General features: G+C 39.3%; 3 protein-coding genes across 5 annotated transcripts; 1 reads left to right on the forward strand and 2 right to left on the reverse strand.

Moving 5' to 3' along the window:
- The first annotated feature begins 3,935 nt into the window (after positions 1 to 3,935).
- LOC131563590 (neural-cadherin-like) lies at positions 3,936 to 62,478 on the forward strand. The gene is made up of 33 exons (XM_058813695.1): positions 3,936 to 4,944; positions 18,607 to 18,804; positions 19,885 to 20,110; positions 22,554 to 22,758; positions 24,487 to 24,598; positions 25,773 to 26,022; positions 28,763 to 28,905; positions 31,218 to 31,390; positions 32,401 to 32,569; positions 33,334 to 33,504; positions 34,036 to 34,208; positions 35,219 to 35,386; positions 35,581 to 35,830; positions 35,928 to 36,055; positions 36,918 to 37,104; positions 37,838 to 37,981; positions 39,078 to 39,361; positions 39,869 to 41,483; positions 42,554 to 42,647; positions 43,791 to 43,975; positions 44,189 to 44,418; positions 47,276 to 47,547; positions 48,338 to 48,552; positions 49,558 to 49,685; positions 50,193 to 50,320; positions 51,620 to 51,743; positions 52,300 to 52,480; positions 53,357 to 53,523; positions 54,333 to 54,597; positions 56,206 to 56,386; positions 57,319 to 57,563; positions 59,063 to 59,217; positions 62,113 to 62,478. The coding sequence occupies exons 1-33, from the start codon at positions 3,936 to 3,938 to the stop codon at positions 62,476 to 62,478; spliced, it is 8,541 nt and encodes a 2,846-aa protein (XP_058669678.1).
- A 3,904-nt stretch (positions 62,479 to 66,382) lies between these two features.
- On the reverse strand, positions 66,383 to 102,326 carry DPY19L3 (dpy-19 like C-mannosyltransferase 3). 2 transcript variants are annotated; one of them, XM_058813320.1, is made up of 19 exons: positions 102,266 to 102,326; positions 101,032 to 101,174; positions 99,559 to 99,692; positions 93,654 to 93,744; positions 92,666 to 92,787; positions 92,321 to 92,466; positions 90,501 to 90,624; positions 89,935 to 90,069; positions 88,134 to 88,265; positions 87,058 to 87,159; positions 86,530 to 86,603; positions 86,129 to 86,287; positions 84,434 to 84,556; positions 83,973 to 84,084; positions 83,397 to 83,453; positions 79,115 to 79,197; positions 72,470 to 72,602; positions 69,729 to 69,887; positions 66,383 to 69,144 (listed from the first exon to the last, which is right to left on the reverse strand). In XM_058813320.1, the coding sequence occupies exons 2-19, from the start codon at positions 101,132 to 101,134 to the stop codon at positions 68,983 to 68,985; spliced, it is 2,151 nt and encodes a 716-aa protein (XP_058669303.1). In that variant the 5' UTR covers positions 101,135 to 101,174; positions 102,266 to 102,326; the 3' UTR covers positions 66,383 to 68,982. The 2 variants fall into 2 exon arrangements, with proteins under 2 accessions (XP_058669303.1, XP_058669304.1); XM_058813321.1 differs by lacking the exon at positions 102,266 to 102,326 and having other exon boundaries at positions 101,032 to 101,230.
- Positions 102,327 to 105,602: 3,276 nt separating this feature from the next.
- Positions 105,603 to 125,912, reverse strand: ZNF507 (zinc finger protein 507). Of its 2 annotated transcripts, XM_058813636.1 has the most exons (7): positions 125,674 to 125,912; positions 121,795 to 123,926; positions 120,070 to 120,175; positions 115,132 to 115,246; positions 112,779 to 112,883; positions 109,696 to 109,830; positions 105,603 to 109,568 (listed from the first exon to the last, which is right to left on the reverse strand). In XM_058813636.1, exons 2-7 carry the CDS (start codon positions 123,919 to 123,921, stop codon positions 109,205 to 109,207), a joined length of 2,952 nt encoding a protein of 983 aa, XP_058669619.1. In that variant the 5' UTR covers positions 123,922 to 123,926; positions 125,674 to 125,912; the 3' UTR covers positions 105,603 to 109,204. The 2 variants fall into 2 exon arrangements, with proteins under 2 accessions (XP_058669619.1, XP_058669620.1); XM_058813637.1 differs by lacking the exon at positions 112,779 to 112,883.
- Between the last annotated feature and the right edge of the window lie 162,446 nt (positions 125,913 to 288,358).

Here is a 288,358-nt window from a genome sequence, read left to right on the forward strand (position 1 = left end):
TGAATGTGAAAACAGCAGTCTGCTTCTCACAGACATTTTGTTAAGGCAGTATGGGGATGGAACAGAGTCTTGAGAAAAATGAGCATTTAGAGAATAGGATAAAGTCATGCAAAAATCATTATTTTTAAAAATGTTTTAAAATATTTTTTCTGTGTTAGTCACAAGTCAAAAAAACTTTATCATGTGCAGACTTAGGGGCTTAAGAAAAGCTTTTCTGTAAAGGTTTTCAAACTGTTTAGGGACATTATTAATGATGTCCTTCTACTGGTAAGCAGAAAGGCACCAGCCAGGGAAAGCAGAGAATACCTTTAGAGTGTGATTAGAGTGACAATTGATTGTGGCTGTCTTGTCAGATTTCAACACACCTCAGGTTTCCCTTCTTGCTGTGGTGGTGCAGCTGATTTAATGTCATTATAAGTCATGTAGGAGGTGTTTCCAGCTGTATATGTATGCTATTGTAATTAAAACATTTGCTCTAACCTTGGACTTGTACATAGCACACCATGCTAACAGCAGAAAGGGTCTTCCAGCTGGTTGAAATAAACTGGAAAGTAATTGTTATAAAATAATGAAAGATACTGAAAAAGTCACTAGCTTTTCCCTTTTGGAGGAAGAATTCTGCTTTTAGCATGACAGAAGGTGTTTCTTGCACTTATTTCAGCACTAGATTGCAAGAAAAATTCGTGACTTATAGACAGAAAGCTGCATAAAGAACTAGCAAGTATTACACAACAACAGCTGCACTTCTGAATAATTTAGGTTTAATTTGCAAAATTATATAGGAAAGGATTAGGGCTTGTACTTGCATTTGGGAAAATGGAGCTACAAGTGTTGCTATGAAAAGTGGCAATGTACAAAGCATCTCAAATTGCACAGGGGCTGTTGTGTCACTCTGGGCTGGCTCCTGCAGACCTGCTTGCCAGGACACTTGTGGAATCCTGCCTGGGGAGTAAATAGTGCAGGAAGAGCTTCCTTTGGCTGCTATGCAGCAGAGCAGAGCCCTTCCTGAGGGTTTAAACTTGTGCTTGAGAGGAATGTATGGCAGGTGCACCTGGTGCCACACACAACATCTTGCTCCAGAGGGGTCAATTAATTCTGTTAGGATTATATATTTACAGTTATTTATAGTAAAAGATCTTAGGGGACTTCCAGCCCCTTTCTTCTCCAGGAAAGCCAGCTATTGAGTATGTGGCAGTCAAGAGCACTCACTGCTTCAGGCATATTCTCCTTTTGATCAAAAGCAAAGTTGATTGTCCCACTTTTCCCAAAGCCATCCAGCTCTTCAGCTACAAGGTATATGTAACCCAGGGAGAATGTCTTGTTCTTCTCTCCTGCCTCAATATTGACACTGCAGTCCCAGAAGGTTAAGGCAAGGTTTTCCTCAGAATGTTTCCTGCTCATATTTCAGAGGAATTTTGATTTGTAAACTGCAAATTCTCCATCAAATGCTTGTCATGATGTTTCTGTAAAAAAATTATGTTTATATATAAATCACTAACACGAATTCATAACATTGACAGAGTTTATGACTTTGTCTTGGCTTTGCCATCACCTGGTCACATAGATGAACCTCAGTAAGCAGCAGGTTGGTTTTGCCTGATGCTTTGTGTGACCAGGAGAGATCTGTGGTCATGTGAAATCTCTGGAAATGATGCTCACCTGCACTCCAGGCTTGCAAGAATCTGCAGCCCCTGAGCCTGGGCAGGAGGTTTACTCTCAGGTATGTAGGTGTACCCTGAGGGTTGTAAATCCTGAATTTTACAGAGAGAAAAGAGGGAAACTTCAAGTTACTGTAATAAAAGATGCACACAGGTAATTCAAGGCAGGACCAAAACATTTCTTGCTTTAATGCAAAAACTGGTGCATTTTGACAAATCCAAATTTAGAAATAACAGAAATAAAAGATTTTGTAAATGGGAGGATGGTCTGGAACATTGAGAGAACCTGATGGGACTGCAGAGAGTGCTGTTCAGCAGTCAGGGAAAGGAAGCAAATGATATGTGAATGATGTATTCTAGATCTCAACAGACTTGTGAAGTAGAAGACCTGAGGAGCTTGTGCTGTAAAGGCACCGTGGTCAGGAGTTCTGGAGGTGGGCTGAAGTCAGAAGGACTCTGACTATTCAACATCCAGGGCACCAATTCACATTCCCACTGATTTGCAGAGTTGGTAATAGGATTAGAGAGTCTCAAGTATTTCTCTATGATTACCATAGGGCAGTGAACTATAAAACAACATACTTTTATTTTTTAATAAACAATGGTAAACATGCTGATTAGGATAACATAGTTTGAGTTCTGCATTTGAAATCACGAATGAGGCTCATCTTTAGTCTGTTGAAACCACATATGTGTTTAAATTACTTCTCTGTGGAACTTCTGATGCAGAAGTGAAAGACCTTGCAAAATATAGCACTGTTCCTGTATGTTTTTACAGAGGTAAATCCTAGTGGATGTAGAAAACAGAACTCACTAAAATGCTCTCACAAAATGTTTTGATCAAAATTTGATGAAATAGTAATTGTAGATTCCTTGTAGTATCCTACTACCAAGGAAACTCTTGGGAAAATCCTTTCATCTTGAAGCCACATAAATCTTTGTCACCAAATTATGGGTTCTTCCTATCCCATTCCATTCTTTATTGCCCTTTTCTCTGTACACATCCACAAGTGTAAAATTTTCTATTTTAAGGCCAAAAAATAGCCCCCACAAAAGCACTGAAGATAACATCCCATATAGGAGGTGCTTTTATAGAGACATTTCAATGTGAGGCATAAATGGAGAGATTGTGTGAAGCTGATGATTTGTTTCTCCCTAATTGCTTGCAGGACGAAATGGAGAAGGTCACTCCCTGTTGAGCACTTGGATTTTTCATTCTGAGTCTCCCATAGGTTCCTACTTGATCCTGGACTGCCAATTCCCCAAAAAGACAACCAGTTTCTCCAAAAGGCTTACAGGAAAGCACAATTTTGTGTCCGTGAACTTTTTCACAGTCTTGAGTGGTATACATAAGGGAAATGCACTGTTTTATGAGAAATGTAAACATTATTCATACTCATGAAATTTGAGTGATGTGACCAATACAGAGTATCTTTTATTATTTTGCTGTTCTTTAATCTCAGAATGATTCTTAATCTTAAATGATTCATGTAGTACATAAACACAGCCAATACCCATTTTGTATTGTTTTGGACTTTATTCTTGAAAGCACTGATCTGTTTTGAAGAGGAATTGCATAATCTAGTGACTTTTTCTACAACATCCCTGATTTATGTAGTCATAACATGGCGAAATTTACTTTTATTGCGTTTTTAGTTTTACTCTAAAAATCCAAACAGGCAAATAAATGTTGGGTTATATTTCTCTCTGGTTATCACCAGTATCATTCTTTAGTCAAGCTACATTTCATCAAGAATTTGTTTACCTTCACAAATCCGGAGATATAAGGGAGCTGATTAATTGTGACCAAAGATGTGACTTCAGGTCAGTGACAGCCCTCAAGTACAAGCTGAAAGCAAAACTGGCATACCTACAATAGGTAGCTGTCTAGAAATCAGCAATTAAATGTTTTCAGGGGGCACCGGGGTGCTAGGAGGGCTTGCTTGACATGTGAGAGACTGCAGGACATCACCTGTGCGCTGCTGCCCGCGGCGCATGGAGGGAGAGCCCGGCCGCCGGAGGAGGAGAAGCGAGCGGCGGCGCGTTCCATCAGCGGCGTCGTTCGAGCAGTGCCCGGCGGGGACATCCTGCGGCCGGCGCACGGGACGCTGCGCTCCGAGCGCTCCCGGAGCGGGGGAAGGCAGGGCGGGGGCGGGAGCGGCCCCGTGTGCCCCGGCCCCTCCCCGCCCGCCCACTGCGGGGAGCGGCAGCGGGGCCGGGCAGCGCGGGGAGCGCCGCGCACCCGCCCGCCCGCAGCCGCCGCCGCTCGCAGCCGGCATGGGCCCCCGCGGAGCGCGGCGCGCCGCCGGCTGCCTGCTGCTCTGCTGGGCTCTGGCCGCCGCCCGCGCCGCCCCGCGCAGGACACCCTCGTTCGACGGGCACGTCGCGGAGAACCGGCCGGCGGGCACGCGGGTGCGCGGGCTCAGCATCCCCCTGACGCGGCTGGGGCCCGAGCCCTGGTGCGCCAAGGTGCAGGGGCGCCGCTGGCACCTGCAGCTGCTGGGCGAGGGACACTCGCACTTCCAGGTGTCGCTGGACGCGCGCACGGCCCGCGTGTGGCTGCGCACCCGCCGCCCGCTGGACCGCGAGGCGCGGGCGCTCTACTCGCTCCGCCTGGGGCTGTGCTGCAAGCGCTGCGCGCCCCAGGGCGCCGCGCCCGCCGAGCTGGCCGCGCTCACCGTGCGCGTCCTGGACGACAACGACAACGCGCCGCGCTTCGTGGGGCCCGGCTCCGCGCAGCTCCGCGTGGAGGAGACGCTGGCGCTTAAGTCCCAGGTGTGGCAGGCGCGGGCCGAGGACGCGGACGCGGGCGTCAACGCGGAGCTGCGCTACTTCGCCCTCCCGCGCAGCGCGCACTTCTTCGTGGTGCCGCGCAGCGGCCGCGTGGTGCTGGTGAGCTCCCTGCTCCACCTGCGCGCTCCTATCCCGCTGCGCGTCTACGCGCGGGACCGCGGCCGGCCCGCGCTGCTCAGCGAGCCCCTGGAGCTGGAGGTGCTGCCGCAGCCCAAGCGCCTCCCGCCGCCGCCGCCCCGCCGCCGCCGGGCCGCGCTGCCGCCCGCCGCGCCCCTGGCCCTTGCCCTGCCCGAGGACGCCCGGCCGGGCACCCGCTTGGCCACCCTGGCCCCGGCGCGCTTCGCCTCCGCCTGGTTCGAGCTGCTGTCGCCGCCCGTCGAGGAGTCGCCGGTGAGCGTGGAGCGAGAGAGCGGCGAGGTGACGCTGCGCGCCGCCCTGGACAGGGAGGCGGTGGCCGCCTGGGAACTCGTCGTCCGCGTCCAGGAGCGCCGAGGTGCGTGTTAGGCAAAGTCTTAGACGGAGTAGTGGTCTGGTCCCATCGGGGAGGCTGAGGACAGCTTGTCTGCAGGTGACAACAGTTTGTCTCCAGGTGACTGCAGACTAAGCACCTAACGGTGGTTTAGCATCAGGTGTCATATGCAGTGTTGGGGAATGTACTTTTGGTCTTTTAAATCTGTAAACTATTATCATTAAAAACACTAGAAGTGACAAGAGGCACTGTGTAGCTTAGGAAAAGTGGACTGTACAGCTGTGTGAAAATGCTTGGAGCAGTAAGGTATTTAGCAGAATTTAAGTGTTTCACGGGTTAGAATTCTTAGTTGTTAGTTAGTGGTCAAGACACAGTACAGGGGTTTGTTATTAAAATATTCTCTATAGCGCTCATCCTGTAAGTGCCTAATTTGCAGCATGCAGCTGAAGCCATTGAGTTTTGAGTCATTATTAAAGTTGAGCGTGTTTGACTCACAAGCATGGTGTGGGGTTTTGCAGGACTGGAGTCCTTGTGTTTAGGTAGCTGTTCTTTTAAAAAATACCTCAGGAGTTCAATGTACACCATTAAAATGGCATGTCTGTGACTTATACTGTCATTTTTCACAAGCCCTTACTCAAATTAAATGGTATAGCTAATTTCATTTGCTGATTACATATATTGCTTTTTAAAATTCTCTTTTCCTTTTAAATTGTGATGTTGGCTAATATTTTTCACCTATGAAAATACCGATTAGTTTAAGCATATTTTTAATTTATGAATGGTGGATATCTCTGCCCATTCACCATGTCGCTTTTTTAATTTTTATGTTTCTTGCGATTGTAACAATATTGCAGAGATTGCCCAGAACGAGTATTCTGGAGAAAATCTTATCAGAAGACATGAGTTGGTTGGCCTGATTTTATCTTGGAGGGGTCCAGGAAGGGTTTGGCTCGATGGGACTTTTAGTGCTTGTGAGAACGATGAAGTGCTCGGCAGTGCAGCTGCTCAGGGTGATTTCCCTCAGCCACAGAGCAGCGCGGGCGGGAGAGATGAAAAGCTTCCCACGCGATTGCTGTCCCTTATCTCGCTGCCTTTGGCTGAGGGGCAGCCCATAGGAGTGAGGCAGTTTATTCCTCGGTGCCTGGCAATCCCTGAGGATGCCTGCAGGGCTCTAATTAGCGCCGGCAGTTTCGGTGACACGGATCCTTCCCCCTGTGAAGCGAGGCTACCCCGGCAGCTCCTTTCGCTCGGGTCTGAGGAGCAGCTCTCAGATCCTCCTCGCCTCCTCCCTGGGGTTTTGTGGCGCCTGTCGCTGTCGCGTGTTGGTGTCAGTCACTCGCACCGGCTTTGTGCTGTGTTCCAGCCTGAGCTTTGGCTGCAGACCAAGAGCTTGACAGACCAATTTCCAAACCGCAGCACTTTGTGTGTCCTACCCCTGCTAGTCACTCTTGAGCAAGGCCGCCTGCCGAGGGGAATGTCATTGCTCCGAGGCAGTGACAGAACCCATCGGGTCAATCCGAGCCTGCTGCTGGGCTGTTCACCACTCTGTCATGGAGCTCAAGTTCCAGCCCTTTGCTGGTGTCAGTTCCCTCTGTCAGGATCAAGAAGATGTTGTTGGAGCCGTGGTAGCTAACCTTGCCCCGGGTTACTGCTGGTCTCACCTTTGTGATCGGTTTTTCCCCTACCTAGTCTGAATATAGAAGTCTGAGATTGCCTGGAACAGAGCTTGTCATTCTGTCATGCCTGAGATTTCACTTCCAGGGCAAGGCTTGCTAATGGAGTTTAAAAAAGTCTGAAGCAAGTTTTAACTTAATTTCAGGGACTTTTTTTTTTAACCATCATGTACTTTCACTAAGTACTTTGGAGCATTTTCCACTAGCCTAATGTATTAGTGCTGGTAGTATGTAGTAGTAAGAGAATAAATCTCTAAGAAATATGTAGGACTAAGTTCTGACTCAGATTAGTTAGACAGCAATTAATTGTGGACAGACAAATGCCATACTTTAGGTAGTGATGATTTTAAGTTTCTTGGTTTAAAGGAGACCAAATTCAAAATACATTTAATACTACTGTTTTAATCAGTTAAAGGTTAATAAAAACTTGGTACTTTCAAAATTCTTTCAAGTTGCAGAATGCTTTCATACTCCTTTCATACTACGTTAAAGCACATTTAACGTAATCTTTGAAACAGATTTAGAAAGTTCTGTCTCTCTGCTTGCTCACAGTCCAAACTGCAGTAATCTGTAGAAAGAAAACCAAAAGGAAGGAATAGGAGAAAAGATGCCTACCATAACTATGTGTTTTTCTTAGTCTAAAACAGGTGCAAAATATTGCAAAAGCTCCAGGAGAAAACACAAGTTTTTAAGTATTTATAGAAGTGAACTTTCAGGATGAATTAAAGTGTGGAGATGGCTACACTGAATTTTGTTGTGAATAAAAGTGCATGTTCAGGTTCTTTCTCCAGTTTATTTACTTCGCTTTTAGCATTTGTGCTAAAATACCATAAAGTACACATAACCATAAACATTTCAGTAGCTGTGGGTTTCTAGCATTAGAGTTTATGATATCAGGTGTCTATTTATTGTCAAGTGGTATAAAGTTGTATTAATTTCTTCAAATTTTTTTTTACTTTCCACTCTTCTTGCTGCCTGGTAACTGTGAACTGAAATGAACCAATAATTAATTCTGTCATTACTCTCTTCTTTAACCCAGGCAATGATGTTGGGGATAAGACAAGATGTTTAAATACTTTAGCATATAAAGTCTACCCTCTTTTGCTTTATCTTTTCAGTGTAGTTTATTGAGATTCATATGTAATGTGCACTTCATGACTTACAGCAGTAAAAAGTGCTTAAAAGCATTGTGCCACAAGTGATCCTAATGTATCTCTGGGCACAACTGTGGTTTTGGTTTGTTTTTTTCTTTTTTGGCTGATGGACCATTCTCAAATTAGTAGCAAGAAGATGGGTATATGGTAATAAAGCAACATTGAGCAGTTTATTCCTAGTTTGTGACAGCCCCCACTCTTTAGCTCATAAATGGGACTGTGTAGATGTCCTTTGCCTGAATTCAGTTTTCTTCAAGTGGCATGTAACAGGCTGTATGTTTGTTTATTTTCCCCCTTTAGCTAAAAGAGAATTTGGAATGTTTTTCTGTTTACTTCCTCTCAATTCTGTCCTGGATAATCAGCACAGCAGTGTGTGCAGGGCTGGGGTTCCAGATGCAGCCAGACCTTTAGTATCTCAATATCCAGATTTCTCCCACATGTTGATGACAAGGAGGGGTTTTCTTTCCCTGAGTTGCATTTTGTTGAAGGTATGAGCTAAGGGAGCTCACTGTACTTGGCCTGGCAGATAGCTACCAGGGTAACACACTCACTCATCACTGCCTGGGTATCTCTTGGTAGACCACAGGCTTTGTGCTGGTGTATGTTCACCCATGTCAGGGGTAGATTTAAGGGGGTTTTGCAGTCTGAAGAACTTTTCAGCATCCAGGGTAGAGGTTTTTTGGCAAAGCTGCAGTTGAGCTCTAAGGTTTTTGTTAGTGATGTGCACAAATCACTACCATAATTATTATCATTACCAGTGCATTACATGCTGAGGTTGCTTTGTGACCAGACATATTTTGTTTATCAATGTAATGGTTTTATTTTAATGTAGATGCCTGAAAACAATCCTTTGTTTATTCTTTGAAATAACAATTTAGTCTGTTTTACTGCTACAGTAAAATTAACTGCAATCTGTAGAGGAAATACTATGTTACTAGTTCTGCTTATTCATTGTGTGATTAATTCTCTCTTTTTTTGATACATTGTAGATTTAGTTTTATCATACTTTTTGTTTTCTGAAGGCAGCAATTAGTCACTAAAAGTAGCAACAGAAAAATCTGGACTTTTTAATGGATGGGTTTTGTTTGGTTTCTGTTTTTTGTTTGAGGTTTTTTTGTTTGTTGTGGGTTTGTTTTGTTTTGGTTTTTTTTAATGGAATGGGTTCTCCTGTGCCTGTGGAGGAGTTTCAGGGCCTGGACAAGAGAGGACATAGTGCCTTGGTTGGTATTTCAGCTTCAGGTGAGCTCTTACCCAACCTAAACTTGAACAGAGCCAGGCTGGGATCACCCACAACCTCCCTGAGACACCTCTTCAAGTCTCTCACCAGTCTCACAGTAAAAGATTTCTTCCTAACATCCTAACCTAAATTTCCTCTCTTCCAATTTGTACCCATGACTCCTTTTTTTGTCACTGCACTTCCTGACAAAGGGTGTCCCTCTGGCTTCCCTGCAGAGTCCTTAAGATACTGGAAGGTGCTGTGAGGTTCTGCCTTGGCATCAGACAGAAAAATCAATCTCAAGAGCTGAAAACACTTGAAATTAAAGAATGGCCTGGCAATATTTATGGTTTTTTTTGTAATTAGCAAACATTTCATCCAAAAGAAAATAAACCAAAACACAAACTTTACAATCTCAAACCAAAGGGAAACACCAGGAACACCCAATGCATTAGTTTGTGCCATGAAATGCTAAAGAGAACGGCAGAATTTCAGGGCTTAAAGTGTTTTTTGGCACATGGTCCTTGAGGAGGAGGAGTTTCCTCTGGTGACCCCACTGATCACTCAGCCCTGGGTTAAATTCTTCAGTTAACCTTGCCTGGAAGGACTGATGGTTATGCTCATGGTTTTTTGGTGGTATTTCAGGATTTTATGCCGTTCAGTTTATTGGGACATGATTTACTCTTTGCAAATGCATAATGCTATTTTAAGTTTCTACCCAGTGAGCAGAAGGTAAAATTTCTTAGACTGTCATACACATTAATATTTCAACATGGGGTAGCATTTAATTTGAGAAGGAGCCATTATTATTCCATTAGTGCTTGGGGGAAGTGCATTAAAGATCCCACCTCTCTAATCCTGCTGTCTCAAGCTCCCTTGACCTTACTTGATCCATGAGCTTTAGCTTTGTAATCTCCTGTCATTCATTTTTTCTCATCAGGGGATTCACTGAGGGTGATGTTTGACATGCCTTCCAACAGTTCACAGCATCTCTTGTATGTTAAATATATTTATCCTGTTTAAATCAACATAGAGAGTGGAGATCCCAATTTTGGTAATATTTCCACCTTGAAGGATTTTGTGCTTGGAAGTCAAGGATCATCTGTTTTAATTTTATCTGAGGCCTTATTCCCCTACTAGCTGTATTGATTCTGGGGGGATCATCCCTAAGAATTAAGTAGCTTCTGGGTGATGTTTTTTTTTACATTTCTTATTACCTGTTTCATGAATTACAGCTGTCAACAGTTACACTTCAAGCTGAGCTTAAGTTGAAATCATCATCTATTATCCAGCAGATGGGTTTCATTAAACAGCAGTGGGTTTCATGCACTTAAGCTAAAAAGAACTGTGTTCTGTGAGCATTCAGGACAGCTCTGGGTGTTTACAGACTTGGAGTGTTACTGATCTGTGGCAGAAAGGAATGTCTGAGGAAGCTGTGGAGCACCATCTTGGTGTTTGATCAGTCTGAATATTTTGAAATTTCCTGCTTTTTATTCCAAGCAGTCAGATTAAAAATATCTTTCTGAGACTGCTGTGACTTGAACACCAAAGCTGTTTAGATCTTCTGGCTGTTTATCATCTCAAACATTCAGTTTCTACAAAGGAAATGAACTTCCTTTTTTCTCAAAATCCAACTAAATTTCAGCACAAATTTGACAATTTGATAGAACAAATAAATTATAGAACATCCAGGCCAGGCTGGATGGGGCCTGGAGCAGCTTGGTTTAGGGTGAGGTGTCCCTGCCCATGGCAGGAGGTTGGAAGGAGATGAGCTCTAAGGTCCTTTCCAACCCAAATCATTCTGGGATTCCACAGTGATCCAAGGAGGTACAGCAGGCTCTGTTGGTGAAGCTACTGATTGTGGTGGCATTTTTACCATTTTTTTTCCCTTTTTCAAACTTTTTTCTCCTTGCCCATGAAAGACTATGGAAAAACAAGCTGGATTTTCCCCAAGAAACTCTTAGGAAGATTTCATCAGAACTTGCCATCTCACAGTGGCACAGAGGCTGCTCCTGCTTTAGCCAAGTCCTCTGTTTATGATAATGCTTTTTGCAATCAATAGTAATTCATTAAGACACATGTTTTGTTATTTAAGGATGTCTCTTGTGATTATTAATTTGCAGTCATTATTTCACATCTGGGCACGCTTGGTTTCCCCGACTGCCACCCTCAGAAGATTGATGCCACACTGGCAGTCCCTGATAACATGGTCATCACCTTAATGTCTTTTAATTGATTATTTATGCTAATATCCTTTCTGCCTGATCATTGAGCTCCTCTGGTGCTTTCTTTACTTTTGTTTTCTGGTTTGCTTTAACTTCTATTTTAAAAGCTGTATGATGGTAAGGAGCAGAGACATGCCAGGCTGTCATTATTCTGTCTGCAAAAAAGATGAGGCATATTAGGAGAGAACATGGGCTGTCCCCAGCTTGAGCCCATCAAAGTTATCTCTTTAGAAGGTTTATGTTTTATGAATGAGCAAACTACTGTACTTAAAAGTAGCCCATCATATACCTCAGGAATTTTCAGAAATGACAGTAGAGAAATGTTTGTGCATAATTGTCCTATTTTTTGAAGGATATACAGTAGGACTGGTAAAATAACCAGTAGCTTTTATCTCATGTTATGGTATGAAAATGGGAAAAGAGATTTCTCCTGATTGCAGCTAGAGGCTTAGGGCATTAAGATTTTTTTCTGAAGATGTGTCTTCCCAAACTCTATACTCAGTAGGTATTTTAAATGAAGACATATTATAGAGTAAGGTTTTAAAATAACACAATATGATATTTGCTGAGGGTCTTCAAAACCTCAGTATCCCTCAACCAACTCCAAACATTTAACTTGGAGTAACCCAAATAAAACCCCAAAGTTTTTAAAAAACATTTGCCTATTTAGGGTAAAAAGTGGGAGCAACCTAAAAAAACCCACAAGCCATAAAGAAAAATACCAGCTTGAATACTTAATTTGCTGATGGATTTAGGGTAGTATGTAATAGCAGTAGTAACCTCAAGGCTTGCAAGACTTTTAACACTCTCATAATCTTCTTTTAAAAGTAAATTGTAATGACCTGAAAATGCCAGGAGCAGCCTAGCTTCTCACCCATTGTGGTTTAATCATGATAATATAATACCTCTTCCCTCAGAACATTCAAGGAATGTATAATGTTTGTCCACAATTGCAGAGACATGTTCAGTCAACTACATATTCTCTATTGTCAGATTTTTAGAAATCAGAATGTCTGGCATTGTCAGTTTTATCAATTACACTGATGCAGAGAAGCCTACATTTTGCATGAATATAAGGATTTTATTTCCAAGTCTCATCTTGTAGAATTATCCATTGGATTTTTGAGAGAAAAGACAGTCATATAATCCTAATGCAATCAGAAGTCTGAGAATACATAGGATTTCACAGATTGACAGCATCTTTTAAAATGACACGGTGAAAAGAGATGGGTTTAGAGGCAACTCTGACCCACAGTGTTTGAAATGCAGTCAGCTTCAGCAGGCTTGATTTTCAGGGCTTGGTTTAACCAGAAAAGCCCAGAGAAGTTGCTGTTAACTGAATGATTAAGTATTAAATCCTTTGCCTTCTTCCTGCCACCTTTGGTGTAACTTCATTGGTAGGTGGGGGAATATTTTTTCCAGTTGCTGTCTGAAATGACAGGATGTATCAGTTTGCAATATCTCTCTGCAATCCAAGGAGCCTTTATAACCAGCTGCAACAGCAGGTTGGAGCAACTGGTTTGTGTTACTTTATGTTAAAATCCCCTCCCAGAAAACTAATGGTGAACATCACAGAAGAGATTTTTTAAATAAGCCTGGATTCAGTAAAGCTGTAAAAACCTAAAGCAGAAGAGAACCATTATCCCATCAAGATACCCGTTTGGTTTTTGTAATTTTCAGTATGTGCTTCCATTCTGACAAGTCTTTAAGTTGAACTGTCCCAAAAAGTTCATGATTTTGAGAGGGCTTTCCCTTCCTTAGTTCCTCTGTATGTCTTAAATTTGATGTGGGAAGTGTAACCCAGTCTTCATAGTGTATGAGTATTAAGGCTTTTCCCTGTTTTGTTTGGTTGTTGTTATTGCAGTTTAAATATTTTAGAGACTTTCCCTGTTTTTTACTGACTCATCACCATTTATTTCCATTTTTACTATGATTAAACTTCCCAGCAAGTTATTTAATTTTTTGTTTGTTTTTCTTTTTTCTCCAAGGGATGAAAATGATGACTGATGATCTATAATATATTTCCTGTGAGCAGAAAGGTGGCCAGCTATAGTGTATTACCTCACCTAATGTGGTTGGATTTCAGAGCAAGGCAGTATAATAAATCCTTCTGTTTATCAGTTTTCAACCACAGATAGGCATGAAAAATAAGCAATTACAGATAGATACCTATGATGAAGTTTCAGCAGTGGATTATGAAGATTGATTTTGGTGATAGGGAATGAATTTCAGTGCTACAGCTTTTGTCTGTAATATGAAGTTAAAAGGAAGTAATTCCAACTGGAGGGAATATCAGAGAGGAAAAAAGCAGACTTCAGGATGAGCTGCCCTAAGAAGGATTTTTGATGATACACGAATTGACTCTAATAGGGAATTAAGCAGCTAAAGTAGGAAAAACCTCTGGACTAGAGTTTATAATTTTAGTTTTAGTTTCCTGTATAAATTGAAAAGAGAGCTGTGGAGGGGGCTTAGATTTGATACTGCAAAGGGCAAATAAATGGTGTTTGCAAATATGTGGGAAAAGCAATCTGCTTATAGAACCTGTTTTTGCTATTTTCCATGCTGAAGAAAAATAAGAGGAAATATACTTTCTGATTAAATAAAAAGATGATTTTACCCTTTTGAATAGGAAGCATTATTTTCTCTATGACTTTTAAAAATACTCATTTTTGACATAAGATATTCCAGTGTTATGTTCCTGTCATGTTCATGAGCAGCAAGGGCCATTTTGTGTTTTATCTCCTCTTGCTCAGTATCTGTGAGAAAGCAATTTAAATTTTTCTGTTGTTTGAAGCTAGGGAAGAAAATCTGTCAAATGCAAAATCTGTGTATGCCAACAGTCTAATTAGCAGAACCATTCTTTGAGAAGGATTTCTTTTGAATGGATGACATTGTGTAAGTATCTATGGTGTGCCTGGCTTGAAAGTCAAACATCTAGCATTTAATATTGAGACAGCTGTAATTGCTATTGTGTTACACAAGAGTTTGAAAATTCTTTTTGGGAAAATGAAGCCTGGGTCAGATTTCTGACTTAGGATCTCAGTAGTGGCTGACTTGCACTGCTGGATGTAGTGGCAGATATCTCCACTGCTTGTCAGGGCCTGGTATTGGGAACAGATAATTTCAGTAGAACCTCTCTGTGTGTTTGTAGGACTTAACCCAAATCCACAGAGGATTATCAGTTTTAAGCTGTTTCTGCTAAGATTTGAGTGGAATTGTAACATATTATATTCTTCTATAATGTAGCAATATTGCTGCACATATAGTACTAATAAACTACATTAACCATAGTATATGGATGCAGATTCATGTTCATGTACTGTTACTTTTATGTACTGATGTACATATTTAATTAATGTATCTGTAAGGTACATATGGGGATGTTTTGATGGACAGAGGCATTGAGACACCTGAACTATAAGGAGGTATGTATTTCTAAAATTTCTATCCATCCACTGTCTTAAAGCACGAAAAATTTTCATAAGTAAGGGAGAAAATTAATTTTATCTACCTTATTCAAAATAAGTTGAAAATCTGGTTTAAGGCCTGTTCTGCCGGCAAGCAGCTGTGTCAGTTACAAAACACAAGAGACTGCCTTTTGTGTGTGCCATGGTAATTACAGTCAAGCAAAAACCTGGAAATACTTGCTGTGCTAATTAGAATGTGGAGTTATGCTTAAAAAAATAATGTACTTTGAAAATAAATCCTTAATGCATTGTCCTGCTGGACATCCACATGTTACCCAGACATTATTGTTGCTGCCAGTCTCTTCATCACATTGGCTGTGCCCTGGCAAGCCCTTGTCCCATCATGCTTCGCTGGGCACCCTGATGTTGTTTCCACAAGTTGTCAGGTCACATTTGGAGGTCTCTGCAGAGAGGTCCAGTCCTGGTCGGTGTTTCTGCTGCAGTTTTTCCTTTGATATATAGTATGCAGTCAAGGGAAAACTCACTTGCAGTCATTTTCCCCCAGACTGCCTTTATTTGGGAAATCATGATGATTTATTCAGCATTTTTTCTTATGAATCAGATTGTCTGGGGTTGATGGAGGAGGATAATATACCAGTAAGAACTGTGGAGGCATATGCAGTGGAAATGGATGCTGGTCAAGAGAGGCACTTAAATGTCTCTTCCTTTACCTGCACTGCAGTTCCTGCTGACTGTCCTGATTGTCCCAACAACATTCTTTAGGTTATTCACATGTTTCAGAAGTAACCAACATATTGCTGAAAGCTTTGGTCTTGCCAAGATGTCAGAACAACACTAAGGTCTCCTAAATGCTAAAATACAAGTAGCTGGAGGAATGTGCCCAAGTCCTTTGAGTTTTTGAATAATAAAGTTTGCTAGAGCATGTGAGGATTAAGCTTGGTGCTTATGCACTTCTGCACAGTTTTCTTACAACTGTTTCTCAGTTATAAATATGTTCTAAGTATCAGCATATTGATTTTCAGTGAATTGGCATTGGTTAAGTGATGAAAGTGGGATTTGTAACCAAATTTATTACTGCTTCTTCAATAAAAATGAATTGTTCTTAAATTGGGACTTGCTTTTGGACAGAGGAATACATAATACATGCATGTTAGGAACTCTAGCAGGACTTGAACCCGAGTGAGTTCAGGGGCTGATTAGGAGAATGATTTCCAGACAGCAGAGAGACAAACATCAGTAACCTTTCTACTCCTAGCAGGGTTACCAAGGTAGCATTCAAATCCTCAGTAGGTCTTGCTATTATAGGGGCAGATTTTCAGAGGTTCTTAACCCAGCTTCTAATTTAGTGCTGCTACTTTAAGCCCACAGTGTGCCCAGGCAAACGAGGCTAATGTGGGTATTTACAAACTTGGGGCAGCTTCCACCAGAGCTGTTCTTTGGAGAAGAGACAGGCAACTTTGACATTAACTTCTCTCTTTTGCAGCTTCTCTGTTTGGACACCTTTTAATTAAAATATTAGGAGTTCAAGCAGTCACTGATTGCATTTGGCACTTCTCATGTAGAGCTCACCCTGCTGCGTGCTGCTGTGGTGTATTTTAGCTTTGGATCAATGTCTAGCATGTTCCCTCCTCTGCATTTTCTTCAGGTGTCTTGGACTGGCTGACCTGGGACTTTTGGGGCACACAATCTGACATGAGAACACAAATATTTAAAACCCATCTGGTACTATTTAGTATGGTAGTGAGAAGTAATATACATGCTGCTGCTTTTGACATATTTGAGGGTTTTTAAAGGTTTTTCAGCTTCTTGTGGCTTTTTTTGTGCTACACCCAGGAGAAAGCAAAGCAGCAGCTTTCAGAGTCTGTCTGAATGCTGAAGGGAATTACACCTGGGTGACTGCAAGGGAAGTGCAACACCAGAGTGGGCAACTGTGCTCTCACCTCAGTGCCAGCTGTGTTTTGTGGTGAGGCAGTTTGAGTTTGTCTTTGGAAACTTTGGTTCACAGGCACTGTTTTAAAGAACATCTTCCTACAGAAGCTGAATTGAGCATCCTCTCACTGGGCCTCCCAACACTTCTGTCTGCAGAGGTACAGATACCTAACACACAGGGGGTCCCACAGTCAGGAAGGCTTTGTAAGACTTGGATGTACATGGAAACTGGGAATTTTGCCATGAAAATGTCAGAACACATGTTGCATGTATCCATGTTCTACAGTGGTGCATGTTTAATGGGCAAACCCAATAGAGCTTCTCTTTCAGGAAACTGTTCACTTTGTAATTTGCTGTTTGATAAATTAGATATTGGGTTTTGCTGTAGGCACTGTTTTTTATATGTGCTACTGTAAAACTTATATTATATTCCCTAGAACATTAGATTCTGGGTACAGGATATAATTCTATAGGAATTAATTTGGCTTTAACAAGTTACTGTCAATATACATTTTGTTGCTCTTAAGAGAAACAAAAAAAGGCCATGTACTCACTCACAGGTTTGAAATACAGATGAATTAATACAATTTTACAAGGTGAACTCAAGACAGCCTCAGTGATTATCCTGGGTGACTGCTGATTTTTTCTGTTAAGAGAATTTTCTGGGTAAAAATAGATGTACTCAAAGGTCATGATGGATTAAGTCTCAGGAATCTAAACTAAGAAACTTCTGTCTGACTTTGCCAGTCACAACACCAAGGAGTTTTCTTTACAACAGCCCATGAGCTGCTTGTTCACAGATGGCAGGCCCTGGTGTGCTGTGCTGAACTTGCCACGTGCCAGCAGACAGGAACTCCTGAGTGTGGAAAGCTGAGGCTGCAGGAGGTGCTTCTGGGGGAGTGAAGGGAGAATGTCTGTACCTCACACAAAGGGACAGAATTTAGTTGGAATAGGGATGGTTTTCGTAGAAGGATGTCACACTGCAGTAGAGAGGGAGAATGAGTACAGCAGTTCAGCCTAAGTGAACTTCCTGGGAGAACAGGCTTCCTTAGCCTGTCTGCAATATTAGATATTTTGGCAGCACCTTCTACTTCAATATATACTTAAATACTAAGGTCTTTGTATTATTAATCAGCTTTAAATTAAAACTGGTAGTTTTAGATGTTCCTTTTAGCACGTTGTTTCAATTCCCTTAGAGCTGTTTTGAAAATAAATGCTTGTCTGTATGTTTTCATGTATGTATAAATAATAAATCAACACTGAAATCAAGTATTAACACCATCAACTTTAGAAACTCTTCACATCCATTATTAAGCTTGTGGCTAAATGATGCTGTCAGTGTAGATGGCAGCTTTGGCCTGGGCCATGTTCAAGGCTGGAGCACACTGCAGTGCCAGTGCAGTTCTGTTAGGAGCTTTGCTATTTCATTATTTAATTTAATAATGGTAAAAGTATAATAAATATTTTTTCCAAATTTTTAAGGATCTTATGGTGTTGATTTTTGGAAAATTTTAAATTTCCATTTTGTGGTGATTTGTTCTTCTGGATTTTGATTGGTATTTAATAATATTTCAACTTAAATAAGAGTGAAAACTATATTAGGATTTCAGTGAACTTTGCAGAAGGGCAAATCATTGGTTAGAGTAGATTAGAATTTTTTGGCAACAAGTATTTAACTTTCAAAATTCATAGTTGCTGTAACTTTGCATGAACAAAACACTTGATGCTTTTTTTTCCTTCTTCAGAAAGAGAAAACACTTTTTAGAAAAAAGGTATTTAAAGTTTGAAAATGTAAGAATGTATGACGTTTCCTAGGAAGGGATCTCAGAAGAATGTGATATGGGTGGCTCCAGTCTTGCAGTGCTTGTGCTGGTTATTTCTTCCCCACATTGTTCCTGCCTGGGTGCTGTTCATTCCAGAAGAACTTCAGACTGCAGGTGTTTCTGGACTGTGTGCCAGCAGCATTGCAGGAGCTGCACACTCGGGTCCTGAGAGGTTCCTGTTACTCTCAGTGCCATGAAGGAGCTGTCTAATGATTTCTCCTTTTGCTGTGCCCTTTAGGGAAGGACTGGTACCTGGTGCACGTGTCACTTACTGTGACAGACGTGAATGACAACGTCCCTGAGTGGGCCATGGAGCCTTTCCCCTTCCTGGCTGTGGTTTCCCCCGAGGCTGCAGGAGGCACTGAGGTGTACAAGCTGCTTGCTGTGGATGCAGATGAAGGGATCCATGGAACTGTGGAATATTTTCTCTTGGAAGGTAAATTTTAACCCTCCCATTGCCTGAGTATTATGTCTCACTATTATGACTTTTTTAGCTTCAGTTTTATTTTCCCTTCCTCCTGCAAAAAGTTCATAAACCTTCACCTCTGTGTGTGAGAAAAATAAACTTTTTGGATGGATATATTTCTTTGTATGGATATATTTCTTTGCAAAGTTGAATTCTTGCCCATATATATCCCTGGGTATAATGGGGACAGGAGCAGCCAGTTTATGCCAAGGCTTTGGCAAGGGGTAACAATGGGGACTGTATTTATGAGACAGTCTGTGGAGAAGTAGTTTGTTGGGTAGAGAGGAGGGTTAATGTTCCTATCCCTTGTAGGAGTCATGCTTCTGGTTCATTTGTAAAGAACTTGTAAAGGTCTGGGTTGTGCAAATCTTGTACAAACTCAGTGATAGTATTTTGTGTGTCTCCTTTTAAGAAACTTCAGTAATAATTCAAAAATGTCTGAGCAGATGAGGAGCAACAATACCTCTCCAGTGGAGTATTTTCTGGTAAGGGATACTTGGGGTCAAGCAACAGCAAAGTTTTGGAGGATAAAAGATGGAGAGAGACTATTCAGAAGAGCCTGGAGTGACAGGACAAGGAGGAATGGCTTAAACTGACAGAGAATAGGTTTGGGTGGAGTACTGGGAAGAAATTCCTCCCTGTGAGGGTGGGGATGCCCAGCCACAGAAGCTGTGGCTGCCCCTGGATCCCTGGAAGTGTCCAAGGCCAGGTTGGACAGGGCTTGGAGCAGGCTGGTCTTGCAGGAGGTGCCCCTGCCCATGGTGGGGGGTAGAATGAGATGGACTTTCAGGTCCCTCCCAATCCAGACTATTTTATAGTTCAGTGATAAAGAAGAGTGATAATTGTCCAGAGAGTGAAATAGAATTTTGAAATGCAGTCATGAATGATGAATGTAATGACTGATTTGTAAGTTCCAAACAAACTTTTCAAGGTTAGTGTGAATGCTGATCCTAAGCCAAAGTCAACTTGGGAATTAGCACTGTATTCTCCTAATTTTAATCAAATAAAAATATTCTAATAGATGACAATTTGTGGACATGTTCCTTTCAGGGGGTGAAGACAGATTTGAAGTTGAGAAGGACACTGGCTGGATTAAAACCACAGGTTTGCCACTGGTGAGGGACAAGGAGTATTTGCTGACTGTGCTAGCAGCAGACAAGCTTGGCAGCAGAGGGTCCCCAGCCTCTGTGTCTGTGATTGCTGGGTTCCGGCCGCCACAGTTCACCAACATCTCGTACTGTGTGTACGTTCCTGAGAGCACCCTGCCAGGAGAAGCGTAAGTAACAGCTCACAGCAGGGCAGGGAGGTTCTGCCCTGCTTTGGACTTCTCTCTGATCTCCCCAGAGCCTTGGTATTGTTTGTGAGTCATAAATAAATACTGTGAGAAGCAATTCAGGTCTCTTAATAGAAGTGATCCCAGCACAGTTTGGTGTTGTATTGTTTTAGTCACCCTTTTACAGGGACAGGTGCTATTGAATAGTTGTGCTTTCTTACTTTTTGAAATGATATGGAAAGGATTAGAAGTTGATTGTTTCTTAACTTTCAAACAAAATGCAGAATAGAAATTAGTACTGTTACATCATGAAGAAAGATATCCTGTGTGAAAGAATACATTAACTTTACATGTCAAATTTGGAGAAGTGCCTTCACTCCCAAGAGAAAATTGGAAAAACCAAGATTCTTTTTCCTGTCTTCATCACAATGACAAACTGAGCTAAAATGAAGATGCCACAGAACCTCCTATTTTATTTCTCCATCCTTTGTATCTCCATGTCAATTGAAATATCACAGAAAATGTTAGTAACATAAGTCCATCTGAATGCTCAGTCCCTTCTTTTCCAAACTGGTTTTTTTTTCTTACAACAAACATTTTCTCTTCCACTTGAATAGAGAATACTTTTGTCCACTCAATGTGTTTCCTCTGTGGCAGTTCAAATATTATTAATATTATATTATCTGTGGTGCTAATGTTCAGTCTGGAGCATTCAGTTTTACAGTGTCCAAATAACCAAGGACTGTTAAGATTTAAAACAAAATCTTAGTAGATAACAAGGTTTTTTTTTTTTTTAAAGCTGCAATAAAATTAAATTGCACAGGCATAAAAGAAATGGAATAACTGCAAAATACTATAATGTCCAACTGGTACCTGTTGTATTGGGTTCAATAATGTTTAGAATTAACAATAAAATTATTCATAACTTTTTTATCACTATTACAAATAGGTTTGCACACCTTAGATGATAGTAGATTAGTCAGCCAATCAAATGACTTGGCAATATCCAAAAAGAATGAAGTATTTTGTGTGGTTATTGCATCTACAAAGGTTTGAATATATACAATGAAAGTGTGAAAGTTGTTTCTGTAATATGTTGTCCAGAAATAGCCATGAAAATCCATCTGGAATCCTAAAATTCTCTTATTTAAATTGGGCCAATTACTCAAGTATGAAGGTGTAGTGGTTTTAGTTTGCCAAACCAGAGCAGAGTTGCTGTTGTGTACTGAACTTCTGGGTTTAGGATTTCCTAATTAGAGCCTGATTTAAGGCTGCTGCTGAGCAGAGGATCATTACCAAATCTTTCCCTTCCTTTGGTCTGCCTGTCGCACCAATGAGTTACAGCTGCACAGGCAGCCTGAGATGAGCAGGTACAAAGATAAAAAAGTTTTCAGTTGGGTTGTTAAATGTGCTCCCAGCATGGCCTTGAGATTTTCAGTGCTGGCAGGAGAGGAGAGGTGGCTTGAACATGCAGCCAGGGCAGGGAGCTGGAAGGAGAGCAAAATAATTCCTGTGGGCAGGAATGCAGTCATGCACCAGCTGAAACTGCCTGTGAGACCTCAGCACAGGAAAATAGGGGAGAAAACTGAAGAGAGATGATGACCCACAGCAGTGCTGTCCATTGGTTCAGTAGTGCACCAGAGGGAAGTGAGGCACAGCAGCATGGCAGTGCAGGGGGGGGAAAGGAGTTTACACAAAATGAGTTTGTGTGTTTTTGACTGTAATTACCACAGGATCATGTTGGTGTGTGTGTTCTCCTGGGAGATGGAATTGTTTTTCCTAAGAAACTTTCATGTTAAAGCAAAAGAACTTGAGGAGTTAATTTTCTGGTTTAAATATTTTAAAAATATTTAGTTTTAAATTTCTTCTTTTAGTTCTTATTGTGGGTGTTTCCACTTGAAGGCTTTAAATTCATTGCACTTCAGTGGAAAAAAGATAGTGTCAGATGAGCTAAAAATATATGTCCAGTGTAAGCTGTAACACACACTGCTGTTAGGGCCTGGCTTTTATCCTTTTGCTGTTATCTATTGGAACTTTAGGATGGTATGACTGCAGCAAACTTACTGTGCTGTTATTAAAACAAATCTTTTTCATCTTGCTTTATCTTTTAGTTTCCTGACTGAAAACCATCACTACCACAGAAGGAAGTTGAAGTAGGCAAATTCAGTTGCAGCAAAATTTAAATCCTCTGTTCCTGCATTTTTAATCCTTACTGTGTTCTGCTTCCAAGAATCTTTATCTGTTTAACCCCAAGGTGATAGAAGCTCTGTGTAACAAAATGCTTGAATTTGGTGTTTAGATACAGCTGTCACTGCCTTCATTGATGAAACCTCTGAGCAAACCTGCAGGGTTGCACCATCACTACTGATATGCATTGCTTTTGTCATATTTTTCAGAATGTCATGTTATGTCCTTGAGTCCTCTCTTTTTATTTCTTTTAATGCAGCTTTCTTACAGTCACTGCTGTGTCCTATCAAAAGAAATCTCTGAGCTACAGTTTGCTCACTAATCCTGGGGGTCTGTTCAGCATTGATGGGGCCACAGGAGAGCTCAGTCTAACTCGGAGTGTGGATTATGAAGGAGACCCCCACCAGTTCCTCCTTTTGGTCAGGGCAGAGGAGAGTGAGGAGGAGTTCAGCACTGCTGCTGAGGTAGGTGTTCCCCTCCAGCAGCCTCGCTGCAGTTCCACTTTCCTTCATCCTTTGGAATCTGGGCAGATTCACCAGGAGCTCCCATTTCCCCATGCTGGCTGTTCTGCTGTCCATTTCAAAAGTCTTTCTGTCTCTGGGGAGATGTTGAGGAGTGGTTTAGATGCTGTTGGATTTCACTCTTGCAGATGCTCTAAAGGCTGTTTCTGAGGGATCAGTATGCCATCCCATCATAGACCTCAAGTTTTATCTGGTAACACATGGAGATGGGTGTGGCCAAGCCAGACATGAGGTTTTGTCTTACTCTACTTTCATCAAGTATGAGGTACATTTGAGATTATTCCACTCTGAAACAAAGGCAAATCAAAGAATTACTTGTTTTGTATCAAGAACACAAAGTGAACTCGTAAAACAAGAAAGTAATAGCAATTCACAGATACTAAAAGCTGAGCGTTTGTGGTATTTTAGAAAGCTGTTTGACAGCAAAAATATTTCTTAATATAGTTATTACAGTTATTGTAATAATTCAGAGATTCACTGAGCTAGGAAAGGCATACTGTATGAGTTTGTTCCTGCTTCAGGAAATAAGAGAGGGAGCTGGAGACAGAATTATTAGGATCAAGTGTGAGGACACAGAGAGGCAGGAAGCAGTGTGCCAGTGTAACAAACACTGGTTCTAGCACACCAGAGCCTGATAGTTTCAGTTGACCCTTGTGTACTACAAGATGAAGAATGGTAAAATATGACTCAAAAGAGCATTATGAGATGATTTTACAATATGTTTAGCCTAGAGGTACTTTAACTTGTACCTGCTTTACACTGATACAACCTCAATAGTTGAGAAAGCAGCTCTAGTTCATGCATAGCTCTGCAAGGCTCATGGAATACAGCTCTGCTTGATGCTCTTTCGTGCAGAATGCCTCCAATGACTGCATAAAGTGCAGCATGAGCCACTAGAAAAGCTCCTTTACACACCCCTTACTGTTGGGAGTGTAAACTGTGGACTAATATTTGACCCAGGAATAAGAAAGCATTTGTAAAGATGTTAGAGGCAAAATTGTATATCTTACTTGGTTTTCCAGAACCATAGAATATCCAGAGATGGAAGGGACCCACAAGGATTGAGTCCAGCTCCTGGCCCTGCACAGACACCCCAACAATCCCACCCTGTGCCTCAGAGCATTGTCCAAGCACTCCTTGAGCCCTGTCAGGCTTGGGGCTGTGATCACTTCCCTGGAGATCAGTTCCACTTATATCTGATTTGTGCTGCTGTAATTAAATTCAGAACTTGGCCTTAGAGATTTATAATGCTAAAATGTAATATGCTTGGCAGTAGAGTTTTTAGTGTTACAAATCACAGAAGTGTTACAAGATAAGATAATGGAAAAAGGGTGCTTGGCAAGCAGATGGTGCATTTTCCTTTAAACTAGTAATAAGGAATAATCAATGGAGATGAAGGGTGAGTGGAAAACACTGCTGCAGGGTCAGGGACTTGGCAATTGCTAGTATCTTGGAATGTAATATTTCAGTGGCACTCAGCAGAAAAAGAGCAATCTAAGAAAAATGTCTCATCCTATAGCTGCTGAAGACTTCAAGGATGTTTTGGGGAAATTCTTCCATGTGGTATTTCAAGGATGTTTTTGGGAAATCCTTCCCTGTGGTATTTCCAGAGCAGTGAGGTTGTTCCCTTGATTCACTTTGCTGTTTAACATTCCCCTCTTCCCCATTTAGGTTTTGGTTGTAATCACAGATGTGAATGACTGTGCCCCCGAATTTCATCAGTCGATTTACAGCAAAGTTGGTGTTCCTGAAACAGTTCCTATGACAACTGCCCTTCTCCAAGGTTAGTGCTCCTGGAGCCATTTATTATGTTCACTGTGTTTTTCTCCCTTGCACCACTTAGAATTCAGTTCAGAAAGCAAAATTACTTGTCCCAGCGTGGGTTGTTGCAGCTCTCTGAAGGCAAATGACACCTTGTAGATTCATGTCAGAGTTATTTACTGGTGCCACAGCCCAAACAATTCTGGGGGACAGGAATGCAAAGGAAACGGATTTTTTTTGTGGAATTTTGAAGTATCAGAACTTTGTTGTGGCTGGTATTACAGCAGCAGGCTCATAGTAGCAGTCTTGCCACATTTCTTGAAGGAAGAGAGTGATCCTGGATCAGAATTTATGGACACCTCAGCTCTCCTTCTCTGCCTGTCTCTGAGAGTCCTGTGTGAGCTTGCTGTAGGAGTTCTGCTCTCCTGCACTAACAGCTTCTTGCACACTTTAACTGTTCTGTGTGAGCTTGTGTTTGGATGCTTGACAAGAAGACTTTGCTTCTTCCCAGGGAGACCAAGAACTTGAGCTTCAAGTAGTGGTGCTCTGTAAAGTGTGGCAAGGAAACAAATTTGTGTCTGTTAAGATGTACAAAGGCCTTGTATTAGTTTTTAACCCTTACATAAAGTTTCTCTAAATCTTGAGGGGGGGGGGAAAGGAAATTAAACTGCTGGAAAACTGCTTTTCCCTAGTAAACAGGCTTTTATAACCTCCTATTGTTCTGCTTAGTGATTTATCCTGTACTAATGGTATTTTATTTGTTACTGGTCTGGTAAATGTGTTTTTAGGTTATAAATAGGATCTGACAAACACATAATGGGCATCAGTTGAATAATATATGTAAATATCCCATCTTTAATTTCCCAGTGTATGATCTGAGTGATTTTGAGTCAGCAGTGAAGGTCAGGTGGACATGAGAATATACTTCTCTATGTCAGAATGCATTCTTGATGGCACAGGACTCTTCAACAAAGTCAAGATCTAGCATCTAAATTCTCCCAGGGACTTAACTTTTGGTTTTTTAAATTACCTATTTTTCAGTAAGGGTTAGTTCACTAAAAAGGGACAGCAGAGTTCTTCACTGATTTCAGACACCACATGCCAAGGCAAATCCTGTCACAGTAGCAGTAAATGCAATTACCATTCCAATTCACTAACTTGGATGTACACAATGTCTTTCTCTCCTCTTCTGCCAGTGACAGCCACTGACTGTGACTCCAAGGAGAATGCCCAGCTGCTGTATTACACTCTGAGCCAAGATTTCAGCATTACCTCTCATGGCACTGTTTTCCCAGCCACAAGGTTGGACTATGAGCGCCCCAACCACCTCTATGAGTTCATCATTATGGCTGTGGATCAGGGGGAAGAGCCCAGGACTGGCACAGCAACTGTTAGGATCCATGTCTCCAATGTGAATGATGAAGCACCTGAGTTTTCTCAGACTATGTAAATACATATTCCTCAGACTCTGTTATCTTTTACTGTTGCTTTTTGTGTTTTTTGGTTGCATGGCTGACCACAGAATGGCAATTGGCTTTGGTTCAATCCAAGCTGAGAGCTGGTCTCACAATTGTGGGGTGATATTATGACTCTGAAACTTTGCAACAAAAAAAAGGCAGTATATAAACAATATATCTTATTACATTTTATTTATTTATTATTATTTATTATATCTCTTTAATGCACTTTTATTTTTTCCAGTGTGTACTGAAAGATATGGTGCAATAATTTCAGATTATACAGTTCAGGAGCACCCCTCCACCACCAAAGGAAATCAGGCAGAAAAAACAGGCAACAGAGTTGTTGCCATCAGCCCTCATCTAGAGGCATGGGGGAATTCTGCCCTTTAATTAGGCAGTTTAAACTTAGAGTCAGCAGTCTGCATCCTTGGTTTATAGCTGTCAAAGAAAAATGCTAAGATGACACAATCCTAAATGGCAACTGAATTACAAAACCCACAAGATAAGTGCCATTAAGTGGAGTTCACTTAATTTCACTTTCCATCCCCTACAAATTGTATGTTTATATTTTTTCTTCTAAATACATGTGAGCACTTTTCTTCCATAGCTGGGACTCAGCAGCATCCAAAGCAATGCCAGAAGTGCTAAAGACTTGCACTGAGGCTTAGTAATGGAATTTCCAGTCAGTTTCTGCACCAACTTCTACTCTTAAAAGTAGAAGTTGCCCAGAACAAAACCAAAGCAAAGATTTCAGTGATGTTAAGCTTGGGGTTTAGCTGAACAAAACATCAAAGCTTTCTGACAGGCCTTGTTTTACGTGCAGATAACCTCTGGCTTCAAAATCTTGCTCCTTTCTTTCCTTTCTAAACATTGCTGAAGAGATATGACTTGGAAAATTTGATCTTCTGGAATTTATTTTTGGATTTATCTATATTTTCAAATAAACCAGGTTATGTTTCTCACTCTTCCTATTTTTCATTTAATTTATTTTACTTTTCAGAGATATTGAATATTTATCTGCATCTGTTCCCAATATTTTAATCAGAAGCCAGTGATACTGTTTAAAATGCTGTAAACATCTCTAACAAACTGGAAACAGAAAACAAAGTTTAAAAAAAATCCCTGCCAGCTCTTGTACTTAAAGTTTACTGAAGAATATGATTAAAATTAATATTATTTGAAATTACCAAACCTTCACAAGAAGCTTTTTTGTTCTCTGTGCAATAGCAGGGAAACTACTGTTGTGTGTATGTGTAGATAGGCATTGGAATTGAATTCATCTCCTGGAATACAAATTATCTCAAGGTTTTGGTTAACTGGGCTTTGATTTTGCTTTATCTTTCCTGTTATGAAAAAAATCCTCAACCCAGAGGTAAATTTCAAACAGAATTTAGTTGAAATTTTCCATGAATTGGAATCATTGTGAACAAATGTAAATTGGGGCCTGTTGAGAGACTGTTTGCAGTTAATGCTGTGCTCTGTGGCAGACTAATACAAATCTAGGTGATGATGTTGTCCTTCTAGCCCTTTGTTCAAACAGATTTACAGCCCAGTATAAACCCATGATTCCTTGCCATGGGCTCTCTTTCATCACAGTTATTCTTTAGCTCACTTAGGAAATGCTTAAGGCTACCACTCTCTTTCATGGTGTCAGTTTTTACTTTCTCTTTTTTAAGAGATCTCTTCTGAACTCCACTCTCCCTGTATTTCATGTAAAAAATTATCAGTATTATTGTTCATTTGCTATTGAGATGCACAGTTAAGACAGTGTCTTGAGGTTTGTGACTGAGCTACACCAGAATGATTTACTTCTCTTACTCCATTGCATATAAAACTGGGGGAAGAAAAGAAGCTGTTTCTATGGAGGTTTCATAGAAAACACACAAATCTCTACAACAAAAGTGAAGGAAAAGGTTTTCTGTGCATCCATTTCCTTTGCCTTTCAATTTTTTCTGTGCTCAGCATCTGGCCAGTGTGTCCATGAGCACTAACCCAGTGGTGAATCTGTGTTCTGGTGGATCCAGTCAGCTGCAGTTCCTCTTACAGCTGAGCTGTGGGATATCTCCTGTGGACAGCCCTGGTGGCTGCTTAGTCTGCCACTGCTCAATGCAGGCAGATAAAATAATAAATATTTGGGACTTTGCTAAAGCAGGGGCTTTTCTACCCCAGGGAGCATTAAGCTTAGGCTGATAATGCCTCTTAAGAGCTTACAATGTCAGTGATGTGTCTGGACTTGAGCAGAGATTTTTGTAAAACTGACATTATGCACATATCCTCTACATCTCACTCTCATCTTAGTCCTGCTGGGGCAAGGACAGCACTGAGAGTCTTTTGAGGGCTTCTGTCAGAAAGTGCTGTGATGGGAACTGCTTTAACTTAGCAAATATTAGCTTGGAGTCTGTGCATCAGGAAGCTCATTTTTTAAAATTAATAAAACCCAAGTGAATTCTTCATTTAGCACAAGTCTTGTTGCACAGCTCATCTTCAAGGCTGTTGCAAGTTTGGAGGGAAATATGGGGGTAACAACAGAAGGATGTGGATGGCTGGATAGATCATCAATGCTATCATTTCACTGCTTAACAAAAAAGCATCATGTCAGTATAATTGTATTAGAAAGTTACAAATTCCTTTGAACAGCTAGTTAGTAGGTGTTGTAAAGCTTAGTTCTGTACATATTATATCCTGGTTAAATTCATGAATGTGCTGTTGTCTGGGTTTTTTAACAGCTACAGGAGCTTTGTTTCTGAAGATGCAGGCCCAAACACACTGATTGCCACAGTTAATGCTGTTGATCCTGATGGAGATGGTGTGACATATGATATTCTGTCTGGGAATGAGAGAGGGAACTTTGTTATTGACCCTAAGAAAGGTAATTGTGTGTTAGCTCTTTGCTGCTGTGGTCATAATGTTGGTTCTGTTGTGATGCACCTTGAATTTGGTCTTATTATCTGAATAAATTGAATACCATATGCTATCTTTGAAGCTTAATTTTAAAAAGGGCAAGGGAAGAATGCATATACTCTCTTATAATGATAAAAAATTGTATAATTTCTTCAAATCTGTGTATAATTGGCCTCTCTTACCTGTTCAGTGTTTGCTTTCAGTCAGTAACTTAATAGAGGGCATTATTATAGATAACAGGTCACTTAAGAAACAGTAAATTAATAGAGAATGTTATTATTGATAACAGGATGACATTCCAAAATGCCAGACAAGTATCTGAATAGAATTTAATATAAGAAACTGGTCATCTGGGATTTTAAATGAGGCTTTTCCCACCCCATGCTTGTGTCAATGTCCTGATTATGCTGGTGAGAGCAAACATTTCTTGGCTGAACTTATCTACGTTGTGCTGACACAAAATGAAGTGTTTGTAGGTGGAATGAAGTGTCTGTAGGTGGAATGAGATTACCACTGTTTTATTTATATAAAATCTGAACTAACCAAGTATATTTTTCATTTAACATTAATCATTCACATGACCAGTGTTGTTTAGCCAAGAACACTGCATGCATGAGAAAAAAAGATGTGTGGAGAAATACTTTGCAGTTTAAGGCCCTTGTTCTGAAATGCCAATATTTACCTCTTTTTACTTCTTTTCAATAGTCACATATTTTCAAAACAAGAGAAGAAAAAAGGTTCCCACCACATTGGTGTCCTCATTAGAAAAAAAAAAGTAAATAAGTGCACAAACACCAACATCTGAGTAGGTTGGCATATCCCTTTAAATTAATAGGATTTATTTACTGTTGATTGCTTGAAAAAACAGAAGAGGATGTTTTGAGATTGAAACAGGCAAACAAATTGAAATCCCATTGAAGGATTGAAGTAACTTAATTAACTTCAGTTAAACTACTTTGTATTTTGAACTGCAATCAAAATCTGAACTTAGATTTTCTAAAGCAGAAGCATTGAATACATAGGAAGGAGCAAGCTGCCCTTAGTTATTCCTTCACTTTACTTCATAGAGTTCACTTAACATGAAATTTTAATTTCAATGCAATCATGGTTTTTGCAATATTAATGTTAGATTCTGAAACATTCCCAAAAATACAATCTGCAGATAACTTGCAAACATTGAATCATGACTCTTGAGTTTACTATGAGCTCCTTCACTTCCTTTCTGACTTAAAAATAGAGTTGCAGGTTCCAAGAGTTAAATTTCTACAGATGCTTTGGCATCTGTAGAGGAACAAAGGTTTTGAAAATGTCTAAAAGCTACAGCATTAATATACATGACACTTCTGAAGACCCTTTTTTGTGAGAAATAGATTTTTTTGGTCAAAGCATTTCAATATTTGATTGATAGCATCTCTTGGGATTAGCTCCACAGTTTTAATATAGAAAATCATGTATAAGTACTTTTTTGCCAATTAATTCTATAGTATTTGAAACTTAACTTTAGGAACATTAGCATTTTTTCCAAAACACTTTTAGGCTGTTGTTGCTGAATAAACCAGTAAAGGTTTATAGAGTGGCTTACAGCAGTTTCTTTTCAGGAATGATGTCAGGGGAATAGTCTGTACCCTCTTGTAGAAATATGGAGGTACAGTGGAGAAGTGTCAAAGATAAGTGCTGCAACTAAAACAATACATTTTCAAGCAAATTTAGTGACATTGATGCTGTGAAAATACTCTGCTGTGATGACAATTGTGATTATTCCTGATGAATAACAGATGTGATGGATGGTGGAGCAAAAGAATGGCAGCCCCTCTCTGCAGGATCTCAGGCTGCTGTGGTCCCTTCTGCAATGTAGCACCTCTTTGTGGCAGTGCCTGTGTGTCCCACCCAGCAGGCTGTGTCCTGGGGGAATTCAGAGGTTTCTCAGCCTGTGCCTCTGTAGCTCAGTGCTGCTGTGACTGAGCTGCAGGAAGGTAAACTTGAAGGAGTCTCAGCTGAGCTGTCCATGGCAGCTGCAGATTGATGAAAGCCATTATGTGCAGGGCAGCTGAGCTGTGGGCTCAGTTTGCTCTGTAGGCAAACCTGCAGACAAACCCTTTGTGATGTCTTTATTTTGTTTTAATGTGGGACTGCAGTAAAAACACTGTAGTTAAATTAAACAGCACAGCCTTATGCTTTATTGGTGAATAGGAAATTCAGAATGCTTTGTTGTCATGTTCACTAGTGAGGATAATGGGAATGGGTTAATGCAGCAAAACCCACAACCTGTTGTTTTTACAGGGCTGGTTAGACTTCGTGCAAGCCCATTTCCTGAGCTGCAGGGGACAGAATATGTGCTGAATGTCACAGCTACTGATGATAATGCCTCTGGAGGGCCCCATCCTCTCACAAGTACTGCCCAGGTTGTTGTGAAAATTGATGATGTCAACAACAACAAACCTGTCTTTCAGAAGGTAAATATATGAGCCTCTGGCATTTGAACTGGACTGTGCTAAATGTTTTAGCACTGTTGGCACTGCAGGTGTGCAGCTGATGAGCTGCTCAGGAGGTGCTCTCCTTCCCTCTGGGCCCTGTCTTCTTCTTTTCCATCCCCCCCTAAGGCTTTCAGGGTCTGTTCTGCTCTTGTGGCAGAACAGCTTCTATGAGCTCCTGTCTGTTCCCTGAGCCAAAGCTCATCCCTGGCATTTCAGAGGGTGAGGCCAGGTGAAACATTTCTGGAGATCCCATGTGAGCAGGAGTCCACAGGGATAGCTGTCTGTGCAGTGGGCTTGTTCCACAATACTCCAGAACAGCTCTCTAAATTACACAGGCTTCCTTTGCTGATTGTGTGTCTGCAACTAAAGAAAGAGAGAAGAATGAGAATTTTAGCTTAAAGAGTGAAAAATCAATTAGCTTAATTGTGCAAAATCAATGCTTGAATTTGGTTTAATATGAATGTTAATTCATATTAAAGATCTGTTTTCTATATTCAGGTGTGGTACTGATGGCTCAGATGTTGATGAGCAATGTTGCATATTTTGAAAAGTCAGCAACTATTCATGTCAGTCTTAGAAATTCTCAGTAGCCTCTCCTTGACAAAATTAATTTGTGTAGAAATCCCTTTTTGAGCAAAACAATTCTGTGGTTTGGGCAAGTGTATGCCCTCTTTTTAAATTAGACCTTTGCTAATATAGAAAAATATTTGCATTTGGAAGCAACTTTAACTTTTTCTCCAAATATTTGCATTAGCTGGAGATGCTCAGTGGTCTCATGTTTTGTGTTGTTTTTATAACTACAAAATAGCAAGAGAAATTTAAATTAGTTGTGGTAAGATAAAGCTTTAACAGCTGAGCATGGCAGTGCAAGTGTAGCTAAATAATTATTTTTTCCTCTGCTAGTATACCTTTGAATCAAATGGCAAGGGAAGTCCTGGATTTTTCTCTTTTAAAAATTGTTCTTTCTTTCTTTTCCCCCCCTCTCTTAGTGCCAGTATTATCGGGAACATGCTTCTGTCCTGGAAAATCAGCCTGCAGGGACTGTTGTTCTGCAGGTTGAAGCCACTGATGCTGATGAAGGGGTCAATGGAATAGTGAAATATGGCTTGATGCACAGAGATGGTGTCCTACCAGCATTTAGCATCCACCCTGACACAGGTAAAGCAAATGTCAGTGCTGATAATGGCACAGAGAAACCAGCTGGTGACACTGTTGGGGAAAAGCCTTAGATAAAATTAGACTTCATGTTTTTCATTTAGTGTTTTGACTGCAGACCAAATACAAACTGTATTAACTGCATGAACAAGTCTTCCATGAAACTAAGTTTCATAGATGTCCAGTACTGAACTAAAGCTGATGTTTTCCTTGAAATGTGGCAGTTCTGCTTTGTGAAGTTACTTGTGTGCTTTTGTAACTGGATTTAAAAACTCAAACAAACCTATTTTATGTTACATTATCTTGCAACATTGCTAATGGCATATAAGTGATTTATCCAAATGACAGCAGTCTTACAAACAGGAAAGGAATTAAATCTTAGAAGGCCAAAACTAAGTTCAGGCTGAATTTCTGGAGGATAAAAGATATGAAACATTCCTTTACCCTGTACTTACTAATTTTTTGAGAAACTCATTCTCTTAGTTTGTACTTACCTCCATTTTCTAAACTTAAATTACACTTCCATTCTAATTCAAATTCCCTTCATGTGTGGATGCAAATGTAACTAAAGTTTGAGTTTGTCTGAGCAGTAAAATGTCAGCTGTTGCAATTGTTAAATCTCAGGGTTGGATCCTTGCACCTGATGTTATAGGTGTACATAACCTACTGCATTGTATCCCAATGTATTGACAGAAATAAAACATCTGCTTGAAGAATGTTGCCAGAAGCACAGAATTTTAACTCTTTGATATTTAATTTGTTTTCAGGAGTTCTGACAACTGTTCAGGTATTTGATCGAGAAAAGCAGAGGGAATATCCCATCACTGTGACAGCAACAGATCAGGCAGCGGAGCCACTCATTGGGATATGTCAGATCAATATTGTCATCCTGGACCAAAATGACAATGACCCCAGATTTGAAAACACCCACTATGAATGTAATTGAGAGTCATTGGATAGAGTTTCAGTGCCCTGAGTGTGAGCGTACCCCATGTCTCTGATTTTTGGGTTTTTGCCTGTCCTGGCAGTAGAACATGTGACAAATTTGATGCATCCAGAGATGCACTTTGCTTATTTATTGCAGAGCTGCTACTCACTGTAATATGTGTTATGTAACATATAGAGCCTTGGCTCATAGGCCTGCATTATGGGAAAGTTCCTTGAAACAACAGCCATGTCATTCATACAGAGCAATTATTCTCTGGGTTAAAATACAGTTAAAAGAAGTATCTGATAAGAAATAAGAATTCCAGGTTATGAATGGGGTAATATGAAGTTTAGATATGATCTGTAGCTCTGGAGTGATAGCAGCTCTTTAAAATACTCAGTATATGTGGCTATTGTTACAAGGAAGAGAAAATTATACTAGACTAATAATGTATGGCATTTATTTCTTAATGACTTACTAAAATGTCCATGGTAGTTTAGCAAATTGATGATCAATTTGAAATATCCTTCCCTTCCATCAGATTTCCTTAGAGAGGACACAAGAGTTGGGACCAGCTTCCTGCGTGTTGCAGCCCGTGATGATGACTACAGCTCAAATGCTGCTATCACGTATTCCATAGCAAGTGATGAACCAAATTATTTACAGATTAACCCTACCACAGGCTGGGTGTTTGTGAACCAACCCATATCTCAGGTATGATGCTTTCTTTCCTTTTTAAGCTGAATATTTCAATATATCATAGGAGGGACTGAGGTCATGAGTTTGGGTTACCCCTCAGGTTAAAGGATCAATATATCTGTTTAAATTAAACATGAGCCTAAGGCTTTTAGCTGCTGAGTTCATGGGCTGTGAATTGGATATGAGCAAGCCCTGCTTTCATCTGGGAAGCAGCAGCCCCAGCACTGCCTCTGAGACTTGCTCTTCCCATTTCCCTGGCTCTGGCATGCTGATTCCAAGGGCTGGAGGGCTGAGGTCAGAAGCAGAGGAGCAAGGACCCAGGTGTAGCACTTTGTTGTGTTTACAGGCATTAAGTCTAGACACAAACCTGAATGGGAAGAAGTGTGAAATGTTGGTCCTGATATAGATTCCCAAATTGACATATGTCAATTGTGGTGCATTAAGCATAGCTGTCCCTCAGGAAGGTGAAAGCATCATTCATGTAGTTATCTAAAACTGATCAGTTTCAGCTATTTCTAAATACATACACAAGCAGTTTGAAATTTTCAGGTTTTAAAGTAATTTGTTTTGAAACTGAACTGTTGTTGTAGATGTCAGTGTTTAAATAGATACTTTTACTACTGAAATTGAACTTCTAAATAACTGACACACAAAAGTTTGGTGAAGGTGTATCCTTTTTATTGTATTTTCTTTAATGAATCTAAGAACCCTACAGACCTAATAACAAGAACTGTTAATAGGCAAGTTTAACAGTTTGCAACAGGTCCTTCACAAGGAGATTTTTGGGTTTTGTTTGGTTTTAAATTTTGTGTCACATTTGCTTCGTTTCATTGAGGCACATAGCAAAATCTTCCAACCCTCCTAAGTAAAGTAAATAGAATTTTTCATCAAATTTACACCTAGTCCATCTTCAGATCTTTTTCTTCTGTGAAGGTTATTTTTAAGTGTACCTTTAATTGTGTGTATTAATTTATTTTGGAGGCCTGCTGAAAACCTTCTGTAATGAAACCTTTTTTACTGTTCAGAAGTCATCTATAATTCGAGAGATTACTGCTACAGATGGAGGCAACAGGAGCAGTAAAGTTGAACTTGCTGTAACTGTAACCAGTGCAAAAAACCAACCTCCACAGTGGGAAAGAGACAACTATGAAGTTGTTATTCCAGAGAACACAACACGGGATGCCTCAATTTTGGTAAGGTTGTTTGTCTGTCTGTAGCTCTCAGGATGCAGAGTAACTGAACATTGTTTATTTGCTTAAATAGTGAGCTTTTATAGGAATTTTGTGTTTTGTAGCTGAATATCTGGGAGAATGAAAGCACAAAAGCTTTTAGAAATGTTGCTGTACTTGCAGAAGGGTTGATTACCCACACTTTTTGAACTGTGCAGACAATCAAAGCAACTTCTCCCCTTGGAGATCCCCGTGTCACTTACAACCTGGAAGAGGGGCTTGTCCCAGAGACCAACATGCCAGTGCGTTTCTACCTGACTCCAAACAGACACGATGGCTCTGCTTCCATCCTGGTAGCTGAGCCCCTGGATTATGAAACAACAAAGAGCTTCCAGCTGCGGGTGCGAGCTCAGAACGTGGCTGCAGTTCCTCTGGCAGCATTCACCACGGTCCATGTCAATGTCACAGGTGTGTGAGCTGCTCAGTGGTGCCACAGTATAATCCTGCACTGTTTGCCTTTAAAGTTTTATAGTTTTCTCTCTGTGTGCTCTTTTTGATATTCTAGATGTCAATGACAATGTCCCATTCTTCACTTCATCCATTTATGAAGCCTCAGTAACAGAGGGAGCTGAGGTGGGGACGTTTGTCACTCAGGTGTCTGCCACCGACCTCGACCTTGGTCAGCATGGGGAGGTAAGAAAGTGGGCACCTTTCTCTCCCCTGATGAAAGCTGTGGAATGACTTCAGCAGGAGCAATGGCTAAATACTCTAGAAATCTTCAGCCTAGAAAAGGGATGACTAATAGGGAAATGTAGAATGAAATAAAGTAGATAATTACATACTTCTCTGTGTTGCCAGGTGAAAAATGCAACTAAAACTAGTAGGTGTGAGGCAGAAAACAAAGAGGAAATATTTACACAGCCTGTAGCTTAGTTGAAATGCTTGCTGTAGAATTCCCTTGTGTGGAAAATTCTACACAGACCTACAATGAGATTGGATAAATGGATGGAAGAAAAGCTGTGTTAAAAGCTTTTGTGAGCTGGAAATCATTGGCAATACTGCAAACTGAGTCCTTACAAAATATGGGAAGTTAACACCCAAAGAGGATGTATTCCTTGGTGAATAAACAAATTGAAAATAGATACATCCTCAGAACAAGAGTGCAAACTGAAGTCAAGTCACAAAACCATGCAGATAATAGAGGGTAGAACGTGGTCTGTGATCCTGTGCAGGTTCAAATGCAGCTCACCTGTGGGTGTTGTAGAAATACTTGGGATCTTTAGCTGAGTTTGAGTGCTGCAGCACAAGCACTGTACAAACACATGCTGGTGAAATCAGGAGCTGGTTAGACAAATTATTTTCCTTTGCAGATCAGCAGTCAAGGAAGTTAATTGGCTTTAGACCAGATTGCTGAAGCTGCAATTTTACCCAGCTTCCTTGGCCTGATCAAATACTTGGACATGGGACAGTTCTTCCTCTCTTTAAGTACTGTTCTAGTTGTGACCTATTCATCAACAGGAAAGTATATATTAACAACTTCTTTTCAATCCTGTAGATAACTTACTCCCTGTTACATGACAGTGGCAGAGACTACACCTGTTTTCGCTTGGACCCCCAGACAGGCTCCATTTACACCACCTCAGTGTTTGACAGAGAGGAGAAGGGCTCCTACCTCCTGGAAGTCAAGTCAGTGGATGGCTCTGAATCAGCTCGACCTGGAAAGCATGGGAAGCCAAACTCTGGTAAGGGACAGATGGCTGTGGTAAGTGTGATATTACTTGGATTGTGTCTGAAAACAGAAGCTCTGGAATACAAGATTAAATGGTAATTTCCTTTTTTTTCATGTCTTGTGGAAGAGTGCCTGTTCTGATTTCGTGGTGGCTTTTTTACTGTTTAGCTGTGCAACAGTTGTGTCAGAGGTGGAAGATAAGCTTTGCATGATGGTCAAGCAAGCTTTTTTGTTCTGAAATTAAAAAAACAAAACCCTATAGACCTTCATATTTAGAGTTTAGAGAGTGTTTTCTAGCTGGCAAAGGTGTGCCATTATCTGTAGGATGCAAATCTTTGGGCAGGGCAAGTGTTTCTCAAAGCACTGCATATGTATGGTACTTAGTTAAAAGTAATTATGGAGCAGGAATATGCAAGATAGAAAATCCTTTTTTCAACTGATCGCCCTGCTTAAATAAAAAGTTAAAATTTTGTGGCTTCAGGACAAAAAAAATTATGACTAAACACTGTACAACTGTCATATTAGGCATCAATGACTCAATTATTCATGTAGCATGTGTTTGAACAAATTGGATGTGACATTTATTTGATACCCCGTGCTTTTGAGTACTGTTGGTATACAGGCAGCCCACAGCCCTAAGGGATTGTTTCTGTGCTGCCTGCACATTTGTCCCATTGAAGGTGAAGGGATTGCAGGTGACAGCAGTGGCACAGCTGGGGTTGTGTGTGTGGCTCTTGTCCCTGCAGACACGGCGTACGTGCGTGTGTCCGTCAGCGACGTCAACGACAACCAGCCCGTGTTCGCGCAGAGCGTCTACGAGCTGAGCGTGGACGAGGACCAGGATGTGGGCTCCACCATCCTCACAGTCACTGCCAACGATGAGGATGAAGGTAAAGCACTGCAATCCCCCACAGCTCTCTCCAAAATATGGATCAGTTTCATTCATCTCAGCACTCCAAGGCGTAGTTGGTGGTGTGAGAAAAGGCATTGTCCTTCTGTCCCCAGATTTTAAAACTTCTTTAAGTGTGCCCTGCTCAGGCATGAACATTAGTTCATAACTGTGAGCTGTGAGGCACGATCTCTTATTTCAGGAGACATGCACTAATGTGAGATGATAGGAGATAATTTCTGTGCCCACAGATACAAATTTTTTATAGATCAGATAATTTTCTTACAAATAAGTGCCAATAAAAATGTCCTGGTTAGCTACAATAAGTCAGACTTCATTTCAGTGAGATTCATTTGCTTCCTCAATGATGGACAGTATAGTTTGTGTTTGCTTTGTTTGTTTGTTGTATTTTAATCTAGACTTCCTAAATGCATATGATGAATTTTAGCTACACTATTTTATCCACAAATCAGCCAGAAATTCAGCCACTAATCATGTAAAAGTACATAGCCAGTGCTTATAAAAGAGAGACAGATCAGTAAATGCCTCCATCTTTTGACCCTGGAGCACTGCTAATTCAGCTTCACTGTATGGAGAAACACTGCTTTTTTTTTGTTGTTGCACAAGTCCCAAGGACTGTTCTCTGTGTGTCTGTAAAATGCAAGGAAATCCTGACTGCATTGGATTCCTCCCACTCTGTAGGAGGCTGAGGCAAATGTGGTGAAGATGTGCTGCAGAAGGATTTACTACTCAAGGAACTTTTAGTTTGGGACTTAGGCTGCCTGTGAATCTGCTCTGTAGTGTTGGACAGGGGGCCTGATGTGATGGATATATGGCACTTAATTTCTGCCCTCTAAATAAAGTTAAAACAGAATTATTACTTCATTGCATAGACACATTTTGTAGAGACAAACTCCAGTTAGACACACCAGAACTGAAAATGCTGCTTAGTAATCTGACATCTGCATGTTTTAAAAGACCACAAAAATGATAAAATAAAAATAATACCACTAATCAGTTATTGTGTGATTTGTACTTCATCTCACCATCAGCCTACTTCAAGACGTGTGTTTTCTGACACTGTTGGTAATTGACAGGAACAAATGCTAAACTACGGTATCAGATCACAGCTGGAAACACAGGAGGGGTGCTGGATGTAGATCGAGAAACAGGAGCCATTGTCATTGCCCAGCCACTGGACTATGAAGAAACAAAAATGTATGAGATCCACTTGTTGGCCTCTGATGGGAAATGGGAGGATTATGCAGTTATCATCATCAACATCATGAATAAGAATGATGAGGCTCCAGTTTTTTCTATCAATGAATACTATGGAAGTATAATTGAGGAACTGGATTCGCTGCCTGTCTTCGTTCTTCAGGTAGTGTATGCAGTTCCACAGATTATAATATTTCAATGAGAAAGCACAGATTACTATGGTACAATTATGTTAAAAATAACTCAGCACATAGATATTAATGAAGTTTATTTTGACTAAGTTTTTGTCACTGAAGAGAAGAAATGGACTTTTGTGGGAGGAAAAAAAATGGGGATTATAAGTGGGATAAACAGGATAGATCATTTGTTAATCCTGAAAAGCAAATAATGGACAACTTAAAGTAGCTATCAGAATGTAATATTTAAATTACATATATGAGTATGAAGAATATAATATTATTTTAGTACTAAACTTGTTAACATTGTTAAAAATGCATATTTCCCTGCCCTGAATTGTCCCTGGATTTGCTATTTCCTGGCATGCACATGTTATTACCAAGTCATATGCTTTTGCTTGAACTCCTTTAGACTGGAGCAGCATATAGGATGTGATGCAGTCACTGCATATTTCACACTTTCTATGTTTGTTTCTTTTTCAAAACTATTGTAGGTTATGGCCAGTGATCCTGATAGTGGTGTTGATGGAGGAGATTTGAGATATTCCTTGCATGGGTATGGTGCAGGTGACATTTTCACAATAGATGAGAAAACAGGCAGCATTTACTCCCACAAGAGGCTGGACCGGGAAGAGAGAGCCCTGTGGAGGTTCATTGTGCTGGCCACTGATGAAGGTGGAGGAGGACTCACAGGCTTTGCTGATGTGATCATCAACGTGTGGGATATAAATGACAATGCACCCACGTTCTCGTGCATGCCTGATGACTGCAATGGGAATGTCTTTGAAAACTCTCCTGCAGACACCTTGGTCATGGAGATGGCTGCAGTGGATCGTGATGACCCAAATGTTGGTGTGAACGCTGTCCTGACCTACAGGATAACAGAGAATGTGAAGAACGAGTTTGGTACTGACATGTTTAACATCAATCCCAGTACTGGGACCATCCACGTGGCAGGGGGGCTGCTAGACAGGGAGAGGACTGAAAGTTACTTCCTTACTGTTGAAGCAAGAGATGGGGGAGGGCTAACAGGAACTGGCACTGCCACTGTCTGGGTTGCAGATGTCAATGATAATGTCCCCAAATTCACAAAGAAACTGTGGCAGGCAGCAATTCCTGAGAACAGTGCCATTGACTCAGAAGTCCTGCAGGTGTGTGCTACAGATGCAGACATTGGGGAAAATGCAGATTTAATGTTCAGTATCATCGGGGGAGACCCAGATGAGAAGTTCTACATTGAGAATGACAAAGAATGGCAATGTGGCACTATTCGACTGAAAAAAAAGTTGGATTTTGAGAATCCCCGTGAAAGACAGTTTAATCTTACTGTTACTGTGGAAGATCTGGATTTTTCTAATGTTGCAGTGTGCCTGATTGAAGTTGAAGACTCAAATGACCACAGCCCAGCTTTCCCTTCTCAGTTTATTCAGACAAACCCTGTGTTTGAAGATGTGCCTGTAGGTACTACAGTAACCACAGTGAGGGCTACAGACAAGGACTCTGATTTGAATGGGAAGATTATCTATTCTATAAAGTCAGACTCAGACCCTTTGAGACAGTTTGTGGTCGACCAGTTTGGTCACGTGGTTGTGGCAAGCGCACTTGATCGTGAGGCCATTCAGAAATACGCTTTGATTGTCCAAGCTGCAGATCAGGGGACGCCTGCCCGCACTGGAAGTGTCACAGTGTTAATTAACTTGCTTGACATTAATGACAATGGACCAAGGTTTGAAGCACCATACATGCCTGTAGTTTGGGAAAATACACTGAAGCCTGAGGTAGTGCATATGAACCACACCTCAAAGCTGCTTCATGCCTTTGATCCGGATGCTGAGGAAAATGGGCCACCATTTACCTTTTCATTGCCACCAGAATATCAGAATTCATTGGACTTTTCTCTTACTGACAACAGAAATAACACAGCAACTATAACAGCTTTGAGGTCCTTTGACAGAGAAAAGCAGAAGGTGTTTCACCTGCCAATAATTATAACAGATAGTGGGATTCCAGCCATGAGCTCCACAACCACCCTGACTATAACAATTGGTGATGAGAATGACAACTGCCATGAGTCTGGCCACAAGGAGGTCTATGTGTACAGCTACAAAGGTAAGGGCTAGCTGGATGTGATTCTGGATATTAGATTAGATTCATGAAATAGTGGAGTTTTACACTAAATTTCTTTCTTACAGTCTGTTAATTTGTTTCTTTAATGGTTTGCATACTTCATAACTGCAGCTGCTGTTCTGTAAACTACTAAGTAAGGTGGAGTAAATGAACTGTATTTCACTTAGTCCACTTGTTAAACTTAGACCTTAGTGTGCAGAAGATTATCTACCAAAGAACTGTTAGCTGCAAACAGGTATATATTGAGCTTGCAGTAAAAGCAGTGTTTTTATAAACCCATAAGATCTATTTTCCATTAGTGAGTGTTCACCTCCAGAAGGTATTTTGCAGTTACATTTTCTGAGTTTAGTATGCCTAAATTACAAAAAAGATGTGACCAGATCATACTGTAGAAATGAGAGAAGGAAGCATCCAGGTTGGCTTGGCTCCAGATTTGAACCTTAAAAATCTCCCATGTTGCTGAACATGGATTATGGATTTCAAAAGTCTCTTTCCCTGGATTTGTTCCTCTTGCTGTTTTAGAAAAAATAGTTGTAAATTCCACTTCTGTGCCAGCCTCCAAGGGCCTGGAAAAATCACCAAGACCTGGCCCAGCTTGGTGTCTTCCTGCCCTTTTCCTTTACCCAATCATGTCCTTCTCTCCCAGCTGTACCCCCATAAGATGCTCTCCCTTTTTTGCTGGGTTCCACTTGTGTGCTCTTCAAAATAAGAGAGTAGCATGAAACATTTGGAATTAACTCCTTATGTGGTGATTTTTAATTTTTCTTTTGTCTGAGAGTTTTTAGAGAGTTGTATTTATGTATGATTCTAGTGCTGTTTTGTGCTGTTTCCAGCTTTTCTTCTTTCATGTGGCATCTCCAGTGTGCTCACATTGCCAGAACTGGCAGAAATCATATGACAGGCTATGCATTGTTTTAAGAATCTTGGATCATAACCATCACTAAATCGAGCAGGAGTCTGAAAATAATAAATGCAGTAATGAATGTCACAGAATATAAAGTGCACTGAAAAGCAAAAATTAAATGCAGATTTATTATAATTTATCTCAACAGGAAAATGGTCAACAACAGTGCTTGGGGAAGTGTTTGCACCAGATCAGGATGACTGGGACAATAAAACATTTCTCTCTGAAGGAAAACTGCTCAAGTGAGGATTGTATTTCTGTCAAAATGAGTAATATTTATGCTTCTGTAATTATTTTCTCACCATGTATTTCTCTGTGTTCAGGATGTGCATGAAGCCAGGGTTATTGAGTGTAGTAAGGGATGTACCTTTTGAATATTCTTTTTCTTTTTCACTTGAGTTACTAGGTATTGAGAAATTTTTGCATTAAATATTTTTTCCAAGACAATGCAAGATCACACCATGATGTTGATTTTTAGTCAGATGTCATAGTTAATTTACTTTAAAATGCATGTTCTGTAAGCTCCAATTTAAAAATAGACAGAGTCCTAATGCTTGCTTTCAGATGTTAGGGTTGTTGGAATACAAATCCTGAATTTAAAAGCAAAGAATGGAGTAATTTCATCAAAAGTGGAAGGGAATTTGGTGCTCTCCTTTGATGGCTAAATTTACAATTGCATGTGAAAACCATGACTCAGATTAGTGGAGGTTTTTTTCTGTTAATTGAAATGTTGAATTGGACCCTTAATTCCTACTTAGATATTATTTGTTCATATCATAAAGTGAGATGGTTTATGGTATAACTGTATGTTGTCTGAAAGGGAAAAAATGGATGTGAAGTGAATTTTAGTCTGTGCTGTGACTAAAAGTTTAAAGCTTTATGCAGCCCAGAATTAAAGACTTTCTGTCCATCAGCAGCCCCTGGCCTGTTTCCATGCTAAGAGGTCACTGTTCCATAATAATGGTCATGGAATATTTCCATAACTGCTGGTTACTGGTCCTTTGAGGTGTCCAGTGAAGATGCTGTGAGAGATTTTATACAGACTTACCCTGTTCCAGATAGAGATGTGAGAACATGGAATGATCAGAGTGACCTCAGAGGCTTGCCCATGATGACTGTGCTGAACCACCTGGTTCAACTGCACACTGCTTGTGTTCAAATCTGGGAAAGCTGAGTGGCAGGAACATCTCTTTATAAGATCTGCAGATTGTCATTTCTCAGTTAAGGTGGCTGAGCTGCCTTTCTGAGGTTGTTGGCTAATTCCCATAAGTTTTGGCCCTATAACCTTCACAGTAACATTTAAGGCCTTCTGAATGGTGTTAATGAATAAAGTGAGTTCTCAACTTTGATTTGTTAAGATTTCCTAACTGAAGGTTTCTGTCTAGATCTTTCAGATTAAATCAGAGGACTGGGTCTTTGCTGATGGTGGATAACACTCCTCAGGGAATATACAACTTAAAAGTTAGAGTTTCTGATGGAATTTGCCCTGATGTTATATCTACAGTACAAATCCATGTCAGAGACCTGGAAAATGAAGCCATACAAAACTCAGCCACTGTGCGTTTCTCAGGTTGGTTTTATTTTCTGGTGAGGCTTTAGATCAGCTGCTTCTCTAACTGAATGTTTATGTGGTGTAGGCATTATTACATCAATACTTGATTTGCTTATCACTGTAGGCTACTTTCTGGTATGTTTCCATATTGTTAAGTAAGAAATAAATTGAGAAATTAACCCATGAGCTCCCAGGTGTTCAGGTTTGTCTATTTTTGAATCCCCTGACCAGGTGTCACAGCAGAGGAGTTCATAAGGAGAGATGAACATGGCAAAACGAGACATGGAGAGTTCAAGGAGTTCCTTGCAAAGCTGTTGCCTGCCAAGCTGAGTGATGTGATTGTGTTCAGTGTGATGGGCAGGGATGGACAACAGACAGATGTGAGGTTTGCAGTCCGTGCTGGCTCAGCCTATTACACACCTGAGAAGCTGCATGCGGAGATGGCAGCGTTCAGAACTGAGGTTGGTTCTCACCTGTGCAACTCGGCCAAACGCTGAGATTGCAGGGTGTACATCCCAAACCTCAGTGAAAACTACACTGCATCTGCAGATAAGGGTTTTATTGCTTCACTCAGGACAAAAACAAGTGTTTAATTCAGGATTTCTCCCTTTTTAGTGCCATACATACCGGTATGGTGTGGTTGTACTAACTTCTGGTTCAATGAATAGTCACTGGGTCTGCAATGCTGCCATGGGGCAGATAGTGTGTTTTCTCCAGTCAGTGTTCCATTGTGTCATCCCCAAATCCCCACATCAACTTGTGTTTGGACACTTAGAATGGAGGCTTGATGTCACCCTAACAGAAATTCTGCAGTACAAAGAGGTGACACTTCAGAGGAAAAGTCCTGCTGGAAGGAATGTGTGCCTTAGGAAACACTTGCAACAGGTAAGTGAGATGGAGACAACCAATCCTGTGGTTGCATCTATCTCACCAAAGGACAGCTTCAAATACAAAGTGACACTGTCCCCCAACTTCTTTTACTGTTTTCAAGGAAAATATTTTTGAATGGAAGATGTTTTCCTCCCCTTCTTGGTGTTCTCCAGCTGTCCTGCTCTCTGACTCAGTTACAGACACAGTCTGTCTTGGCCATGGCTGGATTTTTCTGTAGCCCTGCACAAAGGCAAAGTGACTCTGCTCAGCTTTTCATTTGCCCTGGCCATATTTGGGTTTTATACATGGTACATCATATGGATGATTTTTCCAAAGAGAAAACAGCACTTTCCATCTGTGTGAGTATGGTGGGGTCTGCCTGAGTCTGAAAACCAAACAGGGCTGTCTTAACTTACTACCTGCCTCCTCCTTGGTGTATCTTGAATGGCTCTGTGGATTATGAGAGTCTTCAGAGTGACCAAATAGGAAATGCCAGAGACAGAGAGTATTCATTAAGGGTAATGACTGCTTCTTTTGCATATTTATTGAATTACTGCTACAATAAGACAGAAAATCCTATAGATTTCAAATATTATCTGCCATAATACATGACACCTGAATTCATCAAAGTGGTAACAAGGGGATTGCTTCACGTATTTTAATGAAAAAATATGTTTTTGTTAATTATATACCACCTTTCAATATTTAATGAATAGTTCTAGTGAGTAATCACCAATAGTTTACAGAAAACCAATCATAACTGGAGAATTCATCCAGTAGTTTTTCTGTGTGTATAACTATAAATATAGAAAATAAGTAATTAGCACTGGAATTATTCATTGAATTTCTACATAAATAATATGTTTGCATTACCTCCTGGGGGTATACTTTTACAACAGCAATTTTTATTTAGCAAAAAAATAATCCATCCTAATACTTTAAAGGAGCCAAAGTTGTTTTTATACAGTTTTTTAATAACAGTATTACATAGATGTCTAAATGTGCATTACAGACTCTCCAGTGATGGTGATAAGCGTGGGCAGCAGACACAGACCTGCATTGACAGGATGCATCATGTCATTACAAAGTATACTCTGTGCCTTTGGGGCAGGGCATCAACACATGTTATGATATTTGAGAATATAGAGACAAAGCATTATAAAGATCAAAGTTCTTGCAGTGGTGAACTGAGATGTCTACACAAATGAGAAAAAAATAGAAGCACTTGCGTATTTATGTATTTGTTTTGATCTTTTCAAAGCTTATTTTTAAGATATTTGTCATATGTTTTACCATTTGAGAAAAAAACCCTCCACATTCCAGCTCCAGTGTTGTTAGTTTTACATTTTTATACCTTGTTCATTTGTGTACCACTGTCAGAGTAGTGAGGTCTTTTACCTCACTAACCCAAACTCAGGTTTTGGGTACACATTTCAGTGTATTTGAATCATCAAATACAGATGAAATTCTGAAGCTTTATAACAGACACCTGTGCAAAATTCCCAAATAAGTGGAAGGAACAAACTGTGATAATTTAGGGGTGCAGGCTGAAGGACAAAAAGCCAGGACTGATGACAGCTCTGTTCTGGCCTCACACTGTGAGCTCCCTTCCCTCCCTCCCTGGCAGTGCTTCCTTGCTCCATTTAGAATGGAAGTTGTGCTCTCAGTCACTATTCCTACATTACCAGAGCTGTAGTTACACAGAGGCTCTTTTTATTTGGTACTTGGGCTTTCAGGTGCAAGCCAAATGAACAATAAAAACAGTGAACCAACAAAGGTGAATGTAGCATAGAATACGGTATCCAGTATGCTGAACTGTGTTTTGTTGCAGACAGCTTGACATGAAATGTAAATTTATGGGACACAAATCATTAGACTAAATCCAAGTTGCTACACAGTTGTCTTGTCAGGTCACTGTTTGTGGACATGATTATTGAAAGCAGCTCAGCTGTTTGCTGTGTCTGTATCCTTTTGTGTGAGGGAATGTTAGGAATGATATCTGAGTGTTACAGCTGAGGAAGGATTTATCCTGGCTTGAGCTGAAACACTCCTGTTGCTGCTGTTGAAGTGCAGAGAGGTGTGATGCAGATGCTGCAGCTCAGAAGGTGGACTTTCACTGCTCTCAGAGCTTTGGAAATAATGTTATTAGACCAGTACAGATGGTCTAATAATGTCTAATAATGGTCTTGGAAATAATGTTGTTAGACCAGTACATGTTCACACTTAATCATATCAGTGATCAAGTTTTTAGGAAATGCCACTGCTCTAATTTTTTAATGAAATGTTTCCTGAATTTTTCAAATTATTTTTCTTCCCTGTATAATCAGGGATGTTAGTAAGTAATGCTCAAGAAACTTAACACTGCATTAAGTCTCTGGTGGCTCCCATTTTTCAGAATTGAGGCAAAAGCCTTCATTAGGATAACAGTGGTGCTGTCTTTTCTCTCAGATGCAGTCAGCTCTGCAACTGAACATTTCCCAGATCGACGTTGACGAGTGCAGGAGCGCCAACTGCAGTGAGGGCTGTACAAACCACCTGAGTGTGAGTGACATTCCCACAGTGCTGGACACCGGGAGTGTGTCCTTTGTGTCCCTGAGCACCTCCAGCCACGGGCTGTGCTCCTGCTCCGCCCGCGAGCGCCTGCACCAGCCCTGCTCCTCGTACCCCCGCAGCCCCTGCCTCAACGGGGGCCTTTGTGTCGACACTCTGAACGGCTACAGGTGAGCCAGCCTGCTCTGCACATCATTTCTGCCCACTGGTTTTAAGGTGTTGAGTGGTACCTGCCTCAAATAACCATAAAGATATGTCTGACTGGAGAAGAAAGAGAAAAACCCCACACATGCATTGGGGTGTAAACCTAACAGCAGCAGGGGCTTCATGATGGCCCCCATGGGGCTGTGGTCCCAAAAAGTGCATGAGGAACAAAAAAAACCCTGGGGAACACAGAATTAACACTTGTCATTTGTTAAGAGCACCTAATTCAGGATGAAGGCATGTGTGCCCTGTTTTTTTTCTCTTTTCCAGCAGAGTAATAATAGAAGTGAGTATCAATGGCAACAGCAGGGATGTAGGAGTGAAATATAGTTCAAACAATGGGTAATAAGGAGCCTAAAAAGCATTAGATTGGAAATTTGCTTTATTATAGCATCACCTGGCATGCAGCAGTATTCCCTTAGTGAAATGAATTCCAGCTAGGAATTAACCTCCCCAAGGTTACTCTGTAATAAATTGATGTTTGATGTTCTGTGTTATTTAGGAAAAAAAGTTTGTTGTTCTCAAAAACTTGGCCTCAAAAATACTTTTTGTTTGAGGGGGTTAGTATAAGGAACAAAAATACTTTGTACTCTTAGAGCATTTTAATAATTGCCAAACAAACCTAATATTCCGCTAAAATCTTTGTTTTGCTGATTTTTTAAATGTGATTTAAGTTCTGCATTTGCTGCATGTAAAACCCAAAAAAAGCTGAACACGGGGGAATTTTGACTATTTCTTTTCTTTATGGTCTTTCAGATGTCTTTGTCCTGCTTCCTTTCATGGACCAGACTGCCAGCAGACAAAGCACAGTTTCCATGGAAATGGTTATGCATGGTTTCGTCCCATCAGACCTTGTTTTGAAAGCTCACTCGCTCTAGAGTTTATTACTGTGGTTCCAGATGGACTTTTACTATATAGTGGCCCTTTATCAAATCCAGAACCTGGGAGCACAGAAAACTTCATTGCAATAGGTACTTCTGCAAAAGGATGTGGGAAAATTAAATGTCTTTTGGGAATGGATTGTTTGTAACCAGTGTAACAATTAGACTATGGATTCTGTCTTTCCACTTAATGAGGTAATTTATTTTGTGGTGTAAAAATATTTTGAAGCATTTCCTAACAAGTCTTTCTCCTTTGATGTCTATTTTTGTAGCCTGCACCTCTGGCTTTGGGCTCATCACAGAGTTGTAGAAATGAAGGGAAAAGCAAAACAGATTGATATATATATAAAAAAAAAGAACCTGCCTAGAAAACCTGTAGTGCTGTAAAGGAATTTAGGTGCTTTGAAGATAGGTATTACATGAGTAGTGCAGTCTTAGCTGCATGTCATTCTTATCTAGTTTGGTGAGAAAAGAAATCCACTTAAACTCCCTTTGGTCTTGGGGCAATTTTGCAGATTTTTTTAAACTGGCAATGATGTGATGGGTGAATCCAGCCCCACCTGCCATTGTGGGAAGATTCATCTACAAGTAGAACTAAGTGCTTTATGTTGACACATTTAAAAGGTTACTGCTGCTTATTTTTTGTGAATTAACACCCAAGATGAACAGTATGGCTGGCATTTTATATTCTCCTGATTAATTGAAGGTAATGTGGTTGAATAGTTAATAATTTACCCCCCCCTTTTTTTTTTTGCCTTGCTTTGCAGTTACTTGTAAATTTGAGTGGAAGATGGGAAAGAAGAAACCTGCATATATTAATTGCTTTAGAGCATCATAAAATTGCAGATTGCTTCTCAGGAATTAGTTTCAGTGTTTTGACAGAGAAGTGGAATAATCTGAAGTGTATAAGTAAACAATATACTGAATGAGTACTTCTGCTTAATAGAAGACATAGGGTGTAATTCTAGTTATTTCTGTAGTGACCCCCCTGTATGTGACTAGCAATAACCAGTAAATCAGTACAGTCACTAACTGCTGAGATACCAGAAGTGACATTTTGTAGCTGAATTTAATTTCTTGTTCATGTTGTATTAGAACTCTCTAGTGGTGTTCCTGTGCTGAAGATGAGCTATGGCTCAGGTTCTGTGGTGCTGCAGTTTCCAAGTCATCTGAATGTAGCAGACAAGAAGTGGCATCGACTGGAAGTCAGAACTAATGGTCAGGTCAGTTATTGGATTGTTTATTTTCACATATATTAACATTTCTAAAAATATTTCCCTGTGCAGATGCAGGAGGGCATATTGTCTGTTCAATAAAGAACAGAAAATAGATATTGTCCTAACTGCTTGTAGGTTTGATGAGTAATAGAAATTTTGGGACAACCTCATTTTTCCTCATCCATTGATGTTGTAATCCATATTCTGGATTTTTACCTTTTCTAAGCTCTGCTGCAGCACATGTGGAATGTGGCCACTTGAATCCATTACTTAGGAACAAAAAGCAGATATTTTTTTACTTGCAAATGCAGTTACAGGTCTTGTGTAAGTGGTTAAAATACTCAGAAGCACAAATAAAGTTGAGAAGTTCCTACTTTGCTAAATGGTTCCATTTTGGCTTTACTGGTTATTGCAAGATGAACAGAACAGGGAACCCCCCAGCCCTTTTTGGATGACAGTGTGCAGGAAGCTGAGGCTGGGTGCAGCAGGGCCAGCTCAGTGTGTGTTGTGCAGGCTGTCAGGTTCACTCTGGATCGCTGCAGCGCCGCCGTGCTCTCCGAGATCGAAGGCGTTGGCCGCTGGCTCTCCACCGAGGATCGCACGGACTGTGAAATCCTGGGCTCTGTTCCACGGACAGCAAGGTACATTCCTGCAGCTTCCCTGGCAGGCACTTTGTTCTAAGGCCTGTGAACATTTGACCTGTTAGACTGAAGCTGAATTATTGATGGCTAGGAGCACAAAAAGCATTTCCTCTTTTCTCAGGCCTTCTAGACCAAGCCTGGACCTCAAAGAACTAAACAAATTTTAAGTTTCCACTGAGTAGTGTTGCAGGACTACGTGACAGCCCCAAAACTCTGTGGCTGTTAGTGGAACTTTCGTGGGTCCTGTGCACCACCCTCCACCCACAGGATTTCTGTCTGTTTATCAAGTCACTGTGAGCCTGCTCTTCAAAACCTCACAAATTTAGGCCAGTTGACATCAGAGTCCTGGGTGCAGTTGGTGTCCCACAGTGCAGGGTGGACAAGTAGCAGGGGGTACAGTCCAGAGAAGAACAATGACTGATCAGCTCACCCTGAGAGTAAGAATCAAGAATGAAGGAATTGAGGTCAGTTAACAGAAAGAAGGGAGAACTAAGGAGAGATATGATAAGTCTCAGTGTGTATAAAAGAATGGTACAAAGAGGATTTAGACAATCTCTTCTGTGCAGGGCCTAAAGTTACAGTCAGGAATATTCAGGTTATATTTTAGGGAAACCTTTGTACTAACAAAGTCATTTCAGCTGTGGAATAGATAGTCCAAGCAAGCATTCTGATGAGCATTGGGATTAAGCATTGTCCACAGCTGCATGGAGCTCTCCTGGCCATGAAAGGAGCACAAAGAAAGGGAGAAATATAAGGATAAATGAAAACAAAAGAAATGACTTGATAACTCTGGGAAAAAGAAAGTATGTGGACTAAAATGCATGGAGTTGTTTGGCTTGGAGAGATGACTGGGAGACAGTGCAGAGCTTGGACATGTTCACCATGCCTTTTAGACCACATGGACCCAACTTTTAGACTTCTGAGTTTTGTCATACACAGAACAGCCTTTGTTGTAGGATTCCTACAGCATAGGATATCTGTGTACACACAGAGCACTTGAAGGAGAATATGGTGTCTAGAATATCACAGCTGTTTCTGACTTGAATGCAAACATACCCAAAATGTAATAGTGTCCCACAGTTAAACTTCCAGCAGGTTTCACTGTCATGTTTAAAAAAATACCCTTTATTTTAAAGGGCTTTATTTCAGAGAGACAAGATAAAGTATTTGCAAGATATGCATTCTACTGTTATGTTATAGAGCCTTTGTTATTTGGAAAAGCCATGTATTTATTTATTTATCTGCCTATGTTTGAAGGTAGATGCACATCTATTTTCATTATTGATATGATTTTTAAAGGTATTTGAATGTGAACCATGTTCTCCAGCTGGGTGGTGTGAAGGAGTCCATCCCATACTCCTACCCACAACTGCTACACAAACATTTTTCTGGTTGCTTGCGCAATTTCATCTTGGATACTCAGGTAAGAGCAGAGTAATGTTTGCTTTAGCGGAGAAGAAAATTTTATTCAACTTTTGGGAGATTCATATTTCACATGAAACTTCTGCTTCCATCAATGTATTCGATGCCCACATGCATCAGTGTAAAATACAAGAAAATTCTGTTTTTTTCTGTGATAATTAGAATAAGTACCTTGAAAAGTTATTTCTCAATAGAAGGAGATGTATTAGTGAGGCAGGAACTGTGTTTGTTTATCCCCTGTTTCATGCAGCTGTTTTCCAAGCTTCTTTGTGCATTCAGGGAACTTCTGAATGGCAATTGTATAATGGTATATTTATGCCAGCTGTCTGCTTTGTTAGGAAGTATTAGGGATTTTTTGTTTTTGTAGTCAGTTGAGTTTGTTCAAAGGCAAAATATGTTCCTGATAAAATCAGCTGAAGTCTGAATGTCAAAAAGCAAACTTAGCAACTTAAGCAATGCAGATGAGGAGCACACAGTGAAGTGGTGCAGCTATTTCTGTTTAAAAATGAAATATGTTTCTCAAATAATAATTTTGTGTCATGAATTGTCTCTTGAAGGTATACGACCTTCAGTCTCCTGCAGAGTCCCTGAACAGCTTCCCTGGCTGCTCCCTGACGGATAGGAGCTGTGAGACCATGGGATCTTCCTCCTGTGGTGCCCATGGGAGGTGCCTTGGGGACTGGGGCTCCTTTGCGTGTCACTGTTTGCCAGGCTACCACGGCTATCGCTGTGATAAAGGTGAACCTGCTTTTCTGCTTCATTAGTGTAGGCTGCTAAATCTTACAGTACAGGAAACTTCAAATATTTGCAGGTAATGATTGTTGAGGTGGCTTTACATTACATGCTGTAAAGCCATGTTGCAGTGTAGTTGCCTGTGATTGTTGATAATTTCTTTTCTAATTCCTTTTGAGAAATTGCTTTCTCAGTACAGAATCATTTCTTTAAACCTGAGGGTGTTTGTGCAATGACTGTATAATGACATGGCTGCATGACAAAAAAATTGTGAAAAAAGTATTTTATTTTGCTACAATTGTTTGATTTGCATCTGTTTACACTTTCAGAAATATCTAATAACCTAAAAAATATGAGTGTGCCAGTACCACTTTCTGTGCAGAATAAGAACCATGCAACTGGAATTAGAAATCACTGCTCCTTTGCTGTCAGGAAGAGACTCTGCTGGCCCAAGGATCTATGCTTTGGGAATAGTAGGATTTTTAGCTCTCATAGAGCCAAAGTTTGCAGCAGAAAGACAATTATAAAATAGCAGGTTGTGAAATTTGATTGTGGTACTTGGTCTGTAGGCTCTTCTCTTGGTCAGAGGTGCTGCTTCCCTGCTGTCACCCCATGTGAGCATTGTAAGGAGGAGCATTAGCAGGATCTAGTTGGGTGGGAGAACACCTCTTTGCAGAGGAAAATGAAGTGTGAGAGTGACTGGAGAAGCTGTGGAAATAAATACAGGAGCGTGTCTCAGAGGACAAATGTCTCACACATCCACACTGTGCATTGCAATTGTGCATGGCAATTGTTTCTTTCAACTCTCATTATGACATTAAAGGGCAACAGCAATGTTTCCCTCTCCCCAGGAGCTGGTTTAAAGGTTTCTCTCCCTTGCAGTGGCCCAGGAGTACAGGTTTGAGGCGGGCAGCCACATCCGCTACCAGCTGCCTGTCAGCGTGTCTGCGCGCAGGACGCTGCTGCAGGCCCTGGTGCGCACGCGGCAGCGCGACGGCGTCATCGCCTCCGTGCTGTCCCGCGCCAGGGACGAGCACATCACCCTGCAGGTGAGGCCACCACCCACACAGTGACAGTGACAGTGGCACCAGAGCCTCACACAGCTCGGAGATACACTCGCTCAACAGGTGGAAACAGGACAAAGGCCTTATGCTGAGCACCAGAGTCTGGGATGGGTTTTATGGATCCTTTACTCGAGATACTGACCACTCAGCTGTGGTGTCCCGTTGGGTTTCAATGCCCACATCAATACAGGTTCTGTACAGAACAGGATGAATGGGGTGTGTACCTGCTGTCCTTGTGAACCATGTGACCACTTCTGCATAGTTCAGACTCTGCCAAGTAAGGTGCCTGTGGCAGTGTTAATGATGTCAGGCTCTCAGAGGGACAGCCTTCTCATTTTATACACACCACTGAACAAGTCACCTCTTCAGCCGTGTTGGTTTGAGCTGTCACTGTAACTGTGATACACCAGACTCTCAACTATTAGAAGAACCCCACAAATTTGTGCAAGAGAGATCAGGGTAAAATTACTCCTAAGGTGACTTAGATACAACTGTGAGTATATTGCTACCACATTTAGGTTGTCTAATTCAGTAGTATTGGTATTTCTGTATTACACCTAAATGTGTAGTGGTATTGGTATTTCTGTATTACACCTAAATGTGTAGTGGTATTGGTATTTCTGTATTACACCTAAATGTGTAGTGGTATTGGTATTTCTGTATTACACCTAAATGTGCAGTGTAAACATACCCTAAATTTAAGCAAATACTTTAAGATTGAAGTTACAGGTCAATACAAAATGCCAGGCAATGACTTGACTTTTCTTTCTTGCTATTTGTGAATTATCCACAAGGTTGTTCAGGGACTCTTAGTGGTCTCATACAATCTGGGTGATGGAAACTATTCTGTAAGCCTTCCCTCCTACCACATTGATAATGGTGAATGGCATCACATCACGCTGGAGAGAAATGAAAATGAATTTACTCTTCGCCTTTATGAAGGAGGTGGCAAGAGAGAGATTACTAAAGCAGCAGGAATATACAAAGAGATTGTCATTGACCCCAGCAGCTTGGTCCTTGGAAACACGTACCCATTCAGTCAAAACAGGAGTTTTCAAGGTAGGAATTCTCAATCTCACTGTTCATAATATGGACTTGTAAAAATAAAAAAATAGTGCAGGAAACTTTCTTGTTTATGGAGAGCCCAAAGTACACAGATTTCCTGCATGTCACTTTGGAACAGGGATGCATAAGCTCTTCTGACCAGAAGGTACAGCAGGGAATTGCCTGCAAATACACCTGGCTACTGGACCTGGAACAATGATGGTCACCTCCTGCCTTGGCTGCAGAGTTGGTACCCGGAGATGCAGAAGCTTCTCCCAGACAGACTGTGCATGGCTCCCTGCCTTGGATAGGCAGAGCTGGTTCAGTGCATGGTTCTGTCTGGTCCATTTGCCAACTCTCCTTCCCTCCCAAACACATTGGTTCCTATGCTAAAAGGAATTTTTCCATCTTATATGTGCATTGCATAGCACCCACCAAACCCTGGTTTATTACCTCGGTATTACTGGATTTTACACTCAGTCAAACCATTAACTAAAATTAGAAATAGTTTATTGAATTAGAGCTAAAAATCTGAATTTTTAGCAACTGAGTGGATAAGGTCACAGTGTGTGTTAAAAGCAAATCAGTTTCTGGCCTGGAAACTGAGTAATTCCACAAAGGAGAAATATAAAGAACTGGAAGTTTGGGATATCCATGGCAGCTCTTGCTCTGAGCTCAGCTGGAAGTTTGGCCTTTGCTTAAACCCACAGTGCAAGTGAAGCAAATCAGCTTTTATTGCCAAGGAACACATATCACTGCTGGTTAAACCTGTCTGGTGTCTATAGGTCACCTCTCTCCCATGCCCTTCACCTCTTTAACCTAGTAAATCCATTCAAAGCAAGCTGGTCATCTTTTCACCACACAAAAGTACTTCAATGAGTAATACAAAAGTGCCTGGAGAGAAATTAAATAGAGTAATAATTGACAACTTAAAAGTATCACAAATTATTTAGAAAAAGATTGTTTTCTATTGCTTTACTAGAAGTATTCCAATAAATAAAGTTTATGATATGAAGTAGGGAGCATATTTTGAATTTTTTATTTATGGGAGTAATAGTGTTTGTTTTGAAGTAAATAAAGAAGTCAAATGGTTGCGGGAAGATAATTTTAATTAGGATTATTAATGTTGCTGTTAAGTAGCTGAAACTTTAAGGACTTCAAAGTCATAAAATGTACTTAATTAATCAAAGTGTATGTTTTCATGCTGAGGCATCTCGTGCATACAAAGTGAATGTCACACAGCTTCAGTACAAATTTTCTATCCCTGATTGAAGACTCTCTCACCATTATTTGTCAACCCTGTGTTCAGCACAGTCCCAAACACAGCCCCACACCAGCCCCTGTAAGGAGAATTAAGCCTGTCACAGCCAAAACCAGCACAGACCTGCAGCAGCACTTGATTCTCATGGAAAACACTGGGAATCTTGATCTAAAACTTCAGCAAATTCAGTCCAAAATTGAAGGACAGTGCTATGAGAGTTTAAGTGAATTCAGTCCTGGATTTAAACTTGGATAGCCGGTGTCCTTTGTTAAGCATAAACTGCCAAATCTTACAGCTGCTTCAAATGGTTCTTACAGCCTGCTGAATGGTTTTTAAAACTGTCTCTTTGTGCCTTGCTGTAGGATGTATGAAGGATGTCAGATTTAACAACTACAGAATCCCTCTGGACACTCATGGGAAGGAGCTGGTGTCAGTACTGAGTGCCCAAGGCATCAAAGAAGGCTGTTCTTCAGAGGCCTGTAGGAATAACCCTTGCAACCAAGAATTTATTTGTATTGATTTGTGGATGATGCATGAATGCAGGTAATTGGTGGAAATAGAAGTACAAAACCCTTCAGAATGAGGTGGGAAAGGGTGGATGTTGAAGTGTACAGCTTGAAGGCTGGCACTGGCAATCTCATCAAATCCCTGAAACCACAGTGGCACACAAGGCTAGACACCAGCACAGCGAGCAGGATACTGTGTCCTTAGAGACACCAGCACAGCTGATGTAATCAGCCTGGCTCCAGGGATTGTGGAGCAAGTTCAGCTGCCTATCTAATGGAAAACATTTAAAGAACAGCAGCAAATCCAGAATGCCTGTAAACCCTGGAACTAGGACAGCAGGGTGTGTGAGCTGGAGTGGCACAGCTCCCTGGCTGTGCTGTGAAGCTTGTGCTGTGCAGTGTCAATGCTTTCTCTTGTCAGGGTCTGATTTCTTGCCCTGCCCCAGGCTGCTGCCTCTGTTCCCTCCCAGGCTCCTCCAGCTGCTTTGGGAACACCACACTATTGAGCTCAGATTCCTTTGCTTGTGCCTGGGGTCAGGACAACACTAATTCCTGTGGTGTGCAAATGAACACTTTACTTAAACACACCTTAATGTTTGCACACTCTCCTGACTGCCACTGTCCACACAAATGGAGTTCTCTAACTCTGGAGACTCAAAGAACATAGCACAGCTTGTCCTGCCTAGCCAGAACTGCAGAGGCCAACCCAGCTGGCTGTAACAAGAATAATGTTTCAGAAAGGAGTGGAAATACCTGAGTTCTGAAAGCCCAGATATAAGGGTCTGAAGTTGTGGAGCTCATGCTTACGGCTGCCTCAGGACAGGCTATGACCTGTCATGATTTCACACAACTTACTCCCAGTAGTGCTTTGGAAACTGTGCAAAAGTGTGTTTTAAACCCTCAGTGCTGCCTGTCACGGCTGTTCCCTCTCACAATTACCATTCTGCCATTGTGCCCCGGTGTGTGCAGCTGCCCTGCAGGACACATGATCCTGGAGAACGCCTCGGGCCGGCAGTGCGTGTACACGGCGTGCGCCGAGCGGCCCTGCAACGATGGCACCTGCGTGTCCCTGTCCCCCAGCACCTTCCAGTGCCACTGCCCCGACGGCTACAGCGGGCGCCACTGCGAGGTCACGCTGGCCATCTTCCACAAGGACACCGGCCTCAGCTTCACCTCCCTCTTCGCCATCTGCGTCTGCTTCCTGGCACTCCTAGGTAGCTACGGCAACTACGTCCTGTACTACCTGTGGTGAGACACGTGTCCACCTGTCCTGAGCAGCCATCACCTCATCTCCTGCTGAAACTCCTCAAGGAGACCCAACTCTGCCTTCGTTCCCTTGCCCTCATCCCATCACTGATTTCTCATCCCTCTGTGCATCCATCGCTAGGTGGATCAACACTTGTGAGCTATGGAAGGTCTCTGCAGTTTTGTTTTCTTCACATTTTCATGTCATTGCTGAGGAACTGTTCAGATGCATAATTAGAAGCAAATGCAATTGAGCAGCAAGAGTGGAAATTGCGACCAGATAAGCATTGTTTAAAATACTGCTGAGTATGAAAAAGATTGTTCAGTCTAGGAGAAACTTCTTGTCTGATAGAAATATACTGGTCAGGAAGGAGCAGACTTTGCATCTTGCCAGTTGTGTCCCAGCTCCTAAACAGCTGATTTTGTCTTCCTCAGCCATTTTCAGGCTTAGGTATGGGATCTAAAGAGGAAAACCAGAAGGATGTTACTCGTGAGAAAGGATCACATCTTGGAGTCTTTCTTGTTTATTCAAATGTTATGGAAGTTTGCCTGAGTAAAGACAGAGGATTTTTCTCCTGGCTGTTAGCATTGAGGCAGTTTTGTTCAAAAGTTGTAGTAAGAGTACGGAAATACCATAGTTTTCCCCAGCTCTGCTAGATACTATGTTTGCCATGCAAACATGAGCAGCAAATTTGTGGGAAGCTAAGTGGTATTGCAGCTCTTGGAATCCCAGATAGCTGAGGCTGATAATAAATCTCTATTTTACAGGAGAGCAGGGCATGATCTCTGTGTACCCCAGTTTCAGTCCCAAGGTCTTTTAGATGCTGCTCCACAGAACTGCTGCCATGTAGATATTCTATAAGAGATTCTAGTTTCTTTAGTTCACTGCACTGCTAATTTATGGTACTCAATGCTTTGAGGTCTTACTCTGAGCTTTTATTGATTTTTACAGAGTTGGTAGCACAGTGATACACAATTTCTATTTACAGAATGTTCAGTATCTGATGTTGAATCTTGTCAGTTGTGTAAATGCACTTCAGCATTTAAGGAAAATGTTTAAATTAATGAATGCTAAGGCAAAATGTGCCTGGTTCTTGTTTTCCAGTAAAACATCTAAAAGTAATCTCCTCTTCTGTCTTGTGTCTTCTTGTGTTTCATTTGTGTATAATTGTGTCTGTTTCTGTCAACATGTTATTTTTAGTTTGTCTCCCTCTGTAATGCATTTTCTGTGACAGAGTTCAACTCCACACAGGACAGAGACAGGTCAGAGACACCACTTGGTCTTTAACCAACTTCGAGTTGGGCTTTAAAGGGTGCTGCAAAATGCTCTTTAAAGGCTTTTCTCCTTCAGTGTTTGATATTCACCACACTGGACAGTGCAAAGCCCAGGCATTTGGTGGGAAGCCCCTGCTGTGCACGGGGGTTCTGGTGCCTGCATCACCTGTGCTCTGCTCCTGTGTCCCCACAGCTCTGCTCAGTGCTGCCTTCCTCTGGGCTCACTGGAGGACGCGCAAGGCTCTGCACGGAGGCGTTTACCACGGATCTGCTCATCCCGAGGATCTGGAGGACATCAGGGAAAACATCCTCAACTACAACGAAGAAGGGGGTGGGGAGCAAGATGAAGTAAGGATCACTGTTATGTTACAATTAAGAGGGGACCAGTGGCTCACTGTGCTAAGGAAAATGCATTTTGTGCTCTGTCCTCAGTCTTTGTTCTGCTGATTCAGCCCTGCAAGGGGCACATGAATTATTTGGATGAGGGTGCATGTTTCCTAAGCAGAGATAAGTGCCTATCCATTTTTAATTTGTCTTAGAGCCAGTGATCCTGAGTGCACATTGATGGGAGCCTGTAGGGTGAGTTTAGCAGCAGGGAACAGCTGCTGGGTTTGGTTTTGGGGCTCAGGAGACACTGAAGTTCTCAGGGCTCATTTCTGCTGGAGCTGCAAGGGCTTGGAAGAGCCTGTTGTCAGTGTTGCTCATGGCCAGGCTTTTCCAGACCCTGCTCCCAACAGCAGGTGTTCACACCTCCCTTGTTGGGAAGGGGAGGTGCTGCATTGGCTCCTCTGAGGCCCTGGAGCATGTGGTGGTTGTGGAAGAACCTCTCTGCATTTTTGTGTTTTGAGATAAATACACCACTGAACACAAGCTGTTTATACTTAGAGCAGAACAGATTATGCCCAAAGCAGGTATTATTAACATTCCTGCTGGCTGTTCTAAGGTTTTCATGTGTCAGTGAAGGCAGAGCTTGGAAGGAAAACAGTGAATATTATAAACAAGTACTCTTAATAGATTATTTATTGACCTATAGGTGAGTTCTATATTTATAAAAGGTAGGAAATGTCATTGCCAACTGATCATTTCATGGATTCAGGGGGTGGTGTGAATCTGCAGAGGTAATAATAGTCATGGTACCAGTGTGAAAGCCAAAAAAAGTCAGTGATTTAAAAATATTCTCACTTGCAGAGTATCCTTATTTTCCTGGTGAATTAGTGGGAACGTAATAAACACAGACATTTCCCATGTGATAACATAGACAGCTCTAAAGCCTGTTTTCTTTAATCAGATTAACTTCCTCTGCAATATTTTGCAATTTTACACCCAGAAGGTCTCTTTGAGGAAATCTACAGTTACTGTATGACATGTTTAATTACTTTTGGGGAGTTCTTAAAATGCACTTCTTATTTTAAGCATTGGAACCAAATTAGTGACTTGATGATCTCCATCTGAGGTTATTACTCTGCATGAAGAAACAGTGCTTGGAGTGAAGCCTCTCTGGGTTCTGTGTACTCTTCCTAAATTATTCAGATTTAACAGTTGCTGGGACTGCAGCTGAAACTTTTTAAGGTAAAACCTAGTTGCTTGTCTAGATTTAAAAAACCCAAGCAAACTAGCCCCAAAATACCTAGAATTACACCACCTTAGTTGTGTTCTAATGCTACCTCAACAAAAGGATCCTGCTTGGATAAGAGAGTTCCATTTTTGTAATGTTTGTGGATGGTAGGGCTATGAGGACAAGGGGTTGTCATATGAAGGAGTTTCTGCATCTGAAATAAATAAAGTTTTCCCCCAGAGAAATTAGGAGCTCATAAAAATCGCAGGAGGTCAGTGCATTGTTGATTACAGACTGAACTCAGCTGACCACCAGATGTTGTTAAAAGCCAGCTCTGGACCCAGAGACAGGGCTTGAGTTGGGTTTGTAAGCCAAGAAGGGTTTATTATCAGAAGAAATGTGTCATTTTAATGAACAATTAGTAGCAGTGAAGGATGCTTTTATTATCACCCAGTTCAGTGAGGGGAGGATCCTCAAGTCTGTATTGGAACAACTCCTACTTGTGCATGATGCAAAGCTGCTCCATGTCACGGGTTCTCCTGGTACCCCTGCTCAGAGTGGGGCTGGACTGGGGCTTGCACTAAGTCAGGACATGCCTAAGGCAGGGATCTGGGCTGCAGGTCTTGGTGTTCATCACCAGCTCTCCTAAGTCTCTGGAGGAATGGGAACAAGCAGCTCCTGTCCCAAACCCCATCCTGCCACTTAGGCAGCTTCTTGATTGCAGATGAGGGGAATTTAAGTTGTTCTCAGCCTCCAGGGGAAATTCAGCAAAGCTCACTGAGATTACCTCGGTTAATCTCATGATTATGCACAATGCCACATGCTGGACAGCTAAAGAAATCTTTGGGGAAGTGCTGATTCCACACCTCTGTCACTGATGGCTCCTGTTACCATGAACAGTATTAGCAACAGAAATAATTTTTTGTTTGCTCTAATGAATTCTGTCTCCCTCCACCTGTCTGCATTCTGCTTTGGCCTGTAAATCAGTCCAGGGATGCAACCTTTGGTTGTAGTGAGGCAAAGGATGCTGGGGACAAGACTTGTTCATTGCAGGTGGCACAAAGATTCTGATCACTGAATGCCATTAACTGCTGGCATTGGCAGCTTTGTGCCAGAGGCTGTGGCACAATTCCCAGACAGCATTTACTGCACTGAACTGGGAGGGAATTAGTGACTTTTTTGGGAGTAAGTAGTTTTTGGCTTTCACACTTGTGCCACTGTCATGCCACATAATTAGGCATTATTCCAGAGACTGGTAAAATTTTATCAGAAATCACAGTACATTTTTGAACTACTACTGCAGAAAGATTTCTTCAACATGCTGTTTGTGAATAACATGCTGTTTCTTATGTCTTCTGCCACGCTTGTGGGATCAGTGTCCAGTCACGATTAGACACTTTGGATGTGAATTTCAGAACAAAAGCTGGGTTGTTTCTGTCACGTTTATTTAGCTTTAGGATGAAATCAGACTCTATTCTGAGCGTGCCCGCAGCAGTGCAGGGTGCACAGGTGTTCCTCAGGCTGCCTCAGGTGCACTGCAGGAGGCCGAGCTGGCAGAACCCCCAGCCCTTCAGGTGCTCACAGCGGACAGACTGAGTCGCCATCATTCCTTCTCTATTCCCACCGGAACACGAACCTGTGGGACCTACAGATAGTATTAACTCGCTGTGCCCCGTCTCTCCCCGCAGGACGCCTACAACATGGCAGAGCTGCAGGTGTCCATGCAAGGCAGCCCAGCGTACTCCGCGCACAGGAGGAAGGAGCCGCCGGCCGCCGTGAGGGCGCGGCGCGGGCCCGCGGGGGGCGCGGCGCTGGGCCGGGCGCTGCCCGCGCTGCTGAGGGAGGCCGAGAGCCGCGCCCCGGGCCCGCCGCAGGATTCCCTGCGCGTCTTCTGCACCGAGGGCGCCGGCTCCAGCGCCGGCAGCCTCAGCTCCCTCAGCTCCCTCAGCTCCGCGGGGCTGGGCGGCGGCGCCGGCGAGGACATCCACGAGTGGGGACCCAAGTTCGAGAAACTGAGGGAGCTGTACTCGCACAGAGAGGCGGGAGACCTGTAGCTCCCCAAGGCTGCTCTTTGCAGGTCTGGAGGCACAGGTGAGGCACGGTTTTCTATATTCCTGCTCTGTATTACCCCCACACCGCCTTTTTAACTTGTTACAACGGATTCAGATTCCCACTGAGGAGGCACATTGGTTTTTTTATACTCCTGCTCTGTATTTCCCACACCTGGCCTTTTTTCCTTGTTACAACAGGGATTCAGATTCCCACTAAGGAGGCACATTGGCCAGCAAAGGTGGGCAGGAGCTCACTTTGGCACATGCTGGACATCTGCATTTTGGTGTATAAGCCTACTGGGAGGAATAAAGAGAGACTCTACGATATGCAGTTATTCACATACTGTGGTTAAAAAGTACAGATTTTTTTTTATCACTGAAGTAATGCAGGACTCTTGAGGGATCCAGTGCACACGGCCTGAGGTGAGCTGGAGCTGAGGGAAGCATGCTGGATGTGCTGCTTCTGGTGCTTTGAAAGTTATTTGAAGAAACAAACACCTTGTCTTTTTCTCATATAATGAAGTCCATGGTGTATTATATCCCTCTTTGTTTCCCACAGTGCCCAGTGACAGCCCTGCTCACTGATCACAGTGCAGGTGCCAGTCCAGGGGTACAGGAAAGGGAAAGAAGCAGAAGGATAACTGGAACTTCATTATACTGTGCTGAAATCCCTTTATGCTGCCATACAAAGGCAGAAACTGGATTTAGGCATAACACATGAACCCAGCTGCTTACAACTACATAATTTTCCTAAGGAAAAGGCCAGGTGTGCTGGCTACATGCCTCAAACGGGCTGGTCAGGAATTTAGTAGCAAACACCACAGTACATAACAATCTCTCATTCCTAGTGAGCTGCTAAACTGAGCCTAAACCAGCCTGAACTGTGCCATTTACATCTACAACTGTGTCCCTCATGTTTCCTTAAATTTCCTTTGATAGGATCATTGCAGGACATATCTGGGGACAGAGAAACACAGGGAAAAACTAGCAGCAGTAGCAGGGGGTGGAATTTTATGCTCTAAATTAATCAGTCCCTTTTGGAAACCATTTAATGTCCAGCTGCTATGCCTGACTTTTCTTAAACTTGACAATATTTGGAAAAGGTGCCACTAAATTAATTTTGATTATTATTTTTTTAATTGAGACCACTTGTACAGATAAATGGAGTACAATGCAGCAAACCCTAAATCTTAAGCTGTGCTGTTTCTTCTATGTATCATATGTGTGTTATATCTATTATAATATGTAAACTATATGTAATATGTACATTATATATTATGAGCTAATAATAGGAATATATCCTAGTTTCTAATAATGTTTCATTAAAACAAAGCATGAAACAATGTACTGTAACAGACACTGAAACTGCTTTGCTCAGTAGCTTGTTTTGGGAGGTCTGGCTTTTATTTTTATACATCTATTAAAACCCCTAAGTAGGTGAATGCTGTGTGCAGGCCAGCTCAGTTTGCATGTTTCCCAAATGAGAAATGTTCACACAGTACCTTGTTCTCATGTGCACTTGTGCCACTCTCTGGAAAAGCCTGAGTGCACCATCAAGCACTGTTACACACTGCAGGTGCTGGGCATTGTCCTCTGGAAAACCTAAATCCAGTTTTTACTCACACCCAATGGTTTTGGTTCACAGACAGCACAGTCTCTGTGATTTTGTGGTTTTACTGACACATTTATTTACCTGGGAGGAAACCTTGGCTGAAACATCTTGCAGTGTTCACCAGGCCAGTCTGCCAGCTCCTGTATTCCATCATCTCAGCAGTCACAAACAGGGTATGCAAAATGAACTAAATATATATAATATGCACAAAAATCTGTTCTTTCCTAAAGCAGCAATAAGTTTGTCTTCATACCTTGTGTTCTTCCCATACCTATGGACATGCTGGTGCTTTGGCTGGTTTTAATTCAATTTAGCCTGTAAGCTGCTTGGGGCCAACACTGTCTTTGCCTGTGGAGTGTCCTGCCTCTCTCAGGCACCATATAAATAATAAACCAGCCTTCTGTCCTGGGTGTCTGAGCCTTGTTTGTGTTTAAGGATCACTGAAGGGTGGACTCTGCTGAATTATTTCTCTCTCAGTTGTGATCAGATGTGAGTCATGGGTGCTGTGCTGCCTGAAAAGCTTCTGCTGGTGGGCTCAGGATGCAGTTACCCACCCAAAAACCACTCTGGGTTTCCCCAGGGGAAGGAGACCTCACCAAAGCTCTTCCTCCTCCCCTGAGGAACTGATCCCTGGGTGAGAGTGACAACAAGCACAAGTGGTGCCCAGGAACCCTAAAGGTGACAAACATGGGGCACACAGAGCACAGAGATGTTCAGGTGTCTCAGTGCTGTTCCAGATGTTGCTGCCCTGCTCTGTAACCAAACATGGAAACACCCCCAGAGCCCCGGAGCTGCCTGTGCACTGTGAGCCCCACCTTGCACAGAACATGAGAGACTGAAACAAAGGGCAGGAAACATTTCCAAACTCCTCCAGGAGCTCGTGTCGATGCAATCTCAGTAATAGGACACACTCATTTGCAGCTGTCATGCCCTATTAAAGCCTACTCTTCCTCTTTCCAGAGATAACTAATTAGTTCACTTAATTTATCTGTTTTAATTTGCATGCTGCTCTTTTAATTACTGTGCAATTGCTGAAATCATATCCTCGTTTGTTCTGCATTTGCACAGGCAGACACAAATATTTCAGTGCCTCTGCAGGAAGGCTTATCCCAGCACTGCCCTGGCTCCCAGGGAGAACAGCTGGCTTTCACAGAAAGCTCTGGGTCAGGGGGGAAGGAAAAATATTGAATAAAAAACCCCATTGGGTCCCTAGGTAGTGGGATTTGCAGTAATCTAGTACTTTTATTAATCTTCTTCCATGTTCTTTACAGACTTTAAACATATAGTAAGAACATTTTATTTAGCATAAAATGTTTGTAAAGGTCTGAAATTTAAATAATCATGTGGATATTAGTATTTAATCTGGCTGCCTGTCAGCTACATTAATCTTGGTGTTCTTCCCCTGTTAAAATAACATTCCAAGTACATAACATGGACCAAGGAAAGCTGATTGCCCTGAGGTCTGACCTACTGACCAGCAGGTTTAGGAGGGAAACAGGGCTGTAAAGAAGCAGGATTAGGTGGGCAGAAGAAAGTTGAGCATTTTCTTAATTACAAGAATGCTAAAACCCATGGCCATCTCCTGGGGATTTACAGGAGGAGGTTCCCTGGAGCACAGAATCCCCTCTTGTGTGACTCACATCCCATCAATTACATTAATCTCTAATTAATGCTGGTGACAAACTCCCCCAGCCCCCTTTAGACCAGTCCTGTACATGGGCAGTTTTATCTCCAGCTCTGCATTTCCTGCCACAAGAGTCACATCAGGACATCCTCCTGCACATACAGAACTTGAAATGTGCTCTGCACCCCCAAAGAATGCACCTTTCTGCTCATTAAAAATACTAAACCTGAGCTACAGTGTGCAAACAAGCAGGTCCCTGGTGGTCAAAGCATTTCATATATGATTTTATAGTGATATAATACACATAATAAAGAAAGAAATAATATTTATTTACATGGATATACTGCCTCAGTCTACTGACCTTACTGGAGGTGACATGCATGGGGTGATGACTGATAAAAATCATGGTTGTACTTTAGCTTCTAACAAAGGAAGCCCAGCAAGTTGTTAAAACGCAAAGGTGATTCCAGAAGTCAGTGCTATACACAATATAATGAGCTTGAGAAACCAAAACTTGCTTGGGAAAAATATTTTGCTTTCCTCCATATGGACTGAAACAAAGCTGATTCCCAAACCAGGTCTTACTCAGCCCATCCCAACATATAAACAAGCAAAAAAAGTGACTTTCAAATTACACAATTTTATTTAGTATACAATAATCATTACATCTCTTTACAACAACATATTATAAAATAACTATGTTAGATCCCACCAGCAGAACACTGAAACAAGAAATTAAAATACACTTCCGGATCTCAAAGGCTTTTCTCTCCTAAAAAAGTCCTGGCTCCTTGATAGCATTTTGTCTCTGCAATCTAAAACCAGTAATTGGTACCACAATGGCACTGACCACACGCAGCACAGAGTCCTTGTGGCCACCAAGGAGCAGCCAGGAGCAGCCTGGGGAACCTCAGGAATGGAGGTGCAGCTTCTGCCCAGGCCTGGCTCAAACAGGGCAGGGAGGAGCTGGGACCTGCCCTCTTGGATTTACTGTCTCAATGCTGCACCACAGTCCCTGGAGTAACCCTCAGTGTCAAACCTTTCTGATTATCTCTCATAATGCATCTTTCTGTATAAAAAACCCCAAACAAACCAGATTGCACTTGGTAGTGTCCATGAAAAGGTTAAATTTCTCCTTTGGCAATATTAGAAACTGCATTTTTGAAATAGTTTAAAAATAATGACTGTTCTAGTCAGGATTTCTTAGTCTCAGCTGTTACTAGAAGTACATTGTGAAGACACCAGGCTATCCCTGGGCCTGGGAATCCCTCCCTCCACCAAAGGGAAGTCCCTGCACCTCTGCAGAGATCCAACTGCATTCCAGAACAAGCCTTACAGCCCAGACATCCTTCACCTTCTGTGGGCTTGTTTTCAGTCACTGAAGGCACTCACTGAGGGATTCACTGACCCAGGCTTGCAGCAAGAACCATGCATCATTACAGGCCTAATTAAAGTTTTAATACTGATTAAAATGTTTTATTATTGTATTATGTTAAACTGCAGTGGTCTCTAACCTCATTAAAGGATACAGGCTAGGAATTAGTCAGGAGTTTCAGCTGCTCAGTGTAACAACCCAGCTCCTGTCAGCATGTGATTTAACACAGCCTCCTGTGCCACAGAGAAAGGCAGAAGGATGTTGAACATTGTTTAATGAGTATTTACTGAATATAAAATTGTTTGAGCATCTGACATAAGCATCTCCATCTCTTTGGTAATTTACCTTGCTACAGCTGAAAGGGAAAACACTTAAATCATCTGGAATTGGAGCCCAGCTCAGTTGTGACAGCTAATCTCATTACACATCTTGATTAAATGGGGAGTGTGCTATCTGTAGCACTTTAAGTTTCCCATCATTAGAAATTAATTGCAGTGGTAATTACTATAACTGAGTTATTTGCACAGGCCACAAACAGTCTTATAGGTGTTCAAATGTTAATTCAACCTGGGCCTAGAGGCACTTCATTATTACAATTCTGTTTTTCTTAACAAACAAATGAGCCTAGTGGATGTCTAATTCAAGATGGAGAGTACTGTGAGGCTTCCAAATTTGATTTTTGATTTCAATCTAAAACCAAAGCAGTGCTAAAAATACAGCAAAAGTTATATGGTACCTTCAGAACATTTAGAAATCCGATACAAAGCACAAAGTTCAGGCTGGTAAAAAGACAAAGAGTACAAACAAACCACAAAATTCTCAGCATTGAGGTTTGGCTTCACTTAATCTCCCACATAATTTTAAAATACTGGTAGTCTCTGTTTTAGGCTAAAGAAAAAGGACACAGTGATTTTGTGCTAAAATATAGAGCTTTGTGTCTGAAATAATACAAAACAAAGCTCTACTATCTGAATGTATTTGAAATACTGGTTTCCTGCTGCTTTAGAGATGAGTTTTTCTTTTGTCCAATTTTGTTATCCTGGTGGGATTCATACAAGGAGAAAAAGGATCCCCTGTAGCTCAGAAAGTATATACAGGAAAGTGTTCTGAGAATCCAAACTGAGAAATTTGGATTTTTGTTTGTTCTGAGTATTTTACAAGGATACAAACATGCAACATGTATCAAGCATGCTCCAGCCTTTTTTCTCACTAAAAATACATAACACTCTCATCATTAAACACTTAATGTTATAAACCAGTTTGTTTCTGATCACTAAAAATGCTGGACCAAAGATTATTTTTCTTCAAAATTGTTTCCTTAATCCACACTCACTGATTCTGCAATCACACTCACAAAATTGGAAATTCATATCCACATACATTCCCAAAGAATTCAAAAAAGAGGCACTGAAAGAGCACAGGGATCTGTCAAAAAGGATCAGACTGTAAGACAAAATTTCATTTTGTGACTATGTTTAGGATTCACAAAGGCAATGCTTACTCAGGGCAGGAGCAGCATGTGCTGCTTTCACTGAATTTCTGCCATTTGAGAGGAAAATCTGAACTGCTGAGCAGATTGACAGGCTGGCACTCAGCAGTGCTCCTACTGCTGCCCTTGTCTTCCAATCAGTTAAACTGGGGAACAGTTACAACCTAAATATTCTGAGGGTCAGAATTTAAATCAAAATGGTCCCTGCTAGCATTTATTTATGAAAATGTTTGCAACATCAGTAATGTTATCAAAATTAAACTGTCTTAAAAAAGAATCACAGTAATTAAACAAAAAACCATTGGTGAAAAATGTCTTACAAATGTAACCTGTTTGTAAACTTCATCTGCATTTCCTAATGTGGTCCTAGCAGTCAAATACTGAACTTGAAGTCATGGTTGGAAATGTTATTTATGCTTGGCAAGTTTGTAGACGTGGAATGTTTTGTTCTGAAACACTCTGGTGAAGTGCATGGTGTAAGAAGGAAGGTTTTTTCTAATTTCCTCACAGAAGCGAGGATACAACGAAGGTTTCAAATCAGGTTCATTCTCCCCCAAGCCATCCATGATCTGCAATGAAATGGAACAGATGGGTGAAATTTCTTCAGCCAACTCACAGTTCCAGGCAATAACAAGTTCATAAAAACCTTCACAATATATTCACTGGGTCAGGCTGGCCAGGTTTGTTCACAGTATGAAACAAGTGGGAGGAAGAAAACAGCTTTAAAGCAGTAAGACTTATTGTCTTTAAATGGATGAAGCTGCTTTGTCAGAGGTCCAGGTCTGCTTGGGATTGTGCAGCCTGCTCTGGCTCCAGCTGAGCCCAGAAATGCCTGAGAACTCCCCTGACACAGAGTGGTAACAGAACCACACCTCGGGGAACTGAAGCTCTGAAGTGATTTACTGAAGGGAGCCTACTCTGCTGTGTGCTCCTAACCTGCAGCTCGTCAGGAAGTGACTTCTTACCCTGCCCAGGCTGAGATTCCCCCTTTTATTCCCAAGTACCCTTAAGAGCAAGCAGTATTAATCTGACCATTTTGAGAATGTCTAAAGGCCCCAGCAGGTTTTCCTTCCCACAGTGCACACTCTCAGGAGCTGTGTTTCAGAGCCACGCCAAGCTCTGGTGTGTCCCTCGCTCTGAGTGTCACACTCACGTGGCCGTTGGCGACGTCGAGCAGGTCGCGCAGGCGGCAGCCGCGGCTGTGGCGCCTCTCGTAGCAGATGCTGTCCTCCAGGATCACGTAGTCCGTGCCAAAGGAGCGCAGGATGCCGTGCACCTCCCCCGGAGAGCGCTTGGCATAGATCTGGTAGATCTGCACAACAGGGGAACCCAGCTCCAGCACACAGAGCACAGCACACAGAGCACACAGAGCACACACAGCACAGCACACACAGCACAGCACACACAGCACAGCACAGCACAGCACAGCACACACAGCACACACAGCACAGCACACACAGCACAGCACACACAGCACAGCACACACAGCACAGCACACACAGCACAGCACAGCACACACAGCACAGCACACAGAGCACACACAGCACACACAGCACAGCACACACAGCACAGCACAGCACACACAGCACACACAGCACAGCACACACAGCACACACAGCACAGCACACACAGCACAGCACACACAGCACAGCACACACAGCACAGCACAGCACACACAGCACAGCACACAGAGCACACACAGCACACACAGCACAGCACACACAGCACAGCACAGCACACACAGCACACACAGCACAGCACACACAGCACAGCACACACAGCACAGCACAGCACAGCACACACAGCACAGCACAGCACAGCACACACAGCACAGCACACACAGCACAGCACACACAGCACAGCACACACAGCACACACAGCACAGCACACACAGCACAGCACAGCACAGCACAGCACAGCACAGCACAGCACACACAGCACAGCACAGCACACACAGCACAGCACACACAGCACAGCACACACAGCACAGCACACAGAGCACAGCACAGCACACACAGCACAGCACAGCACAGCACACACAGCACAGCACGCACAGCACAGCACGCACAGCACAGCACGCACAGCACAGCACACACAGCACAGCACAGCACACACAGCACACACAGCACAGCACACACAGCACAGCACACAGCACACACAGCACACACAGCACACACAGCACACACAGCACAGCACGCACAGCACACACAGCACAGCACACACAGCACAGCACACACAGCACAGCACACACAGCACAGCACACACAGCACACACAGCACACACAGCACACACAGCACACACAGCACAGCACGCACAGCACAGCACACAGCACACACAGCACAGCACAGCACGCACAGCACACAGAGCACACACAGCACAGCACACACAGCACAGCACAGCACAGCACACACAGCACAGCACACACAGCACAGCACACACAGCACAGCACAGCACACACAGCACACACAACACAGCACACACAACACAGCACACACAACACAGCACACACAACACGCACAGCACAGCACACACAGCACAGCACACACAGCACAGCACACACAGCACAGCACGCACAGCACAGCACGCACAGCACAGCACACACAGCACAGCACACACAGCACAGCACACACAGCACAGCACACACAGCACAGCACGCACAGCACAGCACGCACAGCACAGCACACACAGCACAGCACACACAGCACAGCACACACAGCACAGCACACACAGCACAGCACGCACAGCACAGCACGCACAGCACAGCACGCACAGCACAGCACGCACAGCACAGCACACACAGCACAGCACACACAGCACAGCACACACAGCACAGCACACACAGCACACACAACACAGCACAGCACACACAACACAGCACACACAACACAGCACCCCTCACTGCTGCTCTGTTTGCTCTGAGCTCTGTCTTGAGCCACACAAAGAACTGGCACTGACAAACTGTGATGGTGGTCACAGGGGTCTTAGGATGAGGGAAGAGATGAGGATTTGACTCCATATTTCAGAAGGCTTGATTTATTATTTTATGATATATATAACACTAAAACTATACTAAAAGAATAGAGAAAAGGTTTCATCTCAGAAGGCTAGCTAAGCTTAGAAAGAGAAAGAATGATAAAAAGGCAGCTGTCTCAAACTCTCTATCCGAGCCAGCTGACTGTGATTGGCCATTAATTAGAAACAACCACATGAGACCAATCACAGATGCACCTGTTGCATTCCACAGCAGCAGATAACCATTGTTTACATTTGTTCCTGAGGCTTCTCAGCTTCTCAGGAGGAAAAAATCCTTAAGAAAGGATTTTCATGAAAAGATGTCTGCAACAAGAAACCATGTGAATTAAATATTATAGAAACAACCTATGAATGCTTTATTCAGTAAAATCTCCGTGTGGAGATGTGTGTTATGGTGAGGATGCTGCTGGCTACACATCATAGGATGGTGCTGTCAGGCTTTGAGAATGTCTCAAGTCCAGAGAGGGTAGGTGAAAACAGTCTCCCATCTCCATGTGCAGTTTCTCAGGGTGATTTCTGTATCAAATGCTGTGTGCTGCTCTGGGAACTGAAGGGAGTATCAGGGAATGCTCCATGTGGGTTTAACAGCCCAAGTGGGCACCAGGATCTACAGATGCCACAGTAGCCAAAGCAGTGCCCTTGGGGCTAGCTGGGCACAGAGCTGCTCAGACACTCAGCAGCTGCCAGAAGTGACTCAGGAGATCCCAAAGCAGGTAAATCCTGGGCCTGTGCCTGACAGTGAGTTATCCATGAGTAAAGCACACAATGCCTTTTGCAGTGTGCCATGAGGACATTACTGTGTTCTGGAGTGCAGTCAGTGACATGGGCAAGGATTACTATAAAAAATCAGAAATCTCTTACCTGCTTTGTTCTCTCTCTCAGATTCTTATCCTCATAGTGGGGGTGGTTGGTTAAGGTCCGTCCCGTGCACAGTTTGACTCCTGCCAACAGCTGCATGCTCCCAGCAAACACTGCTGTGTTAGGAGTGTTTGACCTAAACAAATGTTGATAAGTCTGAGGAAGTCTCTGCAGGGGCATTTTTGCAATGCTTGGGACAGATCAGAAGGAAAAAAAAGACTGCAAAAGTATTTTTCTGCTTCTCCTCTATCCAGGGAGCAAACTGTTCAAGCAACTGTGTTTTCTTCAAATGCCAAGTGGATAGATTATGATAATACTCAACTGCAAATAAAAAATTTACTAAGCACTATGAGGAAATCTAAGGAAAACATGATCCTGAAAATTTCAAACTATTTCTGTATTTCATATCTATCTCAGGTTCATAACGCCTCTGAATATTTGTAGGTTTCTATATTCTAATTCTTTTAATATTTCAAGAAACTTACTGTGACTTAAGTTTCAGTCTGATAAATATAAAGTACTTTACATAAAATGAATTATTTTATCTCAATGGTAAACTTTCTGTTCTTGTCCTGGCATTCACCATGTACTTAGAACAAAAACTTTGTTCAATGAGACATTACTCTTCCTATTCTGACAACTGTGGGAGAGAAACTATGAAAAAGGACATTCCAGTTGCAAAAAGCTGGGGCAGAGGATGCCAGAACAGTGCTGTCACTGTTTTTACTGTAACCTTTGAAATTCCAAATAGCAGCCCTGGTATCTCAAGATCACTCAAGTACCAATAATGAAAATAATTATTTTTGCTTACCTTCTTCCCAACAAGTTTACAATCTAAAATATTTGCAAAGACACAACAGAAGGGCAGAGCAAAAAGAAAGAGTAAAAATGCCAGGCCATGGACACTCCTGTAATCAGGCTAATTGGAACTGGCCAGAGTATGCTGAAGTGTCTTCTAGTGCTTAGCAGGCACATAACCATGCAAGGGTCCGGGAAGACTAAACCAACAGAAAGCAGCACACATTTAATCAACTCAAATGGAATTAGAATGTGAATAGGTGCCTAACATCCCCATGCACACACTGAAGTACTCCAGTAACTCTGACACTTTGGGGTGCACTTCAGGGAGCTTGGAAACTGCAGCTACACACTCAGTCTGCTTTAAGCTCCATGATCAGCTTGAAAATGTTGAGACAAGGATTAAATTTTATTATCGCCTTTCAAGAGATTATGCTTAGCAAATGAATTAATAATTACAAACTCTTCCTAAAAAATCTTGCACTGGTACATTAATCTCATCTAGAAAAGCCAGGGATAGTATTTTAATAGGTCAGTTTAACTTTCCTGATAGACCAGTCCTTCAGCACTTTATAAAACCAATTTCATTTTAAAGTCTGAAAATATTTAATCTCTTAAGAAATTATTTATTACTTAAAATATTCAAAGCCACAAGTGTCCTAAAGTACATGTTCCATTAAAATAAATTAATTCCTGTTAGAATTTAGTACTATGCAAATGGGATGGCCCTGACAGGCTGTCAGGCAGGATTTCCCTGGAGCTGTGGGAAAGCACAAGTGTGCAGGACTAAGCTGCAAAGGACACGGGCTGGACTCACAGAGGGACTGGGAGAGCTCAGACACCAAATAAAAATGATGATGCTTAAAGCAGCTTCAACATGTTCCTCTGTTTATGCCTGGGCCAGGCAACTTCTAATGTGACAAGTAGGTTCTGTGGTTGTTCAAGATTAATTCAAATTTTAAAATCTGTCTAGCCTTACCAGGGCAACCCTGCTCTTCTGATTGCAGATTTGCATTATCATGGGCTCTGTAGCAGACTCAAACTTTCTTAAACCCACTCACACAGCCCCTCCCAACAAGGACCAGAGGCAAAACCACAGGATAAAAATCAAACAAAAAAGCCAAACCACCCTGAAGGCTCTTTTCTTTAAAACAAAAGCTAAAGGGTGTAGTGCCCTTTATTAATAACCTACTGGTAAAAATGCTTGTCAAAAATGTAGAACCACAGAACACACTGAGTTGGAGGGGACCCACAGGGCTCATCCAGTGCAACCCCTGTCCCTGCAGACCCCCAGCAATGCCCCCTGTCCATCCCTGGTGTCCAAACCCTCCTGGAGCTCTGGCAGCCTCGGGGCTGTGCCCATTCCCTGGCAGTGCCAGCACCTCTGGGGAAGCAGAGCCTTGCCCTGATCTCAGCCTGAGCCTGCTCTGGTCACAGGGAGCAGAGATTGGAGCTGCAGCCCCCAGTGAATCTCCCCTCAGCAAATGGATCATGCAGAGGATTCAGGGCTCCATTCCTCCCCTTTCCAAGAGCATTCACTGCTGCCCAGAAGGGGTGAAATACAGCTGAGTTGCATCTTTACTAGACAGAAAGAGTTTTGCCAGCACTTTTTGCTCTCCCTATCCCTTGAAGACAGTCAAGTGACCCTTTCTTGCTTTTCAAACAACTGCATTAAGTGCTTTGGTCGCGGTGGAGTTTAAAATCTGGTGTTCCAGGTAAAGGCAGATGTTTCCCTGAGATTTACAGGTTTGAAGTCCTAGGAAATGATTCTCCTTCAGACACATCACTGTCCCTGTTTTACTGGGCAGCTCAGGTGTTCCAGATCAGCTACTGGAACCCCTCTTTCCCTGTGCTGCAGCGGCAGTGCCAGGAGCACCAGTGCTGGATTTCAGTGCCCTGGGCAGAGAGCTGGGAGGTGACCCTGGGAGGTGACACAGAGCCCCAGGCAGTGTCTGCCCTGTCCAATTCCCTCCCCAGGAGCTCTTGTGGGTGCCCCTGCTGAGTTCTGGGCACACAGGAGCCTGAGGAGCATTCCCAGGGCCAGCATGGCTCCTGCAAGCCAGGGATGCTCCTGCCTCCTGCAGGGCTCTGCAGCCAGGGCACCTCCTGTGCTGCAAACCCTGAATGACACTTCTCTATTACTCTAAAACCAAACCATTTTTACAACCGTCTCAGCAAATGATGTATAAAATGAAAGGATAATTTGTTTTTATAGCTCTCTGCCAAGCTCCATACCACACTGCCCAACCTGCAAACAATTTATTCTCTAGGAAATGTCACTAAATAATGACAAGGACTTACAGGTCAAACTGATTTACATTATATAATTTAAATGCCATTCCAAGCAGACCTGATGGCATTTTGAACAAATAATCTCATTTATTTTTGAAGCTCTAAGCTTTCAACAAGTTAATTACAGCCGAGCTAATGGGTAAACTAAGCACTATATTATAGTGTAGGAGCCTTTTCTTTACCTTACAATTAAGAATTTAGAGAATTATATAAATACAAAAGAATAACTCATTAATAATAAAAGGGTTTTACAGGAAATACTTGCACAGACTCTGAAAGTGGTAGTAATTCTTTCTCTTAAAATACTAAAGAATTATTGTGAGGTGGTTTTAGGAAGCACTAAGGAAGAAATGGCCAACATTGCAATTACAGGTTGCATCATCAGAAATAAAACGGCTATTCCTAGTAGAAATCCTCCAGACTTGAACCCTTTGACTTTCAAAGCCAAAAAATCTAACAAATCACAGATTATTCCTTTACTAGTGCCTGAGTATGGTATGAATCAACAAAGTGAAAGGATTTGAGAAAAGGAGATTCTGAAGAATATGCCATGATAGATTTTTCTTTTTCTTTAAAAGAAAATCTTTTTATTTGCAGAATGCAATATTAAAACATCACAGATTTAGCTGCAGATGATAGGCAGCAGAGCATATTCAGGCACACTGTCATGGTTCTTTTTTTTCCCTCTGGTTTGGAAAGACTGAAAATTGCAAAATTGGAACACGACAGTCACAAAGAAAGAGCAACAAGATGTGAATCCCAGCTTCAATTTTATGCATGCAGATTATGCTCACATAAAGGAGAGCACCTACACAGCTGCTATAAACCTACTTCTCAGCACTCTCAGGTTCATGCCTGGAATTTACTCACATGTCTGTCCAACAAAAGCACAAGAATTTAAGAACAATAATTAAAAAAAAAAAAAGTGTAATATTGCCTTTAAAGTCTGGAACACAAGTTGATTTCAGTGTGATTACCTTGAAAATCAGGAATGTAAGTAACAGTTAAACTTTAAAGCTGGCTTGAAATTAAATATAGCCATTAATATAAATTAGTATCAATTACTAAGAAAGAACCACCATTGAAACATGGGTGTTTCATTTGCATAACCTTAGGAATTCTTTGGAAATTTGTGGGGTTTCCACTAATATAAAAATTTGCCTGCTTGTCCCCACACCTGGTTCAGGTACAGCTTGATATCCAACCATGCTCTGCTGAATCTCAGTCTCAGTTAACTTTTCTATTGTTTTGGCTGTTGCCCAAGATTTTATAGAACTTTTTCTGTGAGTTTTGGCAACTGCTACTGATATATTGCACAACTGTAGACAGATTTCCCCTTTAAAGGCAGAAGTCATTGCTTCTTTAGCACTTACCAGGAGTGAACAGAGAGGGAAGTTCACGCTATTGATTTGCTCATTCTACTGATATTCTTCCCCATCTCACAAATGAGCATGTTGTTCCTGTTGTCTTAGGGAGAAAGACCAAAACTAAGAATCTTAATGTACCTCCCAGCTGGGAACAGAACTATCCCTGGAGCACTGGATTCTTGACTTTTTTGTTGAAAAAAAGCTAAGAATATGAGATGGTGGGTAGGAAAAAAAGCAGAAGACTGGGATATGCAAGATCATTATGGAAAAACTTGTTCTCTGCAATTGTACAGATACAAAGCAGTAGATCTTACTGAAAATGCTATGGCAATTTTAGTGAGGGGAAGAGTAAGAAATGCATCTGCAGACACTTCACAGGGGACAGACTAATAGCTGGCCATTATTCAGACTGTATATTTGGACAAGTTAATATGCATTTAGAACTATGCACACAGAAGGGTTTTCTTGTTGTGGAGAGATTGCAAGACAGATGAGTTATTCCTAATTCACTGCTATATACATGACAAATTAGAGCTTTTCATACTGAGTTTTAATAATGAATGATTAGTTCCTGACACCAGCCTTGACAGGTCATTAACTACAGCACAACCATCAAGTGTTAGTAAAGTAAAAGTGTTCTCTTACACATCAAACTTAACAAAATCTGTCCCACTTTGAGAAACCTATCATAAATTTTGTTGACTGGTATTTAAAGCACAGATAATTAACTCTTCTTCACAGGAATAATATTTCTAAATACAATAAATTCTAAGTAAAAAAATGCCCCTCTGTAATTGTCTGTCATGACTTGGAATGAAGAGATGACAAGGACCAGTTTAGCATTCTCAGCATTAAGAACACATGAAAAATTATTCTCATTGGAGCCAGTCAAATCCAGTTCATGGCTGGGAATAACTCCACATGCATATTTTATGTATAAATCTATATATAACTCTATGTATTGCACACAGGAGACCTGAACTATCGGACATTTACCATCTTTTAATAAAACAGTAGTGCTAAATGGAACTGGCTGGTAAACATTAGTCACAAAAACATGTCAATAAGGCTGCAAAGATTCTAAATGATGGAAAAAATCATGGCCTGCTTTCAAAATAAGTCAGTGAAGGCTTGTAATATATTTTACTTCTAAATTACTCCTTCTAGTTTATGGATTAAAGAAATACAACATTATGGAGTGTAAATATGTTGCTATGGGGAGAACAGGCTGGGTGACTGGTTTCACTGAAGTTCATTGCATATGAAGGAAATACTCCAAGGAAGTACTTCAAACAGTTCAATATTTAATGTTGTATATTCAGATTCACTTTCAAAATGTTTTCCTCTATAACATGAAACCAATTTTCTTTTTTTAAAATCATTGCTGGAGTTGCAAATAAATACAAGTCCCAGGAATCTCCCTGTTCAGAAACTTAACCTGAAAGATTTTAGTGGCTGCTCTATGTTAATAGAGAACACATCCCTGCAGTTCACAGCCCTCCAGAGAACATCCTATCTGGCCTTTTATCTCAGCACCTCCTACATGAAGTATTCCAAACTGTTTCCACCTAAAAATCACCTTCCTATGCTCTGTGAGAAAGCAGAACTGATGAGGTGGGGCTGGAATGATTAACTCACACTCCTGACAGACTGCACCTATGCTTAGCTGTAACAAGTTCAAGTTCAATTAAAAAGATTTTGGAACACGTGCTGGGAATTAATTCTAACAAGCAGAAACAACTTAGATTGTTTTCAAGTCCAACAAACAGAGTGCAGAGTACGAATTTTCCAAGCTTTTTAACATTTACAGAGTTGGGAAGGACAGGTTGGGTGGGGGCTGGAGAATAAAATGATTGCACTGCAGAGGTCTATTCATGTAAAGTAGCTATAATATGATAAGAGAAGCCTGACACCTCCAAATTTACCTCTTTTGGCTGGGAGAACTGTGTCCTTATGGGAGCAAAGGGATCAGCTGGTGCCCTGCTGCACACGGAACACAGCAGTGACACTGAGCCCCAGCATGAGCTGCTCTCCACAGCTGCTCACCTCCTGATAACCCACTCACCCTGACTATCCTCACGGGTCACCAGAGTTCACTGCTGAGCTGGGACAAATAAGGAGAACACTATAACTAAGAACATTAGATCTACACAAATAGCATTTAACTGAAATAGAGAAAAAATCCTCTTACTTAATCCAGTTCATCAGCTCCACAGTGTCTGGGTCATAGAATTCTCTCAGCTCTGATAGTTCATCCATTATTCCTGGCCAGAACTAAAATGGAAACAAAACAGAACAACCATGAAGACAGAATGAACCAAACAAGTTTTGGATGCTGAAATGTATCATTTCCTCTTAGCTGGCAAACAACCTTGTCCAGCTCATGGGCAAATTCCAAGACACAAGAGTATCTATCTGCCCTTCCTAGGAAGGAGAGGGGGCTGTCACTGCAGGATGAACACACAGTTTCAGAGTTGGAGATCTGCAGCTCCTGCCAGATGACCAACAGGACTAGAACTTCCCATTATCAATAATGACAACACAAGGAAAGGCCCCAGGAATTAACCTTAAGTTTAGAAAGGAAATATAAAACTAAATTTTAAAAGGTAGGAAATCTGTATCAGAAGTAAAGACTATTAGATGTGCTGCAGATGCTATTAATAGTATTTCAGAAGTTTGAATTAAAAGAGAACTACTGAAGGCAAAAATAAAACTGTGACTGAATGACAACAACAAATAGGCCATCAGGGGAAAGCATTTAAAAATTTACTATAGACAAAGAATACATAAATCAAATCCAGAGGAGAGAAAAAAGGATGGAAACTGATTCTGAAAAGCTTAACCCTCCTGTCCAAAAAGCTAAGGGAACAATGATTTATTTAAGGGTTTATTGTTTAAGGCAGTGAATATTTCAGGGCAGAAGGGAGCAATTAAGGAAGATAATGACAATGCTAATGACAGACTGCTGTGCATCAGTCTTTACTACAGAGGATGCTATGCAAAAACCTATTCCAAACCTGCTTATTTAGATAAGAAGGACTGCTGGTTTGAAAACTGAAATGCTACAGGAGAAAGTCTAAGAAAACCCACCTGATTATCTAAAAAGCCATTAATCATCCCATTTTAATGCTCATCCAAGAGTTCAGAAGCAATTTGAATGTGGTGCTGCTGAGCCCCTAAGCAAACACAGGCATTCCTTCACTAAAACTGTAATTCCATGGCAGGCCTGGGGGCAGGAGGTGTAACTGGGCCAATTAAGAGTCTCACCAGTGTACCTGCTTGCTTAAAACACTTGTTCAAGTGCTCCTGGCACCTCCCAGGGGGAGCCATGGCAGCATCACAGCTGTGGGGAAGCTCTGGGAAGTACAACAGTGCAACAGATGCATTTCTGCTCTTCAGAAGCTCTCCCAGAGATTAGTAACTCCAGCTGTTGTGAAAGGAGATTGTGGAGTCTCATCATGAATCAAAACTGCCTCTCTTCATTACTGAAATGCCCTGGAGAGCTGCACATTCTGAGAGCTTGGAGTCCTTCAGGGTGGAGACACAAGGAATGGGCCCTGCTTTGCTTTTCAGTGCACCCTGCCCTGTAACCTCCTGGGGAACCAGTGGCTGTTCCACCAGTGCCACAGCTCCGTGCTCACTGCTGGGGCTGTTCCATGGCATTCCCTCTGTAAAGGTTTTTTAACTCACAGTACTGCAAGTTTTGAGTGAGTACAAGCAGTTTCCACTGGAGGAAAATTTTGGTCATGGGGCTTGTTCTTACTGAATTGAAAAATTTCCAGGTAGTGTTAAGGTACTTCAGGAGTTCCAAATACAAGATAATGACAAATAAAAAGTAAAGCATATAAAAATATGCTTACAATAGCAGTGACAGAACTTTGTCTTGTAAATCAAGTATATGTCAGATTGAGAAAAAGTCTGGTTACACCAGGAGAGGATAAAAAGAACAAATGGAGCACATAGGGGATGTAACAAACTGCTCAGAAGAGAGAGGGAAATGTGAAAGAGGTTTCCAACTTGTAACAGTGCTTGTCTCTGGGGCCAAAGTCTTCAGGAAAAGAAACCAGTTGTCAAGTGGCTTAAATTAGCCCTGAACTGAAGCTGTTCATACACCAAAGACTGCTCAGGTCATGGGTATTTGTTGCAGTATGTGCTGTGATAAATGTCCATGTTTGGAGCAAAAGGACTTGGCCATGATGAAGATAAAAATGCAGCTGCAGAAGTAACAGGAATAGAGTGTTTACTCTTAGAGAGAAATCAAGATTATTTGGCGATCCTTGGAATTAGAATGCTCAAGCTCAGAAACTCACCTTAAGTACCAACAATTTATTCAAAATTACTGACATGCAAGCACAAATTGATGAGCATTATTATGAAGTTAAAATACAAAATACAGATAAAGGTGAAACCTACCTAAAAAGTGTAAAAAGTGAAACATAAATACTACTTGTTACTGCTTTATGCATGTGTTATGTTATCTGCAGCACAGCTAAAGTAGGCATGGAAATACTTCAGCATTTCACTTTATCTGAAAGATGTTTGCACTGTAATAATGAAAATCACATGAAAACAGGAATACAGATGTCTTACAGGTCTCAAAACATCCTGTGCCTGAAATCTGAAAGACATCCAGCATTGTAGCTGCATCTGCATCTCAATAAATTATTGTTCAAGTGATGCTGTAGTAACCACATGCCTCAAAAGAGGCTTTCATTGGCTTATTCAGGATTAGGTTAATAATCCCATAAAAGTCCTATTTTGAGGAACTGCACTGAAGAACAGTTCTGACAAATGTAACAGATAATGAAACACCAAACTGCCTCCCTACAAATTCAAGAGAAGCAGCCCTGATGGCCAGGTAACTTTGTGGTGTACAGAGAAACTGCCCCTGCAATCTGAGCAGTCTGTGATTCAACAGAGCAATTCTTCTCTGGAAAAGAGAAAGATAAGTGAGTCTCTGTTCCAAAAATCTCCTTCCACTGCCTGTTTGTAAGGTGTTAGAGAATATAAAACCACATTGTCACAGAAGCAATGGGTCCTTCCTGGATCTCTGTAAGAATTCTTGTCTGACCACGCCAGGGCACCTGGGACAGGAGCCTTGTGGGCCCCTTCCAGCTCAGAATATTCTGTGATTCCCTCAGGTTTCTTATCAACTCTTTCAGCTTTGCAGAAAAGACCCACAGAGAGATCCACTCCTCTGGTAGCTCAACTGCAAGAACTGATTCAGGACAAAAAACAACCGAGAGGTTACAAATTTCTCATTCCTACTGTGAAATTTGAAAAATAATATTTTTAATGTCAATAAAAATTATTTCCTCTATTTAGAAGAAACATGAAAATGATGCTTTTCAGGCAGACTGAGCACAACTAATGACTGCTCTAAAGCCCATGAAATCAGTGTTTTCTGTTGACTTCAGAATTGAATCTGACAGAATTTAGGAACTTTACATCTGCTCATGAAGAGTGGGAGGAAAATTATTCCTAGTGATCTGTCACATTAGACTATCAGAATGTCATGCTCCTGGTATCCTCCATGTCAGAAGAAGTGACATTTTTTGTGTCATATTCAGAGATGATGAAAATAGCAAATGACTTCCTAACCATCACGAGTGGACAAAAAGAGTCCTCTAACAGAACAATAAGACAATTTAAGTGGAAATCAGCATTTTTTTACTTTTTGTTTCAGTTTTAGAGGGGGGAACACAATACTGGAGTGAACTCTATTAGCAGCTTTCTTAACTGCCTCACTACTGCCTTTTGAACTGCAACAATGAAATGAATCTTGCCTTTTTCTGAAGGGAATTATTTAACAGATGTATTTTCATCTCAGACTAGTTATTGCAGAAACAACTTCTCCATCAAAGCAGACTCTGAATTTTTTGTCTTTGTGACTACAGATGAAAAGAATGGTTTGCCCATTAAATCAGTGTTCTAAATCTCACTGCTATGACGCACTGATAATCTTGCACATGTTATTGATTTAGGTATGTTTGATGCATTTACATTTAAGTGTTTGACAATAATAATATTCTGTTTCTGGAACAGACGGAAGACAAAGCAGGTACTTGACCATTTAATAATTCTGTACTTTAAAACAAATGAGATGAGGCTCAGCAGTAGAGATTACTATTATTTCTGCTCCTACAATAAATCATGACACAATGTGACAATCTGCATTTTATCCACAACTTAGTTAAAACCAAAAGAGACAACTCTCCATAAAATTATGCCTTTAAATAACACCTGCTACTTACACATACAATCAGATAAACATTTGTATCTATGAACAACTATTTTGGATCAAATTAACCCAACTGATCCTTCACAGACAATTCCACAGGCACAGCTATCCTCATTTTTAAAATTCAGTTACAATTTTTGTATGTAGTTACTAATAAGACAACTCTTCTAGGAGAAAGGAAAAATTTCATGCAACTAAAATATGCCAAAACATTGAGAAAAAAATTTCTTACCTTAAATGAAATGTACAGTAATGTAATTATTGGTAAAGAATACTTAATCACCTGTGTCTGTGAGAAATTGAAAAAAAATTGGTTATTTTGATGATACATTTAATAGACTTAATTTTTAATGTATTGATATCTGAAATATTTCACATGTAGTGGAATTTAAGAGATTGAATTTTAAGCCCATATTCTGATTTTATCTTCAAGTAAAACCCTAATTACAGACTCATCACAAAAGATGGATTTATATCTTTAAATCTATATTCTACAAGGTGGAAAACACTGTCACTCAATATAATTGGCTGCAAAGGTCTCCTCAGACTGCTGATGATTTCTTAATATGGAGATTTTTTTAGTAAAATTATGGCTGTTTTTCATAGCCACATCTATATTGCCATCTAGTGTGTTCCAATGGAATTGTTTAATATAGAAACCACCAGAAAATCCATTTTACTCACTAAATTTATACACACATCCAGCAGAGATCCCTGCTTTGACAGAACCACAAGCAATACTCAGCCCTGAGCCTTGACTTGGTTCAGCCCAAAGCCCAGTGGATGAAAGGCTGAGTACAGTGCTCACCCTCTGGGATGTGTAGAGATGGAGACACTTCAGGATGAGTTTCCAAACCTCTGCACTGCACAGGCCAAAGGATGCAAACACACACATGTGGGATGTCCAGAGGTACTTCATCCTGGAAGAACACAAACTTTTCATCATCACTGGGAGCTCTGCAAAGCTGCTTGTGAGAGCAGTTCATGTCTAGAGAAATTCTGAACAGTTTTCTGGGACTTTCATGGCTCTGAAATAACTGAGTACAGGACTGACACTGCACTTTGCTATGCTCTCCTGAGAACATCTCTGTTCCCAAACTTCCATTCTTTCTGGCAGAATTTTGGGAAATGCCTCAGTCTACAAGTAGAAATACACCAGGGAGAGAAAGAATGTTCATGATCCTATTAGTTTGTGGTCAACATATTTTACACTCTCATAAAAATATACTCAATCATCTGAACAAGCCCTTAAAATAAAAAAAAAAATACCTCATTGTGCTTAATGCCAGACATCCAAAAAGAACTGTGTGAACCAAGCTGTAGGCAGCCTCAGGCTTCAGTGTCACTGTGTATTCTTCCATTTTGTTCTTCAAATGGACTTGATTTGAACCACTAATTGAAGAAAAAAAGTGTTATATTAAGTTCTATAACATATTTCATATAATTATCTGCATTTTAAAAAGTACAGAATCCTTCTGGGGCCACAAACAACAACCATTGCTATGAGCCCACAACCTTCTATGATCTAATTTAGCCTGATGCCACCAACTCGATGCAGCATCAGGTATTTCTTTTCATGTGCAGATTTCTGGAAATGCAATGGGTTTAAATGAGCTGGATTAGAATGAGATAAAATTCTTTACAGCATGGCAAACTTAGTTTCTTGTTGGAAGCAGCTACTGCCATGTTCAGATGGCTTTTGATGAGTGAAGAATTTAGAATTTAACTGTGATTTGTGGGGTTGTGCTGCTCTGTCTGGATGTTACCATAGCCATAGATTGGAAGCAGAGTTTGGGAAAACGAGCCCTGAAGGGAGTGATTATTGCTTGAGGTGTCAAGCCTTGTGGAGGGCCCTTCCAATAAAAAGCAAAAAATGGAGCTACTTCAGTTTGTGGGGTTTTCCTATTTTCTTCAGAGCAGTGAGATAAATGCATTAAAAATTAGGGACATGTCTGGGATTACATCTAGGGTTGCAGAAAATAAGAGCTGCAGAATCTTTATTTTTAAAAATGACAGATCCAGTAAGTTTTTAAGGAGGCTGGTTGAATAGTACCAAAATTCTGTGATTCCCTCAGGCTTCTCATCAACTCTTTCAGCTTTGCAGAAAAGTCCCACAGAGAAATCCACTTTTCTGGTAGCATTTACAGATGACTGACACTGGACAATTACTATTGTAATATGTAATTGTCATACCATAGTTTTGGAACATCTTGGATACTCTCCCTTTCTCTTGCTCTCTCCTATTTATCCAGTCTTCCCTAAAATCTCTGATACTGACACTAATCACGTGACACTCCTTGAATTTTTGCTTAATCAAGTTTTGTATGATCCCTTCTACCTTTTGCCCAGGTTGTACATGTAAAACTGAGAGCTCTATAATGAACCTTTTTTTTTTTGAATAACATTTCTGTCTGATTTTCTTCTGTGTTCTGTAGATAGCTCAGAATCCCACAGATTAGCTCTGGGAACTGCCAGCAGTATACACAGTTACAGCTCCTGCCCCTTCACAGACCACAGAGCTCAGCACAGACTATTCCAGCTCATTTCTGGGCAGGTAACACCCAGGGAAATCTGGGTTGTTTTGAGGGCAACACCTGGGAAATCTGTGATTTGGGGTGCTTTGCACAGAGAAAATGGGAAGAACTAAAGAAACTAACAATGTTTTAGATAAAAACATCCTTCCCCTGCTTCTCCTCATCCCAAAAAACCCAACCAACATTATACATACTGCAAAACTTCAGCAGCAAAAGCTTGAGTGAATCTAGGGAAGGACGTTCCTTTGGTTACATTTTTAGCCTCAACAGGAAGTTACTTATTCTGTCTGATTTCTCTCTCCTACACCCCACTCCTCAGTAGCTGTGCAAAGCCATCCTGTATTTGCTGCTGTGTTCACCTATCAGTTCCTCAGCCAGCTGAAGAAAATAAAATTGATAAAAATGTGAATTTTCTTAAAACTGTATTTACCTGAGGTTCCGAAAGGCAACAATTACAGCTGCTACTGTCAGAAGGAAGAGAACAAATCCATAGACGTAAAACAGTAAGGTACTGGAGAGTCTTGAGAAAGTATTTAAAGGTAATAAACCAAAGGCTTCTTCACAAAGATACAGGTTAGCATCAAAATCTCTAAAAAAAAAAATAAGCACCTTTGTCCATCATGCATTTCATAACTTGATGTCAAAAAGGATCAAAGTTTCCTTTCTTCTCAAGAAATTATAAAGTCACACTTGTGCAGATTATTCTTACAGCAAGTATGACATAAACATAAGGTAAAACTGTGATTTATTGCACATATTTGAAACAGGAACAACCTGAAGGCTTCAATTAAAGAAGTCAAACAAAAAAGCAAAACTGCAGCTAAATCATACCTTGTTGCTCCAAATCCAAATTTTGCTTTCAGGAATTTGAATATATGCTCATCTGATTCAAGATTAAGAATTTTCTACAAAGGGGGGAAGAGAAAGGAAATTATATTTTAAATATCAAAAATGTCACACAGTAAACAGCAGTTTTTTTCATTTAAATGCAACTGTGAAGCAACACAGGCTTACTAAAATGGGTGCTTTGCAATCAAAGAAGCATTCAGTTTTAACTGCATGCATTGAAAAGAAAATTCAGTGAAACACTTTGCAAATGCTCAACAGTATAGATCTACAGCTGACATAAAATTACAGGTGAGCTGCAAGTTAACACCAATTTTTGGTGTTAATTTATGAAGTTTCCAAATTCATATATCAAAGATTAGCAAAACTATCTTTAATTTCTAAAATGCAGTTTCTGAGATGCAGAAAAATCTCACTGCAGTTTTTGTTTAATGATATTCCTGAAGATGGTTAACAAATAGCTTTTAACATAATACAATGCGTAATTTTTGATATTAAAAATTATTTGCTTACCTTAATGAATTTATTTATTAGGAGAGTCAAGCACAAGACTAGTAGAACATGGAGGATAAGTTTCCCGAGCCTATTAAGCAAGCCACCCTTTTTTAGGTTTTTCTACAAAGAAAAAAATATTAATATTTCAGTCATTTTTTTATTTTAATGTATTTGGAACAAAAGCATCACAGGCTATTTGCAACAGCTCCTCTGCTAGTCCTGAGCAGCACCAACTTTGCATTAGGGTAATTTAGGCAAAAATAGACACAGAACCAAGTACCCAGAATAAAGATAAACTTGCACAAAACTGAAAGGATAATGCCATAAAAGCTTTGATGTGGCAGAGTTTTGGGAGCAGCCAAACAGCCTTTCTTTGGCAGCAGCCCTGGTGTACTTACAGAAGTCATTCCCTAATTTCCACAATCTTGTGTGCCTTTTGAATACCTACTCATTACCACTAAACATGGCAAAGGGATCTTCTGGCTCTGTCACTTGATAGCATTTTGAGCAATTCTCCAGTTTCAAGCTCCAGATCCAGATAAGCTGCTCACAGTTAACTGGGAATAGGTGCAGAAAACAGGAATGGCCCTGTAAATGTCTTAATGGAGTCAGAGGCTGTCACCAATGCCAGAATCAGAAAAAAAAAGAACTGTAACTACATTAAAAAAACCCTAATCTTTGAAAGAAACAATGGATTTCAGGAAGCTGAACTCGACATGAGCCTAGCTGTCCAAGTTGTTACAGATTATTCTGTTGGAGGCAGATCCATAAATTCAAGCCAAGTCCTGCTGAAACAGGTGTAAAGTCCATTTATGCAATTTTTTTTCAGGATCCAAACTGCAGCTTGCACAATCATGAATGTTAATAGCAATCATGGAATTATGATGTCTGATGTGCTTGGTTAAGCTGCAGTTAGTGTAATGGAATTCATTATTTGATCAGGCAATGTTTGGGTTGCTGTATGCTATAGTAATTCCTTTCAATTAATATTACTAAATGAAAATTATAATGCATCTAAATTATTCGTTCACACACACACACACACATATAAAAATACTCTTTATTTAGTACTACAGAAATATTTTGGTACCTACCTGGATTGTCCTTGCTATTAAGACAGAAACATTAAAACTTATAAGTAATGATCCAAGAATCATAGAATTGAAGAACTGTAGGACACAGACCAGCAGTAACCCAGAAATCTGAATGATATAGAGCCATGTAACCTGTAACAATAATGAGATTTTTATGCCTACAAAACTTTACAGTCATAGGTGCTTTTCTTTCAATATGCTTTATAATTTATTTCAACATCAATTATTTTGCAAATAATGTATCATCTTGCAGTGAATCATTACATTTAAAGCCATTACTGCATCCTTTTTATATTTATGTCCTGAACTACTTAGGTTAATATTTTATGCCCATTTTATACTTAAGGAAGCCTGGTCCTATAATCAAGCAGATTAACTGCTGATTATAGATGATTATAATTGCAGTGTGAGGAAAATATTAATTACTTAATATTTGGAAGATGGTTTTATTTTCTGTAGTCCAAGAAGTGTTTCTGTAGCCTCTGTGATGTCTTTATGACTGAAGAGTTATGGCTCAGTGCAGTTCAGCAAACAAAAATCACCTACCTTCTCAAACTTTCCAGTAATGGTTCAGTATAATCCCTTTTGGGTTATGCTAAACTCTTATCAGAGTTCAGCTCAATGTAAGCACTAAAGCCCAGCTGATTTTCTACAGTGGTACCAAAACAGACATTTTACCTCACATAAAGATCCCAAGTTCAGTCTTGTGTTACAGCAGTGGTGTAAATCAGTATCAGAGAGCCCAACAAACTCCATCAGTTCTAAGTAGTTATTTTTTGAAAATGAGTACAGACACAGTGGTGTGGTGAGTCTGTGTTGGAATAACTCAGCATGAAGCTGGGAATTTGCTGACTTTTTAGGCAGCTGACCAGTCACATTAAATGTTGACTTTAGCTTGCAGCTGCTCATATAATAAAGAGTTAAGAAACTTAAGTAAGCCACATTTATCTTGATATGCAGGCCCCATACTCATTTTCTGTTAAATTAATACAATCAGTAAAGTTCAAGTCTGCTTCAAATTTAAAATAAATTTACATGAATTACTCTTCATTCTCCTGTAACCTTAACTAAAGTTAGAATCTTTTTCAACCAGTGCAAGCTTTCACCATGCCTAAAACGATCTTGGTAGAATTTCACAGCTATGTTAATGTCAAAGACAGTGTTTTCATCTTCTACAGTACATTTCTGTTTTGTGAGATTGACTGTCAGTGATCCCTGACCTTCTTAGTAAGACTTGTTTTATTTTCTGGCTTATCCAGCTCAGCAACACAGCAGAGGCAATGCTGTTATTTTGTGGTGAATGTCAATGCAGGCAAGACAACAATTGCTTCTCCCCAGCAAGCTGGTGTTCTGCATCCTCCTCCTGTGCAGAGCTTGGTCCCAAACGAGGATGCACAATGCTCGAGGCAAAATTCACACACTGCTTTGACTGCAGCTTGCACAAAGATTCCCTGTGGTACTTTTTCCTTCTGGCAACTTTGAGAGGCCATGCTAAAGCTGTGGTATCAGATCAACTGTTAGGATGGTGTTTGGAAGTGTCAAATAGTGTCTAAACAAAAGCAGAGAAAAATTAATAGACATGAACTGGTTCAAGTGAACAAAAACTAGAAATGGTGTTGTTTCCATCATTCACTGTTAGACTTGCAGGGTTTATACACTGGGATTGCTTCAAAGCACAAGGCACCCAGCACAATCTGTATTACTCTGGCCATCCAGGCCACTGGTTAGGAAAACACCTTAAAACTGTTGGCTTTGTGAAGGCAAAGGAACAAAAGTAGGTTCTTTCCAAAGAGAAATTTACCTTTGCTGTGGGAATCATGTCCAAGCAGTCCAGTATGAACAATGCCAATGCTTGTATCAGCATCATGAACTGGTTAAATTGCCAAGTCAGGCTAAAGAGAAACGTTGCTATGAATACAGCCATGAGTGTGAGCCTCTGCAAGGAGGGAACAAAGTTTAATTTTATAGTTTTCTTGGTTAAAACACAAAAAATCAAGCAAAAAAACCCCAACCCAAACAAACCAAACCAAAGCCCATCTTAATCTGCTTTTATTTTAAACCACTTTTAAAACACTGAATTTTCTAACTGCAATAACAGCTTAGAGGATAACAAATATTTTATTAGAGTTACAAATTCTTGACTTATGCCTGTGTTATTCTTGACTTATGCCAGGGAGATCTTGGATAGTTTCAGCCCCCAGATTAAAATGCAATACCTGTTTTACTATGGTATAAATAGCAGTTAGTTGATCAAAATGAGGAATGGTAACTTAAGAACTGTTGGTCAAAGAAACTGTATCAGCCCTTTGCCTGAGGACAGTTCTCTGTTCCTGAGTTTACTGTGTCCCACTTGTCAGATGTACTCACCTCTTGAGCAGGCTGTAAATGAGCTCTCAGCAGGTATGTGATGGCTGCTATCTGAACAGCAAAGAATGGCAGTGCCCAGTTCTCCCTTAAAGGAATGGTGAATTCTACCCTTGTGGTATCTACTCTGTACAAAACAGACAGTTTCACAAATTTAAAATCAAGCAAATACTTGGTGACAGACAGCTTTCAATTTCAGGCATCTTTGTGCTATTTTAACTCCTTTTTTATAAAAATGGAGGCTCTACACTCCAGTTCCTTTAACACACCTGGCTCTGAAAATAAATCACTGTGAAGGTTCTGCAAGTTATCCATTGTTTCTACATGTCAAATGATGGACTTCAGCTTCACTAACTAAAAAAAAATATACTATGGATTACATCTTACTTATGTATGGGTAATTTAGAAATGACAAATACACCCCAAACTAAAAGCACTAACAAAATCCAGCTTGTGGATTTCCACACCACAGGTCATGTTACTTCATTTTCTGGTTTGCAAATGCTCATAGAAGAATATAAACAGAATATAATTTTCACTGTGATCCAAATGACTTGAGCATGAAGACAGTTTGCTTATGAGCTTTGGGTCATTTTTTGAAGCTTTTGAACATAAGAAGTATGTGAGGGAAGAATTCCCCAAAGAATGGTCATTTGCAAAACCTGATTTAAAAGTTAAAAACAAGAATAATTCTCTTTTTCCCAGTGTAGAGAAAATATTTGCTAAAACAATAATTCTCTTTTCTCCCAGTGTAGAGAAAATATTTGCTAAAGCAGCAAGTAAGCAACAAATCTGAAACATGCTTAGCTGGAGGAAGAACGTGTCTAAATGGAATTACTCAGCAGCCTCAGATGTAATTAATCTGGACAGAAAGTCTTTATCCAAATCCATTCTATGCACTTATTATACTGCATAAAGTAAACAAGCTCTCACTGTTCACCAATTATTAGAAAGATGGACAAATTTGCTCCAGATATTCTGTAAATGGAAGAGATGACCTCATGAAAGAAATGTGTAAAATACTGTACATTGCATGTGGCTTTTAATTCCTTTTATATTTGGAGAAAGAAACACCCTGCCTCCATACACCTGTAATTATTCTGTAGCGAATGTGCTTGTAGATAAATTCCTTTAGAGCTGCTCATTAACATATCAAACATTTCTGGTAGAACCAAGACTGTACTTTTAATTTCTTCAGTAATTTACAGGTAACAGCCAATGTCACCAGTCTTAGCTTTGTGCCAGCAGCTTGATTCTGGCATAAAGCCAGTTCTTAAGGTTTTATCTCCAAACTGGTAACTCTTCAAGTGATAAAGCACCAGAACAGCTCAATTACCATGGGTTTTCTCTGAGGCTTAGTGCAGGAGGTGGCTACAGGAATAAGGGGAGAGAGAAGCTGAACTTGAGCTGAGGCTGTGCAAGGAACCCCTGAGGCAGGTGTGGGGCAGTGGGGAGACACCTGAAGGGCTTTCCTGCAGATGTCTTTAACACCTGAGAGATCCTAGCCTGGAGAAGACAGGGTACATCACCTGGAGCTCCAGACACATCTGAAAGATGTACTCCACTTTCAGAGATCACTTTAAGACAAAATTTTCTACTCAAACTTCCAGAACCTTTAAAAACCCAGTCTGATACGTCAGTTCATTTCTGATTATTTTCTAATTATTTTTTGTTATTTAAAAATTCTTTCCATTTTCTGGCTAACTGGAGAGAGGCCTTTTACTTTCATGTTTTGTCCAATTAATCATGCAGTTAAAGCTTTAATGCCTTACCTTTGAAACTAGGTAAAATATTAGAAAGATTAAATGTTTCATCTCACTTACCTGTTTGTAATATACCAGCAAGCTGCCAACAACCCTGAAAGCCATGTTCCACTAAGAAGCCAGCTTGTTACATACAGAGCAATGACATAAACTGCCTGAAGTCCAAACAAAGTGTAGATATAAAAATAAACAGGCTCTAGGTATTGCTGTAAAACACAAGAATACTGATGTTGACATTAAAACACTCACGGGGGGGATTATACTTAGTATGAATTAGGTTTTGCTTTTACAAATTAAAAAGGTATCAGGAATATTTCTAATTAGAAAATATCTACAAAGGGGAGCTAGGATTCACTGCAATCTTCATAATGCACTTACAATCTAAAGCCAGAAATAAATGCCTACCTGAATTGGAAGAATCCTATACAGAATGCTGAGAAACACCTCCTGGTAAACATTCATTCTTTCAAGTATGTTAATTGTCCTCACAGATTCAGTTTTATTGTCATATACTAAACCATGTAAACCTTAATGATAAAGAGAAATTGAAATAGGAGATTGTCATTTTCCCCCTCCATCTTCATTTGAACAGTGAATAACTTTTTCAAAGGTATTTTAGGATCTCTCATCAGAAACTGCAAACTTTGAGTCAATGATTCAGAACATATTACCTCTGAATCAACATGACCTTCTGAGGTTTTCAGCTTCCCTGCTTCAAATGTGACTCACAGTGCTAATTCAAGTACTATATATTTAGTAGTGTATAAAACATTTATTTTTACACTTCCATCCCCAGCATAGAATCTGTGGTACATTCTGGATCCTGAGAACTGTTCTTGGCACTACTTTAATCACAGGTGAAGTCATTATTGAAAAACGTGTAGTATAAGCAAAATTGCTAAGGAGCAACAGCTAAATGTCTAGAAAACATGAGACTGTCTGAGAAAGCCCCATCACTGTGTATGATTTCCTTGGAAGCTGCTCCTTGTGTCACTTACTGTCCAGAAATACAGCAAAAAACATTGCCCCTTCCCAGAAATAGCTCATACCTCAAATTAAACAAGAGAAGAATAAAAATGAAAGTAATAAACTGTATAAACTGAATAAACCAGCAAGCTGAAACCTGAGCAGATATGAAAGCTGTCCCTCAAAGTGATTGCCTTCATCAGCATGGGAAGGTGTGGCACAGAAATCAATGCATCACTGTGAAATTTATTATGTCCATAACTTAGTGGCTCCCTGGCATAGGAACAGAATAAATCTGTCTCCAGTACAATTGTTACACTATCTTTCATAGTTATGGTGTGCCTTGTTCTCAATTATATTTGGAAAAAAAAAACCAACCAAACCTACAAATAGTCAGCTGCAAAACTTACTTTACAGTTTACAATACCTTGCTGAATGGAAGCAGCCTGAATCATCTGTTTGTAGTAGGAATAATAAAGTCCACACTCGGTTCTGAATGAAATTTCCCTTTCGACCTCCTGCAAGTGAAGTTCAACAGGAAATTAATTTTCCATTTGCTTTTCACCATCATCCAAAGCTGCCTTCAACTCCAAGTCCTGCAGGACCAGAGAAAGTGACCTCCAGAGAGGCTTCAGTCCTTGGGTTTCACATCCTAAGCAACTCGGTTCAACCAAAGGTGAACATACATGGACAAATTAGGCTGAGAGGCAAACAGCTGGGCTGTAAATGACTCTTTCAACTGGGGAAATGTACAAGCTCTTTGTGATTCTGATCTGCTGCTTGGAAATACTGTGGGCATTTCACTATTTTTTTGCAATATGACAAACTTAGATTGGCCCATTGGCCCACAGCTGTGCTGTAAAGCTGCACATCCCTGCTTTGAGCATTTAACCTCTTCTCCCAGATGCAGTAATACCACTGTGCTCCACGGCTTTGCCAGCTCAAGGCTCAATTAATTCAGTGCTCTGAGGGCTGCACCAAGGTGGCAGGGATATTTCAGCTGGCAGGGGATGCTGCTGCCCACTTGTTCAACACTGCTTCTTGCAGGAAGCCAGCTGCCATCACTCATTCCTAACCTACAGCTGAAAGGAAAAGGGACTCTACTTTAGGGCTAGGTGAAATTCTTATTTCTAATTAAAAAGTTCAAATCATTCAAATTATTATTAGGTACACTTCAATGCAGGTACATTTCAAATTATGCCTTTTTCTTAGCCAATATTGCAGCAGATGGAGTCTAGTAAGATCTGAAAGCTCTTTGCTGTGGAATGCATTTCCTTTTGTTACCTCATTAGTTGTGAAGACCTAATGAAATTTAACAAATCCACAGCTTTGGGCAACCACATTAAAACAAAGATGGCATGAACAACCAATCTGATGAGAACTAACAATTGTCTTATACAGAATTGTTCTATTATTAGTGATCTTTTCAGTAGTTTGTATAATAACATCCCAGCAAATATATCTCCTAAGCAATAAGTTAGAAAAGGTCTCCATCCAGTTAGAAAAAGTTTAAACTGAGGTTTGAAAATCCAGTGAAATCCCTGTATGTGGTATATGCAAGTCACTAAAAAACTTGTCTGATTTATAAAAATAACTTCATGAATTCATCTTTCTGTACAAAAGAATGTTACTGAAATAACAGAACATTACTTTTTCAGAGACTTTTATGAATGCCAATCTTGTTAATGCAACCTTGCACAGATCCCCAAGACTTTCAACTTTCTCATACAATCCCAACTCTTATGCTGGAGCAGAATCAATTCTATTTCAGAGCTAACATAAAGCTTGACAAAAAAAATCATGTTCTTCTCTCCTCTGCTGCCCAGTGCAGGTCCTTCTCTCAAAGCATGTGTTTTATTGAAGTCAGTTGTTGACAAAGCAATATTAGTTCTGGTCTAAGAAAAGTCAGTAGATAAAACCACAAGTGATTTAATCTAAGTTCTCAATTAAACTCTCCAGCTGCCCTGTGACATATAAATCATCATCACACCAAAAGCCACACTTAGCAAATTGAGAGTGCTGGATTTTAAACAAGCTCTAGTTTCAAGTTCTTCACTACTGGAAAGTTTTCTAATACCAAAAAGTGGCTGACTCTTAAATGCTCATAAAGGTAAAAAAAAAGGGAATGCTAACATTTGGAATTTATTAAGGGGGAGAAAGGAGTCACAGAAGGGGATCTAATTAGCAAAAATGCATTCAAACATGATTAATTTGTAATCCTGGTACCAGCTGTATTCAACCAAATGCTATACTTTATGAGACAAACTCTAGTGAGTTTTACATCTGTTTCATGCTAAGATAACATCTGTTTGATTCACTGAAAATACTTTTCCAGTTCTACAGCAATTTATACTTTTCCCAGCCTTCCATGTCAATAAAAACATACAGACTTATGGGTAAACACTGTGAGAGCACATGCTTATCTGTCTGTATCTTCACTTTGTGAGGGGGTAACAAAGAAGTTATCACTGTTCCAAGGGAAAAATAAAGAACACATTCCTCTGGGACACACAGAGAGCTGCTTATTATTTCAATTTATGCAATTGCATCCTCATAATATTAAGCATTCACAACCAAATACAAAGGACTTTCTCTCAAGGGCAGTGCAAAATTTCAGAGCTTATGATTTCTCAAACTCCTTAAACAAGTCCTTCAGAATGCTGAGCAAGCAGCCAAAGTCTGAGTGGAGTTTTTCTAAAAATAATGAGTATAAATAAAGCTCAGATTACTTTTCTTTTTTTGAGATTGCTAAAACAAAATTTGTGTAACTGAAACTATTTATTAGTTTTTCAATTCAAGACCAGGGAGATTTGAACATTTTCTCAACACACAGCTGCTGTCAATGTTCCCAGTTGAGAACAAGCCTTCAGCAAATGTATTTAATCCTTTGAAAGCCCTCCTGGATGGTAACCTAAAGCCTGTCTCTTGGAGTGGTGTGCTCCAGATCAGATCTGATCCAGAGTAAAAGCACCCCTAGCACCTTGACAGGCACCTCTGTGCAAAAAAACTGCCCAAAAGAACTGCATGCCCTCCTTCCCTTCATGCCTGAGCACTCACTTTGTGCAGTTCTCATCACCTGTTTCCCTGCTTTTCTTCATGCAGTCATTTTGTCTGGGGCTGGAAGGGACCTGAAAGCCCATTCAGTGCCACCCCCTGCACCATCCCACGTGCTCCAAGCCCCAATGTCCAACCTGGCCTTGGACATTTCCAGGGATCCAGGGGCAGCCACAGATTCTCTGGGCAATGATCTTTGGTTTGCATTCAAAATGTAGAAAGGGAAAATATGAGCAGTTCACAGACTAAATCCTGGCATTCCTATCCTGAAAGACTTAAAATCTTACATTTTCATTCCTGACTTCCTGCAAGCAACAATTTTATTAAAGGAAAAATCAATATCAGTGTCTAAACTCTTACTCAGAAGGGATGAAGAAGAAATGAATGCTCTGAAGTTTATCTGTTTTTCTTACACTATTAATTTGCTACATGGCCTTGGCTTATTCCTGTTCAAAGTGTCTTCAGAATTTGCAGTTGAACAAGCAATGGCTGACAGGAGAAATGGCCCCTCATTTTGCTATTTGCATAGCAGATTCTGTTCCCAAAAGATGCTACACTGGAGGGGCAGCCACTAAACTGCTACTGAAAATCACTGAAAATAGACAAGCCATTTCAGATGTGTTATGCCAGAACATTTACAGAAAACTGAGAAAGGATTTTTGGATAAGAAATCTGTTTTGACTTCCACCATCACAAACAGAAATGTTTGTTGGTTTAATGTATATGAAAAGAGATTCAAAATTTTTTTCTCAAAAATTAGTTGATCAATTTAAGTGATTGTAACCTGTGATTCCTGCTGGAAGGGGACACAAACACAGCTCCTGACTAGGTATCATGATATGCTGAATCTTTTCTGTTTCTTTTATTTTGGTCATTCTTTCAGGAGGTCTTGAAATTAAAAAAAAAAAGAACAACTATGTATTTCCTTCATTGCATAAACCACTCTTCAGGATGTGCTTTTTCAGTTTTTCTGCTAAGAAAACAATGGTACATCTATCTCCTGTGCCCATGGCTAATGGATAATAGCAGGCACATTTAGCAGCAAACAAGAACAAGGCTCACACACAGAGCAGCAGCTGAAATCAATGCACTGTTGAAAGCAATATTCAAAATACAGCACAACAGTTGAACAACAACCAGACAGTTTTTCTACTTGGGTGAACCATTGCTGGAAGACACCCAAATCTGAACTGGCTTTTGATGAATTGCAACTAAAATTACAGAAAGGCAATCACTGCAAGTGTGTGTGCCAGTCCTGACTCCAATTATTTAGGAGTTAGGAATCATGACTTTGCATAATAAACTCTTTTTACTTCCCATTTCTAGGGTTGAATACAACTGCCTACTTTTTAAACATGCAGATGTGGTGTTCATGTATCAGTGGGGTCTTCAGAACAAAAATTCCACCTTTTGCACCTAAAAGGTGTTGGTACAAATATCTGCCTGGTGCAGAAGTGTCAGGAAAACACTGCAGATCTTCTTCAAATAGAAGAAAACTTTCATATTAAAGAAAAGATGACAAAACAGGTCTCCCATTACATTTCTCTAATAATTAAGTTGCTACACAGATCCTTTTGGGCATGAATTCTTATCATCTGACTGATTGTAGCTTATTGGATGAAAGGAACAAAGTTCAGGGGAATAATAAATGTTACATAATTTTTGTATCAGATTTCAACAACATAAATCCTCAAATTTGCCCCATTTACAGCCAATTGTTTTACAGATATTGGGATGAGCCTTCCTGCCTCAGCTTTGCAGCAAAGTTCAGACTCTTCCTATGCCCTCTTCTCTTCCCCTGCCACTCCTAAAGCAGAATTTTGTTTGAAGTGAGCACTGTGCAATCCCCACATGCATGCTCTGGTGGAGATCACATCCCTCTGAAGAAGGGACACTGTGAGACCAGGGAGTGTCTGCAGCTCTTTCTCTTTTTCCCTGCTGCCAGATAAACTTGATGCTTTTAGTATCTTTCCATCAAACTGGCTGAAATTGCTCTTGTTGCAGTGTTATCACCTATCCATTACCCCCATGGGGTGAAAGAACAGCTACAAAGACAACAGAATCCAGACTCCAAAAAACTAGAGGGGTTTACTTCAGTTCTGATATCTAGTGGCAGTCTAGTGTACTTAAAATGAAAACAGTAATCATCAAATAAAACAACTGTTTCACACATTGAGGGAACAACTTAATTATAACTACAGAGCTGCTTATTTCAGTCAACTCTGTGCTCCTCTGGGTCAGCCTGACAGAATAAAAAAGATTCATCCATTATGTTCATACATTGCCACAAGCCCATGCCTGCTTGTACTTTGAAATATTCAACACCTTGAAATTATTCACTACTTGCTTTTGGAAGGAAAAGGCAAACCCAAGGTGTACCTTCAATATATTGAGCACAACCTCTCTACATAATCAAGGGAAGATAAGGGTGGGCACAGCACAGTGTTATAGGTATAATACAACAGCAATTGTTGCAGGAAATGCAAATTATTTGCATTAGGGGAATATAAATATTTCTGGGTCACAAAAAGTGTAGCATAGAAAAGACATATTGCAAGGCAAGTATTCCAGTTAAATAAATGTACTCTTCGAACAATACACGACACAGACCTGGCAGAATGGATTTTAGGCATTTGAAAGGGAAATGACTCACCTGTTCTTTTCTCGGGTTAAATTTAGCTGTGGGTACAGCTGCATTATTTTCTCTGCAGTGATTCTATGAAAGAACTAGTCAGTCCTGGGTCTTGGGAATGATGGGGTTGACATTAGTGAATGGCAGAAATATGTGTTGAGGTTTGCACATTCAGAATGACATTATATAACATTAGTTTTGTCCCTAAACTGTATTACAAAATAATATTACAACAGTGGAAATACAATTCAGGAACTGTGTGCCAAGATTTTGCATACTTTTAACTGCTGGTTTTTATTTTAATTTTAGATTGCTTTGGATAAAAGTAAGATGATAATAGAAAAAGATATAGCAAAATGTTGAAATTCTATTGTAGATAAAGATCAATTTTTGGAAGAACCATAGCTACAACTCAAACAGGAGCTCTCTAGCAGTATTTTTAGAGAAAAAAATTGGGGACAGGTATTTATAGAACTGATGAAGTATGGTGGGAAGGGAAGCACAGCTTTTTTTAAATGGAATTTTAAAAAATGAAATATTCTGGTCTTGAGCAGGTTGCAAGACAAGTACCCAAAAAAAAGAAATTTCATAATGCTCATATTAATGCTGCAGAAAACTAGGATGAAACTAGGAAAATGATTGTTACCTTGATATTGGAAAACCACAGGTCATTTTCATGCAGTGTAGCTACATAAACAGAAGTAAGGAGTCCAAGAGAGATGGCAACAATTCCACCAACAGTTACTGAGAGTATGCTCCACAGCTTTCCACCTGGAGGATCTTGGAAGAAAAATATTTCAGTCTGTAAGTGTGAAACATATTACTGAACCTATGGGGATTCTGGGAAGCCATTTATCCATTGCCTATGCTAGCACAGTTTACATTCTGCAGGTTACAGGACACCTGGTTTTAACACATCTTTTGTTTTTATTTTCCCATAATAGAAAATCAGAGTATTTTGTTTACATACAAAGTGAAATAAAGTGTGCCTTAATTGGTGTACTTTAAATTTAAGGACACCATGATCCTATACAAGTTTAGCTCCATGCCATAACTAATTTGTAAATCTGAATTGAAATATCTTCCAGAACTTTTTAAATTCAAGCAATACAGCATGACTGATGACAAAGCAAGAAATTCACAAGAAAGGTCTAAAAATAGCTGCCTTTTTGGGCGGTTTGATCAGTTTTTGTAAAAAACAACAGTGAAGGTTCAGAAGCCTCAGTAAATACCCAAAAAGAGACTGAAGGGCAGCCAAAGCAGCCTTTGATGATGCTGCCATGCTCTGAATTGCAGATGGGCTCCTGGAGCAAGGGCAGGGATGGGGTGATGGCAAAGAAAGGATGTGTGACCCTCCAGGCCTTCCCTGTGCACTGGCATTCCTGGGGCTTTTGTATTTTCAGTGTTAATGTAAGGTTTAATATGCATTTGTGATCTGGAATTGTACATTTGAAATGGCTATTTCATACTGTGTGTGACATCTGCTTAAGGGTTCCAACTGCAATTCCCTGGAACTGAGGGCTGGGCTGCAGGAGAGCTATGACCTCTTATTCTTTTTGTACACAGCCTAAGTGAGTTTGTGCAGAAACAACAACAGAACTTTCATCTGCCCAAATGCAGAGAAACATTTAGAATTTAGATCCAAATATCCCTTAAAATAAATTAATCTGAAAATGTCCCCAAAAAAACAAGGAACTTTGTCAGCTCTAAAGCTCTAATTCCATACAAAAATTTACCTAACCAGTTAAATTCAAATTTTATATGCAACCTGCCTATTTATAAGTACATTTCATCAGTTCTCTTCAATCCTTTTATGTTACCAGTGATTTGGACTGTGATTCTTTGAAGAACCTTGGATGGCTCCATACAAGCTGATAGTGTGTCACCAAAAATAAATTGAAACAATTGTTCTCACCAATTTAAATTAAGATTTTAAAACAGAGATAAGATTGACATGCAGCAATCTGCATGAAACCCTCTGTCTCATGCAATTAGTTTTGGTGATATTCAATTATGGAAATGCATTTGTCACATGCCTAGCTCTGAGCTGTGCTTAGGACAGATCAAAACCAAAACACCACTATAAAGCCATAATGTCACTTTGTTTTTCGTTACCCACCAGGCAGAATTTTCCCATCAGGCTTCACATTTGTCTCCTCTGAAGGCTGATCCTCAGCTGCTTCTGTGCCTCTTCCAACCCTTCTCTGTCTCACGGTTGTCATGGTGTCAGTCACTTCAATTCATTATTCTTCAGCCTGACTCCTAAACGGACACACACAAGCAATGCATCTTCCTACCCCAGCAGTCACTTGATACTGTATGAAATATGTGAAAATAAAACCACATTTACTGACATCACAGACTTTGACTTCTAGAACTCTACTGTACATAAAGGCTGTCTTATCAAAATGCAAGGTTTTTCTTTAAAGCTGTACCACTCGGCAAATGAAAGTACAGAAAACATTACTTTAGAATTATAAAGACTAATGTTCACCATTTTACATACTCTCGAATAGGTTTTCAGAATGAATTGTTATTTTGACTGCCCTAACTTTTTTAGCTCTTGACTCAAAACGCACACCAGGCTCCCCTTTTTTAAATAACCTAATCCCTTAAAAGAAAAATTAGTTTTTACAGCCAAAAATATGAAGCCAGTATTTAAATCTTGACTTTCAGGAAACACCCAAAAAAGGGGGTCAAAAGATGCAAAAATGATGCCAGAGAACACCTGTGTTATAAAAAACTAGAAACAGCATTAAAAGAACACCAGAACTGAGACCATCACAAGCCCGAAAGCTCGTGCAGTCCCTGCCCTGTCAGCGCCAGGTGCTCTCGGCTCTCGGTGCCTGCACGGAGCCGCTGTCACCGGGCACGGGCGGGCACTGCCATCCCGCCATCCCTCCCCGAGGCACCGCCCGCTCCATCCCGGCAGCAACAGCTGCTCCCGGTGCCGGAGCCGAGCCGGCCGCCGCGGGCAGCGCCGCAGGGCAGCGGCGCCTCAGCCGCGCAACTTTGAGTGCAGCTCTGGCAGCGGGGGAGCCTCGCCTGCCCCTCGCACACCTGGGGAACACGCGGGGAGCCGCGCGGGCTCCCGCTCTGGAGGAGCGGCTCTGTGGCACTCCTGACCGTTCATTAATTCATTAACAAAGGCGAGGTGCTCATCCCCGCCCCGCCCGCGGTGCCGCCGCTCTCGCACGCCGCTGCCGCAGGGCTCGGCTCGGCCGGGCGGGCAGCTCGCAGCCGGCCCCGCCGCCGCGGAGAGCCGGGCCCGGGGCAGGGCAGGGCCGGGCCCGGGGCTCCCGCGGCCTGCGCGGCCCCGCCGGCTCCCCCCGCCCGCTGCCCGGCCCCGGTACCTGCGGCCGCTGCTGCCGGCGCTGCTCCGGGAGCCGCCCGGGCCCCGCCGCGGGCACGGACGGGAAAGCAAAGGGGAAGGGGAAGGGGAAGGGGCGGGCGCGGCGCCGGGCGCTCGGCCCTGCCGGGCGGAGACCGAGAGCCGGGGCGGGCACAGGCGCCCGTCACAGGCCCGGCCCCCGCCCCGGCTGCCGCTCCATTGCCGTTCGAACGGGCCCGGGCGGGCTGCGGCGGAAATCCGGCACGGGCGGGCACGGCCCGCGCTCCGAGCGCCGCATCCCCACGGGAAAGGGGCTGCGGGGCCGCTCCCCCAGCGTCGCGCTGTCGGAGGATGCTCTGCTCAAATAGCGCCCTAGAATTGATTTGTAGCGTTTTTTAAAATGTGTTTCTCACCGCCCCTCTCCCCCCCGATATAGTTCCCTATGTGTGTGATTTTAAAATTGAAGTTAGAGCTGAGTGTTCTGTTCAAGGCATTATACGCTCCCCTGTATTTCTTGCTTAACTGCACCATAAACGTTTAGAGGGGGAAAAGACCTTTTGTAGCTGGAAGATAACGGCAATGCCAGACTTTGTTCTACTTAATGGGAACAACCTACCCCTGCAGTAAGTCTTGATTGTAAGTTTTATTTGCACTGTCTTTAGTAATTGTAGAAAAAGCCATGCCCCATGAAGCTGTAACCAGCAAACCAGCTCCAGGTCCTATCACAGGAGGCTGATTTCCCAAAAATCCACACAAATTCTGTGGAATTGTCTGTGAGAGTTCATTTCTTCACGACAACATTTATTGATTTTCTATCACAATTTTATAGTAGAGTAGTACTTCTACTTTTTTTTTTTTTTTTTTCTCTCATTCCACAACCTTGGTTCATTGAAAAACTTAGTATTTCGAGCAGGAAGAGCCATGAAATTCACAGAAATTCACATGCTCAGAGACAGCAAGAAAATGATGTAGTAATCATCCTGGTCATTCTGAACTTTGAAAGCATTGACACTAGAAATCAGGAAATTTTTCAGTATCTGCTCTGCGTGCTTATTTTGTTTTGTAAGTTTTTTTAGAACCAACAGAATTATCTTCCTCTGATCAAGTCCTCCAAATATTTACGCATTTCTACTGTAAGTCAATTTACAGCCATACTTATTTTGGTTTTTTTTGAGCAATAAGGCATGTCATACATTTGTGGGAATGCTTAAAATAAGAATGAAATCTAAATAAATATGTGCCTTACCATGGGCAATAGATTTACCTTCCTTTTGTCACTGCCACATCCTAGGTGTCATGTGTTTGTTGAAATGAACACATTGTATACGTACAAGAAATTTTACAGTGTAGATAAACACCTTGAGTGCCTGCAGGTTTTTGTGCAAGGCAGATAATGTACTTACATTTCTAAGAAGGGCATGCTGTGGAAGATATTTCCTGGAATAACAGTTCTACTTCTCCACTACTTGTAAAGAGGCCAATGCAATGTAAATTCTACAAGAACAAGCAGTTACTGAAATGGTTTAGAAAACATAATCAGTGAAGAGCTTCAGAAATGCCAGAGAAGGGAGGAGTCGTCTTAATTCTCCTGTGTTTTATGACCCCATGCATGGATGTAATGGATTTGTAATGTTTCAAGTATGAGAATCCAGAAGAACTAAAGAGCTTCCAGATGGATATTGATATCATTAATATCTAAAACTTGTATTATAAAATGTAAATTAAAAGTCACCAAATTGTAGCTTGCAATCAGTAATACTGATGATTATATCGTAACTGTATTGTTATAATACTGTTGCAATGCAGGCTTCTTACTTGCCAAAGTAACAAAAGGAAATTTAACAATATTCTGTTTGCCCATTCTCTTCCAACTAGATCACAGTAGTGGAGTGTTCATGTTGGCACCAATTTAGCCATAATCCCAGCAAATGCCAAACATCTACAAACAGGAAATGGTTGGAAGAAACTTTAAATTCAGTTTATTTGTGTTTTCTCTTGGATTGTACTCTGGAAAGAGCTACCATGAACTGGAAAAGCAGGAGCACTCAAATTCTGCCCCAGTAAATTTTAAGTCTAAACCTGCAGTGTTTTGAGTGCTGTTCAGCAGCCTTGGGGTAGGTGGCAAACATGCCAAATTTCTGGGTTATCACTTTTCTCAACTTTTAAAACTTTTGGGCAAAAAAATCTTGGCTTCAGCAATTGTGGATTTCATTAGCCAGCTAATCTTAAGTCAGGTCTAATGGTGTGTCCCTTCCTTTGTGTGACAGCTCTTCTCCAAACCTGCCTCAAAGGGATGCAGAACAGAAGCTCCCTGTGGTGCATCAGCTCTCTGCAGCAATTCCAGCCCTGAACACTTGCCAGAGATCTGGGACAGTGGCTGAATCCCAGTGCTGTGTGCCAGGGCTCTGGATCCTTTTCTCCCAGTTCCCAGGGTGTTCCAACCCTCACAGGACCCTCAGTGCCCAGTCCCACCTGCGGTCACTCATGGCCAGGTTATTTATGGGGAGAAGCTCCTGAGGAGGCTCCTGGGCTTTGTTCAGCTGAACCAGGAAGGTGTTTTAGCCCAGTGAACAGGATAATACCTGGACAGCACATCCTACTACAAAAAGCTTTTCCCCCAGGTTTTGCATTAGAGAAAATGTGAAAAAGCTGCGTAACACAGCATTCTGCAGTGTTGCATCTGAAGCCATTTGTAGTTCCAGCCTTTATTTCAACATATTTGGTCCAGGGCCTTAATAATAATAATGAGAAAATGGAAAAAGATTGCTTGTTTATGTAACTGATACCGGCGGTGGGTATCCTGGCCACACTCTTTTCTCCCCAGCAACACCATCTGACTTTATTTTTTCCTGAAAAAGATGGGAAGAGAAGCTCCAGCAAGGCCAAGAAATATGCTGTATATTTAAAAATAGGTTTCAAGATATGTTTTAGCTTATGTGATGGAAAAGCAGAAGTCAATCACCTGAAAAAAAGCTGATTAAGGCTTTCACTCTTATTTAAATTAGGGGAAAAATTCCTACTAGTTTCATTATGAATTTTGAATTTGCAGTTCTTCAGCATGGTGCCACCCTAACTGCATGCAGGCTTACAAATATTTTGACTTAATAGTTTCATATTTCTTCATTACAGTTACTTTGATAAAACTTATATTAGCAGTACTTAAACTAGTAATAACATCTAATACTAATAATTTCATACGACAGTAAGAAATGGCAGTAAAGTATTTCAAATACTTTTTGTCTCAACAGATTTCCCTCTCTCTAAACACTGGTTCAGTGTTTGGATTTTCTATATTCATATTTCATAGAGGCCAAATAAAAGTGACTAAAGAGTTTAACAAAAAAAGTTTATTACCAAAATACAATATTAAAGTCAATACGTGACAAACTCCTGTAAAGCAAAATAAATTATTCTACCATTGTACAGTATTCCAGAAGGTAGTTAAAGTGGTACTACAGACTTTGCTTCATCCTTCCAAAGAGTTGCCTATCAGGAACACAATCCTAGAGAGAGCTTAAGGCATGCAGCTTAATGTGCTGGATAACTTTATAAAACAAAACTCATCCTATTTAATAAGATACAGTATCAGAATTAACTGCAGTCTTTACATGTCAGTTTTCTAAATTTTTTTATACTTTGGCTATAAAAGCAGTGCCATAGTGTTACAATACCTTTTCTTAAAAAAATACATGTACCCATGTCCATGAATATCAAATGCAAATGTAAATTTCTATTAAATATATCTTAACAAATGTTACTTTGAGCACCAACTGTACATTTCTTCAAATGATTAAATAAGTGCTTATGAAAGAGGAAAATACAAGAACTCTGACTCAATCCCACTCTATTCTTCCAGGTCAAGCATAAATCAGGAAGATGAAATATGCACCCATTTTTCAGTACAGCCAAATGTGAATGAAGTTTGCTCTTCAGTGGAAGTACAGGCATTGCAAACAAAGCTGCAAGGTACAGTTTGTATCACAGACTAAAATCTAATTTGAACAAACAGCACGTGAATAGCTGATTTTGTCTCTGAAGAGACAAAAATAGTTTAAAAGCTTAAAGAAAGGGAAAATTTGCAGCGTCAGTGACTCTGAAATGTGCTTAAAACCCCTTACAAAACATGCAACCAGGCAGCCATACACTTTTGAAAGCAGATAACCTGAGAAACAATTTGCTTTCAGAAAAACCAAGCCTATAATTATTTCACATGCAGGACTTCTGACAAAGTCCCTGAATTGTGAGTGGGTAATTAATTGCAAGCAGCATGGAGACAGCTAAAAAAAGTAAATCTCTGTGCATATGGGAAAGAATTCTTTGTTGGCATTTGTCAGGACTGATAATGGTTTATAGAGGCAAGTAGCTTTCTGCTTTACAGGAACACATGGTCAAAAAGAGCAATGAGATGGCAAAGAACAACTGTGAGCAGGCACATCCTGCCGAGGGATGTGTGGCACTGACTCCTGGGGCACTGCACACAACGCTGCTCGTGTGCCTTCCACACACCAGGGCTGCTCTTCTGCATTCCAGGTTATTGCCTCCTGAAATTTTGGTTCATTGCCATCTCCTTTTTAGCTTATGAATGCAAGTTTTTCCTTTTTTATCTTTCACTAGCTGAGCAACTCTAACAGAATTACACAAAAATAACAGTGTGGTAAATATTGTTTCTGTGAATACTGACTGGTAGTTCAGCATTAGTAGGGATCTCACTGTCCTTTAATTTTTCAAACAAATGGGACTTCTGAGTGAGAAAGCTGAGATATAATCCAGATGATGTAGTATTTTCACATTAATTCTATACTCAAGGTATAATAGCAGTGTCAGTAAGACAATATGAATACCCCATTTAAAGTTCATTATCTCCTCTGGAATTTGGGATCATGTAAATAAATAATGTGTTTTTCAAATGTAAAATCCAACTGCAGGAATATGAAAAATAACTATTAACTGAAAATAATGTATAATTAACTTCAAATATTATTTAAAGTATCTCAAAAATTCAACACAAAAATGCTTTGACCTTATATCCACACTAATTCTTCAAGTCAAATGTGTATGTTCTGCTATCTAATTCATAAACAAAATAATACTTATTTAACCTAAAGGAAGAAGTCAAATTGAGGAAATTTCTTGAAAACAAGTATCAAATACACTTGAAGTCTTAGTGCTTTTACCCTGGCCTCTGCATTTTGTGCTGCTTCATGAAGCTGTGACTTCTGTTACTGTTTTATTTTCCTGGTTGCCACTTCCAGGCAGTGCTAGCACAATACAGACACTCCATGTGCCAGCCTCTCACATTTACAGCTGCAGCTGATTGCTGCTGCTTCAAGGGTGTAAATAAAGGAAGAAACCACTGTTTTCCTAAGAGTAAGGAACTTTATAAATACTGAGCTACCAAAGATCAGGTCACTGCATGCCCATGTCAGCAGCAGGCAAGCTGCTGTGCATCTGCCATTCATTAGAAGCAGGAATACATGCCTGAACTAGGAAGTGTAAATCTGGCTGCCAAAGGGCTTCTTTGGAAGGGATACTACACTTAATGAATCTTTCAAAGAAATTAAGTAGCCAGATTAATCAATAACCTCAACAAAGTTGCCAGGAAACTAGCCAGTGTAATATTATTCCACATTGATATACAGATGAGTATCTTCTACTGCCAACTGCTGGAACTGTAAAAATAACAAACCAAAAAAAAAACTCCACACTAATTTTAGAAGCTGAAGGTTTTGAAAGGGTGAGATTTCTATGTTTTCTTAGACAACAAAGTAATCCCTAATTCCCTTTATCAATCCATACTATAGGCACTAGTAAAATTTATTCAGTAAGCGACTGGATACAGTTTTGGCTTAAGAAATTGTTTGCCATTTCTTTTTTTAAATATGATTTTCTACAGGAAGATTATCGTTCAGCTCATTATTTCCACAGTTGCAGCTCTGACAGACAAGTGGGAAATTTGGCCAGCCAGTGGCATTTCAAAGAATGCCAAAGCATGTAGGCGTTTCTGAAAATCCCAATTTGTGCTCACCTACATCTTTTGGAATCTACATAGATTTCATCTACATCACTTTGTGGCAATTATTGTTAATATCATGTTCTCATCAAAAACATTGCTCATCCATACTGCAAAACAATCACCAAAAATGGAAAGTGACATTATAAGCTTTTCTTTTTTTATAAGCTTCATGGTGTCAAGAAAAAACAACAGGTTATTGTTATAAAAATAATCTGTTACATACCATGAGTTGAAAAGATAGGAGTTTTGTACTTAGGATCCAATCAAACAAATAGTTATTAACAGAATGTTTCTAGGCCCTTCACCTCCTGCTGCTGTAAATCAATGGAAAGGATGGCAGTATTTGTTGGAAAATGACTTGGGAGTTTGTAAAGCCTTAAAAATAGACTGGGGAAAATGGAACTCTTGTGTGTGAACACAACACACACATGCCCTGGCCACCTCCCCTCTCCCCACCTCCCAGGCAGGGGGGTTCACCAGATCACTCTGTAACAGTTCTATCTGATCTGCTGCCAGATCAGCTTTCAAAAAAGAGGGTAAAAACCTTCTTTGCTGAATTACATGGAAAACAACAAAGAGGGAGGAAGAAAAAAGCTTTTCAAGTGATTCAAAGCTTTCACACCTTTGGGTTTTAAACTACTGTGCTAATGCATTATTACTGACTAGTATCTGACAGGAAATGAAACAAACCAACAATCCTACATTCTTGGCACCATATAAAGAAGTAACAGGTTAAAATGGATCCTTCTATTCTCCACACCTTGTATTTATCTCCTAAATGATTCATCAGTCCCTGGTTCAAACACTGTACTCCTACTGAAACAAGAACTCAGGATGGGAAATCAAGTTTTGCTTGCAATTCTTCTCTTTAGCAAGTTTCTCAGGCAAAAATTAGCAAAAAAAGAAAATATTCACTCTAGGAAATCCTCTCTGAACTTACTGCTTCACCTAGTTTGTATTCTGAGTCGTGCTGTGGTCCTTGTTTAGAATGATGTTTATGATTTCACCCTCATGTTCTTTCATATGATCCAGCAGATTTTCTTTGTTGGTAGACTCAAAACCACAAATGCAGCAGCAGAAGAGAAGAACACAGTATTCTGTGCCAAGATGGGGTAGAGTGGAGTTCTTTTCTAAACTGCATGAGGTATTCATCAAGGTAGGTTTTTCATTTTCATCAGAACCTGAAGTTTCATTTGTAGTCTGGTTAATGGACTCTGTAAAAGACACCAGGTTGTCTGAACTTCCTAGTATAGGTACTGTACTTTCATCTGTGCCTTCTAACAAGGTCTTGTCAGTGAGTTGTCCTTGAAACCTGAAATAATAATAAAAACCAAAACAAATATTACAATATACAGCTGTTCCTTTTAGATAGGAACTTTATTTTGGATCAGGGTTGGGTTTTTTTAAAGATTATTGGTGTGACAGTAAATCAGACATACCTACTGCTTTGTGAAATTGCATCATTAATAGCTTTGTTCACTTGTTCATAGTTGTAATTTTGGTCACTTGCATGTTTCCACATGTGGGACTTCAGGGATGGAGGATGGCTACATACATATCCACAGAGAGAACATCTGGGGAAAAATGGAGAAGGAAAAGAGAAACATTTCAAAGTCAATTTTATTAGTTTAGTAATGGTTTAGTTCTTCCACAAGGATGAGTAAGCAGAGAGATCCATGTGAACCATGTTCTTGGTCCCATTTTCAGTTTCATAACTGGGTCATGTTAGTTTGCCAAGTTTCATCCTGAAATATAAGACTATTTTTAGGATCTGAGAACATTCTAATTTTTTTTTTTTAAATTTCCTAAAGAACTGAATTGAAATCTTATCTGTTTGGCCTGACAAAACTGTTCAAACACTGCAGAAATGCAGTACTGCTGCTGAGTGCAGAAACAGGGCATCTGGCAGGGAGGTGGTGAGCTCTCTCTGCCCCTGCTCTGAACCAAGCAGGAACTGTGTAATTAGCACTAATTATGTCAATTGAACGAAGTAAGTCTTTCCTGGTACAGCAGGTATTAGTTTATTATGGATCACAGAGTTCCTGAAGTTGGAAGGAACCTCTTGAGGGTGCACAGTCCAATCCAGCCCCTCAGGCAGGATCAGCAGGCTGCTGAGGGCAGTGCCAGATTCTGAACAGATTCACAGATCAGGATTCACACACGTGATCATTTTCTCCATCAGCTCTGGTACAACAAGACTAAATTTTCTATTTCTCTGTAAAACATCATCTTATGCAGTAAAGAACAAAACCCTGAAGAATAAATCCTATTGACAGGGAGATGCAGTGTATATTTATGGACAGAAATAACCCAAGGCTGATCAAATCCTGTATAACCCTTTTCATGCACAAATATACATCAGAGGAGGTTCTTGATGTGCTTTTTAAGATGACAAATTAGTCACCTCAGCATGAAGGAGATGAGTGATACTGCATGACATCACTTCAGAGCAGGATCTGTCTTTTTGTCTTTTGGATAAAAAAGCTCTTTTCCTCAGCTACCTGCTACTTGGGAAGGCTTCAGTTCCCCAAATCCCATGGAAAAGATCAGAATCAATTGAAGGTGACCTTGTGCTAATAAATTATAACCAGGAATGCAGCTCTGCTCAAGCAATGTGATCCCAGTGTGTTACTATGATGAGTCTTAAAATTACCCCAATGCAAGTCAGTTTTTGTAGTTTTGAAGACCCTTTCAGAAATGTAACCTGGAAAACACAAGAAGGCCTACATAAAACCACATTATACACTACAATTCAGTAAGGCTTTATGACTTTTCTTAATGACAGTATAGTCCTTAAATGGCCTGCAAATAATCATACACAGAAAACAACCTCTGCTCAGCAGAAGATTGCAGAGAACAGCAGAATTCTCCCAAATGAGGTGAAAGCACAGCACATTACCTTGCTTGTGGAGCAAGGTAATTCTGTCCTGCTGGGGAACAACAGGTGTGTATTTCTAGCTCACTCTTCCCTAGGATCCTATTTGTCTCTTTTCCTTCTAATTTGGTGCCTCACAAAGAAAATGGATGCTTTCAAAGATAGGTGAGTCTATTCTCAGATTGGGAATCCTGATATCTCTAATGAGGCTGTTACAAAATACATCATTAGATAAAAGGCAGACCTTATAGTTAATTTATAGATAAAATTAGGCCAAAATATTTTTTTGTAAAACCCAAAGATCAACAAATAATCTTAATTTCATTTAATGTGCCACTAGTCTCACCATACATTTGATTTTCTGTGCCACTAACACTGCTTGGTCAGTGATTTGGGAACACAATCAATGAAGCCACAGCCCAGTGTCCATTTTTAGTCCCTTTTAAATGCTCTCATTTTTTGAAGCTCACTAATTTACTCAGGTGATTTACTAATACAATTTACTTTGCTGAGAACAGTATCTTTTGAACCAAATACTGTTGACTATTTTAGCATACAGTTCAAATCAGACACAGAAATCCAACAGCTTTTAGTATGCTGCACTACAGTTAATGATCACATACTTACAGTATATGCAACTTTCTCAAAGAAACAAAATTATTCACCACTGAGTTTAGTAGTAGAAGCCTTTCAGTTCCATAGCATGATCTGCCCTACTGCTTGATTAATGCTGAATTATTAAACTTCACTGTTCAGGAGTATTCTGCATTGATACACTGAGGAAACAATTCTCTTGCAGTTTTGGTTAGACTAATTCCTTGGGGATCAGGGACCAAAGTGTGGAGGTTTCCAGTAATCCCTGGTATTACCAGGAGCAATACTGTGGGAGTATGACAGCTGAGCAAATACAACTTAATGCTTCTAGGAACATTTGAGAAAAATGAAGTGGAAGTATATTTAAATTGTAGAAGCAGCTTTTCTTGAGAAGAAACATCTATATGAGTGTGCTTTATTTAGACTTTTCATATTGCCCTTAAAATCTTCCACTGAGAAATATTCAGAATATTCCCAATTTTCTTTCCTTTCCCTTCCCAACTTCTATCTTTTGTTACAAATTAGTAGTAGACAATTACACACATTTGTACCAACTTTCTCACATATGTATAAATTACCCATATCTATGGACAGACTATAAGGGACACTCATCCCTTAATGGCTATTCATAATAAATCTTAACTAGGTGATGCCAGCCTGGATTCCAACTGACATGTACATGCAAAGGCTGTGCCTAGACTGGGATACTAAAGAAAGCCAGGGAATGTTCCTGGATGCTGGAATTTACCTGTCTATAATGTTAAATGTTAGAGGTGCCATGGTATGGTTTTGGCTCATACAGTCTCCTAAACAACTCCAGGTAATTAACACGGCCCAGAAACTACTTGCAATAGGCAGTGTGTGTGCAACCACCACATTCTGGAAAGCAAAAGCTGAACAGGTCCCAGAGGGAAGTCATGGACATGTTTAATCAGCCTGGGAATGCCATGGCAAATCCATCAAAAAACCCCAAACAACTCTGTGGACCGAAGAATGACTCTAGGAGGGAAGGGAACAGGATCTGAACACTGCTTTAAGAGCCCCATTACATACTTGAACTGCTCCAAAAGCTGCACTGCCTGATGCTCCTGGGGGTGCTGCCTCATGTGGCACTTGAAGCTATTCATATTTGTGGTGGCGAAGTCACACACGCGACATCTGAAGAGACAACAACAAGTGACTGCTCTGACCATTCCCTGCTGGCACTGCTCCCAACCCCAGCAGCTCCCAGACTGCAAAGGTGCCTGGAAAGGCTGCAGCTGAGGACTAACCATATTTGCAGAACTCCAAGGTATGACATTAATCACTGTTGGGCAGTGAGAATCTTCTGCAGCCCAAAACAGCCTGCACCTTTCAGCAGGCATCACCAGGCTTAGAGATTGTGCTTCTTCCTGAAATCTCCCTCGAGCCCCTCTCCTGATGTGGGTAAGCAGCACTAAGAGCAAGGGAGGTGAGGGTGCAGGTGGCTGGGTGCAGTCCTTCCAAAGGCATAATGTGACCCTCAGAGCTGGAGGGGAGAGTGTGTGCCCTACTTAATGCACCAGCAATGTTCTCAGGACATTGTAAAAGCCAAACCAGTAATAAAACACCAAGTTTCAGGGCTTTATTGCTGAAAAAGAAGTCAGTGACAAGATCAACATATTCAAATTTAAGTGCCCTAAGCATATCACATCATGCCATTCAATTTTTTTCTTTTTACTTCTTCTTTACTTTTATACTTTGTATAAAACCAATACATAGAACAGTCTGGATCTAAACTCAGATCCATGGATTTAGATCCCAAAGTATTACACGAATTCCTTATTCATAAATATCAATATACTGCCACACAACCTTCCTGTATCTACCATATTAAAACAGAAACCATCAAGCTCAGCTAAAATTCTTATGTATTTGTTTGAACTTTAGGTCCTTCTTTTTTTTTTTTTTCAAATGGTAAAATGTCCAGTTAGAAAGTCTGTTCTATAATGTGAAACAGTTTGAGACTGCTGCATACTTAGCCTGAGAATACTCACTATATTTTTGAAAGGATTTAATTGTGCAGTATTAAAATCCAGAACATATCAAATCTACAGAAACATATCCTTTAAGGCTCAGCACCTTAGTTTCCAGGAAGTTTTGTCAAACAAATCTAAAGTATGTTTACAGCTCTCAAAAAGGCAGCAATGCAGTAGGTTGCTGTTTGACACTATGGAAGGCTTGAGGAATTCATGTTTCAGAAGGAGAAATACCATAAATACTGGATCATTATGGTGTTCAGATGTGGCTCAAGTATCCTGCCAGGTTTTCAGATTTGTCTAAGGGGTTTATGAAAAAATTATAAGAGAAGCAAGGCAGATGGGTTGATTTGTATTTAGTATGCAGCAGTCTGTATCACCAGTGGAAAATTTCCAAGGGTTCCTAAATCAAAACAGGCTGCTAACACCAATTTGATAACTACCACGTACAAGACACTCTACAGTATCTGCTGCTCCAACCCCACTAAGTAATAAATAATGGTAATAGTGAAGGTTCTGAGGAGAAAACAATCTATTTGTATTCCACACTTGCTGTCTGAGTAAACATCTTGTGAATTTTTGCTGGTGTTACAGGATATCATTATAATGCACAAATCAAAATACAACACATCTTAAGGGTTTGTTCATCTAAAAGAGAAAGTTCCTGGCTTGGCTCAGCCTTTCAAGGTGTTGAGTTCCCAGAATTTACACTAAACACAGGAGTTTACATAAAGATCAGCTCAAAAAATCTATTGACTCAGATCTACTTTCTAGCCACTAGAGAGGGACAGAGATCCACACTGTATAAGCACAGATTGAATCTGGGGAAATTTATACAGCAACCAATAGGAAAATGCAGGATTTATTTTTTTGCTGGGGACCTCAGCAGTAGTATTACACGTGATTTTAGGTACCCAAGTTCCCATATAAATCCATATGATACCCTGGTATAAAAATTATAAAATATGATCCTAAGTGAGTATGTTACTATTGTTAGAAACCAGTGATAAAGATGAGGCACTTGGTGACAAGGGCAGGATTTCCCCACACTCTGTAGCAGCTGATGTATAAAGCAGTAATATGACAATGGAGAACATTTTGCAATAAAGCAAACCCAAAATTAAGTTAGGTGTGCAAGGGTTTTGAGAAATATATTATTACTGTTGGCCAAAGTTCAGTATTATAACAGAATTATCTTCCTCTCCACATGTGAATGCTTCAAACTGAAAACAGGCAGAAGACTGCCACAGCAAAAGATGCATTCTGGAAAAATTAGCAAATCTTAATTACATAGTTTGAGTGAGGCAGCAAGTGTGTCTCCCTCAGTAATTTGCAGTACAACAGTGTAACTGCAGCTCCTTTGCCAGGGCAGGCCAGCAGTGCCCTGGCAGGCTGAGGCTGGCACTCACCTGTACGGCTTGTCCGAGCTGTGGATGCGGCGGTGGTTGCGCACTCCCACGTACGTGGTGCTCGTGTAGTCACACACATCACACCTGAACAGCTTCTGGGAGGAACACTTGCTTCCTGTTGGAGCAAAAGCCATTACTTTAGAGAGCTGCACTCAGCCTTGTAAGGAACTCTCAGATTATAACTTCATCACAATTGAATTATGAAACAGGAATTTACATTTTAAAGTAACAGTTTTGAATGTCGATAAAGAAATATTTAATACTTTTAAAGTATTAAATAAGACAGCACACACCGAGGTAATAAAGGTATGGTTCATTTTACCATTCCGTTCTGCCATTTACAGGAATTATTCAAATTTTAGGAAAACATTATTTTTCTCAATGTGGACATTTTCCCTCTCCCTGCAGTTGGGTGAAGTCCTGTGTTACAGCAAAAGGTGATAATATGTGGGACTGCTGAACTCAGCAGCTTCAGAATGCATTTGCAGAATGCATCAAATCAAAGGAAAAGACTGGGACTGAGAATGGATGAGTGTGATCGTGGTCACAAGGGTTTTCAGGATGATAGAGATGAGAATGTTGATTCCATGATCAGAAGGCTTGATTTATTATTTTATGATATCAATATTACATTATGACTATACTAAAAGGAAATAGAAGGAAAGTTCTCAGAAGGCTGGCTAAGCTAAGAACAGAAAAGAATGAATAACAAAGGAGCTCTCTCTGACTCAGAGAGCTCAGTCCTTGATTGGCCATTAATTGTAAACATCCAAGATGGGCCAATCACAGATGCACCTGTTGCATTCCACAGCAGCAGATAACCATTGTTTACATTCTTTTTCTGGGGCCTCAGCTTCCCAGAAGGGAAAATCCTAAAGAAAGGATTTTTATGAAAAGATGTCTGTGACAGATGAGTTTCAAACTGGCAAACACAGAAAAGAAAAGCAAAAGACCTCCCAAAGCCTCTAAATCCTCTTTATCATCCAACATACAACTCACACTTTCTGAAAGATATGAGATGATAAAAAAAATAGATATTGACCAGATGTCTTAATAAATAATTTGGAACTTCTCCAAATTACTAAAAAGCAATTGTAACAAAAGTAATTTTTTCCTTCCAGAATGAAAAAGACTTGAAAAATTAATGGCTGCAGAGACAAAGGCTAATGACTCCTTACACAGGGAAATGTGTGCCCACCAGTGCACAGTTGGGACATTTTTGAGACATAAGTGTGAACACTTTAACAGCCCTGTTCCCTCACTGAATTTGGGTTAAGAGATTAACATTTGGGAAGAGGGATGGCATTTTTCATGCAGGTAATTTTCCCATTCCAGCCTATCCTGCTGTACCTCATGTACTTATTTTTTAGGCTGAATTTTCTCATTATCAAAACAATTAAGAGTCATGATGGTAAAACTCTTTTAAAGAAACATTTCTGTTCCCACAGGCAGGCACTGAATTATGCCAAAAAGGGTTCTAGATATATTATTCTGATGAATACATTCATACAGCTTCAATATAAGGAAAAATTGCAACTAATTAAACTTTCACTTCAAAATTTAGCACTTTTGGTTCAAGATGCAAAGTAATTAGGTAAGGCTGATAACCCCAGAGGGTTATTGTGAAGAATATATAGTATATCATATAAAATAAAATAGCAGTCTGAATGCAAAGATAGGGAAATAAAATTGGGATATTTCTGTGTGTACCAAGATAACCACAAATACATTTCCTATATTTAATTTTAAAACATGACACAGTTCTCACTCTTTAGCACTCTTATAAGAAAAAATATGGAAGTAATACACAGCAGGCACTCTTTGCAAGTCAACCTTAAAGCAAAATATACTGGAATTTTTCCTACAAAATGCTCAAAATTTATTAGATTTGTTTTTCATTTAATGTAAAAATTATCAGAACAATCCTAATTATTTACTTGAACACTTTGGAATTTATATTTCTGTATTATTCTTTTTGAAAACACATTCATGTAGAAGACCTCAATGGATCAAGGACACTCACTGGGCTGCAGATCCATGGGAGAGCAGGGGCTGTGCTCTGCTTGAAGGGGTTTTCCATCTTAAATTCTGCAGCTTTAGAATGAACTGCTTCCAAATGTATTTTCTGTTACAAATCTGGTACTTCAGTGGGCAGGCAGTTTAAAACCAACAGTATCTAATGAGATTTTTAAAGCATTATGCAAACATATTTGCCACAGCATAGTTCTAAGATGCTCACACCCAGCAGCACACACTTAGGAGCAATTATTTATACCAATCACTACTTTATATTTATTCCTTCCAGAAAATGCACATAAATTATAATACATCACATACTCTCTTGCTGTTACAAAATAGCATTTGTGTCCCTCATCCCTCAACTGGCTTATTTCTTGTGGGTTTGGGGGCTGTTTTGCTTTCTGGATGGAGAATATCAGGTCTCCTACAAGTGAATATGGAAATGCCAGATCTTTGCTGCAGCAGCAGTAACAGGTGCTCCTCTAATGCTGCTTATTACCCTATTCCTTCATTATTAGACATTTACAGTCTGATCATACCCAGTGTCATAATGCTCCTTTTAATTTATTGTACAACCGTGATGAATAAAGAGACTTTTAGGACCAACCATTTCATAAACAAGAAATGAAACTGTTCCAGCTCAGGCATCTTTCACATCAACAGATGCTGTGCCATAAACTTCTTTGTTTTGTGTGGCTTTATAGGGATGACATCTGTTTGACAAGAGATTGCTGTACTGCAGTGGTGCTGCAATTTGATTATAAATTGGTTCTGAAATAATTTAAGCATTCCACAGTATGAGTTAATAAAAGTTTAAAAGGAGAACTGTTTTCATTCAAGCCACATTACTAAATTTCATGTGGGGTAAACAATTAAAGTGCTTAGCTGGAACACTTGTATAAGGTAATAATAAGAAAAAAATATTTATAAAACATTTCTAAATTAATTGAAAGCAGGCAGATTTCTTGAACAGGGGCTTCCCTTTCATGGAAGCTAAAGTACAAAATCAGGATATAAACTGTAAAATAACCTCATTACACATACTAATTTCCAAAGCAGATAGGACTATTGATTTGCACATTACCAGGAGTTGAGCTCAAAAAGTCCAGTACTTCTCCAAACCTGACAGGTTTCAGGCATTGCAAGGTAGTTATTCCTGTATCAGGACATCTTTAGGAACACTGGTTTACAGCACACAAAACACTGCCACAAGTAACAGCCCAAGCTGTGCTTGCAGATATTTGTACCTTACTAAAGGAACAATGTTTTATTTCCTATCACTGTCATGAAACACTTCTGCTACTGCTTTTGCAGAAATCCCCCAGTATGTAATGGGAAATGTTCCCACTCCCAGCAGAGCCTCCCTGGCCATTTCCCTGTCTCCCCCTGGCTCTCAATGGCTCTCTCAGGCTTAGGTCCTGGGATGGACTGAGCACTACAGATCAATTTCCTGAATTTAAATGCCTTCTGCATTGATGAGAGCAAAAAGGAGCTGGGAAGGGTCACTCTACCTGAGGATGAAAAGGTAATTAATTTTAACTCATACACTGAAAGCCAGAAAAGGAGGCAGTGTGAGCTGAGAGAGCAGAAGGCAAAGTTGGGAAATCATTCTGGTCTGACACGTACCAGGTTGTTCTGGGCAAACCATTGCCCATCCACCCTGGCTCCTGCTGGTCAGAGCCTTTTTTCACAAGAAATTGCATCCATTTCAACAACTTTTGCACTCACTGAGCAGCTGTAGAGGAAAGGGTAGAACCCAGAAATTACCACAGCAACCTAAGTACTATTAGAGTGCACATTTTGCTGTCTAAACAAACAAGAGAGCACAGATAGGACAGAAAAGAGCTTTGTGCACAAAATGGGACTACTTCATCTCACAGTTGTTCAGAGACTATCTAATTACTAGTATTTATCCATAATGCTCTAAAATTACAAAATGCTAATAATTACAGTGTTGCCTTCAAAATAAAAATGTTGTAAATATTTTCAGTAGCTGTAACTCACCAGAGAAGAGGATGCATTCACACTGCAGTGACAGACAGTGGCTTTCCAGGACACACAAGGGATTTTTGATAGACAGTGGCTTTCCAGGACACACAAGGGATTTTAAGGCCACATTTTCTCCTGAACTTCAGAATTTGGTTATTTTTTTTCCCCTATTTGATTACCTTAATGCATCAAGGGTTTGTTTGGCTTGTTTTTGTTTTGTTCTTTGGTTTCTGTTTCTGTTTTGCAAACAAACCCTATTAAATTAGAAGCAGATATACAATTAAACAAACATGAGGCTCTAAGCAACCAGGTCTAGTGGGAGCTGTCCCTGCCCATGGCAGGGCTTGGAAAGAGAGGAGCTTTAAAGTCCCTTCCAGCCCAAACCATTCTATGTCTCTATGAAAATGCATACCTACTGTTACCCAGGCAACTCTTACAGATACAGGCTGCATATTTACAATGTCTTACATTTGCCTCACTAGGGCTAAAATAAATGACTCATTTTGGACATTACCATAATCAACAGAAATTTCTGAACTCAGAAGGGATGGCATTGTATGCATATGCTGACAGTAAACTACATTACCATGGTGAATTAAAAAAAAAGCCTTTCTTTTGTTTAGGTCATTTGGAAAATACTGAAGGAAAAAAAGATTTTCTTCTTAAAAATCCAGAATAATATTGCATATGAGTTGTTTGTCACAAGAAAGGTTTAATTACTGGAGCTAAAAATATATCAGCTAACAATAAATGCCACCTCAAGACTGACTATGGTAAATTCTGCCCTCTGGAAAGAACACACATTTAAGGTTATGAACAGGCATGGAAGCATTTCAGCACAAGAGATCTTAAAACCAGTTACACAAATACAGCAAACAAGTAATGTTATGAGTAAGTTTTTGTAATTTCAAGGGTAAATATAAACAGTACCTTCTCTATCATCTGCTTCATTGGAAACTATGAGTTTGTTAGCTGTGGCTGTGGAGAAGAGATCAGGAAGACTGTGTTGTTCTCTTTCATGGTTTCGCAGCTGGCTCTGAAAAAACAGTTCCTAAGGTTAAAAAATATACCACAAACATACAGTGACAAACACACAGACTTGGGATATTGCAATCATCTGTGACATTGTTACTCAAGCTTTGATGACAACTGGTCTGAAATGCATGTTAATGTATATACAGATTATCCCTTAGGTAATTTTACTACAAACAACTAAATATCATGGATTAGTAACATAAAGGACTGGTGAGAGTGATTGAGAGGATTCTATGATTTGTGTTTATTTAGAAAATAGATTTCCTTCTTTCCCCATTGCCACAGACAAGTGGCCACAGTTCTTCCTCCAAAATTACTGTACTCCCAAAAGCAGTATGAGATTAGAGGCTTGTGTGAAAATTACCTCAATTTTCATATTACTGACTGACTTAAGAATACACCAGTCCTGTTTCTACTTGCTTGAGGAGGAGAAAAGAGAGCCTTTTGCTACCCTACCTGTGTATTTTTTCAAACTAGGACTAAATGACAATAAATATGGGAAAATTTGCATGACCAGTGCTTCCAAGAGGTCCAGCTGTACAGCTGGGTACTGATGCAATCTGTTCTGTATTCCTGACTACTGAGCTGAGTGCATAGGAACTCACTCACTAATGCTTAAAATAGCAGTTAGAAAAAGGGCAGAAATGTATTATTCTGCTCTGGTTGTAATCTTTCAAATCTAAGTTCTACAGAACATCCAGAGCAACAAAACAGAAAAAATAAAAAAAATTCTGCTTCAATGTTAACCCCAAGTGCCACAATCACAAGAGGAAGGCATGTTTGAGCATTCTTTTAAAATTTCAGCTATTAAGTTCTTTGATGTTTCCATTTCTTCCTGCAGTTGCTATGTGTGGGCAGAAAAACAACACAGTATTATTATGTCCGTAATACAGATGTCAGGAAAAAAGTTATGTGAGGAAGAAGCAAGGTTGAGTGGATAAAGCAGAATAATTACAGTTGAACTGTACATTCAGCACGTGCTGCTGGCAATAATCCCTACTGGTAATTACAACAAAGCCAGGATGTCAGACTGAGATAAGTTAGAAAGAGGGATTGGAGCAGGCCCTGAGCCTGCAAGGGCTCCCTGGTGGTCAGAAGCCTAAGATGGGAAATGCCAAGTCATGGTGAATGGGCTAGGAGCCCCTCTTCTGCCTTTGGACCCCTGCTTATCTCTCTGTAATCTATAGGTCACTTTCCTTTAAACTGTCCTTGCTACTGGACAATTTCTGTACCTCATATAAAGAGCTGCTTTTGCCCAGCTCAGGCAGAAGAGCTGTCACTGGGAACCTCCACAGAAGAATCAATAAAGATGCTCCTGTGGAACCCCACACAGACTTCTCCTCTCTCTCCCTGGTGCGCCTGCCTAGCACCTAGCAAGCTGAAGAGCTGAAATCACAGTGAGCTGATCATCACTAAAGAGCTGATATCACTTAAGCTTGCTGAGGTTGCCTGTGGCTAAGAACTGCTTGGGAGCTTGGTCTGTCCTGAACAGGACTGCACTATCTGGACCCCGCGCAGCCTGCTGGGGACACCCCAAACTCCAGAAAGGTTGCATTAAGGATCACCAGTTATTGAGAAAGCAGTGAAAGAGGGTATTTAGGGATTGCAGAGAGGCTGTACCTTGTAGTGGAAGGACTCGTCGCACTGCTTGCACTGGTACATGCGGGCCTTGCAGTGGTTGATCATGTGGCTCTCCAGGCCCTTGCTGTCGCCGGCGATGTGCTCGCAGATGGGGCACTGGTAGGGCTGGCGCTGGCGGTGCACGCGCAGGTGCTGCTTGATGTAGCCCTTGTTGCCGCTGCTGTAGTGGCACAGGCGGCAGCGGTACGGCCGCTCGGCGCTGGGGATGAACTCCACCAGGCTGCTCCCCGCCCCCGCCGCGGCCCCCCCGCCCTGGCACTGCGCGTTGTCCTGCAGCTCCTTCAGGATGTCGTCGTCGGAGGCGTTCTGGTCTGTCCTCTCCTTCAGCTTTTCAATGACGGTGAGCAGTGACATGCTGATGCCCATTTTAATTGGTGCTTCTGACAACTCTGCTCTGTCTTTCTTTATCTCAACTATTGCACATTCACTTTGGTTTAAGCCACTGAACTCCTCTGAAGGATCCTTAAGTGAGGACACCACTTTGGAATGAGCCACGCATGGGCCATCAGCTCCTCCCTGGCCTGCACCTGCATCCACAGCATCTTCTCCAGTCAGAGCCCTGAGGCTGGACCGTGTCAGTTCTGCAGCTCTGATTGGCATTGTAACAAGAGCTTCTGCTGCTAAGGAGTGCAGTCTCAAAGATTCTGAATTTGTCCTCCTTCGTGCAGGAGGCACATTTTCGTCAGCTGTTACATTTTTATTAGCGCTTAATTCGTTATCTTTCTTCTCAGTGTTATTCCACTCTATTATTACTTCCTGAATCGCATCTGAATGATAAACTTCAGCAGGTTCTTCACAGGTAACAGACGACTCCTCTGAGATAAATTTTTTTTCTGTTTCAATGTCAGTGTTCATTAAGAATGGCTTTTGTAAAACACTTTCTTCAGCACTTGGCAAACGCTCTACTATAACATTAACGTGACCCTTTTTATTTGGACTACAACTGATGATTTTCTGTGCTGATGAAAGCAGGCTGTCAGTTATCATATTGTCTGGTTCTGTATCTGATACAGTCTCCTCTACAACCTCTGTAGTAGGAGAATGCACCATAGACTCACTTAATATCTCTTCCTCTTTTACATTTGTTCCTATGGGCGATTTACACGACAGCTGCTCAGAATTGCAAATCTGAAGCTGAAGAGAAGGCTCACTATGGATATCAAGTTCACTGTTTTCCAAAGAGAGGACAACTGTATCCACACTCTGAGGTGTATGAGTTACAACTGTCTCTGACAAGCTGGTGTTTTCATTTTCTTCCTCAAAGATGGGGTAGGAGCAATCAACCTCCCCCGCGTGTTTCCAAGCGTGTGTTTTCAACATCCTCTGCTGCCCGCAGGTGTACCTGCAGATTAAACACCTGTACATGCCATACTGCTCGTAGGTGTACCACTTCCTCCTGCCCATTTCAGGCACAGGAGCAGACTGAGCTGCATCCTTACATTCCACATTTCCTGTCTGATCAGTCCCTGATTTGACATTTCCTTCCACTGGTCCTTGCAGAAATGAGCTGGTGACATTGACACACTGCTGCACTTTTGTCTGGATGCTGTTTATACCACCGTTCTCGTGGTGATTTTGGAAGTGGGATTCAAGTTCTTCTTGGCTTTTGGAGGCAAAATGACATTCTGAGCACATTAATATCACTTCATTTTTCTGCCCATGTTGTTTTATATGTTCTTGCAGAGTTAAAAGCGAAGGTGACAGAAAATTACAGAGACCACACTGATAGCATGTCACCTTTTTTTTGCTTGGTGGAAGACATTCAGTCACAATATAATCTGCTTGTAACTCTTCAGTCTTTTTAGTAGCAATCACAGAGAGCTCGATGGTTTTAGCTGGGATTTCACAGAGCTCAGCTGTGTCCAAGGACTGCACAGAGGCGTCGGCATGGGAACGTTTCTTCCCTATTAAAAGGCACCTTTGTGACTTCTCACTTTCAACTATTTTGCTCAGCTTCTGGATCACGTGGATCAGGGGGTCGGTTTTACATTTTCTCTGCTCTTCGCTGCTCTGCAGTGTTGGGCCAATGACTGTTTCAGAAATCAGCACAGCCTCCTGCTCCCCAATATTTGGCATCAATACTGCAATGCTGCTTCCTTCTTCCATAATACCTACGAGGGTTACAAAAATACCTGGGGGTTACAAAAATAAAGATTTATACCTGCACAATAATGAAAACACAGCCCAGTGCTATTTACATTGCTCTCTCTACCAAACAGGGAAGCCCAATTCCACTAAACTAATCAAAATTTTCAGAATGGCTACAGAAGTAGCCAAAGATATTGGGGACATTTAGTGATGCTTTTCAATGCAGCTGCAGAGAATAATTCCAAAAGAGCCTCCAACAGGCTGCCTCCAAGTTGTACATGGGTAGGACAAGTATTTTCAAGTGTAAGCTGAAGAACAGTGTTACAGCTATTCTCTTTTTCCTTACAAGCACTACACATTTGAATGCTAAACATTAAAATATCAATTGACAGTAACTGGTATATTGATGTTTAAAAGCACAGTAGAATATGAAAATATATTCCTAATGTACTTTGATGCATCAATGCTCCTAAAGCAAATGACAATTTGCAGCAATATAATTTACAAAAATAAGCAGTTTTTTTCCTTGAAATGTTAAAGAAGGTAATTCTGCCATTTACTTGCATTAGTCATTTCACTATGACTATTTTAAAGATCATTCAAATGTCAAATCATACTTCTCATTATAAATGTCATTTTCTAGAAAACTTACTAATTGCAGCAACAATTTCTTAATTGCAGGGAAAATCAAATGGTACTGAAGTTATAAAGAGCACTTCTTTTCTGTTTTGAGGGAAAGCTACAGGCAGTTACTATTTCCAATTACCCCTCCTTTAAAAATATCAAACCATAAACCACAGGCAATAATGTGCAGTGTTTGAGGTCAAATTAGAAGCCAATATACAAAAATGTACATGAAAACATACTTTGTGATGTGGGCAGAGCTGTGGGGTGAGGGGTGAAGGAGCTGGACAAAAGGTCTTACATTCAAATTTACTTCTCTAAAAATGTCTAGAAATACCCTATTCAAGTGCTTATAAATACACACACACATATATTTTATACAAAGTTCTTATATACTACATATAAAACAGAGAACATAAAGAGATGAGGGATATTTATCAGTCATCCTTGAAAAATTATGCCAAGTAAATTCATATGGATTGGTTTTTTTTTGCAAGAAAGATACAGAGGCTAAAAAAGAATTTCCAGAACTGGTCCTAAAAACCCATGAAATCCACTAATTTCTACTTGTGGATTTAGTGTAGAGCATTAAATTGCACAGAGAAGGGTCTGTGATGCCCCTTTCCTATTACAGAAAATCTCTGGGCAGAACTAAATAAATTACCTTCATCTGCCATTCAGCTTACAGTTCAGGTAATCATCAGTATAAGCAATGTTAATTTTTTAGTATCATCTGCACCTCATGTTAAATACTTCAAGTTGAAAGCTATTATTTGAAAACCCTAATTCAGTTCTATGAAAACACTTTGGTGTTTGTTTCAAACTGCCTGTAACATGTTTTGAAACCATTGTGAGAAGTGAACAAACCTGCTTTTTCCCCTGAACACAGATTTAATGAATGCTCAAAGCAGTAATGTCTACTCGAAATATTTTCAAATTGAAAATGAGTTAAGGAAAATTGATGCTACCTTAAATTACCCTTGGTATTTTAAAACTTTTTAAGTAATGCTAAATAGGCAAATATTTTCTCTACCTGGAAGCAGCATAACAACTAAGGTGAAAAATCACTAACAGAAGATCATAAAGGAAATATGCTGCCGTGTACTGTTGCTATATCAAAAAGTCAAACAGAGAGAGGACTTTCACCTGTATTATCTGGGATGCCTGGAGCTGATCCCTGTTCCCAGATACATGCGTGTTATGTCACTCTTTGCTTAGAGTTTGATTGTTACTGTTGCAGACTTCCGTTTTTGGAGGGATGGTAAGAGCTGTACACAAATTATCACAAAGTTAGAAGGGACCCACAAGGATCAGCGAGTCCAGCTCCTGTCCCTGCACAGCACCAGCCCCAAGAGTCACACGTGCCCGAGGGCGCTGTCCAAGCACCCACACGGTAATTACACAGCCATGTCTGGGGATGCCAGAGGACGGGAGGGAAGATGCAGCCCCGAGCAAACGCCTGCGAGCTGCCCATTCCAGCCCAGCCCAACCCCTGGGCCGAGCAGGGCGAACGCCTCCAGGGCAGGAAGAGCCGAGCACGCTTCGCCCAACCCGTCTGGCAGAGCGCGGTGCGATGGTATCGCGGCCCCGAGGGCAGGGAATGTCCCCGGCCGGCCGCCACCCTCCCCGGGACGGCCGAGCCGCGCTGCCCGCCCCGCTCCGAGCCCGCAGGCGCCGCTCCGCCAGCGCTCCGGCCGCGGGGCAGCGGCGACCCAGAGGCCCAGAGCAGCGAGGAGCCGGTCCGCCGGGGCAGCCAGCAGGGGTGAAGGAAGGAGGGGACGGGAGAGGAGGGAACGGAGGCAGCCCCGGGCCCGGGAAAGCTCCGCCGGGAGCCGCTGCCGCCCGCGGCTCTGCACATGGGCTGCGGCGCGGCGCCCCGGGGCCGGCCCGCCGCCGCCACGCCTGGCGCCCTGCCTTGCGCCCGGCCACCCGCCGCTGCCCTCCCACCACCGCCGCTGCCGCCCGCGGGCCCCGGGCCGGGCCGCGCCACCGCTCGCCGGCACTAACGGAGAAAGCCCCGGGAGCCTCACCTGCGGCCGCCGCTTCAAGATGGCGACGATGGAGCCTCTGTCACGTGACCCGCGGGCCCGTGTCAGGTGACCGGCGGGGGGCGCTGCCGCCGCGTCAGCGCCGCCTCCCGTTACCATGGAGACGGGGTGGGACAGGGACAGAGCCGGGGGACTCGGGACAGGGGACAGGACAGTGTGTGTGAATATGACCGTGTCACCGTGCACGGGCAGCAGTGTGTGTGAATATGACCGTGTCACCGTGCACGGGCAGCAGTGTGAGCCAGGACGGTGTGTCCCGTCCCGGCGGGGCAGGGTCGCAGCCCTGCTGTCCCCGAGCCCCGGGCTGGCCGGTGCCGCTGAGGCTCGCTCGGGCTGCGGGTGCTCCCTGAGGGCTCAGTCGGGCTCCGGGCTCTCCCCGAGGGCTCAGTCGGGCTCCGGGCGCTCCCTGAGGGCTCCGGGCGCTCCCTGAGGCTCAGTCGGGCTCCGGGCGCTCCCTGAGGGCTCAGTCGGGCTCCAGGCGCTCCCTGGGGCTCTCTCGGGCTCCGGGCGCTCCCCGCAGCTCTGGGGACGGCTCCGGCCGCTCCAGCCCAGCGCCCTCCACATGCCCACAGCCAGGGCCACGCTGGCGGCGCCACACGCTCCAAAACCCGGAGAATCTCACAAAAGGTGTTTTTCTCCCAGCACGGTTTTCGATGGTAAACACCTGTAGTTAAAAACTCCACAACCTCCAGGTTTTGGGTATAAAGGTGTCAAGAAGGTTTAGCAGTTTGAAGTGGGCAGAAATGGAGAGATTTACATAAACACTGCTTGTCGGGGCTACCTTGGCAGCTAAGTACCAGCAATGGTACATGTGAGATATTTCATACAGACTGAAAAGTTGGGGAATGGTGAGCTTCAAAAGTGACTTCAAAACTGGCTGGGTAATGGCAAGTAAAATGCAATCTTCATTTCCATAACAGAGACTGAAGTGTATTGATGTGGAGATTTGGATTTGGAGGGATCTGGTAAAATTGTAGGAACTTTCTGCAATGATTGAACTTTTTGTTAACGATTGTATATTGTTTCATAGACATTTGGTCTTTTGAAGTAGATGATCTTTTAAAAATACTGTCAAACCCGAGGTGGTTTGACATTTGACATTCAAGAGGTGGATTTGACTATCCTTTCAATAGGTATCTCTAATTTTACTTTTTCCCTTTAACTCCTTGAATGATGAAGCTCTGTTTAATTATATCATGTTTAAGACAATTCAACTAATATCCTACAATATCTGACTTGGTTAAAAAAATGGTAAGCCTTTGATAAGACTTGTTTATAAAAAATAAATTGCTGTCAGGAAAATGCAAGGGTACAACCTATCTCCTTAACACCTATTAAATGCATTTAATTAAAAAATAAAGGTAAAATTTTAGGCAGTATAGTATTCACAGTGTCAAAGATAGTAACAATAATCATGGCTACTTGTTTCAGCTTTTTCTGCCACATTAAGTAGAGCCTTTTTATAGAAAATGATTATTTTTCGTGTACTCTGTTCCTTTAAAAGCTTTGTTTCCACATGTGTATATGTTACAGGTTAATTAATCAGTCACCTGAATTGAATCACTCTTGTACATACAGGATTCTCACTCTCCTTTTTTCAGCCAAAATATGCTAGGGTCTGATAGATCTGAATTAAAAATGCTGGGTTGGTAATGAGTAATCATCTCCATAGACTCTGTTATTCTTCTTTGTTGTAATTAAACCTGGACTAAGTTAAAGATTTCATTCTCTGTGCAGATATGATTGTACCAAAAGACAGATTTAGATTTTACACTTTTACATTAGTTTGAAAGGCTTCTTAACTCACAAAGCTATTTTCCTGTTTTTCATTTTCATTGCTTTCAAGTTGAAGGAGACATGAAACCAAATGAAATCTGGATAAGGCACCTCTCCCTGAGCAGCAGAGATGAAGCTCTTGTTTTGAGGATAATATGTTCAGAGTGTTGATGTTTTTGTAAAAGTTTATACCAAATTGCTTCCTAAGTACTGTAAATATGTACAGAATGTCGGTGGCATGAGTTTTATGGTAAACATTACAAGCTTAATTTAAAAGAGTAGCACATAGCCTAGAAACACCAGGTGAATTTCGAGCTACATCAGCAAAGATGCAATCTGGAAGTGAAAACATGCAAAGTGTGCACAGGGTTTTGTGTGCACTTTTAAAATAACAGAAATCTACAGGTAGGAGCTTTCCTATAAGGGGCCTGTTTATTCTTTGTGGCCTCAGTCTTGAAACTCTTTTCAGTCATCTAATGAACAATTAGGCTTGTTTTCATTAATGATTTGTACCAGCAATGAGTTATATAATTGTCAATGAAAAATCCACTTTAGCCCATGAGTTTTCCACATTGTCATGCCTGGCAGTTCCCAAACCATTCCAAAAGCTTTGTAATTTTCACATTATTATAATGTATTATGTAACTGGAGTCCCTGGCTGTATTGAGTGGGCATTAAATAAACTGATTTGTGTAGAAGAGAAGTGAACCTTGCATGAAGCCCTGGTGGGAAGGGAGGCTCTGGCTGGTGCATCCCTTCCTGGGCGAACACTGCCAGGAGTGCTCTGTGAGCTCTTGGAGTGGCATGAGGAGAAGGAGAATTCTAATTTAATATTTCACCTAAACTTCAGTTCTTGGTAGCCTGGAGTTGACCTTTATTGTGAGGTAGATCCACCATAAAAAGATGCAATTTGCCATTGCATTACAATATGATTGGCAAGTAGGGAATGTTCTGCTATCTTTATAAACTAACTACAGCACAGAAGCCTGGATTTAGTTTTTAAAATTCTTTTTGGCAGACAGAATGTGTTTCATATTGTTTGTGTCTGCTCATAGCCGTCTTGTTTCTGGGTAAAAAAAAAAGTTTAGTGCGCATAAAATACAACTCACTATCACATGAAAAATGAAATGTTTGGTTCCTCAGAAAATTTGGAAGAATTTGCACATTTCCACATAGGAGTACAAGTATTGTACAGATACTTTGATTTATCAGACCAGCATTGTGGGAACCCTAATTGTGAAATGGAGCCTTAGGGACATTTTGTCCCTTTAAATACAGAAGTTTGCAAAGGTGATGCATAATCTAGGAAAATTCAGAGAGTGAGAGAAGCGTGGTAAGAAAATTGATAAAAAATGATGCTGTTAAGAACTAGGACTACATTGTATTCTGAGAGAAAATCCTGCAGGTGGATTGAGAATTGTTAGGTGTAGAGAAATTATGCAGGGAAGAATGAGCACTGTGTCTCTGCATTTAGACAATACAATAGACCATGATAGACATAGATGGATAATAAATAGTATAAAGGAAATAAATTGCACTTTAAATACACTTCTTCTGCCATTAGATTAATTAGTTATTCAGGGGAGTTGAATAATGGTTGCACTTTCAAAACAGGTACAGGGAGTTTTAGATTTCTTTTTTTTCTTGTATAAGTGTAATCACCCTCTGGAACTATTGCTACAATAGATGGTGGAAAACAAAACTTTGCAAGAATTAAAATGAGTATTTAAAACCAAGTTTTTGTATATAATTAAAGAACATGTAAAAGTGTTCCAGATAGAATCAGAGATGTAAATATTGAAATAACGTTTCAGTACTATTCAATATATTTAGATTGTTATATGAAATAACATTTTTAGCATTGAGGCCAGCGTTGATGGGAGTTAGGAAGGATCTTCCCTTGGGACAGGTGTGTGATGTTTTGTGCTCTAAGGTTTAGAGTGCAATTTCCTTTGGGCTGGTTGTGCTGCTCTGCTGCCCAAACCTCACACACAGCTCTTTGGTGTAGTTAGCCTTAGTTATCTTTTTGTTACAGCCTCAGAGCTCTTTGTGCCTTGGCAGTGAGGCATTAAAGCTAAGCAGAATTTATATTACTTAGATGGTTTATTTTGTTTTACACAGCCTTTTCTGCTGTGAATTAGGAAAGTTCTGTGTTAAGTGATATTTCAGCTGCAACAATGACATCTAGGGGCTGATTTATATTAATTTAATTTAGATTAGTATCTCCTAGTTTTGAGAAGATGGTTACTAATATGTTTACTAAATCTAAATTATTAGTATTTGCTAAAAAGCTGTGAATCTGATATATGTCATATATTCAGAGAATAACCATGACATTTTTAACTTCTTATCTTTTTGTCTTTTGTTTCCCCTTGATCTGTCTTTTAATTATTTTAGTACTGCTACCACTGCAAATCAGTGAATCTCTCATTACTTTAGACCTTGTATTTTTCCATGACACGTTATCAAATGATGAGATGTTTTCACTCTGTACTTTAGGTGTACTTTTCTGTGAATTAAAGGGAAAACACTTTGCCTCTGCTTTCCTCCATGACTTATTCTGTCTCCTAGAATCACATCTACTTGATTTTGTACAGCAAATGAGACTAAAAATCCCTGTATTCAATCCCCTGCTTCCCCAGCTTTATGGGAGTGTAGACATAGGATTGAGTCCAGATTTAAACCCTGTGATTCAGGGCCACCTCTAAGCTCTATGTAAATCTAATTTTATGTGTGCGAGTAAGTGTATACGTAAAATACGTAATTGCAATTTAGAGATGATTTAACAGCATCTGTCCTGTTATTTGCAAACTTACTCTCATTCCCTTGAATCTTAGTTATTTGACCATAAGTCACTTATTTGGAATTGCTTTTTACAGAAAAAAATTTCTATATTTCTTTCTCATCTGTTTCTTTACTTATATTTACAGGAATAAGAGAATGTAATTTTTTCCCCCAAAATTCTCCTCATGCTATTTTGTAGAATATTGTTATTATCTTCAACATATTCCCTTCTAATTGGTCTTGAGCAGAAGAGGCAACCAGATGAGCTGAAAAGAGTGAGGCATTGTGGAAAGCTTCACATTGGCTCAAGGCAAGGTACTAAAATGTTCTCTGCGGTAAATAAGGAGTTTTTTTAAATACAGCTATACCAAAAGCAACTTATATAATTTGTCATTTATATAGAAGTTACACTAGCACAGCAATGCTTTTCACAGTTTCTGTATCTCTTGGTTTCATCCCTGAAGGAAGTGAAAGCTTATTTCTGCCAGTGATGCTGGCAAAACATAATTAGAACTGCATTCTGTGTTCAATCTTACATAAAAATGTCACCCAAAATCACATTCCTAACTGCTCTGAGGATGTTGGGAGATGATTTTGATGGACTTGGTCAAAGTACTGCTGTGGCACATCTGTCTCTTGTTGGAAGGTGTGCACTGAGTGGAGAGCAGGATAAACCTGGGCTGCAGTGAGTGTGAGGGAGCCCTTGCTCCACCTTACTGCCACCTTGTTCTTCTTCTTGGAGGGGGAAATGATAAACCTGCAGATTTGCCACTGTCTGCACCTCTCAGGGCTTCTCACAGCCCTCAGAACAGGCAGTTCCCTTACACCTGGGTTAATATAAAGTGTGGTCTGTGTACCTGTATGAGATCTGTTTTAAATTAGTAAAATCATAGATTCTGTGTGGGATTTTACTGCTGAATTTGCCATGGGGAAACTCCACTTAGAATAGGGACAAATATTATTTATCTAAAGAGAAAATACCAAGGCAGTCCACAGAGGCTTGTCACATGATGTACGATATTGTAATGTCCAGTATTTTTTCCCTTTATATCACTTTGCATAGATACTGATATTTTTGCCAGCTCTTACTCCAAACACTACTTTACATCTGTAATCCAACTGAGGGAGTGCAGAATGGGATTTATTACTGTCACTTGGAGCAGGGGGAGTCGTATGCACAAAAGACTCCAACAGCAATGACAGCAAAGCACCACTCTTTTTGTCTTGTTATAGTCAGAGAAAATACAGAAGTGCCTTTTGCATTTTTAAGAGAAATTCTCAGAATGTGAAGTGTTGCATTAGAGCAGGTACACAGTGATCCCAGTTGTTACATTTGCCATTCAGAAATGCCCCAGTGGCTGTGCTCAGTGTGTATTTACACATCCAGGAGATTCATTTGTGAGTGATAAGCTGCAGTGAGCCTGGAATCAGATCATGCATTACATAAATTAATATTTCACCTGTGAAAGGAGATTCCCTAAAAAGAATTGGACTCCCTGGAGTTCTAATATAGCTTATAGCCCCATAATTGATTCAATTGGTGATTTTTTTTACAGTTGTAGTTAAAAGGCATTATTTTCCCCTCCTTGTTAAATTGCTCAGTGTGGACTAAAATACCCTAATTTCTGGTGTAAGCAAGAAATTCTGGTGTAAGCAAGAAATCTAGAGTATGTACTACATGCTAGCTTCCAAAAGATAAAATTGCACCAAAAATTTGGAAATCTAATCAAGAGTGAAACTCTGGTATATCCATGACTTAATTTCAGTATTAATTACCAATGTTGGACAGAATCAGAGTATTAAAACTTTCTGCTCAGCATGGAAATGAGATATTTTAAATCAAGAAATAAGAAGTGCCTTTGGGTACTTCTCATATCATTAAAGGGAATCATGGACCAGTCCTCTGTCCTTCAGTGAGTGGTCCTGGCAACTTTCCTTAAATTCCACAGGTTCATCTCCTGCAGACTTTTTTACTTGAATTGCAATCTGTGTTTTGCCAAATGGGATTAGATAGAGTTTTTAAATCAAGCACAGAGCTGCTTGAGATGGGTTTTAAACAGTAGATTGTAATTTTTGAGTATGACATTTTTCAGATAACTTCAGGGTAGCAGTCCCATTAGCCTAAGCACGATAAATTTTACAAAATTTATATAACTGACCACGTATTTGTCATGTGGGTGATGGTGTGAGGCTTTTGCTATGCTTCTGTAGAACTTTTAGGAGTACAAACATATTATTTCTGAGCATCCATAGAAACACAGAGTTATGCAGATATTTTATAGTAAAGACATAGTTCTTCATTGAAATATTCATTTGCTTTACAGAATCTTAAAAAGGAAAATTTGCACAAGTTTCCTATTTGGGCTACAGAACTTACTGTGCACTTGTCCCTTCAAAATCTCTGTCAAGCTATTGACATAAGTGTGGCAAACTGGAGTTATTCATCCTATTGTGATTTTTATCTGAAAGCTTAAAAAGCAACAAACAAACATACAAACAAACAAACAAACAAACAAACAAAAACCCTGAAAAGGTAATGGACTGAAATTCCTTTGCAATTTAGCTAAGTTTAAATTCTCATTGAGGTGTAAAATTAGGACTGCATGGTTTGGCTCACTTTATGAACATTCCTTGGCATCCAAAGTTTGTTTTTTCCTCTAACCCTCAGCGCTGTGCATGCATGCAGGTCCTGTCTGTGTGTCTGTGTCTGTACTTCCATGTACACAGAGGCAGAAAATCAGTTTTTCATTAAAAATATTCACATGGAGTCTGCACATAGTGAGCATCAAACAACATTATGAAAACAAAAGAGCCTGTTCATTCTTAGTTATTCAATCTTGCTGCTGTTTATTAGATAGGAGGAGACCAAAATGAACCATCACACTTTTCTGTAGTGACCTTGAGGTGGCAGCAGCATTACATTCAATTCTGCCATGCACCAAGTCCATTAAAGGTGAAAGTAAAAGTTGCAATAAATCAAAATAATACTGATTGTTATAATTTTATTACCAGAGCATTAAGTCAATAAAACTTATCTGAAATGTCATTTGCATTGTATACAATTTTTACTAGTTATCAAGTATGTTTTAAAAGCATGTTTAAAGCAACCAAATGAAGAAATTGGTGATAAATTGTTGAAAATCTGGGACTTGTCTAATGATGTAGTAAAACTAAAGTCTGTTTTGATCTCTTGTATTGTAAAAGACTGTTTCTGAAAGCATTTGTTAGTACAATAATGTCTTGTGTTTTGACTAACTATATTTAATGTCCTAATGTCTGATTAAATATTTTTCTGCAACTTGTCAGGTCTTTTTTCATTCATGAGTTTATGTAGGAAGGTCATCTAATTATATGACACCCTTTCAGTGAAGGAGAATGTGTTTGTTTCTTTTAATAATGAGGAATAATGAAACTTATTTATGTTGGAAGTCAGGGAAATTTATTGGAGAATTACAACATGAGAAACATGAAAATTAAAAAACCCTTTTAATAGCATATTCATTACTGAGAAGCTTACAGGTAATGAAATAGTTGTGTGAAAGCCAAGGGTGCTGGGTGATATAACTCTGCTCATGGCAGCTTTCAGGCCAGGGTTATTTTGCATTTCCATGCTGTCAATTACTGTTAGGTTACCAAATTATGATTAGGTAATTAGTCAAATAGGAGGCACTGGAAGAAAAGGAATTGACAAACTTGTGAGCCAGCTTTGGGCTGGGAAGGTAGCTGGGGTGTTGGGATGTCAGGGTGTTGGGGAGTTGAGATGTTGGGGTGTTGAGCTGTTGGGTGTTGGGATGCTGTGGGGGCATTGCTGCTCAGGAGCTGCTGCTCTGCAAGACCAGGCCAAACCTGGATTAGAATCCAAATAACATTTCTGTTATCCAGTGAAATGGTGGGGAAGCAGCAACACTCAAAAGTCTTTTCCCTAACAAATGCAGAAAAATAATGATAGTGGTGTGTTTATATCAGTTAAAATGTGGTGTGAAGGAATCCTTTATGTAACAGATGCTAAAGGAGTCACAATAATTGCTTAAAGATTGCTTATGTAATACATAAAATAATTCCATGTAATTCAATGAAAAATAAGATTAACTTGTTCATTAAAGTGAAGTTTTAAGATATGACCTTTTAACCTATTTAACCTTATATTCATTTTTTTCCACTTGTTTTGTTTGTTGACAACTTCTTCAACTAAGCAAATAAAAGTATTAAATATAAACAAGTATAGAAGTATGTAAACAAAAATGTAAGTTGAATTGTAGTTCTACAATAGAGTTTTACTAAGTTTAAAAAACAGAGAATCACAAACCACAAGGCAACAGAGATTTCAACACACAAATGTTGCTTGGGCTGTGCCAGGGTTGCTGGAGCCAATACAAATCCTGTTACTTCTCTAAAACACAGATCTGCTCTGTGCTGTCATCTTCTCTTTGTCACACTTCGCTGTTTCTTGAACAAACTTCTGCAGTTCCAGTGCCTGAAAAAGATGGAGAGAGACTTTTTACAAGGGCATGTAGTGATAGGACAAGGGGGAGTGGATTTAAACTGCCAGAGGGCAGGGCTGGGTGGGACCTTGGCAATGAGGAATTGTTCCTGGCAGGGTGGGCAGGCCCTGGCACAGGGTGCCCAGAGCAGCTGGGGCTGCCCCTGGATCCCTGGCAGTGCCCAAGGCCAGGCTGGACACTGGGGCTGGAGCAGCCTGGGACAGGGGAAGGTGTCCCTGCCATGGCAGGGGTGGCACTGGATGGGATTTTCATTAAGGTCCCTTCCAGCCCAGACGATTCTGGGATTTTGGTTTTTCAAAATTTCTAAAGATGTGAATGCAGTGAGTGCCAAAAAAGCAAAATAACTGAGATAACAGCAGTACTCCTGGGAGGAATGGAATTCACTGTGAGCCTATTTCTTCTTTCTTCCTGATTTTAACCTTATGGCTCTTTATCATCAAAATATATTTACCTCAGAAATAAAAGTAAGGCAGTAAATATGTATGAGCTGAACATAGTTAACATAGTTAAGCATAAATTAAATTAGTAATTTCACAGAATCATATAGAAAGGATGTTTAGAGGGTAACCCTTATCTCTGTTGGGCAGGGACCTTGATTATCAGTCTCCCAAAAGGGAGATGTGCTTTTTATTTTTCTTTAGACCAATATAAACACATTTTCTTGGAGAAATATAAAAATAGTTGTGACAGTGGGGTCTCTTTGTAAATATACAAAGTCCAAATAAACAGATTGCCCTCAACTCCAGTTGGAGAACAATCTACTCTAGATATGGTGGGATATTCTGGGACCAATATTTTAGGTTTTATTCAAATATTAGTGTAACATTTGCCTAATGCTCTGCACTAATGTTAAGCAAGATCTTGTTGTCCTGAAATCACAATATTGTTGTGATTGTACCATTGTCTTAATGGTACCACTGTTAAACTAAAATGGAAGGTACCTGGTGTGATCCATCTCTTTGGTTAAGCTGTACAATATCTGATAAAGGGTATTTTATTATTTTGTGGAGTAATTTGTATAGCAAAGAATAAATTGCAAACTGTTCAGCAAGCAATACTACCATTCAGCAAAATTCCATTACCTAGAACATTAAAACAATCACTCTAAAACATGATCTATAATGATTTGAACATGTTTGTAAAAAATAGATGACCACTGTACATTTACAGTTGACACAGAGGTCCCTAATGTCAAGAAAGCACTGTTGACCTTGATGGGTGGTTGCAATTCCATTTAAATCAATTGCCAATACAAGTCAAATGAAGTTCTTATGGCTGTCTAGTGTGCACTTCACTGTTCTTCTGACATTATTGTTCTACTCCAAGTCATTCTTCAATCTTAACAGCTGAGAGGGACCTGCATTCTGCAGCTTTATGGGGAAAGAGCACTAAGTTCTACTTCTCTGTGTTTTGAAAGCTTCTGCTCTTTTCACAGTTTCCAAGCTGAGCAAACCATGTTGTGTTCTGCATAAAACACAGTACCTGGTCTGCTGCTGCAGAGCCAGGTGTTAGTTACAGTGAGTACAAAATGCATTTTCACTGCCCACTGTCTTCTGTCCTTGATTTAATTTGATAACCCTGAAAGCTGGAGAATTTGTTAATTTAGTTTAATAGAAGCTTTCACTATATTGAACATTTAGAACATGATATTGCCTAAACATGATGGTGAATGATGGTGATTACAACTTTTGAGGTGTTTTGTTCTGTGGAAGAGAAAGAGGCACAATAACTCAGAAAAAATAAGTTGAACACTTATCCTGTGTTTGTACCTGTTTGGATATTTAGTTTTTCAAAGGATTTTGTTAAAATTGGAGATGGATATATGAAAAGTGCTATGGACTTGTTAAACATTTTGCTTAGGAAAGAAAATCCTTGGCTGTAAAGAACTTTCTAAAAATACCTGGGTTAGTGTTATCAACTTACTTGTAATTTATTTGCTCTTCTAAATGAATTTAAGTGTCCACCTTTTAACAAGTGGGAGTATTAAAGGCTGACATCATGGCCCAGAGTTTACATGACTTTAAAAAGGCAAGCACAAATACTTTCTCTAGGACAGATAATGTAAACCATGGCTAATCCTCTCCAGCCCCCACCCCCAATCTCTTCCATGAGTAGTCCAAGCTTCCAAAAGATCCCATATTAATGGGAATAATGGAAAAACTCAACTGAACTCATATGTTAGCATTAGATACATATAACAGCTAATAAGAATTGGAAATGAAAAAAGTGCTTCTGGTTGCCAGTGAAACCTGGCTGGGATAGTATTAAGAGGATGCTGCAATTAATGTAAAACTAATCACCAGTCTTCCATGGGGAAATGCAAATTACAAGTTGTTAGAAGGCCTGTTTTGTTCCATAGGACTTGTATTGCTGCTAATCCACTTAGCAGCACACATGTTCCTCTGTTGAGGTGTTCTGAAATGAAAGTTGTGAAGTATTATTCCTATTTTAGAGATTCTATAGGTTTATTTAGAGTCTATATTTTGATTTTTCTGTTTTTACTAAATATGTAAGTATGTTTCTCTGCTCTTTCTTTGCCAGACCCATGGGCTGAGGTCAAAGTAAGTGGCTCTATTTTGTTCATTCTCCTAAGATCCTGGAAACTGTACTGTACAAAGCTATTGAAGTAACCACTCAGCACACAGTAAATGTGGTACATATTCTGTCTGTGCAGTTCAAACTCCAGGATTCTGCTGTATCTGATGTTCTTTCCTTCTGCTGGTGAGCACGATTAGCTGCACAAACCCTGCATTGTTACCTGTCATTTTCAGGGTTGAACACAAGGTGAAAGAAACTTTTGTGCTTTATGTTTTGTTTCATTCATTCATTTGAAGGTGCTCCCAGACAAGGATTCCCGGCAGTGCCTGTGTGTTCTGGCAGTCAGCAGGAGGAGGTGTGTCAGCCACAGCTCGGCTGTTCCTCAGCCAGGGATTGTCCCCAAGCCTGGTGGGCAAATCCTTCAGTTCTGATGAGCAGCTGTGCTGGATAAAGAGGTGCAGATGTCCTTACAGCACCCAGAGTATTGTGGGAAGATGTGCTTGAGGAAGGACCCTGAACCACATTTACCACCTTTGAAACAAATGACAAGTCCTAACATTTGTCTTTAATCCTCTGGAGAAGCAAGTTCAGCTTGAGTGTAGAAAGGAAGAACATTGGAATAATTGTGCTTGCACTTACAAATCCAGTTTTGATGCTGGAGTAAATATCTCCGCTTTCAATGAAGGAATAATTTTTTTCAGGCAAGTTTAGCATGTGACATAAGTAAATCTTGTATTTAAAAGACAATGTTATTAAAATGTTTGGCAAATATTTTGTCCAGAAGCAAACACAGTTTGGTCAGTGTTTGTTTTTTCACCAGATATTATGGTCTGTTGCCACTTTGAAGCTAAAGAGAAAAACTATAGAAGCTTATGAAACCTCTCGTCTTCTCCGAACCATTGAATGTTAGACCTTTGATCATGCATTGTAGTCCTTTCAGACATTGAAGATTTTGATCCAGGTATGCAACCAACAGGAACAACTTCCAGAAAAAGAAATAATTTTGGTTTGTGCAGCCCTTTACTCTGACATGAAAGCTATTTCTGAAAAAAACCCAGCCATCTGCTACTTTATTGTTTGATATCAGCGGCGGAATAATGTCCGATTTTAATATCAGACTCTTGGCTATGCACTGCACTAATTTGTTCTGTGACATCAATGAATCAAAGTAGAGTTCCTGATAGAAGAACATCAAAAGGAAATTAATCTCCCTGTGATAGTACTAATAATTTCAGAATGGACGTGTTTTGCTCAATTATGGTACCCATTGAGAGCTGTGTTTTGTGGACTGTTAGATCAATATCACAACTGCTACACAAACTGAGGGTGTGAGAATCAGACTGGTGCTCCAGTCTCATTGCTAATGGACAAAAATCTACTGTACATTCTTGGTAGAATTTTGTGGTTACCTAAGGAAAGGAGATGTGAAAGTGTGAACTCAATGGGGAAGAGGGAAAATAGAAAAAACCCCATCACTTTCCCATATGTTGGGCAGGATGGTGGCCTGGCATTGCAGGTAGCATTTACAGAGTTTGTATCCACCTGTGTGATTCTGGAAAAAATTTAGTGAGAATGGAGGCTAATTATTGCTGAATAACCTTATGACAGGAGGTGTCATAAGGTTATTCAGCACATATCTCCTGAAAATATGGTTTTGAAGTATTTTATTAGTTTCTTTTTTTTTGTTGTTTTTATATAAACCCTATAACCCTAATACAATGTTTATTAGAAAGTATGTTTCTTTATTTATAGCCATACACTTTCACATCTTTCCCTACAAATAGATAGATATAGGATTTGACACAATAAAAGAAATGGAGCATTTTTAGATACAGATCCTTCCAAATGCTTTCTCAATTCAAGGGTAGAAGAAAGGGTTACTGCACTACAGCATGCTTGTTGTAGCTGCACAGCATGATACCCACAGACAGACTGAGACTATATTTAGGGTTCTGGTCGTGTGCTGAGAATAGAACTGAGTGAGTACAGAGGCCCAAAAGTGTCACTGAAATAAATATTGGCAGAATGGATGTGTGATCAAAATATCCAAATATATCAGGGACTGACTGCAGAACTTAGAGTCAAGAATAGCCCAGGTAGGGATAAGAGTTCAAATAAATCTAGTATTCCCTCTTCTTTGTGTTTAACAACTTTTTTTGTTCTATTTCCCCCTCAGCTGGCAGGCAGGGGTGGTGTTCATCAGCCTGGGATTGACCTTGCCTTGCAGCCAGCCTTGGGGGTCACAGCAAGGACTGGGGGATCTCTTACCTGTAACTGTCCTGGCCAGATCAGACCTGACTTGGGGAAAATTAATTTAATTTAATTTATTGTCAATTGAAACAGATTTGAACAGTGAGAAACAGAGACAAAATAAAAACAATCCCTGCCTCTGCTCCCCTCCTCTCCTTCCTAGGCTCAGCTTCCTTCCTCCCAAACTCCTCTGCCCACCCCAGCCCCAGCCAGGGGCTCCTCCAGGCTCAGCTCTCTCAGGGCTGCTCTTCTGTTGTCACTCCTGCTTTCCATCCTGCTTTTCCTCACCCCTCCCCTCATGCCAGGCAGTTTTTCCTTTCCCAGATGTGTTCCCAGGGGTGCTGAGGGCTCAGCTGTGCCCTGTGCTGGGGCAGCTGTGGAGGTGGCAGTGCCAGCCCCTGGGCACCGAGCACTGATCAGCTTTACACTAATCAGCTCTTAATTTCTTTATTCCTGTAGGACTGCTGCTGACATGAATGAGCTGGGGCTCTGTCTACAAGGATGCAGGGACTTTTTTTAGGATTCTATAAGGTTCTTAACAAGACTGACATTCCTTGTTCTAGATCAGCAGTGTGAGAGTGAGGACTTTGCTGCAGTGACTTGAAATAACATCAGATGCTTTTCGAGCCTCTCTTTCCATCTGAAATGCTTCAATAGTATCTTGTATTAAAGACAGCAGATTAATAATTAGACAGTACCATAGAAAGGCTTCTACTGAGTAGGAATGTTGAGAGGACAAAAACAAGTCCAGCCACCAGCATCTCATCTCTGGCCTCCTCTTCACCGCCTCTTTTGCTTTTCCTTCTGCCCAAGCGTGAGTTTTTGAAGGGAAACCAACCTAAACAGGATTTGATAATGTGGCATTTGAAGGAACTGTTCACACCAGTCAAAGATTCACAGATGTGCTACTGGGATTGTCCTTGCCTCGTTCTAGTGATGAAGAAAGCAATGACAGGAAAACAGAGGGGATCCCCCTGTAGTGTTGAACAAGGGCTATTTCCCAATTGCTGTCATGGAAATTAAAGGAAAGCTTCACAGTTTTTCTGGTAGATATTAGGACATAGAAAAATTTGTCTCTCTGATTTTGCACACAAGTCCCAAGAATCTACTTTACCTGTAAAATTCAGATTTTTTTTCCCTCTTTCTTCACACCTATAAATGTTCTAAATAGCATAGACCTATATAGCAAAAACTGTCAGCAAATTATCAGAATGAGAGGTGCTGTTCCACAGCAGTATTGGGAATTCACATTCCATGTTCCTTTGTTTCTCTCCTCCAGGCTGATAATGTGCTTTTGGAGAACAAACTCACCCAATTCCCCTGGAAATGTAGTTCAGAAAACTTTCCTCTTCTCCAACATTTATATAAATTCAAATCTGGAAAGCAATGAACCCTAAATATGTCTTTAAGTGAAGAAATACTTAGGCAGTATTTGTGAGCATGGAAATAGTATCTGCCATTTGTGCTAACAGCTGATCTTCTTTATAAGAGCAGGTAAAGATAGCACTACATATAAGCATGTGGAGTTTCTGTCCATTCAGGTTCACTAAAAATCTGCACTGTCAACTGAAAAATTTAGGTTATTAAATACATTATGCATTGTAACTATATGTGCAATGGTTATCTGTTTACCAGCTCTCTGCTTTTCCAAAGTCCTTCTACAAAATATTTTTACAGAGACACAACACGCCGTGTTTGGATGGAGTCCTGCAGGGAGAGATGCAATTAAGAATGTTATGCAATAATACATTGTTTTTCTTACACATAATGGATTTGTGAGCATTCTACATGCAGGCAAAAGTGCTGAGCTCAGTAATTCAGGTCTTTACATCTCAGTACCATACTGGCTGCTTCTGCAGTTTTAGCACAAAAGTAGCAGTCCCAAAACCAGTATTAATGATAGGGAATTGAAAATAGTTCAGGAATTTTTTTTTGTAGAAAAATATTGAGAATTTTGCTGTCTAAAGGTTTGCCAGATATTAGTTACATTTTTCCTTTTTAATAGAGGTGGCTTATTTATGGAAAAAATCTCTAAAAGAGTGGTGATGGAGCAGAAATAAGCTTGGTTTTTGACATGGAAATGCAACATCATTGTCAGTTAATACTTCTTCATAAAGTACAAAAAATAATGATGATTGTCAGTTAATACTTCTTCATAAACTATAAAAAATAATGAAGTCCAACTTTAACAAAAGGGAAACAACTGGTTACTAGTTGTTTTCCTTTTGTTAAAGCTGGACTTCACATTTTTTGTCATTTGTCCAGGAGTTTTTTGAGTTTCCCAAATGCTGGACTTCCTAAACAATCTTTTTTGTTCTTTTTTTGGGCACTTCTACAGTTGTATAAATTTAAGATGAAGAATATATTTTAAAAATATCTACCCTAGATTGTTGTTTTCCTAATAACACAACTTCTATTTTCTTCTTACTAATATTCAGAAGAATTCCATTTAATTTGCTCTAAAACTGGATCACCTAATTAAACTGAAACGGTAAAATCCTTGCATTATAATACTGAATTCAGTAGTTCAGTAGGAAAAAAAATAAAAATCCAGTGAATGAGATTTTAATACTCTGATAAATCATAGCAATACCTTTTATTGATCAATTAATTTAACACTATGTACTGTGAGTAATAATTAATTGCAGTGCAGTCTCCCTACCTTGTCTGCTGTTACCATCATGACCCTTGGTAATGCTGCAGAAACATTTTAAACCTTTTGAACCCTAAATGTGGGTGGATATCTTTCATGGGAAGTAACACAAAGTTTCAGAAGTTAACTATTGAGGTTTTGTGCATGAAACTTGTACCTGTTAGGTAGCAGTGAAAAATTTATAAAGAAATATCTGATTACTGAGAAAATACGTTTTGTTGTGTATGTATTTACACAAATAAGATTGTATTGTTGTTTTAAGAAAAAGTGGAAAGAGCAGAATTTATTCAGTTATAGGAATTTGTGTCTTATTATGCAAAAATGCTCTGCAAACCTGTCTAAATTAAAATTTAGTGGAAATGAAATATAATAATATTCCCCTTGCATTTATCTTTTGGAATTTACCAGTGATCAGACTAATTCACAGAGTACCTGCAAAATATTTTCCTCTTACAGACAACTTGGGTGTCCGTGTTGATGAATTCCCGAGTGCTCACTGACTCTTTTGTTTGAATTCTGGGTGGTGGTTTGCTTTCTTTGCTTTAAATCAAGAAGAACCCCCTAGAATGCACCTTTGCAGCTAATCCAGAAGTTAAGGATAACCGTGAATTTTTAGATTTCTCTATTTTAGGCAGGGCCCCAAACCAGCAGGGGATAGCCACGGAATTCTGTTATGTCACTGCAGGTGTAGTCACACAATGTGTGACTGCTGAAACATTTACCTGTAATTGCAAGTTAAATATGTAACTAAAATTAATTTTAGACCACCTGTAATCTCCTTACAGTGTTGTGGAAGTCAGATTTAGAGGGATGGCTGATAAATTGCTTTTCATGTGAAGAATTTTAAAAGAGAAGGTTTTGCTCACTGTGGTGAGTACACACAGAAGTCCAGGAGTGTCAGCTACTTGTAATCTGTATTTCATTTGCCTGTAATCTCTATTTCATTTGCTTTCTCCTTGTCTCTTTGTGCTATCTGTAGTTTATGAGCCAGGATTTTACTCCTGTGCAGCCATTTCAGTAAGTACAGTGGTATGTTGTTAATTGATGAGTTAATTATAGCTCATGTTGATCTTGAGTTGTATTTTGAAGCTGTGTAAGAGAAATCTGTTCATTTCCTGGGGTCACCTGTCTGTGAAGAACATGTAGCCATGAGTTATCTGCTTTTCTTAGCACTGCTTCCTTGTGCTGTACTCTTGGATATTAATTTGCAATAGATGCAGCATTAGTAAGCAAGCTCTAATTCTAGAGTTGCCAGCTCCCTGATGAACAAAGGTGAAATCTCCTCTCAGAAGTGACCATTAAACTCTATTTGTGAAGGAAAACTCTGTTTGCTCTACTTTTGTGGAAATTTCACTGAGGTGAAGGCTGTGACTGGAAAGACACTAACTAAGATGACAGAAGTAATTCATAAACATCTCACCCTGATGTATTCTAGATAGATTTATCATAAGCTGCTGAAGTGGAGTTTCACCTAAGACAATGGTGAGGTCCTGTGCAGAATCAGGGCCTCAAAATTCTGAATAATTTGCAATTTCTGTCATGGTTATTAACATTTAGCTAGTTGGAAGCTACCATAGCTCTAGGAGCTAGGCAGGATAGTGTGTAGGGGGAGGATCTTCATAAGGACACAGTGACTCTGTCTTCTGGCTGAAATGAGAAATGGAAGAGTTTTTGATTGAGGTAGAAAATACTAAAAAGTGTCTCAGAATTAGCATTCAGAAAATGAAATGCAGATCCCAGTAGCAAATAAATACTCCATTAGTTCCTGTATCATTAACTTTTCTTTTTGACTGCAACAAGTTTCATATGCTAAAGAATATTGTTAGCACATCTTGAAAAAGGCATCTTTATTACATTCACGTTATACATGACAAGCTGGTTCAAATAATTTTTGAGAGCAACGATGTTATCCTGAAAACAATGTAGAAATTTTGTTGATGCTGTGGATTATTGATTGACAACAGATGGCAGTATAGCAGGTGTATTTACCTTGTAATGAGCAAATGCCAGTGTATGAGACATGGCTGAAATTTATAAAAAGGCAGTTGGGAGCCTAGTTCCCTTCTTTTAGATTATTTAGTCACTCCAGGAAATGCTATCCCTTTGTTAGGAATTGACTTGTGTCAGGAAGATGTGGGATAATAAAAGGTGGATTGAATTCTGCAGGTCAGTTTCTCACTCCCTCTGGGCTGCTGCAGAGAGGGAAGAAGCCTCCAGGCCACCTGAGGTGCTCTGAACTGTCCTTTCTTTTCCTCCTCCTCTCTGGGTTCAGTCCAGCCTTATCACAGAGAGGATGTGTCCCAGTTTATTTTGTGATGTTCTAATTTTAATATCTTAGCTGGAAATGCCTATTTCATCATGTGGATGCATGAGATAGAGTTGAGAGTTTTCTCTAAATTGTTTCTGCTGTGGATTTTTACACACATCTTAAGGACATGCCTCTTTCAAGCTGTACTTGCCCTTCATGTGCTTGAGAATAGCAACACTGATCATCTCAAAATCACAAAATATTTGAAGAAACTGTGAGAAAAATAAATGAGAAAAGAAAGACTTTCTTTAGACTTTCTTTTAGACTTTCTTTTACAGATGTGATTTTACAAATAATTTTTTATATTGGTTCCCATCAATTTTTAAGAAGATTTGAATGTCTGTAGGAAATTAAACCTACCAAACTACATTGTAGCTGTATACCAATTTCAATGGATCTAAAATGTGACAGTAAGGATTATTTGTATGCATTCAGCTTCATGTACATGTCTAAACAACAATCCTATTTCGAGTGTCTTGTAACCTGTGTGTGCAGTTGGCCAAACAGTTCAAGTATTCATGTGCATTATTTTTGCCTGATGGAGTGCAGTGCAGTAAGTGCACCCAAAAGGACTCCTCTTGTGCTGGGGAGAGCAGCAGGGACTGCCCATTTAGGGCTGTGAGCAAACCAGTGCTGTGCTAGGGTGAAAGGAAGCATATGAATCATAAATGTAGCATGCTTCACCTGTTTTGTTGCTAGCTTTATGATTTCATGCTGCTTAAGCATTATGATTTTGTGATTGAACTGTTTTCCTCCCTTGCAGAGTAATAAGATGACATTGAAGAAAACCCTCCTATTTGGGTTGTAGCATGTGCAAATATATCAACATTGGACCTGAATCCCTGAATTAGCCCTGATTTGCCTTTTATTCTTTTCAGTCTGTGAGTTTGCCCTGTCTTCTAAATTACTGTATGGTACTTTGAAGAGTAACAAGAATCAAGAAGTTTTTCTTCAGTTTCAGAGGGTTTGACTCCCATTTTATTGTTTGTACGCCGCAGTTTATAAGTTAATTGATTGTTGAAACTCTATTTTATTTTTTTTCTCACCATTTTGTTTCTGCTTATTACATGGGCCAAGGAAGAGATAAATCTGATTTTTTTTCAGCAGAAGATATCATTGTTCCAGAAGATATTTCTGTGCTTTCTCAAAGAAAGGATAGACGTTTTGTTTTGAATTCAGAGGAAGCAAGATCAAACTCTCAGTCAGTTTAGACATAAGAAATGAACAAAGGGACTTGACACAATAACATGTATTCAGGTTGTTCAGGTTACACTTATATTTGAGAGTGTTCTCCTCTTCTTATGAACAATTTATTTATTTTTTATAAATGTAATGGTTTGTGCCTTGGATTTTTATAGCAAATTTGCATTTTTGATGCTGCTATTAGACAGGAGTAATAGAGCTTGATAACAGTAGAGAGTTTGGGAGCAAACATGTTAGAAAGAGAAGGGATGAAAGTTCTGTTGAGGCTGTAGCTTTACAGCCACTACTTACAGGAATATTCCAGAACAATGACCACTGCATTTCTGATAAAAAAACAAATTATATTGGTTTAAAGCATTTTTTAAAAAACAATGCACTTTTTGTTCTTTTTGTTTCCCTTTGTATTCTGAAACTTTTGGCTTGGAACTTCCAGTGTGTTCTCATAATTACTGAATGTTAGAAACATAATTTAAAAAGAGAAAATTAGATTTTTAAAGTATAATAATACAGCTGCAGGAGTGGTTAGATGAGAAGAAAAACCAAGTAACAGGAGACTTGTGAAAAATCATAAGTGTCGCCAAAGCAGTAACAAGTGAGAGAGATATAAATCAAAATAAGCATTCATTGTGTTCTGCTTAGTTTCCCATTCACCTTCTTGGAAAATAATGCCATTATGTTTCCATTATGGCGGATTCTTCCATATGCATTGCTAAGTGAGCTGAAAGCAGAATGCTGGAGCAAACACAGCAGTTCTGAACTTCTCTGAACTGTGCTGTCTTAATCAGTGGCAGGTTTCTCTTTGTTTTGCCTTGAAATGGGATGGCCCTACATATTATTTCTTCTTGACAGTGAATTACTTCTGAAGGAATACTGATATAATTAATGGCTAAGTCTACCAAACTGGAGAACAGTTGTAATCAGCAGTAGAATGAAGGTCACAGTGGAAAGATCTCCTAAGTTCAGTTCATCTCACACTTTGAGGTGTTGGATATCTGCCTCTCTGCACACTTCCAGCAGCAGCTGCCTGAAACACAAATATGCTCAGGAACATGGAATGAGCCCCCTTGGTAAGAAGGTAAAAGTTTGTGGAAGAAGCTGCTATGAGAAAAAAATGGTTTTGAAAAAATCTCAAAGCATTTGAACATAAACCCTCCTCCCCACAAATGTCAGAAAATGAATGAGTTCTACAAAGACAATAAACTGTGAGGAAATTGTATTTATTTTTAAAATTGTATTTTAAATAATGTGAAGGCTCCTGTTAAGTCCTCTCAACTTTGAGCTATATATCCCCCTATGATATAGTGAATTCTGTCTAATGAAGGCTGAAGACAATGCTGTTCCAGCCCTCTGCTCAGGAAAGCCACACAGATGTCCATAGGTCAGGGTGTTGTGCTTTCCATGGATGTCACCCTGAAGAGGCTTTACCTGTGGTTAGAAAGGAGCTGTCTGTGGGGAAACTGGGGAAGAACAGGTTTTTGTGATGTGTTCATCTATGAGAAATTTGTAGCATAAACTCCAGAGCTCCTGCTCTCTGTTCTTCACCAAAAAGACTTTTCTCTTTGGCAAAATCTCTTTTGGTTCTGCTCATCTCTCACTTTATCCATCTGGACATCTTAATACTTTCTATAAAATTATTAAGTTTTGGAAGAGGAAAATGGTGTAGAAAAAAATATCTTGCATGGTGATATCCCCTGTGGAAAATACATTCCAAAGTAGATGTTTAATTCAAGGAAACACCTTGATATCTTGAATAAAGGTAGGATTATGCATGGCAGTTTACATGATATAGTAATAGAAAGTGAAGACTAGAAAATGAAAAAATATTATAAAACAAGGTGTTTCTGGTAGAATTGCAGACTTTCAGATGAAATAATTATAGTCTTGATTTTTTTTTTTTGTCATGGTAAAACATAGAAATCCTTTTATTCCCTGTATATGTGATAATCCAAATTCCTATAACTGCCTCTATGAGAAAGGGAATCTGAATACCTGAGCACTGCAATAGCTCTGGTTGCTGAAAGGTTCTGTTCACAAAGGAGCTCTAATGCTAAAAAAGGCAAAAAAGTCAACAGCAAAACCTCCACACAATTAGATCAGGTACAGAGGAAATCAGTTCTATAGGCTTGAGACTTTCATGCACTGAATGCTCTTTGCTGTCTATGCTTAGACAATTTCAACCATTCCTTTAGTCCTTCAGTTGCTACTAAAATCAGTTTATAAGGTAATGAGACACAAATGATGCTTTCTGTATGAGCTATGCTTTGTTGAGATAAAATAATGATATGTTAATTATATATTTCAATAGAAGTAACCATGTCTGTGTAAGTACTGCATAGATGCACATTTGAAATAGAAATGGCAGTGGAAAAAAAGAAAGAATAGAAAAGAAAGGAGACATCAACAACATCAACATAAAAAGGCAAAATAGCAAAGCAGCTGCTTACAACTACCTGAAGGAAAGATTATCTCTTATCCTGGTTTCCTCTTACTGAGGGAAATGTGATGTGATCAGGTCACTGCATGTAAAATGCTGTAAGAATGTGATCTGCACTTCATCATTACAAAATTCAAACATTCTTGAACCTTTTATTCCACCCTGTTCATATTTATCTTTTTGGTCCTGCCTTCATTGGGTACCACATTTGTATTGATAAATGGTAGGTGCTTGGAGATGTATTGATGGGCTGAAGACAGTTCAAAATGCAGAGTGCTGTGGCTTTGCATATCATTACACCTGCTGGGTCTTTGCCTCTTGAAAGCTGTCGATTTGTGCATTATTGCTATTCAGGCTGATAAATGACAGTAATTGTTCTTAAGTTGAAGAGCTGGCTTAATGTGCTGACTTGCTTGGGAATTCTGAGCACCAGGGTTAAACTGGTGCTCCACTGCTTCTAACAAAACGGCCCTTTCCAGCTCAGAATAGATACTTAATTGAATTACTTTAGCCTTCATGCATTTTGCAGCTTTGCATTTGAAGAAAAAAATATTCATAACAAGATCAGGGAATTTAGAGTGTTCATAGGGAGGTCAGGCTTGGTATGTGCCCCCACTTCAAGGCACCTGCTCCCAGTGGTGCTACCACAATTAAAAAAAAAAAAAAAAAGTTGAGAGGGAGAATATGTTAGTCCTATAATAACACTGAGAAAGACATAAAAAACTAGATGGAGATGTGTCACTATTATTTTTTTCTACTGTCCCAGTGGTAGAACTTAGTAAGACACACTTACAAAGATGAAATACAGATAATTTTGTATGAATTTTAAAAGCAACGTTTATTCATGTGTAGTAGCACTGATTTTTCAGGTAACTTAGTTTAGGAAAAGTGTCTTAAAGCCTCTGATAATTTTTTTCAAGATTAGAATTTTTTTTTCAGGGATAAATCAAGAAGAATTCCTCATGAAATATGGATGTTTTCTTAAATAATGCTCACAGAATTCAAACTAGAATTCAAGATTTTCAGAAACTGAGTGTGACTTGAATTGTTCACATTTGGCAGTGTTTATGTGTGGTGCTGTACAAATTAAGGTTCACAATCCAAATAATTCAGTGTCTTAGAAATTGAGTGCTTAGGCCCATTTGTTTTAAACAGTTTCTCTACAGTTCTTTTGGGTGGCAGCTCTGCATTTCCACATTGACACAAAAAAAATCAAATCTGACTGAAAAAATCGAGCTGTTAAAAAAGAAAACACAAAGATTCAGAGTGGAGTTTATTTACTGCATTGTGATTCTCTATGATGACTTATTTGTTTCTCATGTAAATTTTGAGTGGGATCAACCCCTTTCACATGAGCTATATAAAATGTTTCCTTTTACCTACAAAGATAATATAGTTATTAAAGGGTTTCTGTAGTTCCAGGTGTTGTTTTTGGGATTTCTTGGGTCAGCATTTTAAAGGTATAGATTGTTCATTCATGGAGAGTTTTAGTCACAAGGCTATTGCAAGATTCTTGTCTTCATATTTATAACTGCTGGAGCTTCAGTGCCTGGTGTGCATTTTCAAACAAAAGGTATGAAAGCGCTGGAAAATAATTCATTATTTGTTTAGTCTTAGCAAACAGGAGTCCTTTCCTGCAGTCTTAAAAAGGGAGATTATATTCTGACATTATCAGAAAAGCATATCTTCCTTTTACAAAGACTCTTGGCTGTTACCTGATGTAATTCAAGGTTATTTTTCATTCAGATACTTTCCTCAGAGCTGTGTTTTTAAATCAGTCACCTACATCTACCAAGTGATCATGGACAAAGTGCCGTGGGTTGGTGTTTGGGAGCACTGCAGACATTTCCTGGGCATGCAGATGTGCTCAGGAAGCACCTTCAGCTGATCCCAGCGTGTTCCTAGAGCTGACAATTGAGCAGGGAGGCACGGAGGGTTATGCTGCTCATTCACTGCCTGCCATTTTGGATTACCAACTCTTTGGAGAATATTTATCCTGTTTACATTCGTTGAATGTTGGGGTTCATCTGCTGAATGTAAAAAAAAATACTTGGTTACATAAGCTGTAAAACTTTCAATTTTTTTCCCCGCTCCTTTGCTGCAATATGAATTTCTTGGCTCTACAGATCCTTGTGTGTGTACTGAGCTAGAATTCACTGAAGGTACTGCTTAATTGCTATTTCTTTCCATTCTATGCTTGAAATACATTTCCCAGTAAGGACATACTTGTTGCCTGACTATAATAGTCTGGAAAATGTAGATTTTCCTCACTTATCTGCTTTAAAATTGAACAAATAATAATTCCTTACTTTTGTAATAGGAAAACAGCATTAACTGAGTTCACAGGAAGGTGGATTTTGTAGGCCTTGTGTGGATACTGTATTTAGTCTCAGTTTTATTCAACCACTTTTCCTGACTGAGCTCATTTTTTGTTATTCATGAACCCTAAAGCCATTGCAGCATAAACCTTAATGGATGCTATCTTTCACATGCTGATCTTCACATGCCCAGTTTTCTTGCAAGGTGTCTGATTGAAGGTTAAAGAATATTGTGACTCAAGCATGCATTTTATTTTTCTTAATCTACTTTTCTCCAGTTCTTTAGATCTTTGCTATTCAAGTCAGGATAAAGAAGATAATAGGAAAGTTCAGCTCATAGAAAAACTTGGGAAATACATAACTCAGAAATGTTGTGCTAGTGAGCACATTTAATATTTGTATATTAATTTTGCATAAATGGTAATATGTCCGTTCCTCGCCCCCAGGAATTAATTTTTATTTTAAAGAAAAATTCCTGATCTTTTTAGTTCCATGAGAAATTTAAAACCTAGACCTACTGTTATGGATTAGCTTCTGTCAGTGTTATTAGTGCACTCTATAGATTGGCCTTTTAAAGCACAGAATGTTTCTGTGCTGAAGACCAGCAGATGCCATCTTTCAGGATCTATGGACTGAAGTAACATTTGTGAACTGCTTTATTCAGCCAGCTGGGATCATGACTATTCTAAATTTAGAGATGTGTGAGTGATTACATTTTAGGTCTCTTGATTTAGAGGCTAAGTCAGGCACTGTGTAACCCAGTCTCCATCTCTAATTCCAGTATAACATGGAGAAAAGAGCCTGTTTGTTTTAAGGTTCTGAGCATCTGCAAGCTCCACTGAAGTAAAATCCCAAAGAGATGGACAGTTATGAAAATTTGAAACTTTAAATATTTGGGCAGTTCGCTGATTCCTTTGCTGGATGTGAATTCCTTACAATTTGGTTTAGAATGAAATTTAGTTTCTCTTAATTAAAGTGTTAGTGATGAGCTATAGGGAGGATAATACTGAGGAGAAAAGTGAGTATTTTGAACAAGAAGACGAATTTGCATTTTTCTTTCCATTCTCTCATCATTCTTTATACAGGATCATTAAAAGAGTTGCAAGAATGTGGCCTTGCATCATGCTGAATGAAGAATTATCCTTTGCAGCTGGTGACTGGCAGCTGACCTGATGGAAATTCCCTGTAGTGACTCCATTCCCTCTGACTTCATTCAGCTCCTCAGGTGGTTGGGCTGGAAGTTTGGACTAATCATGGTTGGTTCTGTATTTGCCATGAAACCAGGCTGCTCATGCCTGGCCTTGGTTCTTTTCTCCTTCTGGGCACAATTTCTCTTTGCAGATGTTAATGGGATCCAGCAGGAGAAAGCTAATGCAGATATTTCATGGTTGAAAAGGATGGAGAGGGTTTTGCTGCTGATTTTTACTTCCCTGTGTTCATGGGTGTGCTGTATGTGGATGTGCCAGTATTAATTTCTGTTGTGTATTCAGTGCTCTCTCCAAATCAGAGCTCCACAACTTTATTTGGCAAGGTAAAGCCATTTCATGTGAAGGTGCCCACACCAGAAATCTTACCACAATTGACCAACTCCTTCTTGCAGGAAGGAAAAGGAAAGCAGGTTAATTGTTGCACAGAATAAAAAACATATTCTTCAGAAAAAAACATCTACCAGAAGCTGGAGTGGAGTAGATCTTGAGGCAAAATTCTTATTTAAAGCTGATTTAAATTTTATGCCCTATGCAATGTACTCTGTGGAGCAATGTTTTCTTCTAAAAGGATGGACTCCTGTGCTGTAGGCATGCAACAACTATTATTAGAGCAACATATGCATCACCCTTAATTTAAGTTTGCCCAACCTTTCCAATTTAAAAAAATGGTTTTCAGTGTCTTGAAAATTTGTCAAATATCACTTATATTTATGGGCAAAACCTTGAAAGTTCATGAAATTACTGTTTCAACTAACATGTTTTACTTTTTACCTGAAGTGTTTTTGAGAACTAGATTAGAGGAAATGTGCTATTGGCTAATGTTCAATATTCTTGCAGCTGTTCTTTGGAAGCTTTGACTTTCTTTGCTATAGATCTATAGCAGGAGGGGCACATTTGTTTGTTTTGCATTTTGGTGACCACATTAAAAAACCCCAATCATCGTTATGATATGTTTACAGGTGTTCATAAGAAAGTTCTAACTCAAGGGATGAGTTTGTCAGGGTCAAGATTTCTGCTTTGGAAAATGCTACATTAAATTGAAATTACATCTTGACAGTACTCTCCTGTAATTTTAATATTTGTTCATGAAGCATTGTGGCTGATAGGAACAAGTTCAGTATTGTGAGAGCCTTAAGGATTAATTAGCAATTTGGAAGCTGTCCCAGCAGTGTTTTCTCCAGGTCCCTTTTTGCCTGTGGCTGCAGGAGCTGCGGGGCTCTGCCATGGGTTCCACCTGCAGGGCCAGTCTGGCTGATGGGACCCAGCTGGGGCAGGGCACAGCAGGAAGGGTTCAGGTGAAATCAATTAACCCAGGTGCAACCTCACGCAACCTTAACACTGAGAAAGAACTCCCAAACTCCAAATCCCCCTTCCCAGCTCCTCTCCCCTGTCCATCTGTCCCACAGCTGCAGCAGAGCCCCGTTAGGCTGAGTGGGTGCACCTGGTGCCCATCCCCAACGCACCTGGGATGGGGTTCATAAAGGTGTGGCTCAGCCCTGGGCAGCTCTTTGTGCTCCTGTCCCTCTACCTGTCTGTGGGAACAGCCAGTCCTTCCTGATAGAACAGGTATGTGCATGGAGCTCATGAATATGTGTGGCAATATAAAAATCATCCATTTTGTGAGACGGGTTTAGAGAGGAGTGTTTTATACAATGGTGGTTTTTTTTGGTGTGTTAGATGAGTTGGACTTTCACTTGTCTTTGAAAATTTCTATGGAAGCTATGGCAGAGTGATCTGAAAGCTATGGCAGAGAGGTTTAGAGAGGAGTGTTTTATACAATGGTGTTTGCTGATATATTTTTGGTTTTGGTTGTCTTTGAGAACTTCTATGGAAGCTATGGCAGAGTGATCTGTTTTCAGAATGCAGTACTGTTATAGGAAAAAGCTGGCAAAAATGTTAGCTCTTTAGCTAGAAAGGCCTTGTTAAAACATGTTATGTATTTGGATAAAGCAACCAAAACAAAATGGAGTTGAATTTTCAAATTTGCAGCCCTTTAAAATAGATTGCATATTTTAAGCAGGAGAATTCAGGTAAATGTAAAAGGGTGCAAACACTTCCCTTCTGGTTGCTATTTTTAAGAAGTACATATAGTGTGTGTTTCACAAAGGGATGTCTTTAAAACTTTCCTGTTGCGTGCTCAGTCTCTAAGAAAGTTTTCTCCTTTGCAGAAATTAGCTAAGAGCTGCTAGAAGAAAAATTTACTTAAGATATAATCTTTAAATGTTAAAACTCTTTTCTTCATGTTATTAAGGTTCTACAAATACTTTAGATTCACTTCTGTGGGACTTCTGATAATACAAATAAAACAAGTGAATCTCTCACACTAAAACACCTCTTCATAAACTTTGAAATCTGTGCTAACTGTATGGGGTTTTTTTTTTGTTTTCTTTTCCTAAGGTGCTTGGAAGCTATGTTTGTGGAGTTAAAATAGGTTGAGCTTGTTTGTTTTTTTGCTCAGAGTGATTATTATGCAATTGTTTTGTGTATCTCCTTAAAAGCTAATCCAAGCAAGAGTTACTAATACTAACACGGATATTAGAGTTTTTAAGGCAGTGGACTTTCAAAATAAGTTTTGCCTTTTAAAATTTATTTTCCAATTTCTCAGTGGGCAGGAAAGTAGATATATGTGTTTCCTCTTGTGTTCTTGCAGAACTCCTGCATTGAATGTGAGCTTTTGTGTTGTTTTTGAATGATACAGAAAAGTGATACATGGTTTTCTACAGCAATGCACTTGGATTTTGAATGCATAAGGGCTGTTGTGTAAGAAAACAAGGCTGGAGAAAGTTTTGTGTGTTCCTATGTTTTTTCTCCGCCTTGATTTGTAAATGAAATTGGGGTGTAAGAGAAATACTCAAAATGCACTCCTGAGCAGTGCCCTACCGCCTCAAACACCTGGTGTCTTGTTAACTGCAGCCTGACTGTCTCTGGCAAAAAACCATGGGCAGAGAGGTTTCTTTCTGACTGTGGGCAAACCAAAGAACTAGCAAAGAAAAGGTTCTCCTTCTCTGGAATGATATCTGGGGAATTATTCTATGACAGGGAATCTTCATTACTTAGGCTGTGAATGGACTTGCATTTGAATCCTGAATTTCTTAATTTGGCAACATGCAGTGTTTTTCCCTTTCATCCTAAGGCAGAAATATGTTTTGTGCCAATTTCCCATTAATGAGAGAATGAGCTATATTGGCTTCAGTTGGTCAATTGATTTCTTTTGACAGAAAAGGGAAATATTAAGGATGCAGTGAATACTCATGTTTGACTCTACCAACCAGATGTTTGCTCCTGGAGGCTTTGCTGTACACAAAGCCAGAGGATTAAAGTAACAAACTGATAAATCTATAAGTGTTTTCAGAATGAGGACTTTTCAATTTATCTTCTTGTCTGCAAGATTTCTGCCTGCACCAGCTTGTACTCCAGGATCCCAGCTCATTTCCTGTCCTTGGGTTTTGGAGTTGTTTCTGTATTCGACTTTGTTACCAGGAAAACACAACAAATCTGTGATCATTACAGCATGTCATAGTAATTAATAACCTTTGGTTTCTCTTTGTGGAGCAGACCTGATTGTTTTAAAGGATATTTTAATCTAAAATCAAGGAGAAGAGAGATAAGGGAGCATTAGTTTGTTTTGTTGTAACAGATGTATTTCTTGCCAAGACTGACCAAGTGGCTGAAATAGCTTCATTATTTTAGATGGATAGCTAATTACTGTCCTTTTTTTATTATTCCTATTTCTGTCCTTCATGTGGTGGTTGTGAATTAGCTTTGTGCCATTTTCTAAAGTATCAGGCATTTTTATACATTTGGTATATTGAATGGCAAATGCTTGATGTAAAGTCTGCAGTTTTACTCCATAACCAGATTGTAAAATATGAACTGAATTAATCATAACTGCAAAGAGTAATGGCACATTTTCTCTTATTTTATCTTTACTGCCTTTCAGATCATGGTTTAAAACCTTCTACATCTGGTGCACAGAATGAGGCAGCAGCTTTGGTAGTGGATAGCAAGAGGCAAAGGTCAAACCAGAGGCTGCACAAATATTGTGCACTGGATTTATTGTTTTAATTAAGAGTGTGGCAGTTCATCATAAACTGTTTATGGTGTTTTTGCACAGTGCAGCATTTTGAAATCAACTGTTTTAATGAAAACATAATGTCATATCTGTCAAAGTTCTAAATATTTTGAAAGTGAAATATGAAAACAAGAACTTTAATTCTAGGTTTACTGGGATTAGCTCTTGGAAATGTTTTAAAATCCCTTATGTGTCATATCACAGGTAGCATAGTTCTGCTTTAGAAAGGAAATGGAAAATACTGTGTGGAGCTTATTTAATTGTGAAAAAAACAAGGTGAGGGTTAATGTATTGAAAGGCAAAGCTGTTAGGATTTGCATTGGAATACCAGAATTAAGACAAAAACAGAGATAAGGCCTTTCCTTTTCCCTAGGCAGTATGTTAATGCTGTATCCTGATTGTGTGTTAAGAAAACAACCAAAGACGACCCAACAAATAACCCCAAACTGAGTGAATCCTTAAACCTGGAAAGAAAGAAATATGCTGTGGGTCATATGATGCTGTAATGTATTATCATCAGGGTCTTTGGAACTAATTATTTACTAGACCTAATGTGGAATTCCTTTCTGTGGAATTTTTAGGCTGAGTGTTTCATAGTCTAACAAATTTCTGCTGCTGTTCTGTATTCATGTAGAGATGTAAGGCAATTTTTTGTTACATTTTTTGTGTAGTCTGATAAAATATTTGTATAATCTGAAAATTATATTTTTGTAGTACTCTCCTTGGAAAATAGAAATTAAGTCTGTCATTAGATGCTAGGCCACAGTAGTTGACTGAGCAGGGTAATGTATGTTACATTTTGTGCTATACTTGGTCAAGTTTCATATATATCGTATTCCACGTTATTTTATTAAATTTAATATCTGCACTTCCTATTACCAGACATGCCTCTCATTCAAAGCACAGAGGCACAGTTCTCTAATCAGAAGTGACAAGCTATATACTTTCTTTCAGCCATTATTCGGTAGCCTAGAGCAAGGAGCTATGTTTCCTTGAAAATGTTTTGAATTGGGTTATTTTTATTGAAGTATTAAAGTAATTCTTCAGATTTTAGGCTATTATTTAAGTACTTTTGGGAGAATGCAATAACCTCTGGATTCTGTAGCCTTTGTTATGTTAACAGTTGTAGCTGCTAAATGTATCTTTTTAATGCTTGTTATGTAAGTGTCTGGAAAAATCATCGGGCTGATAGAAACTAACAATATTTAGGAAATAAACAAGATTAGTTGACTAAATTAGTTTACTTTTGAAGTATAATATCAAAATGACTTGCTATTTAAATACACCAATAGATTCTGGTCACCATACCTTCACCAAGAAATGGTGCAACATAAAGTTCATATTTGGCAGATATATTCTGAGATTATGAAAATTATACTTTCCTATGTGAAGGCAATGCGTTGCTTTTGATGGTGTTGGCTAAAGCCCTCTGCAGAAATTCCTAAATTTAGGTTTGGTGAATATCTTTGTGGAAGGGAACCTTCTGGAACCTTTGCAGATGTTGTGCATTGTTTACAGACAGAAAGAGTGAACGTGTCAGAATAGGTGGGGGAGGTCTGGTACTGAAGGAGGCAGGAGCAGGGTGTCTTTGTGGCCTTTCTGAAATAGGAAATATCAGGGAGAATCAAGGCAAAAGGGCTTTGCTGGGGGTACAGGAGCTGAGGTCCAAGTGCTTTCTGGAAGGTGATCTCAGTGGATCAAACATCCCTCCCATGTGTTGTGTGTGCATTGACAGGGGGATGGATGGTGAGGTTCCAGAGGAGCTGGAAGTGTTGGTTGGAACTGGGTGAACAGTGTGGAGAGATCCAATGTTGGCAGAGGATCTTCCTGGCATCAAGAGAAAATTCCAAAATTCCTTTGATAAATAAAGACAGTGAGCGTTGTGGTGTATAGATGTACATGTGAGGGAAGGATAATGCTGAGCAAGTAACTCCAGTCTTGAATGAAGATCTTGTTCTTACTTGCAAACATTATGGGCACAATTCAAAATATTTTCCTAGAAACAATTTCATAAAAAAAAATCTGCCAGCTGTAGGCATTATTCATAGCTTGTTCCTACTGTAGTGTTTCTGGTTTTTTGGGTTTTTTTATGTTTTAACTTCTGAGAGCTTTCTTTTGTCAGTCTGCTGAATTTACAGTGCCTGTCATGGTATTAAACATCAACTTTGTCTATCAGCGTTTTGTGCAGTTTTGGTCTGTTTGAACATGCAGGGACTGAATCAGAATTTCTGACCAAGACTGTCCTAGATCCAAGCACAGCCTCATGTGTGAATTATCAATTCAAAGGATTGTGTCACTGTCTAATTCAGATGAATGAAAGTGTAGGAGATCCACACAGTGTAGTCCACGCTAAGGATGGAAAAGGAAAAACAAAATGCTCATGAGCATGTTAAGGGGAAAACAGGAAGGCAATGTGAGAAATACCTATGCTGAAAACAGGATTAAGCTCCATTACATTACCAGGCCCCGTGGCTGTGTATGTAGTTTTGATTAAGTAATTATGTGCACACTGTATTATTTGATTTGCAAATGCAAACTGCGTCACCATTACAAAAGTCTGGGACATTTCTGTGGAAAATATGGCCCTAAATAGACTTTCAGAATAACATTTCTTACACTTTGGTGGAATTAGAATTAAACATCAACTATATAATGAATTTTTGAAATGAATTTATCACTAGTTGAAATACAAAAAGGAGAAATATTAATGTGGTTAGTATTAAAATAAATGAAATAGGTGAGAACTGATGTGAACCAGTTGAGTAAAAACCCATGAGAGATGACTGAAACATGTTAGAAATTAAAATATTAATTCTGATAATAACCAGCACTGCACACAGAGAATGAAAACATCAACAGAGTAATGACATTACAGGCCTTAAATATTTCATAAGATGCCTAGCAATACTTGGGAAAGATACGGAGTGGCAGTAGAGGGCTTCAGTAGAAATGTAGATATCCAGGGAATTCTGACCTGGGAGAAGGTGGGAGGGAAGTCTCTCATCCTGGCCCTGTCCTTACCTGTGGCTCACACCCAGGGTTGGACACAAATTTAAACCACCCACAGGTCTGACCCTGTGAGCTCAGCTTGACCTGGCCCTTCTTTGGGGATGGGATTGGGATGTGCCCATGGGATACGAGTGTGCAAGCAGCTGGGGGATGCTCCTGGCTCCCTCCTTGGCTTTGGCTGATTGTGGCACTTCCTGAGCCAAGGCATTTCATGGCTGATTTTAACTGGCTTTATTCACTGCTTGAAGTGACTCAGCCAGCTGGATCTGACCTGGGAACGGCTTGGTGCAGTGTTGTGGCACTTGTAAATTGGAAAAGGTAGAAGTGGAGGTTCCTTTTGGCCTTGAAAACCTATGGAGCTTCTTTAGATGTGTGGTCTGCAAGACCACTAATGAGTGTCAGAACTCATTTGGCTCTCTGTTAAGGTGACATGGTACAGAATTCACTTAAAGATGTAAAAAATGTTATTAATATATACATCTTGACTATGTTGAATTTTCAGAACCTTTATTTTGAAATCACAAGTATGTAAAATATAGAAATATGTCATTTACTTGCTAGAGCAAATAAATATAGTGCAGTATTTCAGTGATATTGCATGAAATACTTCAATACTTCATATTTCAACTTGTAAGTCCTGAATTTTTAAAAAACCCCCATACTTCTACAGATAAAATACATGCTGTCCCTAATGTGCATTGGAGAGAAAAAACAAAACAATCATCATATTCCCTTTAACTTCCTACTCCTGCTTTCTGCACAAGTTTTTATAACCTGCTCATCACTCATTACAGTTTCACTTGTAGAAAAAAAAAACTGGTAATGTTAATCTGGATGTAAAGGTAGAAATGACAAGAGGATATGTAAATGGGATCAAATGTCCAGAGTTTTCACAAAAGCCACTTGTCCCCTGGGACAAGTATTTATCCCCAAATGGGACAGGTAAAACAGTATTTGAGGATCTTGTGTTTAATATGAGTGGAAAAACAGGAAAATGGAAGAAACAGTGAAAAAATTTGCATGGGAAACAGATCTCAAACTTTCCCCTTAATTTTTCTTAAATGAGTATCTGTTTATTATTGAATGGTATTGAATAGTGACTTTTAAAATTTATTTTGTTAAATAGTCATATGGCAACTTAAATGCTACATTTTTAACAAATGTATAAATTAGCACTCTTAATGAAAAGCCATAGCTTGATAGGCCAATTTCTATAGTCTTAAGGCAAAACCTCCCACATATTTATTGTAATAATTCTACAGCAAGATAAAATGAATAGAAATATCTGAAAATATATTAAGATATATATTTTTATATTGGACGTTAGTGCTATATACAAAATATATTGGGAATGTGTTTAAAAATATTTCAAACATTGTTGACCTTTCTTATATAATACCAAGCTCAGGGAAATATATTTGCATAGATTTAGTAATATATTGTAAATAACTACATGGAACAGTGCACATTTTTCCTTAAGATGCAGCATTATAAGCAAGACATTAAATTATGCCTATCAGACAAAGCAGCAGAATCTCAACATTTTTTTATAGCACATTCTATTGGGAAGACATCTCTGCTTCTAAAAAGCACATGCATTAACTGCCTGATTCATGTGGTGACATGTGGCATATCCAAATGTGTTATGGATCTCCCAGGAATAAAAACAACATAGCAAAATCATCACCTTGGGATGTTCATTGAGTGAATATTTTACAGACATACTCCTTTTATATTTATATAATAATTTAGTGTTATGACAATTTTTTTAGCAGTGTTGGCAGTTTTTCTTTTTTATAATGGTATTATATTTGTGAGCCTATTAAGTGCACATGGGCTAAACTAGAGAAAAAAGTATTTTTCATAATTCCTTAGGGTGCTTGTAGCACAAGAACCATATTGGTATAGAAAAATGTTAATAAAAGGTCAAGCAGAACTTTCCAATGTTTATCATGATAGCAATAGCAATTTGGGGCTTTTTTGAATTGTATATTGAAGAAGCAGATTTATGGAGTGTATAGAGAGGAAGCTGTACCTGCTATACTTGCTACTTGAAGTCCTTATTAAGAGGCACATCTACCTTCTAAAAATGATAAAAGCAAACATTTTCTACCATTTTTCCTTTTAAATATCTGGAAATTGGTGTGAAATTGTACAAGATGAGTTGCAGCAGTTGTTTTTTTGCTGTATCTGTGTTACAACTCTGAGCTCTGGAGTTGAGCACGGTGCTCACGTTGTGCAGTCACTTTTGCTGCTCCAGAGAGTTGGCATCAAAATGGGAACAAGGCTTCTGGTAGAGTGAATCCAAGCACAAGAGATGGGAAATGCTGGCTTCTAATTGAGGGGTTTGTCTGTCTGTCCTGGTGCCTCTCAGATTTCAGTTTGCACTGAAGCAAGGACCTGGCCAGGCTGTTTGCATCAACTCTTGCTTCTACTGCAGCCATGTAAGAGTCTGAGCTCAAAGTCTGATTTAATGATTCTTGTGCAGCATTTCTTCTTGCAGAGGTGCAGTGATTTGTTTAGTTATAGACAAGATATGTCTATTTAGAGTCTGCAGTTTATAGAATGCCTGTCCATGTTTATCTAACAAAGCTGCAATAGTAAAAGGTGCATGATTTGGCTGCCTGTGAACAGGATGAAAGGTGGCTGATTCCAATTTCATTGGTCTCTTGTCTGGTGTTTTTTCCAACTGAAATGGGTCTGCTCCTGCACCCTTGAAGTCTATGGGATTTTATTTATTTTTTATAAAGGATATTTAAATGCTAGCTGTGATGAGATTCACTCTGGTGTGAATGTGTACATGTGCCTTTACACTCTTGCTGTTGGATTTCAGCCCCTCAGTTATTACCAACTCTCCAGTGAAGGAGGAGTAAGTAAATGTGTGTGCTGCTGCTTTGGGCATTAATTTGCTTGAGTGTCTGTGTCCCAAAACAAATGAAGTGATTTCTTTCATTGTCCTCTTGCTGACAAGGGGTGGGCTGTAGCCTCCTATTGTCACACCTGGCAGCTGGGTCAGGAATAACTGCAACAGCTCCAAAATCCTGACCAGCTCAGAGGTTTGGCTGATCTAAAAATCAGTGCAAGCATCTTCAGGCCCTGTTGTGGCAATACTGATTTCCAGATAACTTTCGGTTTCTCCTTCAGCAGATAAAACTATACTATGTGTACATACAGGTCTATGTACAGTGCATAAATCTTATTAAATTTTCTGAACTAGATACTCCTCTACCTGTTTTATATAATGCAAAAATAATTTTCCTCAATTGCTTTGTAAATCTTTCTCTGGTAGTATGGGATGCTTTAATTATATGCAAGTGACAACAATGTTATGCTGCAGATTGAAATACTGGCCATAGACAAATATTGCATCTCCTGAAAACAGAAATGTGTTTTCTGTGCAAAAGTGTAGATAAAGGCTATTTTCTTGAAATTGATCCAAGCTGGCTCCACAGGAACAGAAGCATGAGCATCCAAAGTAGCTGTAACAGCAGGAAATTCACTTTTCATTGCCATTTTGCTGTATCCCTTGTGAAAAGGGTTGAAAATAGTGCAGGGAAACTACAGGAAATCTATATCAAATTTTCTTAGAGATCCATGTTATTGTTTAGCAATTTTCCATTGTATCATATTAGCATTGTATTTAGTATTTCTTTTGGGCAGAGTCAGTAGGGATGATTTTTTTATGATATCAAAATGATATTAAGAATTAAGAAAGAAGTGTTAATGAAGAGCAAATGATGTTGGTAAAATAAGTATCAGGTTTGCCAGTACAAACTGATCTATAATATGCTGCTTAATATCTGGTTATTCATGGGGTCCATTTTTATCATATGGTCTAGAAAAAAATATTTGTGTCCATACAGCATTAAAAGAAAAAAAATCTTGCAAAAAATTTCCTTTCTTTGTGTAATAGCAAGGCTTCCCTGGGAGCTTTTCTGTGCAGTGAAATTGTGAAGCTTTTCACATGTATAGAGATCCTTTTGTAGGTAGACCTGAAATAGCTGGGGAGTTGGTGAACTAAACTGTGTGAAACCCTCACTGTGGGAAGATGAAACATCCTGAACATGGGCAGGATAATAAAGCATTTTTATTACTATGATCTAGGGGAATAGGAGCTTCTGTAACTTAGATGTCTTAGAGCAATGTGGACAGAGATTGGCACTCAAATTTTGCCTGCCTCCAGAATAAATACCTTTGAAATTGTCAATCCATTTTATAATTCTGAAATGTTTGAGTTTGACACTGTAGTTTGGAGTTTGACTGTAGGTGCTGGTTCCCAGCTACACCAGGGATGTTGAGGTATGGCCTGAAGCCTAAATTGATAAAATGCTTCTGGATTTTCAGGCTGGGCTCTGTGCTGGCACTGCCAGCTTGGGCAGTGGGGCCAGGGGAGCAAAGGATGGGAGACAAGGAGGCTGTGGGATGAACAGGAAAGAGGTTGGGTCATGAGGAAGAGAAGGAGGTGCAGGTGATGAAGCACATTCCAAAATGAAAACTCGTGGCCAAGGAGCAGCTTCACTATGTAACATGCAACATGAGACCTGACATGAGTTACTTCTTAGATAAGCTAGGTAATTTTTAGGTTATTTTTCTAAAATGAAACTCTTGGAATTTTATGTCTAGATTTTCTCTGCTTTAACTGTTACATGCAACTCTCTCAGCAGGGAAGGTGGGAGCAAGGCCCGAGCAGAGCCTTGGCTGCAGGGACTGTGTGGGGTGGAACAGAACTCCCAGAGCCAGGGCAGGGCCATTCCTGCCTCTGCTGGGTTCCTTTCTGAGGAGGGGAGCACAGCTCTGACAGCTGCTCCGGCTTTTGTCCATCAAACCCAGGAGCAGCAGCAATTTGGACACAGGCAGTCAGTGCTGTTATGGGCACTGAGGTTTTTGTGGTACAACTTTAGCTGTTGTCGTTCACTTTTCATGCTATGCGACCTTAATTGAAGATCTTTATCACTTTTCAAGGATCTGTGTACTCCTTCCTCTTCTTGTTTCTGTTTGAATTTTGAGTGCATAAGATTGCTCCCATCTTTTGTTGGCTACCTTGACAGAAATATCCAATGTATCCTGTGAGCCTGAAGTTTTAAAAAGTGGCATACAAGCAGGTCTGGGAACATTGAAACACACACACATGATCTGCAGTTTTTTGTTTTTTTGAGACCTAGTTGCCAAATTTTGAGAAGGTCCTAGAGATGGTGCCATGAGCTGCCCAAGCAGATAAAAATGCCCAATAGTATAACAATGGCACTCTGTGTTTGTGCTCCATTTATGTTCCTGTTACTATCTAGGATGATCTTCCTGTGTAATTTTGGAGACACAGGAAAATTGCTGTTGCTGCCTCAGGAAGGGTTATTCAAAGCTGAGGAGTTTGTCATCCACATGAACTAAAAATGAGTGCATCGCCTTGCTACTCACAAAGAGCTGCAAAAGGGCTCTTATGAAGAGCATAAATGATAATAAAACATCTGTGACCTGTACAGTTACCTGAGGGGACCTCACTGTGGTTTCTGCCTTTGACCACTTCCAGGGTGTATGTCTTGTTTGGGCATGAATGAGAATTGTAAGGTATTTTATTAAACAAGAAAATGGAAGGATGAAACCGTTCCAGGAGACATATTCAAATTTCTGAAATTCTGCTCATATTTTGGTTTTCACCCAACACGGTTTTTAATTTATTACAGCATTTTCCTCTTAAAAAACACAATTGTAATGGGTAACTTTTTATATTAAAAAAATAGTGTTCATGGAGTTTCACACTAATAACTGCATTACTGTAAAATGAATAATATTAGATTTATAACATGAAATTAATTGTCCAAAAGATGACATTGGCCTTCATTTGAATAGCAGAATTTTACTGTATTTTTACAAAGTCCCTTTTATCTGATGTAAAAAAACACGTTTTTTTTTTTTTCAAATGCCACTTTTGCTAATACAGTTAACAAAACTATTGAGCAATTTGTTATAGGAGTAGAAATTTTGGGCAGGTGCCTAAAACCTTGCAGAGATAAACCTTTACCAAAACCTTGCTGAGATAAACCTTTACCAAAACATTTTCTGTTTACACGGCAATACTGGATGAGGATTGTACAGAATTATTTACGAGTTTTAAGAACGTTACTTTAGAGTTGCTGTACGGGTTTGTGGTCACCAAAACCTTTTCTGTTTATATGGCAATACTGGAGGACTTTTCTGTTCATATGGCAATACTGGAGGACTGTACAGTTATTTAATACATTTATTAGTTTTAAGAATGTTACTTTAGAGAGTTGCTGTATGAATTTGTGGCCACCAAAACATTTTCTGTTTACATGGCAATACTGGATGAGGATTGTACAGAATTATTTACGAGTTTTAAGAATGTTACTTTACAGTTGCTGTATGGGTTTGTGGTCACCAAAACCTTTTCTGTTTATATGGCAATACTGGAGGACTTTTCTGTTCATATGGCAATACTGGAGGACTGTACAGTTATTCAATACATTTATTAGTTTTAAGAATGTTACTTTAGAGAGATTTGTGGTCACCAAAACATTTTCTGTTTATATGGCAACACTGGATTAGGATTGCACAGAGTTATTTAATACATTTATTAGTTTTAAGAGCGTTATTTTAGAGAGTTGCTGTTCGGGTTTGTTGAGAGCAGCACCCCAGGCTGTTGCTGAAGAAAACTTCAGCAGAGCAGGCGGCGGTGCCAGTACCGGGGGTGGGCGGGCGCCTTTTGGGGTGCCGAGGTGCCCCGAGCCCGTCTCCAGCTCCGACGCCGCCGCCGACCCCGGGAAATGGAGTTTTGCCGCGGGTGCAGTACCGGGCGCGGCCGGGCGGTGGCAGCAGAGCCCCGCGCAGCCCCGCGCGCGTGCCCGGCCGCGGGAGCGCGCACGGCCGCGGTGCCCGGTGGCGCGGGAGGGAAATGAAAACAATTGTTCATGGGGGAAATTTATGTGCTTCATCTGGCTCCATGATTTCCACAGTTGTACCAGTGCCACTTAGGGACCGCGATTGCGTTTTACATCTTTAGGCTACGACGAAGTAGCTTTTCCATCTGCTGTGAAGCCTCTAATAATGCCTGTCTCGCTGTGTTTTTGTAGTACAGTGTTTCATTTGAATAGCAGACTTCTTCGGCTCTTTGTTTAACAAATGCCTTTCATCTGATGTAAAAAACCCCACTTTTGTTTTAAGGATATTTTCCTTTTATCCTTGGCGAGCAGAGGATTCCGATTTCTTTTCTCCCGTTACGTGCTGGGTACAAATTCATTTAAGCACCTGAAGTAGGGGTCTCCAGTGGAGTTCTAGATGGAAATGTTCCCTGGATGTTATGGAAAGGGTCTCTGAATTTATTCTGTCATAGGTCTGACACTGTTCATCCTCTTCCATGCTTTATTTATTCACATACTCCCATTAAAATCCATGGGATTATTTGTGCAAGGCAAGTTAGAGTAAGATTTTAATTTGAGTGATTATTTTTTTTTCCTCACTGTGACTTTGTTTTTGTCATGTTTCAACTTCTGTAACGATGAACACTGTAATATTTTCTGATTTTAACAACGTGTTTCTGAATTTTGTTAGCTTAAAATCTATGCATATCAGTAGGCTTGCGCAAATCTACCTGCAAATAAATTCTTCTACCTACAAATAAATTCTTCTTTCACCACTGTTTTGCAGGATCTTAGCATTGGCAGTTTTATCAAAGTGCATTCTAAGGTTCCTATAACTGCATTATAAATTGCCTTACCATTTATTTCAGTTAAAATTTCTAGAAAGGAAAATTATTTGCTTCATCTTTGCAGTTTACAGTGGGGATATAGCCACACACTAGATTCTGATTGTTCAATGAGAAGTTTCTGTCCTTATCTCAGGCAATTCTGGTGGCTTACTGATAATTTTTAGATGATGTTTAAACAAAATACAAGCCATTTGTTTACCTAACTGACCCAGGTGAAGAGGTGGCACTACTAATACAGTATCAGAGTGTTTGGAATTTGCATGTCATAAAACTCAGGAATGCAGGGCTTCTCTTAATATTAAATGGCATTTCTTTACAAACACTGGTGCTTGTAGCAATAATTATCAGTAGATAATTTTCAGAGATACTATGGGCATGTGCATAGTAACTTTGGTAATAAACATTCTGAAGTACTGTGATCTCTGATGGATTTTATTTTGTTCTGTACTGATTGCATTTGTAATGCTTTACAGATAGGAAACAGAGCCAGATTAGAGTTCACAAGAAGCTTTGCCTTTTATTTTTGTATATATTTTACAAGCAGATTTGACTTCTCTATTTATCTGTATTAGGATATGTAAGCCAAAATAGTGTGCAAAATCCTGTTGCATAAAAATGCAAAATATATCTTGTTGTTAGTGCCCAACACAAGCACCTTAGGGTTTGAGAACCTATATTGAATATTTTCTGTGCCTGTCTTTTTGTTTCTGTAGAAGGGATGTGTTTGAAATGCCTTTACTGTAGTTCTTTGCCTAATTTGAGAGAACATTTACTTGAAAAAAAAGCAAAGTTTTTAAGTTACTGAAGAGAAGCACCAATCTCCTTTTAAAGCCACTGGGTTCTTGCTCAGCTAATTAGAATTTACCCTTTTTCCCAGCAGTCTTGCAATTGAATTATACAAAATTGCATTTCTTTATTGCAAGTTACCAAATTCCAAAGTGAGAAAATACTAAGATAATGAACAAATATTTGTGACAAATTATTACCAGTTCTGTCTAAGAGAAACAATATTAAGATTAGTAAATATGAGAGAATATGTTCTACTAGAAGTGGACAGAAGATGGTTTGATGCTGAAATCTGATTTGCTTTTGAGCAGGTGAGTATTGATAGTGGGAAACAGATATTTGTGGGTTGTGCCAAAATAACGGGAAGCTGAAATGCTACTGTTTTTTTGTTGCTGTTTTCAGTGAACACAAAATGATAAAAGAAGCAAAGAATGTGAAATATTTTACTAATTTTATTTGCATTTAACTTTTAAAAAATCTTATTGCTTGAAACTGAAGTTAACTTTTTAAATTATTTATGTTAGCAATAATGCATGTTTCTGTTATTGAACTATATCTCTATGGTTCATCTAGTGAAAAAAATCCTCCCTCAGCTAATTATAACTTACAGTATTTTCCCAGCAGTCTTACAATCAAATTATTCAAAATTGCATTTCTTTATTGCATATTGCTAAAACCCAAGACAAGCAGACATCAAGATAATAAACAATTATTTATTGCAAATTATTACCTAATATATAAGATTAACAGCTTGTAACTATTAAGATTAATACATGTGGTAAACTGTATTTATTATACTTATTTTGTAGCAAATATCTTTGTATAAAACATATGTTTATGTATTGCAATTAATGAGAAAAAGTGTAAGATTAACAATTTAAGCTGTGTTTTGTTCTTAGATTTATGCACACTGTAAAATTTATTTATTGCACTTATTAAAAGTATTTAATGATGGACTTCTCAAGCTATATTTTTAATGTGCAAATATGAACTAAAGGAGTGTTAAATTACAAAATGGAAAATTATAACTGAAGTAAAAGTATCTAACTATTTTCTGCTATAAATCTACTTTAAAATGATCATCGTTGGAGTTACAGAATCCTTAAATTGTGGCCTTTATCGTCCATAATGAGTTGCGATGAGTTTTCCTTTTTAAAGGCTTTTTTCATCATTAGAGCTAAACCCAACATCTTGCTCTTAAAGATAAATGTAGCTCACAGTATAAACATTGGAATCATATCTTTTTATGACGAGGAGTTAAAATACCATTTCAGAGAGGAGAGAGGGCGAGCAGAGGCAGAGCCAACTTGAGCAGTGCTGCAGGAAAAGCTGAATTTCCAAGGCAGGGGCTCCTGAATTTCCAGGGAGAGGAGCTGCTGCTGCTCCAGGGCTGCACTGGGGTGCTCCAGCTCTCTCCTTCTCACCAGGCTGCTCTGCTCCAAGTCCTCCCAAACTGATTTTTCCCTTTGCGGAATTCTGATTTTTTTCAGCATCTTTTATGCTTTCTTCGTTTTGCCGGGGATTTTTTTACTGTTTCAGCCTGTCCTAGATCAGGGTCTGGTGTAATATATTGCCTTTGCATTTTGTTGTTGAAAATACTGATGTGTAACAAATATATTCAGATATGAGTTTCATTTATATAGACGTTATTTTTTGGGAAATAAATTGTTTTTCAGGGAAGGAATCTCCCAGCTGAAATTTATTTCTACTTCTGCTTTTTCCTGTGTGTGACTATGCTTAGTATCAGGCATTTAAAGTGTGCTTAATGATGGAATTATCAGAAACAAGTGATGTGATTTTTATCAGGATTTTATACTTAAGCAAATATGTATGTGAACCAGTTGGATAGGAAAAGAAACCACATTACATGTTTTGAAAATTTTGCATGAAGAGGATTGATTCTCCTTAAAGACTGTACACAGAGTATTTTAAAATATATTAAACAAAATTTGTATTGCACTGATTGTGTATTTATATTAGATTATTTTTGTTAAAAAGCTTTCCAAAAACATCACAATGTAAAGAGAAGGATTAATAGGTATAGCAAGCTGTGGTTTTGAATTTTTGTTTTTTAGGTATTCAAGCACTTATTCTGGCTGTTTTAGCTTTGTATACTGGGTTTATACAACTTTACGATGTCTATGTTGAAGTTTTGAGCTCTGTGAGTCAAAAAATAAGTTTTAAGTCAGGTGAATATGTAGTTAAGTTTCCTGATGATAACTAGTGATTTAATGGAATGAGAATCAAGTAAAATTATTTTTGTTAAAAGTAGGTGGAAACTTTGAACTGAAAATAAGGTCTGTGGGGTTTGTTAAGCTTTCTGGAACATAAGGAAAAAATCTTATATTTTTCTTACAAAACTGATTTTGAGTTTTGTTTTAAGTGCATTAAACCACCGATGTACTGAGTTCTCCTTATTGCTGTAGATGTTACTCCTGCTTAAAAAAAATTCAGTCAGGTTTGATCTAAATGCAATTTATTATTCTAGAGTCTAAGATTTTTCAACCAACTGCTAGTAGGATAAACAGATTCTGTTTCTGTTGAAGTCAGAGGCGCTCTGAGATTTTTTGAAAATTCCTTATTTGTAATAGACAGAAGTGAGTCTGGAAATGCCTGTCAAGACACATACGGTACTCTGAGGGTATTTTAGAGGTTTATTTGCTTATTGTGGTGCTCCAGATCAAACCCAGTGACCTCAGTTTGCCAATTCTGCTGTGTGGCCAGCTGAAATTTCCTGAAGTGGGAGCCAGTTCTGCAGTGCTCCCTCACACCTTCAGATTTATGATCATGAGAGCAACTATTGCACAGCGGAGCAAAAGCCTTCCAGGACACTGTGGCACTGTCCTCTTTGTGACATTGGCCACTGAAGGATTTATAGGGAAGGAGTGGAAGCTGCAGAGCACAAGAAGGGTTGTATTTTCCCAAATTTGTGCTCCCTGTTTCTAGAAGCTGGCAATTTATGAGCTGGGCTTTTATGCTTCTGATGGTCCTGGTTTCTTGTCTCCAGTGCCCTTTTTAGTTCTGCTCCTCTCCTTGGAGAAATGCAGTTGGGCCTAAAGGTGCTGGTGTTGGGAATCTCTGCTCAGGGAGGGCAAAAGGCTCAGGAGCATCACAGAGCATCACAGTCCTGGTGGAAATGTCACAGCTGCCCTCTGCCTGGGTTCTGTGGCTGCTCAGGGGCTGGGGCCACAATTACTGAGCTGTAATTAAGCTGTGATGCTCCTTTCCTTGTGTTCTCCTTGTCAGAGCTTGGGTTTGGTAGAGGTGCTGAGCTTATGGTCAGTGCACAAGAAAGATGCTCCCAGTGGGGGTCTCTGGCTTGGTCCTGGTGGTAAGAGCTCCTGCCTTTGGCTGGAGTAGCTCCACAAGATTTCACAGCAAGAATTTTGTGATGCAGAACTGAATAAAGCATTTCCACTGAAGTCACAGTTTCCACAAGTCCCCTGATTCTGTATTCATTATATCTGTTTTCTTTGAGATTTAACTTGACTGTGGCATTTCTGGAATTTTACTTAACTGAAGTGAGAACAAAACAACCAACTTTTGCAGCTGATCTGTGAAAAGCCATTATCATTAGGCCATCTGGAAAAAAGGCATTTTTAGCTCTTCAAGAGTGGCTAAGAGCTCGTTCTTGAAGAATAGATTTCCTGTGATTGCCACATGATAGTGACAGTGCAGTACAAAAAAAAAAAGTGCTGAAACAAGAAGGGTTTTATAGCACCATTTATATTCTAGGTTTATTTCTGCAATAATTTAAACTTTTTCCTGCTTTGCAATTTCTTTGTGCTAGTAAAGGTTTTTACAGCTTTGGAGACAGTGCTACCTGCAATGTTAACTGTGACTGGATCACCCCAAAAACAGCAGAAAAAACCTGGCTGCTTAAAATAGCATGAGGCTGAATTAATGAAACTTGCAGTTCATATAAAGCTTGAATTTTTTGTGACATCAGAACAGACAAAATAGAATTTGAGGGTGTTTTCCTGGAAGCTGGTGTTTTATTTTCAGATGTTTGGATGTTTATTGCAATAGTCTCCAGGGATTTATTTTGAATATAAAAATGGGTATGTTTTTGATTGTGTGCTTTTAATTTGTTTGTGTGGTTTTGATTTTAATTTTTTTTTCTCAGCATCTCTTTTCCCTGCTAAGTACAATGTTTTTTCAGAGCTGAGTTTATGACAACAGGGGATGAATTTGGAAAGTGTTTACAAGTACTCCTAAGAGAATGCTTATTGATCAGGATTGTATTGTTTAGAAAATCCAGGCAAAAAGTATGGCTTGGAAGTGTTTGGTTTCTTTAAAACCAGAAATTGTTTTAAAAGAAATCTCCAAACAAATTGCACTTGGTTTAAAACTCTTTGGGAGAGAGCCCTCTTCAGTATTCCACAGACGTGGGACTGGAAAACTGGGAAATTGTGTGTTGATGGAAAAAAATTTAGAAAAGATGCTTTATTTGAGCAGGGTAAAGGATGTATCCATATCTTCTGCCAAAAAATACTTGGCACTGGTGAGAGACCTTGAGGGCTTTGTCCAGTTCTGGGCCTTTCATGGCTTGAGACACATGGAGGGTCTGAGGGAGCTGGGCAAGGGGCTGGAGCCCCAGCAGGGCCTGAGGGAGCTGGGAAGGGGCTGAGCCTGGAGCAAAGGAGGCTCAGGGGGCCCTTGTGGCTCTGCACAACTCCCTGCCAGGAGGGGACAGCCGGGGGGCCGGGCTGTGCTCCCAGGAACAGGGACAGGAGCAGAGGGAACGGCCTCAGGCTGGGCTCAGGGTGGGCACCAGCAGGAATTTGCCCATGGAAAGGCTGCTCAGGCCTTGGCAGGGGCTGCCCAGGGAGCTTTGCAGTGCCCATCCCTGCAGGTGTCCCGGGAAGGGCTGGAGGTGGCACTCAGGGCTCTGGGCTGGGGACAAGGTGGGACTCTGATCTTTGAGGTCTTTTCCAGCCTCAGTTACTCTGTGACTCTATCAAAAGGATGGGTGTGCAAAACTCAGCTCTTTTACAGGGGACAAATATTAACTAAGGATGGCATGAACTTGGATTGTGATGGTGGCTCTGCAAACATCCCAGAACAGCCATAAATGGACTGTGCAGAGAAGCTGTTTGTCCACATCAGTGTTTCAGTTCTGGATTTGGGTGTAGTGCACAGGGAGCAGTAAAGAAAGGTTCACCTCATTCTGCTGATTCTTTGTGCATCACTGCCCAGTACCACCCTGGGCACTCTGTGCTGCCAGCCAGCACTTCACCCCTTGTGTGGACACGAAACCAGAGTGGCCAGCTGGAGGGAATGGGGTGTTCTGTTTGTTTTCTGAGTGCGTTCCATGCACACTTTCTTGTACAGATGGTCTCTTGTTCTTTGGACATACTCTTGAAGGAATAAACTGTTGCAGAATATTCTACCCAACTGAGCCTATATCTGGATCCTAAACTTTTGCCATAGATTTTTGTAGTTCTAATGATGATGTTTTCCTCCTCCTTAGTTTATTTTTTTTCATTCCTAAATCACATGTATATTTTTAATATATGAGAAGTACTTTTAAATATTGCTTTTCCATATGCTGCTCTAAATGTATACATTCCCCATATTGCAGTGTTATTCAGTGGAATTTATCTGTACTTCAGGAAATCTCAGGCAGGACAGATGGAATTCTGAAGCCCTGCAAAGATACACACTTGCTCCCAAATGGTGATGGATATGAGTCAGGATTATGAACAAGAGGGAGCTTGGTCTGTGAAAGTGCAGATGATGAGACCCATAAAGGAAAATTTCGATTTAGGTGGTGTCCAGACGATGAGGATATCTCACAGATATCTGACATGATGACAGAGTTTTCGTGTGGTATCCTTTGGTCATAACTCTGGATTAATAGCCAGATCTTATGCAATTTTACAATATGAGATGTTTTTTTCTCTAATGTTAATAATGGCCAGATCCAGCACTGAATGAAAATATGTATATATGTGTTTTAACTGAGATGTGCAGGTTCTTTTTTATTATGTGGCTTATTTCTTTTTTGTGCTTTCCAAAGCTCAAAATCATAAAAGTTTCAGTGTCAAAGCATGGGAGTGCTATTATTTCTTCAGTGAACGCTAGATCTCAAGGATGAACTTTTGTATTGGAATTTAATTTATTATTTCTCATCAGCAATAAAAGGGATTCAAGTAGATATTGAAATATATCAAGTAGGTATTTCAATATCAGTAGATATTGAAATATTTTGTGGTTTACCCAATGATTTTCAGGTTTGATTTGGTGGATTTGTATTTAAGTTTTCTGTGCTATCTATTAGTATTTTCGAGTTTTCATTGGAACCTTGAAATACTCAATGGGTACAACCACACGCATTGTTTAATAGAAATGTTTAAAAATAGTCCTGAAATTTTGCTTTTAGAAGTCAGAAAACCTGCTTGTCTGCCACAGGCCCTGAAGATTGATTAAGAAACAAAGGATATTTGACAAGTTTATAAAATATAATTATTGCCCTGGGCAAATGAGTAAGTAGTATTTTGATTTGCATGTAGGCACTTTTGCAAACCTAGTTTAAATGTGAGGTGTTTTAAGGCAAAATATAAACCCCCTCACAGCAGTGAATATATCCAGCTCGGAATATACAGGCAGAGATAATTCTGGATTTTTGAAAACTCTTGTATCTTAGGAGGAAAAATTTCCATATAGTTAATTTAATCAGTTGCTTACATCCTGTTCCCCATGTTTTAGTTAATTTGGTAGGTTCATGTATGATTTTGAGGCTGTGAAACATTCAAAGAACACTGATAAAACTTGAATTATTAGTCGTTGATTTGAAGGAAGAGATGCTTTTGATGTAGCAGCCTGGCAGGAGACTGGAGTCCAAGTGATTGTGTTGTGTCCTTCAGCAGGAAGCAGCTGGGTTCAGATAAAATTTCTGCAAATTCTGTCCTCTAGGTGGTCTTAACATATACCTGAGCTTCTATGGGTTTTGTTGGAAAAGTCAACTTTACTAATTTTTCTGGTGTGGTCAGAAAAATGTAGCTATAAATTTCTGTTGGGTTTTGGAAGAATTAGAATAAGGTTATGGAGGTGTTAAGCTCAGATTCACTCTCATTATTGAGTAGATTCTGTTGGTAGATTACAAATGTTTGGTGGTGTGGGGCTTTTGCATGTATTTAAGGACTTCCACATGTATTTAAGGATTGCTGTTTGCACGAGGATGAGTTATACTTAGCCTGGGAAAACACTCTGATAAGAAAATCTTGATGTCTTCACAACACCACAGATAACCTTGGAACCTTATGATCTGTTCTAATTATGCAGATCATTCTAATTCTAACTGAAGAAATGACATTAGCATTTTAGGGTACAAAAAGTAGGCCTTCCTGACTGCAGCTCTCGAGAGTTTTGGGGAAAAAAATGAGGCAGTTCTCGTGTTCTGAGCTGGACCACACTGCAGCAGCATCGTGCACTAAAGCAGAGAGGAGCAGCAGTAAAAACACCCTTCTCCTTCCTGGGTAGTCAACAATGAAGGAAGCTGTTAATTATCAGCTATAGATTTGCTTCTCATTTTTCAAAGCCTACACTAGCTGGTAACTTTGATTATAGAGTATTTGGGGCTTTACATACATTGCCTCATTAGGGAGACAATAAACCAATTTTAATATGTCTCAGTCTGCTATTTTCAGATGAAACTGTCATCATGGGCCTTTTTTGTTACACTTCACAGCCTGGAATATTTTTTCCTTTAGTTTAGCATGTTTTTGTCTCCCTATATATTGTAGTCTAGGCATTAGCATTTGTGGCATTTCACTTAATGGATGTGAAAATATGTGTGTGGGTAAAATACACAGCATGTAATGCAAACTAAGCAGATATTGCACCTGAACTATATAAAAATGAGGTATCTTAGGAGGGGTATCTGAAAGGCTCTGAGTTACTTCATTCTGTAGGCACAGTAGGCCATAAATGGTGTAAACATGGAGTAATGAGAATTTATCACACTGGAGTTGAGTTCAGAACCTATTTGGGTAAGCAATAATAAAATAGTATGAATTATAAATAAAAGTATATATAAAAAAGTATAATATATTATACTTTTATATTATATATATTATATTTTACATAATTTTATATAATATTTATATAACATTTCATATAATATAAGATTTAATATTATATAGTATATAATACTATATGTTTATACATAAATATATATTATAGTAATAATATAATAATTATAATTATATCATTAATTATAATTATAGTCAATAATATATTATAATATTATCTATAATATATATTATATTATATATTTATAATATATAATATATACTATATAATTTTGTATATTTTATACTATATATTATGCTTTTATTTATATAATACATATTATATGTATTATATATTAATACATATTATATATTAATATATTTTATTATATACATTAATATACATGACATATGTTAATATATATAATATATATTATAAAAATAAAAGTATATTTTAACATTAAAATATAGCTTGGTTTACAGCTCAGACCCACAGCAGGATATAGATACTTACATATTGCCTTTTCTACTGGGTCTTGGCTTCCAGGAAACATTTATTTGTTGGAGAGCTAGGAGGACAGGAGCCCTGCCTATAGCAAAATCCTGAACAGGTGACTCCTTCCCTGACACCCTCTGCTCTCCATGGACCTGTGTGGAATTCTGTCAGCTGAGACTTGGATGTGGCTCACTGAAATTTCAATTAGATTAATCCTCTCCTTCATATCTCAAGTGTTATTTTTGGGTCTAGTGTCTAGACCAGGGAAGTCAGAGCAAGCTGGTGGTTCTTGCTGGTGATTGATGCCATCCTCATGGGATCACAAAGCACTGGTTGTTTGCCATACCTGGCAGCTCCTGCTAATTGCTCTGTTAATAAAGCACCAGAGGGCCCTGTTTACAATGGCCAGCAGTAGGGGAGGAGGGTGATTTTAGCATTGCATGACATGGCTTTTTAATGATCACTGAAAACTCCCTTTTGGCTGCTGCTGGCCTGTCACTGCCATCAGGGGAGTTGAGTTGCTCTGTGGTTTGAATAGCCATGGGTAGCTGCATTACTGCTGGATTTTAGCTGCTCTTCACACTTAACATTAAACTCTTCAGAGAATTTGTGGTTTTTTTTTTTTTTTTTTTTTTATTGCTTGAGTGCTTTGTGCTTTTTCCATTTGACAAGTTGTGAAGAGACAAGTAATGGTGAGATTAGGAAAAAAGAGTTCTGTTGCTCAGGCACAAATGCACGTGGCAGGAAATTCAGGAGCTGGAAACCTGGGAGTGGAGTGGGTGGTGGGTGGTGAGGTCCTTGCACCATCATTTCCCATGGAATTGCTGTGCTGAGCTGCTGCCTTCAGCTTTCCTGGCACAATGGCTTAAAGAGAGAGGGCAGCCAGCAGGGGCCCAGCTGGACACTGCAATAATTTAAATACAAGCTTCAACAATTTAAATACAAGATTAATTTCCTCTGAAGCTGTGATGTATAATCTGAGTGTATCTTAAACATTTGAAGGTTTTACCGCTCTATTTTGATGTCTAATTATGGACTTAGAAACTAATTTTAGGCACATGAGTCTAAAAATGTATGCCTTAGTAATTACAGTGAAATTTTCCTGAACTTTCTTGAAATACCTCTTGAAAATAAACTTATAGGCCATGACTGAGTAAATTACCTAAATGTGCTTTTGGGGAAACTTTTGCATACCTAAAGGTAATGAATAGTGGGGGATTATTTGTGTGTGTGATCATCTGCTCAAACACTTTGAGCCACAGTTCAAGCTCTGAGGTGTTTGCGTTCTGTTTCTTCTGGTGACACTCATAAGGAAAATATAAAACCTGCAGCTGAAATCACAACAGCTGGTGCTAAATAGAGCTCCTTTCATGCATTTACGTGTAAGAGCTGAATTTTTTCATTAACAGACAGTGATTTACACTGATTTAAACCAGAGATAAGGATCAGTTCATTCTTATTTGACAGAGGTTACAGTGTTAAAAAATTTACAAGAACTGAAGGTGTTGGAGAAAAAGTGAATGGAAATAGGAGTGGGAAATCTCTCTTATATTTAAAATATAACAGCCTTTTATCTAATTGAAAAGACATTATTAGTAATTATTTGAGTTGTTGTGGAAGAAATGCAGCTGTGTTATATGTCCATTAAAAGGTTATAGTTAGGTGTAAGGACCTAGGTGCAAAAATATTAGTAAATTTTGAATTTTCTGATGCTTTTTTGGTAAAAAGTGTCATTTTCTTTTTGCATCAGTTTAAAGAGTCTGAGTGAATGTAAGCAGTTTATGTTAGGAATTATAGCTTGAATAGAGAGTAAATTTTACAGTATGGACACCTGCACAGAAGTATACAGTAATACTCATTTCTAATATAACTTCTGGTTGCCAAAGAGAAGTAATTTGTACTAGTAAAGTTCCTGTGATACCAGTAAGGTGTTCCACTACCTGGCTGGTAAGGAGATAATGCCAAAAGATTTTTAAAAAACCCAAGTAAGCACAAAAATTTTTAATCTTTCTGAATAAAAATATAGAAATGTCTAATTTCTGACTCATCAATAGAAATTTGATTCTTTTGTATAGTCTTTAAATATATATATATATATATGAATTTTAAATACTTTTTTTTGGTGGAAACTAAACCAAACACATCTAAATTTCTGTTACATTTGCCATTAGGTGCAATTTGGATTGCTTGTACCACAGTTATTCTTCTATATTTATAATATATATCCATCTCTTAAAAAAAAAGTGGACTGTAAGTCATGGTTATTTTAGCAAGAGAGTAAACATCAGAATCATTGAACCAAAGGATTGTTTTTTCTATTATATTTGCCCCGAAAATGGTTTCAGGTTTAAACATATACATTAAAAGATCGTGTAAATAAGTGCATGCTGACCTGAAAGAGAACTTCTTTTGTGCAATGAGTTCATCCATTTGGATGAGGTGAAATTTCATTAAATATAGCATCCCTCGTTTGATTGCTTGAATCTTAATTATTATTACTGCTATTTCTATTATTATTCCTTCTCTTTCTCTCCAAAAGCAAATAGGATCAAGACAGTTGGGTCCTGGGCATGCCAATAAATGTGGAGTACAGCAGCAAGGCTGGCACTTCTGCCTTGCATTCTGAATGTGCAAATGCTGCACAAAATGCTCTCTTACTACTCCTGGATATTTTTTAGCAGAGAAAAGGCTGCTCTGGTTTCAAACACAGCATTTCCAGCTGTATTGCTGAGCAGGAAGGAGGTGAGCTTGTAGCAATAGCAGACAGATTTGAGAATTCTTTGTGCAAATACACGATGCAGAAAACCCTTGTTGTGCTGTCATTGTCACTGCTTGGGACACAATTTGCTTCCTGGGTTGTGTTTCTCAGCTTAGAGTGCTTGAGTCTGCTAAACAGTGAACACATCAATGCTGAGGCTGGAAAAGGTTGGAGAGAAAGATGTGCAACTCCTGTAACCTGGGACAGAAGTCCCATCATGAAGCATTTATTTAAATGTAGCTTGGACTTGGTGGAGGGAAAAGAAATCCATTCAGAAAAACTTCATATGACTTCAATGGGAAAAACAGTTAACAGGATGGAAACAAGATTGTCTGGTGGGTCTTTTCTGACTAATTCCTGGCAGCACAGACGTTAAAAACCCCACATCCAAACAATCCAAACAAAACTTGGGCCCAAAGTTTCATGGTGATCTCTGCAACTGCCAGACCCTTTTACCCAGTGAAATTACTGAGAAGTTTTATATTCCTGAAGCGAGCAGCTTCAGGTATTGACAATTTAAATGAAAGATGGATTATGACCCTGTGCATGTGTGCAGTTTAAATTGTGAGTTATGTATAGTACAAAAAGTGCTTTAGGTGGTTCTAAGGGCATATGAATTTGCCTTATTTCCCCTCTAGATTAGCATTTGTAGTGTTGAGTCCTATCCTTGGAAAAAACATTCAGATCAAAGCATGTTTATATATGGTATACATGGACCATAGTTTTAAGATCATGCAATTGATTTGAGAATAGCCAGGTTTGTGTAAGTATTCCTACTCAACTTTTTTTAAAATGTAATTTACGTATTGTTTTTGTTAAGGTAAGTTTCCAAAGGAACCAGTGTTAGGAAATTTCTGCTCTTCTGGTCAATCTGTATCATTTGAGCCAGAATCTGCATAGTAGCAATGATGACAGTGCAGACCAAATAAGTAAAATGGCAAAACAAATCACTTGCACATACATCAGTAGCTGGACTTAAAATAGGAATTTGTGAACCTTCAAACTCTTTTAATAGATTAATATCAGTGGGATAATAATCTATTAATCTTCTCTACAGTACAGGAGGCTTCAATAGCAGTTATTAGTGTAATCCCATGGTCACACCTGTTTCACCTTTGCCCTTTCCAAAAGGGTTTTAAGGAAATTCTTCTATTTGAACATGTCATAAACATGAACTGTGGTTTATTATTACAGTATGGTACTTTTTGTAATGCCCTTTTTAAGGTTACCATAGCAGTGTAATAGCAAACAGAGGTTGAGTTTTACATAGCTCCAGGTCTGAGGGGTCAGCTGAAACTAAAGAGACTCTTACTGCAAATTAGAAGGTGCCTTGGAGGTGGGCAAAGGGGTCTCAGGAAAAACGAGGTTGTTTAAAATTTCTTTCAATCTGTTCTCTCAGATTATCTGTGGTTATATTCATTGTAATGATAGAGAAAGTTTGAAAAAGTTGCTGAAAACCAGGCTTCTTTAATGAAACTATAGTAAAAATGGCTGGCAATAATAACAACAATCACCCTATTCCTAAAGAGGCCAGTGAAAAGCTGCCAGAGTCAGTGATGAAACATGGAATGATAAATGCCACTGACTTGGGCTGGTCTTTTCCTCCTGGCTGCTTTTCTCTCCATAGGTCCTGAAGTCAGACCTTAATTCTGTATCTCAGCCTGAGCATGTATTGGCTCACCCCTTTTCACTCCGTCCTTATACAGCTTTTAGTGAATGTCTGACTGAAATGTTCTTGAGAAAAAAATTACCCAGGGCTGAAGGAAAGGGTGTTTTTGTCAAGTACTTGTCACATTTTAGCCCTGAAAGTTCATTTTTTTTTCCAGATTAAGCCATTAATTGGAAATAACCAGGAATATGTTTCACCTCACAACAAGACTTTGATGTGTCTCTGACAGAATGAAGTGTGGGAAATAAATTGGGAAAGAGATGCCTAAATATGGAAGAATAATTGAAAAATAATATTCCTGCTTTCCCCAGTAAAATAAACTTTTTAAAATCTGAGTAATTATTTTAAAGTAAGGAAATGCTCCTGTGTGGGTTGGTTTTGTTGGTGTTTTTGTGACACTTTGAGACTGTGTAAAGCATCTCCCCTTCCCCAGTAATAACAGGGCCCTAAACCAAGCACAGGGACTTTACATAACTCTGACCCAGGTGAATGAAAACTGAATAAAGTTAAGTGGTGTTGGTGCCAAGCTGAGCTGCTCTGCTCAGATGAGAGTTAGGAAGAAAGTGAATGCTCCTGTCAGAAATGAATTTAGGTGCTCTAAGGATTCCCAGTTTGAGAAACCTGAGGAATGCAGTCACAAAAGGACAAATTCTGCCATTGCACCTCAGTTCAGAGGCAAACTAAAAACTTACTCCTGTCAGCACCAATCCAGGAGGATTTGCAAACCTGACATTTTAAAGAGATTTTGTCCATTGGGCTAAGTAATGTAGGAAATGATTATATCAAAAAGTTTATTTCTCTTACAGGGAGACTTTCACATGAATTTGCTTTTTCATATGTAGGTTTTCAAGTGCCACATGTGTTCATTGCTTCTAAGGTTCTCCCAGCAGTCAGAGTGAAGCAAGGGCTCATTTAAATTGTCTTATTCCCCCCGTTCTTGTTGTTGAAGCAGAATGTTTCATGTTTTTCACTGCTAGTCTGCAGGTTACTTGAAGATCTCTTGATTCTGGGAATGGCAGAATTCTATTTAAAGCTGTTGATTAATATATATTTTTTATGAAGTATGCCAAAGTAATTCTATTGTGTATTTCTATTATCTGTGTTATTTAAGGGTCTGTTCACATAATTATTTCATGCCACAGTGCCTCAGGCAGGACCCAGTGTGTTAGGCAGATATCCACATACCAAAAAATCCTTGCTTAAGGAGCTTGAGCAAGTGAGTTTTATTTTATCATTTTAATTGTCAGAGTGGAGCAAATGGATTTGGAGCAATGTGTCTCTTATACCTGTGTTGTTTTCAGCCTTTTATTTTTATGAAGGGCACATGAGATGGCAGCAGCTGCTCTGGGCACTGCTGTGTGTGCCCTGGGCTTGTCCCCACCCTGGTGTGAGCCAGATTTCCTCCAGGTGTGGAAATTGGGGCCAGATTTCCTCCAGGTGTGGAAATTGGGGCCAGATTTCCTCCAGGCGTGGAAATTGGGGCCAGATTTCCTCCAGGTGTGGAAATTGGGGCCAGATTTCCTCCAGGTGTGGAAATTGGGGCCAGATTTCCTCCAGGTGTGGAAATTGGGGCCAGCCTGGGCCAGGTGCTCAGGGGGAGGTGAAAGGGGAATGAAGGAGCTCATGGAAGTTTGGAGATTCTCATCTTGAATTTCAGTCGTGCAATGCAGTGTCTGAAAGTATGCACCTAGAGAAGATTGCTCTTATTTAGAATCAACGTTTTGAATGTGAATAGTCAAAAATAAATATAAATATTTTTTCAAGCTGGGAGTCACAGCTTCCACCTATGACTGTCAGAGGCCCCCATCTCCTGGACTTCTTAGGATTTCTGTTTGTTTTTCATAATGGGCAAATAGTGAAAAGGAAAATCTTGACAAAATGGTTCTTTTTGTGGGAGAAATATAGGTTTATTCTTTGGGGATTTTTTTCCCCTCTCAGAACGCTTCCAGTATTTATACCTAGTCTCCATGTTAAAAAAAATAAAAAATCTTTATTCATGTGAAGAATTTCTGTGAGAAAAATCAGCAGTATCAGTGCTATCTGGCAGGTCTCTGCTCTGCAATTCTCCTGCAAGTCCTATTTTGAATTGGCAGTATCAGAAGAGATGACATTATCTTTCTATGGTTTTGAAAAAAGGAAACAAAAAGTGTCATCAGCGTGAAGGTGAACTTTGGGTGTGATGCCTGTAGGAGGAGTTTTCATGCCATTTTATCTTTGTTCAGCAACTCAGATTGTGCAAGAACTGTCTGAAGACAGATCTGCCTGGCATGAGAGTGTAACAAATGGATATCTCATAATTCTGTTTTTTGTTTGGTTGTTTCTTTTTTCCAGCCAAAGAGTGTGGCTTCTTTCTGTAATGATTTTTTTTTTCTGTCCTGCTGAGATTCATAAATTTTACTAGTTTATTCAGAAAAAGCATTGGTAGTGGTAGGAATAAACATCACTTGTGTGGTTGTTTACCCTGTTGTTCTTCATTAGAAATAACATCCCTTAAAGTCAATTTTTTTGGAGTTTTTGCATATAACATCCTCTTGCTAAAATGTGTTTTTATTTCACAGTTATGTAGACAGCTTAATAATTTATTTAGTGTATATGTTTAACTTTCTTAGGTAGAAATGGACAGAGTGTTGCTGTTGGCTTTTGTTCCTCATTCAGGAAACCCTGAGATGCCTTTGAGTGGGCTGTGGTTTATCTGTTGGGCAGGGTTGCAGAGCAGTGTCTCTGTGTGTGTGTGTGTGGAGGTTTTGCTCTCAGCTCTTTGCTGCCTCCCTGGTTTGTATTTCCCACAGCTGAAGGGGCAGGGCTGGAGGCACAGGAGAACCTTGCTGTGGCTCTGATGTCCTTGCAGAGCTTTGCTTGTGACAGCATTGTTACCTTCCCACTCAAAAGGTCTTGTCTGCCCAAAAGTTTGAGAGGGCTTTTTGGTTAGGAGCATGAAATATTGCCATAAATCACTTTGAGATTTAAATAGGGACCCACTTTAATTCAGTTCTAATTATAAATACGTCTTTAATTCAGTTCTGCTGATAAATATGTCCTGGGGAAAATTGATGAAGTCACTCCTTCAACTGGATTTTGTCTTTGATTGGATGGATTAGGCAGAATGATACAGGATAAAAAAAAAATATACTTTATACCCTAAATGCTTATATGTATCAGATCTACTTTTATATCTGTGTTGTTGTATTTGTCTTTCATCTTTTATTCATGTGTCTTATACATGTGGATATAAACGTTTGTTGATTGCCATATCAAAAGGCAGAAGTAACATCATAACAGCCTGGATGATATGCACAGTAAGACTTTATGATTCTCAGAAATTTGCAAGAATTATGCTCTTGATATTTCACTGCTTGAGCCTGGATCTGGTGTGTGAGATCACAACAACTTGCACAGCACAAAGGGGGCTGCTTTAGGAAGATGTTAGTTGAAGCCTTTCATGCTTTTCACTCTTGACAGTGATTCTAATGAAGATAATGAAGTGGCTGACAATAGTTTGGAAGAATGAAATATGATAGGAAAGGGAGTGCACAGTGGATGTAAAAATGGCAGCTCTATTTGGTAGGATGTGGGTAACCAAAAGAGTGATTTGGAGAGACAGATGATGTCTCAGAATTCCAAAGTCCTCAGATATCTCCTTATAGTTCTGTGACAGAACTCTGTTCTGTATGTTTAAACTAAAACTACAGGCTTAAATCTCAGCAGGTCAGCTCTTTTTATCCTTTTAGAATAGAGGGAAACAATTGCAATGCCCCTTCCTGGGTGAGACAATGCAGAGTTAAGAGCTACAATCATTGAACTTCCTGACTTCTGAGATCTGGAAGCTGTCAAGGTTAACCTCAGGGTTTATTTCCATTGTTTATGGAGGAGGAAGTGTCATTTCTCCACTGGGGGTAGGAGCTGAAGCAAGGTGAGCAACAGACACAACTTGAGGTTTGTTGGGGTTTTTTTAGACTGTGAGAATTATTTTATTATACTTAATTGAGCAAATGTCTCAGTAGATCAACCTTTGATAAGTATCTGCTATAACAAATTTTTTTTTGAGAGGGGAAAAACCCTAAAAATGTGCGTTGACAAAATGGCAAGCAAAGTTTTTACTTTGAAGAGTGAATGAAGCAGAATTTTCCTTCATTCAAAGTAGTGTTATGTGTTCCAGATGAAAAATGTCTCCTTTTGTCCTGGAAAGCCCTAATGCACAGGCAGGTGAAGTGTTCAGGACCTTGAGTGCAGCTCCAGTAAATCAGATTGGGCCAGTTCAGTGGCACATCTGGGACTGCAGACAGGCCAGGGCACATTCTGGAGATTTTGGCATTGTGTGAGTGCTGTGGAGGCTGAAGCTGGACTGGAAAACCTCTGGGAGTGGTGACAGTGGGCACAGGAAAAGGAATCCAACCTACTTTCAGATTCCAGATCCTTTGCAAAGCAAGTGGGGAACAAAAATATTATTTTGTGTTCATAATGAGAGTGTGCCTTGGGACAGGAAGTCAGAAACCCAGACCTTCACTAGGTTGATTTTATTTTTACCAATATCATCTTTTGATAATAGAATACAGGTTTTATATACAGAATAGAATACAGGTTTTTTTTGGTCTCTCCCCACCCCACAGAATCCTACTTTTGTGTGCTTTGAGCTTTAAGTTAATAAAATTTAGTTATTTCTGCTTCTAGTATAAAGATTTTACCCAGCTTGGTACTCTTCAAGGTTTTCAATCTGACTTCTGGTGAGAGGAACCAAGCTGTATTTGGCATATATGGAAATCAAGCAGCTTGTATTTAGCCATTTAGTTTTTATAGCCAAAGATCTTGGTTTCTAATTCTAAAGTAAAAGTGAAAACCATGGCATAGTTTCTCTCTTCTTCCCCCTTCATAGGTACATGTGTCTATTATTTTAATCCTGATGTAGTTAAGTTGTAAATAATTCTGACTCAAGTAATGGTGAAATAGTTTGATATTTGGGGATTTTTGTAGTAACTTTTATGTTGCTTCATAAATTGGTGGTCAAAGATTTATCCCGTGAGCTCCCTGTTCAAGTTTCCCACTTTGCAAAGTCCAACAGGACAGATACTCCCTAACTTGTAAGTGGAAGCTCTCAGGGACACAAGCAAGAGAGGGTGACAATTTGTGACAGGACAGTGGTGTTGGGAGAGGGTTCAGGGCTGGTGCACAGCTGGAAAATACAGCCTTGCCTCAGAGCTGCAATCAACAATGCTGGCCCAGCAACCAGCCCCTGCTTGATCCCTCCCCAAATCAGAGGTGGGATTCAAGTCCTGGTGCTGATCACACAATGCAGGCCCAGCTAAAGCTGCACAAATTGAGAATAATTATCGAGGAACCCTCTTGTTCTGTGGCTGAGAGCTTTGTGCTCCCTTTAACCTGGTCTTTTACTAACAAGGGTTCCTTTTATTGCCCATGAAATGCCTGACTTCTGCTGAATCCAGAGGACAGGCTCTGCATTTCTGTGCACGCAAATGAGGGCAGTGAGAGTGACCCTGGGCAGAGAGCACCATCAGTTTATCTGCAAGTGGAACCTGCAGTGGAGATCTGGGCTCTGGAGGCTGCTGATGAGTTTGCCATGACAGAAAGCCTTTCTGCCCAAGGCCTTCTGAGCCAGTTCCAGGTGTGTGTCCAACTCTCCTGCATCCAGCTCTTGTCTCCAAGGCCAGCACTGCCCTGCCCAGCAGCCTGGTTGTGTTAGGGCTCACTTCTGTGTGGCTCTGCTCTAGCTCCTCTGCACTGAACCCAATAAAATCAACAGGCATCCTTTGCTGTTGCTACTACTACCTTTTTAAAATAAAATTTTTGAAAAAAATAATTAAGGTACACAGATCTGGCTCATTGCTTGAGAAACAGACACTGATTTCCCCTCCCTTCCCTGCAATTCACACCCACAGGATATCAAGACAGGTAATTGTCTTGGTACCTGAGATGTGTTCATATATGCAAAAAACTCTCACTGTTTAGTTTCTGGCAGAACAAATGGTGTACAGTGATTAAGAATTAATGGATTAATTCTTTCCTTTGAAATCTATGCTACATAGGGAAATATCCCATCTTTTAAAACTGATTTTAAGTAACAGACTTACCCTTAAATGTGGAAATATAGATAGATTTTTACAAGATTTATGAGTACTGGGAAAAATACTGATGTGTATTTTGCTAATTTTAAGAAATCTTTCTGGTTAGAATCTAGATCAGTGATATTTTCAATCAAATTTTTATTTAAATAATTTGCTAATGCATTAAAGAAAAAAATCAAAGACATTTTTGAAGTTCTATTGACTCCAAAATAAAGAACAGAAGCACAGAGGAATTGTTTTCTTTCCCTTGGGGTAACAGGGTCTCACTGAGTTTATGGAAGGCAAAATTGGCCTCTTTGGTCAAATACACTTTTTCATAATCCATGAGATATGAAAGGGAGTTCTGTGATATTCTCCAAAAGCTTGCAAAATGAGGCTTTATCAAATGGCCAAGTGAATTTCAAAAGCAATAATCTGCTCTCAGTGGCAGCCTGGATTAGTTAGGCTGTGAACTGGCTAGAAACTCCTGGTGGCATACAAGGAGGTGAATGCAGCTTCCAGCTCAAATTCTGTAGCAATTTTAGGGTCCAGACTACTCTGCAGGAATGAATCACTAACTGCAGCATGTGGAATTATGCCTTCTGTCAGGTCCTGATCATTCTAAACATGAAAAGCTTTGCTATGCAGAGCAAATCCTGTGTGGCTGTAAAGGAGCAGGTATGGCACGAGAGCAGCCAAGTGAAGGATGGGAGTGGTTGACAATTTCATGGCACAGCACCCACATGATGGCTCAGTCATCACAGCTGGGAGTAACAAACAAGTGTGAGAGGAGCAAGGCTGGCATCAGAAAGGGTTTTGGTGATTAAGGAGCAAATACTGGGAGTTAATTATAGCTTAGGCAAGTTCCAGGCCGGTGGGAGCTGGCAGGCAGCAAGGTGAAGCTCAGAGTGCCCTGGAAGGATCTTGGGTTTGGTGCTGCCATTCCAAAGTCATCTCCTGTTCCAGGAATGAATTTGTTCTCTCTGTGCTTTCTGAGCTGATCCCCTGGGCCTTTGCTGGTGTGTGTTGTGTTTCAGGGAGCTGCTCTGGGAGCAGGGCTGAGCACAGCAGGGCATTCTGAGCCACCTGTGGTGTCCAAAGCTGCAGTCACAAGTTTGGTGCTGGCTGCTCTCAGTTCAGCAGTGGGAGCTGGAATCTTGGTACAAACTGTGTCTGTTGTGGTACAGTTAAATTTTCAATATGGCAAAGCAGTTCAGAGCCTGCCTAAACTCTCTGCATGCTCCTTACCTGCTCTGGAGGAAAAGTTTGTGGAGGTCAGGACTGACCCATCAGAATGCGCACTCAAAGGAGCCAATCAGCAATCCTTTATTATTTATAGCACCATCGTTCATGAATGTATTTAAGAAAATGGATGATCTACTCTCTACGTGTTTCTTAAAGGGATTCCATTTTAGCTTCAATGGTAATTTTTACCTTTTCCAGTAGAATTTATTGACACAATGCCTAGCACAAGCCCTAGATTTTGCATCATCCTTTTGTCTGCAAGCATATTCACCAGCCGCTTAATTTGTCATAGCCCTGGAGGTATCAAAACTAATGAGCTTTGTTTGAATAGACTTTTTCCAGTTCATCTAGCACACTTTGGGGTAATCATTCAGTTTCTGTTTGCTTCTGATGTAAGGCATTGTGGGAAATATAAGAAAATAAAGGTTTAAAAAAAGCAGTATAAATTGTTAACACCTGCATTCTCTGAAAAGCCCTAAAGATGTTATATTTTTAATTTCTCTATTTATTGAAGTATTGTGAGTACCTTAAGTACAATCATTACAAGATAATATCAAAGGAGAATCTGATAAAATGCTATTTTTCAATTAGCTCTGAGCTTAATACTTTACTTTTTTAAGTATTTCACAGCTAACAAATCTTTAAACAATCTAACCTTTCAGGATTTGGAAGTGGACAAGATAATAACTATGAATACATAATACTGCAGCAGTGCTAAGGGTTTAAAAATCTATTACTGGGATTACGTACAGGAATACCTTTTATTGGTCAGACAATTGCATTTTCATTTTTATAAAGCATTTCCCTATACCCGGTATTATACCACAGAGATACACAAAAATGGGATGCAGAGGTGTGCACTGCATAAGTAATTCCTGGAAGTGTCAGATGCTCTGTACAACATATGCTTTTGATCTCAAATTCCTGGGAAAATTTGTCCTTCTTGCTGATTAGGACAACATTTGCCTTATAAGCTTTAGAACAGTGTATCTTTAACTTGTAGCAAGTTTCAAATTATTGAATAAGGGATTTAAAATTATTTTTCAAGTTTGGGCAATGAGGAATGATTCCCTGGAACTTTTGATTAATTTCTTCTGAAAGGGAAAAAAAAGGTGATCCTGGTAGGCCAAGCTCTAAATTAAGCAGCTCAGTGATTCATTATTTTCAACAGGGTATAATAAGCAACTGAAACTTAACTGTGTGCTAAGAGCATCAGTAAAGCATAACACTTCTAAATAATCCATTTCAGTCCAAAAAGGGCTGTTTCATATGAACAGTCACAGGACCTTTCAGTATATTTTCACATTTCTCATTAAAAGATGATTCAATGAAAAGCTTTTTCTGTGTAAAGCAGAGTGAGGAAGAGAAGGAATGGCAGGAGTTATTTGCTTTTTAAATCAATCTGCTTTGGAGCTTTTTTGTAGTGTCATATTAAGATGACTTGGAAAAAGCCACAAGCAGGAGAGTGCAGCACAAAGTTAGTTAGAAACTCAGCCTACTAAAATTGAAGTAGGAGCTGTGGCAAGGGTTGTACCTTTCTTTAGAACAGATGATTTTATATCAGTGCAGTGCACTATGGAGATGCCCATGCTGCTGTTGAATCAAACACTCTGAGTATCAGGAGCTGTTTTAGGTTGCTCACCAACTCCTGTTCCTGAGGTTTATTTTCCATGCCAGTTGGTGCAGGTGGAGTTTTCCAAAGGCAGCTGTGTAGGGGGACACAGCATGGGTAAATGAAGGTAATGTAGAATGCAATTTTATCCCCCAATGAGTTGCAGCTGGACCCTATTACTAAAGATTAGGAGCAGGCCTGATGATAACAGGCAGCAAATAAGAACAGTGTTATAAAAGAGTGGATTGGTGGGAACTGGAGTCAGATGGCTGCTGCAAGGACCAGGAACAGTCAGTGTTTAGAGGAGCTGTCTGTGAGAAACATCCAGCAGGTATGAAACTCTGAGGCTGTGGAATCCTTGCACTTTAATGATAAAAGAACTCTGGATATATGACAGCATATATAAGATAATAAGAACTGTTGTAATATATAAGACAACAAATGGAGTATGCAAGATGACACAACTGCGGTGTTTCTGTGGCTGGGTTGGGTCTCCTGGCTTGGAGCCCTCCCAAGCTGCCCTGTGCTGTGCAGGCCTGCACTTAGTGACACAAATCAGTTTGCAATGCAGGGCTTCTGCAGGCTCCATGTGTGATATTGAGCTCTTAGGTGGCATTGACAAGCAGTGTTTGTCTTCTCAGAGACAGAGCTATAACTTCTGCTCGTTGCCTTCACTGTCCTGTTGAGGCTTTTATCACTGCTGGATTGGATTGCTGCTGTGAAATCTCCTCTCTTGGAGGTCACGGGGCAGGCAGTTCAGAATACAGAATGTGAAATTTCTTGTGGGGATGGTCAAGTCAGGTTCAACAAGTACGGTATTGCACATAGGTAAGGAAAAAAGCCTTTGATTTGTGCATTATTTTAAATTCTGGTTTTGCAGCACTTCCATCCCGTTATCCTGGCACTGTCCCTTTTCTTCCCTTACTGTTGCTTAAATGTTCAGGCCCAAGATGGGATTTTAGGTCACTCTCTGTTTACTGCAGCTTATTTGAACCTTTTATTCTAAACAGTGACCTGCTCACAAATCTCAGTCATAGAAACAAGAGCTCAGAGGGGCTGCACTCAGAGTGGGCAAAAATGTGTTCAAAACTTCTTGAAATGTTTTATCTTGTAAAAGTGCAATTCTAGATCAAACTAACCAAAAAACCCCAAAGCAAACCGAACAAACTTAGAAAAAGCAAACTAAGAAAAAGGGGTTTTGAGGCAAAAAGATGCTTTGTGTTCTGTAATCTGTTTCAGGATTTTTTTTTTCCTGCTCCTTTTCCTCCCAAACTCTGCTCCTTATTATAATCTTTTTTCCCCTCTCTTGTTTATTTTTGGTATTTTCTTCTGTTCACTTGCTTATTTATTTAGAATCTCTCTACTATGTCTGATATTTTCTCAAGGATAGATTCAGTCAGGTATTCCATGTGGTTTTTCATATTCCAAACTATTTATGTAATTTCTTGGGATTAAACTGCTGATTTATAGGTTGGGATATAAAGTGGAACTCCAAGTACAGGGTTATGAAACATGTCGTGAAAATACATCCATGTTATAAATAATAAAATAGTAGTTTTATGAGAAAGGGTGCTAAAATATTAAATGAGGCTGTCTATTCTTTATCATGACATGTATTTAATGCACTTTTTATTGTCTCCACCACTTTAAAAAAAAGCTTACTTCAAACTTTTAATTACAGCACAAGACCAGTTTTCTCCTTGTAAGTGTAAATTTGGACTCTTTCTTTAGCTTCAGTGTTCTATTAATCCTTACACACTGGCTAAAATTGATGCAAAATTTTTGGGACCCCTTAAGGTATTGTCAAAGGTTTCAGACAGAGTTCTGTTACTTGCCCAGAAGTTCAGCATAGAAAGAATGTGAAAGGTTCTGTGGTTTACAATTTGCTTGATTTGTAGGATGCTGTTGTGTTTCAGTGCTAGGCAGATAGTTCAGTTTATTGTAAAAAACTTATGTTTATTTCTAAAGATCATGGCTGAGGTAAGAGCAAAACTGCTCCCAAGCAGAGGGACTTGTCCCCACTGTGACCTTGGGGGGATCTCTGTGGATGGGGAGTGGCTGATGCCCACAACCACAGGGACCAAAAAACCAATGGATGGAGTGGAATCTGTCTCTGAAATGCTGAAAAAGCAAATCTGAGCTTTGCAGCAGTTAGACAGGAGATGAGAGCTAAGAATAAAGACTTGTGTTCCTTGTAGATAAACAGACCTGCAGCAGAGTAACTCTGTCATCAGTGTATGCTTCTGAAAGAAAGAGCTGCTGCAGCTTTAGCTAAGCACTCCAGGAAGGAAAAAGAAAAATAAATCACATTTAGAGAAGTGTGTACTCCCTGTGTTCAGGGAGTGCCAGGCAGTGTTGGGTCACACAAACATTTATTCCTCAGGAGAGCAGGGTGGCTGTGTGAAGTATTTACCTGTCTTTTAGGGCTTCAGGGGTCACTGTTTTTGTCAAGCACTTCCTCTACTCTTCCTCCTCCTTTGGTGAATGATACTTGTGGCATTCAGTCTTTTGGGGTTTATTTTGGTAACTCTTGATTTTTACAGCAGTGGGTTCAGCTGTTGTTTTTGATATACTTGTGTAAACCTAAAGATGGGTGTACCTGAGGGGTTTGGCAGTCTGAAGTAGCTCATGTTCCTAAGAGTTGCTGTACTGATGAGTTTGAATAATCTGTTGAGTGCAGCAAACAAATTTGGTCAAATTGACTATCTGTCAGCTTATGTTAGAAATTTGGAATATCTGGTTTGGCATATCTGGGACAAAATTGCTGAGAAGTGCTGGGTGATGCACCAAACCCTTTCTGATTAGAAGCTTGGTTTTCAGCAGTAACAGGAAAAAGTCCCCAAAAGGAACAAATTAAAGGCTGCACTTGACCTTAGGACTTTGCCTTAGCTGAAATTAGTACCTGGAGTAACTGTTTTGCAATGATAGAATGGGGCAGGCAAGATTAAAAAATTTTGGTGATGAATTGCTTAAAGCTCTATATGAGCCCCCTCTACTTTCAACATTTGTATTTCTTTGCTATAGAACAAGTTTTTGTATCAGCACCCTAGAATGTTTACATCTTCTGTTACTGGACAGTTCTGCCTCAGTCATGCTTTAATTTTATTTTTGTTCAGTGAATAAATTTCCACAGCTCTAAGTAAACAAAGTTGCTTTGCTTTTAAAATATGTAAGATTGTAAATGTAAAATTGCAGACTTTTAATGAAGATTTTCTAATTAGTAGAGTGAATTAATTCCAGTTTTTAAAGAAAGAAATGTATATATTTTTAATTATGCCATTGAAATCAGTGGAGGCAGTGTGAGTGATCCAGGTATGGGCTGTTTCCTACTTTGTGTGTTTTAATGACTCAGGTGAGTGGCAAAGCACAGAACTGATGCAGAGGTGGAGCTATGGAGCTGGACATGGGTTTGTTGCAAATTTGGACCTACAATGGTATATAATACATGCTAGAGCAATTTTTACCTCGCTTAAAGAAGTAAAGTAGCATTGAATCATCCAGAGCAGCCTGGAAAACTGGAATGTATTCATTGGAGAGAAGCAGCTGAAGAATGGCTGAAGGGAAACATTTATTTGCTTATTTCACTGTGAGATATGAGTGTTAGTTTGACATGGCAGTGGAATTAAATCCTGTAAAAAAGACAGAGTTTTTATAGCACTATTGTTTAGCTGACAAAAATGTATCAAGTACAGTGGACACTGACTCACATTGGCAGGAATCAGCTTTAGGGAATTCTGCTTCACCAAACAGATCTCTTCACTGCTGATGTTTGACAGTATAGCCATTCAGAGGGACCAAAGATGAGAAATATGAAGAGGGAGGGATGCTTTAGAATAACTACCTTCATCTGGAAATGAAATCATATATTAATTCTTAGAGAAACATAAAATTCAAAACCTCTGAAAAAAGGAAAAAAATACAAATGTATTTTTCATGAAGACTTGTGCTAAAACCTTGGAGGTCTTGCTTCATTCTAACATCTAAAGGTGAATATGAAATTTGTTGCTAGAAAATTATGTATCATTGTGGAACTCATATAAGATGCACTCACCAGTTAAATGGATTTTTTTATCTGTAATTGTACAGAAGATTTATATAAATTACCTTATAAAAACATGGTAATAGAGGGAAGGAGTACCAAAAAGTAATAGCAGAATTGCCAGAAGACTTGAGAAAGCTTGAATAGTATGTCAGACATATTCTGAGTTTTGATTATTCTACATGTGTTTTAAAAAATTCAAGCATGCATGGCAGCATGTATTGTGTAATTTCTGGTGCTAGAGGGACTGCTCAAGGAGGGGGGAATCCACTGGTCTATATTTGATGCAATTGTAATAAAATTAGTTTAGAGTTCCTGAATGCTTTTCAGCCTTTGTTTTTCTTGTATAACTTGAGACATTTTCTGAGTAAATAAGATATGAGAACAAAAATGAACTTCCTAACAGTAATTTGTGAGAATGAGTGGGAAGGTTTCTGGTAAAATACAGGTGTGACATGGTTGGGTTGTGGACAATTGTTTTCTGTTCTTCTGCTACAAGAACTGATTGTGTGCTGACTTTGTGTTATGCTGGCTTTGGGTTTCACATCAGGTGGACATAGTTTTGTCATCCTCTCTTCAATTTGCCATTTCAGCAGTGGTTTTTAGCACTTAGTTTGGTTTTCTAGTAAGAAATAACAGTGCTCCCCCTCTGCAGCTCGGCAGAGGACATTAGCCAGAGCAGCAGAATGAAGTTCCTCTGGATCTTGCAGTGGAACAATTGATTGCCCTTCCAGTGCCTGTGGTGCTTCATTGAGCAGTTACAGACAGACCCCTGACTGGTTCCACACCTGCTGAGGACACTGAGCCTCAGAAGTGCCATCATTCCTCCTTTGTGTCCCCTTTTCCTGGAGACCAGGCTGGAATGGTTCTTTAGTGAAGAGGGTTTGGGCTCTTGCTGCTGAAGGTGCCTTCTTTTGTTCATGCCAGAAAAACAGCACTGATTTGAAGAGGGGGAATATCAATGTTTGAATAATAATTTTGCATCTTTATAGATTTATCTATGCAAGAGCCAGGGTTAGAATTGCTACCTGTGGGAGCTGGTTACCTCTGGACTTTGATGTGAGTGTGTCCCATTCAACAGCTGACTTTTCTTCCCAGTTCATTGGGATTTCCTTTCTAGGTATGGGTACTGGACATGTTATCCACTGAAAAAAGAATGGAGCAGCTTCCCTCCAGGCTGGAATGTGACCAAGTTACAGCAGTGCTGGTGTTCATGGAGAATACATGTAGGGCCAAATCCTGTTTATGTTTGGGTCAGATTGGGTTTGTTCTTGTGGTACAGGAGCTGTTTGGGGCTGTTTTATTAACATACACTTGGAAGGAAAGGGTATCAATACATCCTTGTTGGAACTAGTAGGTAAAAACACATAGGTTTTATTTTTTTTTAGTTGCTTGCCTGGTTTTGTTTTTCTTTTATATATTTGAATTTAACCTGTAAGGATGTAAGGTCCTGTTTCTATTGAATTATATTAAACTACACTGACATGTATATATATTTTGACGATATTCAAATTAAGTCAAAAGAAAAAGATGGCCTTTAGCCATATATACATGTAAAAAGATATACATGTAAAATAAGGCAAGTTTTTATTGGCAAAACTTGACTAGAAAATTAAAATGAGTTTGAAATAGTCTGAATGTGTTTAATTAGACAGTTCTAGATGCAGATAAGTGATTTGAAGAGTAATATTTTAGAGACCTTGGCAGTTTGGCCTTGGCTATCCTTACTGCTGGAATGGCAGTGCCCAGACGTCACACTGGAATTTGATTTCAGGTACTCAGTTGGAGCTGAGGGATGTCACCCAGCCAGGTGTTCTGTAGTGTTTGTTTGGGCTAAGCTGCTCTCTGATCTGGGGGGTGACATTAAATTGTCAATAAGGTTATGAGCTGGCTGCCAGCAGCTCCATCAGTGAGGCTGGAGCTGGGGAATGACAGGAGTGGGAGTTGTGGCTGTGATGCACTCAGGTGCTGCAGGGATGCTCTCTCCTGGATGCTTGGCTGCAGCACACGCTGTTATCAGTGTCTTCCAACTTGTATTTAAATGTGTACATCCTCTTGATCCACATGGGTTTTTTTTTTGTTTGTTTTTCCCCCAGTTTGTCCTGGGGGAATCAGGATAAGCATTGAATCTACTTTTTCCCCCACTTCTCTTTGTTATGCCATCCTGTTAATTCTCAGGTATGTTTTCATAGGGGAGTTTAAAATGAGCTTCCTGACACATATATTTTTTACCTAATTCTGAACATGACATAAAAAGGAATCTTTTTCTGCTACAGTAAATATTTTTGTAGTACAGCATGCTTAAATGTAAGTGGGTTTCTGTGATGCCGTGCAAAATGGGACCCGATTTTATTAGAGTAGCCTAAAGAACAGAATAAATCCTTTAAGCCAATTGTATAAAAATGCAAATTTAAGTCAAGCAATTAAAAACAGATAGAAATTAGAGATTTGGATTTTGCAGAGCAAGCTTTCTACAGCCACTGCCAGATTACTGTGCAATTTATCTGGATTCTGTCAGCGATAGTCAGACTAGATTTTGATAAAGAGCAGCAAATCTGTCCCTCCGTAGCTCCTGTGACTTGCCGCAAATTTCATTCAAGTTGAAGCGTCTGTACAATCCCTTGAATAATTTGGAGTTAATCATTTGTACTTCACAGCCTCTGATAGGCCTTAGACTTGGGGGGTGGGAACAGATTTGGCTTTTTAATCGCCTTGTATATTGTACAGCGTGAGATAAATGACACAGACTGTCTGAAATCTACATTCTTGCTTCTGATGCAAAACTGTAATTAATTTTGTGCAGTGTTTCAGAATTGATCGTGGTCACTTGAATTTCTAATTTTTCATTCACTTCAAAGACCTTTTTTTAAGAAGAATGTGCTTGGAGTGTGTGAATGCTCTCTGATGCTAGTGTACTAAATGAGTATTTTACGCCTCTTTTTCAATAAGGTGAAACAGAGGTCAAGGCGTGTGGCTCGTGTTTATCTCTGTCCCAGCCTGCTTCAGGATGTATTTTCTGACTTATAGGAAATGCAATCAAACTTAGGAAATTACATCTAAATACTTAGGCTGCAGTGTGTTCACTTCTGTGCCTTGCAGAAATCCAAAAGGCTTCTTTCAGAAATCCTTTTCAGTATAAAACAATTAAGCACAATTTAGGCAATAATTACCCTAATTAACTACACTATAATGTTTGGATTCAAGATTATAGAAACATTGTATCTGTTCTCTGCTGCAATAACAACAAGTCTTCCTAATTTCTCTGTATTGATAGTACTTGTATGTGCTTCTTTGTTTGGTATATTTCACTGTAAAAATATTTGTCAGTGAAAGATTGAACAATATGAATGAATTTGATTATGCCATTGTCAAAAACCCCATGCATCACAATTTCTTGTTTTTAATCACTACTGTAAACCTCACAGCCTGAGGGCATAGTTTTAATTTGGGTGCCTTACTAATGAAAAGAAAAAAATAATTGTTTTGCCTGGATTTAATAATAAGCAATAAAATCAGCCAACCAGATTTTACCTCTGCATTCAATCTCTTTTTTATTATAAAACATTTTTGTCCTTTTTTTTAGATTACAGACGTAGATACCGAACATTTTACTAATAAATATTTCAGTTTGCTTATGAAGGCTAATGCTGTCATCTGAATATGGAATTATATTTCTTTCATGCTTCATTATCATTTCATGGTAGTAATGACAGTGAGGCGATGGAATATTTACAGGCTTTTCAGAAGACATTTATCCAATACATTTCCCTGAAGGGCACCTAGGCTTAAAGATACATTATCCTTTTATAAAACACTGCCCAGAATCCCAATTTCTGAATCAACCAATCAGAACTTGTTTTGCAGCAGTTACTGCTAAAACCCCCAAGCCAGTCTCATATTAATCCTGTGAATCTGGGGTGGAGGGCTGGGGAGAGGGGGAAGAGGGAGCACTCACTCCTTAATCATCAGGCTTGGTACTTTAAGTAAAATAGGGTATTTCTTCTGTACTGATGCAGTTTTTCAAACCAGTGCTTGGAACATTTCATTGAGATTGGGTGGACTGCAGCAGTGAAGGCTGGGTGTTCAAATTTGGATGAATTTTTTAAATTTCAAATTTGTCAGGCTCACATTACATTAATTTATGATGCCTTTGTCTGTTGGAGTGTTGCATGATCAGATTCCTTGAATCTTTGTTCTGGTGCACAAACACATCCCAGGAATCCACCTTGGGTTAGAGCACTCAGGCACTCATTCCATCTGTTGCTCAGGAGTTTGGGCTTTCTCTCAATGTGCCCTGTGCTGTGTGGAAGAAGCAGCACTTACTTGTGTCTAGGTAAGAGATCTTATTTTTAAACAAGAGAAGAAAGCAGAAGTTTTACACTGCTCTCACAACAGTGTGTCAGTGATGAGTTTTTGGAAGAGGTAATGGAATCAGGATTTGCTGCTGCTGGCCCTCTATGCTTGCATGTGTCTGTGCTGCATTTGGCAGAGCAGTAGGATTTCTTTTGGGATTGCAGAATTCCTCTATCTATCTGCAGAGCTCTGTAGGAGCTGATGGACTCTGTGCCCTTTGTTGAAGAACCTGAGGATCTCTGCTGTAGTGCAATGAGTGATTTAGACATAACATGCGCTGCACTGAAATTAATACAGTGGCAAGATCCTTACACTGGCAGTCCCTGGTGCTCAACAAACTCCAAGGTAGCCAAAGGTGAATTTTTTTTTTAGTGAAAGCTGTACAACAGATATTTATTAGAAAGAAATGCTGTGCAATAACAATGAAGAATTATCTCATCTGAGAGATGCGCATCCTGAGCTGCATGCAACTTACATTATCCTCCTTCAAGTGTTGGTGTTAAATTTCTCTGTCCAGGGGTTCTAACTTACAGCTTCAAAATCCTGAGGTATTTTGAAATGAATGCAATATTTGCCACTAAACCAATTGGCATATACCATCTGTTACCACATGCATGTATCCAAGATAGTGCATTTTATCCCCAGAAGGGGTGTAGGAAATGCATGTCTGCCAAGAAAGTTGAGTGGCTGTGGTGAAGGAGTCTGAAGTTACATTTATGCTCTTTGGCAGCCAATCTCAGTGCCTCTGGTAGTCCTGTGAGCAGGCATTTCTTCTCCTTTTCTGTCTTTCCTAAAATGCAAGTTTTAAAATTCACATGGGCAAGTCACTTTGGGGCATATTTTTACTGGGCTTGAGATTTGGTTCTCTTTCTGACAACTTGATCTTCATTTCTGCATACAAATTTTGGAGCAAGAGCAACATGAAATAAATACCTGTGTATTTTCTGCTCTAACTGCTTGTTTTGTGCCTGAGAACAGATAATTAGAGATAAATGTGCTCAGATGTGCACCTGCATATCAATTTGGCTGCAAAAATAATTTCTGTTGTTCAGTTCTCAGTGTCTATCAATGTAACAGCCACCACACAAAGAGGACTTCCAGGTCTCAAGCCCCAGCTGTTGTTTAAATAAAAGCAAAATTCTATATACACAGAGTGAAGCTGTTAAGGTAAGACTAATAGACACCCTCTGGATTAAAATATATGCATTTGATAAACTGACCACTGATTTGCAAATTAAAAGTGATTCTTGTGCTGCAGTCAGCATAATGTAGAAGGTTCTTTTGCTCCTGCAGTCACTGAGGATTTTTTTTCTCTCCATCAATATGGGTCCAGTCATGCCCAACACTGTTCTGGTAAAATGAGAATTCCCTGAGTCCCTTTTGTTGGCACTGAGCACTTCCACTTATTTTCACAACATTAGGGAAGAAGATGCCTGACGTGTTTGAGCAGAAATCAGTCTTGGTGGCTGTTAATCTCAATGAAACCACAAAGCTGTTCCACAATACAATTAAATTCCCAGTTAACAATCTTGTGTATATCTTTGCTAATGCTGTTGTTTCCTCTGTAATCTCCACTGAAATGCTTTAATGATTTCTAATGACTTCTAGATCTAAAGCAAGATTGATCTTGTAGAGTGTGCGCACTTGTTGATGCTCTGTCTGAAGAGTGTAGATGCAAACACAATGGTGAGTCACCATTGTGCACAGGCTGCTTGTGTTGGTTTTGGGAGTTTCAGTGCTGCTGACATCCCTCCCAGTGATAGCAAAGTTGGTGTTTTGCATGTCTGTGTCTGGAATGCCTGTGGCTGCAGTGGTTTGAGCTATTCACCTTTTGCTGCTGGATAACAGGTCTAGGGAGCGGTGGCTGTGCTGCTGTGTATCAGCATTGGCAGGAAACTGCTGGAGGGCTTTGGAGCAGTGTCTGAGCAGAGCGTGCCAACGTGATACTGGAATGTGGATTCATAATGCTCATCCTGGCTGGAGAGACATGTGCAGCTCAGTAGGAGTGGCAAATGGCAGGAGCTGGGCTGATCTTGAAAACCCAACTTCTACTCAAAGCCCCCGCCCTTCTCACAAACCCATAACTAAAACAATTTGGCTAAATCTCAGTGCTCCCATTCAGGGTTTTGGGAGGTGCAGAAAAACCAGATTTCTGTGTACAATCATCTTCCTAAATAGCCTCATATTTCATCCCTTTGGTTATCCTCTCCCCTCAATCTGCAGAAATGTCTGTCCTTGAAGATTAGATGCTTGGAGATTAGATACTCTGGCTGCATGCAGATCCTGAGCTGCTGGAGTGGGAAGGAGAGGCCTGCATGACAATTGCTCAATATATTAGATACATATAGGGTTCACTTAGTGTCAATATTTCTGAGAATTAATATTTGGAAGCATCAGCATGAGCTATTTGTAAGATCTTTCAGAAAAAGCCTTTCCTGCTTATGATTTACTTTGAAGAATAACACTCTCCTTCCAGAACTTGTTTCAGTAGGTTGGCTTTAAGAGCATCAAAGGAATGAGGCCTCTCTAAAGTGAATGCTAAACTGAAGATACATTTGATTACAAAGCAGATTGTGCATAACAGTAATTTGTATCTCTAAATAACCTCTCATGCAGTAGATTTACAGTTGGGATGTGTGAGGGGGTGTGCCTCATGCTGCAGGATCATAAAGCTTGTAGATAAAATGCAAGATATTACTGGAGCATGCCTTTCACCCCTGTGAGTGCCAGGTATCTCATCCTACAATAAAGCACTTAAATTTTTTAAAATTTGTTTGGTTTTGATTTGGATTTTTTGCTAGCAAAGAGAGACCTCACCAAAATCATAACCAAATTAGTCAGGCAAAACATCCAGAGCAAACACATTTAAATTTAAATAACCAGGTTGAAACAATATTTAAAGAAAAAGTTTTTCTTAAAACAAAATTTTGCAATTGCAACTTAGTTCTTCCTGAATAAGGTAAAGATAACCAATAACATCCAGTAATCCAAACTACTTTCAGGTGCAGGTGAAAAAATGTTGCATTGCCATTAGCACAAAATTGTTCAAACACATTGATTATTGCCCAGATCATTAGAGAGCCATGCAAAGAGAGGAAAAAAATTAGCAATTGTTATGGTGTTTTCAGAAGAAATATCTTTTGTGGGCTGTGAAAGATATCACTCCATACCTGCTGGATGCAATGGAATATCACTTGTTTTGGTGTCACTGCTCTGGCATTGCCTGTGTCCCCTTCTGGGCTGCTGCAACTTCCTCCCTCCCTCCCTCTGGATGAGCCCATTAGCAGGCATTGACTGCCCACTGTAATCTTGATTTCCTTTCTAGCTGCTGATAATAAGAAAAATGTTATAATTACACTAGACAGGTCTCTGAAATTGTGATTATCTAAGTAATAATCTTGCAGCACAGGCTTTCTTTGTTTTTAAGAGCCAAAGACTACTTTTCACCTTGTGATTAACCAGGAAAAGGGAGCAAATGCACATCCTGTCCCCATCCCTTAAGCCTCCTGCTAAATCCTAAGCAGCTGTGTATGACTGTTATTACTCAGGAGAATTTGAACTCATAACATTTGAGATGAAAAAAAGGACTCAAAGCTGCTCACCAATCAAGAATGAAACATTTCCACTCTGCAAGAGTTGCCCCGACAGAGAATAAATCAGTAAATCATTAACCACGTTGTGTCCCCCCCCAAGTGTGCATCTCTGTGCAGTGGTTTAGGGCAAACACAACCCCTTGTACACTCATTGTCCCTGGAATCTGATGCAGCACTTGCTTTAAAATCCACTTTGATCAGTGAACATTAAGCAAAGTGTCGACAAAAGGTCATTTGGCCTCAGGGAGGAAATGGAAAATTTTATGTACAGAACACATTGCAGTGAGTACAGGGTCATTATAACTGTGAGAATAGCTGTTGTGGTTTTTGCTTTTTTATTTTTTTGGCTTGGCTACTGTATGACTTTGAACTTGGCATGGAAGCAGGGGCTGCTGGGGCAAGAACTCCTCCCTCCAGTGATCACATGAGCCCCTGTGAATTCCTGACAGGGCCAGCTCAGAGCCCTGTCCCACAGCAGATATCATATTTTGACATAGGACTTCAATTGCAAAATGTTGATGACCAGTGCAAATGTATTGATTTGAGTTTTTTCTCCCCCCCTCAATAGACCAAAGTGTTGTTTGCAGTTAGAAGAGGAGGAGAAAGCCAGTGAAACAGAGTTGAATCTACTTCTTAGAAGCCTGGGTTATCAAACTCATTAATCTACATGTCAAGAGGCTAGGAATGAATAATTGTGTGTAGAATTTATCTGCCAACATGATAGCTACTTTTCAGCTCTCTCTTCAGAGCTCTTTCATTGTGCTTGGCTTTATTATATGCTTTGTCTTTTCTATTTCTAGTCTGTTGGGGAGGTATAGAAATATGTACCTCAGCACTACAGAGGACAGTTGCTTTGAAACATGGCACTGGTTCATTTTTTGCATGCACATTTTTTCTTACTTAGGTGTTTAAGCATCAGGGTAGCTTGCAAGGTTTACTCTTTGTTCACATATTAATTCTTAGCATTATGAACATTATTCCGCAAAAAGAAAAAAAAAAATCTCCTTAAAGGTAGCATCTTTGTGCTGTTTTTAACAGCTTTGTGGTCAATATTGGCTGCTTTACTGGAATAGTGTTCTTGTTAGTAAAGCTTATAAGTGATGGGGATTTCAGGGCATTTTATAAAAATGTTGTTTCAGGAATCTCAGTAGGGTGAAGGTGTTCTCTCTATTATTTGCTGTATGGGTTTTCATTGCCATGAAGGACAAAATCCAAACCCAAAGCTGGTGTGGAGAGGGTGATGGAAGGCAGCTTTGGTAGGGATGTGATGTTAATTTGAGTTCAGAATATAACTTTCTTTCTGAAAGAACATTGTCCCAGTTCTGATCTTGAGCTTATTTTATGCCATTTGGCAGTACAGTAGATAAACCACTTTCTCCAGGACTTCCTATTTTATTTATACCAAATCTGCATGCCTGGGTCTTGCTTACTGTGGGTGTTTTCAAGACAAAATGTTCACGTAATTCTGTTGCCAAAATTTAATTTCAGATCTGTAAAATCAAGCCGTGCTTGATTCTTGGAGAATTCCTGGGGGTGTGTGGTGTGTGTTATTTTTGTTTGTTTGTTTCTTCTTTACTAGGGCAAATGATGTATCAGAATTTTGTCAGCAATCAAAACCATTAGGCCAGACTAGTGTGTATCTGCTGATACCCAGGAATTCACAGGCAGAAGTAATAATTATTGGTGCTCATAGCAAAAATTAGATCTGCTGCTAATGTCTTGCCTGAGCTCTCTCTGGGGCATCTGTCCTGTTTCCTGGCACAGCCAAAATGCTTCACAGAGATATTACCCAGTTGTGGCATTTTTCCCCTTTTCCCAGGAATCTGTGTGACACTGGCAGCAAAATTCAGCATTTGGCCCTTGTTACACTGGAATTACAACACTGTAAAGTGACTGGTGAGAGGTAAATATTGTATTTTTAAAGGCATGAACAATGCTTTCTCATATTTTCACAGTACCATTGGATGAAATGGAAATGGGTAATGACAAAGGGAGGGAGCTTTCTGCTCAGTGTGTGTATGGTGAGCCAGAACAATGTTTATTGTAACAGGATGAAGGTACTGCAAGTCTAAGTGGTTTCAATGATGTTTCCTTCATCCCAGGAGCATCTGAACCCAGCTTCTGCCTTGTCAGCCACATTTATGATGTGTTCATAATTAAATGTCCACGAAGCTCACAGCGTGCTGACCACAGAGGGGCCATAAGCAGTAAAGATAAATGAGAGAGAGAGATGTAATATTGCTTCACTTGTGGGTTTAGTCTGATGTTAAAGATTGTCAGTGATAATTATTAATATGTGACCTGGTTGAGTCTTTATGTGAACAATCACAATTTTAATAAAGTGGTAAACTCTGCTCTCTCTATGTAATCTCACTCTATATTTGACTGTTTCACAATTAATTCTAGAATTTCAGAAAAATTTTCAGTAGTTGAAAAATAATATAGTAGTCTCTTAATGTGAACATTCTGCTACTGACATTTTTATTCAAAGGTGAAATAGGACTACAATTTGAAAGAAATTGAAAAGGAAAGCTGTAGTCTAAGTTGTGGGACGGATCAAATCTAATCTGGTCAATTGTTTGTCACCTCAAATGAGTCACTGGCACCTTTCTTTGTTAATACCAGTAAAAAACACCTGGATGTGCTATTTGGTATTATAATCCCATATCTGTTTTCAGTTAAATTTCCAGTTTACTGCAGTGGATCCACCCGCCTGATTGTTACCAAAAATAGCTGTGTTGTGCAGCTGCAAAAAATGTTTTGTTGTTGAATTGGGTGTTTAAGACTTGCCACTTATCTTCTTTTGCTTATCTCTCTCAATTGTACTTATTAACAATTGAGCAGGAGATATATTCCAGTTTAGAAAATCAAAATAACATAGAAAATCATAAATTTGTAAATAAATGTTGCCCTGTGACTGGCACACTGCTAAAAACTGCCTAATGAATATTTAAAATGTATTATCTCCTAGGTTTTCAAAATGTGATTGCAGGAGGAGTGCTGTTGTTTAGTTATATCAGGAATTAATGCTCCAACGCAAAATTATTTTTGAAAAAGCAGTGAACATAGAAAGGCAACAAGTTACTGTAGGTAATGCTGTTTTGGTGTTTGAAATTTGGAGCTGTAAGAATGCCAGATATTTACAGTGGTGCATCTGAATTTGATTTCTTTTTCTCCATTATTATAGAAGTGGAATGAAAAAATGTGAACTGCAGAAATCAGGTATTAAAATGTGTTTCAGAGCCAGTAATTTTTTCTTATTTGAAAACAATTAATTTAGCAAATTTTCACACAAAGGGTTATTTAATTTCCTATCTAGAAATAAGTCTTATTTTGGAGTGTGTATGTGTTTATTTTTCAAGGCTGTTTTGCAGCTGGAATTCCCATTTACTTGGCAGTATTTTCACATGCAGGGCAGCTGCAGTTCCTGGTTAGTATTTACCTGGTTACCAATTACCCCCAGAGCTCCATAAATTCAGGATCTGATTCTGACACGTTCACAAATATTTCTTCTTCACTTTGTATCTCTTTTCTGAAAGGTAGATGAGAATTGTTCACCTGAGGGATGGTAGCTGTTAGTAGGTGGAACCAAATGAAGTATTAGGTGTGTTCCAGCATGCTCTTACTGAGGAATTTCAAGGGTTTATTTGTGAAGTAAGATATTATTGTAGCCCTAGTTAAAGTAGGAGAAACGGTTTCAGAATTTTTCTTAATTTAATTTGGGAAGAAAGATGAAAATTCTGTCTCCCTGAAATGACTGCAGGGTATAGTGTGAGCACAAAATCCTGCCAAACCATTTTCCTCTGCTAATACAGGTGCTTGGGCAGGAACAACTCTGTGCTGTTCTGCTGTGTATTGAAACGTGGCTCGATTGTCTGTGCTCTAAAAGGTTCAGTTTATTCCTGAATCCAACCATTTCTTTAACTTACCAGTGTATGCAAACTATTAATGATACTTAAGTGATGTGTACATCACAATGGATGCCACTTTTATGATGTTAATAAAAGTAATTATATGCACCAATATGGTAAAGGAAAAAGAGTAAAATTCAAGGAAATGTTTATTAAATGCAATCATTTATTGGAAACAAATGCTGTAGAGTTGTCTTTGTTTGGTTGATCAGCCCCAGCATTTTATCCAAGTTTGCCTGTCAGGCTTGCATGTCTTTGGGAGCCTAATTGACACTAATAGACTTGAAAAGAGGAGGAGTAAACTTAGAACATAATGCACATATAAAGATCCAGAGAATTGGTAACTAGTTATAAATGCATCAAAGTGCTTTCAAATGAAAAGCTTAAACAAAGGAATAACATTTGGATAATAAAGAAGTCCATTACGCTTAAATGGCTATGAACAGGTAAAAAAAAAAAAAAAAAGAGGTGTTCTGTCAAATCAATACTTGTAGTGCAAAATTAATCACTCATTTGACAAGACATGATTCTGTGTTATTTCCACCTACTGTATCTGATTCCATCTGAACATCCATTATTAATAAAATAGTCTCTCTCAAGAAATTCATTATCCTAGAATAAATACTTTAATTTTTTTTTTGCTGAAATGTAGATTTGAAATATTGTTGCCCAATTCATTCAGTACATATATTTCTTGTGAATATTTTCCTCCATCTAACTTCAATAATTGTATCCTTCTCGCGTTACTTCTGCTCACATGGCACTTATCTTTTTCTTATTTTACACGTGACTCTAACTGTGAAACTGTGGCCTACATACAAGATGTCACTCACGATCATAGAGGCTGAGCACTCTTGAGTGTTTAGGACTAGATAATATCAATCTGTTTCCTACAGATTAATTTCTTCATTTATTTATTTTCTTTTTCATAAATATGAGGATCCCAATAATTGATTACTGCTTTCGAATTCTACAAATAGGGACTTTATGAAAAATGCTGTTAATGCTGTAAGTGGTGAGAACCCTGGCTGCTGGGGGGACACAAAATGAAAAGGTCTAGTCTGGTTCTTGCTGAAGTAAATGAGAAATATTGAGGGGAGACAACTGTCACAACTGCTGGGATTGGGATGTTCAAGAGTTTTGTGAGACTAGAATTGACAGATTTTGAGTTGATCCCCCAAAGATGGGATGGTAACCTCTAAACTACGTTGCAATGTTACATTTTAAACCTATGTAGGAAAGTATTTTTTTTTGCTTTTTATTTTATATCTGTTTTCAATAACCTTTTGAATCAGTATGATAATAGCAGATTGTGATAACCTGCATTTCTGTCTTGCAGCTGGAGATTTGAAAATAAATTGCAAAGCTCCGACATTAGGTCAATATAACTATAGAATTTTTTGCTGTTCTCTTGTGTGTGACTTTTAAAATCTGAAAAGAACTTCAAAGAACACAAACATTTAGTGCTTACTTCTGAGAAATAAGTTATTTAAAATACAGTCATTCCATAGCTTTTGAAATCAGAATTATTGGAATCCATTATTCAAATATGAAAGTTAATTGGACCATAGCTACATCAGTGGATTGCTACTCCTCCATTTTTTTGACTATTTGGGTAATAAAGTCTAATGACATAATGGAGCTACACTTTCCTTGACATATTAAGTTCTCATTGACAAACTTTAGAAGGAAAATGTGAGTGTTAAACTCTATTCCTTTGTAGTAGACATTTGCAGTTACTTTTACATTATTTTATGATGTTGACAATTTTATGCTAGATATTCAGAATTCATTGAAATAATAGAGCATTGTTCATAAACCACATTTGCCTATGTGTTAGATAATGAAATATGATAATATACCTTGCAAGGCTACAATGTAATAAAAGAGTTCAAATTTGCAATATAAATGTAAAGGAGTAAATAAAATCACTGCAGATGATGCACATTTTGTTCCCAGTGCACATTATAGACAGTAAGCCAAGTGTTCATGGTGAAAGTTGTGCAAAGTGTCCAACTGACTTAGGAAGTTTTACTGGCTTTTAAAACTGGGTTTTGTGATGGGTTTAAAATTTAGACTGATATAGGTACATGTGCCATGGACTACCAGCATTTAACTATCAAAATGGTTGGCCAACCAGGTGCTACTCAAAAGAAAAGCCTTCCTCTCTACTGTTGTGGCTATCTGATAGTTGTCTCTATGAAATGTTGAGGGCAAAAGGCTGGAATTAGGGTCTTGTTGAAGTTAATGACATCTTCCTGACTTAGGTCAGGATGTAATATGGGGCCAACTTGAACTGCAATTTAAATTGGAACAGTTGGTGTCAAAATCAATAATTAAATGTACTTGGAAAAGAAAAGAAAATAAACCCAAACTAGCAGGTGTAAGCTGTCAGGAGGAGATGGCCACAGTGGCTGCAGCAAAGAACTGAGTGGAAATCAGTGTTTGGAGTGGCTTAGAGCCCTTGATCCCCCATGGCACCAAAAACGTGTAGGGTGTACAGGCAGTTGTGTTTCCTGTGCAGGAGGAAGTGCAGGTTGAGTATTGGATCCTTAAGAGAAAGAAAGGGAGAGAGGTTTTTGGATTCCAACTGCTTTCAACATCTGAGTGTTAGCTTGAGGAAATTTATTAGAGGAAGAAATGCCTTAAGTACTTTGATTATGCTGACTTTAGACCCATTTGACTGTGTATTGTTATCTAATGTTTTTTCCCTCCTATTTTAATATTCATAAAGTAGCTTGCTTTTTTTTTTTTTTTTTTCTGTATGGCCCTGAGTAGACTACCACTTAATCAAATTCCAAAGATGGTTTAGTTGTAACACATGCCAATTCTATAGACCTGTGAGTGTAGATGAAAGACATAAAGTGTTTATTTTTAAGTAAATCTTTCTTGCTGCCCATGTGTAATTCTTGGACCAACTGCATGGAAATGCTTGTATGGCAAAGGATACTCTTTCATCAAATTTTGGACCATATTCAGTAAAAGCAGAGGAGAGCTGTTCTGTGATGAGGTGAAGATGTTCACCCCCTTTTTTTCATGAGTGGTAAAAATGTCAGAATAATTTAGAATCCTTGAGCTGCTGAGTAAACACAAGTTCTTGACAAAGAACCAGGCATTTAAAGGTGGGCTGGCCTTTGGGGTTCTCCGAGTAATTGAGTGCTGCTTGCTTGGACCTCTCACTTGATCAGCCACGTGTTCTTTGGAAGCCTGAGAAGCACTGACTAAATTTACCTGAATTTGTGTGTATTGGGCAGAGAAAACACCACAGGCTGCTGTGTTGGAAGTGGTAGAATCCTCATAAATAGGAGTAATGTGCTCTTGGTGGCTGCCACTGCCCTTGTGATCCAGTGCTTTCTGAACAGATGGTTCATAGCATTGGGTGCCCATAAATGTCACCTCCTCCCTAAAGTCCAAAATGAGGTAGACCTGGAGCAAAGTGTGAGGGGAGGTTTGGGTAACTCATTTTACGCAGAGTGGCAGCCAGACAGGAATATTTTTCTTGCATTTTTAATACATTCATCAGAAGCCTTGATGTTGAATAATGGAATGAATTTGAAAAAAACCCTCATGCCCAGGTATTTTTTCAGCATTCAGGTTTTGTTTTTTTTTTCATTTCTAAGAACTGCACGCATTGTGTGACCTCATGCAGAACTGATCAGAAATGAAGATTAACTATATTTTTAACGTAAAAAGTGAACTAAAATTGAGACTAATGTAAGAAGTTTGGATTTATAAACTGTATCTCCCATAAGTTGCGTGGTTGGAAAGAAGGATTAAGGAGCTTTTTGTTTAGGTATTTGATGGCTTGTTGCTCTCATCAGAATTGTGATATATTCATTGTCTTTGCCTCATCTTGAATGAGAATGCTCTACAAAACTTGTGCTTCTTATTGTCCTATTTTAAGCCTGTAAATTATGACAAAGAGTTTGATTTGGGTGCTCTAATTGGGTTCCTGCTTTGTTCTAGTGACATAATAGAAGCAGATGTTGGGTTAAATGTAACTTTTCCCTTTTAGTACAAGGTTTTCTGTGTGCCTGCTCATCACGAGGGGTGTAGCAAGTAACTCTTCTGTAGCTGGAATTTGATTAATATGGTGGTCATGCCCACTTTTCCCCCTGCTTGAATGTGTGTGCTGTCATTATAAAAGGAGCTATAAATGGCATTGATCACAGCTGAAAACGTGGCTCCTCCTGGTGTTGCTCTGAATGGCAGTTGTAGATGCTGTCTGTGGGGAAAGCTGCTGATTCTTGATTCATAAAGCTATTTTTCTTTGTTAGAGATAAGAAGAACTCAAACTGGAAATGGAACTAGTGCTAGAAAATGCCAAGGGAGTTTCTTGGTTCAGCTGTTGGGAAGCTGACAGTTAAATATACTCTTGTCCTTTTCACTAAGTGTTATTATTACCTCTCTGTGCTCTGATGATTTCTGGAGTTACCAATGTGCTGCTAGGGTTGAAGCTGAGAACTATTATAAATTCTTACTCCAAAATATGATTTAATTTATTCATCAGAACAGATATTTTTTACTCATCCTGCTACAAATGTTGAGGATTTGTGCCAAGCTTTGTTGCTTTGATCTTAAAATGATAAATAAAGAAGATATTTGTTAACTTTAGGTTTAGATAATCAGACTTGAAAGTTTATTTTCTTTCTTGAGTGATTACATTTACCTTTTTCATTAAAAATTTGGCTTTGATATTTCAAGAAGCAGTTCTATTCCTGTAGGATACCTCACTCTTTTTTCCATTGTCCTGTTAAGGTTCTATCAACCTGGCAGTTTGCCTGGATCTAGGAATGCAAGTAAGAAATAAGAAAAGAAATATCACTGTTCTGTCAGGCATGACGTAGCTCAAATTTATTTGACTGAGGCATGTGATGCATTAAATTCCTCTAGGAGAAGAGTTTCTCACTATTAATAAACATTAAACCAAATTTTGGTTTTGTCCATGGCCTGTGTGAGCAGACCTTTGTATCCTGATTTTTGTATCCTGCTGTGAGTTTGCAGTTCTCCATTCTGAAACGGAAGGATTGAACGTGATTTATTTCATGGGGATGTTTTATGCTTGCAAGAGATGAACAGATGTTTAGAAAACAAAGCTACTAGTCACTAGTTTTGTTACAGCTACCCTAGTAATCAATTGCATGAATTTTACAGCAGAGCTGCATTGGAGTGAATGTTTCAGAGGCATTTCAATCAAAAGCAGTGCCATTCTGAGCTTGAAACATAGGCTTAGATTTATTTTTCTAGCAGTGCAATCCTCAAAGATTATACTTCATGCACCATTTTCATGCATGTCAACAACATCCCTTACAAAATATGAAGATGAGCGTTATTTCATGGAGGTGGCACAAAGTAATACAATAAAATGGATTTATTTCATCTTAATTTATTTGAAATGTGCATAGACTGAACTGAAGTAAAATCTGTGAGATGAAATATCTTGTTCACATGAATGCATTGGGGGGGAAAAAAACATCAGCATTGTTTTAACTTTGAAAAGAGAAGGGGGAGCATGTGGCCTGGTTTTACAGGCATGGTTGGGTGTTGTTCTGGTGATAGGTTTCACAGTGCTTGCATGGAGATTTAATTTTCCAGTGTCCAAAAGTACAGACCCTGTACTGCAGTCTGAGCTGTCCTGTAGGCCCTGCTTGGCAATGCTCTCCTGTTATAAACCAGGACTTGTGCTGCTGGTTTGAGGCAGCACACTGACATTAAGACACAACCTCTGATAATTGAGATTAAAGACAAAGCTTTCTCTTTAGTATCACTAGCATTAAGCACAGTTCTGAGTATAGAGCTGGACTGACCCAGTAGAACCAGTATAGCTTGGATATATTAAAATATATCTAAGCTATGATTAATCTCTGATTAAAAACTGAGCAGTCTGACAGCACAGTAAGGCTTAAGTAGATAAAAAGTATGGGTGTAGTATAACTTTTTTTGTTCTGGGTAGTAACTTCTTACACAGGGTGGGCTGTGTTCCCTAGAGTGTACCTGAGCAGACCTTAGCTGAAGTTTCTCTAGAGCTGGTTCTCTGCATTCACTTTGAGATGTGCTTAGTTTGTACTTTAACAAATGCATCATCCCTCCATCTCTCCACTTACAGCTTTTCCATCTGCTGTTTCCTATTTCATCATATAGGTGAATTAAAAGCCAGGCTGTTCAAATGATTGCTTTGTTTTTCAAATTGGTATGGCTTTTTAAATGCCGTAATTTTTTAAATTGGAAATTTGTGCTACTATTCTGATAAAGATATCACTGATATTTTAAGCTGTCATGATACTAAATATAGAAAAAAAAGGCAAAACAGAAAAACTTCACTAAATTATTGCATTGCAAGAATTTGGTTTCAAGGAAGTAACTGTGGTGATATCCCAAGTTTGAGAGGAAGCACTGATGCTTTATGTTTTGTATTAAAAATAGTATTTAAACACTGCTTTTCATAGATGGTAGCAGCACTGATGTATTTCAGATAATAGCTTTGGGTTTGTGTTTGTCAGAGTTTAGGCTGAAAAGCTTCAGTGCCCACAGAAGCAAATATAAACTGTTTTATTTCTACCAGAGGTAAGTATAGACTTTGGCTCTGCCTCTGTCAGCCAGATCTTCCTGAGGAATGTCATCAGTCTCCAGAGGCTTTTATGGATCTGAAATTACTTGAATTGTGCTTGAGTGCATTAAAGGGGCTTTAAAAGACAAGAGCTTCGGGTGGGTGGTTTATCTGCTTGCAGTGATACAGCAGCGAGCTGCTCTTTGTTACTTGCAGACTACGAGGGTCACACTGTGTCACTGATGTGGAAGTGGGAACAGCACTGAAATAAGCATTAACAGGGGGAAAAAAAAGGCAGAATTATAGAATCAGAGTGTTAAAGGTTGAAAGGAACCTTAGAGATCACCTAGTCCCAGCCTCCTGCCACAATCAGGGAGACCTCTCCCCCAGACCAGGTTCATCAGAGCCTGGTCCAGCCTGGCCTTGGGCACTTCCAGGGATGGGGCAGCCACAGCTGCTCTGAGGGGTGAGCAGAGATGAAAACTGCATCAGTGCAGCTCACCCATGTCCAAGAACCACAAACAAAAAGGATGTGCAAGTTGAGGGCACAATTTGAGAGTAAAACCATCAAATCTCTCTAGCCTTAGGATGACTGCCAGACAAGGTGTGCATTTATTAATACATAATCACTCCCAAATTTGAAAAGCAACTTTTTAAATTTCCCCTGCAAGTGCTGTGTTTAGTGTCCTAAGTGGGTGGCACCAGGCTGAGATTACCTCTCTTCATTTGAGGTAAACACACAGAGTTCAGCAAGGTTTTTAGTGATTGGATTGAAAGCTAGAATTGAATGTCTGTAAATGAGGACAAATATTATTAATTTGTTCTGAACTTAGTTTCACGGCTTCTGAATGTAATTTTGTTTTGATGGTTCTGTAGCCTTGTGCATCTGGTAAGGTATTGATGGGGAAACATGAAGCACAGGGGAAAATAAGGTAGGTAGGAAAAAGTTACCTCTTGAGCCCTGTGCTCTTTGGAGTGGGCTGATCTTCAGAAGGCCGTGTAGAGGTTACTGCTGAGATACCTTGGATCAGTGATGTGTGTAAAAATCAGTTCTGACATGAAGGAGAGTGGTAAAATAATGACATTGTGCCAGACTGAGGAAACAGGGGCTGGGCATGGCCTTGTTTGTGAGAAGCTACGGAACTCCAGTTGGAGTGCAACACGTGGATGGGCTCTAACTGGAGCAGCAAGGAATTCTGTGGTTATCCTGGATGTATGGGGGGTTCAGCTGGGAGGACTGAGCCCTGGGAGGATCCTTGCAATGTTTGTAAGGAAGCCCTGTGTCCTGTCTGGGCATGGATAGCAACATTCAATGCCCAGCGCTGTTCTTTGTAGCACAAAGATGGATTGATGTTGGTAAAATTGCTTTAGGTGGTTTAAAATGTGTAAAACTCCTCTCTGCCCTGGGCTCAGGGATTTTTCTGGGTTTGGGTGGTCACCTTGTGGAGGAGCAATGGGAAATGGGCAGGGAGTTCAAAGCCAGTGATTTGCACAACTTGAGCTCCCCTTGCTCTGGGGAGGGCTCTGAGGTGAGGTTACAGGAGCTTGCCTGGAAACAAAAAGCAGAAAAGAGGTGTTCTGTTATGGACTTGCTCACCTGGAAGCAGGGAGACAGCAGCAAATACCAGGGAATAGTGTAAGGCCACACAGGATTTCTCATCAGGTGCTTTGGATCTGGGTGATTTCTCAAGAGGAATAGATACTTTTGGCCAAATAGCCTGCTAGTTCTGGAAAGATGCAAATGCCTCTTGCTACTTGGTCTATTAATTTGCTGCATGAGAGCAAATGAGTAGATTATTCTGTCCTCTATGCATGAATTAACCTGTGAGAGGATAGTATAGATGATTGGTTTTAACCTGTTAGTGCCTGAAACACATTCAGAACAACCTCTGGATTTTCTGTCATCTTCTTTCACATTTTTATGTCCTAAAGACTTATTGATGTTCAAACAAGAAATCTGTAAACTACTTTTTATTCTGAGTCTTTCATTTCAAATTTTAATATATACATGGCTAATATAGTAATTTAACAACATAATTTAAAAAGCAGTTCAATTTGTATTTGATGAAAATCCAAAAAATACACCATTTTGAAACTTCTGGAGATATCAACTTGGTGTTCTGTCAAAATAAATATCTCATATATATTATTATTTAATATTTAAAATCGGGAAATTTGAAATAGACATGAGTTCATATTTTAATTGAGTGTGCTAAAAATCATACGCCTCAATAACCAAAACCATACACCTTCAAAACAGATTAATAACTTTGTCACTGTTAGTGTGTCTCTGAGTAGATATATTTGTATTGGCTTAAATCTTGAGTTCAGTTCTGTTGACCTTAAAAAAAGAAGTCTGAATAATCAAACATGTCATATTGCTTTGAGAAGGCTCTTGAACTTTTTTTTTCCCCTCTTAATGCCAGAAAGAGATAATGTTACTGTGCGGTTTCAAAAATATAATGCAGAAGCAAGGAAAACTCTTAGGCTTGCTTCTGGAGTAGAATACAAAAATCATAACTGGATATGAACAGTCATTGGCAAAAAGTTGTATTAGTTTTAGGGATTGTGTTTTGTGCTGTCACTGAACTACAGGGACACTGGTTTAATGTGATGTGTAGTGCAAAAAAAATGGTAGAGCCGCAGAGGGATGTTGGTTGCATAAATTCTTCTCTGATGTGTCTTGTGCACCCCATTTGGTGGTAGCAGCTATGGAAAAAATAGTTAATTTCCCAAGAGAAGGCAAACTATATGTGGTCAGTGACTAAAATATTTAATAGGAAACTAGAGTAACGTGGAATCCACAGGCTATTGTGCTGCCCATTTTGTCAGTCCTGACTCAACTTGGCTTTATGTTTTGTATAACACAATAACCAGAGGAGTGTAATTAGAAATTCTCTTACCTAGTAAACCGAAATATATTTTAGAGGAAAATATGGCAGAGGTAGTTCAAATATATTCTTTTTAATGGCGTCTATCAAATATTTTATTTTGATATTGTGCTTTGCCTTACCTTTAGGATAGCCTCATTTGTTTTCAGACCTGTTCAAGTATCAGTTATGTTGAAAGTGGATGGAATTCCAGTGTTTGCCATCTCATTCCTCATGTTTACCATGCTCATGTATGGAAGCAAAAGCTGTATTTGTGTTTGCATGAGTGTAGAGATATATGTGATGCATGTGAAAACGTCACATGCTCATTGATGTTGCTGCAATCTTAAACGTAATACTGAGACTCCTGGAAATCTGGACAAAAATTCTTTTCTGCAGTTAAGTTCAAGGCTCACAGGTGTCATGTTAAGGTGCTCTGAAATTGAGTTTCTTGGCTTAATTTTATAGGTTACTTTCTCATTTGTGGTTTAAGGTACTGCTGACATTGCTGGGTTGCCTTCCCCTCTTCCAAAGGGACTTTGTCTTTAAAAAATGATTAAATGTTACCAGGTGTTGTAAGGGAGAGAGGGTGGGGTTGGTTTGCACTCACCATTTTGTCCCTAAACTGTGATTCTTGCCATCTTTGATATGCAAGCTCTGAGGCTGCTCCACTCACTGTCAGCTTGTCACTCTGCAGGTTCTGTGCAGCAGAGCTGGTCCTCCATTACAGCTCACAAAGCATTTATCATGCAGGGAGTGCTGCTATAATTACCCAAAAACAGCCAAACACAAAGTTCAAGTTTTAATCAGGGGTACATTTTGGTTACTAATAAAACTGTTGAAACTCCTAATAAAGACTTGTCTCTACCTGGCTTCCATGTATTTCTCCAGCTGCTTCTAAGACCTTATCCAATATTCCCTGTCAGTTTGTAACTTGCTCCTAAGGATTGAGAGAGCACCTGAAGTCCTTTTCCTTCCACTCTCTCATCACCTTTGAGCATGACATGATTCAGTTTCTGTGTTCTGGAATGTCAGGAAAAGTGAGGAAATACCAACAAGAAATCTCTTTCAAAGAGCTGGGATCTGTGCAAGCACTGCAGATATCATGCCAGTAGTTCAGCAGTTCTTCTTTTGCTAAAGTGGATGCTCTGTCTTGGGTGTTTGTTTCGTTTTACCATTTGCATCAAAGTTTTTTTTCTTTTTGTTTTCTTTATCCTCTTTTTTTCTTGCTGTTGTACAGACTATAAATTTTTGTTGTACTTAAAATTATAATATTAATTTAGCATATTCAGTTTCACCAAGCATTCATATGGCATGAATAGGCCTCAAAGCTAACTTTTTTTCTGCTTTGGTATATGTAGAGGCGCATTTGAAACCTTGATTTCTCTCCAGCTGATTTTATGGTTTCTCTAGAGCTGATTTTTAAATTGAGACTATGAAAATGAGTAAGTTGTGGTTTTGCTTTTTTTTTCTCCATAGGATTGTATCATTCAGAAAGTGGGGCTTTTCATGAGGAGGAAAGAAAAAAAGGCATGAAATACTGTGAAATTAATAGATTTATAATATTTGTCAATACTGGGTGTTTTTTTTATATGATTGGGCTAACACTTTACTGTAGAATTATAGTCTTGCTTCACTTGTTTGGCTTTCCCCACTTGATCCTGAGTTTTACAGGGAATTTCTGTCTCTAAATCCCTGCTAAGGGTAGTCAGATGGCTCCTAGCACTGTTCTGTTGGTCTTTGTTTTGAATATTTAGTTTCCCTTTGAGAGCAGGGGTAATGTCCACTTGGCAGTGCACTTTCCTTAGCTTGTCTGGGTGTGTACCTGTTAAATACAGCACGAATGAAAGCACCAAGGTTTGGCTGTTCTTGGCTTGCGGCTTCTCTGCCAGCTTCTCCTCTGCTGGCAAGGCCATTGACCCGCAGTGGTCTAGGACCTTTCTTCAGCTGAGGTTCAGTCTTGGCCCCCTAAAAATTATATAAGAAACTGGGCTTTGAATGAACATTCTGATTTCTAGAAAAAGGCATTTTCTTGGTTCCAATAAATGGTTATTGGACCATTTTCCTCAGTGAGTTGCTCCACACTCCACTGGCAGCAATCCCAACTTGACATGAATCAACTTTGCCTTGTATCAGTTTTGCTGTTTCTGCAGTGTACAAAGTATTGTCCTTCAGTATCAAAAAATGTGTCACTTAAACTCTTTATCAGAACAAACATAAGCAAATCTTACCTGGTTTACAGTTTAGCTTCTTTCTTTACCGTTTACATTCCTCAGGTTATTTATAGATTACCACCTCAGACTCTACACTTACCTAATTTTTGTAGGATTCCTTCCAGGACTTCACGACAATGGAGCAACTTTTAGTGGTGGGTGACCTTCTTTAGCAGTAATTTCTTCCCTTGGGATTTGAAATAGATTTTCCTCATCCTGGTGTGCAAGGAGTCCAAGTCTGTCCCGTGCCCTGCCTGTCCCACGAGCTTTTGGTGCCGCTGCAGACAAATCATCTGCAGGCTGCAGCTGCTGGGGAATTCACTGTGGCAGCATCAGGGGCAGGAGAAGGATTTCAGGCAGCTTCCCTCTGTGTTGTGACACAGTTTTGTTCAGAAACAGCACTCACTGTGAGTTAGGTCCTCAGAGGTGGTTTGTTTGGAGCAGTAAAGGCAGAATGACTCTGTGCCACTGCCAGAGTTCACCAGGCAGGGTCTCTGCCCACAGCCTGGGAGGGTGAGCCCTGGGCCATTGTCTGCTCACAGCTACAAAATGCTAGCCTCTGTGTCTATTTATATAAATATCTATATCCCTAGAGAGAGAGGCTGCACACACCCTCTTTGTCTGCATGCATGCATTCCTTTTATGATAGTATTGCATTCAGTAAATTTGAATTCTGCAGTGAGTGCCTGCTGTAAGAAAGGCTGCATGGTACCAGCACACAGCCTGACAATGGCAGAGCTCCTTGAGTGGAGATGGTGCCATCTGTTCAAGGCAGCAGTTCAGTGTGTGGTGGTCTAGTGCACGGATGGCTGAGCAGAGGAAGATGTTATGCCCAGAAATTTGTTCCTGGCTACAGCTGAGGAGTGTTCAGTATCTTTGGTATACAATGTGAAGAAAATGAGACCTAATTTGTCAATAAACTAGACAATTACATGTGCTTGTAGTTGCAAAAAGCTTCTGGGGATGTACTGAATCAGATAAAATATTACAAGGGATCAGGCCAGTGTGTTTTGATTGGGGAGACTTTGATTTTTTTTTTTTTAATTTTTCTTTTCATTTTTGCATGTGCAAAAGGTAAAGGGAAGGGATGATAAACAAAATTTGGTACTTTGGAAAATTCCAAGAGAAAGTATTCATTTAGTGGATTGTTTCTCTGAGGTTTGGCATCGTGAAACCTCAATTCTCCCAGAGACTTTTCACCTGGCCATGGACACAGTGAGCATCAGTGAAATTGTATGTACATGGAGGAGCAAATTGTATAGCATGTGAGTGTTATCCCTGAATTCTGCACTCCTGTCTGCTTCACTCAGTAACTCAGTAAAATCAGCTTGAGGGTGAGAAATCACTTCTTGGGGAGCAGAGTGACTATGGATAGGCCAACTTGGAAGTAATAGTCACAGCTCTCTTTAAATTTTGTGCATAGTAGTTAGAAAAATGAATATGAAATAAGCTGTGCACAGTCCCCTTAACTCTAAGCAGCAAAACGGAGAATATTTCAAAGGGAATAGCTGTCCTATTCAGCACAAATAAACATATATTGGTGAAATGTGTGTTTCCATTTAATCTCTGTATTGATCAGAACACAATTGATCAGCCAATATCCTGAAAACATTGAGAAGAAAAACAACAAGGAAAACACAAACTGTACTCTTCTGGCATAAATTAACGAAAAAACGTGTGATATAGATGTGATCTACATATATATTTCACTAATAAAGATATGCCAGTGTAAGAAATGAATTATTTGTGCAGGCAAAACTCCTGTTAACAGGCAGTTAATGGAGAAGAAGGATAACAGAAGGGAGTTGGCAAGCTAAATGGGTGAATAACCTGTGTATAAGGTTTCATGATAAACGAATCTAAACAGCAGTCATTAAGTATCATTTTAACAAGATCTCAAGAACAACAGTATAAGCAATTGAAGAGGCAACAACCCATGGTGGGACTGTAGCATGGTTTTTCCTTCAGTGCCCCTGCTAACACACTAATTGTAATTGTCAGTAACAAGGTCCTGGGTGAGCAGGAGAGCTCCCCCTTCATCTTTACAAGAATCTGTTGTGAAGGGGCAGCTATAGACAACTCCACAAAGGATGGGCAAGGAGGGAGGCAGGGAAAACTGCTGAAGCAGATGGCAAAAGAACTTCAGATGACTTCACGTAACTGAAATAATAGTATTAACGCTGAGAGCCTTCTAGTCAGAAGGCACATCTCTACTATCAAAAACAATATATCTGTTTCCTTTTGACAGTGCAAAATTTAAACCCAAATCTTCCCCATGGCCGAGGGTGCAGTGTGATGATCTTCAAAACCCCTTCCAACCCAAGTTTTATATTATTCTGAACATTCTTCAATCCCATGCTTGACTTTTCAAGTTGATTTTTATGGGAAAATATTGAAACAACCTTCTTGCATAGACCTGCTGAGTTACTTCTTGTTTTATGAAGCTTCTAACCCAGGCTCTTTGCTAAAGGTGGAATAACTAAAATGTTATCTTTTGAAGGACAGGGCTTTATTGTACCTATGAAAATGTGATGAAATCAATCATCCATAGGAGAAAGGATATTTAAGGCTAAGAGAATGATAGCAGGCAAATTTAGTCAGTTTGGCAGTGTATTTTAGAAGTGATACATTGTATTGGAAACTTGGAAAGCTTCTTTAAAAACCATGTTGTACCTATATTTTTAGGGGATCAAAGCCCTGGGAAAGGGAATTTCATACCAAGTTGTATGAATTTCGGAAAAAAATAAAAAAAATGCATCAAAGCAACATTGAAAAGGCACCTAGCTCATTCCTGGTGCAATGAGACACTGGTTGTGTGAGTTCTGCAACAAAGGATAGGCAAGGAATTTGGGAAAGAGCATAAACCAAGAGACGAATATGGGGTGAAAACTCTTTGGTTGGTTAGAATGACAGGAACCAAAGCCAGAATTCATGTGGGACTATTGTCTTAGTAGATGTTTTAGAGATGCAGGTGGGTAACAAGATCTAGAGTTGTTACTGTAAATTTCCGAGAAATATTTTGATTTCATTCCTCATTGGAAGATAATGAAATACTTAGGAAAAGGTTGTTTTCTGTTGTATTACGTTATGACATATTGAGAACTTTTATAAACATGAAATTATTTGTAAAGGCAAGTATCAGGGAAAGAATATTAGGCTAAATTGACCACTGAGGTCAATTATCACCTTTATATTGCTCCTATTGTCACCTTGATGTTTACTGCCTGTGAAAGCTTTTTCATGCTCTCCCTTCTTTTGATTTTTCTGTAACAACTCAGGACAAGCCAATCTTTTTGTAAATGCTTGAAAGGGAATTGTAATGGAGAGAGCCCTGCACAAAAGATATGAAGCTAAAGCAAAATGTTGAGTTTTGCTTAGTTGCTCTTTTTTACTTTCCTTTTTTCTTCTAATGAATATTCTTAGTGAGAAGAAATAGTATCCCCTAGAACTACACATGAGACTTCATCCTTTTAGCTGAAGAAGGAATTCAATAAAGGAAGCCTTTCTGAAGGACCCTATGCTACTTATTTAGGTCATTTTAAACGTCAATATGAGTAAATGGGAGGTTATACATCATCCTTTCACTTTAAATTTACAGGCTGCAATGTGTAAATTTTGCCTTATGAGTTTCTTATAGCAGAGATTTAGGTTTTTCTGTCTTATAAAAAAAATTGAGTATGCCAATGTCTCTGTGAAATAACAAAAAACAAATGAATGTTTGTTTTGGAACCTAGAAAATAGGTTTCAAAAGGAAGAAAAAATTGGATTATGATCCAAACATATTTTTCCTAATGTGATGGAAAAAGCCACTGGGTCTGTGAGTCTCATTTGGCCTGTATGTTGAGGGAAGCAGTGCCTGATTTCCTCAAATCTCACCTTTGTACCTCAAATTTGAAATTAAATGTAGGGAGTATAAATCCAAGGCAAACCATTTCAGCTTATCAGTACTTAAAACCATCTTCTGTTTATTACAAGGAAATGGTTTTAAGATTTTTTTTAATTGAAATTATTGCGATCTGTAAAGAACTGTAAAACTTCTCCAGACCTACACCAGTTTCAATAAGTCTCTGTGGCTCTTCACAGTGCTGGGGGTGTGCTCTTCTAATGGAAGTAGCTGAATGAAGCTTTTTAATCTCTGTTGCATCCCCTTAGGTTAGATTATTGAATAGCTCCTGTGGTCTCATGTCTCTGAATTGCACTCAAGTTACAGCCATACAAGAAAGTTTTAATTTCTTGCAACTACCGTGGGTTTCTCCCTCCACCTCCAACCCCCTGCCCTCTTTCTCTTTTTTGCATCAGAATTTGAGATGGAAGAATATAGGTTAGCTGTAAGTTAGAAGTTGTGTGTGCATGCTGGGAAATCCATGGCCAAGTGAAAAGTAAGAGTGATGAATAAATTCATTTTAGCTGGAAAGGCAGCCTGTGAGGCTGACAGTCTGGAGGGCATTGGTGTGCTGTGCTCTTGGAAATTCTCACCTCAGCCTTTATGATGGCAGCAGTTTGGCTTTTGCCACTATGTGGGAAAAATAACTAGGATAAAAATAATTGCTTTTATTTTCCGTTGTTTAAAACTTGCCTGAAATTTCACAAGACTAGTTAGCTGGCTTTTTCTGTAACATTTCACATGGAAAAGTTATGATGCGGATCATGCTGTGGGAAGTTGCTTCTAAAAGGATTTCCTGCATGAAACAGAGAGGAAAACACTATATACACAAAACCCCCCTGGAACCTCTTATTGTAGAAAATACATACATGTAGCTTTTGTTCAGCTTTTTAGATTTTCAGTTACTTCCCCTGCAACAAACATTTTCAAAAGATTGTAACCTATAAAGAAATGATCATACAAGTAACTTGCTTGTTTTATGCAAAAACATGCTGTTTGTGTTTAAGTGACAGTAACCAATAATTGAATATCTGTAAACACTATCAACAGAGAACTTAAAGAGTATCTTTGGAGTAGGCTAAAATTAGATTTCATTACAACCTATTTGTAAATCATTTGAACCAAATATCTCAAGCTGAAAATGTAAATGTGTTTTTGTTTTTGCTGGAGAGATGAGGTCAGCAGAAGTCTGCAACAAATATGATTACTTGGGTGGAGGTGACATGATTTACTTAAATCAGGCAATTTCCCCATTAAAGCATTGAAGCCTCAACTCATAAAGAGGCTGCTTAGCAGATGCACTGTAATGTCTTCTAGGATTTGTTATATTAGGTGATATGAAAGAAAAGAACAATTATAAGAATGGCTGTATTTATATGTTGAGTGGGGGGAACAAATCCAGTTTTTACAGCGGGGGGTGGCTAATTTTCAGCAGATAAAGTAAGCCTGTTTCATAAAAGCTTCCTTATAAATATTGTACAATTAAATATGTATTTATATTTAGATTTATATTGCCAGGGTAGGACAATGCAAGGATGAATCATGTGAGTGGTCAGTTTCTTACATTTCCCCATTTTCAATGCAGAAACAAATTTCTCCCTCCCTTTCTTCCCCACCCAATGGGAGCAGCACAGAGGATTAAACCCCTCAGTGCAGGTGGAGTTTGGGGTTGTTGTTGAGTTCTTTTCCTTTTTCTCCCTCCCCTCTGTGCCACTTAAAATTAGGAAGGAGTATTAAATTGGCAAAATTTTATACTGCTGCTCTTGCTTCTCCCCAGTGTTACGAGCTGAGCCAGAGGCCAGGCCATAAAATGTGATTGATTAGCCAGGACTGTGGTTACAGAGGAGGTGCCACATTTTCTGTGCATTCCATCGGGAGGCTGGAGCAGGAGGTGCAGAGCTGCATCTCCAGGGCTGAGCCCGCTGGGGCAGTGCCTGCCTTGGAGGAGGAGGCGCTGAGATGTTTTCTGTGGGCTGTGTTGCTGCTGTGGCTGAAGCTTCTTTTTGGTCCTGAGCATTTGTGTCTGCAGTTGGAGCCTCAGGTGCTGCAGGTTCCAGGCCTTTGGTCTCATCCAGGGAATCATTGTTTATCTTGCTCTGCTGAGGAAGATGAGATTTGGTGGAGAGGTGAATTTTCTAATTAGGCCAACTAATGGTTTATTTTATAGTGTGCTTTTTGGTCATTCCTTTGTTTCCCGCACTTAGAATAAATCTGCTCCTTTATTTGCCATGGTTTGTAGGTGCATTTGAGCCAACTAAGAACTGGGACAGTGGCTCATGACTTCACTACAAGCTTGTAGGATATTCAGATGGTAAATGCTTTTGGTCTGCACCATTATATTAGAAATTGCTATTCATTTTTTTCAGGTGAAGCAAAAACCCACCTCCATAAGCTTAAGTTTTGGGTATACTGTGGTTCTGAAGTTGAAAATTCTCTCTGAGATTAGAAGTTCTGATCTCCTGAGCCAGTTGTAAGAGCTGACTATAATGCTCTAGGCTAAAAAATACTCAGTAAAACCTGATTTTAATGTAATTAAGAGCTCATTTTAGGGCTTTATTTGGGTATTATTTTGCAATAGAGAGTGGTAAAAAGATGAAAATTACAAATTGATAAAAATTCACTCTGGTTTTCATATCACTGAGGTATTCCCTTCAAAGGGACCATGAAAATATGCATTAGTTGCACATAAGTGGGTCTTGATCTCGGCCCATGCTGCTTTGATTAGAGCTGGTGTAATTCCATCCTGCTTTTTTCCGAGGGACAGAGAGGTGCTGCAGAGGAAGGGCAGGTGGAGTTGCAGCAGACACTTTTGAGAGAAGGATGAAGGGTTTGATTGCCTGCAAGGAGGCATCAGTGCGTGGCTTAAACACTCAGCTTTTACCCCACCTGAGAGTGCCTCTCCCAACACTGATGGCTGGGGGCAGCCCTCCAAAACCAGCAGTGCTCATTCAGTCTGACCTCTTCTCCCTGACACCACATCCTACTGCAGCTAGAGACTGTCTGAAAAGCTGCTACACCTTTGCTTTCTCAAAATGGTGCAAGGGATCTGGCAGATTTAATAATCTCTGGTTAAAGCAGTTTTTTTGGCTTTGGATGTAAGGGAACATAACTGGTTAATTCTGACAGTGAATGCCTACATGTAAGACCTCAGAATTCGAAATAATTCAAAGCAACCTTTTAACTTAAGTGAGTGCTAATTAAAAAAATTTAAATATTTGACTACCTCTGGAAGGGACACTATATAAAAACAGTGCAGAGCAACTTTTAAAATGTCATTTATAAAACCATAAAGGCAGGGAAGGAATAAATACACTGAAAGCACTGATTAATCCCCCTGTGTTGCAGTGCCACTTCATACTGTTGTAATGTGGACCCTTTCCTCTGATATTACTCAAGAAATACAAACAAGAAGCATTTATTATCTCCCAAGTAGTGTGTGCTATAGAGTGCTGAATAAGGAAGTGAGGTATTGCAGCTGTTATCTTCTGAACTAACTGCTACTGCGTGTTCCATGACCAGCCCTGGCAGGGTTTTTGTTCCCATGAATGAATAGGCCATAAATCTGTCGGGGCTGACACCAGCAGCACTGCTGGAGAGTGTAAAGGGAAAATTTGCAGAGGAATCTCGTGGTCTTTGCTTGCCTGGAAAATGAGTTCAATAAAATGGAGGTGATCAGTGCTTATTTATAGGCCAAGCTGATACATCCAGCATTGGCTGTCAGGGTTTAACTTAGTGTTTCCTCATTTATGCTCACTCTGTAAAGCAAAACATGGCACTGTAAAAAGCTTATATAATGCTGTTATACTGGGCTAGTCACTATTGTCGAAAATAGATAAAGCAAAATAAAGGGAGGAAAAGATAAAGGCACAGATAAAATGCACAGGAAGGCAATGGAAGAGGCTGGCCAGTGCTGACATCCTGAGAAGGGATGTGGAGCTGCTCAAAATCATTTTGCTTGAACCCTAGATTGGAGGTGCTTGGCAATTACTGCTGTGTTAGAACAGCAGATAGATCCTGAGAGCTCTGCTCTGCAAAGACAGCATGGGGATTTTATTCTAGTGGAGAAAAGGACTGAGGAGCTGTCTGTGTTTTATGTAGAGTTCCTTCTAACACTAAATTGTAAGGTATGCTGGAACTGTACCTTAATGTGTATTCTGTTTTATGTGGGGGGCTTGTATATGGCTTAGTGTGACATGCAAAAGTGTCTAAGTAGGACAAATCTTTAATTGTAATTCACTGAAGAAAATTAAAAAAAAAATCTTTTAAAGCAAGTGTTAATAAAAATCAGGTTCAAGCCACACCCAGAGCACAGCACAGCCTGCACTTAACAACTGTACCTGAACTGGGACTGGCTGGGTAAGTTTGACCTGTAAATAATTAACATCTTCTATGACCAGCTGACCTGATGGGAAGTAGGAATGGCTCCAGGTATCCAGTTTGTGGAATTTGCTTTGCTGAGTTAGGGTACCATGGGCTTGGAGCCAGACTGGACACTCTGTGACCAGAAGTGCAAAGAATCTGAAAATTAGGGTCACTGGAAAACTGCTGTGAAAGACAGTTTTTTGTCTCTCTCCTAATAATTTATCAATTGCTTTAAGCTTACTGCCTTATAGCTATACTTCTTGCTGTGTTCAAAGGAGTTAATCTACATGCTCATATTCTGTTCTCTGTGTCTTGATGCACAAAGGTTTGTAAACTGAGCTCTCTTGCCTTCTTTGATAGCAGTGACCTCTGCCTGAGAGCAGGGGAGAGGTGGAAAAACTCCTCTGAGTAAATGAAGTTAATGCATGACATAATGATGCACTGGGATGTGTGTTGTTGTTTTGAATAAGGACTTTAAAATGAAATTAACAATATTGCAAGACTCTGAGACACTATTCTGTCAGTCTTTGGTCAGCTCCATTTCTGCAGCCCCAACTCAGTTCTGAATATGGTTGAAGGCCAGGTATGTCAGAACAGTAAATATTGTTTTCCTTCTAGCAGTGGAATTTTGCCATGAAATGAGAAGCAGAAGTTGCAGTGAAACTTTTAATCTTTAATTGCTTCTTAATAATTTTCTCAGTGTGTGTATTCAATTAAATGAGCACTGTGAAAACCCAGAATTGCAGTATGTTTCTTTAAACTTGCAAATCCTGTTAGGTGTAGGTCCAGGTTATAAAATTGAACTGCCTTCCCTTGCATCTCTCTGTGGAAGCTAAAATATTTACTGCTTTTTCTCTTTTCTGGTACTCCAAAATTCCTTTCAGTATCTCAATTAGTGCAAACTTATCAGAAAGAAAAGTACAATTTTCTTCTGTTATGAAATTGCTTATTATAGTAGTAATAGAATATTTCAAAGACATTTTGGGTTATTTCAACATACAGAAGAGAGGCTTTGAAGGGAATTTCGAATAAGAATGCCAAATTAAGTGATAACACTCATTACTGGACTGTTTCACATATCATGCAGACCTACTCCAGGGACAATGCTTGAGTTATGTATAAAAATAATACTTGACCCTTAGTGACCTATTCCATTTCCAGTGTCTTGTATCCTGTGATTTAATGAATGAGCCTGTAAATTTTCTTGGTAAACAAAAAAAAAAAAAAATCCCAACAACTCAAAACACAATTGAGAGTGTTGTTACATCTTTGTAATTCCAAGAAAATCTGGAATGTACTAATGGTTTCTGGAAAAGTCTTTCACTTATGCTACTGAATTATTAGCAGTGATTTTTTTTTTGTACCAATAGCTAATGAAACATATAAACACTTTGCTAGTGTACAGTTGAAGAATGGGTGAATGGATTTTGTTAGCAATGACCCTTCTGTTTCAGCTTTCAGAATAGATATAAAATGTTTACAATCTGATTATTGGTTCATTTGAACAAGTGTTTTCCTTTCCCCAAAGTTAATAGATCTTAGGTCTAAAATTTGGGGTTTTTTTTTCTGAAATGGGTGTCTGGATTATCTTTCATTTTGCCATACAGTTCCTGCTCACTGGGGTGGGGATACTTTCTCTGTAAAGAAAACGGGATTCTGCAAAGGAAAGTTAGAGTACGTTGGATCACTCCCTCATTAGATTAAAACCTATGGAGACAAATGCTAAATGTGTGATTCTTTCCTGTTTGTGCTTTTTTCAGTCAGGTTTTGGAAGAAGTTACTGCAGTGAATGTCCATGTACAGGAGATGAGTTTGTCCTTCCCATGGTATAAAGATGCCAAAGTTTGGAATGCAGTTCTGGGCATTGGTATTTGTAAAAATGGCAGACCAATACTTTCAGAAACAAAAATGAAGTTGTCTCTAAGTTGAGAATTACTTTTACTTGTGAATAAGTATGTGTACAGTTTTACTATTTCTTTAGAATGAAGCTGCACTGTCTACAGGTGCTACATTAAAAATGCCTTTGGATCCAGAGTGCTGCAAGTGTAGAATATGGAATTAAAAGAAGCAGCAAATCAGCTGCCTGTGTTGAGCAAATCTTAAGAAGTGAGGAGGAAGGAGACTTTTTCCTAGTGTAACAGGAGTTGTGTAGTGATTATTAGTCACATCAGAGCATCAGAGTGGTACTCCTTAATTACCTACAGCTACAACTGCTTAATACAATAAATCACAGTGGAAAGCTGGTAGGTGATAATGACAGGCACCTGCTGATGGAGCCTGCAGTAAAAAGGGTGCAGCACGTGCAGCTGCCTTTCTTACAAAGGAATAAAGCAGGAGCAAGGGAAGGCAGAGCAAAGACCTCTGACAACAGACAGGTATCAAGGCTCAGGATGAATCTCACTGGAAAGTGCCAGAGATTGTGGAGTTGGTTTTTTTATGTTTGTTTTTGACTGAGAGAAATAAAGGGAAGGAGGCCAATGAAGTAAAAATGTTAATATTTAAAATATGTATTTTAGTTTTGCCACAACTGCAATGGTTGAAAATAATTTTGTAGCTACTGTGAGTGGGGCTAAATGTAGGCGCATATAGTCAACAGTGTGCTTCTGAAAATACATGTGTGCCAGCAGAGCCTGTGGGTGGTGAACCCAAATGGGAATGTTTGTGGGGCAAGGCAGGGTGGTACAGTCAAGTGGTCGTGGTCACAGAGCCTGGTTGAAAACCCTGGTAATCCATGAGTGCAGCACTGCGTGACTACATTAACACTTCACAATAAAGGATGGCAAGTGGGCAGATTTGCATGCAAATTAAATTTTCAACAATATTTCTGCATGCAACTTCCATTACAGTTGGGCAACTTTACACAATTGAAACTGATGACTAAGAAAAAGCATTTACAATTTAGAAAATTACAACAGCAATGCCTGTAATCACCCAGGTTAGCTGCTGAAGTGCCTCTAGGGGCTTGATTAGAAGGAGGAGAACCTTTAAGAGGCTGATGAGGCAGTATCAAGCACTGTGGATTGAAACAGAGTGAGAGAAGCTGTTATAGCCTGGACTTGGTGAAACAAATCTAGGATGAGCCTATGTAATACAGACAACATCTAATCAGTGGAACAGGATTTGTTCAATCAAACCATAAGGAGCTGTAAATAGTGTGATACTTGTATCAGAACAGAGGCCACATTTAACAAAATTGTATATGCAAGACAACATCAACCGCCCAATGGAAATAAAGGGTGGTTGGTGCAAGGAAAGGGATTCCATTTGTGGTTGTACCAGGTCCTGAGAATACAGAGAGTCCACAACTCCCCCAGACCTTTCCAACATGTGTCCATGTATTTTTTACATTTGTGAACTGTTTGTTCTGTATTTCCATCACACACATTTGGCTTTGTGTGAGATCTGTGTGAAGGGGAGATGGATAATGCTGAGTAAAAACTCAGAATATACTGCCCTCTCCTGACAGCTGGGTCAACCCCAGAGCCTGCAAGTAAAATACTTGGTGAATTTTTCTTACAAGAAAATTTGGTGCTTGATCCTTCAGCCTTTTGGTTATATAATTTAAAAATGTTCTTCCACTGCAAGTGAGATTTTTGTCTTCCATCGTGAGAAAATTAATGAGAATGTTGTATGCCTTCTTTGATCATCAACTCTTCCAAAACATATCTTTATAACATTTAAAAAAAATATTTTCCATATTGTCTGTTGTCAATTTACTTAGTTTCAGAATTGGCTCACCACCAGATTGTTGAAGATACAAAATATAATGACTGAAATTGCTGCCAAAGTGATAATGAAATTAGCCCTGGTCTTGTCCATAAACAGGTTAATTTTAGTGATGGACACAATGATCAGTGATAGCTGAAAGTACCAGGAAGGGCACGAAGTTTTTAAGCTGGGGATTGGATTGTAAATGTTGTATGGTAGAGGTTTGGTTGGAAGTGAATTGGCAGCCAAATAGTTTTTTTAAATATAAAGACCTCATAAGTTTTTTTAATATTATGCCCTTCCACATATTTTGAAGCCAGGTTGCATTTTGTGAAATCCAGTTACAGAAAGTAGTAAATGTTTTTGTCTGATTTTATCTTCCAACCTGTTCTTGGGGCTTAGCTTAAAAAGACTGAGTATAAACCCTGCTATTTTTTCTATCCAGTTTGAGAAGTTAGGTGATGAGGAAATGAAAATGTTCTTATCAATTATTTGGAAAATCTCAGTGAAGCTTTCTTTGCCTTCAGCAGGATATGTCTGATACCCTTTTGAGAGTCACTGGCCCTATTATTAATTTACTCTTTTCTCCTCCCTTTCTCTGTCCCCTGCCCTGTATGGGGTTGTCTCTTCCATTTCTGCAGATTAAGAAGTTGTCAAGGAGTAGAAATTTCCATTTGGAGGTGACTGCATTCTTTTTGTCCTGTATACAAGACCACAGTACACAGTAAAGGAATAATTCTGCTTCATGCATTACATGTGTGCCTTTGTTTCTTAAAACTGCACAAGTAGAGGGTGTGGAGTCTCCCAAGCCTTTCTTTGTTCAGGGCTCATGATCTGATTTCAAGCAGAAAGCCACAGAAATAAAGACTGACTCCAGAAAACAGAGCTGGTCAGTGTATCAGAACACTGAGGATTATTGAGGCTGGGAGGGGATTATGAGGAAAACTAAGTTTTCCAAAGAATGGTAGAGTATAATGGAAAGATGTGCAGCAGCTCTGGGATTTTCCAGCAGCTTGGACAAGACAATTGCTGGTGGAGCTCTCAGTGGACTGGATAAACTTGCACATGAGCTTCATCCAATGTACTTGCTGAATTCAGAGCTTCTCTGAGTTTTTTCTTTGCCTCTTTTGCTGAATAGTAAACCAGAAAATCCCATCTTGGATTTTATTTATTTTTTTCTTTTTTTGGTCACAGTTCTGTACTTTTTAAACTGCGCATTTTAAAATATAAATTACCCACCACACTATGCCTGATCCCATGCTGCTGCTGTTGGTACAATAGAGCACGTGGATAAGCAATCTGAGCTAGGAGTGTGTGCTTTTCCCAGCTAAGGGCTGTCGAGAGCACCTGCTCCCTCTTTCAGCTGTACTTCAGGATTGATGTTTGAATTCTGTTCCTAAGGACTGAATGTGTAATATTTTCTACAACAAACTGCCAAGCCTGCTTTAGTAGGCACTTAGCCACACCATCCCTGTCCTTACCCCATGCTGTCAAATTAATATTGTGCCTACATATTTATATATTTATAGCGCTGCTAGGTAGTTGTACAAATGAAAGTTGTGCTTCAGGTGTTGTCATAATGAGTCTTACTAATCTAAAAAAAATAGATATATATGTGCTAAGTTTTATAGATATGTCCTGTGATACTGGTACTAATTTTGAAGTGATGGTGTTGGTGTTTTCCCACAAAGGTGCTCTGTATGGACACTGAGGGAATGTGTGTTATAATTTTTATGCATTGCTTTTGGACATGTTTATGTTAAGTAAATAATGCTTTCTTAATCTGGTACAGTTTCTGCTCAGTCTCAATCTGAGTTTTGCAGCTCAGAGGTCTGTGAGGGTGTCTCTGTTAGTACTGAGCTGGTGGAGAAGATGTTGATCCAGAATATAGAGCTGAGTTAGCTGGGAGTGACTAGAGGGAGTTGACATAAACCCCATTTAGTCCCAAATTAAAAGGTGTTTTTATTCAATTTGGCTCTGACAGAAGTGTGCAGCAAACTTGTGTCCATTGGGATGAAGATAATGTTGACAGTAAGGAAAAGGACTTCCAAGAAATTCTAAAAAATATTACATGAATTAATGAAAAAACCATATTTCTCATTGTTAGATAATTGTGTTTTTGCAAGAGACCATAATTAATGGTTCTGGTAACTAATTAACCACTTCTAGGAAACTGAGATGCTGGACTGCTGATGGGTCAGCATTAATAGAGTTAATTGTGAGCTGCATGTGATAATGTGATTTGCCATGGCACACTTTTCACATTGAATTATTTGTGCAAATTTCACTAAGATCCTGTAATATTGCTTAGGCATGTTCAGTGCAAGCAGCATATTCGTGCAAATACAGTTTAGGTGAAATTAAAAGGAAGATTTTTATTACTCATTCAGAGGAGAATTGATTGTCAGGTTTTATGAATCCTAAAATGTAGCCAAGATGAGAACAAAAAACACTTACTGAAAAGCTGGAACACTGATCAATGCAAGCGCCATATTTTAATCCACCACTAATAATTTTATTTAATTGTCTCAAGGCTTTTTTTATATAAAGATCTGGGCAAAAGAAAGGTGTCTCTGTGCTTCTCAGTTTTATTACACGTGTAAACAAACCAGCATGAAATGAATAATACTTTAAATGGATATGAAATAGCTTTAACTCCTGGTTAGTCCTTCTGAGCTCTTTCTAATAGGTAAGCAAGTAATTGGCAGGGTAGCACCATGGGATATTTCAGCTGTGTAACCACTGGATTGATACTATTAATGAAACCTCAGACTAAAGGCTTACAAAGCATGAACACTACAACAAAGAACATAAAGGAGTTATTCCTGATTTTCAGACAAAAATCATAAAGTGTCTCTGACTTGCTCCTGTGATGAATTTGAACAGCAGTGATTAAAAAGTCTGGTTTTGCACCCTTTGTATGTAGAGAGGGGAATACTTGACAAAGCTTTGAGTGTCTTAGGGGCTCTACAGTCTTGTATTTTCCTTCTGCAATGCAGCCTTGTCCTCAATGGGCACAAAGCTGAAGTGCTGAGAGCAGGTGAGATGGGGCTTCAAGATAAAAATAGAGGTTAAGCTGTAATTTGCCATCATAGAAGACAAAAATCTCTTGCCAAGGATGGATACAAGCTTCCTAAACTCAACAGCTCAGCTTAAAACCCACCTGAGGTCCTGTGTCAGTGCATGGTGTTAACTTAAATGGCCTTGGAGTAACCTTCCTTCTCAGGTCCTGGTTCCAAATGTGTCCCCTTTGTTAGCTGAGATCATTTCCTCCTCCCTCACATGTGAGCAAGGCTTGCAGTAATAGATGGCTCCTGCTGAGAGTTTGCCAGGCAACACAACTCTCCAGGGAGGCTTAAAATGTCCTCCTCTTAAAAAATGTCCAATTTAACGGCTGTATTTAGGTGTTTGAGGCCATACAGTGTTTGCAACAACTATGATGGCTCTATTATGATAATGGAAGAAAGCTGCATTATGAAATAAATGCATTCTAGGTTTTCCTTGGCAACATAATGTAAGGATTGTTCTGCGTGTTGGTACTAAAGAATCAAAAACAGTTTAGTAAGTCGATGTGAACACTATTTCTTGTCATGTGGTTAATGGATCTACTGTTGTATTTGTGTTCTTTCCAGCTCTGCTGCCTTACATCAATGAAAAATTATGTTTTTTCTTCAATGCCACAGCACTAGTCGTCTTTATATTCAACACATTCTCCTTCAAATTTTTCAGTGTAAGATGTCTGCCATTTTACTGGGTTAAAGTCATTTTCCTGGTCATTTTCTTGGCAGTAGAAAAGGATCATCTTTCTTGGTTATTGATGTTGCATTTAATAAGCTCAGTTGAGTATAGTCATGTTGATGTCTAAACAAATGCACTGCTACTTTTTTCTCTTTTTCTTTTTTGTGTGTAGAGCTGGCTGTAAACATGGCAGTCTGTAATTACCCTGGTTATGCTTCTGGTTAAAGCAACAATATTTTTTTTTTGCCCTTATAGTATTTATACCCTTTCTAAGCCTTTTTCCCTTTCCCCAAAAGCTGTTGTTTATGTTTGGCTGGGCAGATTTAGGAAATGGTGAAAATTTTTATGATTAGCAGCTACAGTACATGAATAGTAGGCATTCTTCAGATTTAAAGAGGTCAAATTGATTTTTTGTGTGTGTGACAGAATTTGTTCCTGGGGTGAGACTTTGAAGTAAAATTTCAAAGCATTGACTAGGGGTACAGCTCTGCAGCTTCTTACTGACTTTGTTCAGAGATCAGGAGCTAAAACTGCATGCTGCACTTTGAAAATTTACCCCTAAGTATTGAGTTCTACCTCAGAATAACTTTTTTCCAATAATTTAATAAACCCCTGAGAATGTGATTTATAATGGAAATGCTGACATACTTAAATTTAATGCTAATCACTGGAAATTAGTAAGATCTTAAACAGAACTTGGGCAAAACCTGCAACTCATAAGTATCCTGTAGTTAATTAACAGGAAGTATTTCAGAAATGCACGATCCTCAGAAAACTGTGTTAGCAGTGGCCCTGTCAATAGTGATATCATATTTTGTTTTATTCCTCAGACTTGCCATTATCCCCCAATTCATAGGAGGGTACTTAGGGTACCTGGCTATTTCCCAAACATCTATGTGCTTTGTGGAATTGAGCCTGTCCAACTTGGAAGCTTGTGGTGAGGAACATTCCTGCATAATAACATGATGGATTCTTTAATATAAAAGTGTCAACAAGATTAGTGCTGTTACAATCTTGTTTGTTTGAGTAGGACCTCAGGAAAGAACATCTTCCAGTCTACAAATTGTATTGACAATGTCCAGAACCAGTGATTTTGAGTTCCAGACATGTTTGCTGTGACTTCCTCTTGCTTCTTCATATTTCTACCCCACATTTCTCCATGGTAAAATCACTGCCATGACCATCTAAATAAATACATAGGGGTATTTATTATGTATTATAATAGGGGAGGAATGTAAGAATCAGGAGATGGAAGAGGAGTTTTGATTACAGGGGGTAGAGCTTGGGAAAACAAACCTAAATTTCTGAGCCCTGCAAAAAACCTGGATTTCTTGCATGTTATGATTGCTTTGTGCTGTGTGGGTGGTGGCTGTGTTTTGCTGTTTGGAAGGAGATTCACTGGGTGTAATTGTTGGCTGTAGGTCTGGTCTCAGCTTTTTTGCTCTCTATCCCCTCTATCCCATCTCCCCTGTTGTGCTCCTCATACAGCAGACAGTGAATAGAAAATAGCAGTAATGTCCGTATCCAAAGTTTTGTATTGTGTGTTGATAATCTCAAATCTTAGCAATCTAAATAAAAACATAGTATATGAAATAGCATCTCCTTAGCAGAGCATTTCAAAGAAGAATTTGAAGGAGAATTGGGCGCTTGACCTGTGGGTTTTTATAGAGCTTATGGAAGGCAGTGTCGGAGCAAGCATGTAGGTAAATTTGAAAAAGGAGTGTTTTCCTTGTGTTCTCCTTTTAAAGAGTCTGTTCCCCAAATACTAATGTTTAATATTTTTAGTCACAATGGAACTCATGGATGCCACAACCAATTTATACCATTTTCTGTAAGAAAAACAAACAAAAACTGTGCATCTGGACTGACAAGCTGTATGCCAAGATTCAGCCAGATGCAATTTGAAATGTCCAAGACATTAAACATGCCCTGAAATGGAGCTTTTAATGAAAGTGCCATCTCAGTCTCAGCTCTAGTGAATGCCAGTGTAATACTGCAAGGAATTTATCATGCTAGGTCTTAGCTCTAAGTAGGCTACACTAATCTAGGAGTAAATATACTGGGAGTGTGCAGAAGTTAATGCTTGGGAGGTGATATTTCCATCACATATCCTATACTGCCTGCACACTTGTTTATAGTAATGTATTTCTGATAGCTACATAAATTTTACCAAACTTAAAAAAAAAAGTAGAAAAAGAAGTTGTGTGCTTGGTATGCATTGTTTTGCTTCTTTCATTAATTCTTGCTGGCATTGTGGATGCTCAGATGAACAATAGAGTAGCCTGTAAAGATCAATACCAGATTGCTGATAGTGCCTATCTATTCAGAGTAGATTATTTGATAAATGGTTTGGTCCATATGTTTTGACATTTGTTAGCTGTATAGCCCAGACCAACTGGTAGAACTGTAGCTTCATCATAAAAAGGAGGAGGAACGAATACACTATTTCCTTTTTTTTACAAAACTGATAGATTGTAGTTTTAAAGCTGAAAGTAGATGATTTCAAGAGAAAAAAAATAAACAAGCTCAAGCTGTTAAGAATTCACATGTATTTTTCTTAAGTTTTGTAATTAAGATCTATCAATATAGTATATATAACTTTGTCTTTGGGGTTGATGGGATTCAGAGCTCATAAAACTGTAGTCTAGCTGTTTTATATCAGTGCTCTGTACAGTGGATCAAACAGGTTCCTAGGAGAGCAATCCCTTCTGTGCTCCCCCCAAAATTGCCCTCATTTAAAAATCTGGGAAGTTTAATGAACGATATGTAGAGACAAGAACGTCAAGAGCAGGCTCAAAAGTCAATGAACCTTCAGGCAAACATCTAGAACTTCACAAGAGCTCAGATTTCAATTCCTAGTATTTAGGTCAAAATTCTGTGTTAGTTTTTGCAAAATCTTTTTTCTTTTTCCCTCAAATTCTGTATAACATTTGCTCAAGTGCGAAGTCCTGCATTTGATATGCACTTAAACGAAGGATATTTTCCATTTAAGTAGTTGTAGTCATCAAACTCTTCTCTTTTGTCCAGCCTCAGAGGAATAAACAAGTCTAAGTGCAAAAACCATACAGCAGTGTGTTCTGTAGACTGAATTAAAAGAATTTTTTATAGTTAGTGTCTTTATTTCAAGCTGTTTATGTGAGAAATTTATTAATAAATATGTAAGTAGAGCAATAATTTAAAAATTGTACGTAAACTTTTAAGTGAAAAACCCAGTCAAATTTAAGGACTAGGAAATGCTTTTTTAGAAGTGATTTTCAGTCTTTGTACAGGTGAAGGGTAGTGCTGAAGTAGATATGTCAGGAAAAATACAGTGAAAAATTATACCTGACATGATTAAACTTTGAAAAATATTTTAGAGCCTTAGAACAGGTAAAAAAAAAATATTTCTCTTCCTCTTCCCCCATTTTGTGGCTCTGTTGGCTTCATGCCATGAGGACAAGGATGGTGTTGCCTGAAATGCCCCTGGTCTCTGGAGGTTCCCATGGGATGCAGTGCAAGCATGTGGTGAAGGGGATCTAAACCTTGATCTAAACCTTGATCCTCCACCTCTGCCTTGTGTGACAGGTCCTCCTGTGCCAGGAGCTCCTTGGGCTGCTGTGAGTGCTGCTGTCCCTGCTGGGATTAGGGAGATTCCCTCTGTCCAAACCAGGACTGGTCCCTGCAGGGGAGTGAAGGGGAAATCGCCCAGGGGTGGTTCAGCACCTTGGGGATGCTCTGGTGTGGGACCTGGGTCTGGGTCTCTGAGAGAGTAAAATGAGCTGGTTTTAACCAAAATAAACTTCAAGGAAGAGAGAGAATGGGATTAGAATTTCTGGAATGTTGGCCTGAGATCAATAAAGGAAGAGTTAGAGGCTGACAGTTTTCCTGCATAAAATGTAGAAGAACACAAAGGGATAGACAGTGTGAGCTGGAAGAGGTATTTCTGGGTAAATCCAGAGATAGATTTAACATATTTAAATACTATCCTGTGAATATTACTCTTTTCCTACTTATTTTGGACAACCAGGGGTAGCTTTCTATAGAATGATGGAAAATGGGTGTCTCATCAGGGGCTGGAGTGCTCACTGGAAGGTGCACATGTATTATTTGCTGTTTAAAGAATGGTGACATGGTGTTTTGCAATCTATCAGAGGATAATATTTGTGCTGGTTTTTTTAAGGGTTGCAGGAAGAAAATGTTAAATGTCAGTTTCTCCTGTAAGTAATTGGCAGTAAGTAGATGTAAGATTCCTGAACCACTGCTCTCAGAATAATCTTAAAATAGCCACTTTCTTGTTTTCCTGGTCTATATATGAAACAGGTGTATTAACATATTAATGATCAGATGTTATATTTAGCTCTGCATTTTAAGAATCTTTAGCAACGTGGAAAAGGATGATTTGACAGGCTTAATTCAACACTGGGCAACAAATAAAGCTTATAATGAAATTAACATAAATCATTAGCATTAATCATTCAGCATTATTGATAGCCATATAAAGAAATGTATCACAGCCCTGGAAGTAAAGAAGAGAAGAGCAATGTTTCTTGCCAGCTGTCCTGATGAGCTATGAGCCCATATGGTAGTGGTACTGGCTTTCCTTTCTAATTTTCCTCCTCTGCTTGAGCTGTCAGGAGCCCCTTTCTCCCCTCTTCTTTTTCCACAGACTGCAGAGATAGCTTCTATCTAATTTTTTTAAAAATGCCAGCTTTTTAGAACAGGTCAGACTCCATCAACATCTGACTGTCACTAGCCATGTGACCAACATGAGCAAACTAGCTGGGTGACAATTAACATGCAGTCTACATTCATCGTTTTCAATTTGGAAACCTTCACTTCTGCTTACACTTTCATCAGCTCTAAGACCTAGTGAGAGTTTTCCTCATTGGGAAACAAAATATTCTTCAAGTAGCATCTTGAAACCCTTTATTGGGAAATGTGTGCATTTAAAATTTGATATGGAAAAAATGAATAAATGCCGTTTTTCAGTCACTGTTCCCTGGATAGCTTTTTCCTTCTTGTGTGCTGCCCTCCCTCCACACCCACCAGTCCAGTGTGTGTGTCCCCCCGCCCTTGTCCCCCCAAAAAAGGTGAAAGAATTGGGGTTAAAATAATAAACACTGCTACTACTGCTTGTGCTTTGAAGCATTTGAGAATCTGGGGTTACTCAGTCATCCTCATTTACCTGAAGCTTAGTGAAATATTAGGTGAATGTGGCTTCTGGAATTAAGGAGCAGGACTGACAGCATTTCCCTAGAGCTCTAATCTCATAGGCACTGCATACTTTTTTCATAGTTTTGGCATTTTTTCAAGTGTTAGACAAATCTTCATGATCAGCAGGGCTCAGGCTGAGTGCTGTGAGAACATGAGCAAAGTAGGTGCACTGGGGAGGTATCACAGACGTATAATCTTTGCATGGCAGTGATGAAAATTGCCTCCTTTTCTATTGTTTCATATCTTTACCTGGTCCCTTTCATTTCTTTGTGTTGTGTGAGCAATTGAAATAATTCTGGCTCTCATGAGCATCTCCATTTTCCTAGCTGGAAGGACGAATAAAATGGCTTCAAATTAGAGAACCATGCATATGCAAGCAATGTTTACATTTCTCTGTATTTTTTTTACCATTGGTTCTATTTACCTTTGAAACATCCAAGCACATGGATAATAAGCCTTTTTTGTTCTTAATTCACGATCACAAAATATAAGGAATGTGGTTAAGCGCTGTCAGAGCATTGCAAGATAGCACAGTACTGTCAGCTCTCCTTAAAATGCCTTTCTTTTTATGTGTCTTGGTAAAAGGATCTGGTGTACTTAAATGTGTACTAAATTTAACTTACTGGACTTTCTGTTGAATAATTAAATATCTTTTTTCAAAGAAGAAGTTTCTGCCTTCTACTGCCATAAAATAGTCTTTATTTTCAAGTTTGTTACCTGCAGAGAGGCATAAAGAAAACAGGTGTTGAAGGAAACATGTATGAACACAGAGAAGAACCCCACACTTAGTCACTCTTGGGCAGTCATGTGTTCGCCTCTTAAATTTGCATGAGGCCTTTATCTCCAATGTAGGAATACACACCATTCCCTTATGCTCAAAGTCAGTGTTGCAGGGGAGCATAACAGCCAGGACTGGTATCCTATAGCACAGTGAATAGATCCTTTAATTTCATGGTTTAAAAAATACTTGAGTTGACCTCAGTATAATTCCTATATTTTAGTCATTTAGGTGTCATGGCTCAGTAATCATTCATTAACTATAGTGCTTTTCAAATGAAGAACTGAGATGAAAATTTTTCTTAATGATGACAAGTGATGTAATTTAGTTTTATTCTTATATTATAGTGGTGCCCGCTAGCGCCGCTGTAGTTAAGGGTCTGTCAGTGGCTCCATTATAAACCCCTATTTTCAGAGGGTTTATAATTCAAAAATTGATTTTAGACTTAAAACTGCCACCCAAGGTCTAAGTCCTGGAGCTTGTTTTTATATACAAATTGGTATTTTGGGGAGAAGAGGAGGAAAGGTTAATGGTTACTCAACTATAAGAGTAAGATTGAGGGTTTTCTCTTTTAGATTTGTATTTGTGCTTCTATCATACTAAAAAACACTTCATCCATCTCAGCACCAAGAAAAAAGGCCACTATCAAGTGCTTTATGACCAAAGAAGGGCTGCAGATCTTATTAAGCACAGTGTAAGAATTGAATTGGGCTGAGGCTTGTAAAAGCAGGTCCATGGCTTTGAAAATCCCATGACATTTGATCAGAGGTCGAAATCTCTTTGAGAGTAGTTATTTAGGAGATTGGGGTAGCCATGAATCAAGGCCTCCCCCTTCTCCACAGATGTGCTGCTTTGTCTTGTTGCCATCAAGAAGCTGCAACAAAACTGGTACTAATATTATAAAGGCAATTTTCAAAGGAGTCTAAGGTACTTACCAGGCCCTAAATAGCATCTCTGGAATTGAGAATGAAAAGTAAATACAGCAGTGGCTTGCTAAAAGCTCATGGGAGGCAAGGGCAATGAGTTGGTTCCCAGCTGGAACAAAATGAGGACTGTCCTGGTGGAAATGGGAGCTCCAGCAAGGAAAGCTCTGTGACTTGGCATATGGGGGTTGGCTGCTGAGAGCAGGGAAGGATGGGTCTGGAATTGCTCAGGACTCCTTGGAAAAGGGGGATCTACACATTGAGAGGGTTCCAGGCCAAGTGTCCCTCAGATCCTCTAGAACCACACTTTGGTCTGAGATGAAACAGGATTGATTTGCTTAAAAGCTGTCTGCTGGAAATGGCAGTGATGCCTCATTGGAATAAAGGTATTAAAGCTAATAATAAATTTAAAATAATGCCAAAAAATGCTGGAATTATCATGCATTTACTTTGGCTTACCTGATGGTCAAATATCATTCTGAGTCTTTACATATTACCTCATAAACATGAGAATTTAACAGGTGGCAGCAGAGCTTGGAAATATGAAGGTCTTGTGTTTTCATGCAAGATTTGTGTTGGATTCTGGAGTGTAGTGGAATTTATGGTGTAGGTTCACTACAGCTGCATGTGTTTTTTTCTTACCATATAAGAAACAAAAGAACCAAGTTAAAAAAATCAAGTAGTTGATTTCAGTTCTTCTCCAACAGAATTACTTATCCTGGGTCCATCGGAATTATTCAAGATCAATGGTCCTTGATTTTGTTTCTGGTCCACCTTAGCTGTCAGAGGTGTTGCTCTCAATTATACATGGAAATATGAGAATTGGCAGTGGTTAGATATACATCTGTCTCCAAAGAGAAAAAGAAGCATGATAGATTTTGAAGATGTAACGTTTCAGACTAGTTTTGTGTTTTAGAGAGACAATGTAGTGGGTGGTCTAAAACAATGTCCTTCAAGCAGACCCATCTATTTAAATACCCACAATTATCCTTGGGGACAGTTGATCCTTTTGATCTTTAGTAGCAATAATTTTTGCTCTCTTCTCATAGTTGCAAAATGAAAAATCTTAAAGGTAGTTACATGAATGTTAAAAGTAGTTTTTTTGATAGTGAAAAATAAAAAACCCTCCCACTAGATCCAAAGGTATAAATACACAAGAAAAACTATTTTAATCTCCAAGAGACTTTAGAGAAATTCTTTGTTTCTCCTGACAGCTTCTGGCATCTCATCACCCATTTCAATGTACTGCGCTGCAGAGAGGATACATTTCTGTGCAGATGTGTAGAAACTGGATATTTCAGGAGATCTGCTTGGTGCTGTATCATGTATATATGCAGACCTGTGTATGAGCCTTACATTAGGGAGAGGAGAAGAATAAAACATTCTCCTGTTCCTGATCCATGGCCAACTCTGCCTCCTTGGCTGCTCATGCCGGGCTGCCTGCAGATCTGAGGGATGCAGAAGAGGGGTAATATGTGAGAGAACAGTTCAGGACTGGTGGTTAAAAGCAGGTGTAGTTGTGTAATGATAGATGCTAATGTAAATTTAGGTTTACCTTTATTTTCTTTAAATTTCAGCTATTTATAAACCATGAAATTTAATGAAGCACTTTCTGCTGGTTTTGGTTACGGCTTTGTGAGCAGGTGTGTGCTGAAGCAGTGTATTATACATTTGCACTGTGAGTTTTACTGTGCATTTAAAAAAAATATATATTTAAAATTAAAGTACTTCTTGCACTGAAAAATTCCATTGGAAGTGTTTTGTGTTTCCCAGAATGGGATTAACACTCCAAGGCAGGTAATCTCATATCATACCTACTACAGCTAAATTTAAGCTGTAGAATGGCATCACCTCCTCTCAGATGGAATTATGAAGGTTGAAATGAAACACAGCTCTTAATTAGCCATAGAGTTCCAACTTGCAATACTGGCATGCAATTTTGATGGAGAAATAAATTATAAAATTCCGACTTTTTTTTGTTATTGGCAAGAAAATATTTTATCATATAAAGCTCCTTTATAATGAAGAACATTATTTTATTTTTACTATTTGTCACTGTGTTTTCAGCTAGCCCCATTATTTAAAAAAAGACACATCCATTCCAAAGGCAGAAATCCTTTTATCTTACCTTTTTTTTAGGGTAGTTGTGGTCATATCTAAAAAACTTATGTAGTTATGGAAGTAGTACAACAAAAGTAATTTTTGCATAAATTTTGCTAACTTTTGGATAAGTTCTGCATTATGGAATCAAACTGGTTTTGCTGAAGAGTTTAGTTGTAGTTTGTAACTAACCAGCCACCCAAAGATGCCACCTGATGATTGTTTTTATCACAAAGGTAATAATGTTTTTCTTTTCTGGGAAAACAGAGGTTTCATTTATTTATTATTTTTAAGCCAGCCCTAGTATGCAGGCAACACAAGTGACTAATAGATGGATGTGTGTAGATATTTGTCACCTCGAGTCCTCTGTGAGTGCAAGCAAAGATCTGCCCACTGATCTCTTTAGCAGATATTTGCTGCTTTGGACATGTGTGTGGATCTCTGAACCCCTGGTGGCTGAGAAGGGGGTCAGTGCTGATGGCAGCAAAGTTTCTGACTGCTGCCCACCATCTGAGCTCTCCCTTCGTTGATATATTTAGGGATTTCACAAAGACTCTATTTGTTGATGAAATACCTGGTAGTTTGTGGAAATAGCCCCAAACAGACATAATACTGTAACACTGAGGCACATACCGGTTTGTGAGAGTGATACATTTACATCTTTGGCATATTTGAATGGACCTTTGCCACTGATTCATGTCTTGCTATCTGGTTAAAACTAGAGTGGAAGATCAGGACAGGATGATAGAAGTTGCACTTTTTTTTAGGTTTTGGTTTTCTTTAGGGACATGTGTATTTCCTTAGGACCTGTTTTTTGTTGTAGGCAATGTAATTAATAGCATCACATTTTCCATTTAGAGACTGTGGAGAAGGCTTTATTGAGGAAACAAGGTGTCTTAATTTGTCTTAATTCTTATTTCCAGTCATTTGCATAAGTGCAAGCAGCAGGAATTGTGCTGGCTAGGCTGGTGACCAGCAGTACTGGAGGTGATTATAGGTGATGCTTCCTTCTCTTCTGGTTTATTTAGGTTTGATCAATTCTCTTCTGTGCTCATTTACTGAAAAAGGTTATTGACTTCATTGTGATCTGACTTCAGTGCCCACCCAACCTATTTGCTGAGGACAGGTACCTGCCAAGGAGCACATTTCACTGGTTTTCTGCAAGCAGCATTAGTGGCTTCCCAGTCCTCATCCACTTCTCAGTGCTGCTCCTGTGTGATGTTGGTGTGATTTGAGAGCAGTCCATCTGAGAAAGCATCACTGGTTTGGAATCAGCAAAAACACTGTTTAAAAATGCTGCCATCCACTTGTTTGATTTAGTGAGGTATTGGCATTACAATTTCCATGTTAAGATCTTAATTTTCTTCTTTCCCAAACTAAAAAAAATCTTGTTGATGAAATAAAATTTTAGGGTGTGGTTGAAGTCACTGTTTTCCTTGAGCATTTAGGAAGTTTAGAGAGTAAGGACTAGCACTAGTGATTGGAGGAAGGTGTTCTCCTCAGTTGGTAGGTTTTCCAGCTTGGAATATATGAAATTCATGTTGAGAAAACACTCTTTGAAAAACTTCTTAAGGTGCTTTGGGTTGCAGACCAATTCTGCTTTTGCCTTGCTAATCTAAAAGCAGCATAAAGGATAGGCAAGGCTTAAGACCCTTGTCCCACCTGCTGTATGGTGTTTAAGCAGACCCAAAATGTGTCATTACAGTCCATGGGAGCATGTGTACCCATTAAAGATTCTGGGAATAAATAATGGAGTTGTGAGTCCTGGAAACTGAGTGCTTAGACTTATCTTAAATACACAAGTTTTATCACTGTATGTGTGGTCTGGTGGGAATAAACAACAGTAGCTACTCAGTGAATGCATTTGTGCTCTGGACCTTTCCTAATTATCAAACTGAATCAGCAATTTAAGATTCAACAATAAAGATGTCCAAATATTCAGATATCTGCTACCTGCTTCTACACATGGGTAACACCAAAAAACATGTGCTTTTCAGTGGCAAAATCACTGGAGAAGAAAAGCCTTTTTTTATTTTTCTTAAGGTTTAAAACCTCCAGGGCAGTTAGAAAACCATGTTTTTCATTGAACTGTGTCTCTTTGAAATTCACAAGGCTGACATGTCATTGGCATGACATGTCTCAGTCCGTTACACAGAAATGCCACATTACACCGTGTGACGTGACAGCCTGACAAAAAGGGACACGACGCACCAGCCCAATGGGATGTCAAGCCTGAGAAATTTAAGCCATGCTGTTGCTTAAAAAAAAACCACAGGGCATCAAGGGGGGCACACTCCATGCTGATATCCAGTACTCTGCTGGATTTTACACTTTCTAAAAGGTTTTCTTGGTTCAGTCAGGCTTCCCTTGTGTTGGATAATAAACCATGCAAATTTAAGTTTCTGCTTTTTGTATATTTTATCCTGTGGCACCACACAGTCTTGAGTTCCTCCAGAATCCCTGGAAATCCTTTGCAGAAATTCTGTGGGCTTGGAGCGTTGTGACATGGGGGTTTGAGCTCCAGAAGTGCTTTGCTCTGCATTTGGGATTGCTGCATGCATAAACAAGGATTGTTCAAAGATCACAGTGATAACGTGACATGCTGTAAGTCACAGTTCAAAATCTGTGAAGGGTTTTAAAATTATTTTAGTCATGTTAGCCTTCAGAAAAAAAGTCTACTTAGAAGGAAGTGTATCCAGGGTAGGGCAAATGGAAGGGTGGGAGAGCTTAAATGAATTAAAAGATCATTAATAGACAATTGTTTTTTCCTGGAAAATGCTTTCCCTTGATACTTGTTTTCTTTAAGTAGCAGCAAAAGTATTCCAACAATCTCTAAAGAGTTTATGAACAATATACTTAATTACTATGAGTAATTTCAGAGCTAATTAATGTGATAAATCTCTATAGTGAAATATTCTTAGCTACTGATCAATGTGAAATAGATTGAAGTCAGTGCAGATGTATCTTCCAGTTCATTTTACATTTGGTGTGGAGTGGTGAAAGTGAGCATTCGGGCATATGTACACATCTTAGTTTAGAATCTGAATATTTGGGGTTGCATCATGTACGTATAATTTTAATGCAGTCATTTATGTGCAGAGTTTGGCATGGATTTTTCTAATAGGTTGTAATAATGGATTGAAATCAAATAGACAAATTAAATTTAATATTCTTAAAAACCTGACATGGTTGTTCATCTATTAAAAACAATAATTCACTTATGGGCAAGGAGGAGTGCAAGAAATAAATTGCTGCATATATTTTTGTTAATTTCTTTGTATTTTACATATTGTAAAAATTTTATGTGAGATAATCCACAGTTAAATTTGTTTCCTCTCACTTTCTAAACACATGGAATGCACTTTGACTACAGAAGCATAAATCAGCTAAAGTACGCTTTTGTGATGTTAGTGGGATGTGACCTTAAATGTGAGTGTTTTGTAATTCCTGGTGGAAACAATATCCTCTCATCAATATGCTTGAAACTGATGAAAGGAGTTGGTCTGTAAGTGTAAATTTTGCTTTGCAGAAATATTTTCCATCTTTTTGCAAATAGACTTTCCTGAAATATGATTAGTTTCTGTTTGTGTGCACCTTTTCCATTGACTTAAGTGTGCTTTGGATTGTGACCAAGAATATATTCTTTTTTCAGTGAGAAGCCTGGTTCTAGTTTAAGCCAGCAGTACTGGGGAGAATACTTTTTCTTCCTAAAATATTCATACCCTGCTCCTAAGAGTGAGTGCAGGGTGTGGAAATTGTCCATGGCAGGTTCCACACCTTTAATCCCGAGTGTGAGGGCAGACCAAGCATCTGAGGTTGTGTCCTGGGGGTGTTTGATTTGGTCTGGTACTGAGATTTCCAACTTCCACCTCTGGGCTCCCACCAATGGCCACAGCAAGAATAAAGAAGTATTAGATCAAAGAAATGGGCTGGAGGACCAAACACTTCCCCTTTTTCCCCAGGGAATGGGGGAGAAACTTGAGGAGGAAAAAGAGGCCAGGAGTGGGACCAAGAGCTTGCCAAGCAGAGCAATGGATGTTTGGTACCTGCTCTGCCTTCTTAGCCCTGCACTAAATGTTTCAGGCAGGAATTACCTGTTCTGTGAAGCTGAGAGCCAGGATTTTGGTGAGGGAGCAATCTTTGTCCAAATGCATAGACTGACACGTGGAACTGCAATACAGAAACCAGTGCGCAATTTCTGCACAGAGAGCTGTAGAAAGGTGGTTGTAGAATTGTGAGTCTGGCTAACCAGCACTAAGTTGTTTAGATTGTCTCTTTGCTGCAGAGGTGTCTGGGTTCTGTGGCTGAACTTGATACCACAAAAGTGAGGAGAGGAGAGCAATTATTTCTGCTTAATGTGGCTATAAAGACTGTGCAGCTGCTACTGTGGGACCTCTGGGCAGAAGGCTTCAAAACTCAGTTCAAAGCTACTAAAATTTTTCTTTTTAACACTTTATGCATGCAGGCTCATGTGGTAGTGCTCCTATGTTACACATTCATTGAGAAATGAGAGAATTACACAGGTATCTATATTTTTCAAATGGAAGTAATGACTCTGATGTCAGAGTATTTCTGAAGCTGGACTTTCAAACATGGAACTGTTTTCAGCCAGATCCAGTTCTGCCATTCTCAACTCCTCAGTGTAGCTCAGCCTCTGAGCATAATGAGCCTATTAGTATTTTATGAATTGAACTCTTTTTCTCTTGGGGGAGGGAAGGCCTCCTGAGTATGTTAAGCAAAGCAGAATTCATATGAATCATATGGCTGAATTACGGAACATCTACTCATGCCCTTGAACTTTATGATCTGCTGCAAAAGGCACAAATGTTGTAAAGGTATGGACAAGGCAGGGTCTGGGATCAGCACTCAATATGTCAAACATTAGTTAGAGCTGAAGAAATGCAAGTTGTTGTGGAAACAAAGAGAAACACACAACAAAGTCTGCTGGAACTGAAGTTCCTGAGATAATCAGGAACCCTGCTTTGAGACTCTTACAATCACCTTCCAAAATGCATTGGCTAAAAGTTCTCTGGCATTTTTAATTTATTTTAAATTCTATTTGCTTGGAAAATCTAAACTCCATTTACCTTTAAATGTAATGTTGACAAATATTCCTGAAGCACGAGAAGGATCTGAAACTATGAAGCCTAATGATACTGCTTTGGATTTTAATGAAGACTTCTTTAATGACTGAAGATATGGCTTGATACTTCTGTTCTTCTGTTTTGTTTTTTTTCCTTAAAGGTGTGGGTTAGCTGTTTCCCTCCTGCACTCCTGTTTTTGTTTATTTGGGTTGGTTTTGTTTTGTGGCTTTTTTTTTGATTGCTTAGTTTCTGGTTTTGTTTATTTGTTGTATGTGGATGTTTTTTGGTTTTTTTTGTCTGTTTTGGTTTTGGGTTTTTTTTTGTTTGTTTGGGGTTTTTTTGGGTTTTTTGTTTGGTTGGTTTTTTTGACTTGTGGTTGTGTTACTGCCAAATAAAATCCACTACAGCTGTTTTGGCAGAGGCTGTGCTATTTTGAGGACTTAGATTTTAGCCACATCCTTTTTGTTATCAATTTTGAGGTATAAGATATACTTGGGGCTTTTTTGTCTGTGACTTTGGGAATTTTAACATTTTAAACAATATGTGTTCTTGGGTCTGAAGGACTGATTTTTTTATTTTTTTTTACTCAGACCCTTTAGCCTCCTCAGCTTTTATTTACACAATATTATGCATGAAAATTGCAGATTCAACTGAAGGTGCTCTTTTTGCTGGACAAGGAAGCTTAAAATTTGCACTCTCCTTCATATAACAGTGTGGCACATGATTTGAGTGGCTGCAAATTCTGCTTGAGTAGAAAAAAGCACAGGAACTTTAAAAGTGCACGTATGTTTTCCTAAATCCGCACAACACGACACGCTGTGAAGACAGCATTCAGCTGCATTTGCTCAGAGAGCACACTGATAGACAGATGGGCTTTGAGAACAGAAGTGACAAATGTCATAAATTTCTCTTAAAGAAAAGTGCTATCATTTCTGCTACTTGCTTACATATGTTTTCAAGCATGACTGTTTTAAGTGTTGCTAAGTTACGTCGCACTGATAATTCAGTTGCACCTTGGGGCTTTCAAACAAGGGTTAAATTCTACAAGAATTCTGTTACTCTTGAGTTTTTCTACTGATTTGCACTCAGTGGATGCAGACAAAGCAAGATTGCTCAAGTGGCCCTACACTGGACAGATAATTACACTCTGAAAGAATACAGGCTGTCATGGTTTGTTTGGTCTGTTTGGCTTTTTTTAGTTTTCATTTGGAGCAGATTGCTGTGAGTGTTGTCTATTTTGAAAAGGTTTTTCTGAGCACAAGTATAAACAGGCCCTGTTCTCACTTGCTATGAACTTCTCAGGAAGTTGATTTCTTCTCTCTTGACTGTTCCCAGAGAGCATCCTAAAATATGCTGAAAGAATCTTGCCTGCTCAATTGTATTTGCTCTGTGTTTCCTTTGTTAGGATGCCCTCCTTTTTAGTGAGACCTTGTTCAAAAGAAAAAAATCCACCAGGAAACACCTCCCTTGTGTTATCTTCTCCCATTTCATAACTCAAATGTTAATGACTGAATTTCTCTTGAACTCATAAACCACCTGACCAAGTGCTGCCTCCTGCAGTGTGGGAGGGGAGCAAACAATGGAGCTGTCCTAGGATGAATTTTCCCTCAGGAAAGATCAGGTGGAAAGTTGCTCAGGCTGGCTGAACTCATCCAAGGCTTCTGCTGGCTGCCACTCCTGAATGAAGGCTTGGGATTATGCAGCTGCATGTGTGTGTACTCTGGTTGTGTTTAAAGTGGAGGAGTGTGTTAACTTTTCAAAATGAAAACTATTTTCTCCATCTGACTAGGAGTGTTTGCTGTGTTTCTAGAGTTAGTTTGAGGGGAATGTAGATTAGCCCACCTAAGCCAAGTGACACCCAGGGAATGTTATGAATCCAGGCAATTGACCTGAGACAAGTAAAAATGGGAATTATTTCTCTTTACTTTACCTGAAGCACATGCAGGTTAAACAGCCAAGTTAGATGCTTCCTGTGATCATTCCCCCTTTGTTTCTTCAGTGAACAGTGCCTAAAGAGACTATTCTCTCCTGAATGTGTGCAACTTCCAAATGAGATAATATGGAATATTTGAATTTGACTAGGCTCTCAAATTTATGATTGAACACTAATGTTAGACATGGGGAAGAAATGCTTTGTAGCCTGTGCTCCTTTAAAGTAATTTTCAAATGCAAAATGCACAATTATGACGGTGGTCTGTCACAGAGTACAGATCTGGAAAAAGAGCATTTGTTAATATGCTTTGGAATTATTTTTTAAAGTAATTTTGAAACGAAAGTGTGGTCAGATAATTACTACTAACCTTTGAAACATTTCCAAACATAATCTTATATTATGTAAGGCAGGAATAGTTTTAAGAAGGAATCCAGGGGCTTTCCATAGCTATGTACTGATGACAAAAGATAGCTGAGAGATGTAAATGTGCAGAAAATGTGTTCAAATACAATCCTCATAGACTTCTTATTTCTCTTAAATTTGGTCTTACAGTATCATAGACAGTGTATGATATCCTGTGGGATAATTAACAGTGCTGATGTGCAGGGAATAACCAAATTACCCAGTCCAGCATGGCTGTGATGTAGGCTGTGCAAAATGTTTATAGTCTTTGCAAGGGAAATGTGTTGAATGCAGGCTGGTTCTCATTTTAGGCATGGTATTCACTGGGTTTTTTCTCAGTAAAAGGCAGTATTGGCCAGGAGGTAACTGTAGTGCACCTTGCCTTGGTGTAAGTTAATTGTAGCTTCTGCTGAGGTGCTATCTGCATGGGTAGCTTGCTTTCTTTTTTTTGGTTGGGTTTTTTTTTGTTGTTGTGCAAGTGTGGAAGGCAAAAAGCTCAGGCGATGACATTACTGTCACCTGCTTAAAACAGTATGAAGTTCTTCAAGAATCGGCATAATCTCCAGGGCTCACTGTTTTCCATGAAAGCATTTATTTCAGTCAAAATACTTCACGTTCTTCTCTACACAGACATTTCAAGAAAAGTTAAAAACATGCCATTTTAAAGGGAAGCCTTACCTTTCTTTGCAGATACACCTGCTTTTCAGTAGATTGTGCCATTGTGGAATGAAATCAGACCTTATTAGGCAAAGAGGATTTACATGGAAGGTAAATACCAGAGATGCTTCTAATAAAAGTTGTAATTGAAACAGTTTTAGATTAGTGAACAAGACTTTCTGTTCACCTTCTTGATTTTTATTTCATTGTTGTATCTAGCATCATCCTCAGCATCCTACCCTTTAATTCAGTTTAAATTAAAACCAAGATAACATCTCCCTATTTTTTCCCCCTCCTGCTTTATTTTATTTTATGTGTGATTTGCCCTCTCAGAGCAAGGGGAAACAATCTTGCCCATCTGCTTGTAAAAGCATGATGAATCTTTTGAATATGCGAATGTAAGATCTGTTGTTGGAGATGTCATGTTTCTCCCTCTGTTGTTAGCCGGGAGACAACACGGAATACCCTGATTTACCTGTGTAATCCCAGTGTGTCTCAGGTGCCAGGGCTTGCTGTTGAGATCAGCATGTCTCCTGTCAGAAATGGTTGGAGTGAGACAGGGACGGCACGACCACTGGGCGCAGAAAGCTGCAGAGGTCAGGTTTCAAGGACAGCCAGCGTGGCAGTGATGTGGCAGTGACAAGTTGTCAAGCGAGCAAATATGAAAGCAGGGCTGGGAGGGGAGGGAGAAGGAAAAAAAATCTTGTCATTCCTGATGAAATATTCAGCGTAGCAGGTAGCACTGGGCTGAGTGGGTTGCGCTCGTGAGTTTGGGGATGGCTTGCAGTGGAGAGGGGTCCCGGGGTTCTGAGGGCTCTGAGCTGCCCTGATGGCTCTCCACAAGAGATTCCCAGCACAAATTGGCTGCTTTAAATTTTTGATGAAGTATTGCACTCCTGTTTATGGGAGTAGCAACATCAGGCTTGGGTCAGACACCTTTTAGAGCCCTAAACTGCTGGTAAGTCATCCATATAGATCCTGGAGTGATTATGGAGTGATGTGTCATAGAGAAATTTGGGAAGGAAACTGTAACAGTGATGCCAGTTCTGAATGATCATAAATAATCATCATTAACAACTCTGCTGTGGAATTTTGTTTGTTTGTTTTCAGACACTTTTAATTTTATTTTGAATTTTTCATACTGTACTGAGTTGAAACACTTCGGTTTTTGCTTCTGTGTATTCCACAGTATATGAGATAATAGCATAGTTTATTTTTCCGTGAAACAGACTGCAGTAGTATGGTGACTTTTATCTCCTGGCATATTTGCAGAATTCTTGATACCAGTTTTCTTAATGGTAACAGCTTTTCACTACATGCACATTGTTCCTTGGATCAGGAAGACTTTCCCCAGCCTACATATGTGTACATGCACACTAATCCTGCATCTTTATGCAGAATAAATGTTAATTTAAGCTTGATTAGTGTAATCTCATTAACAATAAATACTACAAGAATGTCATGATTCCCAGAGAAGTCCTTGAAGAGCTTGCTGTAATATAAGGAAAAATGGTGTATTTCTCTGCTGCAAGTAGGTGTGCATGTTCTGCTATGTCGGATTTAGCAATCGCAGTTCTTTTTGTCAATGTGCACAACTGTTCTTAAATTAGTAAACACAATCCAATGCTTTATTGCGGATATACATGGAAAAATGCTTTAAATGTGTCTTGTGTATTAAATTTCTTCAGGGTGTACTTTTAACTGCCATCAGTTACTTTTTAAGTTTAACTTTTCATTTCTTTACATGAGGGAGCAGCTGCATATTGACAACTAGTGGTGCTGAAGGGAGGAATAGAAAGTTCTCTTTGCTATCCTACTATCTTCTTCCTATGAAAAACAATTTAATTATTTTTTAATTCATCTGCAGCTGCTTAGGTTATAGTGGTGGTAGTGGAAGGATAGAAGGAATGAAAACATCCTAAATCCGTAGTCAGTATTTAAAAATGGATAAATATTAGTTTTTAGCCTTACAGAAATAGGCTTATTTGCTTGAGAACATAGATGGAAGGAAAAAATTCTGAGGCAAAATGGTCTTGGAATGAAGAGAAAACAAATTTAACTGAAAACAAAGCTATGAAAATGTTTAATGATTCAAAGTGGGTTTGTCTCCTGCAAGAGCAATATAGCTGCAGAATAACAGTGGGAGTTTAAATACAAAAACAGACACCAGAAAAGTGACAGGAGTCAGTGCAGAGTGAAGGAGAGGAGGGTTTTTAAGCTGGGGTCTCCTGCACCCAAGGGCTGGGGAGCATCAGCATCTTTGCCCCAGCAGAGCTCCACCAACCGTGCCGGCAGCCAAAGCCGCGGTTTGGCAGGGGATGCCCGGAGCTGCAGCATTGCCATGTGCTCTCACTCCCTGCTGCTGCTTACTGCAGGTGATAGCACAGAGATATCAAAGACTTCTCAGTCAGTCTCCCTCTCCAGAGCGCCGTGGCTTTCAAGTAAAACAACAACAAAAAAAAAGTGAGAGAGGTTTTTGAGGTGGACTGAAGTAAAGACCCCAAATGATAAATGTTGAAATCCAGCAGAAAAGTTGTTCAATATTGATAGCCTGGGTATGTGAGATGTTCTTTTCTCAGCATCAAGTGGGCATCTGAAGTGCTTGTAAAAGAGAATTTGGACTCTGATTTTTAAAATGCAGATTTCTAGGTTTTTTCCACTAGTGAAGTTTCCTTGGAAATGTAAAGTCATGCTTCCTGTTAATGGAAGATTTTTTTCAGTTACCACGTTATGAAATATAAAATTTTTAATTCCTTTCATTTCTAGAAAAGGTGGAATTGTGAAGGACACACACCTCTTCCTACAGAGGACTGCTCCTACCCCTTTGTACCCCCTCTATTTCACTGATTGTCTGGGCACCCTGTAGGAAGGTGTACATTTGTGCATATTCCTTAAAAGTTGTGAGAACTACATCTTAACTAGGACTTACACATATACTAACTGACCACTTGATTTTTGCTGTAATAAGGGCTGAAATTGATTTTTAAATATTTTTTATTTGACATTCAGAGCCTTTACACCACTCCCATTATGTTCTAGGGGATGTGGTGTAGTCTCTGGTCTTGTCTGAGAGTTAATGTGCTTCCAGTTTTGTTAGTTTGGCTCTTGCAGAGGAATAATTGAATTCCTGCAGTTTCAGACACTTGTTCTGGTGGGTCTTGCTGTCGCCCATCTTCACCTTGTGGAGAGTCTCTCACAAGCTTCTTTTTCTATTAATAACTGATAAAGTGCCAGTCAGTGCTGTCTTTAGGGTCACTTTGGAATTCAGCTTTTTGAAAGGTGGCTGGTAAGGGATATTTTCATTCATATGGGAATGAAAAGTTGCTGCAGCAATCTCATGTGTATTTCTCCTGTGCCTGATGCAAGCAAAAATACTGGGAGAGACAGAAAACTCTGCTTGTCTGTAGCCTATTGACTTCTCTGTTTTTAGAAATCATGAATGTTTTGCAACCTTGTGAGTTTTACCTGAGAGAACTTACAAATCCTACCAGGTGTCTGTGTACATTGCACAGTGACTGCTCTGACGTTTGTGTGGACAGGCACAGCAGTGATTGTTTTGTGCAATATTTGTAATTTCCTTATTTTAAGGCTCTGACTTGGTCAAGTATTTAAGCACATGCTCACTTACTTATGGCTGTTTTGCTTCACAACAATGTGTTTGGTTTGTGCGTTTTTTGGCGGGTTTTTTTGGTTTTGTTTTGTTTTTGTTTTTTTTTACACAGCTAAGAAATCAGATGCCTCTAAAAATCTAAATATAAGTCTGTAGGGAATTTGGCAAAACTGTCATTTCACCAAATCCTGTTGTTGCTCAGTGAGTATTGCTCAGCTCTTGTTAGAGTCATGTCTTACAGCAAAAAGACACCTTGTAGGTAATGTGTGTCCTGGCATGCCAAGCTGCTTAAAAAATCTCTCGTTGTCTGCCCTGCAACATTCAGTAGTGTGTATTACTAATAGAATAAAATGAAAAATGTATTTCTTTAACACTGTCATCTCTCTCTCTGACATGCGTCTTGAGATGATTTGCAAATGCTCAGTTGTGTAAGTGGCTTACAGAGGAAAATCAGTTAGCCTCTAATGTTATGCTGATGCATGGCCAGTTCCTTGAACCCATTAATGAACTAATCTCTGATACTCTAGTAAATGGTATTCCTGCATTTGGGTACTGCACATTTTGTTTCAGGTAAAATCAACATTAAAATAAAAATTAAATGGATCATGGGCCTTATCCTACCTTTTTCTCATATGTCCTTTAAGAGAAATTAGGAAGTTTGCTATCCAAAGCAAAATGTTGCTGTATCTTTTTGGTTTTTTTCATGCTAAGGCAAGATTAGTAAAATCTTTACTTTGCTTTTGGCTAACCACTGAGCTAAACAGCAACCTCTACACACAGAACAATCTTCTAAAACAATATACCAGGACACTTATATTAAGCACAAGGTAATTTTTCTTTATTTCCCTTTCTATCATCACTGATTATGAAAATAGTTTTGTGTAAGTACAGATTCTCTCTCCCTTATAATCAGCTACCTCCTCCCCGATTCCTTAATTAATGACATAATTCAGTGTTCTGGACATCACAATCACTTCCAGGGTTGTGAAATATGATCAGAGCTGCCTGGAATATGTGTAGTGAGCCCCCCAAGCAAAGGTCGTGCCTCTGTTGTGTTTTCCTATCCACAGAAAAAAATATGCTCTCAATCTGGATGATTTTCATTTTTAGATTAAAGAATGAACAATTGAAAACCTCCAGAGAGAAAGAGGGAGAGAATAAGTATAAAACTTCCTAGAAACAGCAAAAGCTCTGGTAATGTAGTCTTCCTTCTTAAGCTGTCTCAGAAATCTGAGTGCCTGGCAGTACTGCCCACCATGGGACAGAGGTGGGGAATCAAGTGTCCATGTGTCACAAGCAAGGATTTCATGCTCTGGGTGCCATGGGCAGCAGGCAGGTGTTCAGCCTTCCCCAGGAATTCTGAGCTCCATCCCACACAGCAGGGGCTTGGGAAGGCAAACACAAACCGGTCCATGCTGTCCCCTCTCTCTCTGTCACCTCCTCACCCTGCATTTCCAGCATGGAGGTGGGTCTCAATGATCTTGGAGGTCCTTTCCAACCTAAGTTATTAGATATGGTGTGAAATACACCTGGCGTCAGCTGTCCCAGCTGCGTCCCCTCCCAGTTGCTGCTCCACCCCAGGGCACTCACAGCTTGGGACATGGCCTGGCCACTGTGTGAGCCCTGCCCAGCAATAATGGAATCATCTCTGTGTTTTCAACACTGTTTTCAGCACAAATCCAAACCACAGCCCCACAGTAGCTATGAAGAGAATTAACTCTGTCCCAGCCAAAACCAGCACGCTTTTGGCTTGTCCGTTCAAATACCAGGGGCAGGAAAGAGAGAGCAGTTTGTGCTTCACTCCACAGGTATTGACAACCAGCTGGAAGATCTGGGGTGTGTGTGAGGGGGGAAATCCAAACCCTGAAGTCATTCAGTATTTCAGTGGAGTTTATCTAAACCACATATATTTTCTAGAGTGCATCTTTTCTTCTAGTCTGCAGATATGTTTCTAATAGAGTTCCTAAATAATTTCCAGCTCTCCCCTAAAATTCCCCAAATATGTTCTGTAGCTCTGCACCTTTCAGCCTGTCATATCCTGCTGTGGTTTCATTGCTGGTTGAATGTGTAAATTCCTGTATTTCCTCAGTGAAAAACCACAGAGCTCCTGAGATTTTGCTCTGTGAGTGCCAAGGTGCTTTGCACACTGAGTTTCTTTTCCTTGAGACGTGCAAAATGTACAGCTCAGGCTTAAACTGCCTCTGCTTTAGGTAAATATTTTCACTTTCTTGCTGTGTTGATGAGTTTGCTGTAGTGTCTGTTCACAAATCTAGCTGAAAATGCACAAATTTTATTCCAATCTGCCATAATTCCCCTAATCTTAATGTTTATTTGGATGAAGATGTGAAGGTGAATGATAGTAAACACCTCTCAGGTAAAACACAGTCAGTTTGGAGATATGTGGCATTGAGTAACTTAAAAAATTGCTAGTAAGCCTGGGGAATTCCTTAGAAAATAGCTGTTTAGTACTTTGCCAAGTGTTTAGGTGCTCTTTCTTTTTTTTATATTTTAAATTTTTTCAGAATTACTGTATTGGCTTTTCAACCTGGATGTCCCTATTTTAACATAACTAATAAGAACAGAGAGTGAGCAAGATTTCGTACAAGTCAATGGAAAGCTTGCAAACTTCCTTTTTTCCTTTCTTGAAATAGAAGTGCACACCCCACTGGGATGGGGTTTTTATTTCTGAGAGGGAAAAAGAAGACTTATGGTGAATGGATTCTCTCCAGGCTGGGAAAAAATATTAGCAATATTTCACACACTTCTTAAATATATAAGACGTATGTGAAGTATTATATCTATTAATATTTTAATAATATATATATATATTAGTATCCTCTGTCTATATAAATTGAGGATTTTCCCTTTCTATCTACTCCTTTATTTTTCTGTCTACCTCAAGTCTCTGAACAGGTTTAGTTAATCACTGCTTATATCAATATGTAATTCAGATACATGGTGGTTGCAAATTTTGATTCCCATTTCTTTTGAGTTGCTTGATGAGAGCCAAGCAGCTGGGGAATGGTTCTGATAAAATTATACATCCAAAGTAGTGCAGGCAATGGAAATATTAATGAACGTGATTGTTTTGACACATAAGAATTAGAGCATGTTTAAATATTATACATAGTGTATGAACTGCTGGCACAAAATTAGAAACGTGGGATTTTTTTGTCTAGCAAATATAGTTCAGCTTTAAGTTCTTCTCAGACTTAAAGAAGTCAGTTTACTTAAGTCAGATGTTGGGGCCTTTTAAAGTCTCTGTATTTCAGATTAAATGCAGCCAAAGAGGCTGCACATGAGAGTGATTTGGTGAACTTCAAAACTCAATTCTAAAAACCAGGTTAATCCACCCTAATTTACTCTATGTTCCATCTTCATGTTTATAAAATGGAATTTACTGTTGCTTTTTTAGCACTGTTAAAATTTACATTTGGTAAATTCCATACTTCTGGCATAATTTATACTTTTTCTCTTTTGACCAATTTTTAATGCAAATAGCAGTAGAAATACAATGCATTTGTCTGGTGTCCTAAAATAAAATTCAAAATTTACAGGGTTATAAACCCATGGGTTGGAAAAGATTTAGAGGATCTTGAGCCAGGGCTATTTTCAGATGTTTGCATTGGGGTGCGTGGGATTTGCAGGATGTTTTATGCTAAGAGCTTTTCAAAGTGTTTGTTTAGCAATACTGTCTGTTGTGGTTTTTTCATGTTTTACAAATTGTCCTTGTTTTAAATGGCAAGATACGATCCCAAAATTTTAATGGCCAATTGTGTCCTAGAAAGTATTAAAATATTCAGCTGTGATGGGAACACTCAGTAGGCTGATCTTTTTACATTTGGGCTTCATTTTGGAATTCTGTTTCTTGGCTTTATTAATGGAGGCTTTTGGGATTTTTGAAAAGAATAATAGAGTTTGAGATATGGAAATGTGTGCTGGAAGGCTTGTTTTTTTAGTAGGAAACTAAATATGTCTTAAAGGATAACTTTGTTTAAATTACTGAAATTATGAATAGTATATACTTGACCTGCTTTTAAAATTACTCATATTTCTTTATAATATAATGTAATTCATGCAGCTAATGTGTCCTGTTTTTGAAAATTGAAAAATCAAGTATGTTCATCAGCCAGCTCATGCTTCTATCTATAGGCATCTCTATGGAGAAGTGTCATTTTGGTATACTGATCATTCTGGGATTAGACTGTGTGAATTCACTGATTAGAACTGAGTTCCTGGTTCACTCAGACCTCTGAATGACAATGCAGTCTCGTTAGTAGAGATAAAAGTTCCTAGTAGAAAGTGGTCAAATAAACAAGGATGAAAGTTGCAATATAAGAATTTAAATTTCTTAATGAATGTTATGATTTTTCCATTTTTATTAAAGTAAATGGTTAATCAAGTATCTATTCCAAAACCCATTGATTTTAAGAAACAGAGTTTCCCTCGTGTTCTGAGTCAAGTACAGACACCCTTATTCTAGTGATTATCCTGTATGCAAGCTCTGGTCCCAAATGCTGCACAGCCTAGGGCAGCTCTGTCAGGGTTCCACAGAGCTGTTGTGCTCTCTGGATGTGCCTCTTGGGCTGCTGCCTCTCAAGCCAGGTGTCTGACATTCTGCTCTGCAATTTGGAGAATTTGCACAGCCAGTAGTTAAGATGCTTTCTACTGTTGTTTTTTTTTTTTTTTTTTTTAATTGCCCAGATGGTTACTCAACTTTTAATAACTTGATCAGCAAGGAATTGTCTTTGGAACCTTTTAAGGAGTCTGAAATTCAGCTTTCTTTGGCAGAATTTCTCAAATGTTGTGGCAAGAAAAACATTTTTAGTTCAAGACATGACCACTGAAAGTTGCTTATTGAGTGCTAGACAGTGACTAGTGGATGTGCCCATGCCCAAAATATCCATGTAAAATACTTTGCAATATCTTTTAAAATTAATCTTTTCATCTTCCCTTTTCCTCCAAACCTGCATGCTTTGTCAGGTGAACTTGACCAGTAAATTCCACTAGAGAATGACTTATGTACTTAATTAAGTCTCTGGATTATACCTTAGACTACACTCAATCTGTGTAGCAGATGCATGTCCTGAATTTCTGGTCCTCATCAGTATTCCAAAGAGAATTTGGCTGTTCAACTCCATGGCTTTAGCTTGCAGGAGGAAAGGCTGAGGAAGGTGAAATGATCTTGGTTTTCATTGTAAAACAGATACTTTACTTACAGAGTACTTATTTTCTGGGTGCAGGTACTAATACTTATTGTGCAGGGATGAATAGTTTTGCAGCTCTCTCAGGTTCCTGCTGTTTCCTTGAGCTGGATGCTTGCTTGGTTTTGTTTTCTGTTTTAACCAGCTGTGCTGGGCAGGGGAGCAGTGAGTAGACCTGCAGAGATCCGCTGAACCTGGCAGAATCTGAGAGTAAAACTGGCTGCCTGCAGAAGGTGCAGCTTGCAGGTGAGACTGTGGCTGTAGAGAAGATGCATCCAAGGTGTGACTGTGGTTCTGCAGAAGGTGCAATCTGCAGATGGCACTGTGCAGAAGGTTCAGTTTTCAGATGTGCCTGTGGCTCTGCAGAAGGTGCAGCCTGCAGGTGTAACTGGCTCTGCAGAAGGTGCAGTTTTCAGGTGCGACTGACTCTGCAGGTTTGACTCACCCGTGGCCTGGCTTGGGAGAATTGGTTCTTTCCCTCGTGTGAGTTCAGACCTAGGTGAGGACACAGGGAGGTTTCATGGTGTTTAATGCACTGGACACACACACAGGTAATGGCTGTGCCGCAGAGCAAGAAATCTCTGGATCTGCTCCCTGGTGCCACCCATGGCACGGAGGGAGATGTATGTTCTGGGGCCATGAGGCCAGGAGAGGAGTCTCTGTGTAGTAAGGAACTTTGCTCCTGAATTTTTGAAAGCTCTTGTTCTGGTGTGTTTTTCCCATTTCTGAGATAGCTCTAATCTGTTTAGTGTCTCCCATTTCTTTGTTTAATGTCATCACGGTGTTCCTAAAATGGTATGTTTTGCCCCTTGGAAAAATAAGAAATTATTATTTCTTGTCTGTAATTAAAAACCCCAAGCCAGCAAGACCAACCCAAACAAAACCAAAATCCCACAAAAAATCTAAACAACTACCCAAACACAGAAATACAGTGACTCATTTATATAGAAGTAATATTTTTTCGTCCTTTTTGATATGTTTCTCCCTGTGGTGTGTGTATGTTATAGACTGAGGTTTGGGGTGGTTTTTTTGTTGCTTACATTCAGGATAACTGCAGGCACTGATGTTAAGAGTGAAGCTTGTTTGTTTTTTGTTTACATTCTTCTTATTAAATCTATTGGCTGTTTGTTTTCAGATTGGTTTCAGTTATTTACTGCTTTTCCTAAAATGATATTTTGATGCTCTTTTTCTCTCTGCTGTTGCTCTTGATGGTTTGGTATTTATTGGAATGCAGGAATCATGGTGAGGATATTGATCTGTGCTGGTCTTTTTTTTCTTTCTTTCACATGGTCATTTAGATTGAGCCATCTGCTTGCCTAATAGTGGGAATGCTGAAGAAAGACATTTTCTTTGCAGCTCACATATGAATTGTACTTTTATATAGAGGTTATTCACTTGCAAATAAGAAGATTGAACTATGATTTGGTGGCTTTATGTATAAAATCATGAAAACTAATGTTCCTCCAAAATATTTACTTTGATGTTTATTCTTTGTTACTGCCCCACTATGGATTCAAACTGTGGCATATGGAGTGCATATTTTCTGTAATCATTGCTGCAAGTGGGCAAGAGAAAGGACCATCTTTATTCTGCTAATTTTCTCACAGATAATATAAGGAAAAAAACCTTTGATAAATGCCCTTCATCCAAGAGTCTGAAATACTTTGCAAGATTGCTTTGTGTGGCATTGTTAGTTAGGGGAGGGAGGAGGACACATCTGGAAATCTGCTCCACGTTGAGGACTGCCAGTGAGCCTGCACAGGAATGCAAAGAAAACCTACAAAACCTGACCCCTGGGCCCCACCCACTTTAGAGAACTGAAATTTATTTTAAGCAAAATTTAAATAAAATAAATCCTCAACACTTGACAGTCTGAAACCAATCAAATATTTTGTGTCCACTCTCATTGAGTGATTTAGTGGGAATATAAAACAGGTAGGAGATGTTGTGGTGGATTTGGTTTAGTCTGATCTCCATTTAATTCCTGGTAGCCTGAACAGGTTCCTCTGTGCATTGGTCACAGAACTGGCTGTGGATTGTCACAATGGGGTCTCCCACAGGTTCTCCAGAGAGGTGCCACAGACAAGTTTAATATTTGTGAAATTGCAGGGGGGAGTAGACAGGGCAGAGGTGGTCCTGCAGGATATTCCTGGCATCTCTAGGCTAAAACATGGAAATTTCCTGGGTTACTTTTAGAGACTGGGGTTGGGAAGGCTCTGCTGACATTGGCTGGACTAACCCCATTACCAAGCTCTAGACTGGTAAATGTGCTCTGAGCAGGAAAATTTTCCCCTATGACTGCAGAGGAAACCTGTGCAATCTGCCACATGAGATGTGTGAGTTTGGATTGTCAGGAATATCAGTAATGCTGCTAAATGAAATCCTTCAGTAGTTTGAACATTATGGGTAAAATCTGTTTCACATTTAGTTTCCACTGAGCTGTCTTTCTTATCTGTTTGCTGTCTCATTATTCCCTGGTAAACTCTGTAATTTCTAGCCCAGCACTTGGAACACTCCTTTGCCTGCAGCATGGTTGTTCTTAAAATTCATGTCTGTAAAATCCATGCTCTCTGTAACATCTTAGCCCTCTTGCACAATGATTCTCAAACTGTAGATTCCTTTCTGATGTCTCCAGTGGAAAAGGGTGGGAAAGCATGTCTGGGATTCCACTTCTGCAAATCCTGCTGCTTGTAGTTACTTCTGCAAGTAATCCCTTTGAAATCAATAGGGAACATTCCCAGTAGTAAAAGTTAAAGAGTCTGAAATGTCTTACACAATAAAGCCTAAGGCTGGGAAACACTGCAGAATGTTGTATGACTTCATTACAAAGTGCATCACCACAAAAAGAAAGGAAAAAAAGAAATCCCATCTTAAGTAACCACTAATGAACTTACGTGAGTGAGACAGTAAATAATTTTAGAAACTATTTGATTTTCTAGTTGTCTTTAAATAAAGTATCACCAGAGGCTTTGTTAAAATCTCAGCTTAAATATTTCAACTTCGAAATAGTGCTTGTTTCAAGAGCACATGAGAAAATCAAGTCTGATCTGTGACATATTCTAGGCAATGTTCTCTGCCCTCACTTATCATCTTCCATGGCCACTTCCCATCCTTTGGTTTTACTTCATTCCCTCCCAACCCTGTTGACAACCAGCTGTTCTGGTGAGTGTGTAGCTGTGATATCTACTAGCATTCTTCTGGATTTAAAAAAAAATGTAGAAAAGAAGTATTTGATAAGTATACTGTTTTTAACCAAATATTGAAGTAAATAAGAGTATTTTGAAAAGCAACTCTGGGTCAGGACTTCAGTAGATTACAGCCTAATCAGCAAGGCCAAATTGTCTGGAAGCACATTTGTGAATTTTGGTAGAAACTGCTCCCATGCATCTGGAGTTAAGAGTTTGACCTGATTTTTCACAGCAACAGTACACAGGCAATGCACCTCTTTCTTCTAATGACAAATTTTCAGAGGCCACAAATTTTGGTTTAAATTTTTCTCTGGAGTATAGAGGAAGCTTTTAATGCTGCTGGAGAAGAAACCATTTGATTATTCATGATGTGAAATCATAAGTGAAAATACAAAAATCCCTTTCCAAATCCTCAAAAGCTGAATAATGACTCAGTATAAATGTTCATGTGCAGTGAATGGAAGCTGAAGTGTTGCTGAGAACATCTTTTGGATGGAAAAATACAGGTGGAAATGCTGATTTCTAGGTGGTGAAAGAATTCTGTGCAGCAACCCCCAGTTCATGTTTGAGCCTGCATATTTTCATTTTACAGCTGTGAAGTAAACCTGAGAATTTGTAAAGTATAAAGGGAGAAAGTTTTACTCTGTTTTTAAATAGTCATTTCTATAATGCCCAGTTGACAGCCCATAGAAATATAATACTATAAAACTGAGGTGACAGATATGTATGAATCCCACTAAATACAATTTTATAATGAAAATTTTCTCTTATGAAGGTGAAACTTTTAGATCATATTAGAATTCTAAATTTTTTATGCATAGCAATCAAATGACCTCTCCATATTGCCACATAAAGTATAGATTTAAAGTTAAATGATCCAGTCAGTAATTTAGCATCTTCCTAGGCCATCTTTTTCCAGTAACTAGAGTTGTTTACATATAGTTCTGTTGTTTCTGTGTTTGTATTACTTACATTTTAAGAATTGAAGAAAGAATGACACTTTTAAAAACTGTTTTTAATAGCCTTTGTTTATTTTTAATACGTAGTGTTCCAGGCTCTTGCTCTAATGATTTTTTTCACACTGCATTGATAATTAAATTCATTCATTTTCCTGGCTGCACTATTCTTTTAAAATAAAAAGTTATGGGTAGTAATACCTATTATGTAAAAAGTACAGAGGAGAAAAGGGCAGATCCATAGCTTTTAGTACAAGGAGAGCCAATGGATTTTGCAAGTTGCAGGTTTAAATCAAATCAGAAATCTCAAGTCCTTTCTCTACACTGCAGGATTGGTGAATCCCAAAGATCTGTGTTGTTTTTCCCATGCAATAGTGTGTGCTGTGTTTTCCCAGCAAAACAGGAGCTGTGGCTATGTGGTGTGTGATCCATTGCAGGATATTTATTTATTTATAGTAATCTTAGAAATGGTGCTAAGTGTTGGTCCTCTTGGATGACTGGAAACTGTTTGTGTGTTGCTACCCGCTCACATCCACATGGTAGCAATAATCTTCACACCTCTTCCACTCCCCCTGCCAGAGTGATTTCGTGTCAATACATTGGGGAAAATATTGTGAACATGTGAAATGCTGGGAACAGAAGATGCATATAATAAAAAAACCACCCCATTCTGATCTTATTTAATGGCCTATAAAGCCACTGCAATTTTTATCTGTTTAATGAGATTTTAGATTTTGCAATTTTTAATTTATGCAAAAGGAGTTTACTTCTTAATTACTAAGAGAGAAGACATTCTTAGCCTCATATTTATTTTTTTCTGTCATGTTTACAGAACTCAAGAAGAAAAAACATTATGTCCATTTGGTCAAACACATACTTTAATTGTATTTTGAGAATAAATCAGTGCAAATGAGTTAAGAATTAAAAAAAATAAAATACATAATAATCTTATTTTATAAAATTTACTTTTTGAGCCGGAATATCACCAGTTTTCAAAAGCAATTCACAAAAAGTAATTTTGAACCAGTGATAAATAAAATGCTTGGATGAAAATTGAGAGAAGTCTCAATCAATTTGTAGCTATTGCTTTATTGCTTTTCAGTGCCTGAATTCAGGCCCTGAATTCTTTTGGACTCAGTTGGGTGGAATTTTTTTATTCTTGCCTACCCCTGGGTACTTGGTCCTTGGTAGGTTGGGCATCTCTTCCTCTGAAATAGCTTTTCTCTTTTTTAAGCCCTCCTCTTCTCCTTTGTCTCTTTATATTTTGAATTTTATTTGTGCTTCTTTTCTTGATTAATCCTCAGTGGAAGTCAGTTAATTCTAAGGTTAATAGGGCTGGTGCAGCCATTGGAGTGGAGTCTTGGGGGGCCCTTGGTGGAGTTTCAACATTAAAATCTCCTTTGGGGGTTTTCCTTTCTAGCTGCTTTCCTGCAGGTGGATGAAAGGAATGAATGAATGCACAGCCACAGGTGTTCATCCCTCTTCCCTCTCCTGTTGGAGGGCTGCTGGTGCAGTTTTCTCCCAGCACTGTGTTCCATGAGGTTTAGGTGTTGACCATTGAGGATGAAAATATGCTTTGGCTGAAGACTGCTATGCAGCCTCATCTAATTTTATTTAATAAGAGTACAATGTCCCTGTTAGGGAGTAAAGATTTAAATTTTCTATTATTTCAGGAGTTGAAAATGTTTTGTTCCTGTCATTTTTTTTTCTTAAATTGTGTCTGCTGCCTCTGTTACCTGTAGTAATTCTCACCAGGCCGCTCATAACTTTTCATACCTGCCTGTAATTAGTGTGCCTGGTTCTGCCTTGGGTATCCTCAATTCACAAACTTGTTAAGAACAAATGAGTGACTTACAGGAGATCTGAGCAATAATCACTGGTCCCCAAGTTGAACACCACACGACCTGTACCAGTGTCAGGTGCCAACACTGATGTGTGTGAAAAGGCAAAGACTGAGATGCCATCTGAGACACTTGTCCTGTGCCAAGGAACAGGATGTTCTCCCCACTGTCTAAGGTCCATCACAGAGGGAGTCATGAGGGAGCCCTGATGATCTTTTTAACTCACCTGCTTATATGTGCTGCTACTATGATCTCCTGTCTCAATTATTTCTGCTAGACATGCCTGAGTGTTCTTTCAGAGCTAAAGACAAGGGTGTTACACTGAGCTCCTGCTCGTGTGTTGGTGGAGATAATGAACTCCCAGCTGCTGAATCTCTGAGTTTGTCAGAAGTTGTTAGTCAAATCCTGTAGGAGTACTGAAAGCATTCCTCATGGAAGTCTGGAATCAAAGTAGGTTTGAATCAGCATCATCAAGTTGGATGCGTGGCTCCTGTTTGGGCCCACTTCTAATGAAAAGCTCATGAATTAAAAAGAGTCAGCCAGAAAGGGAAAGGGCAGGTGAGAGGAACCAGGCTCAGGAACACTGGAAGTAACAAATCCAGTAAATTTTAGGCTAACTTTTAATAATCATGTTGCAAGGGACCTCAGATTATTAGGCAGTGTGATACTGAACAATTCTATTAATAGTGGCAATACAGGCTTTTCTGAATGACACTTTGTAAATGAGTGAACTGAAGTAAATATCTGCTTGAAATCCTATGGGAATGGGACTTCTTGGGTAATTGTAACAGGGAATTTGAATTCTTTATTACAAAAGACTGACCACGTTGTAACAATTCCAAGCAGGCTTGAGGTTTGGCAGAAATCTCTGTATGAACTGTTTTATTTTGTAACTACATATTGTCCTTCAAAGGGTGAGAAAGCTGGAAATTGCAAGTAATTTAATTACTGATTTGTTTCTCTAATGGCTGAAATTGGTACATACTCTTAGAGGCTCACTGTCCTGTGAATTTCCTTAATGATACCATATAAAAGGGATTTTGGTGCAAAAATTGGGTAACAATTGAGGAAAAGTTGAGATATGCTTTGCAGTGAGAGGTGTGTGCTGGCTGCCTGAGGAGGATCCCTGCTCATTCAATCAACTGCTAAGGTCAGTCTAATGTGGAGGGAGAACTTGTGGCATCTAGACCATGTGTGTATATTTGTGCTTGTTTCGAAGTGTAGTTTACTGCTTTTTAAAGAATTACTAATTATTTGAAACCGTATCCAAATACTGCCAAATCTCTTGATTCTAGTGAAGCTGTGGGGAGCTATCTGTTCCCTTCTGCACCCTTTCCTGTGAGTGATGTTCATAAGTCTGTAAAGCTTGTTTGATCTAAACTTGTGACATCCTATTGTGGAATATGCTGAATTGTCAGGGAGGTGGGACAAGACTATGGTATTTAAAAATGAAATGCTGCTGCTTTCTCTACAAAGTGAGAACCAAGGATCTGCCTCCTGCAGCAAGTGCATGGGTGGGAGAGAGGTCATAGCACAGTACTGGAAGGTCTCTTCTCTTCTCTGGAATTTTCCTGACAAAAAGAGCTGGGGGTATACTCATTTTCTTCTCCCTTTACCATGTTAAAGATGTTTTTGGAATGTGACTTTGGCTGCTATTGAGGGAAAGGCCCAGGGGCCTCTGACCTCCTGCAGGTCCTGCCTGAGCCTTTAGCATCCTTACAGGTGCAATCCTGAGCTTTCCTCCTGCAGGAGATGTCCTGCCTTACAGGGGATTTTCACTTAAATACACTGAGTTCCTTTCACGAAAGGAAGTTTTTTCCCATATTGAAGAGTCTGTGAAATCTGAACTACCAGGACCTTATTTCACACTATGCAAATATTCTTAAAAAACCTTCTTTAAGTTTGCTTTGCAGAAATGTATCAAGGCTTAAAGAAAAAGGGAACATAGTGAAGAGTCTTTTGTGGATTTAACAAACCTCACTATATTTCTCAGGCAGAAATGTGATTTATGTTACAATACATTTGTGAAAACCCAATTTTGCTATTCAGCATTGTGTTTATCCTAATAACTAGTTATTTCACTGGCTCCCTCAACAAAGAGAAATAAAAACCAGGAAGAAATTATCCAGTTGGTGGTAAAATCACAGTGTAGGCATACTTACAAGAGCAGAATTACTACAAGTCTTGTTTCTTTGATGAGTGAGTTTTGTAAATTAGCTCATTTTTGTATTCTTGCAACAAACGCATGCAGAGAGCTCTACCCTGCATCCTTCCTGCATTAATAAATAATCATTCTGCATGTTTTTGGCTCTAATCACTGGTGCAGACAAAGGCGACTTTAGCAGGAAAATGTTCCTGTGAAGGTGTTTGGGTAGCTGTGGCTGCAGGGGGAGATCTGTGTTCTGTGCCAGCTGCTCTCCTGTCCTGACACTGCTGGGGCTGACCTGAGCTCCTTGAGTTGGTGTTCCAGTGCATCTCTCCCTTCACTGTTGCTCAGCTTTTCTTTGAATGTCAGTAAAAGCGGCAAAACCATCCCTCAGCAAATTACCCCACTTAAATCCAGTCTATGGCAGCATTATGATTCCTTATGTCTGGAGTATTTTTGCAGAAGTTTAAAGAAATAGTATGTTAATTTGCTTTATGTTAGTGTAATGCAGTGTACAAGAACAAGAGTGTATCAAATTCCTCACATTTAAAGTATCTGGCTAATAGGCTGCTAAAATTATTTTTCCACCAAAATGTATGCCCAGTTAACAGTTCATGATTAGCATCCCATGTTTTATACTCAAATTCTATGCCCATATATATTTTTCAATGCTGTGTTATTGCTTATTTCTGCCTTGGAAATACTGCAAGTATGATTAGGAGACAGATAAATATTTTTTTTTTCTAAGAAGCAACTGACTTTTGGCAATATGAAAAAGTCTTATCCTATTTCTTCATAATTCTAATGAATGTGTACAATTGATAGCTGAATTTCTCCTATGAATATATTTCACTTCCATGCAGGCTGTTCCAAAAATACAGCTTCAGCTGTTTCAGAATACTTTAGAAATAAATTCCCTTCCCCAGTTTTGCATGATTTTTATACAATTAGGTCAAAGGAATTTTCAATTGAAAACAGTACTTTGTCATATTATCTGCAACACATGTCTAGCAAATTTATAAATCCAGTGCTTATTTGAGTAAAGTTCCAAATCATAATGAATGGTTTAGACAGCATTATCATCAATTTCCTACAGGTGCAGCTGTGGAAATCAGTGACTTCAATCAAAAGCCTCTGTCAAGTTTCACTGCACTGTCATTTTTTACATTCAGGTTTTGCTGAAATTAAAAAAAAAGACCAATTCTGTAAATGTCTTTACATCCCTTCTACCTTTGGGTGGTGCTTTTGAGCAGTGCTGTGCAGTTGTTTCTGCTCAAAGAATTTAACAGCACTCATATTTTTACACTTTATACTAACACTGTATTTCTTTCGTGATATTATGGAGTTAAAATTGCACTGTGTGTTTTAACACACATTACAACAACCTCTTAAGGCAAAAAAGTAAATTCATGCAAATGAGTTATGGAAAAGGAAAACAATTGTGCTGCTTCATTCATTGCAGGGATAGTTATTGGGACCAGGCATTTCCCTTCTGTGGACTCTGTGCTTACTCTGTTCCATGCAAGTGTCCATTGATAAGTTATCTTTGAATACCAAACTTCAGAGGATTTATAAAAGGACATGCAGAAAAAATGCATGATCTATATGGCTTGCTTTAAGTAACTTATTTTTTTCATTTATGTCTTTGAAATATTGTTGATACAGCTTGTTCCTGTCGCTTTGCTGGTATCTGAAAATTAGAATAAAGGAGAAACTTCATATTACTGAGTTAGTGGGACACTTCCTAGTTTATAGTACTCCACATCCCATTGGCTTTCTGCAGCCTTGCAATATAAAACACTGCAATTAAAATCCAGTCACATGCAATAAAAGCACAATGCTGATCCTTTTGAACAATTCCCAGTAAAGAGCAGTGAAGTTACCCTGAGCTGACCCACTGGACCTTGTGGAGCCCAGGGCCTCTCCTGCCTTCAGGCAAAAAAGGGAACAACCTGCCCTTCCCATCAGACCAGCCTGCAGGCTGACAGCTCTGCCTCTGGCACCTGGGAAAACACTTGTTGCCAGCAAAACCTTTTGTAAAGCTGTAGAAACTTAAATTCTGAGGGGTTCCTGCTCTCTTTCCCTGTGGGTAGGTAGTTTGAGCTCTTTTAAATCTGAGGGATTGTCATTAGGCTGTGGAAATAAATCTTTATTTTGCTAATGCTTTCTGACTTATTTGCTATTTTGTTTTTTTTCTAAGTGCTTGTGTAGTTTCTGTCTTCATGCAGTGCTCATGTAACTTTTTGTCAGGAATTTAAAAAGTTTTAGGCTGTGAAGATTTAAATTTTGTTGCAGATGGAAGAGTTGCTAAACTTTTTCTGATTTAGGCTTCATTGTTAAGGCTATACATTGTAAATTAGTAATTTTTTTTGACAGACCTTTTATATATATATATAAAACTATGATAATTTTTTTATTAATTGGTGATGCTACCTTTCCAGTACTGGAGTAGGGTTCCTTTCTGTGTAAAGTTGAGGGCTGCCTGTCTGTGTCTCTGCTTTTCACACCCTCCTGGAGAGAGCAGCTAGGCTCCTGTGATTCCACCTGGACTTTTAAACTGGGCCACTGTGAAATTCCTGTTAATTAATGGAAATCCTTTAAAAGGTATGAACCATTGAGTTTAGAGATTATAAACTTTTAGAATATTCAGTTTCTGCTGTGTTTTCCTGCAGTTAGGCAGTGATGGCAGCTTTGCTCCAGGCTGCATGGAGAGCTGAGGCAGAAGCACCCAGGGCTGGGCGCTGGTTCATCCATGCAAGGTTTGCAGGATGGGGCTCCCCTTTGCATCTCCAGTTCTGTAACATCAGGCTGCATCTGCAAAACAACAGTTCTTTGTTTTGTGGCCTTGCTGAATTCAGTTTCATGTTAAATGATCTTGCCTGTTTGTCTTGTGTCATTCAGTAACAACCCTTTGAAATCTCTCTTAACTGCTGTTGGTTCTCTTTGTTACTGTGTTCAAGTTTAATCTGAAAATAATGTCTGAGTCCTTCATCCTCCCTAATGAGTTATGAGTCTTCTCTGCCTCTTTTTTTTATGGTCAAAATATAAAGCATCTGTGTGCTGTAATTCTCTTAATACTTAAATAAATGATGTTTAAGAATATTAAGAAGTACATGGAAGAAAAATTAGTGTCCATAAATCAATTAAACTAATGCATACAAAATAATCAGTAGTATATGGGGCCAGGCATTTCAAGCATTTATTTTTTTTTCTGAATATATGTTTATAAGTCAGTATATCTCTTTTTTCCTGTGCTGCACAGAGGTTTCTGTGCTAAACTGATGCTGTCTCAGTTAAGAGACAATGAAGAGAGGTGTTAATTAATTTTAAAGAAAAGGCATTAATGTAATTTCTGAAAAACAGAAAACCAAAATAGCGAATTTCTCAAAGTACACATTCAAAGCAGTTTGTTTGATAGGCTCTTTTTTGGGTGGGAAAAAGCCTCACTCCCTCTTTAACAGTGCAGCAGCACCCAGGTATGCTGGGATATTAGCAAAAGTGTTGACCATGCAGAATGTGAGGAGACAAATGTCTCCTCATTGTGTGAAGCATGAAGGCCATGATAGATGATTTCAAACAACAAAGCGCAGCCACTGAGACAAAATTAGTGTTGTTTTAATTACCAGTGTCTGTAATGTTATCTATCCATAACTGTCTTGAAATAGACTGTCAACAGAAAGAACAGAAAGAGACTTGAGTTAATACTTCCATGTAGTGTTTCTTAAGTTGCAACTGTGTGCCTTTTAAAAAAGCATTTAAAGCTTACTTTGAAACGTGTACTTGTAGCTTAAAACAAATAAAAAGTTCTGTACTTTAAGAAAAGTGTCATTTTATTCTTCTAAGAAAAGAAGTAAGCAGTTCCTATTAAATGCTATTTGGAAGTCAGGGTAAGGGGCAGAAAATGGAACTTGGCCTGACATTTTTCAAGCAAAGTTTACACTCAGGGAGCTGTGTTTTTTGTCAGTCACAAATAGCATTATGACACTAATAGTAAAGAAGATTCCTTATTTCTGAAATATCCTTGAGTTGAGATGGGGTGTTCTTCATATATTAGTGAGTATATATATTGTGAAGATGAAGCATTTCTTACTTTCTGGGCTTGCAGGAGATGAAAGATAGGCCAGCTTTTGAAAATGGTCTACATGGCACCTGCTACAAATGAGCAGGGAAAGCAATCGAGCTAATAGATTACAGTAATTATCCAATCTTTGGCTAGTTTGTATTGGCAAACTATAAATACAGTACACATTAGAACAAGGTGCTTACAGAATGTACATGAAAGGTCAATGTAATTTGCAAGTCGCTAGTCATTAGAATATGCTAAAAACCATTGCTTCAGGGCTCAGATTTTAATGATGAATACATTGATTATTAAGTAGCAGAGGAAAAATGTAGCAGAGCTACTGTAGTGTAATGATAGGTCGCTTTATTTTGGGAAGGAAATCAACTAAGCTTCAGAATGCATGCATTGAGAAATATAATTGCAGTGAGGAAAATTCCTCAGAGGAGCTTGGCACATATTAAAAGCAAAAACTTGAGACATGTTTGTGATAAGATTACTAATAAATCTCTGGTAAGTCTTAGACTCCTGACAATAACACAGCAACAGAGCACTTCATCTTCTCCATGCTTTAGAATTTAAGATCGGTCACAAACAATCTAAATTACGACTGATACTAGGCAGATGCAGTGCTGCGCTGTGTTGCTCATCATAAATCTCCTGTTCCTTATATGCAAATTAAACTCCATTTTAAAAGATAATTTTTCACATGGTGATCTCCTTTATTTGTGAAATACCAGCGGTTCTTAATGTTAGGAGAGCCATCTCAGGAGTACAGTGTAGCCATTGCTCAGGGAGAAGAGAGAAAGGAGGGAAGTTTGTTTGGAATAGTTTGGACATCAGTGCATGGGATATTTCAAATAACTTATTAAGTTAGACACAGCACTAACACTGTTTGTAGTTTAGCTGTGGCCTTGTTTTCTTCAACAGCTGCCTGAGTAACTTATCTTTGGCTTTAAAATTCTGTCTTGTTTATATCAAATCTTCAAGGTTCTTTAACTCTTACAACAGTAGAACAGAACATCAGAACATAACCAAGCCGTGTAGACAAAAATGTTTGTCTTCATCAGCAAACAGTAACTCCCTTCAGCTCTTCATTTACACCAGCAAGATTATCTCCCTTCAGTATTTTGAAAATACTTGTGTATGTTTTGCTGGTTTTCTCTGTCCTATACAGATGCAGAATTATGGGAATGGGATATAGAGAATGTAGATTTAATTAATTCCTATACAGGTGTTATGTATTGGGGGAGTGAGCTCTGAAATGCAAGAAATTTTTCATATGGGGGAAAGGATGTTAAAAACTTTAAGAATTCTCTTAGAAAAATTATTTATAAGCTGTTTTCATGAAAAGACTTTAAATGCTTCTGCAAATCATAACCTGTGTACTATAAAGGGAAAGAAAGGTGTAACAGCAAAGTACAAAACTATTCTTTCACTTGGCATGTTTGATAAGTCTTAATAACTCATGCTAAATTGAATCAAGCTATATGTTGTACCATCTGAGACACGAGGAGAGAATGGATAGGATTGAGGAGCACTTAGCAGAACATTAATCAGATAGGCCACATTTGTTTTAGTATAACTAATTCTTGCTCCTTTGACATCACCAGTCTGCATCACTTAAAATTCTGGTCTGGCTAAGATGGTTTGGTCTATGAATAATAGTTGATGTTGGTGTCAACATGCTGAGCGTTCTGTATTTTTTAGGAATTGGAATAAATCCTGTCTCTTAGTCATGTTTTTAGAACTCCACAAGTGATAGCTGCAGGTTAGGAAACTTTTTAAAGAGTAAAAAAAGTTAAAGCATCTGTTGAAAAACAAATAAACAAACCCCTACTGTTGAAATTAATTAGAATTATTCTTAAGTAACCAATGTTAGGTCAGTAACCCAGTATAAGTTTTTATGTATTCAGATTATCATATATCCATAGATGTTTCTCACAGTGTGATGTCCCTGATCATGCTTCCAGTTTTTCTTTTGAAACTTGTTGGCAAATCCCTACTTCTGAAACAGCAAACAGTGCTGTAAAAAGATTAGATTATGCATACTTAAGAGTGTTTTTGGAAGCAAATACAGGCTCTTGGTCTCCCTGAGTGATTTTGTTGTTGACTGTCTGGCTGAGGTGGGTATGTGATTACAGTCACAGTAAATTTCACATTCAAAAGCAAATGAGCACTGGTTTTAGTTCCCTTGTTCCTTATTTGCCCTATTGAAACAGATACTCCTGTACCTAGTGCTGTGTTGTACAATGATGTGAATTCATCAAAACATGCATTAAGGGGCAACACCACGCAAGGGTAAGGATATAAATATATTTTACAATTCTTAGCTTCCTAGCACAAGAATAGTTCATGAGTGAATGTAAATTTACAGTAGGTGCTTATCAAATGTGAAAATGCTTGCAAATCAGAAACAAACTTTGGGACTATAAACATATTTCAATGATAGTTCATGCAAAGAATATGTTTGATAGCAAGAAATAATGTTCTCTTTTAGTTTCTACATGAAGCAGGTTGACACATTATTGTATATGGAGAATTATAACACTTCTGAGTCAGAGCACTGCACACAAGCTTTAATCCTTTAATCAGAATGCTTATTATTAAGGAACATGTAATGGCATAAAATATTATTATTTATTTATAAAGCAAGAAAAGAGCATTATCAAGCATAAAGGGATAATAAAGAGAAGGTGTAGTTAAATCAGTTAAATCTTCCATACAGAAGTGACAGAAGTACTATCAGTCTTCTATGTTTTTTAAAATACTTAATAGAAATATGGAAACATGCTAATTTCTTGCATAAAAAAAGTTATCTGACTTTTGAAACTAAGTTTTGAATACCACTGTGGCCAAGTAGATTTTAAAATACTCGATAAAAATATTGAAATATGCTAATGAATTGCATAAAAGAAACTTATCTGACTTCTGAAAATAAGTTCTGAATACCACTGTGACTTGTACATGTGTCCCATGTACTTGTGCGTTGGAATATTTCAGTCCACTAGAGTAGAACCCTATAAAATCTTTTGGGTTTGACTGTAGGATGCACTTGTACAGACAGTAATTGGCCTGTTACAGAGATATTAATTAACATGTTAGAAATGTTTTCTTTATTAATGAGAAATTCACACATACTATTTAAATTAATTTGTATAGTTTAAAATTAATTTATTGTGGCCTTCGATGACCTCAAATCTACTAAGACAAAGCTGGAGTATTGTACTAACTGTTAAACCATTCATTAAACATTTTATGCAAATAGTGTTTGTTTATAAACAAATTAACTGCAAGGATTTTCAAAACAGGTGCTGTGTTGTGAATGCGTACTAAATGATGTGGTACTGAAAGAATTAATTAGACCTTCAGATGTAATTAGTTGCAATAATTTGCGTGATTAGCGGCTTGGTTAAGAAGTAAGACACACACATTGTAATGCATGGAAGAGTCACTGCAGTAGCTTTGTCTTTCATACGGTGAAGATGAGATTTCCTCATGTTTAGGAAATTTTTCAAAAAATTGCTGACATAGCTGGAGTTAATTGCCAAGTATCCTGTAGGGGGTAACGTGGTTTTTTTTTCCCTTGGCTTGGTGCAATGCATATGCATTGGAAGCAATACCATTTGTTTGTACCTCAATGAATTTTTAAAGCAGAAGGCTGTTAACCCTAGATCTTCAAGTCTCCAGAGGAAGAACTGATACTTAACATGTTCAGGGTTAAAAGATAGGCTGTGTAAGCCATATGAAACAGGTCCAGTGTTTCAAGATCAGGTCTAAATATTCATGTTATTTTTTTCCCCCCTTGCAACTGTAGTTCTGATTTTTCTTCCTGTGTATCCAACAATGCAGTCAACCACTGGAAGTGCATGGAGAATGCCTTGGAAACTGGCATTAGTCAGAAGCAATTAAAAAGAAAGTCATGATTACTGATAGTTAATTTATGATGATCACATTCCTGGTTATAATAAATGTACAGTACCATTGTGACTTGCAAGAAAGCTTTTTCCTCTTGACAATGCTTCCATGCCCAGTGACAATGTTTGAGAGTGGGTTTGAAATGAATTAATGTGGGGACTTGATCTTTGTTTTACCTGCTTGAAAAAGGTGGATTGACAGTAAACCACAATAGATTCACTGGTGGAAGTTGCTGTTGCTTTGCTATTTGAAAAAAAAGGCTGAAGATTTTGCACCTTGAGGCATCAAGAATGCACAGATATTAAAGTAATGCACACTTGGACAGAATTCATTCTCTGTCAGAACCCTCTTATTAGAAACACATTTGGGGGCCCGCATGTGTATTCTGGACGAACAGGTATGTTCTCTGGGAATCACATTGTCAGAAAAAGCAAATCTTTCTAGAAAAATTCAATAAGAATATACAGAAGAAAAAGAAACAAAGGAAGTTTATTAAATCAGTTATAAAGTAAATAAATGAAATTAGCAGTGTAGAAAATATGAGGTGATGAGAGGCTTCTCAGAATAACAGACTTGCCTGTGGTGAGTGTTAGAAGCATTCCATAGAGAGGTGATGTTGAATGATCCAAGGAATTTTAATTTAAGTTTTTTTTAATAGAGGATTTTTTTGATCAGGTTAAGCGATGGCAGTTTGTGAGATGAGATGTGGGGGAACTTTGTTTCACCTCAGATGGAAGTGGTCTCATTGCACCTTGTTTGCTTTATGAATTAATGTAATGATCCTGAGGCGTGAGGTGGAGCAGACCTTGTTTGGAAGCTAAGCCTTGCTGCAGTCACCAAATTGTTTATGTTCTTTTAAGCTCTTGCCATATGATTTCCGGGAGTTTTTATGTAACTGCAAATCTGACATAAGCAGCAAGAGCTAGCAGGAGATCTCTGGTTAAATGATGACCACAATGATGCTGTATTTGGATTAGTGACTGCAAAGTACTGGTGGTCACATATCTAAGAGAAAGTAAAACCTGAGATTTTTATTGCAAACTCAGTGTGGAACACAGTTTATTTTAGCACTGATGCAGACCATAAGTGCAGGACTTCTTGCTACTTCTTTTCTCCAACAAAGTAGCTGTTTACACTTTTAATTTACACTCTTAACTTTTTTTTCTTTTAAAAGCAAGGAAGGGAAATGGAATAAAATAAATATTAAAAAATGACAAAAGAAGAACAAAAAGCATCATTAACTGCTGCACAGCTGCTGTGTGTCTGCTGTCACGGGGATTACCCTTAATTACTATGGATGAAGTTTGCTATCATTGGTTCTTTGGATGCCTCACAATTGGTTTATTTTTAAAGGAACTCTTTCTATGTATGTTTTAATAGAGTATGCAGCTGTTAAAGTTTCAAGGAAAGAAATCAGTGTTTTAGACTTGAAGAGCCTGAAAATCATTTGACAGAGCTAACACAGGGATCCACTTGAATGAATTTATTTTTTCCTTTCTGTAGTCTGTTTAATTCAGTTCTTTTAAGTGTGATGTTTGCAAAGTAGTCTTTAAAATGGGCTCTTCTCTATTGTGTTTGAATTTGAACAAAATTAACATTTGTATGTCATCAGTAGCTGCAATGCATAGCTCAAGGCAATGAGGGATAGAAAGTCAAAGAATATGGGAAATTTGATTAAAATGAATGAGCAGTAGAAGGTCTTAAGGGTGGACATAGCTTACTTGTTGATTTATTTGTATTGTTTCTTGAGGCAAAAGAAGCTAATTCCATGGGATGTTTAGAAAATAGCTTTTAAGTATGAAAATAAAAAGGTGTTTAGGTCAATAAAATTAGGTTTTAGACAATGTAATCTGGAGACTTCCCTACTTCTGCATCTAAATCTGAGTCCTACTTTGTAAAGGAGGCACAATGTTGAGCAGGTGAATGTTCTCTGTGAGAACCTTTCTCCAAAGAGTTTTCCCTTTACCTGTTATGATTTGGGTTCAGTTGGGTATTTAAAATGTTTTGGATCATTTTACTCACTAGGGTATGGGTTCCTTGGTGAATAATTGCACAGTTTGCAAGACCCCCCTCGTTTTGCATTTTGAGGCTTGACTTTCCCTTTTGTCTCAGTGTTGTGAACAGTCCCCATAGCAACTTTTATACTTTTGAGTCTCCTTGATGGATTGATATAGGTGCTTTTTCCATGTTTCAAAAACTTTCTTGTCAACAAATTTTTTCATTGGTGTATCAGAGCTGGAAATCTGAAATGCTTTTCCTGCTATTTTAATGTAGAAGCGCAGTTTTTGCAAGAGAATTTTAAATGAAAATTCATTTCAAGTGAAAATCTGAGGCAGAGGACCTATATTGCTGGTACTAGTGAAAATCCAGTTTATAGCTTAGTCAAACGAAAGATTCCTAAGTAATTTACCTCCCATAATAATTTTGAAATAAAAAAGATCAGTTAGCTGGTTTGTAACACCTTTATGAAATGGCTATTTTTTTTCTAAAGGAACAGAACAAAAAACAATTGGAAGCATTTGAATGTTTATCAGTGGATATTTATTTCTGATATGGATATTATTTCTTCTTAGTCCCTTGTTGCATTCTAAAAATAAAGGACATGGAGAATGCAGGTGCTTAATGGACTTGGGAAATGTTTTTATAGATTCAGCTCTCCCAGTTCCCCTCCCCAACCCCATGAAATAAACAGCCCTAAGAACTCTAATGGTTGTGGTTGTTTGCCAAAGTTTTTTGGGGAAATTTGAGAATTCTACTGTTTGTGAAGGAGCCAAAGTTATAACTCTGCCCAGATGAGCCCTTCCCGTTTCCATTTAATATTTAATGCCAAATAAAGATAGCTTAAAATGAAGAAAAGTTGATGCTAAACAAATAAAATTATTTTTAAAAATATCCCCTCAAAACCATACGTGATATCTAATGCCAAAAATCTACAAATGAGCTGTTGAAGTTCTCACAGGAAGGATGATGATGAGTCTAGAATTTTACACTTCAAAGACAAGTTCAGCCTTGGAGTTGGGAAATGGCTTCCTTATGTTGGTCTTCTGGTTTTGTATTTTTGCAGCAGAAAGAGCTTCTTCCACTGAAGGCTGCTCTCCCATCATGGTGAATATTGTACCATTCCCTGATCAGCCTCACTGAGTTTGGGAAAGGCAAAGAAGTGTTATTCCAAGGAGATCTGTGAAATATCCATGTATGAAGGGAGGAAGCGGAGTCAGAAAGCTGAACTGACTGGAGTAATTTCTTGCATTCAGGTTGAGAAGGTTGCACCACTGTCCTACATAGAGCAGGTAGAACTTTCATGTAGCCCAAACTGCTTTACATTCATATACTGGTTCAGAATAGGACAATTTCATAATCTGAAATGTATCTATGTGATTCTGTGTGGATGTTTCTTCTGCAATTTTTTAAAATTATTTTTCCTGAAGATCTAGGACGACCCTACGTATCCAAATTTTCATATTATAGGCTGTCTATGTATTTTTTAATTTATCTTCATGGAATCATCTACTCAGTGAGGTGGTGGAGTCATCATCCCTTGAAGAGTTCAAAAAAAGACTGGATGTGGCACTTGCTGCCATGATCTAGTTGAATTGTTAGAACATGGGTTGGACTTGATGATCTTATAGGTCTCTTCCAGCCTTGAATTTCTGTGATTCTGTGATTCTTCTGATTCTGTCATGAAACCTGGAATTCAGGTTTCAGAAGCTTAATTCCTAAGTCCAGACTTCTTTTCCTGCTTATTGCTAAAATAGACAATTAATATGTGTAACGGTTCTCCATTACCAAGGAAATAAATTTTTGAAACTTCAAGTTTTTTTCCCTCAAATCAAGCTGGTGACATTGAAGCTCTTCGAAAATCCACAATTTTCCAGATACACTTTTGTTTGGCTGAGCTCCTTTATAAGTGATCACTCTAAGAACAGCCCTCACAACCTGGGCTTCTTTTTATATCACCAAATTTTTGCCATGAAAAGAGAAAATGATTAAAACCTAAACTATGTTTCTTCAACAGGAAAACAGTATCTCCACAATAGTTTATATTCTGTGTTTGGTCATTTTTGGTTGTGTCAGAAATACCAGTAACACACACACAGAGGGAACTTCAATATTTCACTGGCAGGCATGAATGTAAAACTATCAGACCAAAGCAACCTTTACCTCTCCTGTTCAGATATTAATGTATAGAAAGTGATGGCCTTTGTGTGTTAGGCAGTTTGTAAGGCAAGTGAGATGATTCACAATCTAATTTTGTGAGTTATAGTCCTTGAATTTGTAATTCTGGTTACAGCTAAATTATTTTGCAGTGAATTTTTCCATTTAAAATGCTTAGCCCTGAGATGAAACTACTGTACAAATCACTTAGTGATACTGCTGTTCTTCATATGCCTGTACACGTGACAATTGTTGAAATCCCTGTTCTGTTCCTATGAATTTTTATTGCACATTTCTCGCTATATTGGGATTTTCCATAAATGTAGGATTTTATGCTCAGAAACCATCTGTAAACAAGCCTGTAATTTTTAAACATACAAGGAAAGCTGCAGTCATATTTTTTTCAATGCTCCTAAATGCCTGACTCTACATGGAGAACCTCAGCCTGTCCTTCCTTTCCTTTTCTCAATGCCCTGGACTGCTGAAAGCAGCAACTTCACCAAGAGTAAATGTCAGACAATTATTGGCAGCAAACTACCAACAGGTCATTGGAATTTTAATTTTATTTTGCTTTTAGTGAGATTCAGAATTGAAAAATCTTCAAGTGTAGTGGCTGCTCAGGGTGTATTGTCCCCATTTGCTGTGTGGCTGAAGTATCGAGAAGTTTTAGGGAAACATGGTTGGATTAGTTGAGGTGCAATCACCAGCTGAACAAGCTTCTTGTGTGTAGGAATGGTAGGTTTCAGTTGGTCTAAATAAGGTTGAAGTTTAGATGGATGTGTGAAACTCAAGTCTTGACATCCCTATGAAGGCAAAGCTTCCACACCAACTGGAGCCTGGGCAGGGAAGCCAAAGATCACTTTGTGTCTTTGTCCATTTCATCTTTTCCTCAAATACCTGCAACAAATTGAAATACTGCAGCTTTTTGCAGTACCTGCAGTGCCACACAAGGCACACTTCTATTTTGCAGCTTAGAAATACAGAGGATGGGAAAAACTGAGGTCAGCTCATCTTTATTCATATGGGTGGAACTCCCAGCTAACCAGGAATGATGGAAAAATTGAGGTATTATCAACTTTTTACTCAAGAATAGTGCTAGGTACTTATGACTAGAGCAGTACATATAATTGACTTCCCCTTCTTAGCTGAATAAAGACTCAGAAATATATTTTGAGTGTTTTACAACGATTTTTAACCACAAATGTGAAATTGCTTAGTTTACTTTGATTCTTTTGCTTAAACATCCCAAATGGAAGCAATTTCACAATTTCAGTTTAAATTAAACTGCAGCTCTTTTTTGATCAAAAAAAAAGCCCCCTTCACCCCCCTTCACCCCTAGGCAAAGCAAAACAATTTGTAAAGTACCTGTCCATTATTCCTAATGCTTTGCATTAAATGTGGCAAAGAATGCGGCTTGTAAATATTAAGTGGAGATGTCTTTTTTAGTGTCTGAGCTGAACCCAGGGGTGCCTGTAAGCTGCTGGTTCATGTTTCATGTGCATTGTGACTCTGCAGAAGTTTTCCAGAGTTCAGAGCTTTTGTGTTTTAAATTAATCTGTGACAAATAAGACAATGTAAATGCAAACCTGTCTGTAGTAAACCATAAATCCATTATGAAGCAGTGGATAAAATGACTCTCAAGCAAAGGAAAAAAATGAGAAGTATCATATTCTTCAGGGGAAATTTGGGAGGCAAAATAGAAGCATTCTAATTGGAATTCAGCCAATCTGCAGCTGAATAGTGTTTATTGTGAAAAATACATTGTCAACATCTGAATATTTATGATAGCAATACTAATGATTAAAAGAACCATGGAAATATTTAATGAGCTCAAGTCAGTGCAACCACAGTTTGTCTCACTGCAAGGTTGGCACTGTCAGCTGCAGCAACAGAATTATCTGTTAACATTCTGAGCTGTTGGTTCAATGCAAACAAGGTAAAAACTATCTCTGGTTATTGAAAAAATAGTGTTGGTGCAAAAATATGCTGTTTTATGTTGCCTCCGTGCAAAGAGGTCCTGACCAGTTCTGACAGAGTAACAAAACCAAAACTGAAGTATTAGAGCTAAAGAGGTTTTTCTTAGTTGACATGGATGTTTCTGGTTTGAATTTTGAGCTAATTTGCTACATCAAAGTGTATTTGTAAAAACTATTGCTAGACAGAATAATTCCAGGATTTTCCTACATGTACCACATCAGACTTCCATTTCATTCTTGCTTTTAAACTTCTTTATTGTCATAAATGAAATATTTTAAAAAATGAACATAAATTCAGGTTTGGCATGAGCCATAGTTAGTCCCGTTGACTTTGGTGAGATTGCATGAGATTTCCATGGACAGAGCTGTGCCTGATGATAAATTCATCACATCCTATTTCTCTGTTTAGGTTCTTTACAGTGAAGCCACTCTCAAAGTATTGGGTACCTCTGTTCTAACAGTATTGTGCTCAAAATTCAAGTGCATGTTCCCCTGACAGACATTTTACATGCAAACAGTTTTGTATTGCTACAAATACTTTGTATCTTAGAAATGCAGTGTTTGCTCTGATGGAGATCACAATTTTTGTGAGCTGAATTTGCTCCAGCTGATAGAGAAATTATAGGCTAGGATATGTGATCAAACAGCAATATGGAACGCTTAAATAGAATGCGCCCTAAGGACAAAGGCTGGGTAAGACTGTGGGGGATAGAATAAATGGGAGTTTTAGCAAAGCTATCTCTGATTCCAACAGATAATTTATGCTCTGCCTTTTTTGTATCTCTTTGGGACTGTACTACATAAATTATGACCAAGTATAATTTAGGCTTTCAGCCTATATTTCTGAACATCCATCTTGTACATTTTAAGTACAAAATTACCATTTTGCAGAAATATGAAATTGAGACAAATTTTTTTCATCTGTGCATTTAACTTCTGCATACTTGATAGCAGCCAAAGGGTTGCAGAGGACCTTGTTACTATCCAGAGGCTGACGTGGGCCAGCTGATTGCATAACCGTGTTAAGATCTACATAAACATGAAGTTTGGGTGACAGAAAATTGTACAATTCGTTAGTATTTCAGAATAGAATTTTACTGAAGCTTTAAGTAATAAGTAACATGCTTTTCTGAATAAAAAGTAATTCTTTGTTAATCCAAATTCTTTACTTGTTATTAATTACATTTAAAAAGCAATATATAAAATTTCCTTTTGAAGTACAGTTGCAGTTGTGTGACCTGAGCTTTGGCACACCTGGAGACCACGGGGTGCAGACCTGTGGGGCACTTCACAGTTTGCATGGGAAGGTCAATGTGTGTGTAGGAAAAAAGCAATGGATCCTAAGAGCCCTATTTTGTATCCATCATTCTAGCACTGCATTCTGTAGCTTGAATTTCTGTATAAAATCAGCTGGGAGTTGTAGACTTCATTTGCAGTATGCAATGTTGTAACACTAACTGGAACTCTGAAACTGGGAATAACTACATGGTGCATCCTGGTGAGGGTGAGTGTGTGTTTTGCACAGGGATAGGATATTGAAAAAAGAAGAAATTCCTCTTTTAAAGCAGGTCAACTTGCAAGAAATGTACATTTTTGACAATGAAGCACAATTAAAAACTAACCCAAGTTAACTTTAAACAACATGCTAATAGTTTGTAATGAAGTCTTTTAATCCATGGAAATAGAGGACTTTACATCTGATGTAACATTTTTCTGTATTTATTACAAGAAATATCCATCAAGTTTGCACAGTTGTGCACACAAGGACTACGTTTGTACTTTGCAAAGGTTTGAACCCATAAGACTTGCTAGGTGTGTGTAGCAAGGTGATTTTTTTTGGCTGGGTTTTGCATATATCTGATGATCATAGCTTTGGGAATTCAACATTAGCTTTCATGAGGTGGGAAAAATGAATAGAGAAAATGTCTGTTGTAGAAGTGAAATGAGTAATAGTGCTGTAGGAGAAAAATTCCTCCTTAAAACACAACAGGCCAGTTTTTCCTCAGTTACAGATTTCCTCTCCATTAACTTGCTGCTGCTCATATGTACAGTGTTGGGCCATTGCAATGTTTACCTTTTTCTTTAATTGATATTCCATTTAAATCCACTGGTGTTCACTGGACTGCTGCCTTTCTCTGCTTTCTTCAGTAAGTAGAGGCAAAACTGAAACTCAAGCAGTAATGCTAATTGCTAATAAAGATTTTAATGGCAATCACTTTAACTGATGGCAGAGATTAGTCTGCTATCACAGACACCATCAGAGGCAGCACCAATAGCTCGTCACCTCACCTTCTGTGAGGAAAAAAGGTGTGTCTGTTATCTGTATGAAATGGTGCAATGTTGGAGTTGGATTAGTGTGAGAATGTTGTAGATTCAATCACAATTTTCACCTGTTTTTCATTAGAAGAAAGTAAATTGAATAGGGGAATAATAGAAAGCAAAATGTCAATAGTGCTGTCCTCCATTGTTTAACCTTTTTCGCCACCTTCTAAAGTAAAAATGGAACATAAAAATGGAGTTGTTTCCTGGTTCCTTCATTGAAATTTTAAAAAGTAGTCTTCTTTTTTTTTTTTTTTTCACTGAAAAGTGAATGAAATTGGAAAAGGAAAAAAGGAAATTGTTTAACTCTAGGACCACTGTCACCTTGCTGTTGCATGATTGTATTTTATGGGACAGGACTAAACATTTTTCTCTGAACTGTGCATTGCATCTTTAGTAGTTACATTTACTTTGGTTACTCTGTCTCCTGAAGTTCTTTTGGTCAAAGACCCAATTGCTTAAGGATATTACTGTTGACATTATACTATAATCTTAGTTTTTCAGGAGGTAATCTCATATTTTCCTTTACTAGTCAAGATTCTTCCCAAAATAATGTAACATCTACAGACCTTGCCATTGATTTTTGCAAATTATGGCTGGGAAGATGATCTTGTGTCAGAGGTCAGACTGTTCCAATGTGTGGTAGAAGAGGATGAAATGAATTCTGTTAAATATTGCAAGCTCCTTTTGTTATTAATTATACTGTGTACTTTAATTTTTTGGCCATGGGCTTTTGAAACCAACATCTGAATGCAGAAGGAGGTCTGAGTTAGCTACAATAGGGTTAAATTCTATTTGACTTTTTAGAGAGTGATTTCATGTCTAGAGAGCCTTCAAATCAGAATGTGTAACATTTATCTGCCTAAAATTAAAAGGAAATGAAAGAGATTTATTAGGGCTTGTTTCTTGAAGATGGTTCTCCATTTTTGGATTGGTTGAATGATTGAGGATAAAAGGCTTTCATAACGATGCTGCAGTGTACAAATGAGCTCTCACCACAAGTGCTGTCCTAAATGCTGCTGACTTAAGGATAAAAGTACTAAGAAGGCAGGATGGCCTCTCTGCAGTTAAAGTTGTAACCAGAACCCTCTTCTGAAATTCAAATTTAACTGGTGCATTTAAGGCTGAGGTAATTGTCTGTATGTGAAATATGATGTGTTGGGACTGAAGTTTGAGGAAGGAAATTTTAAAAATGGTCAAAGGAATTTTGAGGTACCAAGATAAAAATGGTGATGTGGGCAGAAATGCTGCAGTTTTGGGACTGAAGGAATCCAGAAAGGACAGAGTTGTTTTTAGAGAATGTGGGGAAAAAACAGTATAAGTGAAGCTAGGGAGAAGTATGTGCATCTTTACCTTGAAAACCTTGTTTTCTTCTGACATTTTAGACATTCTGATGGGTTATAAATCCCTTCTTAAGATGTGAAGGAGAAATTCAGCATTCAAAAAATCAGTAATACAAAAGTATATTGGGTACCTGAACATCATAAATTTCACTCTCCTCACATAAATATGGATTTTTTTTTTGCAAGTAATAAGAAAAGTATGTGCTTCATAATATCACTATTCCAGCCTAAAAAGAGCTTCAATTTTGTCATTGGCTGTTGTTTTTTAAGGGCTTCTTGATAAAAAAGACACACTGTAAAATATATTAATATCAGTTTCCTAGGCAAGAGCTCAAATTTTCATGTAATTTTATCAGCATTATCACATAATGATAGTAGGGATAGTTCTGTAATTTCTCCTGGACCATAGATAAGTGTTGTAATTTATGTTTCCTGGGATTGAACCCCTTTTCCCAAATTCTACTTTTCTGGGCCAAATCAGCTGTTTAACTGCAATCTGAAATTTTCAAACACTAAGATGAGGGTACCAAAAGTGATGACAAAATGAAATAGGTTTGACCATGTACCATATGCCTTTCACTATTTGACAAAAACATCCCCCCCATTAGAGTTTGCTGCTCCAGCCCTGGGTGGGTTGGGTGAGGGTTGGAAGAGGAGCTGCTGTGGGGCCCTGGTGCAGATCAGGCTTGGGGCAGGCAGAGCTCTGAGCAGAACATGCTGGAGCTGCTGCATGTGCTGTGTGAATTAGCTGGCACCTGGGTTTTCCAATTTCAAGATCTGGCAAGAATGTAAAAATGGGTTAAAGGGTTCTGTCTCAATTGCTGTGTTACATGGAATTAGGGCCAGTGTATAACAATGTTTGTCATAAATTCCTTAGTTTACTGACTTTAAAATTTTTTTCTCATAATTTTATAATATATTGTGGCTAATATTGAGAATATATTCTCAGATACATACATAGAGAGATGTTAAAGCAATAATTTTTTTTCTTTTTGAATTTTCAGTGAATTCATGAGTGTGTGGGCTGTTTGCATTAATTAACATTGTTCTAGGCTCTATGGCAAGTATTTATGTGCTTTATTGTGAAATATTTGTTATTCACAATTCAGTAATTAATTTGTATGATTTGTCACTTTAGCATTGTTCTAGGTTCTATGGCTAGTATTTGTGTGGCTTTTCTGTGATTTTTTTTTTTTTTTTGCTATTCACAATTCAGTAATTTATTTGTGTGATTTGTTACTCTTTCTTATTTCTGCTTTCTGACTAAATGTTACAGCATTTACTAATATGTGTACCCCTGAATGCCTTACTGGGGGCTGGCCCGTTCTCAGTGTAGGCATTATTAGGAAGATGTATATGGGAAAAAAAAAGATATCTAAAGAATATTATGAGTTCTTGAAACATTCAGGTTTAATTTTCTTCCAAAACATTCTAATTTTCTCCTAGTGACTAATTTAAATATATGATTATGATTCTAGCAGTTACCTCCATGTAAGTGCAGATGCAAAGATTCAAAGTCAAAGCATGAAAAAGAATAGTTAAGTTGTATCCTGAATGCCGATGTGACCTTTACTTGATGGCTAAAATGGTGACATCTTCATGGCTGAACACGATTTTTAAAAACAGAATTATAAACTTAAACTGTAATAGTATTTAAGTTCTTAAATTACTTTAAAAAGGTAAACTGGACTTATTATTTCTTGATTTTTATTAATAAAAAGGTATAATGTCAGTCTGGTAATGTAGGTCATGGTATCTCTGATAATTTCTGTGTAGCTGGGCCTGGTCTATAGATGCAGTCTACACCTCTGAGTTTGTATTTGGGGATGAAACTTGTGTATAACAGCACTGTTTTGTTTCAAAAGCTAGTAATCAAAAAGATTTTATTCCTGTAAATATCATGCAACATAATTCTCAAATCCTTTTTTGTTTTTGCAACACTGTCTTCAGTTATGTCTTTTCCTCCCATTGTTCAATTATTATTGTTACTGTCATAAGGATGTCACTTAATGATCTGTGCTGTGTGATATGGCATGGCAATAACACATACTGTGTTCAGCAGGGTGTTCCTCTGGGATTTACAGTGTGTTTGGCAAAAAGTAGGCATATTACACAATGAAAGATCAAAACCTCTAGTGTTAAAAAGGTGGATTACTTGTTGAGAAAGACTTAATATGAAAATGCTGAAAAAACCCCCAAGCTAGTGTGTCGTGAGTGTCACCCACCTGGGATTTTTGAAGGAGAAAGAAGAAGGATTTCTGAAGGAGGAGGGCTTTGTAAGGAGCACAAATGAGGAGCTCCTGCTCATGAGCAGTGTTAACACTGAGTGCTGCTCCACTGAGGAGCAGGAGCTTTTGGGGTATGGGCTCCAAACCTTGATTTGTGCGATGCTCTGTAAGTTTCTGGGGCTGCTTTTATATCCCTGGAAGAGATCAGAGAGCCCCATGTGTTACATTGCTTATTCATTGGGCTAGTAATTTATTGGTCTTAAAATGATGAGCTTGATCTGGTCATCAGATTGATGATTTGCATGTGTATAGATAGATGTGTAAAGAGCTTCCTGCCTTTGCTTGGGATGAACAAAGAATTTTGAATAGTCTGTCTCGCTCTGCAGAGAAATTGCCATTGCCAGTGAAGCAACTTCACAAATATGTTCATGCTGTTTACTGAAGTTTGCTTTTGCCTGGTTTCTGCTAGCGGAACAGGGGAAAGTTGGCCCAGAAAACACTGATAGCAAGCGCCGAATCAGAATTTAAAAACTGCTTAAAAACGTGACTTTTCTGAAAATGCTCATGAGCACAGTTTGTTCTGATGAGAATCTCAACAATTTCCTCATCTGTGCACGCTTTAAGTAAAGCTGAAAACTTAAGTAGCTCTAATAGTGTATTGTGTGCCATAAAATTGCTCTAGGCCCATTAAGCGGCAGCACTAAAAAATGCAAGAACTAAAATGGGGGAACTCAAATTGGAGCCTAATAAAATATCACCCCGTGTTTGTTCCTTGTGTAGAACAATGACCTCTCATAAGCCATTGCTTTCTTACTTTTCTAAGGGTTACTCCGTTGCCTTGATTCCTTCCCTGATTATCTTGAAGCCTGTCAAGTTGGAAAGCTCTCCCCTCCCTTGCTCTTTCTTCCTAATAGACATGAAACAGTCCAGTCAATAATATTTTACTTGTCTTCCCACTGCGTGTCTCTTCCTCTGATCAGTTTAGGCGGGTTTGACTGCAAAGAGTCAGAAGGGAGGTTAAGATCTGAAAGTTCAGCCAAATGTTATCAGCCACAGAGATGTTGCTAAGGGAAAGGCCTTACAGCCCCTAAGACCGGAGCCAATAATAGCTGCACATAACTGATAACATCAACAGCTGTC

This window comes from Ammospiza caudacuta, chromosome 13 (genome assembly GCF_027887145.1).
Source record: "Ammospiza caudacuta isolate bAmmCau1 chromosome 13, bAmmCau1.pri, whole genome shotgun sequence".
NCBI lineage: Eukaryota > Metazoa > Chordata > Aves > Passeriformes > Passerellidae > Ammospiza > Ammospiza caudacuta.

Excerpts from the sequence above, each read along its gene's own strand:
- LOC131563590 (XM_058813695.1), top strand. The coding sequence starts at position 3,936 with ATGGGCCCCCGCGGAGCGCGGCGCGCCGCCGGCTGCCTGCTGCTCTGC. Across the intron at positions 4,945-18,606 it reads CCGCGTCCAGGAGCGCCGAG|GGAAGGACTGGTACCTGGTG; the intron begins GTGCGTGTTAGG and ends TGTGCCCTTTAG. Across the intron at positions 56,387-57,318 it reads TGGATGATGCATGAATGCAG|CTGCCCTGCAGGACACATGA; the intron begins GTAATTGGTGGA and ends CGGTGTGTGCAG.
- DPY19L3 (XM_058813320.1), bottom strand. The coding sequence starts at position 101,134 with ATGACAACCGTGAGACAGAGAAGGGTTGGAAGAGGCACAGAAGCAGCT. Across the intron at positions 92,467-92,665 it reads ATAGGATTCTTCCAATTCAG|CAATACCTAGAGCCTGTTTA; the intron begins GTAGGCATTTAT and ends TGTGTTTTACAG. Across the intron at positions 86,288-86,529 it reads TTTGGATTTGGAGCAACAAG|AGATTTTGATGCTAACCTGT; the intron begins GTATGATTTAGC and ends TTTTTTTTTTAG.
- ZNF507 (XM_058813636.1), bottom strand. The coding sequence starts at position 123,921 with ATGGAAGAAGGAAGCAGCATTGCAGTATTGATGCCAAATATTGGGGAG. Across the intron at positions 115,247-120,069 it reads TGAAGCAGATGATAGAGAAG|GAAGCAAGTGTTCCTCCCAG; the intron begins GTACTGTTTATA and ends TTGCTCCAACAG. Across the intron at positions 112,884-115,131 it reads AGCTCGGACAAGCCGTACAG|ATGTCGCGTGTGTGACTTCG; the intron begins GTGAGTGCCAGC and ends TTGTCTCTTCAG.